This window comes from Electrona antarctica (assembly GCF_951216825.1).
Source record: "Electrona antarctica genome assembly, chromosome: 6".
In the NCBI taxonomy this organism is placed as follows: Eukaryota; Metazoa; Chordata; class Actinopteri; order Myctophiformes; family Myctophidae; genus Electrona; species Electrona antarctica.
In genome coordinates, this window is record NC_136811.1 from 24,448,977 (window position 1) to 24,737,334 (window position 288,358).

Sequence of the window (288,358 nt, forward strand, 5' to 3'; positions counted from 1 at the left end):
TGTGACTGGCCAGGCCAGTAGCCACTTTGACCCCAAAACATGATTTATGATGCTGTGCCTATCAGGACGTAACTCGAACGGTGAGTCGGCTCAATTGAACTTTGCAACGTTCGGCACGACTCGCTCGGCGGTGCCTCTCGTGGCTCAAGTTTCCTTGAGACTCTCGCGAGTCTCTGTTGTGGTCAAAGCTCCAGCTTCTAGTTCCAGTTCCATCCAGTTGCTTCTGCGCGGCTGCCTCTTAAGAGCTGTGTACGAAAAGACCCGCCTCTGATTGGCCTACTCCGCATGCGGAAGCTTCTGTGACGCACGTGGAAGCTTGGCATTCCGTGTGCGTCACAAAAGCTTGCCTCCTCTCGAGATACCCACGCCCTGTCTACCTTTCTATGTCTATGGCTATAAGCACAAGCGGTTTAGGCTTTGGTAGATGGAGAATGGCTGATTTAAGTAGTCACACCTGGTCTGAGTCAAACTGGACTGTGGGGGTGTGGCATCTCCACAAACATTCAGGTAGAGCCACTGTCCAGAGACTCCAGACAGCTCTCCTATGTGAAAGTTATTTGATAGCTACAGGATTGTGAGATCTAGAGAGAGATCTATTATGTGATCCTGTATGGTTACTGGTGAAAATAGTGTGTTTTGTGAAACATTGCTCTGTTTGAACCTGGCACACCATAATTAAAGGAATTCTCCACTGTCAAATTTGTGGATGCTTATTGAAGTTGTCGATAGAAACAACGTATGTGATTGTCTGCTATACCAGCTGATATCTTTTTTTTCCCCTTCTGTCCGATTCTGGAGCTGTGTTGTCTGAGCCTACAATACAATTCAAATGGCTTTATTGGCATGATAAAACATACGTTTACATTGCCAAAGCAAAAGGTAATTCCAATAATTCACTGCAAAAGCTAATTTCTTAAACAGGTCTGAGGTTTCATTTCACCTGGTGGCCTGTAGCGGGGTATGCCATTTCCAAGGCAAAATTACACAAACGCGATTGCCCCAAGCTGTGACTGTTTTCTGCATCTGAATTTTTAAGTCACTTTATATCTAGGATCCAGTGGTGATCCTAGTCAGTGTTTACTTTCAAATGTAAAGGTCTCCACACACCGAGCGCAAATTCGGATTTTTAAGCAGCGTTTCTCCATCGGTTTTCCGAAAAACGCGGCCTGTGTGCAACCACCTTAAAGGGCTATATGTGCTTTCGAAGTACGTAGATTATAACCGATTCCCACACATCAGTATGCAACTCAGACGACGCTGAGATGGGGCTTAAAGTGATGTAAATAGTCCTGCCTTTGTTGTAAAACCATGATTATACAGCAACAACTTTGAGATGGCAGGATCTGAAGTTTCCATGGTTGCTGCACCGTCAAAGCGTTGACCAGGACAGTATGGACAATGTAAAACGATCAAGGCATGGTTTGTGTGTACAAAATGGAACAAACCATCTGTACACTCTGAGAGTTACATAAACACTTAAGATTTTACAGCATACATTGGGATCCCAGAGACAAACATTAAATGGGGGTCTGTGGCCTGATGCATATCAAACTGGAAGTGCTTGAAATGAAAAACTTTGAGAATCCCTGTGGGACAGTACATAATAGCTGTGGTTTATTTATCCTGCCTCATCATGTGGACAATCTGTACTGAATTCACACCAGCAGCGGACATTCACTGCCACGTTTTGAGAAAGCGGCATAGGTTCAATGCATTGTCTATGGAAAGGTGTGTGTGTGTGTGTGTGTGTGTGTGTGTGTGTGTGTGTGTGTGTGTGTGTGTGTGTGTGTGTGAGTGTGTGAACCCTAACCCTAGACCCAACTTTAAGGAAAGTGGGGAACATAGGGATTGTCTCTCAGTCAAAGTAATCAATTAGTAATTGTCCCTAATGTGGTCAGTAGCAGTAGCGGACAATGCTGATGAAGAGTAAAACGACAGCAATGATGGTTAGCGCTGAAAAGAGGAAGATGAGTCCAGCAAAGAGCGGGTTGGACATGGGGAGCAACTCCTTGGCCTCTGATGGGAGCATATTGGAGGCACTCAGCATATAACCCAGACTCCACCCTACACTGGTATTCCTCACCTGCACAGAAGAGAACATCAGGGTTAGTTTATATGTCATGACTGTTAAGATTTGTTAATAAAAAGAGAAAAGAAAATCATGGTTAGTTTACATTTGTTTGTAATTTATTTTTTGTTCCCCGCAATAGCAGATCTACAGGCTCATAAACGGGTCACAATGTGACACATTGTGAGCTGGTAGATCTGCTATTTCGAAGGTTTTGTCATTTTTCGTCTTATAATGACATGCCCAAAATGGATTAGGGACAGCAGTTTTCAAACAGACAGAAGCCTCCATAGATTTGATGTGGTGCACAAAATTGTAATAATAGCAACGCCTTTCTCAGTTGCATGTATACTGTAGTAGTGACATATTGAACGTCTTCTACACTGCTTTCTGCTTTTAAGAGAGAACTGTCAAGAGCTAGGCCTTTCATGTTGAAGTTAATAGACTTTCTCAGTTGTGTGTAACTGTAGTAGTGACATATTGAACTTCTTCTACACTGCTTTCCGCTTTTAAGAGAGAACTGTCAAGTACTAGGCCTTTCATGTTGAAGTTAATAGCCGAAGCCCTGAGGCCAAATATGAACCAGAAAAGCCATCTAGCATCCCTGTAAAGTCTCAATGTTGGTCTCTTTCACAGTACAGTGGCTACCAATTGTGTCATTAACAGACACCCCACAGCCATGACACAAAGTGCACAGTAACTCACTTGTTGATGGAGTTTGGAAATCAGGGGTTGCTGCCAGCTATCAAGGGAAACCCTTTTGTTTTGAATGATTGAGTCTCAAAGGTTAACCCGTCTCTGGAAACAGTGGCAGTGGTGAGTCACAGTTTAAAAGAGATACTCTATGATGGTGTGAATCTCACCAACCAGGAATCTCCTTCTGTTGAGGAGTTCCCTTGTGAAGGAAGTTCCATCTCCCCGGGGCATAACCGAAGCGTTTCATTCTCCCTTTGACATTTTTATATACCATAGAATAGATGATGGAATATGTCAGTCAGCCTCTGGGGCTATACCACCAATGGATGATCTAGGGCTGACTCATGCACATACAGTTACAGCACTGTTTCCCAAACAGTGGGTCGGGACCCATGTTTGGGTCGCGGACCCTTTTTTCATTTCCTAATAAAATCTAAAAATAATCTAAGGAATTTCATTAAAATAGAAATAAATAAAAGATATTCCATAAATAAATGTTTAAAAAGTAGTGAAAAAACTGAAAATAGCTACATGATGCGACATGTTGTGAGCTTGTAGATATTTTCACTAGTTTCAGGGATGTCAAATCTCTCTTTTGGGTCTTGAGCTAAAAGGTTTGTAAAGTATGTTTACATTTTTTATTATCATGTTACTGTACGCACCAGTAATATTGTTTTACTGCTTAGTGCTTATAGGTTGCTTATAATTAAAGTAAACATATTTGTGAGGTACTGTATCATTCACTTATAATGACCAATTTTACACCACTTTAATGATATGACATTATGAGGATGTTAATAGGTGGTGTGCCATACAAACATAGTATATACACAATAGGCTATGTGTCAAACATCTTCATAATATGTACTGTAATATTCACTCAACGGTATATTTGGAACTTTCTTACCTCACAAATACTCTTTACAAATGTTACCAATGTAAACTAATCCATTACTCTCTCTGAAACACAGCAAATACTGTTTAAAATAATTGATCTGTTGTCCTATCAAGAGTGGATCCAATCTTCTAGAGAATACATGTATAAATCCCCTTTTGGACAACTGTGTCAAATTTGCCACATGCCAGTTAATGGCCAAATATAGGCGATGTAGAAAAGGAAGGCTGTCAATGCCTATTGGGTCAGTTTTGGCACATGCCAAGGTAGGGCTGGAAGCACTTTGGCGCCATCAAGTGGTTTGGAGAATAAATGACCTATCAGGCACTAGGACTACTGTCTGTTTGGGACACATTTGACCCATCAGGGACTAGGACATGGCATCACAATAATAGAGATAGTAGTAACTGTAATAGTGGAATAGTGAAATAGTGTAATAAGTGTAATAAGTGTAATAGTGTAATAAGTGTAATAGTGTAATACGTGCAATAGTGCAATACATGTAATAGTATAATGGTGTAATAATAATGGAGAAGTCCTTCACCTACCTCTTTTTCGAAGTCAATGTTTTTCCAGGTCTCTTCATTAAACTTGTACCCATCTTTTAGTATGGTCAAAATATAGTGAGATGAGAAACAATAAGTCTGGAGATATTTTGGAGACACCCAATTCTTTTGTTCCTGCAGCTGAAAGACACAATAACAAACATATGTACACAATATTGATAATTTTATGAATTCTTACTACTGTATGTCCATGTACTGTAAAATGTCTGAACTAACTTGGGCAAATATTCATTCATAAGCATGACTAGTTCTACCTACACTACAGTATCAGTGAGGTCTTGTGGTGTCAATATGGAAGTTGCTCTCCTCTATTTAACTAGGAAGTTGTGAAATCTCTCATATATTCATTATAGTCTCCTTCCACACTCTGTTTTGTAATTTTGCTAAATATTCAATGACTGTGTGCATGTAGAAAAATAAACATTAGACAGTAAAGGTTTACTTCAATTGTTGTCTAGTGAACCAGCGTGAACTGAACTAAAAGTAGTTACTCAGAGGTCTTTCTTCAAGTTCTGGCAGGCCTGGAATTTCGTCATTTTAGGGGCAAGGCCGTTTGGCCTTTGGCGTTCAAATTTGTGCCGTGATTGTTTTCCCCCCGGCCTAAAATATGATCATCACGTATTCTGATTATATAGGGGGAAGATCATTAAAGGACCACTTCACCACTTTTCAGGGGTTAGGGGAGGGGATTATTCGATAAGAATTCAGAATCTCAACAAGTCTGGTGTTTAAAAACTGTATGGACAGGAAAGGGACAGAGGAGAAAACAATGAAATAAACTGGGGCAGTGTGTGCAGGGCATTAACCACTTAAACCCCATATGGGTTCCTCTGGGCTCAATAGTGTCTTTTCTGTGTTGTGTTATTGTGGGGAAAGATTTCGCTCAAAATAGCTGATCGACAAGCTCACAATGCGACGCAAGGTGTCCTGTTGTGAGCTTGATCTGCTATTTTCAGTGAAAGCCTTCCCCACAAATCAACACGGATGCAGGGGTTTAAGTGGTTAAGTGCCACTGTGGTGTCAGGGCAGATCATTTTTTGGGGGACAGAAGGCCAAACTGAGAGGCCATGATGAGAAATCATAATCAAACTTACCACTGTCCAGTGTGTGTGGCAGAGTTTCTTTGTGCTTGCAATGAAGTGGTCAAGTTCTGATGTACCAGGTATGCTGCTGAGCAGAGCCCTAGCAATGTAAAAGTATCCAGCGTATGCCTGTAGGGAGAACAATTTTAAATTCTTAATTATTATGGCCAATAATAATAATTTAAAACATACTGCACAATGCCCAATGTATTCTATAGCCATTTGACAAAGATGCTTTATTTTCTGTCTTTAAAGAAAATATTTCCAGTTTAAGTTGCATTTTTGTTTTGTTGTTCCTCATAATATTTGGGGTCTCTCTTATTAATGCAAATAATTTTTATTTTATTTCAAAGGCTACTGCTTAATGTTTTTATACTTTTAGCACTAACTGAACGTTCCTCTTTCCCTGTGCATGTGTGTGTGTGTGTGTGTGTGTGTGTGTGTGTGTGTGTGTGTGTGTGTGTGTGTGTGTGTGTGTGTGTGTGTGTGTGTGTGTGTGTGTGTGTGTGTGTGTGTGTATGTACACGTGCGGACGTGTATTGTCCATGTCCCTCCCACTCATATTCAAATCTCTCTCAATGATAGGCCTAATAAGTTACGTGCAGTCTGCCTTCTCTGTCTGGAGTGGAAATAATGAAAAGGGTATCTTTGAAAGACAAGAAGAGGTCCCGCACACTGTCAGACACTTGCAAAAAAAATGTTGCTCTTTATTAGGTCGCTTAGAAGACCTTCATCAGGACAGACAATGGATATTGTCCTGTCCATATGCTCTATTGCCCTACGCACCTGTCACGAGCTTTTTGAGTTGTGTGCATCAGCCTTTTGCTATAATAGAGTGGAAATAAGCCACATAATGCATTGGTGCAGTCCAGGGTCCTGACGTGCCCGTGTGTGGCTGTGCATGTGCGCGCTGTGAGCAAGTGCAGAGTGTGTTTTCACAGAAACAACATTGCTTTTTTGGGCATGCCATTATCGCACTACAACGTTGTGAGCTTGTAGATTGGCTATTTTTGCTATGTTGTGTGTCGCGCGAGTGTGAGTGAGTGAGTGAGTGAGTGAGTGAGTGAGTGAGTGAGTGAGTGAGTGAGTGAGTGTGTGTGTGTGTGTGTGTGTGTGTGTGTGTGTGTGTGTGTGTGTGTGTGTGTGTGTGTGTGTGTGTGTGTGTGTGTGTGTCGATGCCAGTGATATCTGGCAGCCTGTCCATAAACTTGCTATTAGTGGCTTGAGAATCGCTGGCGTTTCAAAGAAGGAGGCCAGTCAGCTAACAAGATTGTGCTCCATCATTGCACTAATAACAGGTACCCAGATTGAATATGCTTCTTGTATCCTTAGGTGTCCTTTAGATTTAGCTTCTTTTATATTTGGCTTAGTGCGCTGACGTTAAGGTTTCTGTACCAGGATGTTATTGCCTGGGTGAAATAGGCTCCCTTTCCCCTCTCTCTACTTCTCTCCCTCTCTTGTTTGCTCTCTCTCCCGCTCTCTCCCCCTCTCTCTAAATTAATGACAGCAACTATTGATTATTTTCTTAGCGATTATTTGACTTTTTCAATTAATCAAATAACAATTTATATTAAAGAAAACCTATATATCGATCAACCTTATGTTGCACAATGGTGTCATGCAAAAAATAGTGAAAATATAAGCTCGCAACACATGTGAGCACATTGTACATTGGCTTGTAGATCAGCTATTTTATTTTCACTCACATTATTATGGATTTAGAAATGATATGTAATCAATTAAATCGATTAGTTCAATGAAAGATGTTACAGACTGCTGCGTTTTCTGACCCGAATATGAGATAGAATTTCGGGTGCGCCATTTTTTCTAGTTTTTCCTAAAAACACACAATGCAGTCTGCAAGGACCTAAATCCGAAAAGCGCAGCAGTGTGCTGCACCTCTACTCTAAATCAGGCCTTACCATAAAGCCCCCAGTGACCGGTGGTTGCTGAACTCCATTGAAGGAACAGTTTGCTCCAGAGCAGGCAGTGAAGTCAAATATGGACCGGACTATCTTCCTGCACTTGTCTGAGTCTGGGATTCCAACCATGAAAATGTCCTGGTCCGGGTTGAAGTCCTTTGGTTTCTTTGTGCATTCTGAGTCGTAGATAGATGAGGCCTTGACCGTTATGTTGAATCCTTCGAGGTAACAGGGGTTTTCAACGTAGGAAGGGTCAGAGGAGAGCTGGAAGTGTGAAGACAGGAGAGGAACATGTTTATTATGGATAACTAAAACTAACAACATTACGAAAACTAGAATTGAGCAAAGGTTTTAGTGGAATAACGTTAGTGGGTCGCACACACCAAGACTGCAGTTCAAAAACGTTTCGGCTATCCAGCCTTCATCAGTGTGGAGAGTGACTGAATGTAAGTTCCTTTAAAAAGGAGTGGTGACATAATGCAGTTGCACATAATCACCGCTAATCACCTCACATCACACCGGTGGTTGATCACAGGTTGGAACTGTGTAATAAAGTCTCTGTTATCAATCAACAATGTGACTATAGCAATTACATCTCAAAATATACATATATACAAAGCAAAAACAATTTCAGGATTGTTTAAACAAAGCTAATGCAGGTCGCTGAGGACATCAGGCTTTTTTGCCATTCATAAATCAGTTACATACATTAGAATAAAGCATAATTTTGTTTCTACCGTCAATAGCAACCACCCAATACATCATGTGCGTGGCACCAGGGAGACGGCTATGCCCAGACATCCCTATTGCGGGATTAAATTCATTTGATTTGTTTTTAGTATTTAGAATGAATAATCCAATTAGTCAAAATGTAAAATGGTAAAAAAATGGTAAATGGTGCATTTATATAGCGCCTTTATCCAAGGCGCTTTACATAGATTGTGCATCAATTCACACATTCACACACACATTCATACACCGATGGCAGCGGAAACCATGCATCCCCCAAGCAGAATACTCTTATAAACATCAGAACCAGCAGTCCAACAAAAAGGCATACAAAAAGAGCATTAAAGCTTCAGAACACTTTTTGAGGGGTGCTAGCCCAATGCTGCTTACCAAAATTACATCATGTGGCAGCCAAGTCTATGGACATTAAATGTTTGCTTAGAGCCTAATAAAATTAATCCATCGCCAGCCAAGTCTATGGACTTTAATGTTTAGGGCAGTAAATTACAATGTAAGACGTTATCTGGCTGATATAAATACAGTGGGTGCCCATCATTTCACACAAGTGTGATTTTTAAATAATCCTTCCACCTACAAGGCCTACAGATTTCTACTTTACCTAAAGCTACAATCTGAGACAAACTGTAATGTATATTTTAACCAAGCTGTATGGTAGGCTATTTAAGTGGAACATTAGAACTTCATGGCATTTATTGAAGTCTGTATGCACCCTGTACCCAGTGTGTTCTTCTATTGCCCATATCTGATTTCTGTGCATTGACAAAAACCCTCTGACGTTTTGCAATGACGATGAAAAGGTCTATGCGGTGTCCATCCAGCTATCTTGGCTATTTGCTGTAGGCAAATTATCTCGGAATACAGTAGGTTACATCCTCTCTCAACATGGAAGCCTGTCGTTCTTCAAGCACCGCATCTGATGCAACCTTATGGTTGCGTGGTTCTATAGGTTTAGGTTAATTTGCCTCTAGCGAGCACTTGAACCAATCTCTGGAGACCGTCTTTTTAATCATCTGTCATGTTCTACATCTACAGTATGTTGCTACTGCCTTGGTGTTTGGTCAGTTTGGTAACAGTTCATGAATGTGTTTTTCCTCCATATGTCCGTATGTTAATATAACTAATACATCGGCAGGGGTTGGATGTGCTCTCTCAACTCTTCCATTGAGAAATGTAGACCCTGTTGTCTGATAGGACAGCCAGTGCACGTCGAGAGAGTTAGGAGCAGACGGCACACTGGATTGTACAATAGATGTGCTTTCATCTTTATTGTAATTCAGATGTCATCATGTCGGTGCAATTAAAACAGCATAATGGACATAAAACTTACTGATTTTAGCTTTAAGAGCCATGAAGAAATAATGCATTTTCCCTCAGGCGTCACTGACGGACTAATCAATACTGTTAATGCCATAATGCATCCTAGAATGGTCTCACTTTGCCTGTTAGCAGTTCAGGGACAGCGATGTTCACAAATTGGCGTTAATGGAGTTTAGTGCGCTCATACACACTCACACACGCACGCTCGCTCGCGCATGCACGCACAAACCAAGATGAGGAAAACATCTCCAGCACTGCTTCCCAACCTGGGGTTCGGTATGTGTTTTGCACTAGAAGTGTTAACATGTTTGAAAAGCACAAGAGTGTGTGTGTGTGTGTGTGTGTGTGTGTGTGTGTGTGTGTGTGTGTGTGTCGGATGTAAGAAGGGCATCATCAGAACACACTTGCTCCATACTGTACCTTCACTACTTTATCCATAACCTTCTTCTCAGCCTCGTTCTTGCCGTAACAGAGGAAGCTGTGTGTGTAGACGTTGTAGGGGTAGCCATACAAATGCACCAGAAGATAGTCCTCTCCTTGTGCGTCGTCTTGCACGGCAAAGGCTATCTGAGTGGACGCTCCACCTAGGTCCATGGAGCCTACTGTCTTTGCTCCACTGGGATGGATATAGGCATTCCACGTATGCTTCTGCAAATGTCAGGCAAGATCATCAGTTACTGGGAAAGTGCTTCTTAAATAAAAACATAGTACTATTATTATTATTACTGTTACAAATACTACACATTGGTACATAAGGCTGAAGACCTTTTTTGATATACTGTGTATGGTCTGAAAGAACACTGCACTGAGGTAGACTAGGGGGCCCTAATGAGTAACGGTGCATTGTATTGATGTCATGATGAAGAAGAAAGAAAGAGGAAGTAAAGTTGTGAACACAAGGTATGAAGCTGCCTTGTCTGCATTTACTTTATTGTCTATGAAAATCCAACTCATCTCTTTCTTACCTCCAAGAAGTTCCCCATGAGGTAGTTGACAGTGATCCACCCGTACAGCCCTTCCTCCTGTCCAGTGATGATTTGGGCACCCATGAAGTTGAAGGGAAGAGATGTGAGGTATGTTCCAAGGCTCGCCATGATCTCATCCGACCTATTCCTATTTTCTTCTCTGGGGCAGACAGAAAAAGGTCAGGGTGGACAGCAAAAAAATAAAAAGACAAATAAATAATAGTAATAATAATAAGAAGAAGAAGACAAAAACATTTCCCCTCAGTAATCAATACAGTATTGTGAAAGTCAGATGCGTTCCTACTCTAGCAGTCTCATGCCAGCAGTAGCCCCGAGGAATAGGGATGTATTTTGGTGTTTCTCGGCAGGGATAGCTTTGGTGACTTCATCCATGCACTTCTGGAAGGCTATCCATGATTTGGCGTCTTTTTCTGGGTCAACTTTCATCTCCGAGATGCCTTCACCTGCAGAAAGAATGCCAACCTGAAATCCAATTATAATAATATATATAGCGTAAATTATTTTGTCAACTCTTTGTTTTGAAAGGAATACTTTAAACGTTGCCTAGTAATGACTTCAGCTGAGCTCAGCATACTTACTCCGGCAACAATGTATGCTCTCTTCCCCTTTTATAATAACTCACCCTCAACTCTACAATTCAACTTTTCCTCCACCACTCCTGTGTCATTCTGCTTGTTTCCAGGCCAGTGGTACAGGTAGACGCTGGAACGGGACGACCCGGAGTCAATCACAATGCCATACTGGAGAGATCAAACAGAGTAACAGACAAAGGAAAGGTGAAGTTGGCAGAGACATGATGAACACACACAGCACCATCCACCTTGTGCCAATGGAAGATGTGGCCTGTCTCGCCTTAAGGTAGTGTTTTGTTTTATGCATGCATGCATGCAATGATGGGAACTTGAAACAGGCCGGATGTTGTGGCTTTAAAATGGGCTCAAGTCAAGCATGAGATCCTCAATAGTGGAGTATTAGTGGAGTTGTTGCTGTGTGGCAAAATGGAAGGTTGATTCAGAAATCACTTATTTTAATCTTAATGAATGCACTTCTGAAGAATATTCTCTTTAGGGACCTTTGTCATCAACATCTGACTGCACTCAACGTGTTGATCTTGTAAATCTGCTACTTTGATTGTGGGTTGTAGTTTTTTTTTCAGATTTTTAGTGTGGTTGCCCTAACAGGGCAACCAGACTATTGTTTTTGGCGCACACACTCGAGCCATATGTCAAATCGACCGGCTTCATCGGGAATCGTGTGCTTGCTCATTGCTAAGAGATCCGTTGTATAGTTTAATTGATGATTAATTCATTAGTTCTCCATAGACTTATAATGGGGATGCCCACTTTATGTTTTGGCTTATAACTCTTGAACCATAGGTTGTAAAATCAAAATTATTTTGCCCTGGATTCCTTGGGTCATGACGCATCTCCCCATATAGGCCACGCCCATTTGCGTCAGGATAGACTTTCCGCCATTTTGAATTTTCTTCAAAACACACTTTTATTTTCTGATTCTACAGATTTTTTCCGAATCTCACATAAATCGGTACACATGATCTCTGGACCTATCGGACTGCGTTTCAATTTTTTTCAGATTTTTTGAATTTTTTTTGTCCGTATCGTTCGGCCTTAATCGTCGTCCGAAGTTAGTGGGAGGGGCCTATTTTACAAAAAATGCCTAAAATCACGAACGGAATGTCCAGATGTCGCGGGTAGTTTAATCAACCAAAAGCCAAAAGCGATTCCATTTTCATCCATAGGGGGCGCCGCAAATGCGAAAAATGTAACCGTTTCTTGAAGAAAAAATATTTTACGTTTTCCCCTATAACTCTTGAACCGTAAGTCGTAAAATCAAAATTTCCTTTTCCATGGATTCCTTGGGTCATGATGCATTTCCACATATAGGCCACACCCATTTTCAACCTAGAAAGAAATCCTGCAAAATTAGAATTTTCTCCAAAACACACTTTTGGCTCCTCCTACTACATATTTTGTCCAAATCTCACACAAATCGGCACACATGATCTCCGGACCCATCCGATTAAAACACCAACTACAGAATTTTGGTACTGCGTATCGTTCGGTCGTAATCGTCGCCCGAAGATAGTAGGAGTGGCCTATTTTACAAAAAAGGCCATAAATCACGAACAGAATGTCCGATCCATCCCAAATTTTAATCACATGTCGCGGGTGGTTCAATCAACCAAGTTCCAAAAGCAATTCCATTTTCATCCATAGGGGGCGCCGCAAATGCCAAAAATGTAACCGTTTGTCGCAAAAACATGATTTTTGGGGGATAAATCCCCTCCGAATTACTTACGCATGATCGCAGGGGTGACGTGACATTGTAATTGGCTGGCAATATCAGTGGGAGGGGCATATGTAAGCCACTGCGGCAACCACACTTTGCAATTTTTTAAAATTGCGACCTTTCTAGTTACATTTTCTACTGTAAATTACTGTATACATTGCGGGTTTTCAGCAAGCCCACGCAGTTTCTGCAGGAACTGCTTTTCTAGTTATTGATATTTTTAAGATTTCTGTAAAATTTTAATACCCACATCGATACGAAAAAGAATAAATACTTTGTGAGATTTGTACTTTTGAATACGTATTGCTACAAGCATAAAGTACTCCAGTACTTTAACTCAAGTTCAAAATTGACAGAGCAACTTCCACTTTCACGTAATATGTTTGACGGAGTCGGAGTATCTATACTTTGAAGTACTGAGGTTGAGTACTTCACCACCACTGCCCCTTACTGTGATTAGCGAGAACCATCAAAGCTCTGTCAGGATCTTGTAATTGCGTCCCATGTAGAGCTGCCAAGAAGGTAAGATGAAACATGCAGGGTGGGCTGCTGCAAGGTCGCTCGCTCAACCACACAGGGTACATCAGTGCAAGGCAAGTTGATTGCTCTTCGCAGCAATTGAGGCCTTGACCCCTGTCATGGACATCTGGTTAATGCATGGCTTCATATTACCAGACAGGAAGCGTGTGTGTGTGTGTGTGTGTGTGTGTGTGTGTGTGTGAGAACACACACATGTATGCATGAACGCATGTGCATGCAGGTGTGCCCCATGCATTTGTTTAATTGAATGCATGTGTTTCATGCGTATTAAGCAACAGGCGTTGTCTTGTTTCGTGGTTCAGTTTAATAGTTATTATAAACAAATAGCTCATGAAATCATTACAATGACAAATCATCATGCCATCATTTACATGTAATGAAAGGTATAAAGGACTCAAGGCCTGTGTGTGTGTGTGTGTGTGTGTGTGTGTGTGTGTGTGTGTGTGTGTGTGTGTGTGTGTGTGTGTGTGAAGGGTGAGCCGCATCGGTGTCAGAGTGTGAATTTGTGTCTGTGCACATGTTCAAACCTGTTTAGAGTTATAGCAAGAAGGATTTGTCGGTTTCGGTTTGTAAACACAACATTTAAAAAGTTGGCAATGACAATTAGCACACACCTATACAGCACTGCCGAAAGGTTGACGCCCAGAAACATCCCAAACACAGTGAGATAAGAAAATACAGACAGAGGGAAGAGATATCTGCAGATGCAGACACATCTATAGATGTAGCCGCAATTTGCAACTCTAGATTCTTTTATAATGGGATGAATCTAGAGTTGCAATACCCTCCATTGACTCCCCACTCATCATTTTGCGTTTGCGATCTGCTTGTCTTAAACGACGTTAAACTCACCAACATTGCAGCTGTAGTCCAAGCTTGAATTATTCTCTTTCAATCTGCCGAGCTTGTTTTTCATAAAAACCCCCGTAGACATATGAGCTACTTTCTGTCAAGAAGAAGAAATGTTGGAGTTTGGAAGCGCTCGTTTGTATTAAGGGGTCGCGCTGCTGCCTCCTGCATTATGTGCAAATGCGAAAAAGATGCATGCAGGGACGTTCAGTGACTTACGACGAGCGCTTCCAAACTCCAGCACTTAGAAAAATAATCACTTGCACAGAATTTCTTGACAGAAAGTAGCTCATAACATGTCTACGGGGGATTTTTATGAAAAACAAGCTCGGCAGATTGAAAGAGAATAATTCAAGCTTGGACTACAGCTGCAATGTTGGTGAGTTTAACGTCGTTTAAGACAAGCAGATCGCAAACGCAAAATGATGAGTGGGGAGTCAATGGAGGGTATTGCAACTCTAGATTCATCCCATTATAAAAAAATCTAGAGTCGCAAATTGCGGCTACTATAGATGCAGACACAGCTATAGATGCAGACACATGCAGACACAGCTATAGATGCAGGCACAGCTATAGATGCAGACACATGCAGACACAGCTATAGATGCAGACACAGCTATAGATGCAGACACATGCAGACACAGCTATAGATGCAGACACAGCTATAGATGCAGACACATGCAGACACAGCTATAGATGCAGACACAGCTATAGATGCAGACACATGCAGACACAGCTATAGATGCAGACACATGCAGACACAGCTATAGATGCAGACACATGCAGACACAGCTATAGATGCAGACACAGCTATAGATGCAGACGCATGCAGACACAGCTATAGATGCAGACGCATGCAGACACAGCTATAGATGCAGACACAGCTATAGATGCAGACACAGCTATAGATGCAGGCACAGCTATAGATGCAGACACATGCAGACACAGCTATAGATGCAGACACAGCTATAGATGCAGACACATGCAGACACAGCTATAGATGCAGGCACAGCTATAGATGCAGACACATGCAGACACAGCTATAGATGCAGGCACAGCTATAGATGCAGACACAGCTATAGTTGTAGTGCATTGAAGGTGATGATTCAGGTGGATTAGTTGAGTCTCTACATCTACAGTATATATTTTTTAGGAAAATCCTACTCCTTAAACCTTTAACTGCATAGTAAGACCTTTACCCTTTGTTATACAACAAACAGCGAAAATGCTAATGTTTAACATTTTGCTTAAATAGACATGCCAAGTGAAATGTGGTTATAGGAACAAATACGGTATGTGTGCATGTGCATGCCTGTAGAATGTGTAGATGAGATTGTGAGTGCATGTGTGTGTGTTCACCTCATACTCGTATGTTTTCCATTGTTCCTGTATGACAGCAATAGTAATGATGGCAGCAATACTGGCCAGAAGCAGAAGTACAGCCACTGTTGTTCGACACGTGGACGCCATTTCCTTTTCTTTTGAAAATTACCCGCTGCAGAGAGACGAGAAAATGGACAAACATCTTAGAAAAATGTATTCACTATGTATCATGGAAATTCACCACTGCAAGGGGCCAGAGTTGGTCGGCAATGAGAGACACCAGGATTCTTGCGTGGTTTTCTTAAAAAGGTATTTTTTGTCTTTTATTATCCACATGAAACATGACAAATAACAAACATTAATTCTAGGCCTAAAAACAATGAGGAACTGAACTTACATCAAGACTGAACTAACCAAAATGAGACCTGAGGGGAACATATATAGTGGGTGATCAAACCACTATTGAAACACAGGGGAAGACAAATAATAACATTTAAACATACCGGTACTACAATTCACTACAACATAATCCACTACAACACGTCACTAAATCATAAACAAAATAAACTGAAATATCAAAATGCATTTCTTCAAAATCATTATGAATTCAAACATAAATCCCTGCCCAACCCCAAAGCAAAGGGGACATGGTGCAGTCCAATTACCCAGCTCCTTATAAGCCAATCTGAAGCAGCTGGCCCTTCTTTCTGTGACCAGCCATTTAAACTCCAGTACTCAACAAAACATTAAATAACTCCTGATAAAACAACTTGGCATTTGACAAAATACAACATATGGATGTGCACTCCAGTCTGTAACTTTATCACTACAATTGTAATAAACAGTGTGTCATTCAACCGGTTGTGTTGTGTGTGTAGTCCTTTATGCATGTAGATGTAGTAGTGCTAAAAAGAAATATAAACTCAAATAAACCGAAAAAGACAAGTTTCCACCATGCTTTACCAACTTTGTGTGGCCATCATATGTGGCCCTCACACACACTTACTGATTTCTGTCTGTACCCATTGTGACGACCCTCTCCTACCCTGCCTAACATGGCTGCTGCTAGGGCTGATTGGCAGGGGGAAGTTTATACCTCATGGTATAAAGTACAGCAGCCATGTGTTCCTAAAACAGAAATAATTGGGTATTGGGTAAGACTGATGTTATGTATATTTCAGGACCTTTCACTGCTTTGTCTCAACCATTACTATATGGCTCTGGTCTCAGAATGTTGCCACTACTGTTGGAGCAGCCATAAACTACACAGGTTCATCCCGATGTTCTGGGCATCTTTGTAATGTTAGTGTTAGTAAAAAGCAGGTAAAAGAGTAACGTTTGAGGCAGACTAACAACAGTCACTATTCCATTCACTGTAGTAGAAGGAGGTGCGGGGAAACCGCAGATATGTCGTCTCCACTTACAGGAAATACGTTGCCTGCGACCATGAGACCCGTTTCTGAATCGGTCTATACTGTATATAGGCCTACTGTAGGGTTCAAGGGGTTAAACATAGTCTCTTAAAACGAACACCTCATGCATTAAATTCTGCAGTCTTAACAATAATTTGTAAATCATAAACTTAATAGAATACATGCATCTCACAATATATTTCATGAACAATACACATGTGAGGGCTCAGGGCAGTCATATTGGCAATTGGCAAAGTGTTGTTGTTGATCACACAGGCTAAATGTTGTTTCTTCAGCAGTTTCTGTAAATTCTACAAATTGAACACGTTGTTTCATTTACTTTAACCACTTGAACCCTATTTTCGGCATATCATAAAAGGCAAACATCTCAAAACGGACAGGTTGTAAGTTTGTAGGTATTTTCATCAAAGAGATTCTGTGCATACTGCATAGAAGGCAAAAGGTTAAGCTCAAGGTCAAGTTTATTAGTATGTCCCAAACTGGATAATTCATTTTACAGCAGATAATTAAAAAAACACATTAATAAAAACACCATAATATACAGACATGTACTGTATATTGTCACAAGATTCAGATAATATTAAATATAAAGTGCAACCAAAGTGCAACAACAACCATCCTCACCACCCACCCCTGAAACTAAACAGCAGCTACCTCCTCCTGCTTCCCTTGTAGATGGCATGAATGGAAGTAGGAATGAATGAGAACTTGTACCTATTGTTTTTAGGAGTCTTTAACCATTGGCCATAAGGCAAGAATTGATATTCCCGGTTCTCAAAAAGAACCAAGTATAAACCTCTGGGGATCATTGTCAACGGAGTGTATATATGGTTTAAGTGGTATCTAAATTGAAAGTGCATTCCAGTACTGGTATCTGGATAGATACTAAACTATGTTTAATACACATTATGTACAGTATCCTATTCCCAACATAACTCAATCACAACATAACTTTCTTTAGGGAAAGATAGCTGGTGGGCTTTTTGTCTCCGCCAGGCCGAAGGCGTGGCCGAGACTATGTTTTGCACCTGTCCTGTCCATCCGTCCGTCCGTGTGTGTCCATCTGTCCGTCCGTCCATCTGTGTTTGTGTCCGTCCGACCGTGTGTCCGTCTGTCCGTCCGTCCATCTGTGTGTGTGTGTGTGTGTCCGCCCGTCCATCCGTGTGTGTGTCCGTCCGTCCGTGTGTGTGTGTGCACGCGCGTGTGCGTGCGTATGTCTCCGGACAGCTAATCTCCGGCCCTGTTGGCCCAATCGATGTGAAACTGTGCACGCACACTCCCTGGATGCCAGAGCAGAACCTCTGCCCCACATATTTCACATGGGCGCCACCCATATATAGCCATATAGCGCCACCAGGAGGCCGATCTTTGCAAAACGCATCTTTTGATATTACTCCTATAGATTTTGTCCAAACAATGGCAAACCACACAAATCGATACACATCTCTATAGCCATTACACCAAACGGGTTTGTCGGATTTTTCATAGTCCATCCTGATTGGCTTCCAAAGTTTGCAGCCAGGAGATAAATGTTTCTAAATGTATTTTAGCTATACCACATAAAACATGTGACGTGATCGACATCTGGTTTCAATTGCTAACATGACCTAAATGTTGACCTTCAGTGACCTCACTTCCTGCTCAAATCTTTCTGTTTTTAAAGCCCTTAGATCCTAGGTTAGATCCTATAAGCATGGCGGTGGCTACGTTATTAAGCTAAACGTCCCCATCATCTCCAGATCTCATGTTGCATGTGTACTGCAAATGGTGCCTTCAGAAGGTTTTTATAGTCCAATCTTGTCCCTCAAATTACTTAACTGTTCCTTGTACTTACTGATATAACTAGAAGAAAAGGGTTGCTTTCTATGAAATGTGTCTCTGGCAATAGCCTAGGGCAAAAATGTAATAATTTACTGTCATATAATACAGTCAATGGTGCAAGAGCACAATTCCTTCCACAGTTACATACGGTAATACAGATGGCAACCTTCACTGACACTCAGTCAGCTCAGTTTTTAACAAGTCATTTAATGATGTTTTTGTATGAAGGGGGGTAGTAACCATCTGTGAGACATCATGCTAAAAGCTTTGGTTACAGGTGATGATGGACATTTGAGGAAAACTGTCTCATAAAGTTTCTCATTAAAATAAAATAAAACAAAACAAAACAAAAGAGACAAGGGCATGTGAACCCTGAGTTACAATGATTATGTCTTTGTAACTGAAAAAGCTTAAAAAGCAAGCAAGGGGTTTTATACTGGGAACCCTCGTTTTTTCCCTCCTTTGCTACAAACCCGTAACGCATTGTATGCTTATAGTTCTGCTATTTTCATCAGATGTTTACCTATTATGACCTGCCCAGAATAGGGATGCTTGGGTCCATGTGGTTAATTCCCTAATTGTAGAAAAACAATGTTGTACACCCTCCCAACCTGTTATTTCCAGGTGTATCAATCTGCGCATGACATATTATCACATGGTGGTGTTTCCTTTAAACTACTGCTGTTCCAGGAGGCACCCCATCATGATTGCAAGTTTAGTCATGTCATATTATGAAATAGTTTCAGCGTAAAAGTCCAACCAAGGAGTTAATTAATTAATCAATTGAAGAAATAAATCATGCTATATGTGTACATTGTAATTTCTATCTGTGTCTGTACAAATTGTCTGCAGCGTTTGCTTAACATCATATGATTCATCACTAGAATTTTTTTTTACAATGACGACTGTTCATAAATGGTTGCAACAGAGTATGATTACAACCCTGCACCAGTGTAGAGCAGGTAAATATAGCGATTACATCACTGTTTTTGGTCTCTGCCAAGTCAAAAGTGTTATTATGAGATTCCCAACCAGTTGGTATTCATGAGCAAGAGGCTGATTCAGCTTATAGAATATGTTGTGTGTGATTTAGTTCTGTAAATTGGTGTGGTAACAAGGACCTTTCTGTCTTGCTCGGTCATTCTTCAAATAAGCGCAAGAAAAGTAAACAGCTTCCAAATATTGATCTAGCCATTGTATATGAAACTATGTCACCTCACCTGAACTCACTTAAGAGCAATATACAATACACAATATAAATAAGGCTTTGCTGTTTTTGTAATGACAGATTGTTGCTGTCAAAGCAATGCCAGTGGTAACTTTATTGATGCTAAAGGGTCAAGAGCTATTAGACAGGGATCAATGAGGCGTATGAATTCTCTGTCTGATGTCTTTCACAGATGCAGGCTTGGTCAACTGAACCCGCCACTTATAACAAGCTTATGATGTAGTGTGTAAACATTTCAAAACCCCTCTATATTGTTGCTATAAGATATTGTTCAAAAATCATGTTTAGGTTTGGTTGCCCATTGCTGTTATTATTATAATTATACGTTTCCACCTGAAAGAAGTTTTCAGGTGGATGAGTTATAGGCGGATACTAGACAAACAAACAGAAGCAAAAACACTAGTTTCCAGTCTTGGCCCATCAGCCATCTGGCCTGGTGGAGACAATAATTATAGGGATGAAATAGCTTAATTAGTGAAAACCAATTAGCCATACAAATAGCTACAAATCATCAATCATGTACAGTATAATATACAGTACAGAGTATATATGCAATGCTAATGGTAAGTTATGGTGCATACTGTATCTGAATCAGTCTTAAAATTCTGATTATGAACAGAGCAAAACATAGAAGAAATGTATTTTACCACAAAATTATACTTAATTGTGTTTGCAATTATAATTATGCTAATCATTTGCAGAGAATGGACAGTGCATCTCTTGATCCGTCCAAACAGATCAATATAGGTTTCAGAGCAAATACCCAAGAAACATTTGAGTCCTCTAAAAGCATGCAAAGCTATTGCATCTTGAGTTTAACTGGTCCTTTAACTAGCCAGCCAGGAGGTAGATTAATGCTTAACATTAATGCATATAGAATGCATGTTTCTTGCTAGCTCTGGGTTGCTTGAGATGGTAAGGGCGCTTGTGTAGTGTGTCAAGTGCTGTCCATCATTATTTCTGGCACAACACTGGTTTTAAAATAAAATGTTATAAGGAGCTATGCAGGCTCTATCAGTGTATACAAAAAAACAGTGAACTAATCTGACTTCTAATGGCTACGCTGTCTAAATAGGCCAGTCAATCTAAGATTTGACCCAAAATAAATTGCAATAGTAATTGTTCAAGGTTTTATTATCCTTAGGGTCATTCAAATATATTAAAAATAGAGTATTATATACATTTTGGATCATGGTAAATTGAAAGTTGAAAGTTGGGGTACCATTAAAAACCTATAAGGCAAAGATGTCTAATTTTAATTATGCTTTAGCTTTAAGTAGCATGTGACGTGTCAAACTAGGGGGTTTTCATGATTCTGAATCAATTGCAAGCATTAGTTTTGCACGAAAACAAAAAACACTCCTTGGGCTAAATTCGGCCATATAGCCACTTGCCCAAATGTGATGTCCTCAACTCCTCATCACATTTTGTGATGACGGCTATGGCCGTTTCTAGGCGAAGGAGTGTTTTTTGTGCAAAACTAATGCTTGCAATTGATTCAGAATCATGAATAACCCCTAGTTTGACACATCACATTCTACTTAATTATTATTATTATTATTTAGCCTTATATAGGTTTTTAATGGTACGCCAACTTTCAACCCCTGAATTTACCTTGATCCACAATTTATATAATAATAAACATAATATAATATGTTATTTGGATGACCCTAAGGATCATAAAAAATACATTGAACGGTTACTATTGCAATTTATTTTGGGTCACACCCCTTTTTAGCTTAGATTGACTGGGCTAAAAGTCTAGAATATGAACAGACAGGCACTCAACCAGAAATGCTCTCTGAAGTTACACTGCTTCTGGACCATAAAGTAAAAGACATGATGCATAATATCTATTGCCATGACACAAGCACATATTTGCACAAGCTACAATTGAAAATTACTTATTTTGTTTAATTTGATAATAAATATAGGAGCAGCCAACTGAGATGGACAAATATGATATTAATTCCACAATATAAAACAAAAATCACAATACAGGTGAAGGTTGCTCAGTTGTTCCAAACTAAACTGACCAAACACACAACTGGTATTAACTCATTCATAACCTTAGTATAGTTTCCTTTGTAAGAAAGAATGAAAGACACGCACTGAGAAAGAGAGGTAATTTCTCTTACCGTAAATAGTTTGGAGGGTAGGTCGCCTGCTAGGTAAGGGTCTATAGGAAGAAGAAGAAGAAGAAGAAGAAGGGAGAGTACTCAATGCATGGAAGGAGTGAGAGTGTGAAGGGGCTGAAGGCTGTATGCTCCTCATTGATCGGCCTGCTAGGCCAAGAGTGGTGTGTTGTACCCTGGCAGAGAGAGAGAGAGAGAGAGAGAGAGAGAGGGGAAGGGAGAGAGGAAGGGAGAGTAGGAAGGAGGGGCTTCACATACATACACACCCCAGATTTCACCACTCCCTCTACACTTGTTATGTTATCCCTGTAGTCTACAGGGAAAACATAACAAGGCAAAAGTCACTACTGTATTCACAGGCATGGGATAAGGTCAATGAACAAAGCTGGACTGTTTTGGAAGGAAACATTTTCTGCATGGACGAACAAGATGAAGAGAGGTCTTCTGCCATCTACAAGATACCAAACTAAGTTTTTTTCTTGTTTGCTGTAAATATTTTCTTCCTCAACACTTACGTGGCTTATAGGCATATAGGCTTACATAGTGTGTGTACCTATGGCGTGAGCGTGCGCGCGCTTGCGTGCACACGCGCGCGCGCGCGTGTGTGTGCATGCATGCATGCATTCCCTGTTTAAGCTAGAGATCACACAGCTGTTGCTCTTGTTTAGGCCCTGGGTATTCTCCTGCGAATGAAAGAATGAGAGTGAGAGAGAGAAGAAAAGGGGATTGGTCGAGGTGCTGTCAACAGTAAGTAAGAAAGTATGTCTCTGACAGATGTTTGGATCCCTTGATACTGTTTTATCTTGGTTAGCGGGATGAAGGCAGTATGTTATATTTAATCTGAACTGAAAGGGCCTCACAAGCAACTAACATTTATTCATGTAGCTCTTATCACAGTTACAGCCTCAAAGGGCTTTACAGGCCAGCATTTAGTAAAGGAATGTACCCTCAATCAGGCAAAGAAACTCAAGAACAAGAACAAACACATAGAGAGGGGGGGGGGGGGGGGGGGGCCTTAGGAAGGATCACAATAGTGCACCCCTTTCCAAAGTGGACATACATGCAAGAGTTGCCAAGTGGACAAGTTCCAAATGCAAAACAAACAAACAAGCAAACAAACAAACACACAACTGTTAAATATCCATGCTGCTTACATGCTTACATGCTTGCTGTGACAGAAATAGTAAAAACAAATTCGTATTAGTAGTACAGTATTGTATATGGGTAATAAATAAAAAGCAGCGGACCAAACCTTCTTGAAGTTTGAAGTTGAAGTTGACTTTGGGACTTCTTGATTCATGTATTGACTTCATGTTTGCATTTTGACCCCACTTCCTAAGCCATGGATGAGGGAGGCCTACATTAGGATGAAGTGACTGAAAGCACGAAGGTCAGGCTTCCAGAATACTGCAACACAACAAACACATGGACGGTGCTCCTCAGTGGATTGGGTTGACCAATCAATCTGTAATTGCACGTCCATTGACAACTGGCATATGCAGGGATTATTCAGGAAGATGATTTTAGCTGTAAAAAACCTATATAAAAATGCCCTTTTTCTCCTCAGTGGGTTGAATAATCGATCTGAATTTACACATGCATTGGCATGTGTGTGTGTGTGTGTGTGTGTGTGTGTGTTTATATATATATAAATATATATAATATGACACAACAGCAAAGAGGAAACGCACTCTTGGTTGGTCAATCAATGGTCAATCAATCTCAAGTTGCACATTTAACCATTGCTTAAGCTGATTTGAAGTTAAGCTATTTATTAGCATTTTTGCCACGTGTTATGAGATCTGTGGTCACGGTTGCAATCCCAAGTCTGCACGTAGTTTGGATGCAGGCATCTTAATAGACTAGTATAGTACACTGTATATGATAGATGTCACTTTAGGAAACAATCCACTCAACTGTAGTAGTAGTTTTTGATTGATTGATTGATTTATTAACAGTTTGCAGAATTACAGTATTTCAATTACAACTCAATACAACAACTGTTAACTGTGAGTGGACAACACCATAAAGCATTACACTTGTTTACAATAGGGCCCACCATTTTCAATTCATCAAAACAATTAGAGACGTACGAATATACACAACTATATAGTCAAAACATGAAATCATCATAGAGGAGGTAAAAAGGGAAAATAAACAGTGAGGGGAAAAAGGGGTGGGTGGGGGATTCAGATTTTACGGGGGCCAGTTTCGAATTGCAGCCGTCCGTAGGTGCCCTTTGAGGGCGGTTTTGAAGGAGTCAAGGGATTCGCATGTCTTAATGACTGTTGGTAGGGCGTTGCATCGCTTTTTTTGGTCCCCCCTGTTTGCTTTTATTCTTGCCTGTCGCTACGAGTTGGAATAATAGACCAAAAAACTAATCCAAGAACTTGAACCTAGAGAAGCTCTCTCTCTGGGGCGTGTGCGACCATGCCTCCATCACACCCACCGTTTCTTTTTCTTTTTTTTAAGATATTTTTTTGCGGCTTACGCCTTTTTATTGGTTTTTGAAGGGACAGACAGTAGGCTGACAGGAAACGGGAGAGAGATGGGGGAAGACATGCAGTAAAGGCTGTGTCGGGCTCGGGAGTCGAACCCGCGGCACACTGCGACTGGATTACCAGTCGGGTGCCCAGACGGTTACGCCACCGCCTGGGCACACCCACCGTTTCAACATAAGTTCACCTGTTGGGCTCAGTGGGTTACCTTGAAATTGCTAGTAGTACATTTTGTAAGTTTTTCCAGCTTTGCTGTTTTTGGAATTGAACCGTTGGCTTTGTTATTTCAGCCTGTGCATTTCCACGTTGATTTGCGGCCGATTTGTGGATTTTCCGTGGGTTTTCGTGATTTTTTCACGGATTTCAATGCAAATCTGGAGCCAATATGATCCAATAAATAAAAATGTGTACAGATGAATGTTTTAAATGAAAAGAATAACATTTTACTGCATCCATGTTACAACTAGCATCACTTAACAGCTCTTTGGCCTGTGGTTTCACAGCTCTACACAGTGGGAGTTCTTGCCATACGTAGCCTACCCACACAAGTGTAGGGTAGGCTACGTCCCCCCATGTTTACATTGAGAACATAACCTTTGACCTTCTAATCCACTCTTGAACTAATGTTAATTATTTCTCTTGTCCTTAAACCCAATCCACAACAATGATTTGTAACAATACAACAATATATCAAGTTGCAACTGCTTCCACTTGCAACCACTTGCTGGCCTGGCTCCAGGACGCTTCAGTCAGACAATCAGGCTAACCATGTACCCATGATGTAACCATGTACCTGTCTAAATACTTCCTTAATGTCAACGAAGTCCAGTAGTCCACACCCACAACACCAGCGGGAGTTCAACAAACCATGTGCAACCCAGATTCGGCACAAACAAGGGACTAAATTAATTTCGCTCCTATACCACCAAAATGCGGAACGCCCTACCAACAGTTATTATTTAAGACATGTGAATCCCTTGACTTCTTCAAAACCGCTCTCAAACGACACCTACGGGCGGCTGCAATTTGAAACTGCCTCCTGTAAAAGTCTGAGTCCCCCCAACACCCCCTTTTCCCTTTTTTCCCCTTTTACCTCCTTATATGATCCTATTTTTTGAGTGGTGTAAACCACTCCTACAACTGGCTTTTTTGTGCAGAAAAAATGAGCATGGTTGCTATGTTCACCCTGTTGTAATGACGTAATGAAATCACACCCGGGTGAACAGGGTGAACATAGCAACCTTGCTCATTTTTTCTGCACAAACAAAGCCAGGTAATGAAATCACACCCGGGTGTGATTTCATTACGTCAGACATGATTTCATTACGTCAGACAGACCTTACACCACTCAGTTCACACGGGTGTGATTTTTTTAATATAGAATTAGAAGTGTATATTTCACATTTGTACGTCTCTAAATGTTCTGATGAATTGAAAATGGTGGACCCTATTGTAAACAAGTGTAATGCTTTATGGTGTCGTCCACAGTAACAGTTTTTGTATTGAGTTGTGCTTTCGTTTGAAATGTACCCATTCTGCTACCTCTGGTTCATAAGGCTATGGATCACAGCTACCATTCTGCATACTGTCAATCAATCAATCAATCAATCAATCAATCAATCAATCAATCAATCAATCAATCAATCAATCAATCAATCAATCAATCAATCAATCAATCAATCACCACTTGCAACAGAATCCCATAAACTGCACCAACCACAACGGGTCAATTCAGACTGCCAATTTGTTGCATTGCGCATCATTGGTATGGACTGGGCTTAACCTCTTGTTGAGAATTATTAAATAATTAGTTAAAACAGTTAAGTCTATAGTTTTTACTATCAATCAGATTTTATTTTGCTTTTTCATTTTATAACAAAGCTGAGGTCAGATAATCAGAGAAACAAGAACAAATATACAAAAATCCCCAATAAACAAAAGACAAAAATGACAAAAAATACTAAAATTACAAACAAAAAACAAACAAACATGACAATAAACACATCAAACAACAATACAATAACAAAACAAAACAAAAATTCACCTCTGACCAAAATCAAGCGTCACTTATCTCTGTTCACAACATGCGTGACAGGATACATACGTATACATTATCTTTTTTGTCACACCATACGTGCCTAATCTCCTTGGTTGTTAAAGCCCAAAGTGGGTTGAGACCCTGAGTCGGGCCGGGACCCCTCCGTCTATGCAAGCTGGCCCCGGAACTAGTCCGGTACCTCACGCCCCCCGTACTTCCCGCATTTTAATTGGAACGCTTCTGGTCTACTTTCTTTGCCTCCCATGTGATACCCGCTCATAAGCTGCTACCTTACTTTATGTCCTATCGATGATTCAAACTTAGTAGTAGAGGCCACATTCCTATCTGCTCATTAGGAGGCAATATAAATATACAGTATGAGCTTCACTACTTGTCAACCTACAGGTGTCCTATCTGACCGAGTACGGAGACCACCTCCAACCAGATGTGCTAGTTAGATTTCATTTATATACACTATCAGATAATTGGCTACCCCACTTATCTACTTCTGCTGCTTTTGTTGATAATCAAGACATTGACACATTAAATTGCAGTTGGTTGCACAATGTTGTGTTCTGGAAACAGTCATGGATGAACTGTTGAGGTCTATAATTAGCCAACATGTTCACACCTGGAATGATGATCAGTCAGTTAGGTTGTTGGACAAAAAACAAGAAACAAACTACTCTTGTGGGAGGGAATGCCATAACAACGCTAACAGATGTCTAACATTGAAATGAGTCTGGGCATGTTGCCACTTACTTAAAAAAAGTTTTAGAATGATTTAGACTAAAGCGTTGCCCGTGTTGTGATGTCAGAACAGGCCAGATCCATATGGAGATATAGAGGGTATGCGTGTGACATCATCATCATACCCGGAGGTTATGCAGGAATGCCTACCGAGTGTCAAAAAACGACTTTCTGGCCTTTGACAGCCCATACATCCAAACAGAAAAGTCCTATCTGATTGTATAAAACAACGCTAAACAACGTTGAACTCACTTTGCCACTCGATTCACCACTCGATTTGCCACTCACTTTATGCATGCGCATACCCTCTATAGGGGTGATTATCAGGTCCAGATCCCAGGCAGAGGCTTTTGTGCTGGTTCTGGACAACGGGAAATGCATGCCCCAGTTATTATGTATGTGTCCCTTTTATGTCCATATATGGAGTTCTTTGGCCACCATGCCAAATGAGGCTTTTGTGCTGGTTCTGGACAACCGGAAATGCAGAGTACCCGTTCCACCCACCTGTCTGTGTCCCTTGTATGCTCGTGAGATTTCTGTATGTGTCTCTCAGTGTCCCTTTATTCTATATGGAGTTCTGTGTCAGGTATGACCAAATATGGAGTGTTGTGATGTCAGAACAGGCCAGCTCCATATATGGACCCTGGGCAGGGGCCCTGTCCAGAGCCCGGGCAGAGGTTCTGGACAACCGTGGGTCTGACCGACTCAACACTGGGCACTGCACTCCCTGTGTTGGTGTGGAATGCGTGTGTCGAATTTGAAGTCGGAGGGGCTCTCGAGTTACGTGGATTACAACAGTACTGGCAGCACACACACACACACACACACACACACAGACATATACAGACAGAGACATGGTGCATGTATAGGTGCATTTATAAATTGATAGCACAATTATTGACATAAACAAAATACACAATGCTCTGTGTTGTTTGCCCCCTTTCCATAGCCAAAATCAAACATTATCATTAATGCCTGTGTGAGTACCAGGCAGGGCTTAATTAATTAAGACTTAAACAAATCCCACAGTCCTGTTTAGGGACATACAGGGAAACATCTCAAAACACACCCGGCTGTAATTGTTTTATTTTGTAACATTATGGAAATATGAGAACTGGTTATGTGTTGAGGAGAAAGCGGGTATCAAAGTGATGGCTCTATTTTCTTGGAAAAGGGGATAAACCACATTAGATGTGTGAGTCATTAGCAAGCATGAGCAACCCATCTCCAGATCAATGTGCAAAACAACCCCAAACAGCACTTGGGCAGAATATTACTGTACATTCACACCAATGTTGTCAGCTTTTCCAGGATTCAATTATTATTATTTTTTCCCCAGAGTGCAATTTCATACATTTTCTTAAAGCCATATACTTTGTCCTGTGCATTCAAACCAACATGTGGAGAGATTTTCCAGAGTTCCATTTGGTATTTTCTTACAGGGTTCAATGTGGAACATTTTCTTAACTAATAAGCCCTACTTTGTCATACAATAAATAGTGAAACTTATATCGATCTACATTGTAGATCGATATAAGATTGATATAAGATTCTACAAAATCACAATGCAGTGCGACGAGTTGTGACTATGTTATTTTATTTTTATTTTAAGAACTGGGGAGAGAGATGCGGGGGGTGACATGGAGTAAAGGCCGTCGGGATCGGGAGTCGAACCTGCGGCACAATGCCAGACTGGAATACCAGCCAAGGTGCCCAGGCCATTTATGTTATTTTTGCTATATTTTAATATTTTTGAAAAATAAAATACGGATGACAGGGTAATATTAATGCCCATGGTATGACCACTGTACCTGATAAAAAGAGGCCCATGCCCGCCCCAGTTTTAACAGCAGACACCATGCAACAAACGTAAATTATGACTACTCTCTGACCATTTAGCATTTATATAAAATAGCCTTAATGTACCAGCATGTCCAAACTTATCTAATCATGTAACTGCCTTTGCAGTTGAACAAACATCATCGGACTGATGGTTTTGAGTGACCTCCTACTAATAGTAGCTATTAGCTAATGATAATGTCACTGTGCTCTTTCTGCTGCCACACACCAAATTAAAGAGACCTCATGGTCCTCATGGTCCTCAAGCAGCATGAGTGAGAAACATAAATCATTCTCTCTTCTTAATGGAGCAACAGTGACCCTAGAACAAGTACATCTACTGTAGTATATCCGTAGACATTTTATCGCACAAAGGCAGCTTAGTGTTACAGCAGATGTGCATTTACTATAAATGCGGCTGGTGTGGAAATCGACTCGACTCCATCACACTTCAATGTATGGGTGGTCCTTGGACCATAAAGACATTGACAGAGACAGTAAAAGTGAATTAGGGTTCTGATTCACTGATGGGTGAACACCGATTAAGGATTGTTTTTAGCTGCCTAGTGTGAGATCTGACACCCCTTAGTCTGTATGAACCGGAAAGACAGTGCCATGTCAATTAGATTTGTTCGTGAGGAGGAGGAGGGGAATGAGACTTTAGAGCTCCTGTTTTAGCTGTTGTTTCTTGTGTTTCAAGTTTCTCGGATAGACAGGTTCTATAATGTCTCCCCTCAGTCAGATACACGTACACTGCGAACAGTACCGTAGATCTACTGTAAAGTTGTTTCCAAAACCACAACATACTATACTACACAGTATGCTATGCTATTTTCAATTGCCTGAATTCATACTAATGTCACTGTGTATAGTAACTAGTAAGCCATCGGACATACTAAAAGGTAATTTGGCATACTATATGTTAGTATGTGATTTCCCAATCAAGTGTAGTGTCTCCACTAAACTACAAGATGTCCAAGTCGTGTCTGTCTCATTCCTGCACTACCTCATTGTGGCTCAATAACAGTGATAATAATACAAAATAAATTAAAAGGCAGTGAGTGTATGTTTGCTAATACAGACCAGACCTTTGTAGGGTATACTGTATATGATTAACACATTTTAAAACCGTCTTACTGCCAGGGAAGTTTTCAGAATAGAGTGCCAAGCAGATAGGCAGATTTTACTCTGAAAAGCCCCTGCCTTCCAAAACCAGGAGGTGAATTATTCTATTACTACTTCGCGCTACCTCGTCTAATGTCTCTTTAGAAACGTTAATATTCCAAACGAGATGCTTGATTATGTTAGAAATGAGGACAGAACATTATCGTTATGATCAAAACAATGGAAAGCGACGTAGATTTAGAGAGAAGAGACAGTTTAGTTGGGCCGCAAACAAGGAAGTGAACAGCAGTGTGCATGCGCGAAACATGTCTAGGATTGCTGAAGAAGGCATGGCCAAGCAAAAAAAAGAAGAAGAAAAAAAAGGATTACAGTGATCCCGCTTTATATCATTAAAAAAGCTTTAATGACGGAGAATATCGTCAGAAGCAGCTCACGTTGGATTTTATACGACGGAATATTCCGCCATAAGCAATTCATGTGTTAATTCACTAGCATTCTCCAATGGGCTGTGTGGTATGGTAGTGTACAGAGCGAGAGTAGGCTATACACTGTTGAAATATTGCCATCAAAACATTAAGGCATTTCCTTTGAGAATTCCATATAAACAATATTGCAGAAAAGTAATTGCTATTATATGACTAGCCCAAAGCTTTCAGAATGCACTGAAGAACTACCCACAGTACGCATCTCTGCCACAGACCCGAGAGGAAATGTTGTGGCCAGGTTGTGGCAAGATCAATTAGGACAGAGGACAGAAGCACTCTGATCCCACAGAAATGTATAGTATTTTGCCATAATAATAATAATGGATAATGGTCTTTCTCTCTCTCTATCCATCTCTCTCTCTCTCTCTCTATCCATCTCTCTCTCTCTCTCTCCCTCCCCCCACCTCTATCGCTATGCAACGCTACAGCCCTTCCTTATCATTAAAGCTGTGAAGTAACATTATTTTGCCACTATTGAATTACAAAGAGGGAACACTTATCCTAATAGCATTACTGTTACCAGCAATCAGAGTACAGTTCAACATAAAGCATTAATACTTGTCATGTAATGTGATCTAGAAGGTCTCTGGTGTACTCGTTCGCGATTTGAGATTAAATTATTTGGTGATGGCTGCTGGATTGCAATGTTTTTTTATTACAATGTCTCTAGTCTTAAGTGAAAGCATGTGTGTAAAAGTCATAGCCTCACATAATAGATGAAACCTCTAATATTGGATGTGGAGAAAACAGCTCGTCCATTATCATCCATTAATGCTTATCCATTATCATCCATCCATTATCAAATTTACTCTTTACAATTGTTCTGCTCTTGTAGTTTGGCTTAGCAAGTAGCTAGTTATTTTGTGTGTTTGAATCCTCATTTTGACCCAATTCAATTCATGTTTACTTTCTTTGTTTAGGTTAGGTCTCAATGAATGCTATTTGCGTTATCCTTTTGGCATTCTTTATTTTTGTATAAATCTGTACCTTTTTTGCTTTAAAAAAGTATTCAATCAATCAAGATCAATCAATCAAGGGTTTTGAACTTTGATTCCCCATCCAAACGTGGATGTGACACACCCCGCCCTATACTGTACTGTCAGCCCATTCAACTTCAACCTCACCGCTTCTGATCACTGATATTTTCCTTTGAATGCATGAGGGGCACATCATGCATTACATGTTTTTAATTTAATTTCAAAATATGCAAAAAAATAAAATAAAAATATAGTCCTCTCCTGGGGACAAAATCAGTCACCAGAACCCGCTTGGGTGCACTGCTGATGTGTGATCATGTCACTACATGTAGTAGATACAGATGATGCAAATCATGAACATAAACAACATGCTTAAAGTTAGGGAAAATGCATACCTGAGAAAGAAGAAAAGAACAGTATAATATGATACAATACAAGATACCCAATAAATGCACAGGGCCAAAGCAACATATAACATAACGTACAGTATAAGCACATCAGCATTTATTATTGATTATGAAGTGTAATGCCAGTGGATCGTGATGCTCTTGCATTGAGTGCATTATTTCTGTGTTCCGCTGTCCTGGTCTTGGGGTCTCTTATAGTCCTTCCCGTAAAGGCAAGACCACAAGGACACTTAAGTATATAATGCTAACACTCTATTGACCATTAACTGTCTTTTTCACCCAACAAGTAGGGGATTGCCTGCCTATAGCTCTGCTCCATAGTCTTACTCTTAAGGACATGGACCAGAGTTAGGCATTGCCTGGGTTCCACCCTTTTATTTTCTTGTATCTTTATATTTATATGTGGTCAAAAGTGAAGTGTCTAACTCCTTGACTGCAGTGCATAGCACAGTCTCTCAGTTTTCCCGGCATTTCCTTACGTTATGTCAAGGCTGTGCACTTTGTCTGTACATTAAGGATTCTCAGTTTATTAGCCACCATGGTCAAATATTCTGCAAAGGTGTCTGTTTTCTGCACTGGTGTTTGTATAGCGCCAGAGAGCATTCAAGTTGATCAAATGGGTTTCATGATTTTGTTTTTGTTGAATCATAATTTGGTTGGGTTGGATTTATGATTATTATCATTATAATTCATATATAATTATAATGAATTAGTATTATTGTCTAAAGCTGTCTGTTGAGCATCAGGACTGTTGACTGGAGGACTCTGTTCTACGTACGTTGATCTTTTGGCTTTTGAGGGATGTGAGATAATAGGAATCGGGGTCACTCATTTTAGGCACTCTCTCTCTCTCACTATCTATCCCCCCTAGGGCCCCTACCTCTCTGTCTCTCTCTCTCTCGCATGCAGCCGTGCACACACACACACACACACACACACACACACACACACACACACACACACACACACACACACACACACACACACACACACACACACACACACACACACACACACACACACACACACACACACACTGAAGTAATTAACAATATATAAACCAATTTACTTCCAGGCACATTCTGGTATATTTATTGTAATGGTTCAAATGTAAACAAATATTTTTGTCAAACCTGAAGATGGGTGACTTTAAAATAAGATTTACAAATATTTGTCTCCACCAGGCCAAAGGCATGGCAGAGACGATTTGTGAGACGTGCGTGCCTGCGTGTGTGCGTGCGTGCGTGTGTGTGTATCCGTCTGTCTGTGAGCAGCTAATCTCCAGCACAGATCGGCCTGTTATAGTGCGATTTTTGCAAAATGTTTATATATTACTCCAAAGTCCAAACATCAGACAAGATTAGCTTCCAAAGTTTACAGAAGTCTTTTATTTTGAACAAAATGTGTGCGATTTCTGTGAAATTTTGCACAGTCCCACTAGGGCTAGGCCGAGAAAGAAATGACACATATGTCATGGTGGCGCTATAACAGACCGATTTGTGTTTTTCATATCACATCATGATTGGCTACGATTGACTTGATCTAAAATTTTACATCACAAAAGCCCAGTCAACAGCAGACACAACTTACATATGGGACATATTATTTTTTAAATATTGCACACACAACTACAGCAAAGGTCAGACATCTTATTAGCCTACTGTAGACTACTCACCAGTAAGCTCAGCAGAAGAGGTGCAGTAAACCAGCAGCCACCATGCACTGTTAGGAAACGACAGTAGTCTACACTGCACTGTAGTTCAGTGTAGCCCTAGCCTATAACTCTTTTTGATTTACATTTGTTTAGTTTAGCCCTCAATAATAGAACAAACATTTTAGAACTAAAGCAGTGATCGAGTTGAGTGTTAGCTGATATTTTCCAACAGATGCACTACACAGCTCATGCAACTCTAGCTGCGTTCAAACTCTCTGCTACCATTTCTAGAATGTGTCCGTTCACTGGCATAGACATGGAGACTAGCACATATTTCAGGATATCATATGTTACAGTAAACAGGCTATATCTACTTTAGCCTGCAACACTGGGTTGTGCAACACTGGGTTGTGCAAGGAAAGGGCAGGTTAGGTTACTGTGGTAGTGGTACAGTATGCCAATGTATGTGTGTAGCTTCAGAGGCTGCACACATTTTCAATTAATTTGTTTATTGTACAGCAGGTAAAAAGACCGCTTCTGTTCTGTAACAACTAGTAAGTATACTGCACCAATGGAATCGATCCTCTTGTGGTCAAGTCCATGCTGCTGCAACTCACAAAAAACTGTTCATGGGCACTGTTGCTGCCACCTAGTAGCCTAGTGATAGCTTGCGGGTTAGCAGGCAATATGAAGTAGCCAATTATTTGTATACCTTATGCACCAAGTCTCTGTACGTCTGTCTGTCTGTGTGTAATCCACGTAACTCGAGAACCGTTCGCCCCACCGACTTCAAATTCGACACACGCGTTCCACACCACCGCAGGGGGTCCAGTGGCGGGTGTCGAGTCGGTCGGACCAACGGTTGTCCAGAACCACCCCAAAAAGGCCTGTGCCTGGGCTCTGGACAGGGCCCCTGCCCAGGTCCATAAATGGAGCTGGCCTGTTCTGACAGGCCAACACTTCATATTTGGGCATGCCTGACACAGAACTCTATAAACTGTCCTATTCTGACATCACAACACTCCATATTTGGGCATGCCTGACACAGAACTCCATAAATAGGAATAAAGGGACTCAAGAGAGAAACAGAAATCTCCTTACATGGGCATAACGGGTAACGGGTACTCTGCATGAATACAAAACAACTCGCCCCTTTACCAACTCGCCCTGGGCGTACAGCCGGCGCAACAGCGCTGCCTGGTATTCCTAAAGTAATCTAAGTAAATTATGCTTAAACGGTTAAACCTAACCCTATTCCTAAACTTAATCCCAGTAAAACTATGCCTAATCCTAAACTTATTTCTAACCTTATTCTCAGTGAAACAAAATATAGAATACAAGAACCGCCGCACCGAGCTGTCGGCGTGAGGTCGGCGGAAAAAAGCGAGATGGAATTGGGGCGACCATACCTGTTACCCTCTGCATTTCCCAGTTCCCAACGGGCACCGCTGTAGAGGCCCCACGGGCACCACTTTTTAACCTACTTCACTGAACCATACATTAAATACATATTTACAGTAATTCCTTGAGTAAATGCAGGTTGCATTGCATCATTTATTTATGCAAGCTGTAACTTCAGTTCAAGTGCCCCGTCATACATGATCTATACACATAGCCTAATATAACCCCAGAGAGACAAGTCATGAAGTTTATTTGGCTACAACTATTCTGTTATCAAATGATTTATGACCCATTATTGGCCCCCACACAAGCCCTTATTGGCCCCCCACACAAGCCCATATTGGCCCACCACACAAGCCCTTTTTGCCCCCCACATAAGCCCTTATTGCCCCCCCACACAAGCCTTTATTTGCCCCCCACAAGCCCTTATTTGCCCCCCAAATAAGCCCACACCACATCCCCCCCACATGTCCTTATGTGGCAAAAAAAAACAAAAAAAAAAACTTTTGCCCTTTCCCTCAAATAGCCTAAATAAAAAGCTCAAGCCCCCCTAGACCCCCCATCTGCACGTGCCTGGGTCAGAGGTCAGCGTTGTAATGTGCTGCCATGCCTCTTGGATATGGTGTGACTCCGTGGTGCGGGCACAGATGGCGAAGCGCAAGACAAAGCGGCTGGATAGCTGGCATGGTACCAGGTGGATCCGCTTTGCATGATTGATCTTCTTCAACAAAGCCTCCGTCAGCTCATTGGAGCCCTTAGAGGAGCGATGGCAGGATGAGACAGGAGGTAATAAGATAAAAGGATGTTGAAAGAAAATTGTCTACATACTGTACTGTAGTAATGGATGACAAAATGATTTGGGAAATTCACACTCATTTAGAAACATCAGCAAGGGTTGGCAGTATCTGTAATACTTTATGCAAACAAGGTAGGACAAAAATATGCTTATTTGTACAAGTGAAAACGCCTCTAAAAGTTATGAAAATGTGTTACGTGGTCTTACCTTCAGCCTGAAACAGACAAGTCCCATGACGACCTCCGCACAAATCTCAAACCTCTTGTCTGATCTCACTAAGCTCTCAAACTCTTTGGCCAGGCCCACATGCTGTAAGCAGAACAAAACAAGCTAAGCGTCAAGCCTGATTTATACTTTGTTGCATGATTTATACTACAATAGTAGTTACACACAATGCAAACAATAGAATAGAATGTGTGATGCTTAAACGATAGAATGGTATGCTATACAAATAATGTTATCATATACTGTAACTTATTGTTACATAACATAACCTACTGCCTTAAGAAACCAGTACCATATTATTATGCAGAATAATCATGATAGTATACTGTAGTTTGTTAAATAGAAGTAAGAACGTCTTTTGTATCATGGCATTTAAGTGAGAATTGATCTGATTTTCAATGTAAACCATATCAGTATTAACAGATTTGAAGGTTGTATTTTCCTTTTATATTCACTAGATGGCAACATTGTGCTCTGATATGGTGTGACTCGTTCTACAAATTAGACAGGACTTCTGAAAAGTTAAAAGTATATAATGTGTGTCTAATAACCATGAAATGATAATGGTCAAAAAAAGAACAGTTCAGAAAATGTATTTGTGGTCCAATGTATATTATTTAAATGGTGTGTGTGTGTGTGTGTGTGTGTGTGTGTGTGTGTGTGTGTGTGTGTGTGTGTGTGTGTGTGTGTGTGTGTGTGTGTGTGTGTGTGTGTGTGTGTTGTATGACGGTGTCACGGTGGCGATGTGTGACGGTGTCACACATCGCCACACAACTTAGATAGATTTGGCAATTCTCTGCACTAACCTGACTTGATGTATGGACCGGTAACAAGACAACTCACCCCTAAAGCCACTTTTGGTGAGTTGTCCAGACAACTCACCCCTAAACGTGAAGACATCTCACCCCTGCTTTTTTAGGGGTGAGATGTCTTCACTTTCCGGGGTGAGATGTCTTCACTTTTGGCCACTTTCGGGGTGAGATGTCTTCACGTTTAGGGGTGAGTTGTCAGGACAACTCACCAAAAGTCTGACTGAATATGTAGCCTTTGAGCTATACTTTACTGAATATTACACAAGAATATAACACAAGAGTTAAATGTACGGTCAAATGTAATGTAGTTTATTTAAATATAGAAACTACAGGCTACAGATGTAAATATATTTATGACACAGTAAAATGTCGAATTCGCCTTAAGTATGTCACGGTCAAATGCATAATAAACCTTACAAATACAAACATTATTGTTTGTATGTAGGCTACCCAGTAGCCTACCCATATGATTAGATGAATGTGCAACATTGTTTCCATCTTCCAAGCATATTCCTGCCAAAATGGAGATCTTAAATTGTTGAAAATGTCTTTAAACAAAAGATCACCATGAATTCAAGGCTTGTGTGTGTGTGACTGAATATGTAGCCTTTGAGCTATACTTTACTGAATATTTCACAAGAATATAACACAAGAGTTAAATGTACGGTCAAATGTAATGTAGTTTATTTAAATATAGAAACTACAGGCTACAGATGTAAATATATTTATGACACAGTAAAATGTCGAATTCGCCTTTAAGTATGTCACGGTCAAATGCATAATAAACCTTACAAATACAAACATTATTGTTTGTATGTAGGCTACCCATGTAGCCTGTAGCCTATGTAGCCTACCCATATGATTAGATGAATGTGCAACATTGTTTCCATCTTCCAAGCATATTCCTGCCAAAATGGAGATCTTAAATTGTTGAAAATGTCTTTAAACAAAAGATCACCATGAATTCAAGGCTTGTGTGTGTGTGTGTGTGTGTGTGTGTGTGTGTGTGTGTGTGTGTGTGTGTGTGTGTGTGTGTGTGTGTGTGTGTGTGTGTGTGTGTGTGTGTGTGTGTGTGTGCAAACTTCTGAAGAAATGTGAACTGAACCCCTCTCAATTTGGTTACTCCAGATGGCTGTCACTTTTCTCACATGCTAATGTAACTAGCAGTAGCAAGATCATCATCGATATTGCTTTGCTATTCAGATGTAAATTAGACTGATTCACTGGTCAGTATAGGCCTATTAGAACTGTGATTGATTGATCATGCGTCCGTTGTGCGTCTAATTAGCAACTTTGTACAGCCGTCAGACTCTGCCTTTGAAGCGCAAACATTATCCACAAACGACCCCCCCCCCCCCCTCAATGCTGCATAGAGAGAGAGAGAGAGAGAGAGAGAGAGACGCTCTACTCCTTACAAGTGTTTCACCGGATTTTACTGTTAAATAAATAAATAATTAGCCGTGCCTGCGCACGTCTGTAGGAACCGATAGTTAGATCCGAAATTGAATTATGCCTACTGTAATGGGTGCCACGGAAAGTACAGACAACTCACCCCGCAATGTCAGAAAGTGAAGACAGCTCACCCCGGAAAGTAAAGACATCTCACCGGGGTGAGATGTCTTCACTTTCCGGGGTGAGCTGTCTTCACTTTCCGGGGTGAGCTGTCCGGGGTGAGCTGTCCGGACATCTCACCCCGACATGTCAAAAAGTGAAGACAACTCACCGGGGTGAGATGTCTCGTATTCTATGGACCGAATGACCAACACAGCTACCGTTCAGAGGGGACAATTGACTCTCCCTTGCTGTTGTTTTGAACCGGGGTTTGAGGTTGAAACACTCGCAATTGATAGCCTGATTTATATTACATTTTTTTAAACTACAAAGGTGTGACTGATTACATTGTGAAAATATGTTTCTTTCTGCGAGCAACACTGTCAAACTACGAAGTATCAGTTAGACTTATTAAGTACTTGATTAATGCACATAGCCTACTATATGTGTGACTCAAAATGTTTCTCATATTCAAACTGGTGAAAACATTGATATGTTCTGATTTCAATTATTAAATTGCAGTTTCAATTTGTTTTCTGAATTGAAAGTGAATTGGCAACAACCCTGCAATGATAGAATGATTGATTATCATCTTGTGCATTTGCATAACATTGTCACAATGCAAGATACAGTGGCTGTAAAAATGAGTAAAGTAAAAAATATATCTATATATAGAAATATAAACTTATGTATTTCAGGGAATGCAAAAAAGAAAACAGTAACTTGTTATCTCTTTTTGTAAGAGAAAGCTCCTGTATTCATAATGTGCTTTGCTTCAATCTGTAAATAGCTGAATGGCTTATAAATCTTAATTGTAACCTTTTCAGGTATTTTTGTACAAATAAGGGACTGATATATTCTGTTTATTGTAATTAGAATAAAACATTAATACATTGCTATAAAATGGAGTCTTATTTTGTCCTTTTCTAGGAGGGACCTTGGCTAGGTGATTTTTCTTTTCCTAGCAAGAAATCGCTGGTTATTTCAACAATTATTTCATAGTAGCTGGGAGCCTGGGAGTGAGTAACAAATCATTTGTACTGCTGTATCAATATAAACAGCATACATATAAATGGGATTCCATTCTTTAACACAATCCTGCAGTCGTTTGTATGCAATATTTTTTTTAGAAAGGGGGCCATGCAAATATACATGAATTTGGGGGTCGTCCTTTTTACATTGAAAGCTTTTGCGAACCACTTTCATAAGTAAAACTCATGCAAATGTCTTTAATATTTTATTATTTATCACATCTGAAAATCAACTGTCGATTGTGACGTCACCTATCCTGCAGCCAATCAGAGGAAGGTCCGCGTGCACATGCAGGCAGCTCCGGGATTTAAATATATCGCTGAGTTTAAAATGTATCTAATTTAATAAATCTATCTTATTTTATTAGCTGACACGTCATCAGCTGTAAGATATACAGCTATCTTCTTACCAAAATACCTTTCTGTAGCAGTACTCTGCTCCAGTGCTCCTAGAATCGAAAGAAATATATGTAGCCTGCCCTGTTTTTATGCATGTATTTATTGATGTTGTTGTTTATGTGAAACAAACGCAGCCGTTTAGCTGTAGTAGCTAACATGCTAACGTCGTTAACCCCGATTTATATTTCGCCACTGTAGTAGTATTATTATTATTAGGCCTATAATTTTTGTTACCATGAACTTATGGTTGTTTATGATGTTTAAAAGACTGATGCTTGATTTATTGAATGTACTTGTGTTTGATCACAGATTATGAGCCGCACCAAGTCAAGAGAGAGTATCCTCCGGTAAGTGCGTCATTAGTCTAACATTAGATCTGATCAATTGATTATGATCGTGACGTGATCAACTATAGAGTGTTTGAAGACACTAATTAAGACAGGGTTTCTCACAGCCAGGGGAGTAGCCAGTAGGGGATGCCAATCGCGAACATTTTCAAACATTTTCTCTTTGTTTCACTTTCACCCCAAAATACGAAAATCGTGGAAGCTCGCGCTGTAAACTTTCAGATCCAGCTAGGCCTAGTAGTATAAACTGATCCGGTTTTGAAATGACGCATACCATGAAGTGTGTGATAAGCCTATAATAATACTAATAATAATAATAATGTCTTGTTATCCAGGGAGATGACATGGACCAAGCAGGAGGTAAGAACGGAATCTACCGTATTAATTACTAGATTACCCAATACCAAATTAATTATTAATATATGCTGTCTAGTGTCTGACAGTAGGCTACACATTGTGTAGCTACTGGGGACATCTGCTGGAGAGTTAGGGAAACACAGAATGAAACAGGAGAAATGCAAGAGAGCCCCATAGGTGACAGAATTTCCAATAAACAATATAAACCTTTATTGTTTTCCTTCATTTATCATACCAATACACCTGTTTGAACTAGAATTAAGCATTCATCTTTCATGTATCCTACACATAAGTCAAAAATATACACACAAATAAATCCCATACAGTAGAATAGTTTATCAGCTAACAAATGGGTGGGACTCTAGTTTAATAGCTGTTTGATGTCTTTACAGGATAAGGGATTAAGGCGCTTGATGAAGGTCTATGGATCAAAGTGGTCTGTCATAGCGCAAAACATGAAGGTATGTCGTATGTGACATCAGAATAGAAGCTATGAGGAATTCTAGTCTATTATAATATTAGTCTTTGATGTATTGCACACAGCAAACTTTATACATCACAACAAACTTTCAAGAGAAGAGACAAAGTTTAAAGGAACACTTTTTAATTGTAGAATTATAGCATCCATTATAGCATCCAATTGGAATTAAAACTATACGAATGGCACTCACATGGATGGACCACATCAGAAATGTGGTCCTCTACAGGGACCTTGATTCATGCCTGATGAAGGTGAGAGCGACCAAAACGTTGCATCAATCAAAGTTTTGTAAGTGAAGACAGTGTGCGGGACTTTGCTTTCTTTGGTGGTCCAGCCTGGGACATGCCCACACAGACTGGTTGTTGGGAGGGTTTCAACCATTTGGGATGTCCAGAGGCGAGGTAGAAGGACTCGCGACTGCTACGTTTGATGGCAGCCATATATGATGGAGACGCTGAGTGACATTGATTCACAATCATTCATGTTGTATCGTGAAGACAAGACATGTGCCATGACTTTGAATGCAATCTAAACTGCACCTGTAATGTTTGCTTGTGTACTGTTCTTATAGTGTGGACATGAATACATTGTTGGGGTGTGTGTGTGTGTGTGTGTGTGTGTGTGTGTGTGTGTGTGTGTGTGTGTGTGTGTGTGTGGCTGTCAGCATAAGTCAAGATCTCAAGTTTACTATCGATGGAAGATTCTGCTGGATTCAGAGAGTGTAAAAGGATACTGGAGCAAAGAGGAGGATGACAGGGTACACCCCCCCCCCCCCCCCCACACACACACACACTTACCTAAAATACATAAACTGACCGGACCTAAACTAAACTGACCGATCCTATCCTATCCTCAGCTCATACAGCTAATTAATAAGTATGGTCCCAGGCATTGGGCTGTCATTGCCAAGCACATGGATGGTCGCATTGGGAAGCAGTGTCGCGAACACTGGCACAACCAGCTGGACCCACAAATAAAGAAGAGTTTCTGGACCCCAGAAGAAGACAGACTCATCTGCCTGGCACACAAACAGCTGGGGAACCGCTGGGCTACCATAGCTGCACTACTGCCTGGAAGGTACAGTAATGATATGATACAGTACAGTACAGTACAGTACAGTACAGTACAGTACAGTACAGTACCATGATAGACAACAGAATAGAATCATAATAATAACAATAATCAAATCTTAGTTTATCCCTGTAGGGAAATGTAGTGTTCACTCTGTACGCACGCACGCACGCACGCGCACACACACACACACACACACACACACACACACACACACACACACACACACACACACACACACACACACACACACACACACACACACACACACACACACACACACACACACACACACAGATAGTGGATTGATGGGCTGCATGTACATTAATGGTACCCAGGAGCAGTTTTATGGGTTTGGTGGTGCCTTGCCCACAAGTTGAACTGGTGCCCCTCTTACAAGCTTGTAATGTAGATCCGCCATTTTGCACGCACGTGTTTGTGTGGTTCCCAGGACTGACAACAGCATCAAAAACCGCTGGCACGGGTCGTTGAAGAGGTGGTCAGTGCAGGGGATGCATCACGACTGCAACCAGCTGGACCCACAAATCAATTGGAGGGTCTGGACCCCAGAAGAAGACAGACTCATCTGCCTGGCACACAAACAGCTGGGGAACCGCTGGGCTACCATAGCTGAACTACTGCCTGGAAGGTACAGTAATGATATGATACAGTACGACGATATCTACCTACGATATTATGATACGATATATGGGCTATATTGTACTGTATGATTCGATGTACTGTATACGATACATCATTTTGAATTTAAGCATTTAGCAGACACTAAGAATCATACGTACACTAAGAACCTAACAGTGGAATATCTATATAATGAAACTATGCGTACATACACTATCAAATCAAATCAAATCAAATCAAACTTTATTTATAAAGCACGTTTTAAAACAACCAAGGTTGACCAAAGTGCTGTACAGATCAGTGGAAAAAGAAAAACATAGGCAGGCAGGAGAACACAGAATGTAAACGAGAAAACACAATCAGAAATGTTGACAAAGTATAAGCATGAAAGGTAAAAATAAGCAAAACAAAAAAGAGCTAAGATAAAACAAAACCTAAAATGGACTCAAGAGGGAGTGAAAGCCAGGGAGAAAAGATGAGTCTTAAGGTGAGATTTAAAAACATTAATGGATGGGGCAGATCGAATATGAAGAGGCAAGCTCTTCCAGAGCCTAGGAGCCGCAGCCGCGAAAGAGCGTGCGCCCCTAGTGCTCTTCTATGTTATTCGGCCCTCTAGCAGTACCTGATCGGCGGAGCGCAGAGCTCTAGCCGGGTTGTAGGGTTTCACGAGCTCGGAGAGATACTCGGGGGCCAGCCCATTTAAACATTTAAAAGTAAATAACATGACTTTAAAATCGATTCTAAATGAAACCGGGAGCCAGTGAAGGGAGGCCAGCACGGGGGTTATATGTTCTCTCTTTTTGGTACCAGTTAATAGGCGAGCAGCAGCGTTCTGGACCAGTTACAGTCGCCTAATTGCAGAGTGTTCGATGCCAATGTATAGTGAACTAGAAAAAGTGCCCTTCTGGGCACAGGTCTCCACCAGGAGGATAGGAGTGTGTGTGTGATGTTTGGCAAAATGTTTAGGAGCAATATAAACGTGTGTGACGCGGCTTGGCCTGTTGTAGCGCCACCATGAGGATTTGAAAACTGTCAAGTGGCATTTCTTCCAAAGCCTAGTGGGAATATGCATGCACAGTTTCACCACAACCGGACGCTGCGTTGAGTAGTTGTGGCGATTTGTACAAAACGGGCTACTCCTGAAAAGTTTAGAAGCCAATCGTAGCCAATGAGGGTGGATTATGAGAAATCAAACAAACCCGTCTTGATCACATGACTATGGAGAGCATGTGTACCGATTTGCGTGAAATTTGGATAAAATCTGAAGGAGTAATATTAGAAAATGTGTTTTACATATGTCGGCCTCCTGGTGGCGCTATAAAGAGCAGATGTGAAAAATTCCAGGCAAAGGTTTTTCCTTGGCCTCTAGGGAGTTGGCATACAAAGTTATCCACAGATCCGTGCAGTTAGAGGTAAAAACACTTTTCGGCCAGTTATAGCGCCACCATGAGGCTGAGTTGAAAATGTTCATGTGGCATTTCTTCCTCTGCCTAGTGGGAATGTGCGTGCACAATTTCACGGAAATCACACGATGTGTTCATGATTTGCAGCATTTTGTTTGAAACTGAGCACTCCTGCGAACTTTGGAAGCCAATCTTAGCCAATCAGGATGGCGTCTGAGAAATCTGAAAGACTCGTTTCGTTGAATGGCTCTAGAGAGACTGTACCAATTTGCGTGATGTTTGGACAAAATCTGTAGGTGTACTGTCCAAAAACTTGTTTTGCACAAAGCGGCCTCCTGGTGGCGCTATAACAGGCCGTTCTGGAAATTTTGGGGCAGAGGTTCATCGTTGGCATCCAGGGAGTGTGTGCGCAAAATTTGGCATCGACCGGGTTAACGGTGCCAGAGATTAGCTGGTCACAGACGGACGGACGGACGGACACACGGACACACACACGGACACACGGACGGACGGATGGAGTGCAAAACATATTCTCTCCCCATGCCTTCGGCCTGGTGGAGACAATTACAGTAGTCTATCCTGGTAGTAATGAATGCATGGATTGCGGTTTCTAACTGTTTTGGGGGGAGATATGGTTTGACCTTAGCAAGGAGACGGAGTTGGAAGAAGCTGGTCTTTACAACGGAGCTGATATGTTTGTCGAATTTAAAGGAGCTGTCAATGATAATACCAAGGTTTTTAGCAGATGTTGGGTATAAGGGTGTCCGGGGTACTGAGGGGTGGGGCCAAGTGTGGGTCGAAGATGACTATTTCAGTTTTACTTTCATTAAGGTTGAGGAAGTTAATGTCCATCCAGATTTTGATGTCCTGTATACAGTTGAGCAGTGGTTGAAAAGGATTGAGGGAGTTGGGTATGAGGGGTAAGTCTAGTTGGATGTCGTCTGCGTAGCAGTGGAAGGAAATGTTGTGTTTAGACAAGATGGGACCGAGGGGAAGCATATACAGTAGGAAAAGGAGGGAGCCCAGTATTGACCCTTGGGGCACCCCGCAGCTGAGAGGGGCTGGGGGGGAGGAAAATTGGCCTAATTGGACAGAGAAGCTCCTATCTGATAGATAAGATGTGATAAGAGTGCTATGTCTACATAAAATGCTATCTAAGTTGTGTGTGTGTGTGTGTGTGTGTGTGCGTGTGTGCGTGTGTGCGTGCGTGCGTGCGTGCGTGCGTGCGTGCGTGCGTGCGTGCGTGTATTTCCCAGGTCTGGGTCTGAGATCAGATACCGCTTGAAGAGGTGGTTGGCGCAGGGGATGCATCACGACTGCTCCCACTTCTCTTCTGTCAGCCTGAAGGTTCTGTCTTTATTACACAAACAAACAACAGACAGTAACAAAGTGCAAAGTACATTCTTTGGCCATTATTCTGGACTTTACTTGAGTATTTGTATTTTTCTTTCACTGTAGGCCTACTATATGTTTCAAATGTACTTTTGACTCCACTACATTTCTAGGGAGGGAAAAGGTACATTATGAATTAACCTACTTAAGCCCTACTTCTAATCCTATATTAAAAGTGGCTAACCGCTGGGCCGGTCGGCAGGCAGACCACGGGCGTAATAAACTAATGTGGATCCTTAATCAGGCAGGCCATGACCAAGTCACTCTGACTCAGACATAACCATAAACAAACCCAATACATCCATATATAGAGGTTGTTTAGAGAGCCACAGATTCTACTGCTATGCCCATATACAGTATGGGCATACCAATATTCAGGGTATATATCATATGGAAATAAATGGACTGACAGATACAGAAATCTCTATATATGGGCATAAGGGACACAGCCAGACAGGTACGGTACTCTGACAAAGCCCCTGGGCACTATGACTCAGAAATATCGGTCGGATTGGTGATGCAACATAGGTATTGTGATAATTGCAGATCTACAAGCTAGTACTGCTATTTTCACTATTTCTTTTTTGAAAATCTGCATTGACATTAAAAAGATGTGCTTTGTAATTGGTACTTTTGAATACTTAAAGTACTCCAGTACTTTAACTCAAGTACACATTTGACAGATCAACTTTCACTTTACTCATAACTCAATTAGAGTTATCTTTTACCGGGAATGTCTATACTTCTATACAGTACTTTGTCCACCACTGGATAGCATGTTCCCCCATCCTACAGACAGAGTATGTGGACAGCAGCAGCAGTGTGTGTCTCCATCATCACATCACAGAGCAGTCATCATCCCTACAGACCGACCCTGAGTTTCCAGACACCATGGAGCTGAGCGAACTAGTCAGCCAATATATGATGTCAAATGAGATATGAGCATATTGTCTGAATGGATGTTGTGTATCTACTGTGTGAATGGATGTTGTGTCCAATGTGTAGTCTACTGTCTGAATGAATGTTATTCTTACTGTCTGAATGTAACAAAGACGTGAAGTTGTTTATTTAATCACCCACTACTGACACCTTTTGGTATAAGATTTGGAGTGAATCTTTACTGGCAGCTGTGTTATATACTGTACCGTAAATATTTTGTTCTGACTATGGTGACTAAACATAACCTTGTGAATGGTTTATATTGACAGGTCACAACGTTCGAAGAGTTGTCTTCTTTCAGCCAAGAGGAAGACTACACATGGACACGATACCGGGGACCTTCAACGATGTCCTTCAGTTCACACCTCATTCTCACCTCCCACGTGCCTGCCTCCACAAGCCTACACTCTGGTCCTCCCTTTATTACCTCTCCACTGCATCCCAGTCCCACCACAAGCCAACAAATGGTTTCCCCCTATGTATGTAATGTGATTCATTCTGTGTGCCTAGAATATTTTAACTGTTCATATGACACTTGTCACACTTTTATTTAAAAAGAAAGAATGCAGTGTCCATGGATCTTATCTACCCCACAGAGGGATGTCTAAACAACACAGAGCCTTAAGTCATTTTACACCCACAGTGGACACTACAAATGTCACTGTTGCAGGAAAAAGAATTATGAATGACTGTCACTCACGGTTTGATAGTCCTAACTGTTTCCCTGGAATTGGCTGGCAATGACCCAGCAAAGTCGCTCCAACGGTGCCTTTCTTACTCATTGTCTGGTCTTTCAAATGTTTTTGTTTACTGTTAATTATCTGTTTCCTAAGTGATCATCTTGTGTCCTTTGTCCATTGAAGGTACTTTTAAATCAAATGTTATTTTTTAAATAAATATTGTTTTCAAATATCACATCTCCACAGAGAGGTGCGGAGAAGCAGCACGAGTGTCACTTTAACAGCATCAACTTCACTGAACTGTCCTTCTCCATGTCAGAGGTGAGGATGTCTCACGCACGCATGTGCACACACACACACACACACACACACACACACACACACACACACACACACACACACACACACACACACACACACACACACACACACACACACACACACACAGTAATGCAGTCAGATTATATTTATACGCACAGGAGGAATTTAACTTAATACAATATTATAAAAGTGATGTCACTCAGAGGGAAGTGATGTCACTGAGGAGGAAGTGATGATTCTGACAAGTCCCGGAAAAGACGTGCTGTGATTGGCCAGTAGTCCCTCCTCCATTTTTAAGGGGCGTTAGGCGCTAGCCCCTCCTATACAGATTTTCATCACAACACGTGTCACATTTGCCATTGACAATGAAAGAAGAATTGACGTCATATGTGTCTGAGGAAATCGGCTTTTTTAAACACCGTGCAACTGTTTTAATTCAGCTCGGGGCTATATATCACCTAAGTTCGGTTGTCATCTTACATGATCATGATAAGATCAATTTAAGAGCGCCCCTCACTTCACATGGGTGTGATTTTTTTTTAGCTCAATTTGGCGGCCGCCATAAGATACACATGTCCCAGATCCGGAGGAGGTGTCTACCTTTTTGTCTATGAATAAACCATATGTCATGTGTCTCTGTTCAGTTCCTCAACATGAGTGGCAGCAAGGCGCTGACTGTGGACCAGACTGTGCTCTCCTTAACCCCCACACACATGCACAGCACAGGCATGCCACTCAACTCCAGGTGGGTTAATTTAGCTCATTAACTGCTGCTGTAGGTAGGTGGGAGAGGCCAGTTGTTGGAATTCATGTAATTCTCAAGTATATTTATATTAACTGTTAGAAATGTCCCATTGTGCAGAAGAGTTGCATTTATGTTGACTCTTTAACCTAAATTCTAAACCCATCATCTCTCTCTCATGTCTCTCCAGTCCCCACTCTCTGCCCTCCAATTCCTGTCTTTTTACACACTGCCAAAAACAACAACGGTCCTACTATTTGTTAGGATGGCCTGAAGCATAAAGCAAAGCGACAATACGTGTACATTGCACAGGCCAAAGAGATGATTTGACACTTATTGATGCCTAATTTGATGCATGTCAGGGACATGACACTTGCAATGAGCCTAGCTAGTCTTCATGGGGCCCACATATAGAAACAATACATACATTTAAAAACTTACATTTGGGGGAAAAAATAAAATTAGTTTTTTGTTATAGTCTATATCATAATTTTAAGAAAAAGACATACATTACCAATAAAAGTCCACATATTGAGAATAGACAGTCAACACAAATGGCAAAATCTGAGACTGCTTGACAGCCTACAAAATGATATTCCCAGGTATTTTCTTTATATGCATTTTAAATATTGATTTCTGTGTCAATTTAGTCATTAGCAGTGGTCAAATGTTCCATAAAGATTAAGATTCTATTCTTCTCTATCTGTGCAGTAGATTTAATCCACTACACTTCTGTTCTGAAAGGATCAGCACTCCAAACATGAGGAAAGTCATCGAATATCTTTCAACCCCATCCCCACTTAAACTCATCGGGACCAGACAGGACAGCATCCAGGGACTAGAGAACACAATGTCCCCTCTCAATACACAGGTTAAGGCAACGCTTGTTTAGTTTAAGTATAAGGAAGGTAGGAGTGGCTTATTGTCGGTATCGGGCGAGCAACAAGGGCGCCTATACTCTTACAATGCTCTGGACCCTTATAGGTTGAGGCGGAGCGTAACCCTTTCCATCAGTTCCATTTAGCATATAATTTAGTTACCCAAGCCATGCTATTCATTCACTGTGGGGGCGGCCATAGCTGAGTGAGGTAGCGTGAGCCCTGTTGTCGCAGGTACGATTCCAGTTCAGTCCAACAATGTGTCTGTGTCTGTCCCTGAGCAAGACTCTTAACCCAATTGCTCCCAGGGCACCATACTGCTCCTAGTGATTATAGGATTAGCAAATGTGACAAACACCCCATGGAGTGGGGATATTATTATTATTTATTAGATGATGTATAGGTTTATTACATGGCCAGGATTGAACCCTGAACCAAGACTGAGCTACAGACTGAGCTTCTAGGAGCTAATATCTTGGAGATAACATATCATCATTTTATACGTGGGTTAAAGATATGTTTGGTTAAACATATCTGGTTATTTAGAGGTTAAACATATCTGTTCATACACAGGTTAAACATCTTTTCATACACAGGTTAAATATATTTTCGTCAATTTAAGACTATGGTCATTATAGTGAACAAAACATTCATAATAATTAATAGATTGAAAAGTGATTGGGTTGAATTTTACCAATCAAATTAATAATCAGTTTACTGCTGCAACATGTAGGCCTACACATTTCTAATTTGTGTTATTTACAACTTCACTTTTCATTTGGTAATGTGGAACAAAGACTAGCAGTGTTTGTTCCATATTACCAAATTAAATGTCATGTTATTTATCAACATGCACCAAATATGTGGAACATTTTTGAACGCAGTGTATATAAAAAGCTCTTTCAAATGCATCACAACACATCCCCAATCACAATATTATTCTTGTGTCATCCAGCCCTTGTATTCCATCTGTATGGATCTGGTTTGATTATGAGACAGAGATAGGGAGAGTGTCCATCCATCCATCCATCCATCCATCCATCCATCCATCTTCAACCGCTTATCTGGAGTAGGGTCACGGGGGCAACAGCTCCAGCAGAGAGCTCCAGACTTCCCTCTCCAAAGCAACATTAGCAACTTAATTCTGGGGGATCTCGAGGCGTTGGATTGGGGGGTCAAATCTACTAATCAAATGATTCCCGAGCGCGGCACGGCTGCAGCTCACCGCTCCAAGAGATGGGTCAAATGCGGAGAACAAATTTCACTGCGCTAGCGTGTGTGACAAATCATACGACTTTGACGTTGACTTTGTTCCATGGCCAGTTTGGAGATATATTCCTCCTATCTGATCCTTGGCCTGCCCGGGGGTCTCCTTCCAGTGGGACGTGCAACGAGGACACTCAGGAGCTATCCTTATACCGAACCACTACACCTAAGCTGGCTCCTTTCCCAGCAAAGAAGCAGCGGTTCTCTCTCGCATGAGTGAACTTATCACCCTATCTCTAAGGGAGATACCAGCCACCCGTCTGTGAAAACTCATTTTGGCCGTTTGTATCCACAACCTTATTCTTTCAGTCATGACCCACACTTCATGACCATAGGTGAGAGTAGGAACGAAGTTTGCTCGGTAGACAGAGATCTTTGCCTTCTGGCTCAACTGCTCCGATTCCCCGGCTGACCTCCTGCTTCGTCCACCCCTCACTCGTGAACAAGACCCAGAGATACTTAAACTGCTTCACCTGGGGCAAAGTCTCATTCCCTATTTGGACTGCCCTCGACTGCGGTGGAAGATGGTGAAGATGAAATATTGATCCCGGACGAGCCCCCAAATTGCTATGGAAGTTTTTGATGTTAATATAAGTAAGTAAACAGATTAAGAAGATGCAGGACTCAACCGTCAGAATTCAAACTTCATTATTTTATTGTAGATGTTACCACACCAGAGAGAGACTAGTGTCTCCCTCCAGAGTTTCCCCCAGCACCCTCACGCACATGTCACACACATCTCTTATACTGTCAGGAGTGTACAGAGAGTAACAAGTGATGGTCATTCCTTATATGGACTCTATTCTATAGTTGACTCACACGGTTTGAAATAGGTTTGCATGAGTCGGCAGTCTCTAATGAGTTTGTCAGAGAAGAACAGGTGGTAATTAGAGTGTTACAAGTATCATCTACTAGTAGGCTACATTAAATTAATCAATACCATAGTGTTATAATAATTTTGCCACCACATACCTTGCAACCGCCTCCAGAGTCCCCCGGGATATCATACCCCGATAGACCTCCTTCTTCAGTCGGACGGCTTCCCTTACCACCGCTGTTCACCGAGGGTTACCGCCCCTTGAGGCAACCGGGAGACCGTTCCAATCACACCACACCAATTATCTCTCTCATTAGCCACGTGTGCGTTGAAGTCCCCCAGTAAGACTATGGGAGAGTGGGTAAATGTATTTGTGTATTATACAGTGTATTTGCATTTTTAACTGTGTGTGTGTGTTTCATGATAGAGAGATGGACAGAGAGAGACATAGCGAGAAAGAGTGTGTGAATTTATTTGTGCATTATATATCTGTATTTTGAACTGTTTGTGTGTGTGTGCGCGCGGGCACGCGTGTGTGTGTGTGTGTGTGTGTGTGTGTGTGTGTGTGTGTGTGTGTATATTCAAGGCGTTGCCAGGGGAGATGGAGGTGCTCTTGCAGGAAAGGTGGGACTCCCGGCTCGACCTTTCTGTTCAGGTAAATTGTTACACTTTTGACCTCAAATAGGAGCGCATGATATCACATCTTAGCTGTTCTCGTTTTAACGTTAACGTTTTAATTTCAAGGATCCCCATAACTACAAATGGACAGGTAAGGTTTCATTTATACAAGCAGAGTTACAGAGGCTAAGGTAAGGTACCATATGGTACCATATGGAGCACCAACTGAAAGTTCCACGCTGCTGCGCGCTGCAGAGAGAACACAGAACACAACACACCAACAAATCATAATTCACCACACGGCGACACCTGGAAATTGAACAGTGATTTATCGGAATGCCGGACAGCGGACAGAACATCACCGTGCACCGTTAGACGTGCGTGCTGGTGCTGGCGAGGGTCTAATGCCGGCGGTGTAGGATAGGTACATTGACACTAATGCAGAAGGAGTGAGTGTGGCATTGTCTGGCAGCGTAATCAGCCGCGGCGTCACCGCAAATTCCCAACAACACCTGTGGCAGTGTTTCCTCTGCCACGGCAATGCTTCCTACTAATCTGCCACAGAGCGGCTGACTGACTGACTGGCAGTGGACCTGCTTCTGCCGCTGTTGCGTCACTCATAATAATGCATGTGTAGTAAATTGGCCCCCACTTATTATAGATGTTCAAAGTATGTAGGCAGTAGCCCAAGAGTCACCCATCCCTCTTGGAGAGAGAACAAGGTTCCGTACAATGTATCTAAGATGTTTTCTGCCCACAACCAATCATAAATACACATATTGCAGAACACACGCATCGCACCCACATATCATCGCAATACTGTTCACAAACTCCATGCCAATAGTGCCATAAATGGTTTGATACTAAGATACACAACGGTTATATAGGTCATATACAGTAGGTCATGCAGTTCAGGACCCAGGCTAACTTCTATGGTCTATCAATGGAAGGCCTAGCCACGTTGACTAATAAGAAGCACACATAGAGTACACAGGTCTGTCCCATGACTCTACACCAGGGGTGCCCAAAAGGTAGATCACAATCTTCCAGTAGATCACAAAGGTTGTGCAGGTAGACCACCTGACATGGCCCTAAAACATATATAATTTAAATAAAAATATATATAATTTGGCATCTGACACTTGAATTAAGGTGACTTGATTGATTGACATAAAAAATGGCCTGTTAACCCACAACAGAATACTTTGTTTTCAAGAGTGTTGAGCACAAATATCCATAGCATTAGAAAGTTACATACAAAAACAAAAACTATTTCCATTTCCCCCCTATATTTCCCATTCCAAGTGTGTTTGTCATGTTCTTTAAACTATTTTCAGCAATGAGATCCTATTTTTGGTGGGTAGATCTTGTTACGCTGGTCATTTGGAAAGTAGCTCTTAAGTCAAAAGAGTCTGGGCACCCCTGCTCTACACACAACACATGTAAACACACATATAGTATACAGGTCTATCTTGTGACTCTACACACAACGCCCGACATACAGTTAACAAACAAGACAGCACACATACAGTACAAAGGTGTATCTCATGATTTTACACACAACGCATGGCCTACATGTTGACACACACACATACACACCTGCATACAACATACACACATACACACACTCACATGCACATACAAGCACGCACACACACATTTCACTATCACACACACCCTAGGAACCGGATCAAATTTGGGCACACTGTTCAACAGAACACAAACCTTGTGCATCTTATTGTATGGGCATAGGCACCTGTATATATGCTGCCATGTCTTGTCTGTACTTTACCTTCAGAGGATCTACTGTTGTTGGTCACGATTGTCCTTTAATAAACACTAAATTCGAAATAAGGACGACGCCTTGGACTCTCTCTTCCTATATTCCTACTCCCAGGGATGTGCTGGGCCCATAATTCAGCCCGGGAAGTGGAGGTGCGGAGGTCCTCTAGGCGCGAGGCCAAAGGCCGTGTGCCGGCCGAAACTAAACACTGACGAAACTAAACACTGACGAATCAAGGGCGTGTGAGCGCATATTAGGTAACTTTAGGTCCTACAGTGACCTAAAATCATTGTCCATGGATGTCATGTCATGTCACCACCATCATGACTGGGGTCGACCAGTACAACTCTGTCTTTGTCTTTTTGAGCTGCTGCTGCTAATAATAATAATAATATAAAATGTATTTATTATAAACCAGAGTACTTAAATCACACACACACACACACACACACACACACACACACACACACACACACACACACACACACACACACACACACACACACACACACACACACACACATAAATGGTAAATGGTGCATTTATATAGCGCCTTTATCCAAGGCGCTTTACATAGATTGTGCATTACATTCACCCATTCACACACACATTGACCTAAAACCATTGTCCATGGATGTCATGTTTATACCTGCCACAGAAGACAGTGCTGCATTGTTTTACACAAAAGGGATTGTTTTAGTAAACAAAGTCCAGAAATTCTAGCTTGATCAAACCAAGTGATGAGACAACCATGGAAAAATCCCTAAGGCACACTCCACCTTAAAGGACAACTTTAGTTTTTTTCAACCAAGGTTCATGTTTTAGGTTGTTGTTAGAGAAAGTAAAAGATGAGTGTTAATTTCTTTTCATTTGCTGCTTTCTTTCGTTTTAGCGATTTTAGCTATATTTGACAGGGGGGTGGGGCATTCGAACATGTGGCTAAATATGTATTTCTTTACACAATTTTATACGAAAGAAAGCAGCAAATGAAAAAAATAATAACACTCATCTTTTACTTTCACTAATAACAACCTAAAACATGAACCTTGGTTGAAAAAAACTAAAGTTGTCCTTTAAGGTGAAAACAAGTATGATTGGTGCTATCTTTCTGTCTACACTCTTCTCTTAAAGTCCCAGTGCATCACATAACACCCAAACTCAACAACTGACTCGCAGTATAACAACATCCGGTTACATCAGGTTTGTGTCCACCGGTCTTCTCTTAAAGTCCCAGTGCATCACATAACACACACTCAGTGGAAGTAGTAAACAGGGAACAACATTAACTTAACAATTGGTACTGTACTGCAAGTAACATTGTGCTACATTCTAACACAATGAAAAAAGATTACGCATAACGTGAAGTATCTTTGTTTGCAAAGATACTTTGTAAACAAAGAAAAAAAAACATGTAATTTACACATCACTCATGATGGTCAAGAAGAGCTGCAGCATCTCTTGGAGACAACCCATAATCACTTCAAAGAAATACCTTTCCATGCTGCATGGTCTCAAATATAATATTGGTCAACAGAGATTGATGAGACCCTGCCCCCCAAATATCATGCATACATTATGGTGATTATTGTATAAAATCACAGAAAATATCGCACAAATAGCACAATGTGTTGCGAGTGCAACGCGTTATTAGTTGAGTGTTGCCGTTAATCCTGTCTGGTGTTTTTGTGTCTCAGAATACAGTTTCTTGGAACCAGCTATGGAGTCCCAGCCGACCCTGCCCGCACACTCAGGTACGTGTATGATAAATCATCATCATCATGATAATTGACCTATGAAATGGCAGCGTCTACATAATTTGACATCCCTCCATCATTATCTTAAATCAATTGGGAAACTGAAAGGGAAGTGAATTGTTTGAGGCAAGCATTTAAATTGTCCTTCTGCAATGAATATAACTGACCTTTGATTAAGAAAACATAAAATGAGATCATAAAAGCCCCTGCCAAAATCCACCGGCTTTGACCACCAAATTGCAACAAATGCTAAATAGCCTAATGAGAGATCTAATTCTGTATAATGAGTAATTATTAATTAATTACTTTTGTAATTTACTCAAGTGAAAATGTTAAGGACAGGACTTTTACTGGTAACAGATAAGCTATTTCTACATTGTGGTATTGCTACTTTTACTTAAAAAAGAAAAGAAAAAAAAGAAATCTGATTACTTCTTCCACCACTGTTTGACATACACTTACACAGACTTCCTCGACTAATGAATCATCCCATAACTCCAGATCCAGGGAGATAGCATCAATGGAGCCCCATACAGTGACTCTCTACTGGGCTGTGAGACGGTGAGCATCTCCGCCCCTCCACCACTTCTCCTACCCCTTATGAGGGCTGACGGCCGGAACAGCCTGACTCTGCATCCCCCCTGTATGGAGCCAACTGTCTGCCCACCCAGCCAGCTAAAGGTACAACGACCTTTAATCTATAGTGTGTAGGCAGAGAATACTAGAACCAACAACCCCTGCCTCATATACAGTATACCCACCAGAGTGTGTGTGTGTGTGTGTGTGTGTGTGTGTGTGTGTGTGTGTGTGTGTGTGTGTGTGTGTGTGTGTGTGTGTGTGTGATTGGTGGCAGGCAGTATTGTTTGGCAGGACAGATGCTCAGATAACTCTGACAGAACAAGCTCGACTGTACCTGGACACATACCCAGTTGCACCTGAGGAAGCAGTAATCTGTATAAAAACTGACGACATATAATGCGTTTTTTTTTGCGTCAGGCAGAAGAGAGCCGGCGGGGCTTTTTGGATATTTCAGTCTAATTTTGGCGGTTGGTGGTTAGTTTGATTTTTTCGGCGACACGGCGTTCGTCTACAGCGGGAAGAAGTGGTCTTCTCAACGGCGGGAATGGACGACGGCGGCGCAAGCGGTGCGCTCCGGAGCTCCGATGTGAACGGCGACCTGGACTCGGCGACGGACATGGGAGTGCGGCAGGCCTCTACAGCGCGTCGACAGGGAACGTGCTTCTCTTCACGTCTCGGCGGGGAGCAGCGGATCTCCTACCAGAGGGGCGGCGATGCTCAGCGGCGATTCGTGGGGGATCCTTGGCTTCATCTACTCGGCGAGGCGAGGCAGTTGCTACGGGCTACGGTCTGCTTTGGTGACCATATGCGGTTCTCGTGAATTCGCTTTTGTCAGTCATGTGTTGTGATTCATGACTGAAGGGAGGAGGAGGTGTGTAGAATTCATTTCGAAATGGACAAGAGGACAGTGTCAAACAGCGGCCGTGTAATATGCAATGTACTGATCACACATTTGCAGACGACACGGGCCGAATAAGAAGACATCTCCGTGGCGGCGCGTCGAGGAACTGCAGCCTTGACTGCCCGTGTGTGGTGACTGATGGACAAAGAGGTTATAGGTATTGTTGTGAAAGTGATTTTAATTGCATACTAGACAAATTGGAAGAGAAGATATATTGTTTTCAACATGAATTAGTAGGCATTATGTTGATTGTATGTTTTTGTCGTATAATTTGATAAGTTGAGTCATGAGTAGCCTACTTATGGAACAATGAGGTAATTTCCTAGAGACGTGTAGAGAATATTAGTTGAATATCGCTTAGACTCTGGCCTGTTAACGTATTTTTACCTGCGTTATCAACTGGACGTGATGCGTAGTACTACCTTAGTAGAGCAGAATTTTATTTCAAGCATTATAAACGTATATGTTATAGCATGTCCTAAATTAAGCAGTGTAGTATAGGATGTTTTTTCGCTTTATAGTGGTGTCTAATATTTAATGCGTTGGTTAGCAGGGTTGGGCCTGGCGGTCCCAAGCCATAAACACGCCCGATCTCGCTTATTTGTAATCAATCAACATTTCAGATTAGATTTTAATAGAACACTAAAAGATTCTACTTAGGCTGAACCGAAATTTAGTTATGTGTAAAGTATGTAATGAGAATTGCCTGAAGAAGTTATGTAACCTTGATTCCGTTTGTCTCTGTAACCATTTGAATTCTAATGTAATTGTTTGTTTGTCTTAGGCCTATTTGTTGTTTTTAATTTTATCTTTTCTTAGTGTCAAGGGAGGTCCAAATGTGGTTCCTTTTATTTTGTGATAAACGTGTAGTACGTTTAGCAAGGGAGGAATGTGGTATATTTTGGAACCACATTTCATTAATATCGCTTAATAATGTTAAACTATAGACAGACTAAATTCACATCTAAAATAGTAAGCCTGATAATACTATGGTCTCACCTACAGGACCAAAAGGCTAGACATTCAGTCACCATTCTTCACAGCTGGCACCTATGCTAAATAGCTAGGCCTACTTTGATCTAGGAGCATTCAGACCAGAGGTCTCCTGTTGTGCCTCCTAGCCCTGTCCTTCCTGGTGACCATTACCTTATTTAGACATGACCATTTGGTATAGGGGGGTAGGGTAACCTGAGACCACCTTTGCATTTCCTGTTCTTGTCTCTGTATCTGTATAAGGTCTACTGAAAATGCTTGTGTTAGTGTGTGTGTTAGTCTAGAAGCCGAGAGGCTGAAGGATCCATGGGGCTCTGTCCCCATGGCTGATGCTGTACTGAACTCTGAAAATAAAATGGAACTCCGAAACCTTCATTCATCTGTCTGCCTCCGCGTTTATCCTGAGTACTTTGCCTAAGTATTAGAGGTTTGTTCATGAGCTTTACAGAGAGGAAAAGCAGTCTCTCTTTGGAGTTTTTATACTTCAGCAGCACAGACAACCAGTGCATTGACACTGAGGGTCACAGCAACAACTCAGCACAAACTGAGGTGGACAACAGGGACATGAGGCCATCTAAGCAACGGCCAGATGACAGCGACACTCAAAGCTCTGTTAAGAGGGAGCTGGAACGGGTACGTTGCCTGAAAGAGGACTTGACCAGTGAATTAAGGACACAAAGACAGTCTATGCGTGCCATAGAAACACGGTTGAGTGAAATTCTGATGAAAGAGGCACATTTGATCCTCGATTTGGGTGACCTGCAGGATGAGGCTGCCACAGGCTGCCACAGAGACAGTTCACGTGGAGGTGATGACGTCTACAGAAGGGCAGCCCGCCCTGGCGCGGACATGAACATTGACTCTGATTCTGACTCTCTTTCTGATGACTATGGCGAGGACGTTAGGCCTACACAGACCGACCGGAGGAAAAGGATTCAAAGTCATGGGAGGACAAGTGGGAGTAAGAGGACGAGGAAAGAGGACTTCAACGAAAGCGAACAAGAGGAGGTGATGATTGTGCCCATTAAAATACTGCCTGTGGTTGTCCGAGGACAGAATCTTGACTACAGACCATGGTCTAATATGGACATGACGGACTTGGTGACAAAGTTGCCGCCACTGCAGGAGGGGGCTTACGCATGGATGGCCAAACTCGACGTACTTATGGTGGGTTCTCAGCTAACCGTAGGGGATATGAAACAATTATTAGCACACCTTGTGGGTATGCAGAAGTTGAATAGCCTCCTGATCCGTGTGGGAATGCAGGCTTATGTCAACACCGCTGTAGGAGACGCAGATTTGTATGTGGGACACAAGGGGTTCCTGGATCGTGCACTAAGGGAACTTTACCCCACAGACCTCAATCCTGACAGGATTTTGATTGACTCTTTGGCTGACAACGAGAATCCACGCTCATATGTAGCCCGTGTGCACCAGACGTGGATGGATGTAACGGGGAACGATGCCAGCCGTTCAGGTCACGAGCGGGCCCTGGTTAGGGACAAGATTCTGAAAGGTTTGCCCTGGTCCGTGCAGACTAAATTAGAGGAGGTGGTCTCCCTTTCAACCCTGCCTTTGGAGACCTACACAGACCATATTGTTCAATGCGTCGACCTGTTCCGGAAAAAACAGGAGTCCGAAATACTCAAAGCTTTGGACCTTGTTCGACAAATGAATGAGAACACGGTGTCACTACAAGCAGAAAAGCTGAAAAAGATTCAAGAAGAGAGACTTGTCCAGCCAGAAGTTGCACCTTTTCAGCAGCAGCAGTCAGAAGTGCTGCCATGGAGAATGAGGGCATCACCAAGTCAACAACAGGTGTCATCCTATCAATGGGCTGCACCATGGGGAGTACAGCCGTATTCTTCAAAGCAAGGATATATTTCGAGACTGAACGGAGTTTGCCATAACTGTGGTACATTTGGTCATTTTTCTGGACAGTGTGACCAGGGACCACAGCGAGAGACTCTGAGAGGCTGCACGCTGAGACGCCCCTCTCTGTGCTGTTGAAAGCACATGGCTTTTGATCACTTTGACACTTTGAGGTTTAGTTTAGGGAAAGAAAGACTCTAATGAAAAGGGGTACTTCAGTTTAGGAATGAAAAGATTTTGGTTGATTTGTTTAAAAATAATAGTTAATGGTAATAATATGAGTTCATTTTAGATAACTTCCTTAAGTATAACAGTGAAATCCAATTAAAAAATGAGAATTATATTCTAGTTAGTAATACAAATGTTGTTTAATTGTTAGTTAAAATAGGCCTACATTAGGATAATAAGTTAACGTCAGAAAATGTGAGTGAGTTGGTATTGGAACCTGTATACACATGCACTAAATTGACTCATCTGTCTGGGGTGGCAGGTGTTCACAGGGTTCGCCTTTGTGTGCTTGTTTATATGGGTGGAACAGACCAAAGTACTGAACATTACCAAATACTAAAACAGGATGAAGTAACCCGTAGGCTTTAGGTTATTGAGTAATATATTGCAGAAAATGTTGAACTGATGGAGTCAGTATAATGTTACTATGTTAATAGTCACATATTGAGACAGATTGAAACTCACCATGAGTATTACATGTTAGTTCTTAGTTTGTGTGCAACTTTCCGAATCAGGAGTCGGATGGATGGTTTCTGCAGGACCATTCATCTGTCCATTAATATTCCATGCAAGTTGCTCACTAACTAAGAAGGGGGGGAGAAGGGATTGATGTCTATACAGGTACAGGGATCAGCCTATCTCACCCTCTCCCTTGCTCAGCTGCCAGGGGGGAGGGGGGGGGCAGAGGTGTAATTAGCCTAGGAACAGTTCACTTGAATTTACAGAAGCTGGGTGTGACAACAAACAGCTTCGGACTGATAGGGTCATTGTCTAACAGATGCCAAATAACATAGCTTTTGATTTTGTTCTTCTGTTTTAGGTTTGATCATACTAGTTTTATTTTGAGTTTTTGTGTTAACTGTTTCAGTTTCTGAATAGTGTCCAGGGGGGAAGAGGTACCTACAAAAGGGGATTCAGTTTAATTTGAACATTTGGGGATTTTTGGGGAAAAAGGAAAAAAGTGAACATTTTTTGGAAAATTAATATTTTGGGCAAAAGTTATGATTCATATGTTATACTAATAGTATTAAGGACTATTAGTAGGGGGGAATATGTGGTGTATTATGAATCATAACATGTGCATTACTACATGGTTAGTCACAATTGTACATATAACTTTAACTTCTGCAGTCTGATCTCACTCCGGTGTCTCACCAAAGTGACCCACTAGAACTAAAGGCTATCTGTGGGTAGGGTCAGCGACCACAGCCTTGCCTTACGGCAGCTGTAGAAATACCTAGGCTATTCAGGAAGACCACCTGGGGCTTCCTGGTTGACCTGGGCCAATCTTTATGATAGGAGGCTACAGTTAGGCATTCTATTATTATAGTGCCTGTCACAGGTGGTGGTCTTTGACTTAACTGACACACACACACACACACACACACACACACACACACACACACACACACACAGTGACACCCACATGTTAGAATTGTATAAGATGGGACACAGGAGAGTTGGGAGGGGAAGGTTGGTTGGTTGGTTGGAGGAGAACGGAGAGGACAGGCTTGGCCTGGCCTGAATGCTGTATGGACTTGATGACTTGATGCGTGTAACTTGATGTAACTATGGGATATGCCTTGATTGAATAAAAGAAGGACTTTGCCTGGACATCGCGACTCACTTCATGCTATATTAAGGAAAATAAGGTTATAATCCACGGACCTGTTTAAGGATAGATTCCTCAACATGTTTAATTAAATTGAAATACTAAGTTCAATGAAATCAGCTTTATGGGTTGCCATTCATCATTGGATATTTGATTAACTTTAACCCACTTTAGTATAGAGTGTAGTAGTGGCTCAGTACAGCATAGGCTACTGTAGACTAGGGTGGAATCAGAAGGTTCCTGGTTTGTTCCCCGGCTCCTCCAGGCTGCGTGTCAAAATGTGTTCGGCTCCCGATCATCCTCCCAATGTGCAGGTTGGTGCCTACCAGTATGTGGTTTCCTGACAGTGTGAGTGTGTGAATGGGTGAATGTAATGCACATTGTGAAGTGCTTTGGAGGAAGACTCTAGTATAGCCTATATAATTTACCATTTAAACCATTTACCATTTTTAAAACCTTGTCCACTGTAAATTAAGTGCTGCTGGCTACACATTTTCAGTAACTCTCATGTATCAATCTACTGGGATATGTTTAACATTTGAACATTATAACATTTAGTTTGCGGTCCATGTTGTCATTGGACCACAATGGAAACAAGCTTTTTAGTGATATATCCATTATGCCACTGTTAATGGTGTTATTTAATTGTTGCCAATTAAGTATTATTTTCTCTTAACTGTACTTTAGACAATATTTTAGGAATTTCCCATTTCCGACAAAAAACTGAAAATAAAATGTAATGAATTTGGTGTTTAATTGTATACCCTTCAGACCTATGTAGTGTCTTGCCATTATTTGTCGTATATTGAGTGTCCAGGAAGCACTTTTGACCCTGTTGTATAAATGATTGGAGAGGCCAGGCATGTCCTTATTTCTGTATCATTTTATTAAGGACAAAGCTTAGTTACCAAATTCATGATCAGTCAACTCCAGAGCCATCCTAGAGCAGTCCCATCATAGCTGTCCCCGATCTCATCTGGAACCTGGCTATAGATCTCACTCTGACTGACTGGATTCTCGACTGACCTCTCTGACTGGATTCTGTGGTTTCTCCCTGGATTCTGGATCTCCGCACATTTGAGACCCTCTTTATAATTCTCCCAAATAGTGCATGTAGGGTGTGCACCCCAAAGCCCTTGTATGTGTGTACGCACGTGCATGTGCGTCCCCAAATGTCTGCTAGACCACCGCATATACTAAGTAGATGGTCACTTCTATAGATTATTAACACAATGGTATCCACGGTTCAATTCAATAGCCTTTACAATTTCATAGCAGACCTTTTCAACTGATCACATAGGCCCTTCTTGGAATGTGGCTGTGGGCCAGCTAATATCAGACTCAGATCTCACATGCAGAAACTCAGTCAGTGAAGGTTTGTTGTGCACAAACAGTATGACATTATACAACATTATATGGATATTTCATCGTAATGTGGCTCTGTAATATACGACACCTATCATACATTACTGTACAGTAATAAAAAGAAGAGTCTCAGGAAAAGATTAGCTGAGGATTTATGCACACATTAGTGATATACTTACTCATGCTAGAACTGATACTTCATCCATATACATTAGACCTATGTTTAGATCAATATTATGTCTGTGTAAGGGCGCGTTAGGAAATAGCGCACTAATAGGCGAGTGCGCTCCGGTGCGGTATTTCCGAACGCACCCTAAGTATACTATAACATTTGCATGTATGTACACAATACAATCTAGTGTCAATTTAACACCGCAGAGGGGGGGGGGGGGGTGTGTGTGTGTGTGTGTGTGTGTGTGTGTGTGTGTGTGTTGCGCACGCACGAGGGTGGCAGCACGGAGGTGAAGCACCGCAGAACGCCAATGTTGTTTTTATGAAATATTAACAACCGCACCCGTTGTAACTACCACCGTTAATGTAGTAGGTGCATATTCGAGATGCATTTGCAATTGCTGTGGATTATGTGCTTGATCGCGACGATCAAGCGTGGGTACAAGGAGGCTCTACTCACCGGTAGAATCTACCAACAGCCACGGCCCCTCCCGCGAACATTTACCGTAGCCCGTCTCCGGACCCCCCGGGTTGAGCTCCTTTGGACCTACCGCGTAGGGTCCGGTATCACCGGCTTCAAGCGACATGGGATGCAATCTGATTTACCCTGACTTACCCCTCTGCTGCGGTGTGGGTGTCACGCTGACATATTCAAAAAGAAGCATATGAACGCTATAGGAGACAACGAACCTTCTGACCCCCCCCCCGCGAACGGCTCAGAAGCCGTTAAGTATTTTTAATGTTTGTACGACCGTTTTGGCAGCTCTGAAATTCTCTCTTCGGTCCCTCCTTGTTGACATCTCGGTTGGCTAGCTGCGCCTACGAGGCGCGTAGGGAGGCGCAGCTAGCCAACCGAGAGGCTGGAGGCGGTACAATGGGATGTCAACAAGAGAGAATTTCAGAGCTGCCAAAACGGTCGTACAAACATTAAAAATACTTAACGGCTTCTGAGCCGTTCGCGGGGGGGGTCAGAAGGTTCGTTGTCTCCTATAGCGTTCATATGCTTCTTTTTGAATATGTCAGCGTGACACCCACACCGCAGCAGAGGGGTAAGTCAGGGTAAATCAGATTGCATCCCATGTCGCTTGAAGCCGGTGATACCGGACCCTACGCGGTAGGTCCAAAAGAGCTCAACCCGGGGGGTCCGGAGACGGGCTACATTTACCGGGGAGTGAGGCATTGGACCCGGCTACGTTCCAGCAGTATGTCCGTCCGCTGTCGGAACAGCAATGGGTGAATTTCCAGGCCCAAGAGAAGACTTACAGGGACCGCGTAAACACTAAGCGACCGCCGCACGAGAAGTTTGTTTCCTCTGGCGATCCAGGAAAGTGGATAAAACTCGCTACAATTCTTAATGGAATATTCTTCAAGAACGGAGTATTTACAGCTCAGAGCCACAGTGGAACAGCTTTCGGAATACAACTTCTGAAATACGTGGCAAGAGTTCTGAAGAAGTTCCCGCGGCTACATCCATATCCTGATGTTGTGACAGCTACAACAACAACTGACTGGATCCGCCTCCAGCTGTGTTCCCTGCGTGACACTGTCCTGCCGTCACTACAAACAGCAGCACGCCCTGGTTCCACCAGGGGGCGTAAAGTCAGCAGGAACAAGCTAGCAGACCTCTGGCAGAAGAGGAGATCTAAGGCAATCCAGGTGATCCTGAACAACAGTGAGTACCTCGACCCCCCCCTCCTGCCCCAGTGACATTACTGTCATACAGTCTTTTTATGACAATAAATGTAAAGACCATGGGCATAATAATGATCTTCCACCCCCACCTTGGCACAGAGATGTGCCACCACCTGAACCTACATTCCTTCCTAACACTGAGCACTTTACTGCTGAAGAGGTACAGGATGTTCTACATGGCCTCCCTAACTGTAAAGCCAGCGGCATCGATGGGGTGACATACGAGACTCTAAAAACCACACAGTCGTGTCAGATTCTAACGACAATCTTTAATGTCTGTCTGGAAAACAGAAGAGTACCAGATTCATGGAAGGGAGCATTAATCCACCGTATCCCAAAAAAGGGCAATATTCCTGAGAATCTAACAACATGGAGAGATATATCTCTCCTACCTACCATCTACAAGGTGTTCATGAAGTGAGGATCTAACAACATGGAGAGATATATCTCTCCTACCTACCATCTACAAGGTGTTCATGAAGTGAGGATCTAACAACATGGAGAGATATATCTCTCCTACCTACCATCTACAAGGTGTTCATGAAGTGAGGATCTAACATGGAGAGATATATCTCTCCTACCTACCATCTACAAGGTGTTCATGAAGTGAGGATCTAACAACATGGAGAGATATATCTCTCCTACCTACCATCTACAAGGTGTTCATGAAGTGAGGATCTAACAACATGGAGAGATATATCTCTCCTACCTACCATCTACAAGGTGTTCATGAAGTGAGGATCTAACAACATGGAGAGATATATCTCTCCTACCTACCATCTACAAGGTGTTCATGAAGTGAGGATCTAACAACATGGAGAGATATATCTCTCCTACCTACCATCTACAAGGTGTTCATGAAGTGCATACTAGCCAGAGTCCTTCCATGGCTCGTGGATGCTAACATCTTGTCCACCAAGCAGAAGGCTTACATCAACAGGCAGGGCATGAATGAGCATGTTTTTAGCCTCAAAACAGGAATAGATGACTTTAAGCATGAGTCTTGTAAACTGTACTGTGTTTTCCTTGACTTCAGAGACGCCTTTGGAACATTAAGCCACAAAGTCATGATTCAATCACTGGAGGAAATACAGCTGCCCCAGATGTTTATTGACATTGTGAAAAATGTTTACAGGGGCTCCTTTATTCAGGTAATATGTGGGAAAGATCTAACCCAGCCAACACCACTACAGATAGGCATTAAAACTGGCTGTCCATGGAGCGCAGTCAATTTTATTATTGCCACCAACCAATGGATAAAGTGGATGTGTCAGTGTGCCCCCCACGGTGTGATCTCCCCCAACCCTGTACAGGGATACGCGGATGACATTTCCTTGGCCTCTAGGGAAGAGAGCACAGTCAAAAACATGCTCTCCAGGACGGACCGCTTTTTAGAATGGTCAGGCCTAGAGGTCAAAAACACGAAATGTGCTGTCTTGTACGAAAGGAGGAGTGGAGGGAACCGGTGGTACCACTCCAAAACAGACACACCCCCAGTTTTCACCATAGCCTCGAAACCTCTACGTGTATACGCTCTCCATGAGACATACAACTACCTTGGACATAAAATCAACATCGCAGGAGAATGGAAGGAGCAGGTCAACAACATTTTGTCTGATTTTACATCTCGGCTGGACCTGATTGACAGGTGTCCACTGCCCCTGACTATGAAGTTGGAAGCAATCAGACAGGTGGCGCTCTCCAAAGTTCAACACCTGTTCTCTAATGTCCACATTCAACAGAAAGGTCTGCGTGAGATGAATGACAAAACAGTGAGCCTAGTGCGAAAATGGTTTGGACTCAACTCACACAGCACCCGCGACATCATTTTTCATCCACAGTGGGAGGGAGGACTGGGGGTCCCAAACGTGGAATGGATCTATACCAGCATGAGGATTTCTCACCTCTTAAAAATGTTAAACAATGACGACAAGGATGTTAGGGAGCTGGCTCGATCCTCCCTGTTCCTGGACCTAAGGAGGCGTAAGGTCCCACTGGCCAGGGAGTTAGAGCCACACTTCCTTGGCTTCCGGAGGAAACCCAACGGGAAACTGGACACCCGTTCCACTGGCTTTGGGGTTTGGTCGGACTGGCCAGACCTAAATGACCTCTGTGTCTGTACTGGAGTGTCCCTGGAGTGGGTGCGGTCTGACTCAGAGACTGTGAGTGTCTCCGAGGATATCATAACTGACCCCCTCACCCAGGTCAGGGCACCTATGCTGGACACAGTCACCTGCTAACATCTACAGGTGCCAGGCGAGTCCTCATGGATGTACACCAGCACCAACAACAACAACACTGGACTGGACTAAAACTCCAAGGGAAGCTTGCATGTCTTCCCATGCTGATCACTCCGTTTCACACGCATTCATCAAGAACACTGCACTCAATGAGGACATTATCACATTCACAGTTAAGGCCAGACTACAAGTCCTTCCCACCAGACTCAATCTATCCATCTGGTTCCCCACCACTCAGGTCCCTCATTGCTTGCACCACACCACAGAACAGATCACTGAAACACTGTCACACATCTTGAATGGATGTTATGCATACAAAGGAATGTACATAGCACGCCATGATAGAATAGTGGAACTCATAGCAAAGGATATATCAAAATACCATGCATCTTCAGTGAGAATGTACAAACATTCCAAGGTCATTCCATCCATGTTTCAACTCAGTGATAACTCAGATACCTTTACATCTCTAGCAGCTAATACACCAGATATTGTTGTGGTTGATGAAGAGTCCAGAGAAGTGTCTGTATTAGAGATAGCCTGCACCTTTGACCACAGCCTAGAGGAAGCCTTTATGACCAAGGTCATAAAATACCAACCACTTCTACATAACATCTCAGAGCTGGGCTATAGGTGCAGACTATTTGTCTTTATATTTGGCAGCCTAGGGCATATGCACAGACTGGTTGTTAGAGGGTTCCAACAACTTGGGATGCCCAAAAAGGAGGCAAAAAGGCTGGCAAAGTATTGTGGTGTCTCTGCTATAATTGGCAGCCGTCATATATGGCGGAGACGCTGTTACTTATACCCATAGAGTACTGTGTGACATGCCTGTTGTATCATGAAAACACATGCCATGACTTTGCAGATGTAACTTTAATGCACCTATAATATTTGTGTCCTTGTATGCATATCCTTTGTGTGGACATAAATGTGTGTGTGTGTGTGTGTGTGTGTGTGTGTGTGTGTGTGTGTGTGTGTGTGTGTGTGTGTGTGTGTGTGTGTGTGGGGCCTGCCTACTGTAGAAACACGTGCTTTACAGCAGATCAGGCCATTTCCCAGAAAGTCTCCTGACCTCCCACCTCTCTCTATCACTCTGAACTGATAGCAGGGTGAAACCTTATCTATATATTGTTTTATCATTTTAATCACATGAATGAAAAGCAGTTTTATTAGTTTCATTTTTACACAGTAAGTATAAGGTCAAAGTTGATCCCAATGTCCCTGTGTGTGTGTGTGTGTGTGTGTGTGTATGTGTGTGTGTGTGTGTGTGTGTGTGTGTGTGTGTGTGTGTGTGTGTGTGTGTGTGTGTGTGTGTGTGGCCTGCCTGCCTACTGTAGAAACACATGCTTTACAGCAGATCAGGCCATTTCCCAGAAAGTCTCCTGACCTCCCACCTCTCTCTGTATCACTCTGAACTGATAGCAGGGTGAAACCTTATCTGTGTGTGTGTGTGTGCGCGCGTGTGCGTGCGTGATGGAAGTGGAAAGTCTCATTAACACCCACCCTGTGAATCAGTCCTTCCTACATTGGCTGTGAGCCCTTCTCCCATTGGCTAGCCTAGAAAGAGAGGGGGGGGGGGGGGGGGGGGGGGGAGATAAAAGCAACAAATGTCTCCTCCTGCTTACACACAAACGCTTTGACCACCTGCTTGTCTGTCTGTCTGTCTATCTATCTGTGTATCTGTCTGTGGACTTTGACAGAAAGGACAAGACCTGCTATCCCAAAAATATTGCTGCAGTTCTCTGACCTGAAAATGTGAGTGTATATATATAAACACACACACGCACGCACGCGCACACACACACACACACGCACGCGCAATCAGTTTTCAGATAAATAAGTAGTGCTATGGTTCACACCAGGAGAGATGGCGAGAGAGAGAGAGCATCAAGTGTTAAAAAGATTAGTCTCGTGGTAGAGCGGGGGCAATGTTCATTGGTGTGTCATTGCTAAGGGTAGTTGTCTCCACCAGGCCGAAGGCATGGGGAGAGAGTATGTTTTGCACTCCGTCCGTGTGTCCGTCCGTCCGTGTGTCCGTGTGTCCGTCCGTCCGTGTGTCCGTCCGTCTGTGAACAGCTAATCTCCGGCACCGTTAACCCGGTCGATGCCAAATTTTGCACACACACTCCCTGGATGCCAACGATGAACCTCTGCCCCAAAATTTCCAGAACGGCCTGTTATAGCGCCACCAGGAGGCCGCTTTGTGCAAAACAAGTTTTTGGACAGTACACCTACATATTTTGTCCAAACATCACGCAAATTGGTACACAGTCTCTCTAGAGCCATTCAACAAAACGGATCTTTCAGATTTCTCAGACTCCATGCTGATTGGCTAAGATTGGCTTCCAAAGTTTGCAGGAGTGCTCAGTTTCAAACAAAATGATGCAAATCATGAACACATCGTGTGATTTCCGTGAAATTGTGCACGCACATTCCCACTATAGGCAGAGGAAGAAATGCCACATGAACATTTTCAACTCAGCCTCATGGTGGCGCTATAACTGGCCGAAAAGTGTTTTTACCTCTAACTGCACGGATCTGTGGATAACTTTGTATGCCAACTCCCTAGAGGCCAAGGAAAAACCTTTGCCTGGAATTTTTCACATCTGCTCTTTATAGCGCCACCAGGAGGCCCACATATGTAAAACACATTTTCTAATATTACTCCTTCAGATTTTATCCAAATTTCACGCAAATCGGTACACATGCTCTCCATTGTCATGTGATCAAGACGGGTTTGTTTGATTTCTCATAATCCACCCTCATTGGCTACGATTGGCTTCTAAACTTTTCAGGAGTAGCCCGCTTTGTACCCGTTTTGTACAAATCGCCACAACTACTCAACGCAGCGTCCGATTGTGGTGAAACTGTTTATGCATATTCCCACTAGGCTTTGGAAGAAATGCCACTTGACCGTTTTCAAATTAGCCTCATGGTGGCGCTACAACAGTCCAAGCCGCGACACACACACACACACACACACACACACACACACACACACACACACACACACACACACACACACACACACACACACACACACACACACACACACACACACACACACACATTTATATTGCTCCTAAACATTTTGCCAAACATCTCACACACACTCCTATCCTCCTGGTGGAGACCTGTGCCCAGAAGGGCACTTTTTCTAGTTTTATTTTGTGTTGCAAGTTGTCTGTTTCTGCGTGTTCTATATTAGAGATCACTGATTTTATTTTGCTTTTATTATATTTTAACAATACAAATAGATAAATAGAGAGCTTTTGTTGTGAATCAGGTGTAACATACAGTATTTATACACCTTATAATCCTGGAGTTATAGTTATACTGTATGGCTTATTTAGAGCCACTGGACTTATTGTATTACATTTATTACAAAGTTTAGAACATGTTTCAGTCATGTTTTAAGTTTAGGAACAAGCACTGTGTTCGCTAAGGAAGCGCTGTGAGAGTGTTATTTAGAGAAATGGTATCAGACTCGTCTAAATCAAGAAACCTTTGCAGCTATTGAAAAGAGCACAGATGATGTTTGTGTTCTGCATTAGTGTATACAGGTGCTTGTTTCTATTAATGTGCCCACATTCGCGTGCGTGTGTGCGCATGCGTGTGTGCAGCTCGTGTGTGCATGTGTGTGGATGTGTACCATCATAGTAGGCTGTTTCATTATGCTGTGTGCCTGTGTTCCTCATCTATGAGATGAAGTTAAGAGGCTCTAATGGCAATTACTGCTAGGCAATCAAATAGAGCGCACACACACACACACCTGGATTAGAATAGATTTCATGGATTTAGTGTTTATACTATTAGTGTGGATCAGGGACAGAACAAACATACACACTGCAAAACAGATGTATTGCTTTTAATGTAATTGTTAATTGTTCAATTCTTGACTTTAGCTTCATTGCATACGTTAATGTTCAGATTCCAAAATATTCTCATTATTTTCTGTATTGTGTTGGTGAATTTCGTAGCTGTCAGGCAGAAACCTTGTATCTCCAATCTCCAGTTCAACCTTTTATGTTTTTTCATAATGAATGCCATATTTCATCATGCCAGGTCAGTGGCCTTGTGCTTAGAGTGTCCATCATGGGCTATAATTAATGCCAATCACAGAAGACAAAAGTAATGAAAATAGTAGATGCGAGGCGTTATGAGCTTGTAGATCGGCTATTTTCACTATTTTAAAATGTTTTTAAAATTATAATAAAAAAACGGTTTTGGACATACAAGGTTTCCGCTCAACAGCGATGATTTGCAATTCAATGACTGAATTGACCATAACTCTACCTGTGTGTGCTTCTAGTGTTAACATGGATGTAGCAGAGTTCCGTCGCAGGGGGAAGGAGATGGTAGACTATGTGGCCGACTATATGGAGAACATAGAACAACGTCCGGTGTGCCCAGATGTAGAACCAGGCTACCTGCGTTCCATGATCCCTGCTGAAGCACCACTGGAGCCTGAGACATATGAGGATGTTATGAGAGACGTAGAGAGAGTCATCATGCCTGGGGTCAGTTCACTCTTCTTCTTCTTATTACTAGTCCATACCCGTTGTAAATGTATAGTATTAGGTTCAAATCACTTGAATGTGTTTTGTCAAAAACATAATCACAACAAAAACTTCAGCAATAATTTATAATAATTTATCATTGTTCTCAGATACCCTCCCTTGATGTAGAACAAATGTTAAACAAAGAAAAGTCCATTAAAGAGCAATGGTGGCATGGAACTCATTACCTATTTGCTATTTTGACTATATGAGTGACTATATAAGAAAAAGTTAAAGTTGTTTTTGTTCACACAGGAGATGTAAAGGAGATATGAGCTATATATACAGATCCTGATATGATATGGTATTTGTTTTTGTCCTTAGAAATGTATTACATAGGGATGTCCCGATCACGTTTTTTTGCTCCCGATCCAATTCCGATCATTTGATTTTGAGCATCTGCCGATACAGATTTTTCCTGATCCGATATTATTTTATAGAACACGTTTATGCCATATAATAGTACAATATAGTACAATATCCCAAATCACAGACAATTTCCAGTCTAATATCATGATATGCATATAATATTGATACTAGGGATGTCCCACAAGCTATGAGGTGATGTGTTGTGTTGTGTTGTGTTGTGTTGTGTGAATGGTGTATGTAATGACCGATGACATGAAATACTCTGTTTTTGATGATGGTTTTGAGATCCCAGGAAGAGTAGCTGCTGTCATGTACAGCAAGCTAATGCCATGGGGATCTAAAAAAATGCTGGTTTCAAAAGCAATCCGCCACGTTTTAGACAGTTCAAAAATGTCTTTGACTAATGATCAGCATGATAGGCTAGGTTTAGAAAAAATCTGGAACTTCCCACTAATAAAATGCAGGAGTAGCTTTTCTTTTACACTTCTAACACGCCTTTATTTTTTCCGTCTCATTGTGGGTTGTTGAAAAATAAAGATTTTCCCTTTCTCAACACCTCTGTTCCATCACTAGAGTAGGAATATAGAGGGGTCGCTTTGGATGAATGTAATTGATGACTCACTGGGAAAACCATGAAAAGCATAAATGCAGGGACTACAGAAACAGATAGCATCTGGCCGTTACGCACGCACGCACGCACGCACGCACTTAATTCCTTATCGAAATAAATTAATACATTGACAATTTGTTGACACCTTCAGGCGTCTTATATAGGGAATTTTAGGGAAAATGACTCAACGGCTAAGTCGTCGTTATGACGCACACACACACACACACACACACACACACACACACACACACACACACACACACACACACACACACACACACACACACACACACACACACACAGATGTAATAGGATTTGACTGTGTTCTGACTGCGTTCTGTCACACAGAATGAAAGGCAAGTTTATGAAGCCTTTGCACTAAATTAAGTAATGTTTCCTCAGGGAATACGATGGTGTGGGCAGTTTCTATTCCTTTATTTAACCAGCCAAAGACCAGAGATGAGAGAACACATGCATTATTAAACACATTTACAGTAATACAGACATCACACTTTAGAAGTTCACTCACTGTACTCTTTCATGTGTCACAACTGTTGGAGGTGGTGAAAGATATTCTCTTTCACACCAACCTTGCCCCTGTTGCTCCAGGCAATTGAACTGGTGATGATATCCCTCCACTGCTTTGCCTTGTCCACAGATGGATCTGAACAACTTAAAGGGGGAACGACATGCCCCGAAATTAATATTGCTGATACTGTACATCACGTGGTCTGAATGAAAACGGTTTCGACCTGCACGCGGCTGTATCTCAGGCTCTGACGTGACCTAGCACCTAGGCGAGCTGAGTGGCTAGCGCATTTCAGGCTACTAGTTTTGAGGTCACGTTTAGCTCCATACTGGGCGAAAGTGTCATTCAAAAAATTATTTTTTCGATCGAAACTCTTAGTTAGAATGCAATTGAGGGTTGCGTGGGGTTTTTTAGGGGAAATGCAGCACAAGCGCAAATTTCGGGCTCGAGTCCCACGTTCCCCCGGTCACCAACTTGCTTCTGCCCGCTCTGAGCCCCGCAGCGGGACTACGGACTACGGACTGTCTGCTGTTAGCTCTGCCCGCTCTGAGCGCTCTCCTCCCCGCAGTGCATGTCTAATGTACCGCTGTTCTATTCGGCTGCGTAGCCGAGTCCGCAGTGAGAGCTGGTCATGCACACACACTCACACACACTCACACACACACTGACACACACACACACGCACCCCCCCCCCCCCCCCCCCCCCCCCCCCCCCCCCCCCCCACCCAATGTATGACCAGGGATTTTCACGTCAGTTTTACACACCCCCTTTGGCGCCTCAACGCATAAACGGAGGCGTGGCAGGCAGACGAGAGGCGCGAAAATTGCGATACAGAATAGTAGTCGGTATTATGTTTAGCACACTGTTTTCATCAGATCGAGATTTATAGCAACTTTTATAGCAACAAGCAGTCCCCGCAGTACCGGGAACACTCCATCTAAGAGCCTGTGGGAGAATATAGTCGACAGAGCCGGGAACCCTCCACGCAAGAGCCCGGAACTCTCTGGAGGAAGGACCGAGTCTTCCCGCGGAAGCTGGCCGAGAATATAGTCGACAGAGCCGGGAACCCTCCACCTCAGAGCCTCGGAACCCTCTGAAGGAATAGAAGACCCCAGTAACATTTTCCAACTTCGGAGAATTTGGAGATTCGACATCATGCCTCAACATCGTCGCTGTGTGTTTGGTTGTGCGAATTTCAACTCACTGTTCCCCTTTCCTCATAAGGAACTATATCCGTGGCTTCGGAAACAATGGCTGGAGTTCACACATTTTGAAGAAGGGGGGGTTTTCAACAACTCACGTCTGTGTGATAACCACTTCTCAGATGGCTGCTTTGAGAACAAAGGCCAATTCACGGCGGGATTCTCAAGCCACCTTTTGCTGTCAAAGGACGCAATTCCGTCTACTTACACCGTTGGAAACTCTCCTCCACCAAAGGTAATTAATTCTACTCTCGTTTGTAGCTAATATATTAGTTTCAGAGGTTATATGAACTATGTAATGATTTGCTCTTGTATGTGTATCTTTTCAGCCAACCACTAGAGACTTTGGATGCCAGTGCGTTGTGGTGCAAAAGACAGCCAAAGTGCAAACAAATCTGAAACCAAAGATGAGAAGTGCAGGTGTGTCTGTCTGTCTATCTGTACCAATGTATTGACCTGCCTGTCTGTCTGTCTGCACCTAGACCTGTTGGTCGGTCTGTCCTGTCCTGTCCTGTAATTGTGTGTGTGTGTGTGTGTGTACGAGAGAGTGCTAAAGTAATATGGGTATATGGTTGTATACATTAGGCCTATGTTATAAGAAACTGAGTTGGCTAATGTGGTAATAGTGGAGCTCAAGTATCTTGACATTATACTGGTCCATACATCACAGCATCACAGCAGCTGTTTTTGACTATCTTTGCATAACGACATGCCCAAAATAGTGTCAACAACAGGTTGAAAGTGTTTCATGTTGGCATATTCCATTATCATTACCTGTTCCCAGAGTAACCACCACCAGTAAGATGCCCTGTGTCTCACGCATCCGCCTGGGTGACGGCAGACTGCTGGGCTGGCACTTTGGCAAGGGGGGGGGGTGAATTATGTGTTGGCCATATATGGAGCGTGTCTTGAGTATACAAGGTTTGATGAGGTCAGATCGACATATATAATGGTCAGCTCCATATGTGGAGATGTAAGGGTTTGCTGGCCGGCTCCATATATGCAGATCTAGGTGATGATCCAGTCTTCTCTGTATGGCTATCCAGGGTTTGATGAGGTCAGTGTTGTGATCTTCATATATGGAGAAGGCCATATATGGAGACGTGATGTCACGAGGCGTGATGGACTCCATATATGGAGGCGTGACACAACTTCATCGTAGTAATCTGTGACCTGAGGTCGCAATAATGTCTGCAATCGAATACTAATAACATTGCAAAACATTGTGCCAGCATTGTTTTTGAGTGGTGCAACCACTCCAAGGAACAGTCCCTATAGGACTATGTTACTATGGCACTATGTTTAGAGTACAGGTATTTAGAGTATAGGGGGTGCTGTTGCACCAGTCGCTTCAGACTGGTCTGATTTCTAAGTTGCATGCACCTTGTTTTTTGTCTAAGTTTTGTAATTTGTTAATTTGTGTGAATTAGGAGTCCAGGTGCGTCCAAACACAAGGACTGCTTCTACATGGATGCCTGACCAGTGTGGCATTGACCATCCAGAGACACGGCACACATCCACACCCACATCCACACCCACGTCGACGCCAACGTCCACACCCATGTCGACTCCCACATCCACACCTGTAAAAAGGCCACGGATTTTAGCTGCAGCAGCAGAGAACGTGGAGAGCATGGACAGCACGGACACACAGACGGATGTGCCTGATGACTCTGTCGCTGAAGATGTCGGTGCACAGGATATTCGCAGGTAATAATAATAATCTAATGCTCTTTGATGAGCCCCTGCCCTTTGTTATAAAATCATATATCTGTTCTAACATGTTGTAATATCTTCTCTCCAGTACTCCAGCTTTCAGTGCAAGGAAGTACATCGTGTTTGAGGACAACTTGTTTCAGCTGCTCGGCACATGTCCTAATTGCACCCGTGAATGTGGACTGCAGAAGCATGTGATGGGAACTTTCCTGTCTGTCACCCAGGTAATTAAATCATGTGCTTTACAGGTGCTTACAGGTGCTTTACATAGATTGTGCATTACATTCACCCATTCACACACACACACATTCATACACTGATGGCGGCGGAAACCATGCAAGCTGCTCATCGGGAGCAATTAGGGGACAGTGTCTCGCTCAAGGACACTTCAGCACTAACTCTGGGGAAGCCTGGGTTCCTTCCGGTTCCCATGCGGCCGCTCAACCTCCTGAGCCACAGTCGCCCCCATGTGTAATCACTGTTCATGTGTAATTCTTTCTCATTTCTCAATATTTCTGCTTTTGCTCTTTACCCATTAGACCTGCCTCCACTGTGAGCGTACTGCTAAGTGGCAAAGCCAGCCCTATCTTGGGAGCATCCCAGCTGGGAACATTCTGCTTTCCGCAGCTGTGGCTTTTAATGGCGCCTCATTCATTCAGGTCCACAAGGTAAGTTGATGTGTAGATCATCAACTACAGTTACAGCTAAACACATTGGTATAGTATTAGTGACCATGTTTTTCTTGTTGTAAACTTAGGTTCTGTCATCACTGCGGCTCCAGTCCTTCACTCCGAGGACATACTACCGCCACCAACGGTCATACCTTCAGCCAACCATTCTCCACCAATGGAAGATGGAGCAGGCCAAGGTTTTGGCTGTTGCGAAGGCAGCTGGGAAACCCATTACTTTGGGAGGCGACATGAGAGCGGACTCGCCGGGTTAGTATAACTACGTATAGCTCACCTTCATTGCTATTTTCTTGTGGAAATGCAGTAATAACCGTCTCTCTCACCCCACAGGCCACAGCGCAAAGTATGGATCATACACGATGATGGATTTGGAGCAAAACAGGATCTTGGACATTCAACTTGTGCAGGTAGGAATTATGTAATGGTCATAGTCTTCACATCTTTGTCCACAATTAACCTGTGCATTAGCAAACTCATTGTTTTTGTTGACAGAGTAATGAGGCGGGCGTGAAGTACAGCAACAACATGGAAATAGCAGGTTTCACCAGGAGCCTGTCATTTCTGGAGTCGGCTGGCTTGACAATAGGTGCCATTGTCACTGACCGTCACCTGCAGGTACAGAAGTACATGAAGGAGCAGAAACGGGACATCCAGCACTTCTACGATGCCTGGCATGTAGCCAAAGGTTGTTTATTGAGCCAAGCAATCACAGTAAATTAGTGATATTATTCATTTATTATTAGTATTATTATTATTATTCACAAGACATTTTTAGTTTACTTGTTATTACTTAGCATGTGTAAACTAATTATTTTCTTCTTTTTCTTTCTCTTCTCTCTCTTATCCTGTTCAAAGGCCTGTCCAAGAAACTGGAGGCACTTGGGAAGGAGCGTGGCTGTGATGAGGTCAAAGTGTGGAGAAAGAGCTCTGTTAACCATCTGTACTGGTGCACATCCTCGTCGCAGAGTGGGGAAGAGGCTGTGGCTAAGTGGTCATCCATCACCAACCACGTGCAGAACGTCCACGCCCACGCCAATCCACTGTTCCCCAACTGTGCCCATGACCTCCTCACACCCAGAGCATGGCTGTTACCAAGTGAGACATTTACATTGTCTACATCTTATGCTGAAATCCTACAAATGTACTTCTTCATTACTTTATTCTAAATATGAATTATATCATTTATATTATTAAAAATAACCATTTATGCTATCTACAGCTGTTTGTGACCTGGGCTCTACCTATATGGATCTTTTGTGAAACGGATATTTTTGTCCTGTTTATAAAAACTGCTCATACGACAAAGATATGTGTCCACACACAAACGCAGAAACTCATTGAACACCGGAGAACATCAATGCAATAGCAGGTTTCAATTGTAGGCTATATTTGATTTTATATTTACACGTATGAGGTGCCAAATACATAGGCCTATCACATTTGTAATGAAGGAATAAGTACCGCATTTTAAAAGCCACCTAAATTGTGAGTGGAAGTGGAACACGTGTCTTGCATTGTCTGTCAGGCGTGGCAGCATGGCTTTGTAGTGTTAGCACAGTCTTTTGCGGTACATTTGGCAGCTTGTATCTGTAGATATGAATATTTGATAAATAAACCCCGCCTGATTGCCTAAAATCTATGAAAAGCTATTGTTGAAACTTGAAATGCACTGTATTGAATATTGAGTCAAGTGCAATGAACACAGATGCTGCCAATGGTCAGTAGAGGGCAGTGCAGTCTTCATATTGTGAGGACATGCGCAGTGCAGATGTCAGTCACAGTGTCAGTCACTCCATGTCTTTCCAGTTTGGGTATCGATTAAAATCTGATAACTGTGATTCTATTGACTGATTACTAGCAAACATTACAGTAGTACAGTAGTCATCATGCATAAGTTGTAATTGTAGTTGTAATTTTTAAACTGATAAGTGGTGATCTTTACATCCTCTGTTTTTTATCATTCCTCAGATACCAAAGCCTGTGAACGGTTTTGTGACCTGGTGCTGAAAGCTCCATTGCTGAAGGACGTCGCCAAGATCAGTCCTCACGCCCAGACCTCATCCCTGGAAAGCTTTCACGCTCTACTCCTGCGTTGGGCCCCCAAAAATGTGGTCTTTCCGTTCATTGGAATGCTGTGCAGGTTGGTGAATTTAGTAAGAATGCTTGCAGCTTAGTATAAGATGTAAAACGTTTTTTTAGATTATTATTATTATTTAATTATCAAGTGAATGCACTGTCAGGCCAGAGCCTATATGTGGCATGCGCCTGGACCACTTGGCCAGCCGGTGCCCCAACTGTAAAACATTCCCATGGCCATGAAATTCCTGGAATTCTTTTGAAATTAGAAAAACACATTTCCAGGCCTTGAATTACTCTGCATATACATTGTTTTTGGCCGTTTACATTGTTCATAAAAACATGTCTAACATCTAACAGAAATGTGTAATGAGCTCCGTGAGTGCGGCCTAATGTATACATGACGTCACAACAACAGCTTCACAAGCTCACAACACGTTGCACCGTGTTACTCGTGTTACACCGTGTTATGCGATACTCGATAGCATGTGTAAAAATGTGTGGGAACCCTGTTTAATTGAAAATGTTCCATAATGTATGTACTGGATGTAATTTAGGCCTACAGTACTAATTACCCCCCCCCCCCCCCTCCCTATATTTCAGATTGCTTTTGGCTTGCCTGCATTACAATGAGAACGCAGCACGTGAGCGACTGCTGGGGCCAGATGGAAAGCCGAAAACCACAGTGCGTTTCCCCAAGTACAAGAAGGGCGAATACTCCAGGGCCTTTGTGAAGGGGAAACCGACATTCAGTACGTTCCAATATGTGTTGATTGACTGATTTGATTTTCATATATAAACAAAAAACAATTCCAAGAAGAACTGCTTTGTTTCCCTGGTGGTGAATGCTGCAGACTAACAGGGAATTTGTCTTGGTCAAGAGCACTGCAATAACTGAGATTCCCATAGCTTTTAATTGATTGGCTCGTCAGCATATTTGAAAACGAAACAAATGACACCTTCATATGTTTCCACATTCACCCATTGGCCTGACGATTGGCTCACACCCTATAATAATAATATTATGCAAACAATCTGATGCCTGAATTTGTGAAGCAAGTTTTGAGTCTGCATGTCTTGTTCTGTCTTAGATTATGTGGACGCCTTACAGCAGCTCTTGGTGGAAGTGGTGCTGGACAACCCACGTCCGTTTCAGGAGAAGATTGAGGCCATTTATGTCCCACCAGCACTTTGTGCCGAATATGAGAGGCCCGGCTCAGATGAAGATCTGTCCAGATGGTCTCGGTTTGAGGCTGAACCGTGATCACAATACCCAACTAGATAAGGGCACAGGTCTCCACCAGGTCAGGTTGTGGCATTTGATGACATTCAGCCTCTCGGACTCATTTGAGCCACGGACCACCATTTCATGACATTTAGCCTCTCAGACTCATGTGTATATACTCTCAGCATTACAGACCTGTAAGGGTCCATGTGGTTCCATGTGTTACACTGGCAGAGTTACAGAGCTGTAAGGGTCCATTTGGTTCCATGTGTCACATTCTCAGAGTTACAGAGCTGTAAGTATCCATTTGGTTACATGTGTTAAACTCTCAGAGTTACAGACCTGTAAGGCCAATCCAGACCTGTAACGGGCCATTCCGAATCTGGAGGAGTAATATCCAAAAATGTGTTTTTCAAAAGTCGGCCTTCTTGTGGCGCTATAACAGGCCGCCTTGGAAATTTTATTGTCAGTTCACACTGAAATTTGTCTTGCGACACAGCAGCCAAGTATGCAGAACACCTACACACATTTGACATAACACAAAGAACAAGACAATTTACATACATAAAGACAAGTTGGTACTACAGTACTGAAGAACTCTCATAATAACAGAAGTGAAAAACAAAAGAAGAATCCGTCTACTAGCACCGAAGGATCTTAGACGGCGAAGGAAGTAGATTCTTTGCTTTGTTTTCTTACACACTGAATCAATCTGATCGTTCCATGACAATAGATGGTCTATTACTACTCCTAGGTATTTGTACGAACATACCTGGTTGATCGGTTCACCATGAATAGTAATGGGGGATCTGTGTATCTCTGGTGGTGTACCAAAAACAATCTGTTCTGTCTTTTTTGTGTTAATGATGAGAGCGTTGTTATCACTCCATTCAACCACCTTATTTACTCTGTGTTGGTGCAGTCCAGGATCACTGGAACTATCTAGGAGAGAAATCAAAACTATCATCTGAGTATTTTAGAATGTATTGGTCTGGTGTGTCAGTGCGACATTCAGACAGGCATTCCTCAATACGACAGCTGTCAGTATAAAGGGTGAAAAGTACAGCTGAGCTCACACACCCCTGGGGCGCACTGATGAGAGGGTTGTGTTCACTTTCACCCTCTGTACTCTGTTAGTAAGAAAAGAAGCATACCAGTGAATTAAGTATGGATTCAGTTCCAACTGTACCATTTTTGACACTAGTATATCAGACTGTATTGTATTGAAAGCTGAAGAAATAGCACTCTTGCATGATTCTTTTTTTTTTTTTAAATGTATTTTTATTGAGGCTCTGAGATTTCACAACTGTTCAATCACAATTCAATGTATATAGAACCACATTTTTCTTTTTTCAACATAACATAGGAAAACAACAAGAACCACAATACAGACATTACAATGCACAGACAAAAAACAAACACAAACAAAAAAACAAAAACAAAACGAGTACACCACAGTCTTGACATGATTACATTACAGGTCACCAGTCTTTGTTATTCACTACCGTTCAATAAGGTACATTGAAGCACAGTCTAGAAGGGTCCACTGTATCTAAGACTGGTTCCCATACCTTTGTGAACCCTTCCATGTTATCACGGAGGAGATAAGTCCGTTTCTCCAGAGGAACCACAGTCATTACCTCCTTGTACCAATCATCCAGTGTAGGAACGTCTCTATGAATCCAAAGCTTGAGTATAGTCTTCCTCGCTATGTATAAGAGTATTCCAACCAATTTGGCGTTGTGTCTGGTCCTTGCACTGGATACCTTAGCTGCTAGTACACACTGGAGAGGTGACAAGTTCAAATTATATCCAAGCAAGGTGTCCAGCTCATTCTTCACCTCATTCCATAACACCTGTATCTTTGTACATTTCCAAAGCATATGTGCATATGTACCAACTTCTGTGTCACATTTATTACAGTTAGGAGAGCTGAGACCAAGCTTGCTTCTCAGTAGAGGTGTATAATGGAGTCTGTGTAAAATTTTGAATTGTCTTTCTCTATCATTATTGCAACTCAAAATAGTAAGTGTATTTCCTATAATTGTTGTCCACGTATTGTCTTCTATCTGACATTCCAAGTCAATCTGCCACTGCCTTCGAATATGATCAGTGGAGTGGTTTGAACTTATATCAAAACATTCATACAGATAGGAAATAAATCTTTCTGGCACAGGACGTGTAAGAATATTTTCTAAGAAGGATGTCCTAGGCTCAGGGGCTTGCATGTTCTTTGTTACATAATGACGGATTTGTAAAAATCTAAAGAAATGTGACTGTTGCAATGAATATTTATTCCTTAGATTCTCAAATGACTCCATTGTGCCTCTGTTATATAGTTTAGCAAGCTGGTCCAGTCCCCTATCATGCCAAACCCTGAATACTGGGTCCTGATATGAGGGAAGAAAATCTGGGTTCTTCCATATAGGAGCCAAAGGTGAAAAATGTTTTTTAAGTTTAAAATGGACTTTGATGTTATTCCAGGTGTTCAGCGTATTTAAGACAATGAAGTTCTGACCAACCTCCAATTTAGCTTTGTTATGATTCACAAAGGGGCAGACCTCAAGTGTCAACATACCACAGTTTTGAGATTCAATATCGATCCATGTGTTTGTTATGTCTGGGTTCACCCATTCATATATGTACCGCATTTGTGCTGCCCAGTAGTAAAAACGTAAGTTCGGAACCCCCAATCCACCCTCATCCTTGTGTCTTTGAAGCTTACTTATTTTCATTCTAGGCCTTTTACCCTGCCACAGAAATTGTGTAAATATCTTATCCAGATCAGAGAAAAAGCTGTTGGGGATTGAATTTGGCAACATCTGTAGAGGGTACAACAGCCTAGGCAGGATATTCATTTTGAGCACACTTATCCTACCTAGCCATGACACAGGTAGAGTTCCCCACCTCTGTAAGTCTTGCATGATTCTTATTTGACTTATCTAGGTGTTTTGTAATTAAGTGGACCAGTGTCACAACCGCATCCTCTGTACCGCAACCCTTTTTATAGGCAAACTGACTGGGGTCGAATTTTTCTTTGGTTATACTAACAAGATGTAACAGTATTCTTTCAAGTGATTTCATAATCACTGAAGTGAGAGCTATGGGTCTATAATCCTTATGTTTTGATTAAATATAGTCCCAGCAATTCAAGTGTCTCACGCAACTTGATTACTTTGTCTCCAATACGTACTTTTGTTTTTCCATCCAATTCGAAAAGGTCTTCAACTTGAGTTTCGTCAATTTGTCCCACACTGAGAGACTTGATGTAGAGATCAATCGTTGTCCTGATGAAACCAGAATCTTCAATGGTGTCTTCTCTTGGTACGGATTGCCTCCACAGTTTAACTCAATCAATTTACGTTGCTTGAGAGCATTTTCTCTTTACCTCAATGCAATCTCTAAAGTTCTCCTCAGAATAGGGATGCTATGGTTCAAGAGAAATGTTCCTATCCCACAAAGATTTGGCCCCTGTAGTAATTCTGAGGACCCCCTAGGGTCATGCGCCCCCTGTGGAAGACCCCTGGTATTTGCTACTCATTTGTGTTATCAGAACCGAGCTACAACTACTTTTATTCTTCATTTATGATCTAATTTGACGTTATTCTGGAACAGGAGCAGAGCGAGGAATGTAATGAGAACTTATAGGCACAGGGGTCAGTCCGGGGGCACCCAGGTGAGGAAACACCCCTACCAAAAGTCAAGAAAATTTGAACCCAATCATTTTCTCATAGTTTTGACTCTATAGAACCATGATCAATTCAATCAAAAAATAAATTTTAGCACAAAAATCCTACGGGAGCTGTTTTTTTTTGACGCCTCGTACCACTAACCTGACTCCGCCAGATGGGGCAGCAGAGAGTACACTCCTCCTGCTCCCATCTGGGAACTCTCAGGCAGACTTGATGCCCGGCCACAAAACGGCCTGGCCAATCAGCAGCAGCTAGAAGCTAGAAGCTGCTAGAAGCTGCTGCTGATTGGCCAGGCCGTTTTGTGGCCGGGCATCAAGTCTGCCTGAGAGTTCCCAGATTGGAGCAGGAGGGGGGAACCCAGTGTACTCTCTGCTGCCCCATCTGGCGGAGTCAGGTTATCGTACCACACTATTTCTCTAAATTCACACTCAATTAACAACCTATAAGGGTCCATTTGGTTACCAACTCTCCCATCATTTAGTATTCAAGCACTTCTTGTGCCCCCCTCAGTTTTACTTATACTTCAACCTGTACATAGATTTCATGTTTTTGAGATGTCTCAATTTTGGGTGGTGGTACTTGGCCTTTTTCATGTCAAGGACCCCCAGAATTATCTGTATTTGGCCACTGACCCCCCCCCCCCCCCCCTCGTTTATTCAATGCTCTACCCTGTCCAACTGTATATACTTCCCCACTGTTACTATATTTTTTACACTTGCTTTGGCAAAGTAAAGGTATGTTTTCTCTTGCCAATAAATGTATGTCCGTTTCAATACGGACTGCTGCAACACGGACTACTGACTACTACTATTTGTACTTCAATACCTCTTTGTTTTTTCGATTACAAAACCCAACCGGGAACATGTAATGTGTTACACATGACCAAGCAGCTTTATTTCAGTAAAACATAAAAATAAAAAAAAATAGGCAGAAAAACCATCAGTGACAACAAACGTGTGTGCCTGTTGGGAGGACGTCTGTTGTGTGGCCTGTGGAGTGGAGGCAGTCGGAATCCTGTGTATTGCCCAGCAGGCGAAGGATAAGCGGCCCTAATTTGGGCGACAGCACAGGATGGGATGACCCTCCGGTTGCCTTGTCCCAGGTACCCCCAACACCACCTCACAAATGAGCGGTACGCTGTGTACCGGTAACGCCTAAAAAGAATCGATGACATGAATGCGAAAATGAATTACTACAAATACTCTTGCACATGGAAAGGAAAGGACATTGCATTTTGATTACATCATAAAAGTGAAAGGGTTTGACAAGCACTGATGCCAAGAGGAAATTGACAACAATGGCTACAGAAATACAATTATTTATTTATAGTATACTCACTCGTCCTCTGAGAAGTCCGCTTCACCTTGGTGGCCCTGGCCGAACCGTTGATACATAACACTGTATGAATGAATGAATGAATGAATGAAATATTTATTTTCGTGTCATGCCACTTTGGCCCATCCCATATGGGATTACATGACACATTTAACAAGGTACATTGAAAACAATTGACATTACAGTCCTTCCTGTTCCGAAATGCATTATTAAATACATGAATACACATTTGTACAGTATTTGAACAAAAACAAATAAACAAGGCCATTTTACATGTAAATGGCCCTCCTCCTCATTGACCAGGCCTTTTCAAGGAATGAGGCAAATGAAAAGGTGTACTTTTGAAATGGGCGTTTCAGTTTCTCGAAGTCCTCCAACCATATAAATTCATGATTTGGATCTATGTTATTAAAAAGTCTCTCCCTAATAGAGTTGTAGAATGGACAACAAAAAACAAAATGCATTTCATTTTCAATTTGCTTTAGATCACACAGACTATAATAAGTAGATATACCACAGTCTCAGCCTGAGAGATCCCAGACTCACCCATTTGGCAGAATGCAAATGTTGTCCAGCAGGGGGAGTGGTTCTACCAGGCTAGGGTCAAAGGGGGTTGTGCTGCATTTGCCATAACATACAAAGTTGTCCACCAGAAATAATATCTATGACGCAGTAGGATCACAACCTACATGGACAAGCTCAAGAAAATATGTCCCTTCTGTGCCATGAATCTTAGCCAATGGATTAATATTGCTTGTGTTTGCCAAAACAGTCAACAATCATGGTAGAAATCATGGTAAAGCACTATTTTGGGTAGCCACCATCTTGTAAATATGCACAATAAGGGTCCAGACACAACCAATAATAAAAATAGGTATTCCATTGAGTCTCTCATGGTCAGAAACCATGAAATATACACCAAGTTTGCGTTTCTAGCTCATCTGGTTCAGAAGTTGGAGCCAAACCTATTTTCTGGGTGCTAATATTGTGGCGGCCATATTGTGGCGGCCATATTGGATTTCATGGAAAATTTAAATACAAAAAATGTTCGTATTCACATCATTGATCCACCTGTGAAGTTTCGTGGAAATATCCCTCAGTTAAAAATTTTGCCCTATTCACCCCCCAGTATAACTAATAGGGGCTAATATTGTGGCGGCCATATTGGACTTTTTGCGCAAAGAATTACCGGGTTGTCCATATAGGTTGTGATCCTACTGGGTCATAGATATTATTTCTGGTGGACAACTTTGTATGTTATGGCAAATGCAGGTTTCCTAAAAAAAGGGTGGTTTGCCCCCTGGGTAATTAGAGTTCTACTACAGTTCAACCCCAGTATTCTGTTCCACAGACGTACCATGTGACTCCACCGTACCTATAAGTCATTTGTTGTACCCACGGATTAAGACAGCAGCCCGCAAAGCCAGGATGTTGAGTTATGCACTCAGCCGCAGGCTCTTCTTCAGCACATTTGTCCATAACCTGCAGAACAGAGCAAAATAAACAATATGCAACAATGCAGAATGTTCAGCACATACACATTGGTGACCAAAGGCATGGGGAGAGAGTATGTTTTTGCACACACCCTCCCTGGATGCCAACGATGAACCTCTGCCCCAAAATTTCCAGAACAGCCTGTTATAGCGCCACCAGGAGGCCAACTTTGCCTTCATCTCATCCCGATTGGACCACTGCAAAAACCCTCAACAAACTACAATACGTTCAAAACTCAGCTGCCCGCCTGCTCACCTCCACCCGCTCCAGAGACCATATCCTGCGCTGCGCTGTACTGTACTGTACTGGACTGTACTCCACTGTACTGGACTGTACTCCACTGTACTGTACTGTACTCTACTGTCCTGTACTGTACTCGGCTGTACTGTACTATACTCCGCTGTACTGTACTGTACTGTAGTGTACTGTACTCAGCTGTACTGTACTGTACTCGGCTGTACTGTACTGTACTTGGCTGTACTGTACTGTATTCCACTGTACTGTACTGTACTGTACTGTACTCTGTGCTGTACTCCTCTGTTCTGCTCTCTTCTCTTCTCCTCTGTTCTGCTCTTCTCTTCTGTACTGCACTGCACTGTACCGTACTGTATGGTTCGGTACCATAACGTACCGTACTGGACTGTACTGTATCATACTGAACTGTGCCATACTGTACTATACGGTACTGTACAATACTGTCCCGTACTGTACGCTACTGTACTGTTCCATACTGTGCTGTGCTGTGCCTTACCATACTGTACTGTACTGTAGCATACTGTGCTGTACCGTGCTGCGGTGCCCTGTGTATGTGTGCGCACATGCGTGTGTGTGTGTGTGTGTGTGTGTGTGTGTGTGTGTGTGTGCAGTGAAAAGGGGAGGTGCCGGGGAATGAGAAAGTTGTGATGTAATTTGCGTCACAGCGAAATGTTGCGCAATAACAGTATGTGTGACAAAAGTAAAGCAGCACGGATAAACGGCCATGTGCTTGTGTACCCCCTGTCTATAAAAACACGTTTTTTATATTACTCCTCCAGATTCTGTCCAAAAATCGTTACACACTATATGTGCTCAAGACGGATCTGTCCGATATTTCATATCGTCACCTTATTAAACTAATGGCCTAAGTCATTTTTTGCCGAAAATGAGTGAATGGGAGTGAATGGGAGGTACTGTTACTATGGGACTGATACTATGGGAGTGAATGGGAGGTACTGTTACTATGGGACTGATACTATGGGAGTGAATGGGAGTGAATGGGAGGTACTGTTACTATGGGACTGATACTATGGGAGTGAATGGGACTGAATGGGAGTGAATGGGAGGTACTGTTACTATGGGACTGATACTATGGGAGTGAATGGGACTGAATGGGAGTGAATGGGAGGTACTGTTACTATGGGACTGATACTATGGGAGTGAATGGGAGGTACTGTTACTATGGGACTGTCACTCCCATTCATCCCATTCACTCCCATTCAGTCCCATTCACTCCCATATTATCAGTCCCATAGTACCAGTACCTCCCATTCATCCCATTCACTCCCATTCAGTCCCATTCAGTCCCATAGTATCAGTCCCATAGTAACAGTACCTCCCATTCACTCCCATTCACTCCCATTCACTCCCGTTCACTCCCATTCACTCCCATTCAGTCCCATTAAATCCCATTCACTCCCATTCACTCCCATTCAGTCCCATAGTAACATTACCTCCCATTCAGTCCCATTCAGTCCCATTCACTCCCATAGTATCAGTCCCATAGTAACAGTACATCCCATTCACTCCCATTCACTTCCATAGTAACTACCTCCCATTCAGTCCCATTCCCTCCCATTCAGTCCCATAGTAACAGTACCTCTCATTCAGTCCCATTCACTCCCATTCACTTCCATAGTAACTACCTCCCATTCAGTCCCATTCCCTCCCATTCAGTCCCATAGTATCAGTCCCATAGTAACAGTACCTCTCATTCAGTCCCATTCAGTCCCATTCACTCCCATTCAGTCCCATTCACTCCCCTTCAGTATCAAATGTCTTTGTGCTCTGATATTATTTTAAACACTCTGTGGCTGACCCTAAACCATGGTCTATTAAAAATAATTGGAATAAAACATTTTGCCTAAGTCACTTACTGCAGTAAGTAATTTGGCCTAAATAAGGTTTATAATTGCCTAATAAAATGGCATGTTCAGATATTGGCCTAAGTCATTTTATCACTGCCTCAAATCATCCAATTGCCATCAATGATGTAAGAACAAATGGCACCCTTTTCACATTGGCCTATTATAGTGCCACCAGGAGGCCACACCATGACCTGGCCTGGTGGAGACCTGTGCACAGAGGGGCACTTTTTCTAGTTGCCTATATCTTTACCAGAATACATGATAAACATGCAAAATGTATGGATATAATGTGAGGGGACATTTTGGTGTACTGTAGATACGTACATGTATGTATGTGGGTTTGTTAGAGACACAAGCTTATGTCTAAACAGTGAATTGTAACAACATAATGTATATGCATGCTATTGACAGTCATCTTGATGTACTAACCCTGTCATGGTCTTTACAGCATACCCTGTCTATAGCGGCATCCATATTCTGGCAGTGACCACAGGTACACCTGAATGATAAGCAGAGAAACAATAATGTGAGAGCTTGCACTGATCTGTGCGAATGAAAAGTGCAAATAACTTCACGACTAAAGAGTATAACAATCAGGTCAGAAAATAACAATTATCATACATTTCACAGTGTAAGCTGATATTCCATTACAGTAAGCTAACTTTCACAACTGCTAAATGAACGTATGGCACTTCTCTCTAGTTATACCATGCAATAATACACATTATGGGTTATCCCACTAAGGTACAAACTCATCATGCCTAGGCAATAAATACTTGATTATAAAGGAACTTTACCAGCTTGACACATCAAGATTCGCCCGTGGGTGAGGAGTTGCTGCTGCTGCTGCTGCACCTCCTGCTACACCTCCCTCCTCCTCACCGTCGGTAGCAGGAGCCAGCAGAGGCTCGAACATATAGGGCCTGATTCCGTGGACGTCATGGAACTCCTCTTCTTCCTCCACCTCCTGCTCATCTGGTTCTGACTCTTCCTCTTCATACTCCTCAAACTCGACCGTGGACACGAAGGCTTCCTCCTCCTGCGAGCCATCCATTTATTTTGAATTTGTGAACTTTCTGCTTTCTACTGCGATTGGATCAGTCTGTGTTGTTTTTCCTCCGGGGTGGAAAGCCTGGTGACGCGAGGGGGTGGGAGGGGCAGAAACGAAGGGACCCTCAGATGTCCCGCGCACTTTACCCGCGCACATAATCTGTACCTCGGTACTAGTCGGTAGCGCCGAAGCGAAGCGACATTTCAGGTTGAGGTTGAGGACTCATTCATCCCAAAATCGAACGTGGAAGATATCAACGGGGTGGAGCAACAAAGATTGGTAAATAAACACAACTTCGCCATCATATTTCAATCAATCAATCAAAAGCCAACTATATCATCCTGCTCCTATGCTACACAGGCTAAAAAATACCAATATAATAATAATATTGTTTGCTTAGACATAATAAATGGGGGTATGTGTGACATGTAGAAACCATGCTGTTTTATCATATTCAGTATTGCATCGTGTATAGTATATATACATGTTGAATTATCTCTGGTCAATAGCCCTAATGCCCTTTGCTGGCATTAGAGCTATAATTCAATGTGACTCGGATGAAACTTCATCCCCATGTAAACAACCAAACCAGTCTTGGTGCTTTTCTGGTTTCATCTTCTTGTTGTATTCACTTGCTTGAAATGTAGGCCTATACCCATTCTACAAGCTGAATAAAAATGTCAATCAATGATGTATAACGTCGTGTGAATCACATTGCAACTATGTGGTGTAACTTCACAACAGAACCATGCCATTATTCCAATTTTGAACATATTTGACTGTAAGCACATACCAGAATTGTTGCATAGGCTATTGTTTATTTTGCCACAGAACCATGCCATTATTCCAATAGAACGAACTAACAGTCATCTTACAAACAAAACTATTTAATTTTCACTTATATCACCTTTGTTGTCATGTCTCACATATAGCATGTCAATAAAAGACACCATGTAATTTTCAATTGGAACTGCAATGATGCAAATAGCCCAGGATGCAGGTTATTTGCATCATTGCAGTTTGAAGTGAAAATGACATCCTTAGACTCTGGGATGCAATACTGTACTCTAACGTCGTTGCATGTGGTTGTCGTTTCAAGTCATTATATCACAGTTGTACAAAAATCTTACCATCAAAGCCCATGTACAGTAAATCATGTCTCACAGTCTGTTTCTCTGCCCAATAGGCAGTACCGGTACACAGCCTACCGGAACTTTGTCCGTTGGTGCTAGGGATGTCTGGCAGAGCTCATCAGAACGGTCGTTCCCTCATGCGTCTTCACGAAGATTCTGGTATTTATGTTGGATCCAAGGACAAGCATTTCAACCTGCCCCCTCTACCAGAGTCCTAATTTCTTGTAATGAAATACAATAAATATATTGTGTATAAATATAATTGTTTGATATTTTTTTTTACCATGTACGGAAATTATGCATTTATAATGTCATATAGTCCAATGCAGTGGTTTTCAACCAGTGGCCCCGACCACTAGTGGTCCTTGAGGGGATTCCAGGTTGTCCCCATGGGCCCAGCTAAATGGAGAGTTGGTAACCATTACCAATGGACCCTATATAGATCTGGTCCATTTGGTTTAATTTTATGCTCTCAAGAGTACAATTATTGCACTGCATTACAATTCAGGATTCAGGACAGGAACCCCGTTTGGTGCATTATGTTATACTTACACTATACACACATTTTGTTTTAGCTATTGAAAAATAGCAGATCTACATAGAATAGATCAACAAGCTCATAAAACAAACCTTTTTGAAAAATCATGAAAATGAGTGCCAATCTTTGAATATAATATTAATTCACAGCGAACGTTTCTGGGAGGTCCCTGAAACAACATTTTGAGATAGGGGTCCACGGTCAATTGCATACATATTTTGGGGTCCTTGACATGAAATAGTTTGAAAGCCACTTTTATAGAAACAGGTTTTTCAGAAAATGATTTAGAAAACATTTAGTAGAATCTGGTCTCAGTCCTAAATGGGTATGATGTAGAATTGTTATTTTGCTCAACGTCTGTCATCTCTCCTACAATGATAGATATATTCTATGTCTTGGGTCTTCTGAGAGGCTAAAATCTCAAATGGTAGTCTGGGTCAAATGCTGAATAAATAATGATTTTTGATTAGGGATGCACAGATATGGAAATTCTTGGCTGACACCGATAACAATTTAGCCAATACTGATATTGATATGTTTATTTAGTTAGTTATTTCCCCCTTTTGTGTCAGGGAAACAAATACATATTCAATCAAATAAATGTTCAGAATCCACAGCTTGGTAGGCTGCAGATAACCAACACACCAACATATAATCGACATAAGCTTGGTAGGGCAGAGATAACCAACATACAACCAATAAAGGAATTACGGTAGGTGGACAGCAACAACATGAAATATTAGCTGTGGTTCCTTTACAAACTTCACTAGTGTGGGAACATTCTACCAATGAATGAAAAACAGGAATACTTTTAGATAATTAATTGAAAGTAAACAATACTGAAGAGTAATTTATAAAACTGTTATTGGAAGCCAACAGGGGCCAAAAAACCTCTATGGTGAATCATGAGCATTGGGGATTTCATGTCTCACACGAATCAACACAGGATGGGAGGACAAAGCAGCCCAGGTAACTCCAACACCAACGGACAAATTTGCTGTATCCCAGGTGCCTGTAATAGCTGCATGACCTGTATTTGGAGAGACATGTTTTTAGATTCATCATATACTAGTACTACATTTCAATTTCCTATCATGATACAAAATTAGTTTGTCTATTATACTCAAAACATTTATGTATTATGTTGACAGTACAGCATTGAGGTCATGGGGGTGACCTGCTGCAGTCAAGTGCATGGATCTGCAACCTTTTTGACAATTTCCTCATTTCATCATCATTTTATCACGACCACAATCACATGGTATGGAGCACAGATTCACTATTTGAACAGTGAAATTGACAGGTATTTTTGCCTGAAATTCATAATACTAGTATTCTTACATTCCAACAAAACATGGTAGGCTACTCATCTCCAATTCTGGCTTCATTCCTGATAGTGTCATATCAACATGAAGTGACATATCACATTCAATGCTGTATTGTATGTAATATTTCTAACTGGTTTTGATTGTCTAAAGGCAATACATGACCTTTGTGTTTTATTTATTTTGATCCTTCAGAAATATTTCCTTTCACTTCAGGGTGTATACTGATAATTAGAATCAAAGCACTAACCCACATATCTCCCAGACAGAAGCCAGGGTGTACTTTTGTGTATAAATGTTGTGAGTGAGTCACTGTGAGTGGACTAAAATGTCTAAACGTTTTGTATATAAAAACTCTTATAACACTTATGCCAGTTATTACAAGTCCCCTGTGCTTGTGTTGGCTCTCCATAGAAAAGTAAGGGCTACAGCACAGATTTTCTTTGGGGGACAGTATTTCACAAAGCCCACGTTGGAACAGATATACTCTTACTAGATCAAGTGGGGTGACGTTCATTTACCAAGTTGATTATATCGATATGTTTTAGCCTGTGTAGTGTATAGCTGTTGTGAACGCGAAGAGTTGTGTTTATTTACCAAGCTTTGTCACCCATGCGATAATCAGCGGCCATGGCTTCACACCTCCGACCGCTCCATCAACTGCCTCCGTAGCTGCTGAGCCAGAAGCCAGGGCAGGGGTTCAAACTGGTAGGGCAATGATGGTTGCTCCACTTCAAATAACGCTTCGCTAATGGTGCCAGATTCCGTCCTCCATTGCAAGACGTGATGGAGTGTGTGTGTGTGTGTGTGTGTGATAGAACCAATTTCCCTCTATGGTTGTGAGATCTGGGGACCATTAGCAAACCATGACCTTGAAAAATGGGATAAACACCAAACCGAGACCCTACACACAGAATTCTGCAAATCCATTCTCCGTACCCAGCAAAAAACACCAAATAATGCATGCAGGGCAGAATTAGGACGATACCCACTCAATCAAAATAAAAAAGAGAGCACTTAAGTTCTACAACCACCTAAAAGAAAGCGACCTAGATGCACTCCATAACAAGGCACTCACACACAGCGAAACTCTTGAGAGATGCCCCCCTCAGCCCTCAGAGTTCCAGGGCCAGCTGCCCTGGAACTCCGGGCACAAACACAAACAGAGCCACGAGATAGAAAACCCATTGGACTAAACCAAATTATAAAACAGCAAAAGGAAAACTATCTGACACATTGGAAAGAAGCAACACAAAAGCAGAGTAAACTAGAATGCTATCTGGCCCTAAACAGAGAATACGCAGTGGCAGAATACCTGAGCACCGTGACCGACCCAAAACAAAGAAACATCCTAACTAGGTACAGACTCAGTGAGCACAGTCTTGCGATCAAGAAAGGCCGTCATAGGCAGACCTGTATCCCGAGAGAAGACAGACTATGCACCCACTGCACACAAAATGAAGTGGAAACCGAGCTACACTTCCTAACCATCTGTCCATTGTACCAAGACATCAGAGACACATACTTCCCACAGACTTCACACACGGAGATTTTGAAAACATGACCAATGACAAAAAACTCCCATATCTGCTGGGCGAAGTACAACAATGTGCAAACACAGCAGCAAGATTCGTGAGTTGCTGTGATAGGAGAAGGATATCAAACGGAACACAACCACCCTAAAGACTAATCATTGTGTATATTCCTGCACTATACCTGCATCCAGTGATCTTGGTACAATATAGAAATTGATCTATTGAAGATTCTGACGTTCAAATGTACATATTTTCTGTTTTGAGTGTATTGCTGTATTGTTGTATTGTGCTTTGGCAATGTAAACGTATGTTTTCTCATGCCAATAAAGCCCTTTGAATTGAATTGAATTGTGTGTGCGAGTGTGTGTGAGTGTGTGTGTGTGTGTGTGTGTGTGTGTGAGTGAGAGAGAGAGAGAGGTCCCGCCCCCCATATCGGTGTGTGTGTGTGTGTGTGTGTGTGTGTGTGTGTGTGTGTGTGTGTGTGTGTGTGTGTGTGTGTGTGTGTGTGTGTGTGTGTGTGTGTGTGAGTGAGTGAGAGAGAGAGAGAGGTCCCGCCCCCCAATATCGGTGTGTGTGTGTGTGTGTGTGTGTGTGTGTGTGTGTGTGTGTGTGTGTGTGTGTGAGTGTGTGTGCATGACCAGCTCTCACTGCGGACTCGGCTACGCAGCCGAATAGAACAGCGGTACATTAGACATGCACTGCGGGGAGGAGAGCGCTCAGAGCGGGCAGAGCTAACAGCAGACAGTCCGTAGTCCGTAGTCCCGCTGCGGGGCTCAGAGCGGGCAGAAGCAAGTTGGTTTTTTGATTGATTGAAGAATTTATTAACAGTTTGCAGAATTACAGTACATTTCAAGCACAAACTCAATACAAAGGCTGTTAACTGTGAGTGGACGACCCAATTAAGCATTACACTTGTTTCCAACAGGGTCCACCATGTTCAAATCATCAAAACATTTAGAGACGTACAAATAGACACTTCTATAGACAGAACAGGAATTCATCAAAAAAGAATTCATCAAAAAGGAGGTAAAAAGGGAAAAGAAATATATACAGTGAGGGGAAAAAAGGGGGGGGGCGGGGGGGGGGATTCAGATTTTACGGGGGCCAGTTTCGAATTGCAGCCATGACCGGGGGAACGTGGGACTCGAGCCCGAAATTTGCGCTTGTGCTGCATTTCCCCTAAAAAACCCCACGCAACCCTCAATTGCATTCTAACTAAGAGTTTCGAAAGAAAAAATAATTTTTTGAATGACACTTTCGCCCAGTATGGAGCTAAACGTGACCTCAAAACTAGTAGCCTGAAGTGCGCTAGCCACCAAGAATGCTAAGTCGCAGCCTCGCAGGCAGTACCCGCGCCCCAGATACAAGATCAATTTTATTGGGCAAATTTTGATCTCCCAAGATGCGTCATAATCAACAGATGCTAATTTAATAGCCTTAATACCTCCCCGGGGGGGATGTCATTATCCCTTTAATTGGGAAATGGGAGGGAAGGCGGGTAACATAATATTAATTATAATAATAATAAAATGACATGAAAATAAAACATTTTCTTATATATAAAAATATATTTTAAATGAAAATAAATATAAAACCGTATAAACTTCACGAATTGTGTTTTTGTTATGGTGTAGTTCTTTCTGTTGCAGATTTGCAAACCAATCATACAAAGTATGAAAACCACCTATTATAAAAATGGTTATGGTCCTTAATTGATTATGATTGGCTGAGCTGGCTTCCAAGAGTTGTAAAATGCTCTATAAACACACACCCATGGCCGCTTGACATCAGATTATAGCAGCTAACAATTATTGTCTAAAAATGCCTTGTGGATTTTGATCCTTTGAAGGTGCAAGCTCTCCTAGCGTTGTCTGTTGCCTGCCGGACTGGTGAGCACAACGATCCGGGTTCTATCCCAGCTCAGGGTGTTGCGCTATTTGCTACACCTATGATATACTATTAATAATTTTGTTATAGTTCTTTATTTATTTTTTGTTCTTTGGATGTTTGTCGATGTACATTTGCACACGTACATCATGTGAAATTTGAGTTTATTTTACCCATCTTAATTCTAGTGCCTGGGCACTATTAATACAGCACAAGGGGAGAAGTTAGGGGATAAAGGAGTAGTTCACCCAAACAAAAAAGGTTTCTGGGTCACCTACGTTTTTAAGTGTCTTGCTCACATTTTGGGCTGGGGGGGGTGAACCTTTGAGTCCCAGCCAGGCGTCCTCTCTAACCACTCAGCTACTGCCGCCCCAACCAAGCTAATGTGAATTGACATTAACTGTATTTTCAATTGTATATAATTGTCCTTCTAGATCACCCACTGGCACAGCCCTTACTTCTATGCCTACTTTCCAACTGCCTCCTCTTGCCCTGCCATGTTGGCTGACATGCTTTGTGGAGCCATTGGCTGCATGGGATTTTCCTGGGTAACATTACTTTTATTGTATTACTTCTGTTTATTTCTGTATTTTTATTTATTTTGAGGTTTCTTTTTCTTTTCTGTATTTTAAGTTAAGATGCAGGTGAAAATATTTAAAATGTTCATAGTCAAATAAATGTGATAAGACCATTGCGGAGCGCAGATCTCTGCCAGGCCGGACAGCCTACATAAGTCTTACCCAAATATGGAGTTCCACCTTGCTCCGAGTCCAGACTAACGTGACAGTCAAAAGTTATAACCCCTTCTGAACCACACCATAAAAAGACGTTCATTGTCACATGACTCCTATTCCTTCTACTGGGGGAAACATTCACCAAACATAGCAGATCTACAAGCTCTATGTTTTTGGAGAAGAGGTCTGAAGTAGAATGTGAAAAAAAATACAGTTCCGGTTCTCTGAGACTAGAGACGTGGTTAACCTGGGAGGTCATTCAAGTCATGTTATCTGTTCATATGTTTAGGCTGCCAGTCCAGCCTGTACAGAGCTGGAGACTGTGATGTTGGACTGGCTTGGGAAAATGCTCCAACTACCTGAGGCCTTCATTGCTGGAACCCATGGACAAGGTGGAGGAGTCATTCAGGTCAGTGTCTCTGTGTAAATTACTGTAGCACTTGAGGGCATCAAAACCTAACTAGGGTTAGATCCAGTATCTGGCATTAATATTACACAGAAAAGTGGTTTAATACCGCTTTTCCAGTACATGATCTGTTCAGGTTGGTCAAATATTTGAATCTTCCTTTAATTGACATTTAATTCTTGCATCGCGTTTTGAGGTCCTTTCTGGGTCCTACGAGATTATTCACTGCCCTTTCAATTTCGTTTTTTATTTGTTAATTTGTGTTAAAGTTTGTGTGTGTGTGTGTGTGTGTGCGTGTGCGTGTGCGTGTGTGCGCGTGCGTGTGTGCGCGTGCACGTGTGTGTAAGCCCCAATTCATGTGATTGACATGCAGAATTGCAGATTGCAGAGGGTTGGAGGAAGTTTATTTCGGTGTATATCCTAATAGTTAAGAACTAATAAGTGGATTGTCTCCTTTGGGAATTTCGGGGAAGATTTTTATCCCGCGATTTTTGTAACCCATTTTTTTCACACAGTGCAAATGCCTAAGCTGTAACCCTGGGCACTACTCTCTCTCTGCCAACCTGGGGAGAGCCCCGAACTGACCTCATATGCTTCCTTCAATGCATGAGGAGTGAAGCAGGCCGCTTCTGGCCTGTCAAGCCTGTCAGGCTCACCTGACAGGGGGGAATCACGAATGGAGAAATGCAGCTCCCTAGTTGATGTTATTTTTTTATTTTTTATTTTTTTAAACTTTTTTAAATGTTTTAGTTGACCTTTTCCAAGCAGAAATTTCAGTTGTGAATCAACACATGCTAGTATTCAAGATGGTGATATCCAACCACCCATGTGGACATATTGCCTTCATTATCTGCTGCAACCAGATGTAAGGAGCCTTCCCTACAAAACACAAAAGTATTTATGCGGAAACATAATTGACTGACGCCAAACCAGCAATTTGTCTTTTATTGATTTGTCCTTTCTCTCCCTGGTTCATAGTGCTAGATGAAATGGCAGGAAATTGCTTTTCAATATGTCATCCATTGACAGACAGAGTCAGACTGGGATCGTTTGCAAAAAGCAAATTGTTAGTTTAGCCTTCCATTGACACAAACAGAATAGCAGCTGAGAATTTTGTGTGTGTGTGTGTGTGTGCGTGTGCGTGTGCGTGTGTGTGTTGTACGTGTGTGTGCAGGGCGGCGAGTGGCAAAGCATGAGAGCGCACACTGATGACAGATCATGTCATGCGCCTCTATTGTCGCCACCTGAGTTGTGTTTGTGTGTCTTTGTATTGATGTGAGGATGGAGTTGGATGATGGTGTGTGTGTGTGTGTGTGTGTGAGTGGGCGGGTGTGCGCGTGTGAGTAGGTGTGTAGTGTGTGTAGTGTGTGTGATCTACAGCTTTTGTCTTGCTCCTGCTCTTTTTAAGTGCATCTCACTATGGCAACAAATGGGCTTCCTCTTAACACAGAATGGATAAAATGAGGGTTGTGATTAGCCTGTCATTATAGAGCATCTACCAGTACACTTCAGTGGCGTGCACACGTGGAACCGACGTCTGCCTTAATAGTGTGTGAGATTTCTTTCATAGATCTTGGGGCATAAATAATAGGGGTGTAAAGATACATTCTAACAGCGATACAGCTAGAAGGTCCTGGGTTCGATTCCCGCTGGGGACGCTGTGGGTGCCCATACCCGAGGCTTGGTTGGCGAAAGGGCCTTTCTGTGTGGAGTTTGCATGTTCTCCCCGTGTCCCCTAGGGTAGGTACCCTCACAAAAACATGCAGTAATCCTTCCACGTGCTACGTCCGGCTGGGGAAACTCTCCCTGTCAGGTGAAAAGAAGCAGCTTGGACTATACTCATGCATAGAAGGAAGCATGAGGTCAGTCCGCTGCCGCCCCAGGTTGGCAGAGGAAGTGTAGTGCCCAGGATGTCCAACCATTCTTAAAAATCACCCCTGTGTGAACTGAGTGGTGCAACTCCCCTCTCCCCCTGCCCCTCTCTCTCTCTCTCTCTCTCTCTCTCTCTCTCTCTCTCTCTCTCATTAGCAGGCAACAGTGCAGCACTATCTCTCTCTCTGTTTCTGGCACAACAGCACCACTTTTGCCCCTACTGGTACTCTAAACATAGTAACATAGTAACGTAGTCACTTAGTCGTCACATAGTCACGGACATTGCTGTTCCTTGGAGTGGTTGCACCACTCAAAAATATATACAGTAGTATATGCTACAGTGCTTTGGTACAATATGCCATATCAGTTCTACAAATGTCTGATGATTAACTTTCTCTGAGCCAATTACAATGTAATTCATACAAAGAAGACAGAGGCAGGTTGTAGGCTTCCAATTTAGTGTACTGTCTAACAATACAGTATGTCGATCACATTCACCTTGTATTGGTGACTTGCAGGACAGGAAGTATACTTGGGTTGACCGTAAAGCCAGAGGTCTTTGACTGTCTACATAGAGTCTAATTGATTTGGTCCAGTGCCACTGAGCAACCACCCTTCAATCTACGTGTTTTGATGTATGACTTGATTGACTTATAAATGCTAAAGACATCCAACAGCAAGTCATGCTTGTTGTGATCCAAACAGCTCGGGCTAGCTTATTGATTGAATTCTCTAAGAAATTGATTGTCTTGCTTTGTGTTAATTTCCTCTGAAGCCTCGACGTCATGCTCAGTTTGTGCTGTCATGTGATATTAGCTTGGTCGTAGTTGTACGATGACTCATCATAGTGGCCTATACCCCTCTGATGATGTACTATATCAGTGAGTAGACAGGCTTTCTGTTAGGATCAAAGGCAATTTGCAAGAGAATAACAGGCTCATATTTTAATGGGCAATGAGGATACTCTGGGCTCTCTTTCACAGTCTCTGATGTGTGTGTATCTTCTTATGCTATCATGGATGTTTCTGTATTGTTGTAAACGTGTGCGTGTGTGTGTGCGTGTGTGGAGGGGGGGGGGGGTCTCTCTTTTAGTTCACAAGATTTAATTGATTCTAAAAAATCACACCTGTGTGAACTGAGTGGTGCAAATCAGCACCACTTTTGGTACTCATTGGTACTGGTGCTCATTAACGTCACACACAAACATAGTCACACACATAGTTGAACGTCACGGACATTGCTGTTCCTTGGAGTGGTTGCACCACTCAAAAATATACAAGCTAATGGTAGCCTGACACTCAGTCTTTTCATTTCGGTTCACTTTGAATCGCCAGGACATATTCTTTTAATGGTAGTGATTCAGGGCTAGAGCCAGGCTAAGCTAATGGAGCTATGTATTGTAAACTGACGTGTTTAAAAACAGTAGATAAGAAAAGAAAAAAGTAGGTGGTATCATCATAATCCAATGGAAGGACATTTTAAAAACGAACTGTGACAGTGTACTCTGAGAGACCCCCATGACGCTCAGAGTTATGGGGGTCTTTGAAATTAAAAAGTTTGAGAACCACTGTAGAGTAAATTGAACACAGCCTTAATTAGTATATCATCTGTAACACCTGTGAAGGAAGCCGGAAGTAGGAGTTCTTTCCAAATTTCTGCTGTGCATATACCCTATTAACAACAGTTTGTACCATGGATCCATTAGCTGTGGCGTGGCCCTGATTACCATTTAAACTGGCATGTGATCATTCTATGACTTCATTTTGTCATTCTTTATCATAATCAAACTCATCTTCTCCACAGGGCACGGCCAGTGAAGCAACCCTTGTGGCCCTGCTAGCTGCTCGCTGTAAAGCAGTCCGACGGATTCAGGCCTCTGAACCACAACGCACTGAGGGTGACATCATCTCCAAATTGGTTGCCTATTCCTCTGACCAAGTAAGAGCTAAAGTAGCAAAGAATCACCTCTACTTTAGTGCAAACTGTCATTCACCTGACTCCAATCTAGATTAGGAAAAACAAGTATTCACTATTGAATGGTGGAACAGGTGGTCACTAGTGAAAGAGCAATCTGGTAATACAGAGTGACAGTGGGCCAGCCAGACATTAGCTACTGTAGACCTTATCAGGTTTAATATAAGACTACCATTGTTTGGGAGTATTGCCTCAGGGAAACGCAGACCTTTACAAGGACAGCAGTAAGTTTATCTCCTCCCAGTTGAAGAACAATGCGCTTTTTTCCATTTTCCTATTTGACAAAGATATGCTTTTGAATTGCATCATCTTGGTTGAGCTTTTACAGTTTATCTCTGGCTTGAAATAACATGTATAATTTGTAAGGCTGTCCCCGAACATTCGGGGGTTTGCACTTTCGCTCGTTAGGGTTGGCACTCGAATCTTAATTAATGGACTTGAACCATTCGTTTTTTGTTTTTTTGTTGTTGTTTTTTTAACTCGAAAATATATCTTGGCGAGAATGCGATATGCATAATAAGAGTACTATGTACTATCCCTTAATAATTTGCCAATAATCTGTACTGCCTACTTTGAACAAATCTATATAACATAACTATTTTGCGTTTGGTTTAATCGATTAATTATTCCATAGTTGTTACTCTGGCTGTAGTGTACAGTATGTCCAAAACTCTATGTATAACTCTAAAGTATAATGTTTATGAAAACATGCAATACAACTGCAACTTCTTTATCTGTTATAACTCTCCAGGCACATTCATCAGTGGAGCGCGCTGGTCTGATAGCTGGTGTTATCATGAAGAAAATCCCAACAGATGACACCTACAGTGTCAAAGGAGAGACGTTAAAAAAGATGGTGGAGGAGGACAAGGCAGCAGGACTCATCCCGTTTTATGTAGGAAAACACATATTTACACTTAGCCTACACAACTATGTATATGCAAGCACACATACAGTACTGTATATGTACATGGACAAAGGCACACATATGGCATTAACAAAGGAACATTATGTGTGTGTACCCATGATGGAAATTCATTTTGATAAGGTATGAACTATAGTTCTACATGTCATATTCTGTTTGTCCTAGATAGGTCCCTGTCCCTAATAATTTTGAACTCTGGCCTAGCCCCTGTTTGTGTTGTCCCCATGCTGTTATTCATAACAAATATTTCAGGGCCTATCATTTATGATATTACTGTCGCCAGATTCACCACCTGGTCTCTGTCCCTACTATATTAAGTTGTAGTACTGTAAGACAATGTTGTGATTCAGTCTGCTTACTGTAGCCTAGGGCTTTAAGCAACTAGTCGACTATTCAACTAGTCGACTAGTAAATCCACTAGTAAACCTTGTTGGTACTAGTTGACTATTTTTTTCCCCGATTTTATAGGCCTCAAGATCAGGTAGATTATAGTCACCAATGTACACAGTTTTTAAATGTACAAATATTTATTTCCAAAAAAAAAAACACGGTGTCTATTTCACCATTATCTAAAGCGCCGTCATTTACAGTAGATTAGAACCTGTACCCTGTATTTACATGATATCGAATTGTATTATCGAGTGTATAGTTCACTGGACATACAATACCTGGTATCAAATAACCTTGGTTGCCTAGGAGCCAAACTAGCAAAAATAGCTGATCTGCTATTTTCACTATACTTCTTAAATGCTTAAATGGGTGTCGACCCACTGTTTGGGAAACAGTAATATACATAACCTGTCTCTGTTCAACACAATGACACTCTGCCCTCAGGTGGCTGGTGAAGCTGAGCATAATTTATAGCCTGAGGATTTGTTGTTATTTGTAGCAGGCAGCCTGCTCCTGCCAGACCTAATGAGAGGGTATCTGGTTAGAGACAATAGTCCCTGTCACACCTGGACCCACAGATCACTATCAGTGAGCGATCCCTGCAATAACAACACTATTATAGTCACAGTGGTCAGGATACATATAACTGGACCCCCTGGGTTTATCTGAATGGGTGTTTTTTGCTATCTACACTACATAACATACTGTAGACTAGAAAAGACAACATTTCTGTAGACTAGAAAAGATAACATTTGAAAGAAAAAGTTAGCAAAATCCCCTTTTTATTTACATGGGTGGCAATGGATTTACCGATTATGTTTTTATCTTTCAGTTCTGTGCAACTCTCGGCACAACTCCATCATGTGCTTTTGATCGCATCACTGAACTTGGGCCCATATGTGAGTAGAATTTACAGAAAGCTACCTATTGACAGAATGACAACATGTAACAATACAATATGAAATATTGTACCAATGTCTGCTTTTGTGCTCCAGGAAGGTCCTTAGCAACATTTTACTATTGTTCCTTAACTGGGTTGTCCTTTATCTATTCCAGGTAATTCAGAGACAATATGGATGCATATTGATGCAGCATACGCTGGGAGTGCATTCATCTGTCCTGAATTCAGACATTTACTGAACGGTGTTGAGGTGAGAAAATGCAAAAATCATTCTGGAGAAAGAACAGTAGGCTACCTACAGTAATAGTACATAATATTAGTGATCCACTCAAATATTAAATATACAGTATATGGACTTCTTAGAATTTCTCTTTGGTATGGTCAACATTTTTTAGTGAGTGTTTAGAAAAATAGGTATATTGGTGCTAAATGACTAGACTACTGCCTTTTTCTGTTAAAGACAAAACCAAAATGCATTATACTGTATCTGTCTGTTTAATTTGTGTTCACTAAAGGCATATTATTAATGAAGTGTGAAGTGAGTAATAAGCCAAAGAGTCAGTGGGACTATCACTGTGGCTTTTGATGTTGCTGTGGTGGTTTTGTCTCCTCATACTGTAGCTGAACGCTGTGCAGAGAAACAGAGATAAGAACACAGTCATTTTCTGAGGCTGCATCAGCAACACATTCTCATCCCATGTCATAATTTTACCTCGCCTTCTGACGTTTGGCAGAAAACATGAATTACCTCACCTATTGACGTATATCGGAAAAATAATACGTCATGGCGTGACTTAAGTGTAAAAAGGTCACGCTCTGACGTTTTTAATTTTTCTGTCTAAAATAATCTGAAGCTATATTATTATTCATGTCATGTTAGAGCAGGTCTGAAATAAATGTCAGAGCTGATATCGACATATCAATATGAAATAAATGCTTAAACATGTCACTATGTCTAATGTTATAACCATGAGGGTTAACCAATGCTAACATTGGTTAACCCAATGGTTATAACATTTGCCAAATGTCAGAAGGTGAGGTAATCATGATGAGACAATGTTGGCATCAGAGACCTTTAGATAAAACCGTGCTGCTTTTCTTCAGCAAAGAAATGTCACTGTTTATTAGACACACACACACACACACACACACACACACAGGTTCAAACCACGTTTGAAGGAGGTAGAGTTTAAAGGAGAGAGAAATAGAGATAGATCAAAAGAGGATGAGAGTAGGGGACAGAAATTGGGAGAGAGACATTCTCTCTCTCTCTCTCTCTCTCTCTCTCTCTCTCTCTCTCTCTCTCTCTCTCTCTCTCTCTCTCTCTCTCTCTCTCTCGCTCTCTCTCTAAATATACAATACACATTATACACAACATTATATACAATCATGTAAAAAAAACCAATGCAGTTGGTCTATAAACGTCGGTCAGAACACATTGGAGTCTTTGACAGGAGAGTGAAGGGGGTTTATGGCAGCTTTACTGGAAGGTGTAGACACATACTGTAGGGTACAGGCATGGCATGGGTATGCAGATGAATGATGGTACTGTACAAGCACTGAGTGCGAATATGACAATGTATGTGGTTATTTGTCAAAGACGCACAATGGCACTGCAGCCTCAAGGCTGAAGGCACTATCTATGACTGGCATGAATGAATGTGACCCATAATGCATTGTACACTTAAGGTGGCAGGTAAGTATTACAGTGTTTCCACACCTGAGCGGAAAACGGCCGACAGCCGCGGACAGAAGAAGCTGTCCGCAGCTTCTTTTCCGAGTTTTTAGACAGCTGGTGGATGGAAAAGAAGCTCCACCTCCGCGGCTGACTGCCGCGACGGACAGATTCCCAGAAACGCTCTCCTCCGCGGCGGAGGTGGAGCTTAATTTCCATCCACCAGCTGTCTAAAAACCCGGAAAAGAACCTGCGGACAGCCGAGAACGTCCGCGGCTCTTTAGTAAGTGTGGCAGCACCTTTACACAGTTCTTAAGGTGGTAAATAATAGGCACCCTTGAATGAATACAATTCCCTGCAACCTGCTTTGTTTTGTTTTTGAAGTTTGCAGACTCTTTCAACTTCAACCCCCATAAATGGCTTTTAGTCAACTTTGACTGCTCAGCTATGTGGTAAGTTGACTACCTATCACACAGTAAGCTTGAAAATGTCCAGTTCTCTTTTGAAATTAACTCTTGTAGGACCATATAGTTTGTGCTGTGTCTGGAAGCCAGGGACATTCCCAGACGGCCACTCACCCCACTGACACTGTATGCTCAACCTGGTATCTGCTTGTTTACTGAAAATATTCTATAAACAAACCACTGATTTGACATGAAAGTAATGTAGTCAGTAATGTAAGCCACCTGAATGTGTGGTTTACTTTAAAAGATCACTTCAACCATTTTCAACCTATCTTCATATACAGTAATTGTCCCTCTCTAATGCTCATTAGAATATGGTACAATCTTTGTCTAATCATGTGTCTGTGTCATCATTGATGGGGAGTTCAAGCTAATAGAAACTAACACGCATGCTTGCATAATGCATGGACTCTCTTTACTAAATAAATGAATGAATGAAAATACATATTCATCCTACTAGTTTGTTTATTTGTTTGTTTGTTTGTTTGTTTGTTTGTTTGTTTGTTGTTTGTTTGTTTGTTTCTCTTTCGCTACCATAGAACAATACTGATAAAAGTTCCTAAATGTACCAGTTAATGTTTTTAATGTCCTTGTTAAGATTGATATTTTTCTTATTCACCTCCAAGCTAATGCTGTACTATATCCTGCCTAATGTCTATCAGATTATACGTAATAGAGGGTATGCGCATGCATAAAGTGAATGGCAAATCGAGTGGCAAATCGAGTGGCAAAGCGACAGGCAAATTGAGTTTAACATTGTTTAACGTTGTTTAATGCAATCAGATAGGACTTTTCTGTTTGGATGTATGGGCTATCAAGGCCAGAAAGTAGTTTTTTGCCACTCAGTGGGCATTCCTGCATAACTTCCGGGTTTGATGATGATGTCACGCGCATACCCTCTATACAATGTTTCCTTATTGTTTGAATGCATCGTTACTATCATGCTTATTCAGAAACCCTTGTTCCATAATGACTTGAACAATAATTGTTGATGGATGATGATGATAATGATGATGATGCAGTTAAAATAATCACACTAACATAATACTAGAAACTGTAACACTGCACTGTAGTCATAACAAACTGACTTCCATCTAACTACACCTCATTCAGCCAGTACAAATAGAACTATACGCCTCCCATCTGCCCCTTCTATCAACAGCACACAAACAGACATATACACTAAGTTCCTATCCCAGAAAAATTGCTAAAACAGTATCAGTTCAATTGACACAGAAATTACTAATATTCTGTAGTGGCAAAAACGATAAAGTCGGTTTTGTTGTGGCATGAGTATTATTTATCATTCTAATGGTACAGTACAGTGACATTCCTTGTTGAGTGTTTTAGTTAAGTGTTTTGTGTTGGGTCTTTGCATCGCATAAATGCAAATCCTAAAACTAAAGTGGATTAAGGATACTGAACCTCTTGACCCTCTCATAATGATCACATTTCCTTATTTCATGGTCAGTGAATGGATGTTGATTCATTAAAAGTTTTTACAGCTGGAGACTCCTGTAGCCTACAGCACAGGCTTCAGACATGCCTCCTGCAGGAGGCTTGGCTCAGATCTGAACCCATTTGATTTGGCGTTAGGGACCCGTTGCGACCACATGGCCTTGCTGATATTGCTCCCGATTAGGGTTCGACTTCAAACCCACAACCTAACCGTGACACTAGGGCAGCCCCTAGATGTTTATAATAATGATGTTCACATGAGTGTAGGATGTTTTCAGTTATGACATTTAAAAACAAATGTGGTAAACACAACTGGAATTTAAGCTCCCTTCTTTACATTTCGATCAATGTTGTCTTCCTCTGGCATTTAAATAGTTGACTATATCAGCCAGGGAATCTGATCAGCAGGGGCGGTATTGCAGTCGCTGTACCGCACTGTTGTGCGATCTTATTCACACCTTTGGTCATGAAGTGTATGTCATGACCGAAAGAATTAGGTTGCGGATAGTGGCCGGAAGTGGCCGAAATATGTTTTCTCAGACGGGTGGCTGGCATAGGCATAGGTGAGAAGTTCAGTCACACAAGAGAGACTCTGACCCAGGGTCTTCTTCCAGTGGGACATGCATCGAGGACCTCCCTAGGGAGATGCTAGGGAGGCATCATTTCTAGACCTCTCTTATATTCTGTGGGTGAGAAATTGCTGTTATTTTCTTGTCCACAGGGTGAAGAGGAGAAATGACATCATTGGGGCCTTCAAGATGGACCCCCTCTACCTCACACATGGCAACCAAGAGTCAGGTAGTGTTATTATTTGAAACATTACCATTTAAGCTAAGCTGTCATCCCATCACTAGTAATTTGAATTACTAATAATAATGAATAATATGAAAATTATTTAACAACTACTCTATATGGTTTTAGTGCTCATATTTGTATTAATCAGCTGCAAGTGCAACTCTCCATCATCTGAGGAAGTGTGTGCGTGCGTGCGTGCGTGCGTGTGTTACTGTAAGCATATGTACTGTAGAGTATTTAGCCTAATCCAACTGTACACACATAACCTAATAGCCTAAGTACACACATGAAGTTGAGTGTGGGGATCTGGGGAGAGAGAAGGAGAGAGGAAGGGGGGGGGGGCAGAGAGAGTCGAGACAGATAATTAATCAGTGGATCTGCACATCACATCAGCTTAGTCAATCTTACAATCCTCCCACCTTAAATTAAGCTCAGGTTTTGAGCTAAATTAGTTTTTAAGCTACAATCTGTAGGTTTTATGTCCAGAGGTAATTGCAACGATGTCTGAACTACAATAAAGATTGTGGTGGATCTTATATTAATATTGTGACAGCAATACATCATCTTGTACTGATATCAAGCATCGGTTTGTCTGTTTGTAGTTGTACACGCATGTTTCTTTTATTGCATCATGTGTTCTCTTAAGATCGCAGATGTGATAAGAGTCACACCATAATTAGCCTGACAAACAGACAAAAGCACTCTGCATGTCACAGTGGCCCTCGTTAGACAATCTGAGCAGTCCAGGCTAATTAGTGGTTAGCAACTAATAGCATGGGGCTCAAAAATAAAGAAACAGGCTATAACCACAGAGAACTACTGAAGCATGACAGTGATTTCTAAGTGGGTGGGAATAATTATATAGGTGACCTGCCACAGAGACACAGTTGGAATGCATACAGTGGAAGCAATATAATAGAATGAATATTGCGTTTAAAGCTTATATATTTATATTTTAATGTTATTTTAATGTTCTCAAATTCTGCCCAAATGAAACCCAACCCTACCTGGGTTCCATAAAAAACACACACACGAGCAGGCAAGTAATATATAAAGCAAGCAAGGACTAAAATACATCAGAATACATCAATCATAATGGCTTGGCTAAGCAAACAATATTTCAGGTTTCAACTGCTAATGTCAAGGCAATTCACATGGCGCCTAAAAGACATTTAAACTGTTTGAAAATGTCTGATATAATCAGAAAAATTGACCTTTTCATGTGTGACTAAATCCTTATCTCTCTCCTCACAGGTTTGGTCACAGATTATAGGGTAAGAGGAATGATCATTTATTTACTGTAGTTTACTCCAGTACATAAAAATGGCAGAATTATGTTGGGACTGATTTCGCGTCTCCTTTCCTCTCCTCTCACACAGCATTGGCAGATTCCATTTGGTAGAAGGTTTCGTTCATTAAAGCTGTGGTTTGTCTTCCGCATGTATGGACTCACAGGCTTGCAGGATCACATCCGAAAGGTGGGATACCAATTCTGCTCTTTACTCTATCTCCACCAATACATAATGTCATATGTTTTATAGGTATCTGTAATTCCATTGCTGTGTTATAAGCGATTGCAACAGGCGGTGTGTCCTCCGGTTTAGTCCACAACATATGATTTAAGATGACATTTTGGTTACTAGTTAGTTTGTAAACAATCTGTGTGCCGCCTCCTGTCAAACCGATATATCTGTTCTGTATTGTCTCTCTAGTGTAAATGCCACTCTTTCTTCTGAACCCTGCCCTTTTCCTTACCCCCAAACCCCACCCCACCCTTCACACACATCATCTGTCAATCATATGGGACTATGGGCTCCAATTTCGTCGCAGCCTTTACCCGCAGCGCGGCCCGCAATTCAGCCGCTGCCCGAAAATTACGAATATAGGAGCTTTCTCTGTCCCTTAATGGTATTTTCGTCCCGCGCCACCCGCTATCTTTTTTGCCGATACCAGTATTTGCGCCTAGAGGTGTGGTCATGGGCGTGTTGGCACGCTTTCCCCTAAATTGCTATTTTGGTCACATACATTTGGGAAGTCGATAGTGGAGTTTAAAAGCACCCGTAAGCCGTGCCAAATTTGGTAGAGCGGCGCACGGCACGCCGTGCACGCCTCAATGGAGAACATGCCTGCAGGCAAAGGGCTGCCTCATCTCTCCTTATTCTCATATCTCTTTGTAATTTTCCTATAATCAGCAGAAGTCGAGTGCCTGCCACTTCCTTCCATTGTCCATTGTGTTTATATAATTGCAGCAGTGAGACTTCAGGGCAGCGGCTATGAAGCAATATAGCACTAACGAGCAACGGATAAGGGATCTCTTAAAGGGATCTCTTAAAGCCAAGACTGGTGATTGGTTAAATTTGGTTTAATTATTGTAACGCCCAAACCACACCTATTAATGCATAATATAACGGGTAACGGAGGTGTTTAAGGGATTTAGACAGGTAACCAAAATACCAACTTTAGTGGGGGACCACCCTTTCCCCACTCCTAAATCCCCAAATAGTGGCTTTAGAAAGATGAGACAAAAATGGAGCCCTATATCTACTGTCCACTTTTCATAATAAGCTTCAGTGTCTTCCATTTCTTCACCCTTCAATCCCTTCCATTCCTCGTTGCCTCTTTCTTACAGGGCCTCACATCTGCACATATGCTCCTTCCTCCCCCTTCATGTCAATCAAACAAGCCTGTTCTGTGTCTGCTCTGTTTTAAATTAAATTAAGCATCAGTTCGTAGCAACATACAGTGCACATGCCCTCCAGCCATACCACGTGTCTACATCCATCTATCAAAATAGATCGAAAGATCACAAAAATACACATGACATGGTTGTTTGGATATTTATATACTATGATGCTGCTGGTGATTGCTAACATGATTTGACATCTCTTGCATTCAGACTAATATGCTTAAGGAAACACTTATTTGTGTGAGAAGTCTCTTTCCATTTTCTAAATGGGGAATGACAATGTTATTATTATATATCAATTTACTGTTTCAGTTCTCAATCTTTTCTGGATCAGGGCCCACTTGAAAATATTGAAAGAATTTGCGGCCCACCCGTCTGACCACTTAATGGCTACCGTGTCAAGTGGACACTTGGGTGGCCCATGTGCATTTTCAGCATGTTTATTTCATAAACAACCCTTGGATAAATGGAACTAACGTAGTATTCTTTAAGTTCCCACCAGTGGGTTGATAACCATTGTTTTAGTACTTTAAATATGAACGTAGTGCTGACCTTTAGGTCCAGCAGTCTGGACAGCAGCATGCCATGGTCAAGGAGGTAGTAACATGAGGCATTTGATGACCAACACGTCATCTTTGACACATTCTAATTGCCAAATGATTAACCAGGAAGCATACATTAAAGTAGGAAAAAGGACACAATAAATGAATGTAAGTTCATTATAATAGCTCACAAAACCTGTGTGGTGATGAATAATTGGCTGGGAATGAGGAAGCAAAGCAGTTGTTGTTGGCCAATGTTTGGCTTCATTAGGAAACAATTGGCATTGGATATGTGTGTAATAACATCTAACTACGTACACGTGCGTGTGCGCGCGCACACACACACACACACACGCGCACACCTTGAATAACAACATGCCTCCTTTGTATAACTGTACAGTAATTTCAAGCAGTGATGTGTATGGTTAGAAACTCAGCATGCATCCTATTATGTGTCACTTAAATCTGGGATAATAATTGGATAAATTCTACCATAGGGAACTTTGATCTCATGATGTAATTTAAACAATATTCAAGAGGACCACAAATTCATTTTCTGAACTGTTCTCTTTTTGACCATTATCATTTCATGGTTATTAGACACACATTCTATTTTCAGAAGTTCTGTCTAATTTGTAGAATTAGTCACACCATATCAGAGCACAATGTCGCCATCTAGTGAATATACAAGTAAAATACAACCTTCAAATCTGTTACTGATATTGTTTACATTGAATATCAGATCAATTCTCACTTAAATGCCATGATACAAAAGACGTTCTTTACTTCTATTTAACAAACTACAGTACACTATCATGATTATTCTGCATAATTATATATATATATAATTATATATATATATATATATATATATATATATATATATATATATACTGGTTTCTTAAAGGCAGTAGGTTCTGTTATAGCCTACCTTTCTGTCGTTTAAGCATCACACATTCTATTTCATTTTACAACTACTGTATTGTAAGTATAAATCATGCCTAATTTATGGTCTATATCATGCAACAAAGTATAAATCAGACTTGAGGCTTAGCTTGTTTTGTTCCGTTTACAGCAAGTGGGCCTGGCCAAAGAGATTGAGAGCTTAGTGAGATCAGACAAGAGGTTTGAGATTTGTGCAGAGGTCGTCATGGGACTTGTCTGTTTCAGGCTAAAGGTAAGACCACGTAACACATTTTCATAACTTTATTTTTTACCCTATAGTGAGTTTAAGTTTTTAATTATATTGTGCATTTTCTCCTGCCCTGGGCTTGTTTGCATATAAAGTATTACAGATACTGCCAATTCCTTGCTGGATTTTTCTAAATGAGTGTGAAGTTCAATTTCCCCAAATCATTTTGTCATCCATTACTACAATTCAGTATGTGTAGACAATATTCTTTCAACGTCCCTTTATCTTATTACCTCCTGTCTCATCCTGCCATCACTCCTCTTAGGGCTCCAATGAGCTGACGGAGGCTTTGTTGAAGAAGATCAAGCATGCCAAGCGGATCCACCTGGTACCATGCGAGCTATCCGGCCGCTTTGTCCTGCGCTTTGCCATCTGTGCCCGCACCACGGAGTCACACCATATCAAAGAGGCATGGCAGCACATTACAATGCTGACCTCTGACCTTCTATAGGAGCTTCTTCCCTGTCACAAAAGTCAGGGGAAGAGTTGCCTTGATGTCACTGACCAATGGCCGGAGGAAAGAAGTAGCTGCTCTGAGCCGTAAATTTGGACCAAAGTTAGGATAGGGAATATAATTTGAATGTCACAGATAAAAGATGTCAAAAAAACGTGACACATAATATTTAATATACCAGTTCTTAGAATGACACGTCCGTATCCTATGCTTGGCTACCCCCTAGTACCCCAGTTGCTGCCTCCTGCCATTTTATTTTGTTCCTACACAGTAAAATCAAAATCCTGTGTAGGAAACAAGTGTGATGCATTGCACAGTATGTTTTATGTATAGGTTTTAATGTAGGTTTTATGTATCTTACAGTTGCACCCCATTGTATTCCGACTTAAATCAAAGCAACGCCTACAGTAAAAGCTAGTGTTCATTTAAGTTGTTGGACAAATGGAACCCTAAAAAAACAACCTATAAAACATACTACTATGCATCATACTTCTATAAAACCAAGTGATATCAGTTCCAAATGTCTATCTACAATAGCTGCCACATTTTGCCTTTCTGAACTCTGCTCTCACCTCACACTGCTGCACTCCTGTCTGTGCAGGCTTTATTGTACTGTACACATGGCGTCTTTGTCTGTTGGTGATAATAATCTGATTCTACAGGTATCTGTGAGACTTCACTGAATGTATTGCACTTTGTAGTGTGAGTAAATCTAAACTTGTATTAATTTCCGTCAGTAAATGTATGTGAGTAAGATTGAACTATCTTTTATATGTAGCTACCATGTGTCTGAGTGAGGGACTACCAGAGGGATCTGGTTTGGTTATACAAAGACTTGTGGAGGATTTGAAAATAGTATTGTTTCTGTTTTTGGCGTTTTTCATTCTATTAAAAATATTGTTTGTTTAAAAATCTGACCCGTCTGAAGTGAATGGTACTGTACTGTACTGTACTGTACTGTACTGTACTGTACTGTACTGTACTGTACTGTACTGTACTGTACAAGCCCTCGTCCCTGGCCTGGGTGTGTGTGTGTGTGTGTGTGTGTGTGTGTGTGTGTGTGTGTGTGTGTGTGTGTATTAGGCTGCGCAACAGTGACACTTGGTGGTGAACAAACGCTATAACGCTATTTCCGTGCTCGGACACAGCCAGGGACACACATTGCTGGTGGTTAGCACCACTCAAAAAAGAAAACGTGATCGTGTGTGTCTTATATTTTCAGGCCTGTTGAGAACTCTAGTTTTTGCCGGCTGCCGGCGCGGCTGCACTAATAACTTTGGGGCAGGCCCGTCTAGATTTTAAATGGACAGATATCAGTCAAAAGGCAGACATCGAAGAGGAAGGAAGGATGGATGGGGAAGGATCAACATATGGAATGTCAGAACAGGTCAGCTCCATATATGGAGATCTAAGCGTTTGATATTTGAGGTCAGATGTAGTTGCTGGCCAATATTGATGACATCAGGGATCTCCATATATGGGCTTAATATTGATGACATCAGGGATCTCCATATATGGGCTTAATATTGATGACATCATGGATCTCCTTCCCTGGTGATGTCACGTGGTGATGTCATGACCATTATGGTCATGCCTGGGGGTGACTGACTGACTGACTGACGGGAAATGCACGATTTCATAGTAAATGCGACCTTTGGTCTCAAATTCGCAATAATAAGTGTGATTTTAATGTTTATGGACAATGTAAAGAAGCCTCTGGCTTTCCTCCTATGTACAGCTTTTAGTGTGTGTATGAATGAATGGACAGTTTGGAGTGTTTGTGTAAACACAAACATTGCGTAAACACAAACATTGAAGATGAATGTGAGGACACGAATTCTCATTGGTCGGAATCAGATGATGTATTATGATGTATGATGCCTCTTACTTCACATGGGTGTGATTTTATTTGTTAACAATCCATTTGGCTTTTTGATGCACAGAATCAAGTAGGCCTACACAGCTCACTGTGTTAAGATGCCCTCCACATGATCCAGAGGTCCTGAGTGCAAATCCTACACATAGTGGGAATTGTGAACACTCTTCAGTTATTTATACTATACTCAATATACTCACTATGCTCACTATATACTCACTATACTCACTATATACTCACTATACTCACTATACACTGACTATACTCACTATGCTCACTATACACTCACTATGCTCACTATACACTGACTATACTCACTATGCTCACTATATACTCACTATATACTCACTATGCTCACTATATACTCACTATACTCACTATATACTCATTATACACTGACTATACTCACTATGCTCACTATGCTCACTATACACTGACTATACTCACTATGCTCACTATATACTCACTATGCTCACTATATACTCACTATGCTCACTATATACTCACTATATACTCACTATACTCACTATGCTCACTATATACTCACTATATACTCACTATGCTCACTATACTCACTATATACTCACTACTGTATATACTCACTATGCTTACTATACTCACTATACACTGAATATATACTCTCTATGCTCACTATATACTCACTATGCTCAATATACTCACTATAACCCATGGTAAATTGCAAAAAATGTCAGTGATTAGTTGCCGATTCGATTAATCGATTACTAAATTAGTTGACAACTAATTGAATAACCGATTCGATTACGATTAATCGATTAATCGTTGCAGCCCTATTGGCATGGTGCCGTGTCTGCCTTTGAGAGAAACCGAAAAGAAGAAAAAGAAAGAACTGGAAAGCAGCACAATAGTCAGGGAATATTATCAGTATAATGTCAAATCTGGGAATACATTTCTTACCATGAATTTTCTTCACCAAAGGTGTCTACTAACATATCCCACATTGGTTTCTATTCAACCACCCTAGGGGAATCTTTGACAGCTGCTGAAAGTTGGGTTACGGTGCAACCATTATAAGGCAAAATGTTCTAAATTTCATTATGCTTCAAGTAGCATGTGACGTGTCAAACTAGGGTTTTCATGATTCTGAATCCATTCCAAGCATTAGTTTTGCACGAAAAACACTCCTTGGGCTAAAAACGGCCATAGCCGTCATCACAAATATGATGAGGTCAACACATTTGGGCATATTTGGGCAAAATTTTCATGTCAATGGCCCCCAAAAATATATGTAATTGGCCGCCGAAAGTAATGTATAACATAATGCTTAAAACCCCAAAAGGGGTTCTCGTACAGAATGGGTTAAAGCATAATGAAATTTAGAACATTTTGCCTTATAATGCTTGTATGGTACCCCAACTTTCAGCAGCTGTCGAAAATTGGGATATGTTAGTAGACACGTTTACAAACACATTGGTGAAGAAAATTCTTGGTAAGAAATGTATTCCCAGATTGTATTAATATCCCCTGACTACAAGCACAAACAACAGAGCACTCGTTTCCCTGCAGCGGTTGTGGCCTCATGTATGAGCAACCTGCTACAAATTGTCTACCGGGTGTGCGGAAGTCTTCTCTCCATGAGCAACAGAGGGTAAAATCAAGTTTGGGTCTTCTTCCTGGCAAAAATAGCTCACAAGAACATCTGAAGAGATCCAACTTACAAGCATACATCTGGAAACAGTGTCTTCAGCTGACGTGCAGACGTGCGCGTAATGAAATCCAGACAGTTCATTAAAGGTATATATTTTTTTAATACAGAGAGAATTGAATCACATATCGTACAGGATGAAATGTTTTTTTTTGTGGCTTTCGCCTTTATTTTATATTTTTTATGGAGGGACAGACTGGGATTAGGCTGGGATCGGGAATCGAACCCGCAGCACACTGCCAGACTGGATTGCCAGCCAAGGTGCCTGGACCACTGAGCCATATTGTATAACATTTTGAATTTAAAAAAGCTTGACATTTGGGCGAGTAGGCCTACTATGACGTCAAAGTTGTGCCGAGAAACACCTATATATATAAAAGCCAAAAACACTCGTCATTTCATTAAGCTATAAATCGATCAAATCTTAAACCTTTAAAAAAAATTAAATTGACATGTCTCTGTGACATCACTGTGAGATGCTATCAAGCTAAAATAAATTGCGATGGCCTTTTCTCTTTTCAGGGACAAAAAAGGCAATATCTCTGTAAAGGAGCGACCCCCAAGGGGTCCATGGATGGAGGACCCCCAAGGTGTCCATGGATGGAGGACCCCCAAGGGGTCCATGGATGAAAAGGAGCGACCCCCAAGGGGTCCATGGATGAAAAGGAGCGACCCCCAAGGGGTCCACGGATGCGGGTCTGAGAGCCGCCCTGCAGTCATGGGACTCTCCTCGGGCGAACGGGGCCAAAAATCACTCCCCGGCGCCTAAAAGCGCAAAAACGATGGCGGGACACTGTCCGACCTACAACTAGTCGCGACTAATCAGCAACTAGTCGAGACCATTAGCAACTAGTCGAGATCTGGTCGCAACTAGTAAGCAAATAGTTGCGACTAGAAACAAGTAGTCGCTTCAAGTAGTTACATTTTCTTTAAAGTAGCACAAACAATATTTTTAATAGAATGAAAAACACCAAAAAATAATGCTTTATTTTCAAATCCTCCACAAATCTTTGTATATCCAAACCAGATACATTTTATAATCTCTCCCAAACATTCAGTTCTTAATTTATAATCCCTCACTCAGACATGCAGCTACATATAAAAGCTAGTTCTTACTCACATACATTTACTGACGGAAATGAATACAAGATTAGATTTACTCACACATACAAAGAGCAATACATTCAGTGAAGTCTCAGAGATTAACTCACAGATACCCCGCGGGACCTCCAGCCCGCGCATCACTAGTAGATTATTATTGTTGTTGTTGTTGTTGAAAATGTGATATTTTGAACTGATCACTTGGTTTTATAGTATGCATAGTAGATATGTTTTATAGGTTGTTTGTAGGGTTCCATTTGTCCAACAACTTAAATGAACACTAGCTTTTGCCTTTTACTGTAGGCTTTTCTTTAATTTAAGTCAGAAAACACAATGGGGTGCAACTGAAAGCTACATAAAACCTACATTAAAACCTACATATAACATACTGTGCAATGCATCACACAGGATTTCGATTTTCGATCGAAATCCTGATTTTCGATGTACGATTTTTCGATGTATGAGTAAAATAAAATGGAGTCAGCATGGGATAGGGCAAGCACGGATGTGTCATTCTAGGAACTGGTATATTAAATAATATGCTTCACTTTTTTTGGACATCTTTTATCTGCAACATTAAAATGATATTCCCTATCCTAACTTACAGCTCAGAGCAGCTATTTATTTCCTCCGGCCATTGGTCAGTGAGTTATCCCTGTTGTTTCAGGTCAGAGGTCAGCGTTGTAATGTGCTGCCATGCCTCTTGGATATGGTGTGACTCTGTGGTGCGGGCACAGATGGCGAAGCGCAAGACAAAGTGGCCGGATAGCTGGCATGGTACCAGGTGGATCCGCTTGGCATGATTGATCTTCTTCAACAAAGCCTCCGTCAGCTTATTTGAGCCCTTAGAGGAGCGATGGCAGGATGAGACAGGAGGTAATAAGATAAAAGGATGTTGAAAGAATATTTTCTACACATACTGTACTGTAGTAATGGATGACAAAATGATTTAGGAAATCCAACTTCACACTCATTTAGAAACATCTAGCAAGGCATTTGGCAGTATCTGTAATACTGTAGGCCTATGCAAACGAGCTCAGGGCAAGGGCAAGGTCAAAAGTCTTATTAGTGAAAAAAACTCTAAAAGTTATGAAAATTGGTTTTACCTTCAGCCTGAAACAGACAAGTCCCATGACGACCTCTGCACAAATCTCAAACCTCTTGTCTGATCTCACTAAGCTCTCAAACTCTTTGGCCAGGCCCACATGCTGTAAGCAGAACAAAACAAGCTAAGTCTCAAGCCTGATTTATACTTTGTTGCATGATATAGACCATAAATTAGGCACGATTTATACATTGTCAATTATTATTCAAATACAATACAGTAGTTACATGTAATAGTATAGTGTAATAGTTATGTTTAATGCTTAAACCACGGAAAGGTAGGCTATACAAATGATACGTAGCTTGCAGAGTTAGTTCAGTCAGATATACTCGAGGGACTGACCAATCAGCTGACCAATTGAGCAGAGTTTTCCTTCCTCTGAATATGCGTTCCTGGTGTTGTTATGCACTGTTTGCTCCCACCACCACCCCAGCACCACCGGTGGGCTCTGCTATTCCTGTTCCCCATGGGGGTGTTGTTATTGTATGTCTATCTCCCTGCTCTTAATGGTTAATGATGGTCGTATAATTGTGCCGAGCAGAGAGAAAAATGTAGCAGAGCCGAACGGCAAGATACAATATCATATGCACACTTGTATTCGCATTCTATAATAAATATTTGTTCAAACTATTTGTGAGTTATCTGACTGAAATGTTATGCTACTGTAACTGATTGTATGCTACAAGTTACATAGTAGGACCTAAGAAACCAGTATATACATATCATATTATATTATTATGCAGAATAATCATGATAGTATGCTGTAGTTGCTTAAATAGAAGTAAGAACGTCTTTTGTATCATGGCATTTAAGTGAGAGTTGATCTGATATTCAATGTAAACAATATCAGTATTAACAGATTTGAAGGTTGTATTTTCCTTTTATATTCACTAGATGGCAACATTGTGCTCTGATATGGTGTGACTCATTCTACAAATTAGACAGGACTTCTAAAATGTATAGAATGTGTGTCTAATAACCATGAAACGATAATGGTCAAAAAGAGAACAGTTCAGAAAATGTCTTTGTGGTCCTCTTGAATATTGTTTAAATGACATCATGAGATCAAAGTTCCCTATGGTAGAATTCATCCAATTATTATCCCAAATCTCACTGACACATACATATAGGGTGCATGCTGCACTGCTTGGAATTAGCCTACTTTAGTTTTACAAAGGAGGCATGTTGATATTCAAGGTGTGTGTGTGTGTGTGTGTGTGTGTGTGTGTGTGTGTGTGTGTGTGTGTGTGTGTGTGTGTGTGTGGGTGTGTGTGTGTGTGTGTGTGTGTGTGTGTGTGTGTGTGTGTGTGTGTGTGTGTGTGTGTGTGTGTGCGCGTGTGTGTGCATGTGTGCGTGTGTGTGTGTGTGCATGCGTGCGTGCGTGCACGTGTGTGTGTGTGTGTGGGCAGACATTATTACATACACATCCAATGCCAATTGTTTCCTAATGAAGCCAAACATTGGCCAACAACTTAGAGAACAGAACACTGCTTTGCTTCCTCATTCCCAGCCAATTATTCATCACCGCACAGGTTTCATGAGCTATTATAATGGACTTACATTCATTTATTGTGTCCTTTTTCCTACTTTACTGTATGCTGCCTTGTTATTTAATCATTAGGCAATTAGAATGTGTTGAAGATGGCGTCTTGGTCATCAAATGCCTCATTTTACTGCCTCCTTGACCTTGGCATGCTGCTGTCCAGACTGCTGGACCTAAAGGTCAGCACTACGTTCAGGTTTAAAGTACTAAAACAATGGTTATCAACCCACTGGAGGGTTGGGCATGTGCACTGTATGTTGCTACGAACTGATGCTTAATTTAATTTACAACAGAGCAGACACAGAACAGGCTCTTGTAAGAAAGAGGAATGGAAAGGATTGAAGGGTGAAGAAATGGAAGACACATGAAAAGTGGACAGTATATATAGTCCCATATGATTGACAGATGATGTGTGTGAAGGCAGAGTGGGGTTTGGGGGTAAGGCAAAGGGCAGGGTTCCGAAGAAAGAGTGACATTTACACGAGAGAGGCAATACAGAACAGATATATCAGTTTGACAGGAGAAAGATTGGAAGAGAGAGAGAAGAAGGCGGCCAGTAAAACAGAGGCACACACATTTTCTCCCGAGTAACCAAAATGTCATCTTAACCTAATGTCGTGGACTAAACCGGAGGACACTCCGCCTGTTGCAATTGCTTATAACACAGCAATGGAATTACAGATACCTTTGGAAAAACATATGGCATTATATATTAGAGGAGAGAGAGTAAAGAGCTGAATTGGTATCCCACCTTTCGGATGTAATCCTGCAAGCCTGTGAGTCCATACATGCGGAAGACAAACCACATCTTTAATGAACGAAACCTTCTACTCAATGGAATCTGCCAATGCTGTGTGAGAGGAGAGGAAAGGAGACGCAAAGTCAGTCTCTTATGGCCAGCCATATTTTCTATTTGTATAAAGTATTATATATTTTGTATTTGGTTAATTTTGGTATATTTTGTGATGAGTTGGATTATGTTGTTATTATTTGTGGCTTGTATTTTATTGTTTTCCTCTTGTGCTCCTAATTAAGGTGCAGAATGTTGCTGTGAATGCTGTGAGAATGGTGGAGAGTTGGGTGTGATGCTGAAAGATGGTGTGAGTGTGAAGTGTAGTGGACGATTGAAAGCAGGTAGCGTTGCAAATTTGTCATTTTTTTTGCAAAAAGGGTGAAGTGTCCCTTTAAGTGTGCCTGCACCCGCTGCTCTGATAGCTCTGGGGAATGGCAGCCAGAAAGCAGCCGAGAATCAAGCACTCTGTCCCCCACCAAACGATGTAGCTTTCAGTCCTTTTGCATTTAGTTATATTGTGTCTTAAGTTTGGTCCTCAGTCATTTCTCTTTGCTTAATTCATCTTTGTAAAACCGTAGGGGCCGTAGGGGTGAATGGTCATTTATTTGTTTGGGTAATTTGTTTAACCAAATACTGTGTATTTTTGTCTCCTGTGTATCTTTATTAGGTAGTAGGTAAGTAGGTTCACTATAGTCTTTTTGTTGTTTCTTTCTGCCTAAAAATGTCAGGTTAGGGATTTAGTATAGGATTTATTGTAAACCTTCACCCTGGAGTGACTGAGTCAACCTTATGTGACAACCTCATGATAAAACTGCTGCTACTGAGATCATAAAACATTTCAGTTTTTACTTCAGTTGTCGTTCTTCCGTATTTAGGCCTATGTTACTACTTAGACAAATGGTCATAACACAGTCTCAACATATTCTGGCATTAAATGTATTGGAGTAAACTAAATAAATTATTATCATTCCTCTTACCCTATAATCTGTGATCACACCTGTGAAGAGAGAGATAAGGATTTAGTCACACATGCAAAGCTTAAATAAATATTCATATCCATCATAGATCAATCAACAATTAAATCTGTCCATTTGAGCAATTTTTTTTGTTTTCATCACATACAAAAAAAATACCCCTTCCATTTTTCTGAATATATCATACATTCTCAAACAGTTTTAAATATTGTGGGTGTCATGCAAATTGCTGTGACGTTAGCAGTTGAAACCTGAAATGTGTTTTCTTAGCCATTATGATTGATGTATTGCATGTATTCTGTTTATTTTAGTCTTTGCTTGCTTTATATATTTGCCTGCTCATTATAATGTGAACTTCAATACAATACTTCAATTAATGTATTTGACATGTCACACTCGGTGTAGATTTGATTAACAATATAGGCCTGTATACAGATTATGGTTATGGTTATTAATATCCAATCATCCAACATATGCCATGCCATGCCATGCCAACGGACCTACGGACTGTAGCTTTAAAACTAATTTATCTCAGAATCTGACTTGTCAGTGAGCTTAACTTCAGGTGGCAGGATTGTAAGGTTGACTAAGCTGATGTGATGTGCAGATCCACTGATTAATTATCTGTCTTAACTTTCTGCCCCCCCCCCCCCCCCCACCCATCTCCTTTCTCTCTCTCCAGTTGTACAGTATACTGCTCAGTATACACATGGCGAGTTTAATACAAATAATAGCGCTAAAGACATATACAGTAGTTCATATAAATTATAAGGCATCCTTCATCCATCTATACCCATTCGATCTATTGTTAACAAATTACTAATGATGGGATGTATTAGCTTAGCTTAAATGGTAATGTTAAAAATAATAACACTACATACATGACTCTTGGTTTTCATGTGTGAGGTAGAGGGGGTCCATCTTGAAGGCCCCAATGATGTCAGATCTCCTCTTCACCCTGTGGACAAGAAAACAACAACAACAATACCATTGAAATAATTGTGCCGGCCCGTTTTGCTGCTTAGAGCTTACTTCTCTTCTCTCATTTTACACATTTTGTTCTCTAATTGCTATTGTGGATTTGTATGTGCTATGCTAATAGGTATATGATCTGTCTGGTGTCTGCTTACATTATATTGAGAACGAGCCAGCCTTATCATATACACAGTCAGTAATACTGTGTGATATACTGTATATGGGGGGAGGGGGACAAGTTTTGATTTGCGTTGTAACCGAGTGCCGTGTTTATGTTGGCTTTGTGCTGAGCACTGCCGACAATTCAGGTGGCATATGTATAAGGCATGTCAGAGTAGGACTGCAAATCTGTAATTTTATGAATAGTAAAATTTCAGCTTTCTATCTGAAAGAAACAACTGAACTCTGACTGACTACATTACTTCCATGAAGTCAAATCAGTGGTTTGTTTATAGAATAGTGTATTGTCATTATACAAACAGATACCATGTTATGAATGTGTTATTTTGAATGGCGGGCGAGTTGACAACGTCAGGTTGGGCATACAGTGTCAGGGGGTGCATACTTTTGTTAGACATACTGGGGTGCATACTTAGTTTAGACTAGTCATTGGTTAGACATGGGTTAAGGTTAGGTGCAGCTGCACCCAGACATACTAACAGTCCGACAGGCATTAGTCCGACAACACTGTCGCTCCCGTTTTAACCCGTGGCCGGGTTAAAACTCACCGTGGCTCCAGACATGTGGCAGGTTAAAACTAACCAGTGACTCCCGACATGTGTGGCAGGTTACAACTAACCCGTGGCAGGTTAAAGGTTGGGTTTTGGGTAGGGTGTCGGACTCACGACTGTAGCACTGTCGGAACCCGGTGTCAGTGGGGTGAGTGGCCTTTTATTTATTGAGCTCCTGCCCCCTAAAATGTCTGGGCACGTCTATGGGCTCAAATTGATGGCAATATTATTTTGTATTTGTAAAAAAAAAAAAAAAAAAAAGTGCACTGGTAAAAGAATGTGTACTGTATTCATGAAAACAATTTGTGCACTCGTAATTCATATTTTGCTTTGTGTTTGAACTTGCAAACACAAACAGAAAAAATGGCACAACTAAAGTAGTAGCTCAAGTACAAATTGGTTCTGATGCTCAGATTTTTTCTACGGATGCTCGCTTCCTGGGCTAAGAGCCAATCACGCGAGGCCTTTTCCACTATACGCAATAAAAAAGCTCCATAGGTCTGCATAGCAACCGGGGTTGCCATGTTTGTTAAAACGGGTTTCCTACCTAAGTTTAGGTATACAATATCTTGTATTAAAACAACCAGTCAATAGAGCACCGAAGTCCTGACGTCACTGCCCTCTACTACCAGTAGAGGGCAGTGAGCGCCATGGTTCATGTATCTTTTTATAAGCATTGTACTCTCCATAGGGGGATTTTAGATCGCCTCATATAAGAACTGTGTTTGAAAAATAAACCGAACACCCGGGCCTTTTCACTCATATGGATATGAAGCATCGACTGAAGGTGGAAATGTACAAATATACCCAAAGAGTAACAAAATAAGCGTTAGAAACGAGCCAAACAACCCAGAGACTACGTTTCTGGGTAGGCTGCTTCTGCCCGCAGCCCGTCGCACAACAGAAACTGAACGTTAATTACGTTTATTTTTATTTTATTGATATATAATGTATCGTGGTTAGTACGAGTCGAGTCACCACCAGCTGAGCTTACGTCAACGAGGAATCTCAGGAACGCAATATGTTGACAGCTGGGCGTGACGTATATGCTCAGCGACATTGCATTCATATGTAGTTTCAAGGCTTTTGTGGTCACATTAATTCCATTTTCTCTAGAAACTGGCTGTATCAAATATGAATGGACATCATTAACGACGCACAGCCACTCCCCTGACAGAAACGCCGAGGTGGTCGGTTTATTTTTCAAACACAGTTCTTATATGAAGCGACCTAAAATCGCCGTTTGGGGATCACAATGCAAATAAACAAATACATGAACCTGGAGATTGACGACCTCTACTGAAAGTGACGTCAGACTTCGGAGCTCTATTACAAATTGGCTAATTAATTATTTACAAATACAAAATAATATTGGCATCAATTTGAGCCCATACGGGTCCCTGGCTTCCAGACACAGCATAGCAACCATGTACAATTGTACATAATAAGACCTCCATGAGGTAATATGGTCCTACAAGAGTTTATTTCGAAAGAGAACCAGACATTTTCAAGCTTACTGTGTGATAGGTAGACAACTTACCACATAGTTGAGCAGTCAAAGTTGACTAAAAGCCATTTATGGGCGTTGAAGTTGAAAGAGTCTGCAAACTTCAAAAACAAGACAAAGCAACCAATCATTTATGATGCTCTTCATAACAATAATAAGAAGTCCAGACAAACAAACCTTGGATTAATTATTCAAACGACCAGCATGAGGTAAGTAACGTTAAAGGTTACTTTAGTAACCACGGTTGTATATATAAATTGAACGAAATACCTTTCGTTTATGGGTAGGTTTCCTTCAAAACCTAGCTGCAGAACATTATTTTATGTACTCCCAGGACAGAAAATTCTAGAATTTTCGCTGTCCTGGGCTCTAAGGGTGACGTAGGAAGCCACGCCTATCCCGTATAGATACCTGCGTGGCTACGTCAGCCCTCATTCGGAACTTTTCTTCTGCTTTAGAGAACAGAAGGGCGTTCCACGAAAGGTATTTCGTTCAATTTATATATACAACCGTGGTTACTAAAGTAACCTTTAACGTTGTATTATATAGAAATTTCACGAAATACCTTTCGTTTATGGGACTTTATGAACTCCCGTGACCTGAACTTCCAGTGGGTCCCAGGTAAACCTTTTGGGAGGGGCTCGGACCCTTTTGGGTCCAGAACCTAGTCCTTGTGGAGAGCAGGAGGCAGCGCTATGCTGCCCTGATGCTTTACTGAGCAGCGGCCCCCAAGACCGCGTGCGCTAGCGAGGGCGCTGCCACATCTAGGTTATAGTATGTGGCGAAAGTCGAGGGTGTAGACCAGCTTGCTGCTGTGCAGACTTCCTGAATGGAGACACCCTTGTAGAGTGCCCAGGAAGCTGCCACACCTCTTGTGGAGTGGGCCCTCAGGGCTTGAGGGGAATCCACGCCTTGGCTAGTGTAGGCCAGACGGATGGCTTCCACTATCCAGTTAGAGATAGTGACCTTCGTGACGGGCTTTCCTTTGGTCCTGGCACCCCAGGACACAAAGAGTTGGCTTCCTTGTCTGAAGGGAGCCAGTCTATCCGCGTATATGCGTAAAGCTCTGACTGGGCAGAGGCAATTAAGCCTGCTGTCTTCGTCAGAGGAGAACGGCGGGGGATGGAAAGCCTGTAGGTTCACTGGCACACACACTGAGAGAGCATTTTTGGGAATGAAGGCGGGGTTTGCCTTTAGGGTGACCTTGGTCGACCCCTCATCGAACCTCATGCAGTCTGGAGAGATCGAGAGCGCATGTAGGTCGCTGACCCTTTTTGCTGTCGTGAGTGCGATCAGGAGAGCCACCTTCAGGGTTAGGAGCTTGAGGCTCACGGTTTGTAGTGGTTCAAAGGGTGCTGTAGCCAGAGCCTTTAGAACCAGGGACAAATCCCACGAGGGAACGAGGGATCTGCATGTCCTATGTTCCCTGCGTACACCCTTCATGAATTGTTTTACCAGCGGGTGCTTCCACACCGTCTGGTTATCAAGGCCTGGGTGGCAGGCAGAGATTGCCGCCAAATGGACCTTGACTGAGGAGAGGCCTAGACACCTGTCTAGGAGCTCCTGCAGGAATGACAGGACGTCGATCACTGAGGCCTGGTAGGGGACTGTTTGGTCTGGTCTTCGTGAGCACCAATGCTCGAAGACGCGCCAGGCTGTGTCGTAACGGTCCCTTGTTGACTGGGCTCTGCCTTTCTGAATCGTTTCGATTACGTTCGGAGGTAGACCCACGGCAGTCAACATCACCCTTTGACGGGCCAGACCCATAGGTCTAGGTCCTGGGGGTGAGGGTGGAAGATCTCCCCCCTCGCTTGAGAGAGGAGATCCGCTCGAAGGGGAATTCTCCACGGCTGGTCGTAGAGGAGAGGGGTTATTTCCGACCTCCAGACCCCCCACGACGGGGCTATTAGGAGCACCTTCAGACCCTGAGTCCTCACTCTGTCCAGAGTGGGGCTGATGAGGGATAGCGGGGGAAAGGCGTAGAGAAGGGTTTTGGGCCATTGGTGTGACAGAGCGTCTAGCCCCAACGTTGATGGTCCCCTGATTGCGAAGAAGAGGGGACACTTCGTGTTCTCCTCTGTGGCAAAGAGATCCACCTTGGATTTCCCAAACCTGCTCCAGACCTGGGCCACTGCATGAGGGTGTAGTGACCAGTCTGAGTAGCGGAGAGGTCCTCTGGACAGCAGGTCTGCCCCTGTGTTCAGAAGACCTGGGACGTGACACGCTACTATTGAGAGGACGCGTGTGTTGCACCACAGGATCAGTTTCTGAGCCAGTTGATGAAGACGAGGGGACCTGAGTCCACCTTGTCTGTTGATGTAGCACATGGCCGTGGTGTTGTCTGTCCTGACTAGGACATGGCAACCCAGGATGCGCTGCTCGAAGTGTTTCAGGGCGAGGAAGACTGCCATGAGCTCTAAGTAATTTATGTGAAGGGCACGTAGTGGCCCCAACCATAAACCTCTGGCTGTGAGTCCTTCCATCGTGGCTCCCCAGCCTGTCATGCTGGCGTCTGTAGTTATGACTTTCCTGATCAGAGGCTTTCCCATGGGGACGCCCTCTGAGAGGGTTTTCCTGTCTGACCACCATTGAAGGGCTAGTATGCATTGTGATGTTACTGTTACCTTCTGGTGCCGACGGTGCATTGGTACATGTAGAGAGCCTATCCATCGTTGGAAAGGTCTCATATGTAGCCTTGCTAGGCGGATTAAATAGACCGCAGAGGCCATTAACCCCGCCATCCGGAGGCATGCATGAAAAGGAATCGAGCGTCCCCTTTTGAATGACGTCACGCACTGCAGTGTTGCGTCTATTCTCTCTTGGCTCAGGCGGGCCGTGTAAGAGATTGAGTTCAGTGTTATGCCTATAAAGTCTATTGACTGTGTTGGCATAAGCATGCTCTTCTCGTGGTTTATTATAAACCCAAGCGAGTCGAGGTGGCTGAGCACACGATGTGTGTGCGACAGTGCTTCTCGTGGAGAGTCTGCAAGTAGGATCCAGTCGTCTACGTATGTAGCGAGACGGATCCCTTGCTGTCGGAGCGGAGCGATAGCTGCCGCGGTGCACTTTATGAAGACTCTGGGACTCAGTGACATTCCGAAGGGAAGGACTGTGTACTCGTACACTTTTCCTCTGAACCCGAAGCGCAGAAATTTTCTGTGCGGCGGGTAAATCGGAATGTGGAAATATGCGTCTTGCAGGTCTATCGACGTAAACCAGTCCCCTTCGCGAATTAGGCGTAGGAGGACTGGTGGAGTAAGCATTTTGAATCGCAGCTTTTTTAAGTGACGATTCAATGCCCTCAGGTCTAGAATGGGACGGAGTCCGCCCCCCTTTTTCTTTACCAAGAAATAGCGGGAGTAAAAACCGTTCATTGATTGGTCGAGGGCCACCTCTGTGATGGCGCCTTTCTGCATTAATGAATTGATTTCCTCTTGCAGAATGGCGGCCTTTTGCCCGCTCGCTTCTGAGAAAATAATTTTCCTGGAAGTGGGCGGTTTCGAGGCGAACTGAAGCCTGTATCCTGTCTGAATTGTACGGATTATCCACGGGGAAGCCCCGGATATCCGCCATTGTGACAGATGACGTGACAAAGGGTTCCCTGTGCTTGTCAGCGTGGTGCATGGCCTGCCTAGGGGAAGACTTACTTTGTGTGAAATGTCTCCCTCTAGTGAATTTTTTCGGTATTGAGTTTGGAAAAAATTGGCGTGGAGTTTTTGGACTGTGACAGCTAAAGCTGTCACAGTGTGGGTTATCTTTCCCACTGGGCCTATGCCCTTCAGAGTTGGTTTTATTGTTTTTTGTGTTTTTTGTTTTTTTGTTTTCTTTATTGAACAACGTGGAAAAACATACACATGTGAATTGCACATAACAATTTTGGGGGTCTGTACAACGGTGCTCACAGCACTGTGTACAGGCCCCCTTAAGCGCTTCAGCGCAGGCTCTGAGGTGAGATCTGTGATCCCCACCTCTGGCCTTGAACTCTGAGTGTGGTGGGGAAGATGACCCGGCCCGGGCAGGTCATTTGCGCTTCCCCTGGCCTCGGCCTCTGGGAGCGCTCCTGGCCTTGTAGGGCGGCGGAGAGGTGCGGCGGTCTGCTCTGCCTCGGCCTGCAGGCTGTCGCTGTCTATCTCCGCTCCGGTCCTGGGACCTGGGTTTGTCATCGGTCTTGGCCTTCCAGGGTGCCTTCTTAGCCTTGGGGCGGCCTACCGGGGCGGCCTGGTTGGCCAGCGGTTCGAGCGCCTTCATCGTCTTGGTGGAGGACTCGAGCTGTTGGATGGTCTCTGACATTTTGGCCAGAGCGTCCTTAAACATACTGTCTGGGTGGATATTTCCAGCCACAAACTCTTTCTTTGTCTCCAGGGAGATGGCGCTGGTCTGATCGACCCAACGCCATCTCTCCTGGAGGATGGAACATGCCATTGCCTTGGCGTTGTGGAGAGTGGAGTCCCTCTGGAGGGTGGCCATCTCGTGATTCAAGCGGCGTAACTCGGCCAGGTCTTCTGGCAGTTCCGCTAGCTGGACTTTAATGGACTTCTGTCCCATCTCAATGAGGAGGCTCTTCATGGAACCCTGGAGAAGTGCTCCTGCATTGAGGGCCTTCGCCACGAATGACATGTGTGCATACTGCCACTTGTTCAGTTTTGAGGCTTCCCTCACGCTGCTGGACAGGAGCTGCGGTTCCTTTACGTGGTGATCCACTCTAGGAGCTGCAGGGTTGGCCAGGTAGGCCGCTATAGCCTTGTCCATAGCTGGCATGAAGTCTATGGCGAGGGTTTGTTTATCTGGTATGTCGTTGGGCCCCTTGGCGCTGGCCTTGGGAAAATCCACCTTCAGGAGGGGTTCGTCCCAGGCGTGCATCATGGCCTCCTCGAAGCCCTGTGCCATAGGGAGCTTCTGTCTTCTAGGTGCAGGGGGGGGGGCGGACTCATCAGTCCTGCCTTCCCATGGTAGTACCTTGACAGTTGACTTAGGCCATGTGTGGTTACAACGTGCACTAGCCTTCCTGTATATCTCGTAAATATTGGAGTCATCCATGGGGGGTACAGGAGGCGGGGGGACAGGAGCCCTGGCTTGCTGGTGCTCCTGTATTTCCATGGCATCCAGGTCGTCGAAGGGGCGACGAGTGGTGCTGACGTAGTCCCCGGGGGAGAGGTCATCATGGCCATCTCGCTCGTCCGCGTAGGCCTCGTCCAGGACGTGGTAGTCCTGGAGTTGCTCCTGGAAGGAAGGGAGCTCGTCATCACGAAGCTCCCCTTCCTCCCTGGTAGTCCAATGCTCCCCACCGGGAGACATTGCGCGGTCTGGGGAAGGGTCCAGGCGGTCCACCATATAGCTGGGTGCAACAGCAGGCTGTCTGCGTCTAGCTGTATGTCTGGGCGGGCACTCAATGGTGGCCTGCACGACGTGTTGTCGAGCACGTGGAGCTGGGGAAGAGCGGCGCGGTGCGAAGGTATCCCTTGGCCTCGCGCCATGAGCCTCGTAATCAGTGGCCTCGTGAGCCCTGGTTGCAGAGGCTGAAGTAGCGTACCTGTCTCGGCTAGCGCCGGCAGGTGCTGCTCTTGAAGAAGAGGCTCCGGTTGGGGCTCTGTTGCCCGAGTAGTCGAGCCTCTGTCTCGGGGTAGCTCGTTGTCCCTTTGGCGGGACTTGTATGCGAGCTCGTCGCGGGGGAGGAGTGGGGCTCCTCTCTCGGAGTCCGTGGGCGGCAAAGTTGTCATAATACCTTTGGACACGTCCGAGCCTGTTGTTTAGGACGTCGTCGTCCATTTCCTCACAATGGAGGCAAACGGGACCGATTTCCTCCATGGACTCACGGGTGTGGGTGAGGCCGAGACAATACATGCACTCGTCATGCCCGTCTTTGCCCGACATCGTGTTCCCGCATCCCCAGGTGGAGCACGTCTTTTGTTTGGGGCCTTCTTGACAGTCGGCGGGCACCGGCTGTCGTCGATGGCGTCTTTCCCCGGGCTGGGTCTCCCTCGTCAGCGACATGGTTGCTTGTAGAGAGAGGAGTCCGGGTGCTTAACAGCCACAGGTTTATCTTCCTCGTGGCGTGTAATAGTAGACCACAGGCGTATCTGCCTAGTAGCGCTAAGCTAACTATCGATAGCTTTAAGCTAACAAACGCTAGCTTTAGCGAGAGAGAAAAAGAGGCGCGAGCTGTTTTTTCGACAAGCTAGCGTAGCAACAAGTTGCCTAGAACTCACTTGTGTCGAAGTTCGGCTTTTTTTTCTCGAGAAGTATCCTTCTGTTTGCTTCGAGAGTGTGCCAGAGATCTCACGGTCCTAAAGAATTAATCTCTCGGCCGAGTTTGCGAGATATATTACCCTGCACACACTGGAATGTTAAAGTTCGTTCTCGCAGCTTAGCAGAAGAAAAGTTGAATGAGGGCTGACGTAGCCACGCAGGTATCTATACGGGATAGGCGTGGCTTCCTACGTCACCCTTAGAGCCCAGGACAGCGAAAATTCTAGAATTTTCTGTCCTGGGAGTACATAAAATAATGTTCTGCAGCTAGGTTTTGAAGGAAACCTACCCATAAACGAAAGGTATTTCGTGAAATTTCTATATAATACAACTAGAGTTCTTCATAGTTCACACCCAGGCAGCGGGTGTTATAGTGGATGTGTGATTTCTTCATCGTGTCGCTTTCCCATCAAAGTAGCCTCACACTAACTTTGTGATCAATCAAAATCAACCGTGGCATTTCTTAATTTGCTTATTTTATTTGTAAAAAGCAACACTGTATTAAGACATGGCAGTAAAATATGGGTGCAAAATGGAAATGCGAGGCCTGCGAGGCTCGCAAGGCGCGAGGCTCGCAAGGCGCGAGGCCTGCGAGGCTCGCAAGGTGCGAGGCAAGGCGCAAGGCCTCGCAGAGTCGCGAGGCTCGCAAGACGCGAGGCCTGCGAGGCTCGCAAGGCGCGAGGCCTCATAGAGTCGCGAGACACGAGGCCCGCGAGGCTCGCAAGGCGCGAGGCAAGGCACAAGGCCTCGCAGAGTGGCGAGGCCTCGCAAGACGCGAGGCCTGCGAGGCCTGCAAGGCTTGCAAGGCGCGAGGCAAGGCGCAAGGCGTGAGGCCTGCGAGGCTCGCAAGGCGTGAGGCCAGAGCTCTGGCTCTCACAAGACATAGCAGACTCCCCTAAATCCACCCTAGGACTCAGTTGGCGCTGCCAAACCGACAGGCTGCAAGCACCAACCCATAGAGTATGGCATCCCAACGATGCAGAACATCTAAATTGGCTAAGAACTTAGCCAGTCAATTCGACCACTTGAGCCAAGATGCAAGACCTGCATGGGACGGCAGATCAGAGCAGCAGCTGCCTGTACTGCTGAAGATTACCGCAATGCAGAGATCCTCATACTCAAGCGAGTCCAGCTTGAGATCTTCCCAGATGAAATGTGGTTCCTGAAATCGTCTGCACCATTCCGGACTAGAAAGGGTGTTTGCAGAGATGCGTAGAAGAGGTAAAGATAAATTCTAAGAAGTCCATATATATTTATTTTGTGGATCACTAATATCATGTACTATTACTGTATGTAGCCTACTTTCTCCAGAATGATTTTTGCATTTTCTCACCTCAACACCGTTCAGTAAATGTCTGAATTCAGGACAGATGAATGCACTCCCAGCGTATGCTGCATCAATATGCATCCAGATTGTCTCTGAATTACCTGGAATAGATAAAGGACAGCCCAGTTAATTAAGGAACAATAGTAAAATGTTGCTAAGAACCTAAGAACCTTTTCCCCTCTAGTACAGAAGCAGACATTGGTACAATACGGTAATATTGTATTATTACAATATTTTTCACATGCTTTCATTCTGTCTGTAGCTTTCTGTAAATTCTATACTCACATATGGGCCCAAGTTCAGTGATGTGATCAAAAGCACATGAATTAGTTGTGCCGAGACATGCACAGAACTGAAAAATAAAAACATATTAATCAGGAAATCCTTTGTCACTCATTGTCACCTTCAAAAAGAAGGTATTTTGCCTTTTTCTTTCAAATGTTCTCTTTTCTACTAAATGTACTGTTACTTTATTCAATGGTTATCTAATCCATGTCTATTCACTTATAGAACAATTCTTTTTTCAGGATAGAAACTTATGAAATAAAGAACAATGTCAATGTTAATTCATTGTTTGGTGATAATTAGGTGATGTAATGATGATGTAAAACAAACTGTGTCAAAACAAACATTAATTTCTCTTCATTGTCAATGCGGTTTTTAAAACAAACACCCTTCCACCCTAAAACAAGATCATCAGGTATCCTCCTGCCACACTAATAGCCAGCGCAACACCCCATCCTTTGTCCGCCTTCTCCTACCAAACCACACCGTTTGCACACATCTCACCATGCACAACACCAACAGCATGCCTGTCCAGACATCACGCACTACTTTGCATCCATGCAACTGTCATATTTATAGTACAATACCCATTTCTATGAAAGAACACATTCTTGCGCAAGACCACCAGCCTGTTTGCTGTGACGTCAAAATCGTCACCACTTTGCCGAGTTACACCAACCCCGTTCACTTCATGGGGCCAGTCCAATGGCGCATTGTAGTCTACGGCCTTCACAGTGACACACGCGCTACATGAACCACGCGACCGGGATGATTTCCAACCCCTCAATGTCCAACCTCGCTGCCTCTGCTCCACACGGTACACCAGCTCATCTAGCGGATTCGACCGTTATCACCCGACACAAACAATATTTTGGACCAAACAAATAATTACAAAGAAGAAAAACAACAAAAAAAGTGTTGTAACCTGCCGTTTTTTTCTTCTTTGTAATTATTTGTTTGGTCCAAAATCTTGTTTGTGTTGTCATGAGTTGTCACGACTCGAGTTGGCTTTGTCCGCGGCGTAACCGTCTTTAAATAAATACTTTAAGAAATGTCTATGAGAATAATGCATTGGGTTTCATTTCCTGGTCCAGGGTAGGAGGCGGGACTGCGACGCTCTATATTGCTTCATAGCCTTACGGTCTATAGAGCGTCGCAGTCCCGCCTCCTACCCTGGACCAGGAAATGAAACCCAATGCATTATTCTCATAGACATTTCTTAAAGTATTTATTTAAAGACGGTTACGCCGCGGGCAAAGCCAACTCGAGTCGTGACAACTCATGACAACACAAACAATATTTTGGACCAAACAAATAATTACAAAGAAGAAAAACAAAAAAAAAAGTGTTGTAACCTGCCGTTTTTTTCTTCTTTGTAATTATTTGTTTGGTCCAAAATATTGTTTGTGTTGTCATGAGTTGTCACGACTCGAGTTGGCTTTGTCCGCGGCGTAACCGTCTTTAAATAAATACTTTAAGAAATGTCTATGAGAATAATGCATTGGGTTTCATTTCCTGGTCCAGGGTAGGAGGCGGGACTGCGACGCTCTATAGCCCATGGAAGAGTGATGTGTTGCTGCCTTGAAGTCTCACTTGTGCTGCACAACTCGCTCAAATCTCGCTTATTTTTTAAAATGTATTATAGGGCTTTCATGTGGTATCGTGCGTGTAGGCCGTCTCTATACGGAACGGTATGAAGCGAAAAGGAAAGTTTGGTAAATCGGATTAAACCCCATTTTCTGCGCTATGGGGTAATGAACTAAACGAGCAAATGGAATAGCGCACGCCGCACAATGCCTGGCACAAATAACTTCTTTGACTATACAATTATATAAACACAAGGAAGTGGCAGGCACTCACTTCTGCTGATTATAGGACAATTACAAAGAGATGCAATAGGAGAATAAGGAGAGATGAGGCAGCCTGACTCTGTGCCTGGACATGTCTCCATTGAGGCGCGCGCCGCTCGGCTCTACCAAACTAATTTGGCACGGCTTACGGGTGCTTTTAAACTCCACTATCCCAAATGTATGTGATCAAAATAGCAATTTAGGGGAAAGCGTGCCAACACGCCCATGACCACACCTCTAGGCACAAATACTGGTGTCGGCAAAATAGATAGCGGGTGACGCTGGACCAAAATACCATTACGGGACAGAGCAAGCTCAGAGCAAGCTCCTATACTCGTAATTTTAGGGCAGCGGTTGACTTGCGGGCCGCATCATGGGAAACGGCGGCGACAAAAATGGAGTCCTTAATGTTTGTGTTAGGGACAAGATGAAATTTTACAAGATGTAAATTTTCCTGTCATTGTCAATGGCGTTTTTAAAACAAACATTGAACTAAAAACCTGTAGGAGGGCAAAAAGCGAAATAAAATCCAAAAGAACCCTCATGAAATCTATATACACAATCACAAGACAATCAGAAGTGCTACAGAAATAATTACATTGGATTTTGCTCATTGGCCTGCATGTGAAAATGAAAATAAAATGTATCAGTCTATAATGTTAATGTCTCCCCAATTACCTACTCTGCCTTATGCACACAATGTATATTCCTTTCTTATTAGCACACAGCCACAGGCAACGGCGTCAACTTTGGGAGTGCCTGAGGGCTTGGGCACCCACTGAAAAAAGAATAAGGCAAATAGCACCCACTGAGATTAAGGCTGAAGATCCCCTCCCCCTGGTCATTTTGTCACGTAGGCACACACCTTTACGGTGTTCACAGAACAGGTTCAAATGCTAATACGGTGGCTTTGTTCCAGTGACCGCACGGTTCTGGGGTGGCTGGGGGGTGGGGCGGGGGGCACCCACTGCCGTTATAGGAACCTGCCGCCCCTGCGGACAGGTAACCATTCAGATAAACCCAGGGGCTCCAGATGTATCCTGACCACTAAGCCTCTACAATGTCCTCAGGCTATATGCTCAGCTTCACCAGCCACCTGAGGGAAGGGTGTCATTGTGTGAACAGAAAAGGCGTATAAAGTGTATATATACACACACACACACACACACACACACACACACACACACACACACACACACACACACACACACACACACACACACACACACACACACACACACACACACACACACACACACATACATACATACATACATTCTTAAATTAAGACATTTCTAAACATTTTCAAAATAATTGATAATTAAATATATATATAATAAAATAAATTAAAACGTTTAAGAAGTATAGTGAAAATAGCAGATTGGCTATTTTTGCTATTTTTGCTCCTAGGGAGGCAAAAATGGTTATTTGATATCAGGTAGTGGGGTTACTGTATATCCACTCGATAATACAATTCGATATCATGTAAATACAGGGTACAGGTTCTAATCTAAATGATGTGACTGTAACATATCTGACAGAGTTCCTGGGACTAAAATGTGTGATGGTAAATAAGACACTGTGTGGAAAAACGTGATATTGTGTGCACGGGCATACACACATAATGTGCTCACATGTACCTTTGTTAATGCCATATGTGTGCCTTTGTCCATGTACATATACTGTATGTGTGCTTGCATATAGTTGTGTAGGCTAAGTGTAAATATGTGTGTTTTCCTACATATAGTTGAATAGTCGACTAGGCTACAGTAAGCAGACTGAATCACAACATTGTCTTACAGTACTACAACTTAATATAGTAGGGACAGAGACCAGGTGGTGAATCTGGCGACAGAAATATCATAAATGATAGGCCCTGAAATATTTGTTATGAATAACAGCATGGGGACAACACAAACAGGGGCTAGGCCAGAGTTAAAAATTATTCGGGACAGGGACCTATCTAGGACAAACAGAATATGACATGTAGAACTATAGTTCATACCTAGTTCAATTAATTTCCATCACGGGTACACACACATAATGTTCCTTTGTTAATTATGTGTGCCTTTGTCCATGTACATATACAGTACTGTATGTGTGCTTGCATATACATAGTTGTGTAGGCTAAGTGTAAATATGTGTTTTCCTACATAAAACGGGATGAGTCCTGCTGCCTTGTCCTCCTCCACCATCTTTTTTAACGTCTCTCCTTTGACACTGTAGGTGTCATCTGTTGGGATTTTCTTCATGGTAACACCAGCTATCATACCAGCGCGCTCCACTGAACAATGTGCCTGGAGAGTTATAACAGATAAAGAAGTTGCAGTTGTATTGCATGTTTTGCACTCCGTCCGTGTGTGTGTGTGTGTGTGTGTGTCCGTGTGTGTGTCCTTCCGTCCGTCTGTTACCAGCTAATCTCCGGCACCGTTAACCCGGTCGATGCCAACGATGAACCTCTGCCCCACATTTTCCAGAACGGCCTGTTATAGCGCCACCAGGAGGCCGATTTGTGCAAAACAAGTTTTTGGACAGTACACCTACAGATTTTGACCAAACATCACACAAATTGGTACACAGTCTCTCTAGAGCCATTCAACGAAACAGGTCTTTCAGATTTCTCAGACTCCATCCTGATTGGCTAAGATTGGCTTCCAAAGTTCGCAGGAGTGCTCAGTTTCAAACAAAATGCTGCAAATCATGAACACATCGTGTGATTTCCGTGAAATTGTGCACGCACATTCCCACTAGGCCGAGGAAGAAATGCCACATAAACATTTTCAACTCACCCTCATGGTGGCGCTATAACTGGACGAAAAGTGTTTGTACCTCTAACTGCATGGATCTGTGGATAACTTTGTATGCCAACTCCCTAGAGGCCAAGGAAAAACCTTTGCCTGGAATTTTTCACATCTGCTCTTTATAGCACCACCAGGAGGCCGACATATGTAAAACACATTTTCTAATATTACTCCTTCAGATTTTATCCAAATTTCACGCAAATCAGTACACATGTTCTCCATAGTCATGTGATCAAGGCGGGTTTGTTTGATTTCTCATAATCCACCCTCATTGGCTACGATTGGCTTCTAAATTTTTCAGGAGTAGCCCGCTTTGTACCCGTTTTGTACAAATCGCCACAACTACTCAACGCAGCGTCCGATTGCGGTGAAACTGTGCATGCATATTCCCACTAGGCTGAGGAAGAAATGCCACTTGACAGTCTCACACACACACACACACACACACACACACACACACACACACACACACACACACACACACACACACACACACACACGTTTATATATTACTCCTACACATTTTGCCAAACATCACACACACTGGTGGAGACCTGTGCCCGGAAGGGCACTTTTTCTAGTTGTATGTCTATCTCCCTGCTCTTAATGGTTAATGATGGTTGTATAATTGTGCCGAGCAGAGAGAAAAATTTAGCGGAGCCGATCGGCAAGATACAATATCATATGCACACTTGTATTCGCATTCTATAATAAATATTTGTTCAATCTATTTGAGAGTTATCTGACTGAAATGTTATGCTACTGTAACTTATTGTATGCTACAAGTTACATAGTAGGACCTAAGAAACCAGTATATACATATCATATTATATTATTATGCAGAATAATCATGATAGTATGCTGTAGTTGCTTAAATAGAAGTAAGAACGTCTTTTGTATCATGGCATTTAAGTGAGAGTTGATCTGATATTCAATGTAAACAATATCAGTATTAACAGATTTGAAGGTTGTATTTTCCTTTTATATTCACTAGATGTCAACATTGTGCTCTGATATGGTGTGACTCATTCTACAAATTAGACAGGACTTCTGAAATGTATAGAATGTGTGTCTAATAACCATGAAACGATAATGGTCAAAAAGAGAACAGTTCAGAAAATGTCTTTGTGGTCCTCTTGAATATTGTTTAAATGACATCATGAGATCAAAGTTCCCTATGGTAGAATTCATCCAATTATTATCCCAGATCTCACTGACACATACATATAGGATGCATGCTGCACTGCTTGGAATTAGCCTACTTTAGTTTTACAAAGGAGGCATGTTGATATTCAAGGTGTGTGTGTGTGTGTGTGTGTGTGTGTGTGTGTGTGTGTGTGTGTGTGTGTGTGTGTGTGTGTGTGTGTGTGTGTGTGTGTGTGTGTGTGTGTGTGTGTGTGTGTGTGTGTGTGTGTGGGCATACATTATTACATACACATCCAATGCCAATTGTTTCCTAATGAAGCCAAACATTGGCCAACAACTTAGAGAACAGAACACTGCTTTGCTTCCTCATTCCCAGCCAATTATTCATCACCGCACAGGTTTCATGAGCTATTATAATGGACTTACATTCATTTATTGTGTCCTTTTTCCTACTTTACTGTATGCTGCCTTGTTATTTAATCATTAGGCAATTAGAATGTGTTGAAGATGGCGTCTTGGTCATCAAATGCCTCATTTTACTGCCTCCTTGACCTTGGCATGCTGCTGTCCAGACTGCTGGACCTAAAGGTCAGCACTACGTTCAGGTTTAAAGTACTAAAACAATGGTTATCAACCCACTGGAGGGTTGGGAGGCCCCAAAATAATTTGGCAAAACACTGAGATGTTATTGATAATATAACATTAATATAAAGAACTTAAAGAATACTACGTTAGTTCCATTTATCCAAGGTTTGTTTATGAAATAAACATGCTGAAAATGCACATGGGCCACCCAAGTGTTCACTTGACACGGTAGCCATTAAGTGGTCAGACGGGTGGGCCGCAAATTCTTTCAATATTTTTAAGTGGGCCCTGATCCAGAAAAGATTGAGAACTGAAACATCAAATTGATATATAATAATAACATTGTCATTCCCCATTTAGAAAATGGAAAGAGACTTCTCACACAAATAGTGTTTCCTTAAGCATACAGTCTGAATGCAAGAGATGTCAAATCATGTTAGCAATCACCAGCAGCATCATAGCATATAAACACCCAAACAAGCATATCATGTGTATTTTTGTGATCTTTCGATCTATTTTGATAGATGGATATAGACACGTGGTATGGCTGGAGGGCATGTGCACTGTATGTTGCTACGAACTGATGCTTAATTTAATTTAAAACAGAGCAGACACAGAACAGGCTCTTGTAAGAAAGAGGAATGGAAAGGATTGAAGGGTGAAGAAATGGAAGACACATAAAGCTCATTATGAAAAGTGGACAGTATATATAGTCCCATATGATTGACAGATGATGTGTGTGAAGGCAGGGTGGGTTGGGGGTAAGGGTAGGGCAGGGTTCCGAAGAAAGAGTGACATTTACACGAGAGAGGCAATAGGCCTACAGAACAGATATATCAGTTTGACAGGAGAAAGATTGGAAGAGAGAGAGAAGAAGGCGGCCAGTAAAACAGAGGCACACACATTTTCTCCCGAGTAACCAAAATGTCATCTTAACCTAATGTCGTGGACTAAACCGGAGGACACTCCGCCTGTTGCAATTGCTTATAACACAGCAATGGAATTACAGATACCTTTGGAAAAACATATGGCATTATATATTAGAGGAGAGAGAGTAAAGAGCTGAATTGGTATCCCACCTTTCGGATGTAATCCTGCAAGCCTGTGAGTCCATACATGCAGAAGACAAACCACATCTTTAATGAACGAAACCTTCTACTCAATGGAATCTGCCAATGCTGTATGAGAGGAGAGGAAAGGAGACGCAAAGTCAGTCTCTTATGGCCAGCCATATTTTCTATTTGTATAAAGTATTATATATTTTGTATTTGGTTAATTTTGGTATATTTTGTGATGAGTTGGAATATGTTGTTATTATTTGTGGCTTATATTTTATTGTTTTCCTCTTGTGCTCCTAATTAAGGTGCAGAATGGTGCTGTGAATGCTGTGAGAATGGTGGAGAGTTGGGTGTGATGCTGAAAGATGGTGTGAGTGTGAAGTGTAGTGGACGATTGAAAGCAGGTAGCGTTGCAAATTCGTTTTTGCAAAAAGGGTGAAGTGTCCCTTTAAGTGTGCCTGCACCCGCTGCTCTGATAGCTCTGGGGAATGGCAGCCAGAAAGCAGCCGAGAATCAAGCACTCTGTCCCCCACCAAACGATGTAGCTTTCAGTCCTTTTGCATTTAGTTATATTGTGTCTTAAGTTTGGTCCTCAGTAATTTCTCTTTGCTTAATTCATCTTTGTAAAACCGTAGGGGCCGTAGGGGTGAATGGTCATTTATTTGTTTGGGTAATTTGTTTAACCAAATACTGTGTATTTTTGTCTCCTGTGTATCTTTAGTAGGTAGTAGGTAAGTAGGTTCACTATAGTCTTTTTGTTGTTTCTTTCTGGCTAAAAATGTCAGGTTAGGGATTTAGTATAGGATTTATTGTAAACCTTCACCCTGGAGTGACTGAGTCAACCTTATGTGACAACCTCATGATAAAACTGCTGCTACTGAGATCATAAAACATTTCAGTTTTTACTTCAGTTGTCGTTCTTCCGTATTTAGGCCTATGTTACTACTTAGACAAATGGTCATAACACAGTCTCAACATATTCTGGCATTAAATGTATTGGAGTAAACTAAATCAATTATTATCATTCCTCTTACCCTATAATCTGTGATCACACCTGTGAAGAGAGAGATAAGGATTTAGTCACACATGCAAAGCTTAAATAAATATTCATATCCATCATAGATCAATCAACAATTAAATCTGTCCATTTGAGCAATTTTTTTTGTTTTCATCACATACAAAAAAAATACCCCTTCCATTTTCCTGAATATATCATACATTCTCAAACAGTTTTAAATATTGTGGGTGTCATGCAAATTGCTGTGACGTTAGCAGTTGAAACCTGAAATGTGTTTTCTTAGCCATTATGATTGATGTATTGCATGTATTCTGTTTATTTTAGTCTTTGCTTGCTTTATATATTTGCCTGCTCATTATAATGTGAACTTTAATACAATACTTCAATTAATTTATTTGACATGTCACACTCGGTGTAGATTTGATTAACAATATAGGCCTGTATACAGATTATGGTTATGGTTATTAATATCCAATCATCCAACATATGCCCTGCCATGCCATGCCAACGGACCTACGGACTGTAGCTTTAAAACTAATTTATCTCAGAATCTGACTTGTCAGTGAGCTTAACTTCAGGTGGCAGGATTGTAAGGTTGACTAAGCTGATGTGATGATCAGATCCACTGATTCATTATCTGTCTTAACTTTCTGCCCCCCCCCCCCCCCCATCTCCTTTCTCTCTCTCCAGCTGTACAGTATACTGCTCAGTATACACATGGCGAGTTGCACTTGCAGCTGTTTAATACAAATAATAGCGCTAAAGACATATACAGTAGTTCATATAAATTATAAGGCATCCTTCATCCATCTATACCCATTCGATCTATTGTTAACAAATTACTAATGATGGGATGTATTAGCTTAGCTTAAATGGTAATGTTAAAAATAATAACACTACATACATGACTCTTGGTTTTCATGTGTGAGGTAGAGGGGGTCCATCTTGAAGGCCCCAATGATGTCAGATCTCCTCTTCACCCTGTGGACAAGAAAACAACAACAACAATACCATTGAAATAATTGTGCCGGCCCGTTTTGCTGCTTAGAGCTTACTTCTCTTCTCTCATTTTACACATTTTGTTCTCTAATTGCTATTGTGGATTTGTATGTGCTATGCTAATAGGTATATGATCTGTCTGGTGTCTGCTTACATTATATTGAGAACGAGCCAGCCTTATCATATACACAGTCAGTAATACTGTGTGATATACTGTATATGGGGGGAGGGGGACAAGTTTTGATTTGCGTTGTAACCGAGTGCCGTGTTTATGTTGGCTTTGTGCTGAGCACTGCCGACAATTCAGGTGGCATATGTATAAGGCATGTCAGAGTAGGACTGCAAATCTGTAATTTTATGAATAGTAAAATTTCAGCTTTCTATCTGAAAGAAACAACTGAACTCTGACTGACTAGTGACTACATTACTTCCATGAAGTCAAATCAGTGGTTTGTTTATAGAATAGTGTATTGTCATTATACAAACAGATACCATGTTATGAATGTGTTATTTTGAATGGCGGGCGAGTTGACAACGTCAGGTTGGGCATACAGTGTCAGGGGGTGCATACTTTTGTTAGACATACTGGGGTGCATACTTAGTTTAGACTAGTCATTGGTTAGACATGGGTTAAGGTTAGGTGCAGCTGCACCCAGACATACTAACAGTCCGACAGGCATTAGTCCGACAACACTGTCGCTCCCGACATGCGTGGCCGGTTACAACTAACCCGTGGCCGGGTTAAAACTCACCGTGGCTCCAGACATGTGCGGCAGGTTAAAACTAACATGTGGCAGGTTAAAACTAACCAGTGGCTCCCGACATGTGTGGCAGGTTACAACTAACCTGTGGCAGGTTAAAACTAAGACGTTGCTTCCTGTGAGGTTAGGTTTAGGGTTGGGTTTTGGGTAGGGTGTCGGACTCACGACTGTAGGACTGTCGGAACCCGGTGTCAGTGGGGTGAGTGGCCTTTTATTTATTGAGCTCCTGCCCCCTAAAATGTCTGGGCACGTCTATGGGCTCAAATTGATGGCAATATTATTTTGTATTTGTAAAAAAAAAAGAAAAAGTTCACTGGTAAAAGAATGTGTACTGTATTCATGAAAACAATTTGTGCACTCGTAATTCATATTTTGCTTTGTGTTTGAACTTGCAAACACAAACAGAAAAAATGGCACAACTCAAATAGTAGCTCAAGTACAAATTGGTTCTGATGCTCAGATTTTTTCTACGGATGCTCGCTTCCTGGGCTAAGAGCCAATCACGCGAGGCCTTTTCCACTATACACAATAAAAAAGCTCCATAGGTCTGCATAGCAACCGGGGTTGCCATGTTTGTTAAAACGGGTTTCCTACCTAAGTTTAGGTATACAATATCTTGTATTAAAACAACCAGTCAATGACAAATTGGCTAATTAATTATTTACAAATACAAAATAATATTGGCATCAATTTGAGCCCATACGGGCCCCTGGCTTCCAGACACAGCATAGCAACCATGTACAATTGTACATAATAAGACCTCCATGAGGTAATATGGTCCTACAAGAGTTTATTTCGAAAGAGAACCAGACATTTTCAAGCTTACTGTGTGATAGGTAGACAACTTACCACATAGTTGAGCAGTCAAAGTTGACTAAAAGCCATTTATGGGCGTTGAAGTTGAAAGAGTCTGCAAACTTCAAAAACAAGACAAAGCAACCAATCATTTATGAAGCTCTTTTGTTACATTCAACAATAAGAAGTCCAGACAAACAAACCTTGGATTAATTATTCAAACGACCAGCATGAGGTAAGTAACTAGAGTTCTTCATAGTTCACACCCAGGCAGCGGGTGTTATAATGGATGTGTGATTTCTTCATCGTGTCGCTTTCCCATCAAAGTAGCCTCACACTAACTTTGTGATCAATCACTTTGCCGAGTTACACCAACCCCGTTCACTTCATGGGGCCAGTCCAATGGCGCATTGTAGTCTACGGCCTTCAGTGTTGGGTATATTACTTTATATTTGGAATATATTTCTTATTACTTATTACCTTAATTTGTCAAGTAATATATTGTATTACATATTACTGTCTGAGCAAGAGTAATATATTAATATTACTATTACATATTACTTTTTTTTAAATGCTCAAATCGAACAATTAAATATTTAGTATAATTATAAATTATACATTACGTAGACCAGTGGCGTATCTACAATAAGGCGAGGCCAAATGGCCGCCTAGCCAAATCCATTTGAAAACACGACTGAGAAAAAAAGAGGACAAACACCAGACCTGAGAACTATTAGTGGGGAACGGAAATACGTAATTCTTTAACTTCTGCAGTTGTCACATAATGTCACAAGACAGAGCCACGGGCAACGAGACAGACAGACAGAAAGTAATACAGAAAGTAATGCAGTAATACAGAAAGATTTTTAGAATATATTACAATTTTTTTGTTAAGTAATGTATTATATTACAAGTTACCGTATTCCGGTAATATATTACGTAATATATTAAGTTACGTAGTGTTAGTTACCCAACACTGACGGCCTTCACAGTGACACACGCGCTACATGAACCACGCGACCGGGATGATTTCAGACCCCTCAATGTCCAACCTCGCTGCCTCTGCTCCACACGGTACACCAGCTCATCTAGCGGATTCGACCGCTATCACCCGACTAGACCGCAGTTATCATTTAGGATCAGCACGACTTTTTCGGACGAGTATGGGCATGCTCGGTAGTTCTCCGTGAGTATTTCGCTTGATAATCACTGATGTCCTGGTCAAGGTTTCCCCCTGGTGGACGTGTCATTTCCAACTATTGTCGGGGCATGGAAACTAGGAGCTACTAATATATACTATTCTCTGCCTATCGGGACGTAACTTGGACAGCGCTGAGTCGGGTCTGGTGGCCTTCGCAACGCTCGGCATGGCGACTCGCTCGGCTAGCGCCTCGCTTGGCGGTGCCTCACGTAGCTCAAGGCCACCAGACACGGCGCGCCTCCGTCAGGACAGTGATTATCAAGCGAAATATTCACGGAGAACTACCGACTGAGCCGTTGGGTCGGCAGAGCATGCCCATACTCGTCCGAAAAAGTCGTGCTGATCCTAAATGATAACTGCGGTCTTGTCCATTGATACCAGTCGAAACGGGTGGCTCATCCTACCTCAGCACACGAAATTCTAGTTTATAATATTATAATATAAAGAGGAAGAACTTTTTCCAAAAAGTGTACAGTATTTGTTAAAATCATGCTTTTATGTGGACACGCCCACCAGTTCATTAAGTATGCCTGGTTTGCCAGGTGGGTGGTGATGGGTGGTGATCTACCTGAACTGAAGCCGCACCCACAGCTGTAGTTGTATGATAAAGGGGGAGGGGTTAGTGGAGTGGCTGATAATGTGATGTCACTATATTACTATTAATGAGACGTAGCTTGCGGAGTTAGTTCAGTCAGTCACACTCAAGGGAGTTAATGCCATGCTCAAGGCGCATACTATACTCAAGGGGTTAACATGCTGCATTACTATGTGGGTGTATTCAGTGTGTGCAAGACCCTCATGTCATTCGCTGATGCGGCAGTCAGCTGACCAATTGGGCGGGCTACTTAAGCTCACCAGTCTGCATGCTCTTCCTGCCTTCCTCTGCATAGGTCCCTGGTTGTATGTGATGTTTTTGTTCCTCGTGGTTGTTGCTGCTGCTATTGCTGTCCGTGTGTGCAGCTACTTCTGCTTAAATTATGCTTCTCAGCTACTGTCCTTGCTGTGATAAGGGCCTGCAGGTTGTATGCAAAATATTGAGTTTGATAGGATTCTGCTAATGCTGCTGAGTTCTACTATGTGGCTTCAACAAGCTTCATAATAGCCCGTTTTGGTAATTAAGCCAGATGCGCAGTCAGTGCTGCAGCTTCTATTGTAACATGGTATGTGTTCTATAGCCAAGTTTTCATTTTGCTAATGTTTTGCCAAGTCAGCCCAGGTGCAGTGTTTCTCCCATTCAGTGATGGGTCCTCAACTCATGTGCAGTGGTTGCCACGTCCGCTTTTATAAGCAACGTTGGGCTTGTTTTCTGTAGTCAAATTGTTCGGTTCTGGTGTTCTGTCATGGATCCAAATGACCTTGGCCAATGAACTGTATTGTTTCAAAGTCGTCGTAGTCATTAGGGTATATATTGTAAGTTAAGTTGTCACATGGCGAGTCCTAGTCGGGTACAGGATGGTTCTACACCTGGTTGCTTTCTTTCTCAAGATCTGGCAACTCAGCTGACTGTTTGTGTCTCCTAGCAGTTTCATTCATTTTGGAGCAAGACTTCAGTCACACTCTGCTTACCAAAGTATTCCTTAAAATACTTTCTATATGTGCTTTGGAAAGTGTTGTCTGTGAGGTAACTACCTTACTTGCAATCTTGATATAGGTTTGGTGCTTTTGTAACCATGTAGTGTTGAGGTTTCCTCATTGCCATGAGGGTTTGTTCATGCTAAACTAATGCTAAAGCTAGCACCCTTTTGCCCTGTGATTTATTATGCTTCAGTTTTATGCCTGGTTAACATTAACACTGTCAAGTCATATGTGGCATAGTTATTAATCTTAAAGTTCATCTCAATCCATTTCAGTTATGTGCAGTGTCATTCTAAAGTAGGTTAAAATTGCAAATTGCATTTGCAGTAATGTCATGTCAAGTGACATAGCCTACGGTCTACTGCTGTAGATCTGTAGATTTGTTTCTAGCGGTTTATTTTCGGACGTATTTCTCAATGGGTATCATTTAATTAGTGCTTTCTTTTCGTTGTATCATGTCTCAGCTTCACTATCCGGGTTGAGCTGTCTTGGAGAAGAGTTAAAAGCCTTAACAAACTGCTGCCTCCGTCCGCCTCTTCAAGCATATCTAGCTGTCGGTCTAGTCACTCCAGTGTATAGAGGGTATACGCATGCATAAAGTGAATGGCAAATTGAGTGGCAAAGTGAGTTTAACGTTGCTTAACGTCGTTTAATGCAATCATATTGGACTTTTCTGTCTGGATGCATGGGCTGTCAAGGCCAGAAGTAGTTTTCTGCCACTCAGTAGGCGTTCCCGCATAACTTCCTGGTTTGATGATGATGTCACGCGCATACCCTCCTCAGATGATCCACTGGCCCTGTGTAGCTACCCGTCAATCTACAGTAAGTGTGGTGCTATTTGTTGCAAGACAATGATAAGATAATTCAGGACATTTTGTCATTATTTGGCATATTTCCCTTCACCATAGCACAAGGAGGTAGAACCACTAGCATGCCCTTGTAGTATAAGGGACACTCTTACCCAACTACACAAGCTCAAAGTGTACAAACTCAAATCTGTTATTCTGTCTCAATTAACTTTTTAGGACTATAACTTTCTGAAGAATTGTGAACTGAGGTGTGGTTTAACAATTTAGAGACAAGATAGTTGATTTCCTGTTGACAATAAGGTCTTTCAAACAGATCATGCGTGGCTCAATGACACTATTTGTACAGTGCCTAAAAAGTGTATCATACATTCAGTAACATTTGTAATTAATGCTCCAAGCAGGCCTGATATGTTCTGCAATTTCTCATAAAAGTGGTATCCCGATATATGATTTCAACCCCAAGAATGACCTCCCTTGACTATCTTGAGAACTGGTTTCTCAGACAACAAATTACAATAGTCTGCACAAGGAATAACTTTCCTGCAATGATAAACACCATTTCACATTCATATTGCCAGATTACTTTCCAGGACTAGATCTGCGTCTATTCATTGTTCATTTGCTGGTTTTTGTTTTTGTTTTTATTTTTTATCCAACAGATATGTAGAGATGTATTTACCTGTTATGCCACATTAATAAGAGCCATCATTTTATTTTGAGGGTTGTCTTAAGCTATATCAATCATTTGAGATACATAACAGCCACACTATATTGATACTCTGTGCACAGTCACCATTATTTAACTAAAATGCAATGACTCAATCATTTTAAGTATTGTTTCAGCTAAATGTATTTATTTATCTGGATGTGAGTGATTACTTGAAATTTCTTTATTTCTTTTATTTACCTTCAGCGCTGTTCTGTACTGTTTCGTTTTTGTCATAACCATGAAATGATTGAACAGTTTGATTAATTATTATTATAATGACACAGCATCTATTGATAGTGTTTATTTTGTTTATTTTTTATGTTTGATCACTCAAACATACTTTTGTCACCATCAACACTTGTTATGAAGTGATGATTTAAAGCACACTGGTATTCATAGTCATGGTCATCATTCCAAATATTTGCCTGGGGGATGTTGTTGTGACACATGTAACAGATTGGTTTCCAAAAGCATTTGTATCTATAAGGTAGTATGTCCACATTGGATATCACTATCTTGAATACTAGCAAATCATGTTTTGATTCACAAAACATCTATCAACTAGCTATCTGCATTTCTCCATTCGTGATTCTTCCCCCCTGTCAGGTGATAAGAAGCGGCCTGCTCCCTCCTTTTGCATTGAAGTAAGCATGATATGAGCTCAGTTCGGGGTTACAAAAATTGTTGGAACATTTTTGAGTTCATTCAATGTAATAAATCATCAATGAAATAGCTCTACCTGCTCTTGCCTGCATTTTGGTCCAACTGCCCCTGACACTGTGATACCAGCAATCCACTTGTTGTTCTTAACTGTTCATACACTAAAATGAACCTCCTCCAACCCTCTGCATTCAATCACATGAATATGCGTTTGGGAAACCCAGCCATTATTATTGTCTCCACCAGGCCGAAGGCAAGGCATGGGGAGAGAGTATGTTTTGCACTGTGTGTGTGTGTGTGTGTGTGTGTGTGTGTGTGTGTGTGTGTGTGTGTGTGTGTGTGTGTGTGTGTGTGTGTGTGTGTGTGTGTGTGTGTGTGTGTGTGTGTGTGTGTGTGTGTGTGTCCGTCCGTCCGTCCGTCCGTTACCAGCTAATGTCCGGCACCGTTAACCTGGTCGATGCCAAACTTTGCACACACACTCCCTGGATGCCAACAATGAACCTCTGCCCCACATTTTCCAGAACGGCCTGTTATAGTGCCACCAGGAGGCAGCTTTTCAAAAAAAATTACCTAAAACTGCACCGATCTGCGTGAAACGTTGTATGCACACTCCCTAGAGGCCAAGGACAAACCTTTGACCTGCATTTTCCGCATCTGCCTTTTATAGCGCCACCAGCAGGCTGACTTTTGTAAAACATTTTTTTTATATTACTCCAGATTCTATCCAAAAATCTCACAAATCGTTACACAGTATCTCTATAGTCATGTGCTCAAGTCGGATCTGTCCGATATTTCATATTCCATCCTAATTGGCTATAATTGGCTTTCAAAGTTTGCAAGATTGCCCCGTTTTGAACAAAAGCCTCAAATCATGAACGCAGCGTGCAATTTACGTGAAATCTTTCACACATTTTCTTACTAGGCTGAGGAATATATCCCACCCTTTTCACATTGGCCTGTTATAGCGCCACCAACAGGTTGATTTTTGCAAAACACATTTTTGGAACAAAATGCAAAATGCCTCAAATCATCCAATTGTCATCAAAGGCGTATGAAGAAATTGGCCTATTAACATTGGCCTATTATAGCGCCACCAGGAGGCCACAACCTGACCTGGCTTGGTGGAGACCTGTGCCCCGAGGGGCACTTTTTCTAGTTATTATTATTATTATTATTATTATTACTAGACCTGTACCCGTCGGCCACCAGCCTACTTGGGAACGATGCAAGTAACACGTAATTCATTTTGCCATCTCATTGTGGATCTCAACACCTCTGTTCCATCACTAGAGTAGAAAAATAGAGGGGGGCCCAGGCGGTGGCGTAACCGTCTGGGCACCCGACTGGTAATCCAGTCGCAGTGTGCCGCGGGTTCAACTCCCGAGCCCGACACGGCCTTCACTGCATGTCTTCCCCCATCTCTCTCCCGTTTCCTGTCAGCCTACTGTCTGTCCCTTCAAAAACCAATAAAAGGCGTAAGCCGCAAAAAAATATCTTTAAAAAAAATAAAAAAATAGAGGGGTCACTTGGATGAATGTAATGACTCACTGGGAAAACAATGAAAAGCATAAATGCAGGGACTACAGAAACAGGTAGCCTGGCTGCACGCACGCACGCTCACATCACATCACATCACATCACACTTAATTCCTACATTGTTTGTTCTGACGCCTTCAGGTGTCTTAGTAATAGGGAATTTCAGGGAAGATGATGCAACGCCTACATGTATGTCGTCGTCGTTATGTCACACTTCACACGCATGCACACACACGCACACGCACACGCACGCACACGCACACGCACATCACATCACATCACATCATCTTGTTTAAACAAGATAATTATCTTGTTTAAACAAGATAATATCTTGTTTAAACAAGATAATCATCTCGTCCGGACAAGATATTATCTTGTTTAAACAAGATATTATCTTGTTTAAACAAGATACTTATCTTAAGTTCATTGAGACACTTCGGCTCAGATTGACCATAGACCATTTATTGCAAAGCTTTTGCATGTGAGTATGGTGGTGTGGCTCTGCTCATGTGATATCAGATGATCTGCATTCCGTTACACAGTTCTGATATCACATTTGATATCTCAGATTATCTGTGCCCCAAGACACAGCTCTGATATCAACAACCCCCCAGAGCAGAGCCAAAGATACGATAATCCATGAACAATACGCAGAATAACACATGATTCAACACAATGAAACACATCAACACATGATTCAACACAACACATGATTCTACACAAATCACAAACGATACAATAATATCCCATAATCCCTGGACTAAGAATTACGGGGAGGAGGCCGGGGAGATAATATCTTGTCCGGACGAGATAAAATATATTTTGAATGCATGGCCATTCAGGGGCTCCGTACTATTCTGATATTTTACCCGAACATATATCATGGAAAAGCGGCACTAAACCACTTTTCTGTGTAATATTAATGCAGATACTGGATCTAACCCTAGTTTAGGTTTTGATGCCCTCAAGTGCTACAGTAACTTACACAGAGACACTGACCTGAATGACTCCTCCACCTTGTCCATTGGTTCCAGCAATGAAGGCCTCAGGTAGTTGGAGCATTTTCCCAAGCCAGTCCAACATCACAGTCTCCAGCTCTGTACAGGCTGGACTGGCAGCCTAAACATATTATGAACCAATAACATGACTTGTATGACCTCCCAGATTAACCACTTCTCTAGTCTTAGTTTTTTTCACAGTCTACTCCAAATCTCTTTGCCAAAAAACATCTACAGCTTGTAGAGCTGCTATGTTTGCCAAATGTTTCCCCCAGAACAGGCACGGGCCCCCCCAAATGTCCCCCCCCCCCCCCTTCAAAGCATGAACAGCATACAGCACTTTCAGACTGTCTGAAAGATGTGTTATCAACAATACTTAACAGCATGAGAGAGAGGCCGCGTCAACTGTCACCGTAAACACGACAGACGGACAAACCATCCATCCGTCTGTAGTTGGCGCCCCCCAGTGGTTGGCGCCCTGGGCAATTGCCCACTCTGCCAGTGCCATCCGCTGGCCCTGCCCCAGAATAGGCATGCTGGGGTTCAGTTCAAGTTGTTAAAGTGTAAATATTAATAATAATAATAATTAAGTTTGGCACTTTGATTTAATCTTTCATAGGTATATTTTCACTTTAACCATTCCTCATATGTTTTGACAACTTGCAAGTGCCGTAGGCACCGGAAATATATTTATGTATTTTACAGTTAACACTAATTATGCTAGTGACGTGTATGTATGACATGTGACAGCGTGAGGTAAGAACGGAAGATTATGCCTCCCGGTTTTGGGGGGTAACGGAAGGCTGGGCGTTTCAGAGTAAAATCTGCCTCATCTGCTGGCACTCTAGCACCATTATTTTGAAGAATTTCCTGCAAAAAGGTTTATTAAATACAGTTTTGGGAAAACTTGGTGTATTTTTTGGGCAAGGAAATCTCGGGAGAAGGGTGTCATGTGACAACTTCTCTTTTATTTGCAGAGATTAACTGTATAGTTAATAAATACGGTTTTGGGAAAACTTGGTGTATCTTTGGGCTAGGAAATCTCGAGAGAAGGAAGTCATGTGATAATTAACGTCTTTTTTATGGTGTTGTTCTGAAGGGGTTAGAACTTTTGACTGCCACGTCAGTCTGGAGCAAGGTGGAACTCTATATTTGGGTAAGACTTACATAATACGTAGGCCATCCGGCCTGGCAGAGATGCGCTCCGCAGTGGGCATATCACATTTATTTGACTATGAACCTTTTAAATATTTTCACTTGCATCTTAACTTAAAATACCTACAGAAATAAACAGAAGTAATACAATAAAAGTAATGTTTGTTACCCAGGAAAATCGAATGCAGCCAATGGCTCCACAAAGCATGTCGGCCAACATGGCAGGGAAAGAGGAGGCTGCTGCAAAGTAGGCATAGAAGTAAGGGCTGTGCCAGTGGGTGATCTAGAAGGACAATCTATTATACATTTGAAAAGGTGTCCCCAAAGCCCGAACCACGAAAAGAAAGTCACCAGCTACTACGTCACTGACACGCTGCAACACGCTGCAACACACACTGCAACAACACACTAACACGTCACACACTTACCCTCCGCGTCGTTCGTTCCCTATCTCCTAATGTCGCGCCGCTCGGCCACACTCCACACCACCCGCGTAAAAATTGTCATCGCACTGCCACTAAAGCCGGCTCCCGTCCACACTCGCAAACAATATCAATATAAATAATAAACACAAACACGCCACAAGCACCGACACCCCCGCCTAATTTGTTGCCACGTCTATGAAAACAAGCCCAGAAAAAATGCCATTCAACACGCTACTTACAACTCGCTTACAATTCGCGGACCTGGCAACACTGCATCCTGTTTTCCCATTGGCTACGGTTGCTACAACACGCATTTGCACTGCATCTTGGGAGCAACACAGCTTAATGTAGGGGTCACCGATTGCTGTGCTACATCCCCCTCATGTTCTCACCACCCCGTTCGGCTACACCACACACACTAACCTACACAATTCTCCACATGCAACACAGGGCCCTTATTGGCTAGCCCCCTCACATGGCGATCCCCACACCCGAGGCGCATATATGGATACGAACAACAACAGCAACACCACACGCACACGCGCGCGCTGCAACAACAACAAGCTACGTACAGTGTGTGTGTGTGTGCGCGCGCGCGCGCGCGCGCGCGCGCGCGCGGGGGGGGGGGGGGGAATTGGATCGCCGCGCGATGCAGCGCAAATTGCACTACACTACACAGGGCTCGACAGTGCGACTACGTACTCGCATTTGCAACTTCACATATCACCGTGCAAGTTGTACAATTCACTTTGTAGCACCGGTGCGACTACACAATCCGATCTTTAAAGCTAAACGTTGCGCAGTTTACATCCAAAAGAATGTGTCACTCTCTCGGTTCTGCACCGCTGCTGGAGAAGTATAGCACTGTCGAAGGCAGCGCAACTAATCCCCCCCCCCCCCCCCCCCCCCCCCCCAGCGAGGGAGGACAGAGAAGAGAGCGAGAGAGAGAGAGTGGCAGTGGCAGCCAGCAGCGATGTAACATGAGCCTGTGCATTTCACGCTTTTCACCCTATATAACTTCAACGCATAGGCAATCAAGTCAAGACCATTAATTTATGACTGCTGTGTAGGGGTGACGATTGCGTGATGCTTATATGTACAGGATTCTAAACAAACAAAAAACACCCCAAAGGAGTGGGGACCATTCTATCCATCTACATGTTTTGTCATCTATATGACTGTGATGTAGATGTAGTGCTGTATGTGTGTTTTTTTTAAATAACAAGTACATAATAGTCACTTTAATATAATACATAATTAAACCAGGTGCAACCCCATACCCATTTACATCACCTTTTACATCACCTAATCAACATGAGATAGACTTTAATATATTAGCGCCCCTCACTTCACACGGGTGTGATTTGTTTGTCTTCATTATCATGCTTAGTTGCTCCCAAGAGGACAGCTTGAAAAGCCCTGACAATTATGGGTGGAGCTTACATGATGACATCAGCACAGATTTACAACAGGTGTATGTAAGCACAGACCCAGGAGCTGTCAGTCACCTCACCACTATAGGAAGACACACAGCAGCACTGCCATCTAGGAAGCTGCACCACCAAATAAGGTATGGACATTTTTACAATTACAATTTACAATTTAGGCATTTAGCAGACGCTCTTAATCCAGAGCGACTTACATTAAGCAAGAACAAAAAGCATGGGAATACATCACATATGTAAAATGCATTTATCGCGAAACATGCGTAAGCTAAGAACGTGATGTGGGGACTAAAGCTGTATATAGGATAGGAGGGCCCTCACACACATGATTTCATAACTTTTCATCGTGCTCCTAAAATAATTTGCGTGCTACTTGGAAAAATGCTAAGCGTCGAGCCCTGCTCACACACACTACAACACGCTTAAAACTCGCGCACCTGGCAACACTGCATCCTTTTTTCCCATTGGCTATGTTGTTAATTTGTTGCCACGTCTATGAAAACAAGCACAGAAAAAATCTACACCTGGCGTGGAACAAACGGGACGAACCAAGGCGCATATATGGATCACAACAACACCAACAACACTACACGCACACGCGCGCACGCGCTACAACACAAAACAGCTGCATACAACGCGTGTCACTGTGGACTTCTGTACCTGTGGACTTCTGTATCGCAACGCGGGCAACGCAACTCTGGGATGAGCGGGCCGAAGGCCCGCGAAATTCTAGTTATATACAATTGAAAATTCACTTAATGACAATTTAAATTCCCTTGGTTGGGGCGGCAGCAACTGAGTGGTTAGAGAGGGCGCCTGGCTGTGACTCAAAGGGTCACCGTTTCACCCCCATCTATACAGTATGTCAAAATGTGAGCAAGACACTTAAAGAAGTAGGTGATACTCCTTTATTTATTTCCTCATCACAAATGTGCCTTACAGTATATACGTTGTTAATGGTAAGGTCACATATTATGACATTATTAGTACTCAAATTGCTGAACGTGCAACTTTTAGCAACCAACAGAATTTCATCCATTGGGCCTATATTTCTATCATAAAAGTTAATATACTAATCACTATTTCTGGGTTCATGAAATTTCCAGTAGACTAGAGTGCGGAGAGCTTGAGCTTGAGCAGACTGCAGATCACATAAATCACCACCTGTGCCTTGTATCAGGCACGTGTATCGGGCTCGAAAGCCTCTACCCCATTGTACGTCAGACCGACATACAATGGGGTAGAGGCTGCATGTAAATGCTGCATCCATGGTCTGGAGAGGGCACTTGGTAAAAAGTGCCCTCTCCAGACGGATGCAGCATTTACTATGGTGCAAAAAACGCAAAGGCCCTTCAACATACCAAAGGCAGCATTGAAGAGAATTGCCCCTTACTCTCCTGAACTGGAATGAAGCATTTTTATGTTGAAAGAATTGCCCTCCGTATGCTGTGCGCCACATATCCAGTAAAGCTTGATTATAGCCTACTTAACTGAGCGCGGTGCCGCACACATAATTATAGCGGATCTACAGACTCGCAACGCGTGGCAACACAATGCCTTGTGAGCTTGTAGACGTTCTCAAATTTTTATTAAATTAAAAATGTAAAAATTCATCAATGAGTTAAATATATAAATCAAGGGTCTAATACATCTAGTCTAGAACAAAAGCCAAATCAAATATGTAAAATCTTAAGTAAAAATCAACTTTACATTTAATTTGTGTACTCCTCTCATTCAGTAGTCATTCAGTTGTGAAAACAGACACTTGGGAAAGAGTATAGGCTATTTATTGATTGATTGAATACTTTATTAACAGGCTTTGGGCCAAGCCCCTAGGGCCTATAGGCTTGTTTCTACTGTGGTCCTCTGTATTATGTCGGAACCGGTCAGAATCGGTATCGGCAGATATGACCCTGCAAATAATCGGAGATCGGATATGGTCTGGGGGCTTGTTGTGGCTCTTCAAAGTTTAGTTTTTTTGTCAATGTACGTGCCTCATGATTAGGGCAACACGGCTGTGTCCCACTGTTGTAGAATACATGCTGAATTGCTCAGAGATCATCAGTGACTGCAGCCAGCTATAACTTTTGTGTGAACATTGTTCATTGTGAACATTGTTTCTCTTCCCTGTATTGACTGCCATCGGAGGCTGGCCTCTTTGATGTGGGACCTGAGACGAGAGCGTGGCTGCACCACTTTGAGCTGCATGGACATCTGACCATGATACACCAAAGAAGAGTGGCTTGATCCCATGTTCACGTGTTCATCTAAGGCCATGGCTTGGGAACGTTTTTGTTGCCCAAGGCTATGTACTCACATTTGTTGGTTTTCTGAGGGAAAGATACACAAAGCAGAACGATGAATGATCTACTTACTGTGCATGTATATCATAGGATACCCATTGACTTGAATCTAACTACAGTATGTGTGTTTTACCCTCAGGAAGATCCTGCATTCAAATCATGTTGCTTGAACACACATTTTATAACTACATCTATAACCACGTTTGACCTGGCTTCCCTGTTTTGAGCATGTGAAGCAGAGTTACTTAAAGGGGCATTCCACTCATTTTCAATGGAATGCCCCTTTAAGTAAGGGAATTTCTTATTGGGTTAGGGTGGCACGACATTGAGTAACACGGGTGTCCAACTGTCCATGTTAGAGCAGTGCTATTTTCAACAAGAGTCTGTATGTTTACTGTGATACCGTGATGATTAATACTGGTTGTTCTTAACATGCTAAATGTACCCACATAAAGTAGCAATGCTTTGTAGTTTGTACATGTTTTCAATTAGTCATCTTGTCATATCAAACAGTAAATTGTTTAAAAAACATACTCTTGGTCACGTTGCTAATTCTATTATAGACGTGCCGAGGCTGTAACACCAAAATAAGTGATCAGATACCTCTGTGTATTCTAGTAGCCACAACCATTGGCCAAAGTGTGGTACTATAGCACTCAATTGAAAATACAAACTTTGAAAGGCATACTGTAGCTCATGAACCGATTGACCATCAGCAATTTTAAATCATTTATTCTGTCTGCGATTCAGGCCAAAAACCGAGCAGTCGTTTTTTGTTAAATGCGTCAATATGATAGAGGGCTATGTCACATGCTTAGACACAAAGTCCACAACTATGAACCGTTTGACCGCCAGCAATAAAACTTCAATACACTTCAATACACATTCCTCACGAGGAACAAATGTGGTATGGGCCTATGACCTCTGACCTTTAGATCTCCCACCATTTTGAATTATATGAAAAACAGTTAAAATCTACTCCTGGGATTTGCTCAAAACTTTCTACACACAAACTTTGGAACAATATCTAAAAACCGACTATGAGAGAATTTTTGAGTGAAAATTTTTTATGAGCCAAATATATTGCAGTTTTATGAAAACGTTTCTTCTGCCCCACTCCCAGCCCTAATACAGTACATGCAGAGTCACATGTTTATGAAACTTTACAGTATGGTACAAGTAAGACGCGCGAACGCGGGAAGCGTACGCAGCTCGTAAATTGCAAAAACAACAATTAGAATAAATTACGTAATTTTGTAAGGTTTTTTTTAAGTTCTCTTTTTTTTGTGTTTAAGTTTTTTTTTTAAGTTAAGTTTTTTTTTAAGTTAAGTTTGTTTAAGTTTTTCTTAACTTTTAAAGTTTTTCCTTTTTAAGTTTTTTTTTTAAGTTAAGTTTTTTTTAAGTTTTTCTTTCCTTTTAAAGTTTTTCCTTTTTTTTTTTTTTTTGTAAGTTAAGTTTTTTTTAAGTTAAGTTTTGTGTGTGTGTGTGTGTGTGTGCGTGCGTGCGTGCGTGCGTGCGTGCGTGAGTGTGTGTGCGTGCGTGCGTGCATGTGTGTGTGTGTTTTTGTGTGTGATACAGCTGCGCCCTCTGGTGGTGGGCGGGTGGTGTTACAGCGGGACAGACACACACACACACAGACATGATCTGCTGGGTCTCATAGTAAATGCTCACTGCGTTCGCAATAAGATCATGCCAAATAGCGCTGAATTCACTTCAATTTACGCTGGGCAAGACCTACGCTGTACACAGTGTATCATTTTTTTGAGCGGAAGTTGCAGGATTTTGGCGGAAGTAGGCTACCAGGGGAAATCATCTGACGGATGTTCCGGCCCGACACTAACACTGATACACTCTCTGCCTTTGATCTGGTTGTGATCAGGCTTTTCTCTTCGCAGATGAGTAAGGCTGGGACCGAGGCTAGGTTAGGTTTAACATAGTTTTACTGAGGTTAGGGTTAAGGTTAGGTATAGTTTTACTGAGGTTAAAATGCTCATTTGTAAATTGTATGGTCTTCTTTCTCTCAACTTCAGTGTTCTATGTTTCTATGGCAGTTATTGTGCATGCGTATTGCATATACTGTAGTTTTTAAATGGTGCCTAACAGCCTAGCCACTCCAATGACTGGCCGCGCACGCGTGTCTGTCTGTCTGTCTGTCTGTCTGTCTGTCTGTCTGTCTGTCTGTGCGTGCGTGCGTGCGTGCGTGCGTGCGTGCGTGCGTGCGTGCGTGCGTGCGTGCGTGCGTGCGTGCGTGCGTGCGAAGTGTGACATAACGACGACGACGACATACATGTAGGCGTTGCATCATCTTCCCTGTGTGAGGAGGACGCGTGCGTGCGTCTTTATTTTTCAACAATACACAATGAAAAATGAATTACGTGTTACTTGCATCGTTCCCAAGTAGGCTGGTGGCCGACGGGTACAGGTCTAGTAGTAGTAATAATAATAATAATAATAATAATAATAGAAGAAGAGTGAACTGACCCCAGGCATGATGACTCTCTCTACGTCTCTCATAACATCCTCATATGTCTCAGGCTCCAGTGGTGCTTCAGCAGGGATCATGGAACGCAGGTAGCCTGGTTCTACATCTGGGTACACTGGACGTTGTTCTATGTTCTCCATATAGTCGGCCACATAGTCTACCATCTCCTTCCCCCTGCGACGGAACTCTGCTACATCCATGTTAACACTAGAAGCACACACACAGGTAGAGTTATGGTCAATTCAGTCATTGAATTGCAAATCATTGCTGTTGGGTGGAAACCTTGTATACCAAAACCATTTCTTTTTTAATTATCATTTTAAAAACATTTTAAAATAGTGAAAATAGCCAATCTACAAGCTTACAATGCCTCACATGTGCCATGTGCTATTTTCACAACTTTTGTGACACACTTTTAAGTGCAAAATAATATTGGCATTAATTTTAGCCCATGGTGGAAACACTGTGACTAAACCCATGAAATCTATTCTAACCCTAAACACCAAACGTTGTCAAATGTTGTCACACCATCACTAAACAGTAAACACGGGTATATGTACCAGGTGTACTGGTGTAGTCTATCTCACTCTGTGTTAATTGTGTTGAAGATATACCTGACAGAATGACACAAAACACACGTCTCCATGTTAGTTTGGCTTAGTGCATTGACACCTCAGTCTATAAACAAAGTGAAACAAACACTGTGTAAGTAATTTGCAATTTCAATTCTTATTTTGTTATAAAGGGAAAATAACAAAATACACCCATCTCATTCCAATACGGAGACAGACAAGGAAGAAGTGGAGGTGTGCCAGGGCATTTATACTTGGGACAGACAAGGAAGAAGTGGAGGTGTGCCAGGGCATTTATACTTGGGACAGACAAGGAAGAGGTGGAGGTGTGCCAGGGCATTTATACTTGGGACAGACAAGGAAGAGGTGGAGGTGTGCCAGGGAATTTATACTTGAGACAGACAAGGAAGAGGTGGAGGTGTGCCAGGGAATTTATACTTGAGACAGACAAGGAAGAGGTGGAGGTGTGCCAGGGCATTTATACTTGGGACAGGAGGAGGGGACTTAAAGGAGCTTTAATGCACTGTAATGTACTATATTATATACATGGAGAATTAAGTCAGGTAGAAGCACTTATATTAGTATTTGTATATTTGGTGCCTGTGTGTTGGTTCCCACAGCACTAACTTGATGGCTGGAAGCTCTTTGTGTCTTTGGCAGTGTCCTGCTAGTCTCATTCTCCTGGCTGCAATTTTCTGGCACACCCTTGGCATTCCATCATACATATTCTTGTTGGTAACATATGTACTCTTGCTGCATTATGTAAAGTACTCCACGCAGGTGACGCAACATTCTGGTGTAGCACCCATCTGCAGGGTTGGCTTCAGGGTCCAGCATTCACTGCCGTATAGGAGAACAAACTCATAGAAGAAGCTGAGTTTGATTTGACGGGGGAGGTTGGAGTTCCATATGCTGGTTCAGGGCCCTCCATGCAGGCTCCAGAAAATTGTGACTGGAGGTGCTATGGGGGGGCTGGCTATTTAGAGGGGGGGCTAATTAATCTTGGTTTACATAGAAGTCAGTCAATTGGGCTTGTTTTGAGGGGGAGATTAGGGGGGGCTAAACCTTCACCAGAGGGGGCTAAAGCCCCCCCGTGCCCCTGGAGACGTCCCTCAAAGTCAAGGACTTCAAGTACCTGGACTCAGGGACGTCTCCAGGGGGGGGGGGGGGGGGGGGGGGGCACGTGATTTCACTTAATTCAAATATCTTTTTTGTTTTGTTGTGATAATCCTCCCTACTATAGAGTGTGCTGACCATATAAGGAGTTCCTCCCTGTTCCCCCCACGCGTGCGTGCGTGCATGCGTGCGTGCGTGCGTGCGTCAATTTAAACTACACCCATGACTGGAGTCAATTTGGTTACATTATTTGTAGCTGTCAAAATCTGACAGACTTTCTGACGGCCATGGCCATGCCCACCTTTTGGTAACGCCCACTTTTGGCCACACCCACAAATGTAATTTGCCAGACACTGGTCTATCTGTGTGTCTGTCTGTGGACTTTATAATAATAATAATAACTTTATTTATATAGCACCTTTCCAAAAACAAGTTTACAAAGTGCTTTACAGATAATAATAGCAGTAAAAATACAATAAGAATAAAACAAAACAAAAAGCATGTAAACACAATTTAAAACATTTTATAAAAAGGCTGTGCAATAAAGGTGAGTTTTTAACCGTGATTTAAAAGAGGATACTGAGTTTGCCAGCCTGAGATCCTCAGGCAGTGAGTTCCACAGCCGAGGGGGCCGTACAGCAAAGGCCCGGTCGCCTTTTGTAATAAGGCGAGATTTTGGAACCTTCAATAGGGTTTTTCTGGAGGATCTCAGGCAGCGGTCAGGCTTGTAGGGAGTTAAAAGATTACAGATGTAAGCAGGTGCTTGACCATTTAGTCGCAAGGACAGGTGTAATGTGCTCATTCTCTTTGTGCGGGTCAGTAGCCTAGCAGCTGCATTTTGTATCAGTTGAAGTCTGTGAATGTTCTGTTTACTGATACCTGAAAGTGCATTGCAGTAATCTAATCTGGAAGAGATAAAAGCATGGATGACTTTTTCTAGGTCTGAAAAAATAAGAAATGGCCTGACCTTAGCTAGTTGTCTCAACTGGACAAAACAGGATTGGACTACCTTAGTCACCTGGAAATCAAAGGATAGCTCAGGATCAAACATTACACCTATAGGTTTCGGACCTTCGTTTTTTGGAGGTAAGATTATTAGCAATTTGTTTGGGCAGTGAGGGGTAAATATAATTAATTCCGATTTGGACTCATTGGATGTCCAGAAACTATAGGTTACTTTAGTAACCCCAGTTATTAAAACGACTGAGCGAGGTGAATCGCCCTATGGGGAGTGCCATCTCTGGCACGAACACACAGAATTAAACCATATACTTCACGAACAATTCATTGGTCGGGACTTCTGCCCGCCCTGGCATGATGATCACCCCTCCCCCCGAGGTGATAAGAGATCCCATCATGCCCTGCGGGTCATTCCATGTTAACCAGATTGGCTTCTGCTTAGTTAAGTCAGAAGGGTAGTCTTTCGGGCGATTCACCTCGCTCAGTCGTTTTAATAACTGGGGTTACTAAAGTAAACTATAGTTATTATAAACTCCTTCACTCAGTGAATCGCCCTATGGGGAAATATAAACTCCCGTATAGCTACCTACCAGTTGAACAAGTCCCAACCAACGTCACAGGTTTTCACCTGTGACGGCCAACCCAACCCACCTCTTACCTGGAAGCGACGTCTAAAACGGCATGAGCCATTGCAGACGGCACCACATCCAAGTTATAGTACGTGGCGAAGGTCGAAGGGGACGACCAGCTCGCCGCTGTACAGACATCCTGAATGGGGACACCCTTAGCGAGCGTCCAGGATGCAGACATACCCCTAGTAGAGTGGGCCCTCAAGCCCTCTGGGGGCTCCACTCCTCTCTCGGCGTATGCCAAACAAATGGCTTCCACAATCCACTGTGAAAGTCTCACCTTCGTTATCGGTTTCCCTTTACCTTGGGAACCCCATGACACGAACAGCTGATCCCCATTCCTGAAAGGAGCAGTTCTGTCCACATAGTGTCTCAACGCCCTGACCGGGCAAAGGCAATTCAGCCTCCTATCCTCCACAGAGGAGAAAGGTGGCGGGTGAAATGCCGCCAGATCGACCGGGGCGCAGCCAGAGGGAAAATTCTTAGGCAAGAACGCGAGGCTCGACCTAATAGAGACTCTAGAGTCGTTCCCGCTGAATCTCATGCAGCTCGGGTTGACCGAAAGTGCATGTATGTCGCTGGCCCGCTTTGCAGTCGTCAAGGCGACCAGCAGAGCAGTCTTTAGCGTGAGGAACTTCAAGTCCACTGTCCCTAGTGGCTCGAAGGGGCCCTTTGAAAGGGCGTCCAGTACCAGAGTCAGGTCCCAGGACGGGACCAGAGACCTGGAAACTGGACAGGCTCGCCTAACGCCCGCCATGAAACGACGGACTAGTAGGTGTTCACCTACAGTCTTACCGTCTATACCCACGTGGTACGCCGAAATGGCCGCCAGGTTGACCTTCACTGAGGATTGGCCTAGGCCTGTGTCCAGGAATTCCTGCAAGAAGGTCAGAATGTGCCGCACCGAAGCCTGAAACGGGATAGCCCGTACAGGTCTGGCCGCACACCAACGTTCGAACACGGTCCAGTCCGTGTTGTATCGTTGTCTAGTCGACAGGGCTCTCGCCCCTAGAATCGTCGTGATGACGTTCGGGGGCAGGCCTTCGGCGTCCAGGTTCAGCCCCTCACGGGCCAGACCCAGAGGTCTAGGTCCTGTGGACGTGGATCTCCTGCCCCGCTTGAGTGAGCAGGTCCCTCCGTAGCGGGAGCTGCCAGGGCTGGTCGTACAAGAGTGGGACTATGTCCGACCTCCAAGACCCCCAAGCGGGGGCCACCAGTAGCATGCATAGGCCCTGAGTCCTTACCCTGGCTAGGGCGGGGGGGATCAGGGGCAGGGGAGGGAATGCGTAAAGTAGGCCCCTCGGCCAAGGGTGCGCTAACGCATCCATGCCCAGGGTCGGGGACCCTGTCAGGGAGAAGAAGTACCGACACTTCGTGTTCTCTTCTGACGCGAACAGGTCCGCCACCGGCACGCCGTACCTGGTCCATATCTGAGCTGCTATTTCCGTGTGCAGTGACCATTCGTGGTAGCGGAGTGGACCTCTGGACAGCAGGTCGGCTCCTGCGTTCAGGAGTCCCGGGACATGACAGGCTGTGAGTGACAGCAGATGCTCGTGGCACCATGTCAGGAGCCTGTGTGCCAACGTATGCAGGCGTAGGGATTTGAGCCCTCCCTGCTTGTTGATATAGCACATTGTCGTGGTGTTGTCGGTTCGAACCAGAACGTGGCACCCCTGGATAAACGGTTTGAAGTGCCGCAGGGCAAGGAAGACCGCCAGGAGCTCCAGATAGTTGATGTGTGCACGTCTCATGGCTCCGTGCCACACACCTCTGGCCGTCCTGCCGTCGTGGGTGGCCCCCCACCCCGACATGCTGGCATCCGTGGTGACGATCTTCCTGGTAAGGGTCAGTCCCAGGGGAACGCCCTCCACCAGGACGCATCTGTTCGACCACCACTTCAGGGCGAGTACACAGCCTGCAGACACCGTCACTTGCCGTGATAGGCACCTGGTGGGCACACCTAGGGACCTTATCCATCTCTGGAAAGGTCTCATGTGTAGCCTGCCCAGCCGTACTAGGGAGATGGCCGATGCCATGAGCCCGGCCATCCTTAGGCAGGTTCGGAAGGGGACTCTCTGTCCCGTCCTGAACAGCGCCATGCACTGTAGGAAAGCGTCCATCCTCGCTTGGCTCAGTCGAGCCGTGTAGGAGACTGAATCCAGTGCTATGCCTATGAAGTCTATCGACCTTGCGGGGACCAGAACACTCTTCTCGTGATTGATGGTGAACCCCAGGGAGGTCATATGGAGCACCACTTGAGTGGTGTTCCGCGCTGCCTCCTGTGCAGAGTCTGCGCTCAGTAGCCAATCGTCGATGTAGCTCGCTACGCAGAGACCCAGACGCCGCAGCGGGGCAATCGCCGCCTCGGTGCATTTCACAAAAACCCTGGGGCTCAGGGACATCCCAAAGGGAAGGACAGTGTACTCGTACACTCTCCCCTTGAAACCGAACCTCAGGAATTTCCTGTGAGGTGGGTAAATGGGGATGTGAAAATAGGCGTCTTTCAGGTCTATCGACGTGAACCAGTCGTTCGGACGTATGGAACGTACGAGGGACTTGGCCGTCAGCATTTTGAAGTTGAAGGTTTTGAGGTACCGATTGAGAGCCCGTAGGTCCAGGATCGGACGTAGCCCCCCCCCCCTTTTTCTTGACCAGGAAGTAGCGGGAGTAAAAACCGCTGCGACTCTGAGTCAATGGTACCTCTCTGATGGCCTTCTTCTCCAGCAGGGACTGAACCTCGGTCTGGAGCACTTCTGCTGCTGGCCCACGAGCTTCGGAGAAGAGGACTTCTGCGAAAGCGGGGGGTCTCATAGCAAACTGGAGCCTGTAGCCCTTCGCTATGGTGCGTAGAACCCAAGGGGACGCTCCGCACAGTTCCCACTGCGGTCGGCATCGAGCTAGAGGGTTCTCCGCGGCCATGGGGGCCTCCACTGTGGCGGTGGAGCTCCCTGGACGAGAGACAAAACGGGCATGACCCGTCCGGCTCGTGACGAGTGTGCCCGTCGAGACGGGCGCACTCGGCACCGGAAACAGGTCCTGTCTCGTTGTGTTGGAAGACCCGGGGGTCTTCTTCCACAACGAGCTCATGCCCCCCCGATATTGATGTTGTTTTTGTTTGTCTTTTTTGGGCAAAGCCTTTATTGCAAAAACAGAACACTGTACATTGTAAAAACAAGGTGCATTTGTGCAAACAACATTTTGAGGCATGTAGAGCCTCATCCGCTTCGGGGGCGGCCCGGGTGTGAGGTCCGAGACCACTACATCCTGGCGGGAGCCCGGAGCATAAGGGGGGCTGAGGAGACGTCTGGCCGCGTCTCCCCGAGGCCAGGCGTCGGTCACTTGCGCTGCCCAGAGCCGCGGCCACGCCCGCGCCCGCGGTTGGTAGCAGCTGGAGGGTCGTCACGGCGGTGATCCTCGCGCTTGTGGGGACGTGTCTTGTTGCGGCCTGAGGAGGGCTTGGAAGAGTCCTGTGGGGCGTCCCTGACCTGACGTGGTTTGAAGCTGGGGCGCTCGCTCGGTTTCCCGGGCGGACGCTGAGGCTGGCGTGGAGGTTGGTGTGGAGGTTGGCGTGGCGGAGGCTGACGTGTAGGCGGCTGCTGGATGTCCCTGAAGGCGTCAACCTTCTTCTGGCTGTCCGCTAGGAGAGCCAGCACCTCCATGTAGCCTTCGAAGAGCCCCCCCGGCAGGATGGGCAGCTTCCGGAGCTTGCCTCTCACCTCGTCTTGTAGGTCAGGTGAAGCGTTGAGCCATCTTTCGCGCTCCTGTAAGATGGCGGACGTCATGGCCCTCCCCACCTGCTGTGTGACAGCACGGTTGAGGAGCACAGATTCATTGTGTAGGCGGCGAATCTCCGCCATCTGCTCTGCGTCGGGAGCATTTCCCACCTGTAGGAGCAGTGCCGTCATGGACCCCTGCAGCAACGACCCTGCGTTAAGGTGCTTGCCAGCGCAAGCAAGGTTGGCAAACGCCTTCTCGTCGAGCAGGGAGGCCTCCCTGTCGATCTTGAGGGGTAGAGCAGGGGTCTTGGTCAGCGGAGTGATGCGGGGCGCGTTCGGGTTGAGCAGGAAAGCGGCCAGGGTTTTGTCTATGACCGGCATCCCGGACAAAGCCACCGAGGCCATGTCCTCCGTCTATAGGGACAGGCCCTCACGGCTCCGAGGCATCGGAACGGGCTTCAGCGGTTCTTCCCACTGGGCTGTAAGGAAGGATTTAAAGCCTTTAGCTAGGGGGAGGATGGTACGAGGAGTAGGTTCTGGAGTGGTGTCCACCAGACCCTGCCACTTCTCGTCCTCGTCCACGGTGAGCTGTTGCTCTGCCGGCCAGGTGCGGTCGCACCTGATGCATGCCAGCTTGTAGATGGTGAGGAGGGAGGTTTCATCCATCTGCAGGGGAGGAGCATTGGCTGCTCTGGCCTGATCCGTGTTGCCTCCTGGGGCAGCCTGATCTCCATCCGTGAAGGTCACACGGAGGGGGGAGGACACAAGGCGGGCGGACAGGTTGTCCACACGGCAGTCGCCCTCGTAGTCCAGCTCCGGGGGGTCGTCGTCGCACTCGTAGACGGCCTCTTCATAGACTACTTCATCGAGGACCATGTAGTCCGAAGGGGAGCCCTGGAGATTGAAGTCCAGCGGATCCGCGTCGTCCATGTCATCGGCCCAAGCGTCGTGCTGCCGTTCCAAGGAAGCCTCATAGTCAGGGTAGCAGTCGGTCCTGCTGGCCCTGGCTGCGGTGCAGCAGGCTGGCGGAGCCTCGGAGGGGGTCGCTGGCCTGCTGCCGGTGGGGCTTCGTTGTAGCGGGCAGCTGAATAGGCAGGCCGGGCCTGTCTTGCGGCAGGCTGCGGCGCCGCACCGAAGGGGTTGAAGAAGGAGGCTGGAGCCCGTTTTTCAGCGGGCTTAGGAACCTTCTTAGGTGGAGCGTAGTTGTGCCCATCCCCCTGGCTCCAGGTGCAGGCTGCGGTCGGTCTGGTGGCGGTGGATGAAGGCTTAGGACGAGCCCCTGGCTGGGGGCGCTGGGTCAAAGCGGAGAATTGTGTTCTCAGATCAAAACCCGGGTCGTCCAAGTTGGCATCGCCGTCGGCGATGCGGGCCTCAACCCGCTGAAGACGCCGTTGCTTCCGCCGGAAGGAAAGGGGAAGACAGCATGGACAGAAGCCTGGAGCAAGGATGGCCTGGCGAAGATGTTCGGGGCCCAGGCAAAAGGCACAGCTTGTGTGGAGGTCATCTACAGCCAGAAGGTTGGAGCATGACCTGTGGAGACAGACCCTCTGTGGAGTAGCTACAAGGCTACTAGCCTTGGCGCTAGTGGGTGCTGGGTTCTTGTTAGTAGCCATGCTAACTAGAGTGGAGTTCTCACAGAACACTCAAGATAGCAGAAAAACCAAAACAAACCAGCAACAGGCTCTTGTTATCTAGAGTGGAGTTTTCACAGAGCACTCGAATTAACAGAGAAAAGTACTGTAACCAAGGTTCTAGTAGTTACTAGCCGCGGGTCGTCGTGTTGTGGGGCTATTGTTTACACTAATAAGCCCCGTGATGAGGCCTCGTCTTTCGGCGACGGCGACGGCCTGTCAAAATGCGCTCCGTTTTTTTTTTTTTTTTTTTTTTACCGCGTGAACGTGTAAAAAGACCGGAGGTGGAGAGTAGCGTCAGCGGCGAGTTAGCTAGCGTCTTTCGGCGTCGAGTTAACAAGGCAGGCCGCGTCAGCGGTGTGTGTTTTAGCGGCGCGGAGCGTCAGCGGCGAGTTAGCTAGCGTCTTTCGGCGTCAAGCTAAAGAGGCAAGGCCGCGTCTAAGGCTTGTTGTGTAAGCGAGTGCTAGTTAGCAGCAACCCGGTCTTACGGCGCGGGAGGAGGCTAACGTTGTATGTTAGCGAGGCTAAGTGGCGTCTCTCGGCGCGGCACCAGCAAGCTAAAGCTAGACGAAGAGGACCGCTAGCTAGAGCTAAATAACCGGAGGGAAGAAGCTAGCTTAGCGGGCTAACAAACTTAACACTTGCACAAAAACCTTGACGCTTTTCAGCAACCGGTAAACACTTACGTGATCTTTTGCAAGAGACGTGAAGAGGGCTACCAGAGAGTTTGCAGACGCTGTGAAATCTCTGAGTACATGCCGAGGGCCCGTCTTGGTGAGATACAAGTTCAACAGGTACAATAACAAACACAGGTAGTGTGGCTTAACGTGCGTTCAGCAAGCAGAAGACAATCGGAATGAAGTATATGGTTTAATTCTGTGTGTTCGTGCCAGAGATGGCACTCCCCATAGGGCGATTCACTGAGTGAAGGAGTTTATAATAACTTCCTGCAACTAATGCAGGAAGTTTCTGGACATCCAATACGACATACTTTGACGGAACGGAGAAGACCTGCTATCCCAAAATATACTGCTGCAGTTCTCTGATGTGAGTACTGTATATATACACATGTTACACGCACGCACGCATAAAGCTGCCAAAACTCTAATGAAAAATCAATTGAAATAAGAGAAATGCTTTTTCATTTTCAGGTCATTAACGCATTTCGTGAGACAAAAATAAAATAGCATTTACATTTAATCTACAGATGTGCTCATTCTATGACACAATTAAAATTATAAATACAATAATAAAAGTGAAAATAGCAGATGTGAGGCGTTGTGAACTTGTAGATCGGCTATTTTCACAATTTTAAAATGTTTTTAAAATGATAATGAAAAAGGAACGGTTTTGGACATACAATTGGTTTCCACCCAGCAGCGATGTGCAATTCAATGACTGAATTGACCATAACTCTACCTGTGTGTGTGTGCTTCTAGTGTTAACATGGATGTAGCAGAGTTCCGTCGCAGGGGGAAGGAGATGGTAGACTATGTGGCCGACTATATGGAGAACATAGAACAACGTCCGGTGTGCCCAGATGTAGAACCAGGCTACCTGCGTTCCATGATCCCTGCTGAAGCACCACTGGAGCCTGAGACATATGAGGATGTTATGAGAGACGTAGAGAGAGTCATCATGCCTGGGGTCAGTTCACTCTTCTTCTTCTTATTACTACTACAACTGTGCCCGTTGGCAGAGATGGGCAAAAATACATTGAAATGTATTTTGATACAAAATAACACTGCCATCTTATGGCAAAAAACAGTTTGGATCTGTTACATGTCAATGGCAGGATTATCCATAGTAAAAAACAGTGTGTTAGATCGAGTTAGATTGAAAGAAAATGTGTCAATATCTTTGAACTGGCTGCAACTTCAGCCAAATTCCAATACCCCAAATCTCGGCCACTCGCTCACTCACACTCGGTCACTCCAGCATGGCAGTGTTATTTAAAGACGTCCAGGTAAGTTGTGTGAAGTCATATGGTCACATATTTCGGCAGGTCACCAATTTCACCATAATTTGCCATGCTGGAGTGACAGCCGACATTTGGGGTTTTGGAATTTGGTAGGAGATGTGATGTGAACTCTCAACCCTGTATCAACTCAAGGCCCGTCCTAAACTCTGCCTCTCATTTGTGGTTCAATTTGAGTGTAAGACAATCAGAAGGCGGAGTAGAAGTGACATCACACATTGTGTTGTGTTGTGTTGTGTGTGTGGGTCTTAGTATAGAGACGGCACCGGATTTCTCCTCCCATCCACTTGCATTAAGTTGCTCAAAAGCGCATGAGGCGATTTCACTCCTCCTTCCGGGTATAGAGTGCCTTTCTGGGATGGATTGGGCCAAATCGTGAACGCGCTGTGCCGTTGACTATCATTGCGCCATTTGCGCGTGTTCACGTATGAAACATAGCGTTCACGTGTCATGCTCCAATAACATGAACGTGCGCAATGATAGTCAACGGACCAGTGCTGGCTCGAGCTGCAATGCCAAATTCGGCCACTATGTCCATTTGGCCTCAGGGTTTCCTCCCGGTGCCGTCTCTATTAATATATACTCTAAGGTGTGGGTGCGTGTGTTTTGCCCCTGCCATGTTTAACATGTGTCAATTTGAGAATAAAATGACATTTAAAAATCACACCCGTGTGAACTGAGTGGTGTAAGGTTTTATATAGCATGATCAGCTGTGGTCTGACGTAATGTCTGACGTAATGAAATAAGGTAAGGTATTATGTAGCCTGATCAGCTCTGATCTGACGTAATGAAATCACACCCGGATGTGATTTCACAACTGGCTTTTTCTGTGCAGAGAAAATGACCATGGTTGTCATCCAGTTCACCCGGGTGTGATTTAATTACGTCAGAATTTTTTTTGAACATAGCAACCATGCTCATTTTTTTCTGCACACAAAAGCCAGTTGTAGGAGTGGTTTACACCACTCAAAAAAAGTATTTTATTTATTTGAAATACAGAAAATACTAGATCTGAAAGTATTTTGATACAAAATACATGTCTTTTTTTCCATCCCAGCCAAATACAAATACAAAAATCACACCTGTGTGAACTGAGTGGTGCAGTGACGTCACATACTAACCATAGCAACCATGCTCGTTTTTTCAAGTTGTGATGATTCCTGGCTCTGTGGGGGGTATTTATATGCAAATATCCTGGCCAATGGCATTGTAAGACTAAACAATAGGACCCAATGAGAATTTAGAGGTGAAAAAATAACAGAAAAACGAATTATTTAAACTCTTTTCTTTATAAAATATAATTGTTGCTAAAAAGCATCGCTGGGTCTTACAGGGTTTTAACTGTATTTTCAGGTCACCCACTGGCACAGCCCTTACTTCTATGCCTACTTTCCAGCAGCCTCCTCTTACCCTGCCATGTTGGCTGACATGCTTTGTACAGCCATTGGCTGCATGGGATTTTCCTGGGTAACAAACATAACTTTTATTGTATTACTTCTGTTTATTTCTGTAGATAGGTATTTTATGTTGATGCATGTTAAGAAATATTTAAAAGGTTCATAGACAAATAAATGTGATACGTCCTTTGCAGAGCACAGATCTCTGCCTACGATCTCTGCCTACTGCCTAGATCTCGGCCTACGTAAATCTTGCCCAAATATGGAGTTCCACCTTGCTCCGAGTCCAGACTGACTGACTGACTGACTGACTTTAATTATTTATTTTTACACTTAATTTAACAACTTGAACCCAGCATGCCTATTCTGAAAAAAACTAAACAAAAAACAGAAACAAAAGTACGTCAAAGTACAGTTGTAACTCAACTCCGGTTCTCTAAGACTAGAGAAGTGGTTAACCTGGGAGGTCATTCAAGTCATGTTATCTGTTCATATGTTTAGGCTGCCAGTCCAGCCTGTACAGAGCTGGAGACTGTGATGTTGGACTGGCTTGGGAAAATGCTCCAACTACCTGAGGCCTTCATTGCTGGAACCCATGGACAAGGTGGAGGAGTCATTCAGGTCAGTGTCTCTGTGTAAGTTACTGTAGCACTTGAGGGCATCAAAACCTAACTAGGGTTAGATCCAGTATCTGAATTTAATAATATTACACAGAAAAGTGGTTTAATACAGCTTTTCCAGTACATGGTATCTGTTAGGGTTGGTCAAATATTGGAATCTTCCTTTAATTGACATTTCATACTTGCATCGCGTTTTGAGGTCCTATCTTGGTCCTACGACATTATTCACTGCCCTTTCAATTTAGTTTTTTATTTGTTAATTCATGGTAAAGTGTGTGCATGTGCACACAATTTAAGTAATTAACGCATAATGTGATTTATTACATTTACAGTATTTGTTACCTTGGCGGCAAGTGGCAAAGTATGACACTGCACACTGATGACAGATCATGGCATGCACCTCTACTGTTGACACCCGAGTTGTGTTTGTGTGTCTTCTGTCTGTGTTGATGTGAGGACCTTTTTGAATGATGGTGTGTGTGTGTGTGTGTGTGTGTGTGTGTGTGTGTGTGTGTGTGTGTGTGTGTGTGTGTGTGTGTGTGTGTGTGTGTGTGTGTGTGTGTGTGTGTGTGTGTGTGTGTGTGTATGTGTATGTGTATGTGTGTGTGTGTGTGTGTGTGTGTATGTGTATGTGTATGTGTATGTGTATGTGTAATTTGTGTATGTGTATGTGTGTGTGTGTGTGTGTGTGTGTTCTAGAGCTTTTGGGCTCCATTTTCGTCACCGCTAAACCCCTTATCCCTAAACCTCTTTGCCTTTTTTTTTTTTTACTATTTTGCAAAACATTTTTGAATAGTTAAAATGGCCAGTCTACAAGCTCACAACGTGTCAATGTTGATTGGCTAGTAGAACTATTCAAAAATGTTTTCAAAATAGTAAAAACAAGGCAAATAAGTTTAGGGATAAGGGGTTTAGCGGTGACGAAAATGGAGCCCTTTGTCTTGCTCCTGCTCTTTTTAAGTGCATATCGCTATGGCAACAAATGGGCCTCCAGCCGCCCTGTGTGGGTGGAAGGGGGCCTCTTTTAGTTCACCAGATTTCCTTGATTACGTTTTTAAACTGTCATGTTTAAAAACATACACACAGTATACTTTACTGTAGATAAGAAAAAAATTGTATGTGGTTTGTACCATGGATTCCTGAGCTGTGTGGTTGAAGAAAAATGTAACAATTAAGGAATAACTAACAAAGTATTTGACTAATTGCTTCATAGTTTTAGCTGTACTATACTGTACATTAAAATGTACTGGTATTTTACTAAAATATGTCACTGCTGTTTCTCCTCAAACCGAGCAAAACGTATGGCATGGCCCTGATTACCATTTAAACTGGCATGTGATCATTCTATGACTTCATTTTGTCATTCTTTATCATAATCAAACTCATTTTCCCCACAGGGCACGGCCAGTGAAGCAACCCTTGTGGCCCTGCTAGCTGCTCGCTGTAAAGCAGTCCGACGGATTCAGGCCTCTGAACCACAACGCACTGAGGGTGACATCATCTCCAAATTGGTTGCCTATTCCTCTGACCAAGTAAGAGCTAAAGTAGCAAAGAATCACCTCTACGTTAGTGCAAATTGTCATTCACCTGACTCCAATCTAGATTAGGAAAAACAAGCATTCACTGTTGAATGGTACGTGGAACAACAGTGCAGTTGCATTCTTCTAGAATGCAAACAGGTGGTCACTAGATTAGCTAATGTAGACCTTATCAGGTTTAATATAAGACTACCATTGTTTGGGAGTATTGCCTCAGGGAAACGCAGACCTTTACAAGGACAGCAGTAAGTTTATCTCCTCCCAGTTGAAGAACAATGCGCTTTCTTCCATTTTCCTATTTGACAAAGATATGCTTTTGAATTGCATCATCTTGGTTGTACTTTTACAGTTCATCTCTGGCTTGAAATAACATGTATAATTTGCGAAACATCTGTACATATTTGAACAAATCTATATCAAACATACTATTTCCTGTTTACATTTTGGTTTAATGGATGAATTGTCCCATAGTTGTTACTCTGGCTGTAGTGTACAGTATGTCCAAAACTCTATGTATAACTCTAAAGTATAATGTTGAAGTATGATGTATGAAAACATGCAATACAACTGCAACTTCTTTATCTGTTATAACTCTCCAGTCACATTCATCAGTGGAGCGCGCTGGTCTGATAGCTGGTGTTATCATGAAGAAAATCCCAACAGATGACACCTACAGTGTCAAAGGAGAGGCGTTAAAAAAGATGGTGGAGGAGGACAAGGCAGCAGGACTCATCCCGTTTTATGTAGGAAAACACATATTTACACTTAGCCTACACAACTATGTATATGCAAGCACACATACAGTACTGTATATGTACATGGACAAAGGCACACATAATTAACAAAGGAACATTATGTGTGTGTACCCGTGATGGAAATTAATTGAACTAGGTATGAACTATAGTTCTACATGTCATATTCTGTTTGTCCTAGATAGGTCCCTGTCCCGAATATTTTTTAACTCTGGCCTAGCCCCTGTTTGTGTTGTCCCCATGCTGTTATTCATAACAAATATTTCAGGGCCTATCATTTATGATATTTCTGTCGCCAGATTCACCACCTGGTCTCTGTCCCTACTATATTAAGTTGTAGTACTGTAAGACAATGTTGTGATTCAGTCTGCTTACTGTAGCCTAGTCGACTATTCAACTATATGTAGGAAAACACACATATTTACACTTAGCCTACACAACTATATGCAAGCACACATACAGTATATGTACATGGACAAAGGCACACATATGGCATTAACAAAGGTACATGTGAGCACATTATGTGTGTATGCCCGTGCACACAATATCACGTTTTTCCACACAGTGTCTTATTTACCATCACACATTTTAGTCCCAGGAACTCTGTCAGATATGTTACAGTCACATCATTTAGATTAGAACCTGTACCCTGTATTTACATGATATCGAATTGTATTATCGAGTGGATATACAGTAACCCCACTACCTGATATCAAATAACCATTTTTGCCTCCCTAGGAGCAAAAATAGCAAAAATAGCCAATCTGCTATTTTCACTATACTTCTTAAACGTTTTAATTTATTTTATTATATATATATTTAATTATCAATTATTTTGAAAATGTTTAGAAATGTCTTAATTTAAGAATGTATGTGTGTGTGTGTGTGTGTGTGTGTGTGTGTGTGTGTGTGTGTGTGTGTGTGTGTGTGTGTGTGTGTGTGTGTGTGTGTGTGTGTGTGTGTGCGCGCGTGTGTGTGTGTGTGTATATATACACTTTATACGCCTTTTCTGTTCACACAATGACACCCTTCCCTCAGGTGGCTGGTGAAGCTGAGCATATAGCCTGAGGACATTGTAGAGGCTTAGTGGTCAGGATACATCTGGAGCCCCTGGGTTTATCTGAATGGTTACCTGTCGCAGGGGCGGCAGGTTCCTATAACGGCAGTTATACCTTTAGCTAGGTGGGACGACGCAAATTTATTTATTTATTTCCCCCAGATGGTCTAACAATCTCATGATTTGACCAATGTATTACCAATCTCGTACACCATTGCTCACGAAAGCAAGATCCTTGACCAAATTACAGCCACTGCATCTTACCTTTTAATTAAAGTAAAAGTAGTCTGAGGAAAGGGAACAGTTCTGTTCCCCGGACATTGTTTTGGGATATTTTTGCTGAGATGGCTCTGTTTGTCAAGTCTCAAGTCAGTGTGGAGATTGGCCGGCGGTGTTGCTGCCCTCCCCTCCCCTCCCGACTCATGGCTCTTTACAGACGGGCCGACGGTACACAGACAGCAGCCTCTCCGCTGACTGTGTTAGTGTTGTGTTGCTGCAGGAGACGGAGTGTGAATGAACCGTGCGGTCACTGGAACAAAGCCACCGTATTAGCATTTGAACCTGTTCTGTGAACACCGTAAAGGTGTGTGCCTACGTGACAAAATGACCAGGGGGAGGGGATCTTCAGCCTTAATCTCAGTGGGTGCTATTTGCCTTATTCTTTTTTCAGTGGGTGCCCAAGCCCTCAGGCACTCCCAAAGTTGACGCCGTTGCCTGTGGCTGTGTGCTAATAAGAAAGGAATATACATTGTGTGCATAAGGCAGAGTAGGTAATTGGGGAGACATTAACATTATAGACTGATACATTTTATTTTCATTTTCACATGCAGGCCAATGAGCAAAATCCAATGTAATTATTTCTGTAGCACATCTGATTGTCTTGTGATTGTGTATATAGATTTCATGAGGGTTCTTTTGGATTTTATTTAGCTTTTTGCCCTCCTACAGGTTTTTAGTTCAATGTTTGTTTTAAAAACGCCATTGACAATGACGGGAAAATTTACATCTTGTAAAATTTCATCTTGTCCCTAACACAAACATTAAGGACTCCATTTTTGTCGCCTCCGTTTCCCATGATGCGGCCCGCAAGTCAACCGCTGCCCTAAAATTACGAGTATAGGAGCTTGCTCTGAGCTTGCTCTGTCCCTTAATGGTATTTTGGTCCAGCGTCACCCGCTATCTATTTTGCCGACACCAGTATTTGTGCCTAGAGGTGTGGTCATGGGCGTGTTGGCACGCTTTCCCCTAAATTGCTATTTTGATCACATACATTTGGGATAGTGGAGTTTAAAAGCACCCGTAAGCCGTGCCAAATTAGTTTGGTAGAGCCGAGCGGCGCGCGCCTCAATGGAGACATGTCCAGGCACAGAGTCAGGCTGCCTCATCTCTCCTTATTCTCCTATTGCATCTCTTTGTAATTGTCCTATAATCAGCAGAAGTGAGTGCCTGCCACTTCCTTGTGTTTATATAATTGTATAGTCAAAGAAGTTATTTGTGCCAGGCATTGTGCGGCGTGCGCTTTTCCATTTGCTCGTTTAGTTCATTACCCCATAGCGCAGAAAATGGGGTTTAATCCGATTTACCAAACTTTCCTTTTCGCTTCATACCGTTCCGTATAGAGACGGCCTACACGCACGATACCACATGAAAGCCCTATAATACATTTTAAAAAATAAGCGAGATTTGAGCGAGTTGTGCAGCACAAGTGAGACTTCAAGGCAGCAACACATCACTCTTCCATGGGCTATAGAGCGTCGCAGTCCCGCCTCCTACCCTGGACCAGGAAATGAAACCCAATGCATTATTCTCATAGACATTTCTTAAAGTATTTATTTAAAGACGGTTACGCCGCGGACAAAGCCAACTCGAGTCGTGACAACTCATGACAACACAAACAATATTTTGGACCAAACAAATAATTACAAAGAAGAAAAAAACGGCAGGTTACAACACTTTTTTTGTTGTTTTTCTTCTTTGTAATTATTTGTTTGGTCCAAAATATTTTTTGTGTTGTCATGAGTTGTCACGACTCGAGTTGGCTTTGCCCGCGGCGTAACCGTCTTTAAATAAATACTTTAAGAAATGTCTATGAGAATAATGCATTGGGTTTCATTTCCTGGTCCAGGGTAGGAGGCGGGACTGCGACGCTCTATAGACCGTAAGGCTATGAAGCAATATAGAGCGTCGCAGTCCCACCTCCTACCCTGGACCAGGAAATGAAACCCAATGCATTATTCTCATAGACATTTCTTAAAGTATTTATTTAAAGACGGTTACGCCGCGGACAAAGCCAACTCGAGTCGTGACAACTCATGACAACACAAACAATATTTTGGACCAAACAAATAATTACAAAGAAGAAAAAAACGGCAGGTTACAACACTTTTTTTGTTGTTTTTCTTCTTTGTAATTATTTGTTTGGTCCAAAATATTGTTTGTGTTGTCATGAGTTGTCACGACTCGAGTTGGCTTTGTCCGCGGCGTAACCGTCTTTAAATAAATACTTTAAGAAATGTCTATGAGAATAATGCATTGGGTTTCATTTCCTGGTCCAGGGTAGGAGGCGGGACTGCGACGCTCTATAGAACTGGGCATAACGGGCAACGGATATGGGATCTCTTAAAGGCAATGGCACGTGGACTGGTGATTGGTTTAATTATTGTAACGCCCAAACCACACCTATATGCATAATATAACGGGTAACAGAGGTGTTTTAGGGATTTAGACAGGTAACCAAAATACCAACTTTAGTTGGGGAACTAAACTCCCCACTGCTAAATCGACGTGGTGTTTGTCGATGTGTACTGTTACTGAGGTGGAGTGTTCGCCTGTCCGGCACAGCAGCCAGAGGGGGAGGGCGCTGAGGTAGGATGAGCCACCCGTTTCGACTGGTATCAATGGACAAGACCGCAGTTATCATTTAGGATCAGCACGACTTTTTCGGACGATGGGCATGCTCTGCCGACCCAACGGCTCAGTCGGTAGTTCTCCGTGAATATTTTGCTTGATAATCACTGATGTCCTGACGGAGGCGCGCCGTGTCTGGTGGCCTTGAGCTACGTGAGGCACCGCCGAGCGAGGCGCTAGCCGAGCGAGTCGCCGTGCCGAGCGTTGCGAAGGCCACCAGACCCGACTCAGCGCCGTCCAAGTTACGTCCCGATAGGCAGAGAATAGTATTAGTAGCTCCTAGTTTCCATGCCCCGACAATAGTTGGAAATGACATGTCCACCAGGGGGAAACCTTGACCAGGACATCAGTGATTATCAAGCGAAATACTCACGGAGAACTACCGACTGAGCCATGGGTCGGCAGAGCATGCCCATACTCGTCCGAAAAAGTCGTGCTGATCCTAAATGATAACTGCGGTCTTGTCGGGTGATAACGGTCGAATCCGCTAGATGAGCTGGTGTACCGTGTGGAGCAGAGGCAGCGAGGTTGGACATTGAGGGGTTGGAAATCATCCCGGTCGCGTGGTTCATGTAGCGCGTGTGTCACTGTGAAGGCCGTAGACTACAATGCGCCATTGGACTGGCCCCATGAAGTGAACGGGGTTGGTGTAACTCGGCAAAGTGGTGACGATTTTGACGTCACAGCAAACAGGCTGGTGGTCTTGCGCAAGAATGTGTTCTTTCATAGAAATGGGTATTGTTAGATGTGCATGGTTAGATGTGTGCAAACGGTGTGGTTTGGTAGGAGAAGGCGGACAAAGGATGGGGTGTTGCGCTGGCTATTAGTGTGGCAGGGGGATACCTGATGATCTTGTTTTAGGGTGGAAGGGTGTTTGTTTTAAAAACCGCATTGACAATGAAGAGAAATTAATGTTTGTTTTGACACAGTTTGTTTTACATCATCATTACATCACCTAATTATCACCAAACAATGAATTAACATTGACATTGTTCTTTATTTCATAAGTTTCTATCCTGAAAAAAGAATTGTTCTATAAGTGAATAGACATGGATTAGATAACCATTGAATAAAGTAACATTACAGTACATTTAGTAGAAAAGAGAACATTTGAAAGAAAAAGGCAAAATACCTTCTTTTTGAAGGTGACAATGAGTGACAAAGGATTTCCTGATTAATATGTTTTTATTTTTCAGTTCTGTGCATGTCTCGGCACAACTAATTCATGTGCTTTTGATCACATCACTGAACTTGGGCCCATATGTGAGTATAGAATTTACAGAAAGCTACAGACAGAATGAAAGCATGTGAAAAATATTGTAATAATACAATATTACCGTATTGTACCAATGTCTGCTTCTGTACTAGAGGGGAAAAGGTTCTTAGGTTCTTAGCAACATTTTACTATTGTTCCTTAACTGGGCTGTCCTTTATCTATTCCAGGTAATTCAGAGACAATCTGGATGCATATTGATGCAGCATACGCTGGGAGTGCATTCATCTGTCCTGAATTCAGACATTTACTGAACGGTGTTGAGGTGAGAAAATGCAAAAATCATTCTGGAGAAAGTAGGCTACATACAGTAATAGTACATGATATTAGTGATCCACAAAATAAATATATATGGACTTCTTAGAATTTATCTTTACCTCTTCTACGCATCTCTGCAAACACCCTTTCTAGTCCGTAATGGTGCAGACGATTTCAGGAACCACATTTCATCTGGGAAGATCTCAAGCTGGACTCGCTTGAGTATGAGGATCTCTGCATTGCGGTAATCTTCAGCAGTACAGGCAGCTGCTGCTCTGATCTGCCGTCCCATGCAGGTCTTGCATCTTGGCTCAAGTGGTCGAATTGACTGGCTAAGTTCTTAGCCAATTTAGATGTTCTGCATCGTTGGGATGCCATACTCTATGGGTTGGTGCTTGCAGCCTGTCGGTTTGACAGCGCCAACTGAGTCCTAGGGTGGATTTAGGGGAGTCTGCTATGTCTTGTGAGAGCCAGAGCTCTGGCCTCACGCCTTGCGAGCCTCGCAGGCCTCACGCCTTGCGAGCCTCGCGACTCTGCGAGGCCTTGCGCCTTGCCTCGCGCCTTGCAAGCCTCGCAGGCCTCGCAGGCCTCGCGTCTTGCGAGGCCTCGCCACTCTGCGAGGCCTTGTGCCTTGCCTCGCGCCTTGCGAGCCTCGCGGGCCTCGCGTCTCGCGACTCTATGAGGCCTCGCGCCTTGCGAGCCTCGCAGGCCTCGCGTCTTGCGAGCCTCGCGACTCTGCGAGGCCTTGCGCCTTGCCTCGCACCTTGCGAGCCTCGCAGGCCTCGCGCCTTGCGAGCCTCGCAGGCCTCGCATTTCCATTTTGCACCCATATTTTACTGCCATGTCTTAATACAGTGTTGCTTTTTACAAATAAAATAAGCAAATTAAGAAATGCCACGGTTGATTTTGATTGATCACAAAGTTAGTGTGAGGCTACTTTGATGGGAAAGCGACACGATGAAGAAATCACACATCCACTATAACACCCGCTGCCTGGGTGTGAACTAGAACTCTAGTTACTTACCTCATGCTGGTCGTTTGAATAATTAATCCAAGGTTTGTTTGTCTGGACTTCTTATTATTGTTATGAAGAGCATCATAAATGATTGGTTGCTTTGTCTTGTTTTTGAAGTTTGCAGACTCTTTCAACTTCAACGCCCATAAATGGCTTTTAGTCAACTTTGACTGCTCAACTATGTGGTAAGTTGTCTACCTATCACACAGTAAGCTTGAAAATGTCTGGTTCTCTTTCGAAATAAACTATATATTACCTCATGGAGGTCTTATTATGTACAATTGTACATGGTTGCTATGCTGTGTCTGGAAGCCAGGGACCCGTATGGGCTCAAATTGATGCCAATATTATTTTGTATTTGTAAATAATTAATTAGCCAATTTGTAATAGAGCTCCGAAGTCTGACGTCACTTTCAGTAGAGGTCGTCAATCTCCAGGTTCATGTATTTGTTTATTTGCATTGAGATCCCCAAACGGCGATTTTAGGTCGCTTCATATAAGAACTGTGTTTGAAAAATAAACCGACCACCTCAGCGTTTCTGTCAGGGGAGTGGCTGTGCGTCGTTAATGATGTCCATTCATATTTGATACAGCCAGTTTCTAGAGAAAATGGAATTAATGTGACCACAAAAGCCTTGAAACTACATATGAATGCAATGTCGCTGAGCATATACGTCACGCCCAGCTGTCAACATATTGCGTTCCTGAGATTCCTCGTTGACGTAAGCTCAGCTGGTGGTGACTCGACTCGTACTAACCACGATACATTATATATCAATAAAATAAAAATAAAAATAAACGTAATTAACGTTCAGTTTCTGTTGTGCGACGGGCTGCGGGCAGAAGCAGCCTACCCAGAAACGTAGTCTCTGGGTTGTTTGGCTCGTTTCTAAAGCTTATTTTGTTACTCTTTGGGTATATTTGTACATTTCCACCTTCAGTCGATGCTTCATATCCATATGAGTGAAAAGGCCCGGGTGTTCGGTTTATTTTTCAAACACAGTTCTTATATGAGGCGATCTAAAATCCCCCTATGGAGAGTACAATGCTTATAAAAAGATACATGAACCATGGCGCTCACTGCCCTCTACTGGTAGTAGAGGGCAGTGACGTCAGGACTTCGGTGCTCTATTGACTGGTTGTTTTAATACAAGATATTGTATACCTAAACTTAGGTAGGAAACCCGTTTTAACAAACATGGCAACCCCGGTTGCTATGCAGACCTATGGAGCTTTTTTTTATTGTGTATAGTGGAAAAGGCCTCGCGTGATTGGCTCTTAGCCCAGGAAGCGAGCATCCGTAGAAAAAATCTGAGCATCAGAACCAATTTGTACTTGAGCTACTACTTTAGTTGTGCCATTTTTTCTGTTTGTGTTTGCAAGTTCAAACACAAAGCAAAATATGAATTACGAGTGCACAAATTGTTTTCATGAATACAGTACACATTCTTTTACCAGAGCACTTTTTTTTTTTTTTTTTTTTTTAAATACAAAATAATATTGCCATCAATTTGAGCCCATAGACGTGCCCAGACATTTTAGGGGGCAGGAGCTCAATAAATAAAAGGCCACTCACCCCACTGACACCGGGTTCCGACAGTGCTACAGTCGTGAGTCCGACACCCTACCCAAAACCCAACCTTTAACCTGCCACGGGTTAGTTGTAACCTGCCACACATGTCGGGAGTCACTGGTTAGTTTTAACCTGCCACATGTCTGGAGCCACGGTGAGTTTTAACCCGGCCACGGGTTAAAACGGGAGCGACAGTGTTGTCGGACTAATGCCTGTCGGACTGTTAGTATGTCTGGGTGCAGCTGCACCTAACCTTAACCCATGTCTAACCAATGACTAGTCTAAACTAAGTATGCACCCCAGTATGTCTAACAAAAGTATGCACCCCCTGACACTGTATGCCCAACCTGACGTTGTCAACTCGCCCGCCATTCAAAATAACACATTCATAACATGGTGTTTGTATAATGACAATACACTATTCTATAAACAAACCACTGATTTGACTTCATGGAAGTAATGTAGTCAGTCAGAGTTCAGTTGTTTCTTTCAGATAGAAAGCTGAAATTTTACTATTCATAAAATTACAGATTTGCAGTCCTACTCTGACATGCCTTATACATATGCCACCTGAATTGTCGGCAGTGCTCAGCACAAAGCCAACATAAACACGGCACTCGGTTACAACGCAAATCAAAACTTGTCCCCCTCCCCCCATATACAGTATATCACACAGTATTACTGACTGTGTATATGATAAGGCTGGCTCGTTCTCAATATAATGTAAGCAGACACCAGACAGATCATATACCTATTAGCATAGCACATACAAATCCACAATAGCAATTAGAGAACAAAATGTGTAAAATGAGAGAAGAGAAGTAAGCTCTAAGCAGCAAAACGGGCCGGCACAATTATTTCAATGGTATTGTTGTTTTCTTGTCCACAGGGTGAAGAGGAGATCTGACATCATTGGGGCCTTCAAGATGGACCCCCTCTACCTCACACATGAAAACCAAGAGTCATGTATGTAGTGTTATTATTTTTAACATTACCATTTAAGCTAAGCTAATACATCCCATCATTAGTAATTTGTTAACAATAGATCGAATGGGTATAGATGGATGAAGGATGCCTTATAATTTATATGAACTACTGTATATGTCTTTAGCGCTATTATTTGTATTAAACTCGCCATGTGTATACTGAGCAGTATACTGTACAACTGGAGAGAGAGAAAGGAGATGGGTGGGGGGGGGGGGGGGCAGAAAGTTAAGACAGATAATTAATCAGTGGATCTGCACATCACATCAGCTTAGTCAACCTTACAATCCTGCCACCTGAAGTTAAGCTCACTGACAAGTCAGATTCTGAGATAAATTAGTTTTAAAGCTACAGTCCGTAGGTCCGTTGGCATGGCATGGCATGGCATATGTTGGATGATTGGATATTAATAACCATAACCATAATCTGTATACAGGCCTATATTGTTAATCAAATCTACACCGAGTGTGACATGTCAAATAAATTAATTGAAGTATTGTATTGAAGTTCACATTATAATGAGCAGGCAAATATATAAAGCAAGCAAAGACTAAAATAAACAGAATACATGCAATACATCAATCATAATGGCTAAGAAAACACATTTCAGGTTTCAACTGCTAACGTCACAGCAATTTGCATGACACCCACAATATTTAAAACTGTTTGAGAATGTATGATATATTCAGAAAAATGGAAGGGGTATTTTTTTTGTATGTGATGAAAACAAAAAAAATTGCTCAAATGGACAGATTTAATTGTTGATTGATCTATGATGGATATGAATATTTATTTAAGCTTTGCATGTGTGACTAAATCCTTATCTCTCTCTTCACAGGTGTGATCACAGATTATAGGGTAAGAGGAATGATAATAATTTATTTAGTTTACTCCAATACATTTAATGCCAGAATATGTTGAGACTGTGTTATGACCATTTGTCTAAGTAGTAACATAGGCCTAAATACGGAAGAACGACAACTGAAGTAAAAACTGAAATGTTTTATGATCTCAGTAGCAGCAGTTTTATCATGAGGTTGTCACATAAGGTTGACTCAGTCACTCCAGGGTGAAGGTTTACAATAAATCCTATACTAAATCCCTAACCTGACATTTTTAGGCAGAAAGAAACAACAAAAAGACTATAGTGAACCTACTTACCTACTACCTAATAAAGATACACAGGAGACAAAAATACACAGTATTTGGTTAAACAAATTACCCAAACAAATAAATGACCATTCACCCCTACGGCCCCTACGGTTTTACAAAGATGAATTAAGCAAAGAGAAATGACTGAGGACCAAACTTAAGACACAATATAACTAAATGCAAAAGGACTGAAAGCTACATCGTTTGGTGGGGGACAGAGTGCTTGATTCTCGGCTGCTTTCTGGCTGCCATTCCCCAGAGCTATCAGAGCAGCGGGTGCAGGCACACTTAAAGGGACACTTCACCCTTTTTGCAAAAAAAATGACGAATTTGCAACGCTACCTGCTTTCAATCGTCCACTACACTTCACACTCACACCATCTTTCAGCATCACACCCAACTCTCCACCATTCTCACAGCATTCACAGCACCATTCTGCACCTTAATTAGGAGCACAAGAGGAAAACAATAAAATACAAGCCACAAATAATAACAACATATTCCAACTCATCACAAAATATACCAAAATTAACCAAATACAAAATATATAATACTTTATACAAATAGAAAATATGGCTGGCCATAAGAGACTGACTTTGCGTCTCCTTTCCTCTCCTCTCACACAGCATTGGCAGATTCCATTGAGTAGAAGGTTTCGTTCATTAAAGATGTGGTTTGTCTTCCGCATGTATGGACTCACAGGCTTGCAGGATTACATCCGAAAGGTGGGATACCAATTCAGCTCTTTACTCTCTCTCCTCTAATATATAATGCCATATGTTTTTCCAAAGGTATCTGTAATTCCATTGCTGTGTTATAAGCAATTGCAACAGGCGGAGTGTCCTCCGGTTTAGTCCACGACATTAGGTTAAGATGACATTTTGGTTACTCGGGAGAAAATGTGTGTGCCTCTGTTTTACTGGCCGCCTTCTTCTCTCTCTCTTCCAATCTTTCTCCTGTCAAACTGATATATCTGTTCTGTATTGCCTCTCTCATGTAAATGTCACTCTTTCTTCGGAACCCTGCCCTTTGCCTTACCCCCAAACCCCACTCTGCCTTCACACACATCATCTGTCAATCATATGGGACTATATATACTGTCCACTTTTCATGTGTCTTCCATTTCTTCACCCTTCAATCCTTTCCATTCCTCTTTCTTACAAGAGCCTGTTCTGTGTCTGCTCTGTTGTAAATTAAATTAAGCATCAGTTCGTAGCAACATACAGTGCACATGCCCAACCCTCCAGTGGGTTGATAACCATTGTTTTAGTACTTTAAACCTGAACGTAGTGCTGACCTTTAGGTCCAGCAGTCTGGACAGCAGCATGCCAAGGTCAAGGAGGCAGTAAAATGAGGCATTTGATGACCAAGACGCCATCTTCAACACATTCTAATTGCCTAATGATTAAATAACAAGGCAGCATACAGTAAAGTAGGAAAAAGGACACAATAAATGAATGTAAGTCCATTATAATAGCTCATGAAACCTGTGTGGTGATGAATAATTGGCTGGGAATGAGGAAGCAAAGCAGTGTTCTGTTCTCTAAGTTGTTGGCCAATGTTTGGCTTCATTAGGAAACAATTGGCATTAGATGTGTATGTAATAATGTCTGCCCACACACACACACACACGTGCACGCACGCACGCATGCACACACACACACACACGCACACATGCACACACACGCGCACACACACACACACACACACACACACACACACACACACACACACACACACACACACACACACACACACACACACACACACACACACACACACACACACACACCTTGAATATCAACATGCCTCCTTTGTAAAACTAAAGTAGGCTAATTCCAAGCAGTGCAGCATGCACCCTATATGTATGTGTCAGTGAGATTTGGGATAATAATTGGATGAATTCTACCATAGGGAACTTTGATCTCATGATGTCATTTAAACAATATTCAAGAGGACCACAAAGACATTTTCTGAACTGTTCTCTTTTTGACCGTTATCGTTTCATGGTTATTAGACACACATTCTATACATTTTAGAAGTCCTGTCTAATTTGTAGAATGAGTCACACCATATCAGAGCACAATGTTGCCATCTAGTGAATATAAAAGGAAAATACAACCTTCAAATCTGTTAATACTGATATTGTTTACATTGAATATCAGATCAACTCTCACTTAAATGCCATGATACAAAAGACGTTCTTACTTCTATTTAAGCAACTACAGCATACTATCATGATTATTCTGCATAATAATATAATATGATATGTATATACTGGTTTCTTAGGTCCTACTATGTAACTTGTAGCATACAATCAGTTACAGTAGCATAACATTTCAGTCAGATAACTCACAAATAGTTTGAACAAATATTTATTATAGAATGCGAATACAAGTGTGCATATGATATTGTATCTTGCCGTTCGGCTCTGCTACATTTTTCTCTCTGCTCGGCACAATTATACGACCATCATTAACCATTAAGAGCAGGGAGATAGAAATACAATAACAACACCCCCATGGGGAACAGGAATAGCAGAGCCCACCGGTGGTGCTGGGGTGGTGGTGGGAGCAAACAGTGCATAACAACACCAGGAACGCATATTCAGAGGAAGGAAAACTCTGCTCAATTGGTCAGCTGATTGCCACCTCGAGGCCCTCGAGTATATCTGACTGAACTAACTCTGCAAGCTACGTATCATTTGTATAGCCTACCTTTCCGTGGTTTAAGCATTAAACATAACTATTACACTATACTATTACATGTAACTACTGTATTGTATTTGAATAATAATTGACAATGTATAAATCGTGCCTAATTTATGGTCTATATCATGCAACAAAGTATAAATCAGGCTTGAGACTTAGCTTGTTTTGTTCTGCTTACAGCATGTGGGCCTGGCCAAAGAGTTTGAGAGCTTAGTGAGATCAGACAAGAGGTTTGAGATTTGTGCGGAGGTCGTCATGGGACTTGTCTGTTTCAGGCTGAAGGTAAAACCCATTTTCATAACTTTTAGAGGTTTTTTCACTTTTAGAAATAAGCCCTTTTTTGACCTTGCCCTTGCCCTGAGCTCGTTTGCATAGGCCTACAGTATTACAGATACTGCCAAATGCCTTGCTAGATGTTTCTAAATGAGTGTGAAGTTGGATTTCCTAAATCATTTGTGACCAGATTTGACTGAGCGACTGCCAACGCGCAAATTCCAGCTTTTCACCAGAGGAGAAAAACGTATTATTATTTTTTTTCTTCAAAAATGAGTTAATAGCACAGGCAGACTCTTCACATACTAGAGTATGTCTGGAATAAGTGTCAGAGCTGAAATCGACATGTAAATATGAAATAAATGCCCAAACATGTAGCTAGGTGTAATGTTAGAGACCACAGAAGTGAACCTTTCAAGCCTGTTTTCTCAACTCGCTGTTTTCTGCAAGACATTACTCTATAAGCCATATCTCCAAAACTGGTGGGTCAAACTGAACAACCAATATATCAATTTGATGTTGTAATTCCCTGCTTTCATATGACATGAAAAAACGAAAATTCAAAAAAATCCAATGGCAGTCCCTCAGTCAAATTTAGTCACATTTTGTCATCCATTACTACAGTACAGTATGTGTAGAAAATATTCTTTCAACATCCTTTTATCTTATTACCTCCTGTCTCATCCTGCCATCGCTCCTCTAAGGGCTCAAATGAGCTGACGGAGGCTTTGTTGAAGAAGATCAATCATGCCAAGCGGATCCACCTGGTACCATGCCAGCTATCCGGCCACTTTGTCTTGCGCTTCGCCATCTGTGCCCGCACCACGGAGTCACACCATATCCAAGAGGCATGGCAGCACATTACAACGCTGATCTCTGACCTGAAACAACAGGGATAACTCACTGACCAATGGCCGGAGGAAATAAATAGCTGCTCTGAGCTGTAAGTTAGGATAGGGAATATCATTTTAATGTTGCAGATAAAAGATGTCCAAAAAAAGTGAAGCATATTATTTAATATACCAGTTCCTAGAATGACACATCCGTGCTTGCCCTATCCCATGCTGACTCCATTTTATTTTACTCATACATCGAAAATCAGGATTTCGATCGAAAATCGAAATCCTGTGTGATGCATTGCACAGTATGTTATATGTAGGTTTTAATGTAGGTTTTATGTAGCTTTCAGTTGCACCCCATTGTGTTTTCTGACTTAAATTAAAGAAAAGCCTACAGTAAAAGGCAAAAGCTAGTGTTCATTTAAGTTGTTGGACAAATGGAACCCTACAAACAACCTATAAAACATATCTACTATGCATACTATAAAACCAAGTGATCAGTTCAAAATATCACATTTTCAACAACAACAACAATAATAATCTACTAGTGATGCGCGGGCTGGAGGTCCCGCGGGGTATCTGTGAGTTAATCTCTGAGACTTCACTGAATGTATTGCTCTTTGTATGTGTGAGTAAATCTAATCTTGTATTCATTTCCGTCAGTAAATGTATGTGAGTAAGAACTAGCTTTTATATGTAGCTGCATGTCTGAGTGAGGGATTATAAATTAAGAACTGAATGTTTGGGAGAGATTATAAAATGTATCTGGTTTGGGTATACAAAGATTTGTGGAGGATTTGAAAATAAAGCATTATTTTTTGGTGTTTTTCATTCTATTAAAAATATTGTTTGTGCTACTTTAAAGAAAATGTAACTACTTGAAGCGACTACTTGTTTCTAGTCGCAACTATTTGCTTACTAGTTGCGACCAGATCTCGACTAGTTGCTAATGGTCTCGACTAGTTGCTGATTAGTCGCGACTAGTTGTAGGTCGGACAGTGTCCCGCCATCGTTTTTGCGCTTTTAGGCGCCGGGGAGTGATTTTTGGCCCCGTTCGCCCGAGGAGAGTCCCATGACTGCAGGGCGGCTCTCAGACCCGCATCCATGGATTGCTCCTTTTCAGAGATATTGCCTTTTTCGTCCCTGAAAAGAGAAAAGGCCATCGCAATTTATTTTAGCTTGATAGCATCTCACAGTGATGTCACAGAGACATGTCAATTTAATTTTTTTTAAAGGTTTAAGATTTGATCGATTTATGGCTTAATGAAATGACGAGTGTTTTTGGCTTTTATATATATAGGTGTTTCTCGGCACAACTTTGACGTCATAGTAGGCCTACTCGTCCAAATGTCAAGCTTTTTTAAATTCAAAATGTTATACAATCTGGCCTGGGCCATGGCTCAGTGGTCCAGGCACCTTGGCTGGCAATCCAGTCTGGCAGTGTGCTGCGGGTTCGATTCCCGATCCCAGCCTACTGTCTGTCCCTCCATAAAAAATATAATAAATAAAGGCGAAAGCCACAAAAAAAAACATTTAATCCTGTACGATATGTGATTCAATTCTCTCTGTATTAAAAAAATATATACCTTTAATGAACTGTCTGGATTTCATTGCGCGCACGTCTGCACGTCAGCTGAAGACACTGTTTCCAGATGTATGCTTGTAAGTTGGATCTCTTCAGATGTTCTTGTGAGCTATTTTTGCCAGGAAGAAGACCCAAACTTGATTTTTGCTCATGGAGAGAAGACTTCCGCACTCTCATACATGAGGCCACAACCGCTGCAGGGAAACGAGTGCTCTGTTGTTTGTGCTTGTAGTCAGGGGATATTAATACAATCTGGGAATACATTTCTTACCAAGAATTTTCTTCACCAATGTGTTTGTAAACGTGTCTACTAACATATCCCAATTTTCGACAGCTGCTGAAAGTTGGGGTACCATACAAGCATTATAAGGCAAAATGTTCTAAATTTCATTATGCTTTAACCCATTCTGTACGAGAACCCCTTTTGGGGTTTTAAGCATTATGTTATACAGAACTTTAGCTATTGAAAAATAGCAGATCTACAAGCTATATATTCTTTCAGAGTGAGTGTTTTTAACTCAAATATTCCTTGGAACAACATATTTTCAGATGGGGGTCGGCGGCCAATTACATATATTTTTGTGTTTTTCGTGCAAAACTAATGCTTGGAATGGATTCAGAATCATGAAAACCCTAGTTTGATACGTCACATGCTACTTGAAGCATAATGAAATTTAGAACATTTTGCCTTATAATGGTTGCACCGTAACCCAACTTTCAGCAGCTGTCAAAGATTCCCCTAGGGTGGTTGAATAGAAACCAATGTGGGATATGTTAGTAGACACCTTTGGTGAAGAAAGTTCATGGTAAGAAATGTATTCCCAGATTTGACATTATACTGATAATATTCCCTGACTATTGTGCTGCTTTCCAGTTCTTTCTTTTTCTTCTTTTCGGTTTCTCTCAAAGGCAGACACGGCACCATGCCAATAGGGCTGCAACGATTAATCGATTAATCGTAATCGAATCGGTTATTCAATTAGTTGTCAACTAATTTAGTAATCGATTAATCGAATCGGCAACTAATCACTGACATTTTTTGCAATTTATCATGGGTTATAGTGAGTATATTGAGCATAGTGAGTATATAGTGAGCATAGAGAGTATATATTCAGTGTATAGTGAGTATAGTAAGCATAGTGAGTATATACAGTAGTGAGTATATAGTGAGTATAGTGAGTATATAGTGAGTATAGTGAGTATATAGTGAGCATAGTGAGTATAGTGAGTATATAGTGAGTATAGTGAGTATATAGTGAGCATAGTGAGTATAGTGAGTATATAGTGAGCATAGTGAGTATATAGTGAGCATAGTGAGTATAGTCAGTGTATAGTGAGCATAATAATAATAATAATGAATTGCATTTTTATGGCGCTTTTCTATGCACTACGTGCCTACTCAAAGCACTTACAATGGTTCATTCATTCATACATTGGGAGGTGAAGCGGCGAACAGTCGACGCCAGCGTCCTCACTTCCCACATTCACACACCAATGGTGGCAAGCTCACACCGACCGACTCATTGGAGGCAATGTAGGGTTCAGTGTCTTGCCCAAGGACACTTCGACATGAGGACACTATACACATAGTGAGTGTATAGTGAGTATAGTCAGTGTATAGTGAGTATAGTGAGTATATAGTGAGTATAGTGAGTATATAGTGAGCATAGTGAGTATATAGTGAGTATATAGTGAGCATAGTGAGTATAGTCAGTGTATAGTGAGCATAGTGAGTGTATAGTGAGCATAGTGAGTATAGTGAGCATAGTGAGTATAGTGAGTATATAGTGAGTATAGTGAGTATATAGTGAGCATAGTGAGTATATTGAGTATAGTATAAATAACTGAAGAGTGTTCACAATTCCCACTATGTGTAGGATTTGCACTCAGGACCTCTGGATCATGTGGAGGGCATCTTAACACAGTGAGCTGTGTAGGCCTACTTGATTCTGTGCATCAAAAAGCCAAATGGATTGTTAACAAATAAAATCACACCCATGTGAAGTAAGAGGCATCATACATCATAATACTGATTCCGACCAATGAGAATTCGTGTCCTCACATTCATCTTCAATATTTGTGTTTACGCAATGTTTGTGTTTACACAAACACTCCAAACTGTCCATTAATTTATACACACACTAAAAGCTGTACATAGGAGGAAAGCCAGAGGCTTCTTTACATTGTCCATAAACATTAAAATCACACTTATTATTGCGAATTTGAGACCAAAGGTCGCATTTACTATGAAATCGTGCATTTCCCGTCAGTCAGTCAGTCAGTCACCCCCAGGCATGACCATAATGGTCATGACATCACCACGTGACATCACCAGGGAAGGAGATCCATGATGTCATCAATATTAAGCCCATATATGGAGATCCCTGATGTCATCAATATTAAGCCCATATATGGAGATCCCTGATGTCATCAATATTGGCCAGCAACTACATCTGACCTCAAATATCAAACGCTTAGATCTCCATATATGGAGCTGACCTGTTCTGACATTCCATATGTTGATCCTTCCCCATCCATCCTTCCTTCCTCTTCGATGTCTGCCTTTTGACTGATATCTGTCCATTTAAAATCTAGACGGGCCTGCCCCAAAGTTATTAGTGCAGCCGCGCCGGCAGCCGGCAAAAACTAGAGTTCTCAACAGGCCTGAAAATATAAGACACACACGATCACGTTTTCTTTTTTGAGTGGTGCTAACCACCAGCAATGTGTGTCCCTGGCTGTGTCCGAGCACGGAAATAGCGTTATAGCGTTTGTTCACCACCAAGTGTCACTGTTGCGCAGCCTAATACACACACACACACACACACACACACACACACACACACACACACACACACACACACACACACACACACACACACACACACACACACACACACACACACACACACACACACACACACCCAGGCCAGGGACGAGGGCTTGTACAGTACAGTACAGTACAGTACAGTACCATTCACTTCAGACGGGTCAGATTTTTAAACAAACAATATTTTTAATAGAATGAAAAACGCCAAAAACAGAAACAATACTATTTTCAAATCCTCCACAAGTCTTTGTATAACCAAACCAGATCCCTCTGGTAGTCCCTCACTCAGACACATGGTAGCTACATATAAAAGATAGTTCAATCTTACTCACATACATTTACTGACGGAAATGAATACAAGTTTAGATTTACTCACACTACAAAGTGCAATACATTCAGTGAAGTCTCACAGATACCTGTAGAATCAGATTATTATCACCAACAGACAAAGAAGCCATGTGTACAGTACAATAAAGCCTGCACAGACAGGAGTGCAGCAGTGTGAGGTGAGAGCAGAGTTCAGAAAGGCAAAATGTGGCAGCTATTGTAGATAGACATTTGGAACTGATATCACTTGGTTTTATAGAAGTATGATGCATAGTAGTATGTTTTATAGGTTGTTTGTAGGGTTCCATTTGTCCAACAACTTAAATGAACACTAGCTTTTACTGTAGGCGTTGCTTTGATTTAAGTCGGAATACAATGGGGTGCAACTGTAAGATACATAAAACCTACATTAAAACCTATACATAAAACATACTGTGCAATGCATCACACTTGTTTCCTACACAGGATTTTGATTTTACTGTGTAGGAACAAAATAAAATGGCAGGAGGCAGCAACTGGGGTACTAGGGGGTAGCCAAGCATAGGATACGGACGTGTCATTCTAAGAACTGGTATATTAAATATTATGTGTCACCTTTTATCTGTGACATTAAAATTATATTCTCTATCCTAACTTTGGTCCAAATTTACGGCTCAGAGCAGCTACTTCTTTCCTCGGGCCATTGGTCAGTGACATCAAGGCAACTCTTCCCCTGACTTTTGTGACAGGGAAGAAGCTCCTATAGAAGGTCAGAGGTCAGCATTGTAATGTGCTGCCATGCCTCTTTGATATGGTGTGACTCCGTGGTGCGGGCACATATGGCAAAGCGCAGGACAAAGCGGCCGGATAGCTCGCATGGTACCAGGTGGATCCGCTTGGCATGATTGATCTTCTTCAACAAAGCCTCTGTCAGTTCATTGGAGCCCTTAGAGGAGTGATGGCAGGATGAGACAGGAGGTAATAAGATAAAGGGACGTTGAAAGAATATTGTCTACACATACTGAATTGTAGTAATGGATGACAAAATGATTTGGGGAAATTGAACTTCACACTCATTTAGAAAAATCCAGCAAGGAATTGGCAGTATCTGTAATACTATATGCAAACGAGCCCAGGGCAGGAGAAAATGCACAATGCACAATATAATTAAAAACTTAAACTCACTATAGGGTAAAAAATACTGTCTTAAAGTTATGAAAATGTGTTACGTGGTCTTACCTTTAGCCTGAAACAGACAAGTCCCATGACGACCTCTGCACAAATCTCAAACCTCTTGTCTGATCTCACTAAGCTCTCAACCTCTTTGGCCAGGTCCACTTGCTGTAAACAGAACAAAACAAGCTAAGCCTCAAGTCTGATTTATACTTTGTTGCATGATATAGAATTATAGACCATAAATTAGGCATGATTTATACTTACAATACAGTAGTTGTAAAATTAAATAGAATGTGTGATGCTTAAACGACAGAAAGGTAGGCTATAACAGAACCTACTGCCTTTAAGAAACCAGTATATATATATATATATATATATATATATATATATATATATATATATATAATTATGCAGAATAATCATGATAGTGTACTGTAGTTTGTTAAATAGAAGTAAAGAACGTCTTTTGTATCATGGCATTTAAGTGAGAATTGATCTGATATTCAATGTAAACAATATCAGTATTAACAGATTTGAAGGTTGTATTTTACTTGTATATTCACTAGATGGCGACATTGTTCTCTGAAATGGTGTGACTAATTCTACAAATTAGACAGAACTTCTGAAAATAGAATGTGTGTCTAATAACCATGAAATGATAATGGTCAAAAAGAGAACAGTTCAGAAAATGAATTTGTGGTCCTCTTGAATATTGTTTAAATTACATCATGAGATCAAAGTTCCCTATGGTAGAATTCATCCAATTATTATCCCAGATTTCAGTGACACATAAGAGGATGCATGCTGAGTTTCTAACCATACACATCACTGCTTGAAATTACTGTACAGTTATACAAAGGAGGCATGTTGTTATTCAAGGTGTGCGCGTGTGTGTGTGTGTGTGTGTGTGTGTGTGTGTGTGTGTGTGTGCGCGCGCGCACACGCACGTGTACGTAGTTAGATGTTATTACACACATATCCAATGACAATTGTTTCCTAATGAAGCCAAACATTGGCCAACAACAACTGCTTTGCTTCCTCATTCCCAGCCAATTATTCATCACCACACAGGTTTTGTGAGCTATTATAATGAACTTACATTCATTTATTGTGTCCTTTTTCCTACTTTAATGTATGCTTCCTGGTTAATCATTTGGCAATTAGAATGTGTCAAAGATGACGTGTTGGTCATCAAATGCCTCATGTTACTACCTCCTTGACCTTGGCATGCTGCTGTCCAGACTGCTGGACCTAAAGGTCAGCACTACGTTCATATTTAAAGTACTAAAACAATGGTTATCAACCCACTGGTGGGAACTTAAAGAATACTACGTTAGTTCCATTTATCCAAGGTTTGTTTATGAAATAAACATGCTGAAAATGCACATGGGCCACCCAAGTGTTCACTTGACACGGTAGCCATTGTGGTCAGACGGGTGGTCAGACGGGTGGGCCGCAAATTCTTTCAATATTTTTAAGTGGGCCCTGATCCAGAAAAGATTGAGAACTGAAACAGTAAATTGATATATAATAATAACATTGTCATTCCCCATTTAGAAAATGGAAAGAGACTTCTCACACAAATAATAGTGTTTCCTTAAGCATATTAGTCTGAATGCAAGAGATGTCAAATCATGTTAGCAATCACCAGCAGCATCATAGTATATAAATATCCAAACAACCATGTCATGTGTATTTTTGTGATCTTTCGATCTATTTTGATAGATGGATATAGACACGTGGTATGGCTGGAGGGCATGTGCACTGTATGTTGCTACGAACTGATGCTTAATTTAATTTAAAACAGAGCAGACACAGAACAGGCTTGTTTGATTGACATGAAGGGGGAGGAAGGAGCATATGTGCAGATGTGAGGCCCTGTAAGAAAGAGGCAACGAGGAATGGAAGGGATTGAAGGGTGAAGAAATGGAAGACACGAAAGCTTATTATGAAAAGTGGACAGTAGATATAGGGCTCCATTTTTGTCTCATCTTTCTAAAGCCACTATTTGGGGATTTAGGAGTGGGGAAAGGGTGTTCCCCCACTAAAGTTGGTATTTTGGTTACCTGTCTAAATCCCTTAAACACCTCCGTTACCCGTTATATTATGCATAGGTGTGGTTTGGGCGTTACAATAATTAAACCAAATTTAACCAATCACCAGTCTTGGCTTTAAGAGATCCCTTATCCGTTGCGCGTTAGCGCTATATTGCTTCATAGCCGCTGCCCTGAAGTCTCACTGCTGCAATTATATAAACACAATGGAAAATGGAAGGAAGTGGCAGGCACTCAACTTCTGCTGATTATAGGAAAATTACAAAGAGATATGAGAATAACAGTGGTGGAAAGTAATTAAGTACTTTTACTTAAGTACTGTACTTAAGTACAATTTTGAGGTATTTGTACTTTACTTGAGTATTTCCAATTTCCAATACTTTTACTTGTACTCCACTACATCTCGGAGCCAAAATTTGTACTTTTACTCCACTACAATTATTTGAAAACTTTAGTTACTAGTTACTTTGGCGATTTAAATTTTTATTAGAAAACATACATTAACCACTTCAACCCTACACATTTTCTACACATTTTGAACTTGTGAATTGGGACATTCTGCAATATGAATACTTTTACTTTTAGTACATTTTGATGCCGATACTTTTGTACTTTTACTCAAGTACATTTTCAATTCCGTACTTTTACTTGAAACGAAGTAGTTCTAAATTGCAGTATTGGTACTTTTACTTAAGTAAAACCATTGAGTACTTTTTCCACCACTGGAGAATAAGGAGAGATGAGGCAGCCCTTTGCCTGCAGACATGTTCTCCATTGAGGCGTGCACGGCGTGCCGTGCGCCGCTCGACCAAATTTGGCACGGCTTACGGGTGCTTTTAAACTCCACTATCGACTTCCCAAATGTATGTGACCAAAATAGCAATTTAGGGGAAAGCGTGCCAACACGCCCATGACCACACCTCTAGGCGCAAATACTGGTATCGGCAAAAAAGATAGCGGGTGGCGCGGGACGGAAATACCATTAAGGGACAGAGAAAGCTCCTATATTCGTAATTTTCGGGCAGCGGCTGAATTGCGGGCCGCGCTGCGGGTAAAGGCTGCGACGAAATTGGAGCCCATAGTCCCATATGATTGACAGATGATGTGTGTGAAGGGTGGGGTGGGGTTTGGGGGTAAGGAAAAGGGCAGGGTTCAGAAGAACGAGTGGCATTTACACTAGAGAGACAATACAGAACAGATATCGGTTTGACAGGAGGCGGCACACAGATTGTTTCCAAACTAACTAGTAACCAAAATGTCATCTTAAATCACATGTTGTGGACTAAACCGGAGGACACACCGCCTGTTGCAATCGCTTATAACACAGGAATGGAATTACAGATACCTTTGGAAAAACATATGACATTATGTATTGGTGGAGATAGAGTAAAGAGCAGAATTGGTATCCCACCTTTCGGATGTGATCCTGCAAGCCTGTGAGTCCATACATGCGGAAGACAAACCACAGCTTTAATGAACGAAACCTTCTACCCAATGGAATCTGCCAATGCTGTATGAGAGGAGAGGAAAGGAGACGCGAAATCAGTCCCAACATAATTCTGCCATTTTGATGTACTGGAGTAAATTACAGTACATAAATGATCATTCCTCTTACCCTATAATCTGTGACCAGACCTGTGAGGAGAGAGATAAGGATTTAGTCACACATGAAAAGGTTACATAAATATTCATATTCATCATTGATCAGTCAACAATTAAATCTGTCCGTTTCAACAAATTGTTATGCTTTGGTGGTCCATTTTTCTGATTATATCAGACATTTTCAAACAGTTTAAATGTCTTTTAGGCGCCATGTGAATTGCCTTGACATTAGCAGTTGAAACATGAAATATTGTTTGCTTAGCCATTATGATTGATGTATTCTGATGTATTTTAGTCCTTGCTTGCTTTATATATATAAATCACTGTCATGCTTCAGTAGTTCTCTGTGGTTATAGCCTGTTTCTTTATTTTTGAGCCCCATGCTATTAGTTGCTAACCTCTAATTAGCCTGGACTGCTCAGATTGTCTAACGAGGGCCACTGTGACATGCAGAGTGCTTTTGTCTGTTTGTCAGGCTAATTATGGTGTGACTCTTATCACATCTGCGATCTTAAGAGAACACATGATGCAATAAAAGAAACATGCGTGTACAACTACAAACAGACAAACCGATGCTTGATATCAGTACAAGATGATGTATTGCTGTCACAATATTAATATAAGATCCACCACAATCTTTATTGTAGTTCAGACATCGTTACTATTACCTCTAGACATAAAACCTACAGATTGTAGCTTAAAAACTAATTTAGCTCAAAACCTGACTTGTCAGTGAGCTTAATTTAAGGTGGGAGGATTGTAAGATTGACTAAGCTGATGTGATGTGCAGATCCACTGATTAATTATCTGTCTCAACTCTCTCTGCCCCCCCCCCCCTTCCTCTCTCCTTCTCTCTCCCCAGATCCCCACACTTAACTTCATGTGTGTACTTAGGCTATTAGGTTATGTGTGTACAGTTGGATTAGGCTATATACTCTACAGTACATATGCTCACAGTAACGCGCACACACACACACACACACACACACACACACACACACACACACACACACACACACACACACACACACACACACACACACACACACACACACACACACACACACACACACACACACACACACACACACACACACACACACACACACACACACACACACACACACACACACACACACACACACACACACACACACACACACACACACACTTCCTCAGATGATGGAGAGTTTCACTTGCATCTGATTAATACAAATATGAGCACTAAAACCATATAGAGTAGTTGTTAAATAATTTTCATATTATTCATTATTATTGCTCTGAAAACCAATGAACATTATAAGGCATCCCTCATCCATCTAGACCCATTTGATCTATTGTTCACAAATTACTAGTGATGGGATGACAGCTTAGCTTAAATGGTAATGTTTAAAATAATAACACTACCTGACTCTTGGTTGTCATGTTTGAGGTAGAGGGGGTCCGTCTTGAAGGCCCCAATGATGTCAGATCTCCTCTTCACCCTGTGGACAAGAAAACAACAGGAATTTCTCACCCACAGAATATAAGAGAGGTCTAGAAAGGATGCCTCCCTAGCATCTCCCTAGGGAGGTCCTCGATGCATGTCCCACTGGAAGAAGACCCTGGGTCAGAGTCTCTCTTGTGTGACTGAACTTCTCACCTATGCCTATGCCAGCCACCCGTCTGAGAAAACATATTTCGGCCACTTCCGGCCACTATCCGCAACCTAATTATTTCGGTCATGACATACACTTCATGACCAAAGGTGTGAATAAGATCGCACAACAGTGCGCTACAGCGACTGCAATACCGCCCCTGCTGATCAGATTCCCTGGCTGATATAGTCAACTATTTAAATGCCAGAGGAAGACAACATTGATCGAAATGTAAAGAAGGGAGCTTAAATTCCAGTTGTGTTTACCACATTTGTTTTTAAATGTCATAACTGAAAACATCATACACTCATGTGAACATCATTATTATAAACATCTAGGGGCTGCCCTAGTGTCACGGTTAGGTTGTGGGTTTGAAGTCAAACCCTAATCGGGAGCAATATCAGCAAGGCCATGTGGTCACAACGGGTCCCTAACGCCAAATCAAATGGGTTCAGATCTGAGCCAAGCCTCCTGCAGGAGGCATGTCTGAAGCCTGTGCTGTACAGGAGTCTCCAGCTGTAAAAACTCTGAATGAATCAACATCCATTCACTGACCATGAAATAAGGAAATGTGATCATTATGAGAGGGTCAAGAGGTTCAGTATCCTTAATCCACTTTAGTTTTAGGATTTGCATTTATGCGATGCAAAGACCCAACACAAAACACTTAACTAAAACACTCAACAAGGAATGTCACTGTACTGTACCATTAGAATGAGAAATAATACTCATGCCACAACAAAACCGACTTTATCGTTTTTGCCACTACAGAATATTAGTAATTTCTGTGTCAATTGAACTGATACTGTTTTAGCAATTTTTCTGGGATAGGAACTTGGTGTATATGTCTGTTTGTGTGCTGTTGATAGAAGGGGCAGATGGGAGGCGTATAGTTCTATTTGTACTGGCTGAATGAGGTGTAGTTAGATGGAAGTCAGTTTGTTATGACTACAGTGCAGTGTTACAGTTTCTAGTATTATGTTAGTGTGATTATTTTAACTGCATCATCATCATTATCATCATCATACATCAACAATTATTGTTCAAGTCATTATGGAACAAGGGTTTCTGAATAAGCATGATAGTAACGATGCATTCAAACAATAAGGAAACATTGTATAGAGGGTATGCGCGTGACATCATCATCAAACCCGGAAGTTATGCAGGAATGCCCACTGAGTGGCAAAAAACGACTTTCTGGCCTTGATAGCCCATACACCCAAACAGAAAAGTCCTATCTGATTGCATTAAACAACGTTAAACAATGTTAAACTCAATTTGCCTGTCGCTTTGCCACTCGATTTGCCACTCGATTTATGCATGCGCATACCCTCTATTACGTATAATCTGATAGACATTAGGCAGGATATAGTACAGCATTAGCTTGGAGGTGAATAAGAAAAATATCAATCTTAACAAGGACATTAAAAACATTAACTGGTACATTTAGGAACTTTTATCAGTATTGTTCTATGGTAGCGAAAGAGAAACAAACAAACAAACAAACGAACAAACAAACAAACAAATAAACAAACTAGTAGGATGAATATGTATTTTCATTCATTCATTTATTTAGTAAAGAGAGTCCATGCATTATGCAGGCATGCATGTTAGTTTCTATTAGCTTGAACTCCCCATCAATGATGACACAGACATCTCATATCCTTCGTAACACACATGATTAGACAAAGATTGTACCATATTCTAATGAGCATTAGAGAGGGACAATTACTGTATATGAAGATAGGTTGAAAATGGTTGAAGTGATCTTTTAAAGTAAACCACACATTCAGGTGGCTTACATTACTGACTACATTACTTTCATGTCAAATCAGTGGTTTGTTTATAGAATATTTTCAGTAAACAAGCAGATACCAGGTTGAGCATACAGTGTCAGTGGGGTGAGTGGCCGTCTGGGAATGTCCCTGGCTTCCAGACACAGCACAAACTATATGGTCCTACAAGAGTTAATTTCAAAAGAGAACTGGACATTTTCAAGCTTACTGTGTGATAGGTAGTCAACTTACCACATAGCTGAGCAGTCAAAGTTGACTAAAAGCCATTTATGGGGGTTGAAGTTGAAAGAGTCTGCAAACTTCAAAAACAAAACAAAGCAGGTTGCAGGGAATTGTATTAATTCAAGGGTGCCTATTATTTACCACCTTAAGAACTGTGTAAAGGTGCTGCCACACTTACTAAAGAGCCGCGGACGTTCTCGGCTGTCCGCAGCTTCTTTTCCGGGTTTTTAGACATGCAGCTGGTGGATGGAAATTAAGCTCCACCTCCGCCGCGGAGGAGAGCGTTTCTGGGAATCTGTCCGTCGCGGCAGTCAGCCGCGGAGGTGGAGCTTCTTTTCCATCCACCAGCTGTCTAAAAACTCGGAAAATAAGCTGCGGACAGCTTCTTCTGTCCGCGGCTGTCGGCCATTTTCCGCTCAGGTGTGGAAACACTGTAATACTTACCTGCCACCTTAAGTGTGCAATGCATTATGGGTCACATTCATTCATGCCAGTCATAGATGGCCTTCAGCCTTGAGGCTGCAGTGCCATTGTGCGTCTTTGACAAATAACCACATACATTGTCATATTCGCACTCAGTGCTTGTACAGTACCATCATTCATCTGCATACCCATGCCATGCCTGTACCCTACATGTGTCTACACCTTCCAGTAAAGCTGCCATAAACCCCCTTCACTCTCCTGTCAAAGACTCCAATGTGTTCTGACCGACGCCTCGGGGGCGAATGAATCATAACTCCACAGAACCAATCCCACCTCTACAGTTGGTCCTTTCCAAAACCCTCTCCAACTAAACATTTTCCAGGAAAGGCTCATCAAAGAGAGACAAATCTATGTTCTAATCTTTTTGTTCACTATCATTTTCCTAATATCCTTTTCTCCATCTGCTTGCGCAAACGCAATGAAAAGCAGCAGCAATGGGAGACAATACAAGACAGATTCCTGGCAGACAGTTGCCATGCTGACTGATTCAAAGGAGGCCTGTTGTCTGCCTTCCCATCACTCATATCCTAGCAACCAGGCCTCCAGCGATGTAGAAGAGCTGGGCAGCCCCCAATGCAAAAGTTGTTCTATGTTTACTGTTTGGAGACAATTGAGTTTATAGACCAACTGCATTGTTTTGTTTTTTACATGATTGTATATAATGTTGTGTATAATGTGTATTGTATATTTAGAGAGAGAGAGCGAGAGAGAGAGAGAGAGAGAGAGAGAGAGAATGTCTCTCTCCCAATTTCTGTCCCCTACTCTCATCCTCTTTTGATCTATCTCTATTCCTCTCTCCTTTAAACTCCTTCAAACGTGGTTTGAACCTGTGTGTGTGTGTGTGTGTGTGTGTGTGTGTGTGTGTGTGTGTGTGTGTGTGTGTGTGTGTGTGTGTGTGTGTGTGTGTGTGTGTGTGTGTGTGTGTGTGTGTCTAATAAACAGTGACATTTCTTTGCTGAAGAAAAGCAGCACGGTTTTATCTAAAGGTCTCTGATGCTGCCTCAGGAAATGTGTTCTTATCTCTGTTTCTCTGCACAGCGTTCAGCTACAGTATGAGGAGACAAAACCACCACAGCAACATCAAAAGCCACAGTGGTAGTCCCACTATCTCTTTGGCTTATTACTCACTTCACACTTCATTAATAATAAGCCTTTAGTGAACACAAATTAAACAGACAGATATAATGCATTTTGGTTTTGTCTTTAACAGAAAAAGGCAGTAGTCTAGTCATTTAGCACCAATATACCTATTTTTTTAAACACTCACTACAAAATGTTGTTGTAGTCCATATACTGTATATTTAATATTTGAGTGGATCACTAATATTATGTACTATTACTGTAGGTAGCCTACTGTTCTTTCTCCAGAATGATTTTAGAATTTTCTCACCTCAACACCGTTCAGTAAATGTCTGAATTCAGGACAGATGAATGCACTCCCAGCGTATGCTGCATCAATATGCATCCATATTGTCTCTGAATTACCTGGAATAGATAAAGGACAACCCAGTTAAGGAACAATAGTAAAATGTTGCTAAGGACCTTCCTGGAGCACAAAAGCAGACATTGGTACAATATTTCATATTGTATTGTTACATGTTGTCATTCTGTCAATAGGTAGCTTTCTGTAAATTCTACTCACATATGGGCCCAAGTTCAGTGATGCGATCAAAAGCACATGAATTAGTTGTGCCGAGAGTTGCACAGAACTGAAAGATAAAAACATAATCGGTAAATCCATTGCCACCCATGTAAAAAAAAAAAAGGGATTTTGCTAACTTTTTCTTTCAAATGTTATCTTTTCTAGTCTACAGAAATGTTGTCTTTTCTAGTCTACAGTATGTTATGTAGTGTAGATAGCAAAAAACACCCATTCAGATAAACCCAGGGGGTCCAGTTATATGTATCCTGACCACTGTAAGACTCCTTGACTATAATAGTGTTGTTATTGCAGGGATCGCTCACTGATAGTGATCTGTGGGTCCAGGTGTGACAGGGACTATTGTCTCTAACCAGATACCCTCTCATTAGGTCTGGCAGGAGCAGGCTGCCTGCTACAAATAACAACAAATCCTCAGGCTATAAATTATGCTCAGCTTCACCAGCCACCTGAGGGCAGAGTGTCATTGTGTTGAACAGAGACAGGTTATGTATATTACTGTTTCCCAAACAGTGGGTCGACACCCATTTAAGCATTTAAGAAGTATAGTGAAAATAGCAGATCGGCTATTTTTGCTAGTTTGGCTCCTAGGCAACCAAGGTTATTTGATACCAGGTATTGTATGTCCAGTGAACTATACACTCGATAATACAATTCGATATCATGTAAATACAGGGTACAGGTTCTAATCTACTGTAAATGACGGCGCTTTAGATAATGGTGAAATAGACACCGTGTTTTTTTTTTTGGAAATAAATATTTGTACATTTAAAAACTGTGTACATTGGTGACTATAATCTACCTGATCTTGAGGCCTATAAAATCGGGGAAAAAAATAGTCAACTAGTACCAACAAGGTTTACTAGTGGATTTACTAGTCGACTAGTTGAATAGTCGACTAGTTGCTTAAAGCCCTAGGCTACAGTAAGCAGACTGAATCACAACATTGTCTTACAGTACTACAACTTAATATAGTAGGGACAGAGACCAGGTGGTGAATCTGGCGACAGAAATATCATAAATGATAGGCCCTGAAATATTTGTTATGAATAACAGCATGGGGACAACACAAACAGGGGCTAGGCCAGAGTTCAAAATGATTAGGGACAGGGACCTATCTAGGACAAACAGAATATGACATGTAGAACTATAGTTCATACCTTATCAAAATGAATTTCCATCATGGGTACACACACATAATGTGCCTTTGTTAATGCCATATGTGTGCCTTTGTCCATGTACATATACAGTACTGTATGTGTGCTTGCATATACATAGTTGTGTAGGCTAAGTGTAAATATGTGTTTTCCTACATAAAACGGGATGAGTCCTGCTGCCTTGTCCTCATCCACCATCTTTTTTAACGTCTCTCCTTTGACACTGTAGGTGTCATCTGTTGGGATTTTCTTCATGGTAACACCAGCTATCATACCAGCGCGCTCCACTGAACAATGTGCCTGGAGAGTTATAACAGATAAAGAAGTTGCAGTTGTATTGCATGTTTTCATAAACATTATACTTTAGAGTTATACATAGAGTTTTGGACATACTGTACACTACAGCCAGAGTAACAACTATGGAATAATTAATCGATTAAACCAAACGTAAAATAGTTATGTTCAAAGTAGGCAGTACAGATTATTGGCAAATTATTAAGGGATAGTACATAGTACTCTTATTATGCATATCGCATTCTCGCCAAGATATATTTTCGAGTTAAAAAAACAACAACAAAAAAACGAATGGTTCAAGTCCAGTAATTAAGATTCGAGTGCCAACCCTAACGAGCGAAAGTTCAAACCCCCGAATGTTCGGGGACAGCCTTACAAATTATACATGTTATTTCAAGCCAGAGATAAACTGTAAAAGCTCAACCAAGATGATGCAATTCAAAAGCATATCTTTGTCAAATAGGAAAATGGAAGAAAGCGCATTGTTCTTCAACTGGGAGGAGATAAACTTACTGCTGTCCTTGTAAAGGTCTGCGTTTCCCTGAGGCAATACTCCCAAACAATGGTAGTCTTATATTAAACCTGATAAGGTCTACAGTAGCTAATGTCTGGCTGGCCCACTGTCACTCTGTATTACCAGATTGCTCTTTCACTAGTGACCACCTGTTCCACCATTCAATAGTGAATACTTGTTTTTCCTAATCTAGATTGGAGTCAGGTGAATGACAATTTGCACTAACGTAGAGGTGATTCTTTGCTACTTTAGCTCTTACTTGGTCAGAGGAATAGGCAACCAATTTGGAGATGATGTGAGCCTCAGTGCGTTGTGGTTCAGAGGCCTGAATCCGTCGGACTGCTTTACAGCGAGCAGCTAGCAGGGCCACAAGGGTTGCTTCACTGGCCGTGCCCTGTGGAGAAAATGAGTTTGATTATGATAAAAAATGACAAAATGAAGTCATAGAATGATCACATGCCAGTTTAAATGGTAATCAGGGCCACGCCACAGCTAATGGATCCATGGTACAAACTGTTGTTAATAGGGTATATGCACAGCAGAAATTTGGAAAGAACTCCTACTTCCGGCTTCCTTCACAGGTGTTACAGATGATATACTAATTAAGGCTGTGTTCAATTTACTCTACAGTGGTTCTCAAACTTTTTAATTTCAAAGACCCCCATAACTCTGAGCGTCATGGGGGTCTCTCAGAGTACACTGTCACAGTTCGTTTTTAAAAAAATGGATTATGATGATACCACCTACTTTTTTCAGTTTACAATACATAGCTCCATTAGCTTAGCCTGGCTCTAGCCCTGAATCGCTACCATTAAAAGAATATGTCCTGGCGATTCAAAGTGAACCGAAATGAAAAGACTGAGTGTCAGGCTACCATTAGCTTGTATATTTTTGAGTGGTGCAACCACTCCAAGGAACAGCAATGTCCGTGACGTTCAACTATGTGTGTGACTATGTTTGTGTGTGACGTTAATGAGCACCAGTACCAATGAGTACCAAAAGTGGCTCTGATTTGCACCACTCAGTTCACACAGGTGTGATTTTTTAGAATCAATTAAATCTTGTGAACTAAAAGAGAGACCCCCCCCCCCCCTCCACACACGCACACACACACGCACACGTTTACAACAATACAGAAACATCCATGATAGCATAAGAAGATACACACACATCAGAGACTGTGAAAGAGAGCCCAGAGTATCCTCATTGCCCATTAAATATGAGCCTGTTATTCTCTTGCAAATTGCCTTTGATCCTAACAGAAAGCCTGTCTACTCACTGATATAGTACATCATCAGAGGGGTATAGGCCACTATGATGAGTCATCGTACAACTACGACCAAGCTAATATCACATGACAGCACAAACTGAGCATGACGTCGAGGCTTCAGAGGAAATTAACACAAAGCAAGACAATCAATTTCTTAGAGAATTCAATCAATAAGCTAGCCTGAGCTGTTTGGATCACAACAAGCATGACTTGCTGTTGGATGTCTTTAGCATTTATAAGTCAATCAAGTCATACATCAAAACACGTAGATTGAAGGGTGGTTGCTCAGTGGCACTGGACCAAATCAATTAGACTCTATGTAGACAGTCAAAGACCTCTGGCTTTACGGTCAACCCAAGTATACTTCCTGTCCTGCAAGTCACCAATACAAGGTGAATGTGATCGACATACTGTTAGACAGTACACTAAATTGGAAGCCTACAACCTGCCTCTGTCTTCTTTGTATGAATTACATTTTAATTGGCTCAGAGAAAGTTAATCATCAGACATTTGTAGAACTGATATGGCATATTGTACCAAAGCACTGTAGCATATACTACTGTATATATTTTTGAGTGGTGCAACCACTCCAAGGAACAGCAATGTCCGTCCTAACATATGTGACTATGTGACGACTAAGTGACTACGTTACTATGTTACTATGTTTAGAGCAAAAGTGGTGCTGTTGTGCCAGAAACAGAGAGAGAGATAGTGCTGCACTGTTGCCTGCTAATGAGAGAGAGAGAGAGAGAGAGAGAGAGAGGGGGGCAGGGGGAGAGGGGAGTTGCACCACTCAGTTCACACAGGGGTGATTTTTAAGAATGGTTGGACATCCTGGGCACTACACTTCCTCTGCCAACCTGGGGCGGCAGCGGACTGACCTCATGCTTCCTTCTATGCATGAGTATAGTCCAAGCTGCTTCTTTTCACCTGACAGGGAGAGTTTCCCCAGCCGGACGTAGCGCGTGGAAGGAACACGTTATTAGACGAGTTCCGTTCCCCTCCATCAGGCGCCCCGGCTGACCAGGGGGAGGTAGTTTTAGAGACCAGGATTACTGCATGTTTTTGTGAGGGTACCTACCCTAGGGGACACGGGGACAACATGCAAACTCCACACAGAAAGGCCCTTTCGCCAACCAAGCCTCGGGTATGGGCACCCACAGCGTCCCCAGCGGGAATCGAACCCAGGACCTTCTAGCTGTATCGCTGTTAGAATGTATCTTTACACCCCTATTATTTATGCCCCAAGATCTATGAAAGAAATCTCACACACTATTAAGGCAGACGTCGGTTCCACGTGTGCACGCCACTGCAGTGTACTGGTAGATGCTCTATAATGACAGGCTAATCACAACCCTCATTTTATCCATTCTGTGTTAAGAGGAAGCCCATTTGTTGCCATAGTGAGATGCACTTAAAAAGAGCAGGAGCAAGACAAAAGCTGTAGATCACACACACTACACACTACACACCTACTCACACGCACGCACGCACACGCGCCCACTCACACTCACACACACACACACACACACACACACACACACACACACCATCATCCAACTCCATCCTCACATCAATACAAAGACACACAAACACAACTCAGGTGGCGACAATAGAGGCGCATGACATGATCTGTCATCAGTGTGCGCTCTCATGCTTTGCCACTCGCTGCCCTGCGCACACACGTACAACACGCACGCACACACACACACACGCACACACGCACGCACGCACGCACGCACGCACGCACGCACGCACGCACGCACACACACCAAATTCTCAGCTGCTATTCTGTTTGTGTCAATGGAAGGCTAAACTAACAATTTGCATTTTGCACCATGAAACGATCCCAGTCTGAGTCTGTCTGTCAATGGATGACATATTGAAAAGCAATTTCCTGCCATTTCATCTAGCACTATGAACCAGGGAGAGAAAGGACAAATCAATAAAAGACAAATTGCTGGTTTGGCGTCAGTCAATTATGTTTCCGCATAAACACTTTTGTGTTTTGTAGGGAAGGCTCCTTACATCTGGTTGCAGCAGATAATGAAGGCAATATGTCCACATGGGTGGTTGGATATCACCATCTTGAATACTAGCATGTGTTGATTCACAACTGAAATTCCTGCTTGGAAAATGTCAACTAAAACATTTTAAAAAGTTAAAAAAAAATAAAATAAAAAAAATAACATCAACTAGCGAGCTGCATTTCTCCATTCGTGATTCCCCCCTGTCAGGTGAGCCTGACAGGCTTGACAGGCCAGAAGCGGCCTGCTTCACTCCTCATGCATTGAAGGAAGCATATGAGGTCAGTTCGGGGCTCTCCCCAGGTTGGCAGAGCGAGAGTAGTGCCCAGGGTTACAGCCCAGGGTTGTGAAAAAAATGGGTTACAAAAATCGCAGGATAAAAATCTTCCCCGGAATTCCCAAAGGAGACAATCCACTTATTAGTTCTTAACTATTAGGATATACACTGAAATTAACTTCCTCCAACCCTCTGCAATCTGCAATTCTGCATGTCAATCACATGAATTGGGGCTTACACACACACACACACACACGCACACGTGCACGCGCACATGCACACACGCACACGCACACTCACACTCACACACACACACACACACACACACACACAAACTTTAACACAAATTAACAAATAAAAAACGAAATTGAAAGGGCAGTGAATAATCTCGTAGGACCCAGAAAGGACCTCAAAACGCGATGCAAGAATTAAATGTCAATTAAAGGAAGATTCAAATATTTTACCAACCTGAACAGATCATGTACTGGAAAAGCGGTATTAAACCACTTTTCTGTGTAATATTAATGCCAGATACTGGATCTAACCCTAGTTTAGGTTTTGATGCCCTCAAGTGCTACAGTAATTTACACAGAGACACTGACCTGAATGACTCCTCCACCTTGTCCATTGGTTCCAGCAATGAAGGCCTCAGGTAGTTGGAGCATTTTCCCAAGCCAGTCCATCATCACAGTCTCCAGCTCTGTACAGGCTGGACTGGCAGCCTAAACATATGAACAGATAACATAACTTGAATGACCTCCCAGGTTAACCACGTCTCTAGTCTCAGAGAACCGGAACTGTATTTTTTTTCACATTCTACTTCAGATCTCTTCTCCAAAAACATAGAGCTTGTAGATCTGCTATGTTTGGTGAATGTTTCCCCCAGTAGAAGGAATAGGAGTCATGTGACAATGAACGTCTTTGTATGGTGTGGTTCAGAAGGGGTTATAACTTTTGACTGTCACGTTAGTCTGGACTCGGAGCAAGGTGGAACTCCATATTTGGGTAAGACTTATGTAGGCTGTCCGGCCTGGCAGAGATCTGCGCTCCGCAATGGTCTTATCACATTTATTTGACTATGAACATCTTAAATATTTTCACCTGCATCTTAACTTAAAATACAGAAATAAACAGAAGTAATACAATAAAAGTAATGTTTGTTACCCAGGAAAATCCAATGCAGCCAATGGCTCCACAAAGCATGTCAGCCAACATGGCAGGGAAAGAGGAGGCAGTTGGAAAGTAGGCATAGAAGTAAGGGCTGTGCCAGTGGGTGATCTAGAAGGACAATTATATACAATTGAAAATACAGTTAATGTCAATTCACATTAGCTTGGTTGGGGCGGCAGTAGCTGAGTGGTTAGAGAGGACGCCTGGCTGGGACTCAAAGGTTCACCCCCCCAGCCCAAAATGTGAGCAAGACACTTAAAAACGTAGGTGACCCAAAAACCTTGGGTGAACTACTCCTTTAACCCCTAACTTCTCCCCTTGTGCTGTATTAATAGTGCCCAGGCACTAGAATTAAGATGGGTAAAATAAACTCAAATTTCACATGATGTACGTGTGTGCAAATGTACATCGACAAACATCCAAAGAACAAAAAATAAATAAATAACTATAACAAAATTATTAATAGTATATCATAGGTGTAGCATAGGTGAGCTGGGATAGAACCCGGATCGTTGTGCTCACCAGTCCGGCAGGCAACAGACAACGCTAGGAGAGCTTGCACCTTCAAAGGATCAAAATCCACAAGGCATTTTTAGACAATAATTGTTAGCTGCTATAATCTGATGTCAAGCGGCCATGGGTGTGTGTTTATAGAGCATTTTACAACTCTTGGAAGCCAGCTCAGCCAATCATAATCAATTAAGGACCATAACCATTTTTATAATAGGTGGTTTTCATACTTTGTATGATTGGTTTGCAAATCTGCAACAGAAAGAACTACACCATAACAAAAACACAATTCGTGAAGTTTATACGGTTTTATATTTATTTTCATTTAAAATATATTTTTATATATAAGAAAATGTTTTATTTTCATGTCATTTTATTATTATTATAATTAATATTATGTTACCCGCCTTCCCTCCCATTTCCCAATTAAGTTGTTCAGATCCATCTGTGGACAAGGCAAAGCAGTGGAGGGATATCATCACCAGTTCAATTGCCTGGAGCAACAGGGGCAAGGTTGGTGTGAAAGAGAATATCTTTCACCACCTCCAACAGTTGTGACACATGAAAGAGTACAGTGAGTGAACTTCTAAAGTGTGATGTCTGTATTACTGTAAATGTGTTTAATAATGCATGTGTTCTCTCATCTCTGGTCTTTGGCTGGTTAAATAAAGGAATAGAAACTGCCCACACCATCGTATTCCCTGAGGAAACATTACTTAATTTAGTGCAAAGGCTTCATAAACTTGCCTTTCATTCTGTGTGACAGAACGCAGTCAGAACACAGTCAAATCCTATTACATCTGTGTGTGTGTGTGTGTGTGTGTGTGTGTGTGTGTGTGTGTGTGTGTGTGTGTGTGTGTGTGTGTGTGTGTGTGTGTGTGTGTGTGTGTGTGTGTGTGTGTGTGTGTGTGCGTCATAACGACGACTTAGCCATTGAGTCATTTTCCCTGAAATTCCCTATATAAGACGCCTGAAGGTGTCAACAAATTGTCAATGTATTAATTTATTTCGATAAGGAATTAAGTGCGTGCGTGCGTGTGTGCGTGCGTGCGTGCGTGCGTGCGTGCGTGCGTGCGTGCGTGCGTGCGTGCGTGCGTGCGTGCGTAACGGCCAGATGCTATCTGTTTCTGTAGTCCCTGCATTTATGCTTTTCATGGTTTTCCCAGTGAGTCATCAATTACATTCATCCAAAGCGACCCCTCTATATTCCTACTCTAGTGATGGAACAGAGGTGTTGAGAAAGGGAAAATCTTTATTTTTCAACAACCCACAATGAGATGGAAAGAATAAAGGCGTGTTAGAAGTGTAAAAGAAAAGCTACTCCTGCATTTTATTAGTGGGAAGTTCCAGATTTTTTCTAAACCTAGCCTATCATGCTGATCATTAGTCAAATACATTTTTGAACTGTCTAAAACGTGGCGGATTGCTTTTGAAACCAGCATTTTTTTTAGATCCCCATGGCATTAGCTTGCTGTACATGACAGCAGCTACTCTTCCTGGGATCTCAAAACCATCATCAAAAACAGAGTATTTCATGTCATCGGTCATTACATACACCATTCACACAACACAACACAACACAACACAACACAACACAACACAACACAACACAACACAACACAACACAACACAACACAAAACATCACCTCATAGCTTGTGGGACATCCCTAGTATCAATATTATATGCATATCATGATATTAGACTGGAAATTGTCTGTGATTTGGGATATTGTACTATATTGTACTATTATATGGCATAAACGTGTTCTATAAAATAATATCGGATCAGGAAAGATCTGTATCGGCAGATGCTCAAAATCAAATGATCGGAATCGGATCGGGAGCAAAAATACGTGATCGGGACATCCCTATCTAATACATTTCTAAGGACAAAAACAAATACCATATCATATCAGGATCTGTATATATAGCTCATATCTCCTTTACATCTCCTGTGTGAACAAAAACAACTTTAACTTTTTCTTATATAGTCACTCATATAGTCAAAATAGCAAATAGGTAATGAGTTCCATGCCACCATTGCTCTTTAATGGACTTTTCTTTGTTTAACATTTGTTCTACATCAAGGGAGGGTATCTGAGAACAATGATAAATTATTATAAATTATTGCTGGAGTTTTTGTTGTGATTATGTTTTTGACAAAACACATTCAAGTGATTTGAACCTAATACTATACATTTACAACAGGTATGGACTAGTAATAAGAAGAAGAAGAGTGAACTGACCCCAGGCATGATGACTCTCTCTACGTCTCTCATAACATCCTCATATGTCTCAGGCTCCAGTGGTGCTTCAGCAGGGATCATGGAACGCAGGTAGCCTGGTTCTACATCTGGGCACACTGGACGTTGTTCTATGTTCTCCATATAGTCGGCCACATAGTCTACCATCTCCTTCCCCCTGCGACGGAACTCTGCTACATCCATGTTAACACTAGAAGCACACACACAGGTAGAGTTATGGTCAATTCAGTCATTGAATTGCAAATCATTGCTGTTGGGTGGAAACCTTGTATGTCCAAAACCATTTTTTTATTATAATTTTAAAAACATTTTAAAATAGTGAAAATAGCCGATCTACAAGCTCATAACGCCTCGCATCTACTATTTTCATTACTTTTGTCTTCTGTGATTGGTATTAATTATAGCCCATGACGGACACTCTAAGCACAAGGCCACTGACCTGGCATGATGAAATATGGCATTCATTATGAAAAAACATAAAAGGTTGAACTGGAGATTGGAGATACAAGGTTTCTGCCTGACAGCTACGAAATTCACCAACACAATACAGAAAATAATGAGAATATTTTGGAATCTGAACATTAACGTATGCAATGAAGCTAAAGTCAAGAATTGAACAATTAACAATTACGTTAAAAGCAATACATCTGTTTTGCAGTGTGTATGTTTGTTCTGTCCCTGAGCCACACTAACTACTAAGTATAAACACTAAATCCATGAAATCTATTCTAATCCAGGTGTGTGTATGTGTGCGCTCTATTTGATTGCCTAGCAGTAATTGCCATTAGAGCCTCTTAACTTCATCTCATAGACGAGGAACACAGGCACACAGCATAATGAAACAGCCTACTATGATGGTACACATCCACACACATGCACACACACGCACGCAAATGTGGGCACATTAATAGAAACAAGCACCTGTATACACTAATGCAGAACACAAACATCATCTGTGCTCTTTTCAATAGCTGCAAAGGTTTCTTGATTTAGACGAGTCCGATACCATTTCTCTAAATAACACTCTCACAGCGCTTCCTTAGCGAACACAGTGCTTGTTCCTAAACTTAAAACATGACTGAAACATGTTCTAAACTTTGTAATAAATGTAATACAATAAGTCCAGTGGCTCTAAATAAGCCATACAGTATAACTATAACTCCAGGATTATAAGGTGTATAAATACTGTATGTTACACCTGATTCACAACAAAAGCTCTCTATTTATCTATTTGTATTGTTAAAATATAATAAAAGCAAAATAAAATCAGTGATCTCTAATATAGAACACGCAGAAACAGACAACTTGCAACACAAAATAAAACTACCCTTAGCAATGACACACCAATGAACATTGCCCCCGCTCTACCAAGAGACTAATCTTTTTAACACTTGATGCTCTCTCTCTCTCGCCATCTCTCCTGGTGTGAACCATAGCACTACTTATTTATCTGAAAACTGATTACACGTGCGCGCGTGCGTGCGTGCGTGCGTGCGTGTGTGTGTGTTTATATATATACTCACATTTTCAGGTCAGAGAACTGCAGCAATATTTTTGGGATAGCAGGTCTTGTCCTTTCTGTCAAAGTCCACAGACAGACAGACAGACAGATACACAGATAGATAGACAGACAGACAGACAAGCAGGTGGTCAAAGCGTTTGTGTGTAAGCAGGAGGAGACATTGTTGCTTTTATCTTCCCACCCCACCCCCCCACCCCCTCTCTTTCTAGGCTAGCCAATGGGAGAAGGGCTCACAGCCAATGTAGGAAGGACTGATTCACAGGGTGGGTGTTAATGAGACTGCTCACTTTCCACCTCCATCCCACACACGTGCACACAGACGCACGCACGCACGCACGTCGTGCACACACACACACACACACACACACACACACACATACACACATACACACACACACACACACACACACACACACACACACACACACACAGACACACAGACACACACACACACACACACACACACACACACACACACACACACACACACACACACACACACACAGTACCCCTCTGCGGTGTTAAATTGACACTAGATTGTATTGTGTACATACATGCAAATGTTATAGTATACTTAGGGCGCGTTCGGAAATACCGCACCGGAGCGCACTCGCCTATTAGTGCGCCATTTCCGAACGCGCCCTTACACAGACATAATATTGATCTAAACATAGGTCTAATGTATATGGATGAAGTATCAGTTCTAGCATCAGTAAGTATATCACTAATGTGTGCATAAATCCTCAGCTGATCTTTTCCTGAGACTCTTCTTTTTATTACTGTACAGTAATGTATGATAGGTCTGAAGGGTATACAATTACAAATTCATTACATTTTATTTTCAGTTTTTTGTCGGAAATGGGAAATTCCTAAAATATTGTCTAAAGTACAGTTAAGAGAAAAGAATACTTCATTGGCAACAATTAAATAACACCATTAACAGTGGCATAATGGATATATCACTAAAAAGCTTGTTTCCATTGTGGTCCAATGACAACATGGACCGCAAATGAAATGTTATAATGTTCAAATGTTAAATATATCCCAGTAGATTGATACATGAGAGTTACTGAAAATGTGTAGCCAGCAGCACTTAATTTACAGTGGAAAAAATGGTAAATGGTTTAAATGGTAAATTATATATAGGCTATACTAGAGTCTTCCTCCAAAGCACTTCACAATGTGCATTACATTCACCCATTCACACACTCACACTGTCAGGAAACCACATACTGTCTGGTAGGCACCAACCTGCACATTGGGAGGATGATCGGGAGCCGAACACATTCTGACACGCAGCCTGGAGGAGCCGGGGAACAAACCAGGAACCTTCTGATTCCACCCTAGTCTACAGTAGCATATGCTGTACTGAGCCACTACTACACTCTATACTAAAGTGGGTTAAAGTTAATCAAATATCCAATGATGAATGGCAACCCATAAAGCTGATTTCATTGAACTTAGTATTTCAATTTAATTAAACATGTTCCATCTGATTTGGTTTAGCATACTTGTAGTGGTGACTGCCACCTACTGGAAGATGGAGGGTATCACTTTATGCAAGCCTGAAAAGATAGGTTTTCACCTTTGGTCATACACTCAGACTAAAGACTATTTTTACATTTTTATTGCAATTTTAACAGCTTGTTTACATTTTATTTTGATGTCAAATAATTTGTTTTATAATTTATCCTTGAATTAAGCATTACAGTGAGAGGCCAAAGCAGTGACTTCCTAACTTCAATGAAAATGATTCACTTCTTTTTATTCAAGGGGTTTGAAAATTCCCATAAATGGTCAGTTTGATTCAGACCGGTCTTTGCTTTTACACATTTTAGCTTTTACACCCTGGATGGATTACGCCAAGGGAACCATGAAGAGACTTGGCAAGAGGTATTTTTCCTTGAGGACATCAGAGCCCTGAATGAGGACAAAACAAAACAAAACAGCAGTTCTCACTTAAGCAATAGATGAGACGGAGTGTGTCATGGCAAATATCACGGCATGGATTGCGTCGGAAGTCGGAAATGAACCACAAACCTGTGGTGTTGATACAACCTCAAGTCTTCAACTACTTTTATATGTCGTCAGTTTTTATACAGATTACTGCTTCCTCAGGTGCAACTGGGTATGTGTCCAGGTACAGTCGAGCTTGTTCTGTCAGAGTTATCTGAGCATCTGTCCTGCCAAACAATACTGCCTGCAACCAACCACAGGCGCGCGCGCACACACACGCACGCACGCACGCACACACGCACACACGCACACACACACACACACACACACACACACACACACACACACACACACACACACACACACACACACACACACACACACACACACACACACACCTTGTCTGATTGCCTCCCAGTCTTAATTTTCCATATCTCTTGCACGATCTCTGCAAGCCCCAAGGCAGTGTACGAGGCGACACACACACACACACACACACACACACACACACACACACACACACACACTCTGGTGGGTATACTGTATATGAGGCAGGGGTTGTTGGTTCTAGTATTCTCTGCCTACACACTATAGATTAAAGGTTGTTGTACCTTTAGCTGGCTGGGTGGGCAGACAGTTGGCTCCATACAGGGGGGATGCAGAGTCAGGCTGTTCCGGCCGTCAGCCCTCATAAGGGGTAGGAGAAGTGGTGGAGGGGCGGAGATGCTCACCGTCTCACAGCCCAGTAGAGAGTCACTGTATGGGGCTCCATTGATGCTATCTCCCTGGATCTGGAGTTATGGGATGATTCATTAGTTGAGGAAGTCTGTGTAAGTGTATGTCAAACAGTGGTGGAAGAAGTAATCAGATTTCTTTTTTTTCTTTTCTTTTTTTTAAGTAAAAGTAGCAATACCACAATGTAGAAATAGCTTATCTGTTACCAGTAAAAGTCCTGTCCTTAACATTTTCACTTGAGTAAATTACAAAAGTAATTAATTAATAATTACTCATTATACAGAATTAGATCTCTCATTAGGCTATTTAGCATTTGTTGCAATTTGGTGGTCAAAGCCGGTGGATTTTGGCAGGGGCTTTTATGATCTCATTTTATGTTTTCTTAATCAAAGGTCAGTTATATTCATTGCAGAAGGACAATTTAAATGCTTGCCTCAAACAATTCACTTCCCTTTCAGTTTCCCAATTGATTTAAGATAATGATGGAGGGATGTCAAATGATGTAGACGCTGCCATTTCATAGGTCAATTATCATGATGATGATGATGATGATTTATCATACACGTACCTGAGTGTGCGGGCAGGGTCGGCTGAGACTCCATAGCTGGTTCCAAGAAACTGTATTCTGAGACACAAAAACACCAGACAGGATTAACGGCAACACTCAACTAATAACGCGTTGCACTCGCAACACATTGTGCTATTTGTGCGATATTTTCTGTGATTTTATACAATAATCACCATAATGTATGCATGATATTTGGGGGGCAGGGTCTCATCAATCTCTGTTGACCAATATTATATTTGAGACCATGCAGCATGGAAAGGTATTTCTTTGAAGTGATTATGGGTTGTCTCCAAGAGATGCTGCAGCTCTTCTTGACCATCATGAGTATGTGTAAATCATCATGTATCAATGTGTAAATTACATGTTTTTTTTTCTTTGTTTACAAAGTATCTTTGCAAACAAAGATACTTCACGTTATGCGTATTTATTTTTATTGTGTTAGAATGTAGCACAATGTTACTTGCAGTACAGTACCAATCATACTTCTTTTCACCTTAAAGGACAACTTTAGTTTTTTTCAACCAAGGTTCATGTTTTAGGTTGTTATTAGAGAAAGTAAAAGATGAGTGTTATTTTTTTTTCATTTGCTGCTTTCTTTCGTATAAATTGTGTAAAGAAATACATATTTAGCCCCATGTTCGAATGCCCCCACCCCCCTGTCAAATATAGCTCATCTTTTACTTTCTCTAACAACAACCTAAAACATGAACCTTGGTTGAAAAAAACTAAAGTTGTCCTTTAAGTTGGAGTGTGCCTTAGTGATTTTTCCATGGTTGTCTCATCACTTGGTTTGATCAAGCTAGAATTTCTTCTTTGTTTCCTGTTTGTTTACTAAAACAATCCCTTTTGTGTAAAACAATGCAGCAGCTGTCTTCTGTGGCAGGTATAAACATGACATCCATGGACAATGGTTTTAGGTCACTGTAGGACCTAAAGTGACCTAAAATGCGCTCACACGCCCTTGATTCGTCAGTGTTTTGTTTCGCTATGACTTGACTTTGTTATTAGTAGATCACATTACACATAATGGATCAGGGATGTGTTTCTTCATATTTGATATGTGAATAAATTAGCTGTATGTATTCCTAATAACAAAACCAAGTCCAAGTAGAAGGTGTGTGTGTGTGTGTGTGTGTGTGTGTGTGTGTGTGTGTGTGTGTGTGTGTGTGTGTGTGTGTGATTTAAGTACTCTGGTTTATAATAAATACATTTTATATTATTATTATTATTAGCAGCAGCAGCTCAAAAAGACAAAGACAGAGTTGTACTGGTCGACCCCAGTCATGATGGTGGTGACATGACATGACATCCATGGACAATGATTTTAGGTCACTGTAGGACCTAAAGTTACCTAATATGCGCTCACACGCCCTTGATTCGTCAGTGTTTAGTTTCGTCAGTGTTTAGTTTCGGCCGGCACGCGGCCTCTGGCCGCGCGCCTAGAGGACCTCCGCACCTCCACTTCCCGGGCTGAATTATGGGCCCAGCACATCCCTGGGAGTAGGAATATAGGAAGAGAGAGTCCAAGGCGTCGTCCTTATTTCGAATTTAGTGTTTATTAAAGGACAATCAAAGTTAGACAAATCATGACCAACAGCAGTAGATCCTCTGAAGGTAAAGTACAGACAAGACATGGCAGCATATATACAGGTGCCTATGCCCATACAATAAGATGCACAAGGTTTGTGTTCTGTTGAACAGTGTGCCCAAATTTGATCCGGTTCCTAGGGTGTGTGTGATAGTGTGTCACATAGAAGTTAGCCTGGGTCCTGAACTGCATGACCTACTGTATATGACCTATATAACCGTTGTGTATCTTAGTATCAAACCATTTATGGCACTATTGGCATGGAGTTTGTGAACAGTATTGCGATGATATGTGGGTGCGATGCGTGTGTTCTGCAATATGTGTATTTATGATTGGTTGTGGGCAGAAAACATCTTAGATACATTGTACGGAACCTTGTTCTCTCTCCAAGAGGGATGGGTGACTCTTGGGCTACTGCCTACATACTTTGAACATCTATAATAAGTGGGGGCCAATTTACTACACATGCATTATTATGAGTGACACAACAGCGGCAGAAGCAGGTCCACTGCCAGTCAGTGCGGCGGCTGCCGCTCTGTGGCAGATTAGTAGGAAGCATTGCCGTGGCAGAGGAAACACTGCCACAGGTGTTGTTGGGAATTTGCGGTGACGCCGCGGCTGATTACGCTGCCAGACAATGCCACACTCACTCCTTCTGCATTAGTATCAATGTACCTATCCTACACCGCCGGCATTAGACCCTCGCCAGCACCAGCACGCACGTCTAACGGTGCACGGTGATGTTCTGTCCGCTGTCCGGCATTCCGATAAATCTCTGTTCAATTTCCAGGTGTCGCCGTGTGGTGAATTATGATTTGTTGGTGTGTTGTGTTCTGTGTTCTCTCTGTAGCGCGCAGCAGCGTGGAACTTTCAGTTGGTGCTCCATATGGTACCATATGGTACCTTACCTTAGCCTCTGTAACTCTGCTTGTATAAATGAAACCTTACCTGTCCATTTGTAGAGTTATGGGGATCCTTGAAATTAAAACGAGAACAGCTAAGATGTGATATCATGCGCTCATATTTGAGGTCACAAGTGTAACAATTTACCTGAACAGAAAGGTCGAGCCGGGAGTCCCACCTTTCCTGCAAGAGCACCTCCATCTCCCCTGGCAACGCCTTGAATATACACACACACACACACACACACACACACACACACACACACACACACACACACACACACACACACACACACACACACACACACACACACACACGCGCGCGCGCGCACACGCACACAAACAGTTCAAAATACAGATATATAATGCACAAATAAATTCACACACTCTTTCTCGCTATGTCTCTCTCTCTGTCCATCTCTCTATCATGAAACACACACACAGTTAAAAATGCAAATACACTGTATAATACACAAATACATTTACCCACTCTCCCATAGTCTTACTGGGGGACTTCAACGCACACGTGGCTAATGAGAGAGATAATTGGTGTGGTGTGATTGGAACGGTCTCCCGGTTGCCTCAAGGGGCGGTAACCCTCGGTGAACAGCGGTGGTAAGGGAAGCCGTCCGACTGAAGAAGGAGGTCTATCGGGGTATGATATCCCGGGGGACTCTGGAGGCGGTTGCAAGGTATGTGGTGGCAAAATTATTATAACACTATGGTATTGATTAATTTAATGTAGCCTACTAGTAGATGATACTTGTAACACTCTAATTACCACCTGTTCTTCTCTGACAAACTCATTAGAGACTGCCGACTCATGCAAACCTATTTCAAACCGTGTGAGTCAACTATAGAATAGAGTCCATATAAGGAATGACCATCTCTTGTTACTCTCTGTACACTCCTGACAGTATAAGAGATGTGTGTGACATGTGCGTGAGGGTGCTGGGGGAAACTCTGGAGGGAGACACTAGTCTCTCTCTGGTGTGGTAACATCTACAATAAAATAATGAAGTTTGAATTCTGACGGTTGAGTCCTGCATCTTCTTAATCTGTTTACTTACTTATAGTAACATCAAAAACTTCCATAGCAATTTGGGGGCTCGTCCGGGATCAATATTTCATCTTCACCATCTTCCACCGCAGTCGAGTGCAGTCCAAGTAGGGAATGAGACTTTGCCCCAGGTGAAGCAGTCTCTGGGTCTTGTTCACGAGTGAGGGGTGGACGAAGCAGGAGGTCAGCCGGGGAATCGGAGCAGTTGAGCCAGAAGGCAAAGATCTCTGTCTACCGAGCAAACTTCGTTCCTACTCTCACCTATGGTCATGACGTGTGGGTCATGACTGAAAGAATAAGGTTGTGGATACAAACGGCCAAAATGAGTTTTCACAGACGGGTGGCTGGTATCTCCCTTAGAGATAGGGTGATAAGTTCAGTCATGCGAGAGAGAACCGCTGCTTCTTTGCTGGGAAAGGAGCCAGCTTCGGTATAAGGATAGCTCCTGAGTGTCCTCGTTGCACGTCCCACTGGAAGGAGACCCCCGGGCAGGCCAAGGATCAGATAGGAGGAATATATCTCCAAACTGGCCATGGAACAAAGTCAAAGTCAAAGTCGTATGATTTGTCACACACACAGATTTGACCCACCAATCCAACGCCTCGAGATCCCCCAGAATTAAGTTGCTAATGTTGCTTTGGAGAGGGAAGTCTGGAGCTCTCTGCTGGAGCTGTTGCCCCCGTGACCCTATTCCAGATAAGCGGTTGAAGATGGATGGATGGATGGATGGATGGATGGATGGACACTCTCCCTATCTCTGTCTCATAATCAAACCAGATCCATACAGATGGAATACAAGGGCTGGATGACACAAGAAATGTGATATCTCTGAATAATATTGTGATTGGGGATGTGTTGTGATGCATTTGAAAGAGCTTTTTATATACACTGCGTTCAAAAATGTTCCACATATTTGGTGCATGTTGATAAATAACATGACATTTCATTTGGTAATATGGAACAAACACTGCTAGTCTTTGTTCCACATTACCAAATGAAAAGTCAAGTTGTAAATAACACAAATTAGAAATGTGTAGGCCTACATGTTGCAGCAGTAAACTGATTATTAATTTGATTAGTAAAATTCAACCCAATCACTTTTCAATCTATTAATTATTATGAATGTTTTGTTCACTATAATGACCATAGTCTTATTGACGAAAATATATTTAACCTGCGTATGAAAAGATGTTTAACCTGTGTATGAACAGATATGTTTAACCTCTAAATAACCAGATATGTTTAACCAAACATATCTTTAACCTATAAAATGATGATATGTTATCTCCAAGATATTAGCTCCTAGAAGCTCAGTCTGTAGCTCAGTCTTGGTTCAGGGTTCAATCCTGGCCATGTAATAAACCTATACATCATCTAATAAATAATAATAATATCCCCACTCCATGGGGTGTTTTTGTCACATTTGCTAATCCTATAATCACTAGGAGCCGTATGGTGCCCTGGGAGCAATTGGGTTAAGAGTCTTGCTCAGGGACAGACACAGACACATTGTTGGACTGAACTGGAATCGTACCTGCGACAACAGGGCTCACGCTACCTCACTCAGCTATGGCCGCCCCCACAGTGAATGAATAGCATGGCTTGGGTAACTAAATTATATGCTAAATGGAACTGATGGAAAGGGTTACGCTCCGCCTCACCCTATAAGGGTCCAGAGCATTGTAAGAGTATAGGCGCCCTTGTTGCTCGCCCGATACCGACAATAAGCCACTCCTACCTTCCTTATACTTAAACTAAACAAGCGTTGCCTTAACCTGTGTATTGAGAGGGGACATTGTGTTCTCTAGTCCCTGGATGCTGTCCTGTCTGGTCCCGATGAGTTTAAGTGGGGATGGGGTTGAAAGATATTCGATGACTTTCCTCATGTTTGGAGTGCTGATCCTTTCAGAACAGAAGTGTAGTGGATTAAATCTACTGCACAGATAGAGAAGAATAGAATCTTAATCTTTATGGAACATTTGACCACTGCTAATGACTAAATTGACACAGAAATCAATATTTAAAATGCATATAAAGAAAATACCTGGGAATATCATTTTGTAGGCTGTCAAGCAGTCTCAGATTTTGCCATTTGTGTTGACTGTCTATTCTCAATATGTGGACTTTGATTGGTAATGTATGTCTTTTTCTTAAAATTATGATATAGACTATAACAAAAAACTAATTTTATTTTTTCCCCCAAATGTAAGTTTTTAAATGTATGTATTGTTTCTATATGTAGGCCCCATGAAGACTAGCTAGGCTCATTGCAAGTGTCATTGACACGAGTGTCCCTGACATGCATCAAATTAGGCATCAATAAGTGTCAAATCATCTCTTTGGCCTGTGCAATGTACACGTATTGTCGCTTTGCTTTATGCTTCAGGCCATCCTAACAAATAGTAGGGCCGTTGTTGTTTTTGGCAGTGTGTAAAAAGACAGGAATTGGAGGGCAGAGAGTGGGGACTGGGGAGACATGATGCTAGATGATGGGTTTAGAATTTAGGTTAAAGAGTCAACATAAATGCAACTCTTCTGCACAATGGGACATTTCTAACAGTTAATATAAATATACTTGAGAATTACATGAATTCCAACAACTGGCCTCTCCCACCTACCTACAGCAGCAGTTAATGAGCTAAATTAACCCACCTGGAGTTGAGTGGCATGCCTGTGCTGTGCATGTGTGTGGGGGTTAAGGAGAGCACAGTCTGGTCCACAGTCAGCGCCTTGCTGCCACTCATGTTGAGGAACTGAACAGAGACACATGACATATGGTTTATTCATAGACATAAAAAGGTAGACACCTCCTCCGGATCTGGGACATGTGTATCTTATGGCGGCCGCCATATTGAGCTAAAAAAAATCACACCCATGTGAAGTGAGGGGCGCTCTTAAATTGATCTTATCATGATCATGTAAGATGACAACCGAACTTAGGTGATATATAGCCCCGAGCTGAATTAAAACAGTTGCACGGTGTTTAAAAAAGCCGATTTCCTCAGACACATATGACGTCAATTCTTCTTTCATTGTCAATGGCAAATGTGACACGTGTTGTGATGAAAATCTGTATAGGAGGGGCTAGCGCCTAACGCCCCTTAAAAATGGAGGAGGGACTACTGGCCGATCACAGCACGTCTTTTCCGGGTCAGAATCATCACTTCCTCCTGAGTGACATCACTTTTATAATATTGTATTAAGTTAAATTCCTCCTGTGCGTATAAATATAATCTGACTGCATTACTGTGTGTGTGTGTGTGTGTGTGTGTGTGTGTGTGTGTGTGTGTGTGTGTGTGTACATGCGTGCGTGAGACATCCTCACCTCTGACGTGGAGAAGGACAGTTCAGTGAAGTTGATGCTGTTAAAGTGACACTCGTGCTGCTTCTCTGCACCTCTCTGTGGAGATGTGATATTTGAAAACAATATTTATTTAAAAAATAACATTTGATTTAAAAGTACCTTCAATGGACAAAGGACACAAGATGATCACTTAGGAAACAGATAATTAACAGTAAACAAAAACATTTGAAAGACCAGACAATGAGTAAGAAAGGCACCGTTGGAGCGACTTTGCTGGGTCATTGCCAGCCAATTCCAGGGAAACAGTTAGGACTATCAAACCGTGAGTGACAGTCATTCATAATTCTTTTTCCTGCAACAGTGACATTTGTAGTGTCCACTGTGGGTGTAAAATGACTTAAGGCTCTGTGTTGTTTAGACATCCCTCTGTGGGGTAGATAAGATCCATGGACACTGCATTCTTTCTTTTTAAATAAAAGTGTGACAAGTGTCATATGAACAGTTAAAATATTCTAGGCACACAGAATGAATCACATTACATACATAGGGGGAAACCATTTGTTGGCTTGTGGTGGGACTGGGATGCAGTGGAGAGGTAATAAAGGGAGGACCAGAGTGTAGGCTTGTGGAGGCAGGCACGTGGGAGGTGAGAATGAGGTGTGAACTGAAGGACATCGTTGAAGGTCCCCGGTATGGTGTCCATGTGTAGTCTTCCTCTTGGCTGAAAGAAGACAACTCTTCGAACGTTGTGACCTGTCAATATAAACCATTCACAAGGTTATGTTTAGTCACCATAGTCAGAACAAAATATTTACGGTACAGTATATAACACAGCTGCCAGTAAAGATTCACTCCAAATCTTATACCAAAAGGTGTCAGTAGTGGGTGATTAAATAAACAACTTCACGACTTTGTTACATTCAGACAGTAAGAATAACATTCATTCAGACAGTAGACTACACATTGGACACAACATCCATTTACACAGTAGATACACAACATCCATTCAGACAATATGCTCATATCTCATTTGACATCATATATTGGCTGACTAGTTCGCTCAGCTCCATGGTGTCTGGAAACTCAGGGTCGGTCTGTAGGGATGATGACTGCTCTGTGATGTGATGATGGAGACACACACTGCTGCTGCTGTCCACATACTCTGTCTGTAGGATGGGGGAACATGCTATCCAGTGGTGGACAAAGTATAGAAGTATAGACATTCCCGGTAAAAGATAACTCTAGTTGAGTTATGAGTAAAGTGAAAGTTGATCTGTCAAATGTGTACTTGAGTTAAAGTACTGGAGTACTTTAAGTATTGAAAAGTACAAATTACAAAGCACATCTTCTTAATGTCAATGCAGATTTTCAAAAAAGGAAATAGTGAAAATAGCAGTACTAGCTTGTAGATCTGCAATTATCACAATACCTATGTTGCATCACCAATCCGACCGATATTTCTGAGTCATAGTGCCCAGGGGCTTTGTCAGAGTACCGTACCTGTCTGGCTGTGTCCCTTATGCCCATATATAGAGATTTCTGTATCTGTCAGTCCATTTATTTCCATATGATCCCTGATGTCATTAGTATACATATGCCCATACCCTGAATATTGATATGCCCATACTGTATATGGGTATAGCAGTAGAATCTGTGGCTCTCTAAACAACCTCTATATATGGATGTATTGGGTTTGTTTATGGTTATGTCTGAGTCAGAGTGACTTGGTCATGGCCTGCCTGATTAAGGATCCACATATGTTTATTACGACCGTGGTCTGCCTGCCGACCGGCCCAGCGGTTAGCCACTTTTAATATAGGATTAGAAGTAGGGCTTAAGTAGGTTAATTCATAATGTACCTTTTCCCTCCCTAGAAATGTAGTGGAGTCAAAAGTACATTTGAAACATATAGTAGGCCTACAGTGAAAGAAAAATACAAATACTCAAGTAAAGTCCAGAATAATGGCCAAAGAATGTACTTTGCACTTTCTTACTGTCTGTTGTTTGTTTGTGTAATAAAGACAGAACCTTCAGGCTGACAGAAGAGAAGTGGGAGCAGTCGTGATGCATCCCCTGCGCCAACCACCTCTTCAAGCGGTATCTGATCTCAGACCCAGACCTGACACACACACACACACACACACACACACACACACACACACACACACACACACACACACACACACACACACACACACACACACACACACACACACACACACACACACACACACACACACACACACACACACACACACACACACACACACACACACACACACACACACACACACACACACACACACACACACACACACACACACTAGTGTTGTAGTTCTCGAGACATGGTCTCGTCTCGAGACCGGTCTCGAGACCACATTTTCGTTGTCTCGGTCTTGTCTCGGTCTCGCGCCTCTCGCCTTTTTTGTCTTGCGGTCTCGTCTTGGTCTCGCCCCTCATTTGTCTTGGTCTTGTCTCGGTCTCGCGCCTCTCTCCTTTTTTGTCTTGCGGTCTCGTCTTGGTCTCGCCCTTCATTTGTCTTGGTCTCGTCTCGGTCTCGGACCAATTGTCTCGGGTCTCTTCCCCCACCGAGACCACTCGAGACGAGACAATGCAAAACGTTCTATCAACCCGATCGCAAGGACTGATCCGGTGATCCCATTCATATTAACATTAAAGACAGCTGTAGGAGCGCAGCGCAGCGCAGAAGAAGAGCAGACGTCTAATCTTAAGTCTATTGAAATTGGGTTAGAACATGTTCTGATTGTATGAAATGATATCAGGCTGGCATAAATAAAGTGTTGGCCGGGTGGTGGAGAGTTACACAGCGGCACAGCCTGACTTTTTAGGTATAGTGCGAACGGTGCGGCTTGAGAGGCCTCACGCTAGACAGCTTTTTTAAATTATTTGAAATGGGAACGGGGCTTTAAGCTCGCTCTCTCTCTCTCCCCATAGCACCACCATGAGGCAGCTTTTCAAATTTTTTACCTAAAACTGCACCGAGCTGCGTGAAACGTTGCATGCACACTCCCTAGAGGCCAAGGACAAACCGTTGACCTGCATTTTCCGCATCTGCCTTTTAGAGCGCCACCAGGAGGCCGACTTTTGTAAAACACATTTTTGGATATTACTCCTCCAGATTCTGTCCAAAAATCTCACAAATCGTTACACACTATCTCTATGGTCATGTGCTCAAGTCGGATCTGTCCGAAATTTCATATTCCATCCTAATTGGCTATAATTAGCTTTCACAGTTTGCAAGATTGCCCCGTTTTGAACAAAAGCCTCAAATAGTGAACGCAGCAAGCAATTTACGTGAAATCTTTCACACATTTTCTTACTAGGCTGAGGAATATATCCCACCCTTTTCACATTGGCCTGTTATAGCGCCACCAACAGGTTGATTTTTGCAAAACACATTTTTGGAACAAAATGCCTCAAAAACATGTTTATATTTTACTGTGCGTCCGTTCCTGTGCGTCCGTCCGTCCGTTAGTTAGTCACCCCATGCACGCCTCCATAGAGCGTCGCAGTCCCGCCTCCTACCCTGGACCAGGAAATGAAACCCAATGCATTTTTCCCATAGACATTTCTTAAAGTATTTATTTAAAGACGGTTACGCCGCGGACAAAGCCAACTCGAGTCGTGACAACTCATGACAACACAAACAATATTTTGGACCAAACAAATAATTACAAAGAAGAAAAATAACAAAAAAGTGTTGTAACCTACCGTTTTTTTCTTCTTTCTAATTATTTGTTTGGTCCAAAATATTGTTTGTGTTGTCATGAGTTGTCACGACTCGAGTTGGCTTTGTCCGCGGCGTAACCGTCTTTAAATAAATACTTTAAGAAATGTCTATGAGGAAAATGCATTGGGTTTCATTTCCTGGTCCAGGGTAGGAGGCGGGACTGCGACGCTCTATATGGTCACACCTCACGACATCACACCTCCAGGTCACGCCTCGTGACATCACTGTGACATCCATATATGGTCACGCCTTGTGACATCACTGTGACATCCATATATGGTCACGCCTTGTGACATCACTGTGACATCCATATATGGTCACGCCTCGTGACATCACTGTGACATCCATATATGGTCACGCCTCTCACGCCTTGTGAAACATCACGCCACCATATATGGCTATCTCCAATCTCCATATATGAAGATCACGACACTGACCTCATCTAACCCTGGATAACCATACATGGAGATGACTGAATCATCAGATCTAGATCTCTCTATATGGAGCCGGCCACTGCGGCCAGCAACTCTACATCTGACCTCAAACCCTTAGATCTCCATATTTGCATGCTGACCTGCACTGACATTGCATATGTTGACCCTTCCCCACCAGTCCTTCCTGTTCTGACATTCCGTATGTTGATCTGACCTCATCAAACCCTGTACACTCAAGACACGCTCCATATATGGCCAGTACAGAATTCATTCCATGTTGATCTGACCCCCCCATGCCAAAGCACCAGCGGCATTCGGCCGTCACCCAGGCGGATGCGTGCACGCGACCTCACCACCAAGGTGGCTTCTCGCAGTCAGGCGTCTTACTGGTCGTAATAGAAGATTATTTTATATCAGTGTGATAAACTAACCTTTTATGCTTTTAACCTCACTTTTAAGTCACTACAAAACATAAATTATGATAAAATCTTTATCTTTGGGGTACAGACCCTGCGTAAGTGGGTATGAGGAGCTACAGCTATATGACAAATTGTAATAAAACAAGACATACGGTACTAGCGTTAAATTAAATAAACCACAACACAATTAGTTATAGATTAAAACATAATAAAATCACCAGAGAAAATCACTGCTACTTTTATGTTTTATAGGCTGCTAATTTGAATAATGCAAACGGAATAATTAAATAATTTGAAACTAACAGTAAACTAACACTAGTTTAATATGAATAAAGGCATGAATAAATCACACGCACGCACATGCACGCGCACGCACGCACACACACACACACACACACACACGCACACGCACGCACACACGCACAGGCTGAGGGGTGTTTCGACTGCGCCCCTCCCCCTCACACAACACAATGTTGTGTCAAACCATGTGACCTCCATTGGAAATACATTGGGCGGCCATGACACTACACAACATGCATCCAACGAGCACGATAATTGCATTAAAGGTGTGAGCTCAGCCTAAGGCTGTTTGCAAAAAACAAACAAACATGTTTATATTACTCCTAAACATTTTGCCAAACATCTCACACAGTCCTATCCTCCTGGTGGAGACCTGTGCCCAGAAGGGCACCTTTTCTAGTTTTTTCTAATAAGGTTTGGCCTTATAGATTTTGTATAGTTTTGGATATTGATTAATTAATTAACACAAACATTTTTCTCCCAGGCGGCTCTGATGTGCATGCCTCATTGTTATTCATTCATTAAAATTTAAAATAAATATTTGAATGGATCATGCTGTAGTAGGCCTATACCTAATTTTGTAAAATCTATTTGCAGTGTTTCAGATCAAGATTGTTTTCTGTGCCTATCAAATAAGAAAAAAACAAAACAAGGTCTTGGTCTTAACTCGGTCTCGCCTTGCAGCAGTCTCGGTCTCGTCTCGTTCTCGACCCCTCTATGTCTTGGTCTTGTCTTGGTCTCGGCCCCCTAGGGTCGCGGCGGTCTCGGTCTCGTCTTTGGTCTCGACCCCTCTAGGTCTTGGTCTTGTCTTGGTCTCGGCCCCCTAGGGTCGCGGCGGTCTCGGTCTCGTCTTTGGTCTCGACCCCTCTAGGTCTTGGTCTTGTCTTGGTCTCGGCCCCCTAGGGTCGCGGCGGTCTCTGTCTCGTCTTTGGTCTCGACCCCTCTAGGTCTTGGTCTTGTCTTGGTCTCGCTTTAGGTGGTCTCGACTACAACACTAACACACACACACACCTTGACGGCTTACAGGCGTATGCAACTTAGATAGCATTTTATGTAGACATAGCACTCTTATCACATCTTATCTATCAGATAGGAGCTTCTCTGTCCAATTAGGCCAATTTTCCTCCCCCCCAGCCCCTCTCAGCTGCGGGGTGCCCCAGGGGTCAATACTGGGCCCCCTCCTTTTCCTACTGTATATGCTTCCCCTCGGTCCCATCTTGTCTAAACACAACATTTCCTTCCACTGCTACGCAGACGACATCCAACTCTACTTACCCCTCATACCCAACTCCCTCAATCCTTTTCAACCACTGCTCAACTGTATACAGGACATCAAAATCTGGATGGACATTAACTTCCTCAACCTTAATGAAAGTAAAACTGAAATAGTCATCTTCGACCCACACTTGGCCCCACCCCTCAGTACCCCGGACACCCTTATACCCAACATTCGAACATCTGCTAAAAACCTTGGTATTATCCTTGACAGCTCCTTTAAATTCGACAAACATATCAGCTCCGTTGTCAAGACCAGCTTCTTCCAACTCTGTCTCCTTGCTAAGGTCAAACCATATCTCCCCCCAAAACAGTTAGAAACCGCAATCCATGCATTCATTACTACCAGGATAGACTACTGTAATTCACTATACATTGGCATCGAACACTCTGCAATTAGGCGACTGCAACTGGTCCAGAACGCTGCTGCTCGCATTAACTGGTACCAAAAAGAGAGAACATATAACCCCCGTGCTGGCCTCCCTTCACTGGCTCCCGGTTTCATTTAGAATCGATTTTAAAGTCATGTTATTTACTTTAAAATGTTTAAATGGGCTGGCCCCCGAGTATCTCTCCGAGCTCGTGAAACCCTACAACCCGGCTAGAGCTCTGCGCTCCGCCGATCAGGTACTGCTAGAGGGCTGAATAACAAAGAAGAGCACTAGGGGCGCACGCTCTTTCGCGGCTGCGGCTCCTAGGCTCTGGAAGAGCTTGCCTCTTCATATTCGATCTGCCCCATCCATTAATGTTTTTAAATCTCACCTTAAGACTCATCTTTTCTCCCTGGCTTTCACTCCCTCTTGAGTTCATTTTAGGTTTTGTTTTATCTTAGCTCTTTTTTGTTTTGCTTATTTTTACCTTTCATGCTTATATTTTGTCAACATTTCTGATTGTGTTTTCTCGTTTACATTCTGTGTTCTCCTGCCTGCCTATGTTTTTCTTTTTCCACTGATCTGTACAGCACTTTGGTCAACCTTGGTTGTTTTAAAACGTGCTTTATAAATAAAGTTTGATTTGATTTGATTTGATAGTGTATGTACGCATAGTTTCATTATATAGATATTCCACTGTTAGGTTCTTAGTGTACGTATGATTCTTAGTGTCTGCTAAATGCTTAAATTCAAAATGATGTATCGTATACAGTACATCGAATCATACAGTACAATATAGCCCATATATCGTATCATAATATCGTGGGTAGATATCGTCGTACTGTATCATATCATTACTGTACCTTCCAGGCAGTAGTTCAGCTATGGTAGCCCAGCGGTTCCCCAGCTGTTTGTGTGCCAGGCAGATGAGTCTGTCTTCTTCTGGGGTCCAGACCCTCCAATTGATTTGTGGGTCCAGCTGGTTGCAGTCGTGATGCATCCCCTGCACTGACCACCTCTTCAACGACCCGTGCCAGCGGTTTTTGATGCTGTTGTCAGTCCTGGGAACCACACAAACACGTGCGCGCAAAATGGCGGATCTACATTACAAGCTTGTAAGAGGGGCACCAGTTCAACTTGTGGGCAAGGCACCACCAAACCCATAAAACTGCCCCTGGGTACCATTAATGTACATGCAGCCCATCAATCCACTATCTGTGTGTGTGTGTGTGTGTGTGTGTGTGTGCGTGCGTGCATACAGAGTGAACACTACATTTCCCTACAGGGATAAACTAAGATTTGATTATTGTTATTATTATGATTCTATTCTGTTGTCTATCATGGTACTGTACTGTACTGTACTGTATCATATCATTACTGTACCTTCCAGGCAGTAGTTCAGCTATGGTAGCCCAGCGGTTCCCCAGCTGTTTGTGTGCCAGGCAGATGAGTCTGTCTTCTTCTGGGGTCCAGAAAATCTTCTTTATTTGTGGGTCCAGCTGGTTGAGCCAGTGTTCGCGACACTGCTTCCCAATGCGACCATCCATGTGCTTGGCAATGACAGCCCAATGCCTGGGACCATACTTATTAATTAGCTGTATGAGCTGAGGATAGGATAGGATAGGATCGGTCAGTTTAGTTTAGGTCCGGTCAGTTTATGTATTTTAGGTAAGTGTGTGTGTGTGTGTGTGTGTGTGTGTGTGTGTGTGTGTGTGTGTGTGCGTGCGTGTTTGCCTGTGCGTGAGTGTGTGAGTGTGTGTGTGGGGGGGGGGTGTACCCTGTCATCCTCCTCTTTGCTCCAGTATCCTTTTACACTCTCTGAATCCAGCAGAATCTTCCATCGATAGTAAACTTGAAATCTTGACTTATGCTGACAGCCCCCCCCCCCCCCCCCACATACAGGCACACGCACACACACACACACACACACACACACACACACACACACACACACACACACACACACACACACACACACACACACACACACACACACACACACACACACACACACACACACACACACACACACACACACACACACACACACTTTTCAACAATGTATTCATGTCCACACTATAAGAACAGTACACAAGCAAACATTACAGGTGCAGTTTAGATTGCATTCAAAGTCATGGCACATGTCTTGTCTTCACGATACAACATGAATGATTGTGAATCAATGTCACTCAGCGTCTCCATCATAGCAGCGGTGGCCGAACGGATAGCGGCGCGGTCTAGATACCGGAAGGTTCCCAGTTCGAACCAGCCGTCCGACACGTTAAAATTACCACCGCTGAAATGCCCTTGAACAAGGCATCAACCACTACGATGAAATGTGTTCTATGAGCAGGGCCTGGCTGGAAACAAGTTCTTGAGCTTAGCCCAGATACCCTGGGTAAATATAGATTTCATTTCATTTCATTTCATTTCATATGGCTGCCATCAAACGTAGCAGTCGCGAGTCCTTCTACCTCGCCTCTGGACATCCCAAACGGTTGAAACCCTCCCAACAACCAGTCTGTGTGGGCATGTCCCAGGCTGGACCACCAAAGAAAGCAAAGTCCCGCACACTGTCTTCACTTACAAAACTTTGATTGATGCAACGTTTTGGTCGCTCTCACCTTCATCAGGCATGAATCAAGGTCCCTGTAGAGGACCACATTTCTGATGTGGTCCATCCATGTGAGTGCCATTCGTATAGTTTTAATTCCAATTGGATGCTATAATGGATGCTATAATTCTACAATTAAAAATGTTCCTTTACACTTTGTCTCTTCTCTTGAAAGTATGTTGTGATGTATAAAGTTTGCTGTGTGCAATACATCAAAGACTAATATTATAATAGACTAGAATTCCTCATAGCTTCTATTCTGATGTCACATACGACATAGCTTCATGTTTTGCGCTATGACAGACCACTTTGATCCATAGACCTTCATCAAGCGCCTTAATCCCTTATCCTGTAAAGACATCAAACAGCTATTAAACTAGAGTCCCACCCATTTGTTAGCTGATAAACTATTCTACTGTATGGGATTTATTTGTGTGTATATTTTTGACTTAGGATACATGAAAGATGAATGCTTAATTCTACAGGTGTGTATTGGTATGATAAATGAAGGAAAACAATAAAGGTTTATATTGTTTATTGGAAATTCTGTCACCTATGGGGCTCTCTTGCATTTCTCCTGTTTCATTCTGTGTTTCCCTAACTCTCCAGCAGATGTCCCCAGTAGCTACACAATGTGTAGCCTACTGTCAGACACTAGACTGCATATATTAATAATTAATTTGGTATTGGGTAATCTAGTAATTAATACGGTAGATTCCGTTCTTACCTCCTGCTTGGTCCATGTCATCTCCCTGGATAACAAGACATTATTATTATTATTATTATAGGCTTATCACACACTTCATGGTATGCGTCATTTCAAAACCGGATCAGTTTATACTACTAGGCCTAGCTGGATCTGAAAGTTTACAGCGCGAGCTTCCACGATTTTCGTATTTTGGGGTGAAAGTGAAACAAAGAGAAAATGTTTGAAAATGTTCGCGATTGGCATCCCCTACTGGCTACTCCCCTGGCTGTGAGAAACCCTGTCTTAATTAGTGTCTTCAAACACTCTATAGTTGATCACGTCACGATCATAATCAATTGATCAGATCTAATGTTAGACTAATGACGCACTTACCGGAGGATACTCTCTCTTGACTTGGTGCGGCTCATAATCTGTGATCAAACACAAGTACATTCAATAAATCAAGCATCAGTCTTTTAAACATCATAAACAACCATAAGTTCATGGTAACAAAAATTATAGGCCTAATAATAATAATACTACTACAGTGGCGAAATATAAATCGGGGTTAACGACGTTAGCATGTTAGCTACTACAGCTAAACGGCTGCGTTTGTTTCACATAAACAACATCATCAATAAATACATGCATAAAAACAGGGCAGGCTACATATATTTCTTTCGATTCTAGGAGCACTGGAGCAGAGTACTGCTACAGAAAGGTATTTTGGTAAGAAGATAGCTGTATATCTTACAGCTGATGACGTGTCAGCTAATAAAATAAGATAGATTTATTAAATTAGATACATTTTAAACTCAGCGATATTATTTAAATCCCGGAGCTGCCTGCATGTGCACGCGGACCTTCCTCTGATTGGCTGCAGGATAGGTGACGTCACAATCGACAGTTGATTTTCAGATGTGATAAATAATAAAATATTAAAGACATTTGCATGAGTTTTACTGATGAAAGTGGTTCGCAAAAGCTTGCATACAAACGACTGCAGGATTGTGTTAAAGAATGGAATCCCATTTATATGTATGCTGTTTATATTGATACAGCAGTACACTCACTCCCAGGCTCCCAGCTACTATGAAATAATTGTTTAAATAACCAGCGATTTCTTGCTAGGAAAAGAAAAATCACCTAGCCAAGGTCCCTCCTAGAAAAGGACAAAATAAGACTCCATTTTATAGCAATGTATTAATGTTTTATTCTAATTACAATAAACAGAATATATCAGTCCCTTATTTGTACAAAAATACCTGAAAAGGTTACAATTAAGATTTATAAGCCATTCAGCTATTTACAGATTGAAGCAAAGCACATTATGAATACAGGAGCTTTCTCTTACAAAAAGAGATAACAAGTTACTGTTTTCTTTTTTGCATTCCCTGAAATACATAATAGTTTATATTTCTATATATAGATATATTTTTTACTTTACTCATTTTTACAGCCACTGTATCTTGCATTGTGACAATGTTATGCAAATGCACAAGAGTCAAGATGATAATCAATCATTCTATCATTGCAGGGTTGTTGCCAATTCACTTTCAATTCAGAAAACAAATTGAAACTGCAATTTAATAACTGAAATCAGAACATATCAATGTTTTCACCAGTTTGAATATGAGAAACATTTTGAGTCACACATATAGTAGGCTATGTGCATTAATCAAGTACTTAATAAGTCTAACTGATACTTCGTAGTTTGACAGTGTTGCTCGCAGAAAGAAACATATTTTCACAATGTAATCAGTCACACCTTTGTAGTTTAAAAAAATGTATTTTTGGAGAGTGACACTGTCACACAACGTAATATAAATCAGGCTATCAATTGCGAGTGTTTCAACCTCAAACCCCGGTTCAAAACAACAGCAAGGGAGAGTCAATTGTCCCCTCTGAACGGTAGCTGTGTTGGTCATTCGGTCCATACATCAAGTCAGGTTAGTGCAGAGAATTGCCAAATCTATCTAAGTTGTGTGGCGATGTGTGACACCGTCATACAACAAAGTATAAATGAGGCTAAAGAGGAATTATCAGAGGCACCTGATGTGGTTATGGTTGCCTGGCTACCCAAACTGACATTTTGCACTATTGGCCATTACCTATAACGTTTTATGTTCTTGCTTGGTACATTTTGGGTGTAACTGTAAGGTACTGTTTGTACAGTAGGTCACAATTTGAAACAAATTAGTCATTTAGATGTTTTAGGTCTGAGCCTGATTCATTCTCAAATGTAACGGCATTGGGATCAGAGTTTGAATTAAGCTTAGGTATCCAGGCAAGTATTTTAGGCTTCTTTAAAAACACTTTTGACCCAGGAAGTGAGAACCATACTGTGCTGTAAGTAGACTGAATCCACTTAAATTGCTGCAAGGATCATTTTCAAGTAAACTAATCATAAAAATCAATGATGGTTCAGCTAAAGGAGAAATGTCTGTTGTTACATCTCCCATCTAAATAAAAACAAACTAAACAATATTAATTAATCCACCAATGTACTGTACATAAAAGTCATAGAGATCTGATGGACCAGTAGTTTTCAACATGCCCCAATTCAACCCTGAGCAACCCAGATACATTCATTTCTTTTAATGTAAAATGTATACCCAAATCCCCTGATTTATTGTTCATCTCTTAACGGCTTGCATGTCATGGACTGTGATTGATGTAAATGGCAAATGGCTCTTAGAAGTTAAAATGCAAGTATGTTGTATATTTCAAGGGGTGTTTGGGAGAAAAACAAAACAAAAAATGGTCACTGTCTGCTTGATTTGAGTTAACTGGAAACCTAGTATTCGTATTATAGGGGCGAACATTTGGCCAACATACTGTAGACAATATACAGTCCTGGGGGATTCCGGTCAACCAAGTACAGTACAGTATAGGGTTTAAGTGGTTAAACATCCACTGGCTGAATCCACCTACCTATACTTGCTGATATTTGCTGCCATTCACTTCAATTAGAAAAAAGAAATAGAGGAACAGTTTGTAAATGGAAATTAGTTGACTATCTCAATATAAGGTCGCAGAAATAGCTATCATCACAAATTTAGTGACATCTGTCTTAACAGGACTTTCATCAAATACTAATATATGCCCTTATTAAAATCCAGATTCCTTCTATGAAACACATATTTATATATTTTTGGGTTCTACATAATTCAATGTGCAATTTAATCTAAAATATACTAAATACAATGTCATCATTCTGTAGAAAGATGGGTCAATGTGGGGACTATTAATGATCAGTGATCAGATAAGTAACAACAAAATTGCATTTATGCAATGTTTTATACAACAGGGTGTTTCCCTGTTGTTTTTTAAGGGAGGATTATCCACTGAATTTATACACAGAACATTTACACAGCCAATACAATAGCTTTCATTGGTTACATAATTTATGCCCAATCGTAACTATAGCTATGCAAATTGTTCAAGGGTAAAATGCCTGAAACATAATATGGTCAGTGTAAAGTTACTATAACATATAAACGTATATTATTCTCTCTCCAAGGCAAGGCGTCTTAAACTGTCTGGGGAACACCTTGAGAATTATAAGGCAAAGTAAAGAGAAGATTTGATGATATATGATCAACTGTGTGTACGTGTGAATTTGTTCTGTTTAAAGGGGCAGGATTTGTTGTGCCTGGCACCAACCACTTGATTGATTTGATATGACTTGTTAGAATGATGATTTGCATAATGAATGTGTGTAGTTCAACTGTTATAAGTACAGTACTATAGTACTGTTCGTTCATTGAATAGGGCATTTCCTAAATAAACTTTCAGTTATTTTTTTTTATCAACCATTCGATGAATCTGGGATCCTCCGAATGGGATCTTCAAAGATCTCCAAGAGAATGTGTTTGGAGAACAGATAACAGAGAACAAATAACTCACTCATTCTTGAGATAAGGGACAAAACATTTTTCAAATCAGATTTTTTTTTATTTTAAGAACCATTAAAATGAAATGGATGTATTTGTAGACACAGGTCTCAACTACCAATCTTGAGAAGGAACAGGTTTTTCGCATAACATTTATTTCTAAAATGGGACATTTATGCACTTTATAACTGATTTACGTCAACTCCGTCAGACACACTAAAATCCCTTTTATTTTAATTTGATAATTTCAACAATACTATAAAGTCCTCAGTTATCTTATAATGGCTTTTAGTAGTCAAGTTAAGTAATACAATTAATTTAATATTGTTTTATTCCAATATCACACTATTATGAAATATCCCATTTCTCAAATCCTTCATTTTCAACCTTTACTTTCAATATTATAACATAAAAACCATGTTAAAAAAAATAAAAAGCATCATTAAGTAGTATTTCAGTTGGTGTTTCAATACATAAGCACAAAATATTTGACATTGAATCATCTATTTCTTTGGAAATTAACAAAAACATCATGTGACCAACGTCTGACGGAGTTGACGGACATCTGACGGAGTTGACAAGTTGAACTGATTTAGGTTCTAGACCACCTAGGATCTTGATTCTGGTAACTAATCCCACATTTTCAAGGATGAGGAATACAGTGGTACTATTTAGATTTGCCCTGTGACCATGGCAGCCATTTTTCAAAATGGCCGCCACCTGCTGTTACTTTACAATAACTCAAGTTCTACACCACCTAGGATCTTGATTCTGGTGACTAATCATACATTTTCAAGGATGTGGGATACATTGGTACTATTTAGATTTGTCCTGTGACCATGGTAGACATTTTTCAAAATGGCCGCCAACTTTCTGTTATTTCCCAATAACTCAAGTTCTACACCACCTAGGATCTTGATTCTGGTGACTAATACTACATTGTCAAGGATGAGGAATACAGTAGTACCATTTAGATTTATCCTGTGACAATGGCAGCCATTTTCAAAAATGGCGGACCTGCTATTATTTTACCAATTAGTCAGGGAATATTATCAGAATGTCAAATCTGGGAATACATTTCTTACCAAGACTTTTCATGTTTGTAAAGGTGTCTACTAACATATCCCACATTGGTTTCTATTGAACCACCCTAGGGGAATTTTTGACAGCTGCTGAAAGTTGGGTACCATCAACAACCAATATAAGGCTAAATGTTCTAATTTTCATTATGCTTTAAGTAGCATGTGGCATGTCAAACGAGGGGGTTTTCATGATTCTGAATCCATTCCAAGCATTAGTTTTGCACGAAAAACACTCCTTGGGCTAAAAACGGCCATAGCCATCATCACAGATGTGATGAGGTAAGCACATTTGGGCACATTTGGGCAAGTGGCTATGGCCAAACTAGGGGGTCTATGGCCAAACTAGGGGTCAAACTCCTTGGGCTAAATTCGGCCATATCCACTTGCCCAAATGTGCCCTAATGTGCTGACCTAATCACATTTGTGATGACGGCTATGGCCGTTTTCAGCCCAATGAGTGTTTTTCGTGCATAGCTAATGCTTGGAATGCATTCAGAATCATGAAAACCCCCTAGTTTGACATGTCACATGCTATAAGCATAATGAACATTTTGCCTTATATTGGTTGTTGATGGTACCCCAACTTTCAGCAGCTGTCAAAAGTTCCCCTAGGGTGGTTGAATATAAAGCAATGTGGGATATGTTAGTAGACACCCTTCCAAACACATTGGTGAAGAAAATTCTTGGTAAGGAATTTATTACCAGATTTTATTAATATCCCCATACTAAATAACGTTCTAATAATGTTCTAGACCACCTATAGACCCGACTTCACCAACAGAGACCCGGGTGACACCTAAACAACAAGTTTGGACAGCCCCACGAATTAGTGTTACGGAAAATAGCAAGTGTCTTGGAGGCAGCCAACATCTGTCGAGGCGATGGGGTGGCCTTTGAGAAGTTTGCGCTTCAAGTACAGTCGCTGGTAGGCATGCTAACAACCCTAGGCCCAGAGGGAGACACAGCACTTAGATGCGGCTCACAAGTTGCACGACTCCTCAACAAGCTGCCACCAGAGATAAGAGTTGAATTCCGCCGCACAATGCTCTGCGGCCCAGGAGCAACCAACACCCTGTTGGAGTTCTCGGAGTGGTTGAAGCACGAGTCCTAGCCATATAGCCTGTGCAAAGGCAAACACCTTGAAGTCCTGCTTGAGGTGAACAGTGAGCGAAAGACTCTGCCTCAACGGAAAACCTGAAGATCTGCCTTCAGAACTATCAGGCAGGATGTGCAGACACTGAAGGCATCAGTGTCGTTCTGTGTCCCCAGCATGTCAACCAAAGCAATGTTACCAAATCAAAGGAGCCTTCACCTCAAGTCACCTGGGGCTGGGTGAGCAATCGTATCCTGTATCTAGCCTCACAACTAAATACAGACACTTGGCCAGACTGCCGCTACAACGGTTTGAAAGGGTCAAACCCCTCATCCTGATTGGGGAAGACCACCCCACCTAATCACACCAACCGAACAATTGAGGTTCGGGCCTCCAGGTGGGCCAGCAGCCATCTGCACAAGACTGGGCTGGACCCTGCAGGAAAGCAATCTCCAGCCAAGACAATGTAAGAGCCCCAGAACACAGAGCTCATGAGGACGGAGAAACACTGGCAGGAGGCCACCAAGATACAACGCCCAAGAGACCCAGAGTGTGCCACCGCTCGCAGTAAGGAGATCAACTGCTGCAGCAACGATGTCATGAAACGATGTCATGAAAGGCAAGTCTCTACCAAAAAAACCCTGAACCTAATCGGGGTGTCAAGAGACCAAAGTTTCTCCCCCACAGTTCCCTGCAGTGGCCAGTGAAGTCAAACTGTGCGTCTGTGCCTGAAAGGGACAAGTCAAAGGCCATAAAGCCCACCTACTGTAATGTCCTGTCAGTAGCAACTCAACCTGCACCTGAAATAAGCCCTGACCCCTCCCAGAGAAAGTTCATCCTTGAAAATGTAATGATTAGTCGCCAGATCCAAGATCCTTGGTGGTCTAAAACTTGAGTTATTGGTAAAACAACAGCAGGTTGGTGGCCATTTTGAAAAACAATGGCTTCCATGGTCACAGGACAAATCTAAATAGTACCACTGTATTCCTCATCTTTTAAAATGTATGATTACATTGATTAGTCACCAGAATCAAGATCCTAGGTGGTCTATAACTTGAATTATTGGTAAAATAACAGCAGGTTGGTGGCCATTTTGAAAAACAATGGCTGGCATGGTCACAGGACCAATCTAAATAGTACCACTGTATTCCTCATCTTTTAAAATGTATGATTAGTCACCAGAATCAAGATCCTAGGTGGTCTAAAACTTGAGTTATTGTAAAATAACAGCAGGTGGCGGCCATTTTGAAAAATGGCTGCCATGGTCATAGGGAAAATCTAAATTGTACCACTGTATCCCTCATCCTTGAAAATGTAATATTAGTCACCAGAATCAAGATCCTAGGTGGTGTAGAACTTGAGTTATTGTAAAATAACATCAGGTGGCGGCCATTTTGGAAGATGGCTGCCATGGTCACCACGAGACAAATCTGTGATGGCCTATAGCCAAAAATGTTCCTTAAGGCATGCTCTAACTGTCTGCCAAATTAGAATACTTCCCATTATTCAAAAACTATAATTTTATTGTTTTGGGAACACTTTTGTCAACTCCGTCAGATACATGTCAACTCCGTCAGACACAAAACCTGATGGAGTTGACGTCTGACGGAGTTGACAAAATGGCATTTGTTTTCATCTTAACCCTCTGTAGTACAATTTATCCATTTAGTTTTTTCTTCAGTTGTTAGCTAAACCTAACCCTAAACTAAAATACTAGGGCCGGGACTTTAACGCGTTAATTGAGATTAATTAACTACAGAAAAATTAACGCGTTAAAAAAATTAACGCATTTAATCGCACCTTTTTTTTCACGGCGGAACGTTTCTCACTGGGCGCATTTCTAGTACTGAATAGGCTCTGCATGCCTTGCACTGCTTGCAGGGGGAGGAGCAGCCCCCCCCCCTGCATGCCTTGCACTGCTTGCAGGGGGAGGAGCAGCCCCCCCCCCCCTCGCAGCAGCAGCAGACCAGCAGTCCATTTTCACTCTACACTACAGCTCCGTCAGACAACAACACCACCCAAACGAGAAACGAATCGAATGAAGAAGCCGCTTATATCGCTTTTGCTCCGTGGATGGGGCATTTAGATTTAAAAGCTATCGGATGGAAGCGTGGATAGCAGCATGGTTGTGTGCAATGTAAAGGATCCATAAGCCATATGACCAATGTTAGCTCCATGCTAGCTGCTTCAGCTTAGCATGTCTCGCACTGAGTAGAGGCTTGCAGAGGCTCGCAGAGATTTCACCACAGCACGAAGCTGTCAAGCTGTCCTCGATGCGAAACATACTGAAGCAGCAAGTGTGAAAGTCCGTGGTCAGACAATGTTCTGCCCCAACCCCATGTGAAATGCATTCCCCAGCTAGTTCATTCCACCGTTTTTTATTTTATTCCTTTGTCTAAGTGTTTCCCCCCTAATAATGCCCCACCATGCAAAGCACATTTGAGTATTCATAGACACTTTATATAGGCACTTGCTGCACTTGTTTATCTGTTGAAAAAAAAGTTGTATTGCTTAAAGGGGAATACCACTCATTTTCAACATTTTTCTATGGAGTTGTGTGGAAAACTGGAAATAATAAAAAGTCACCTCATTTTGTGTTGCCTAGAACTGGAGGTCTGACAAAAAACAGTAACAATATGAAGTACAGCTTTGTGATGTCACTGAGATGTACTTGTTACTGTCACTGATTTTTTTTCAGACCTCCAGTTCTAGGCAACACAGAATGGGGTGACCTTTTTATTATTTATTATTATTAACAGCTCTAAGGTATATTAATGACAGTAAAATGTTGAAAATTAGTGGTATCATGTAGTCACTATTCATTGATTCACTAGTATACCAAAATCCATTTGAAAAAATAGCTTTCTCACTGTTCTCGGGTCAAATAATGATATGCGATTAAAATGCGATTAATCGAGATTAATTAACTACAAAGCCTCTGATTAATTAGATTAAAAATTTTAATCGAGTCCCAGCTCTATAAAATACTAAACATTATTTTGGAATTCTTAACAAAGATCATAATAATGGCCTGACGGAGTTGACATGTAAAAGCTGTGACCACATTGATATCAACATTGTTTGTTTAAAATATCAAACAATTGAATGCTTGTCAGACCAGGTGCTCCACTGTTGCAACAAATATAAACAGGACTTGGAAAAGGAGTCTTCAGGCTAAATCTGTCGACAATATTTTCTGATTAATTTAAGACTTTCAAAAAACCTGACGGAGTTGACGGAGACGTGGGACACACATTTGATATGAGATATTTAATTTCAAATATAAATTAAAATTAACTGTGTATATTGTTTGCTATGTTGTTGACAATCTACTTTCATTTAGTATGTATATTTATGTGATTGTGACAGTATTAGACACTTTTTTGGCAGTTTGAAATTGTGACAACTTGCTGGGGACAGGCTAAATACAGGCCTTTTTGGGTACAGTGCCTGCTTTTAACTAATTTAGATGGCATATGAAAAAATATATAATGAAATGAATGGCATAATAATACACAACTGTATTACATTTAACTTTGCAAGTGCTTTTATTTTTATTTTTATGCTTTTATTTTTAACATAAATAAGGCTCTTATGTGTGGGACATGTTTTTTCCACTTTTGTCCCTCATCTCAAGAATGAGTGAACTATTTACTGTATAGATACAAATGCTTTTGGAAACAAATCTGTTACATGTGTCACAACAACATCCCCCAGGCAAATATTTGGAATGATGACCATGACTATGAATACCAGTGTGCTTTAAATCATCACTTCATAACAAGTGTTGATGGTGACAAAAGTATGTTTGAGTGATTAAACATAAAAAATAAACAAAATAAACACTATCAATAGATGCTGTGTCATTATAATAATAATTAATCAAACTGTTCAATCATTTCATGGTTATGACAAAAAGGAAACAGTACAGAACAGCGCTGAAGGTAAATAAAAGAAATAAAGAAATTTCAAGTAATCACTCACATCCAGATAAATAAATACATTTAGCTGAAACAATACTTAAAATGATTGAGTCATTGCATTTTAGTTAAATAATGGTGACTGTGCACAGAGTATCAATATAGTGTGGCTGTTATGTATCTCAAATGATTGATATAGCTTAAGACAACCCTCAAAATAAAATGATGGCTCTTATTAATGTGGCATCACAGGTAAATACATCTCTACATATCTCTCTACGTTGGATAAAAAATAAAAACAAAACAAAAACAAAAACCAGCAAATGAACAATGAATAGACGCAGATCTAGTCCTGGAAAGTAATCTGGCAATATGAATGTGAAATGGTGTTTATCATTGCAGGAAAGTTATTCCTTGTGCAGACTATTGTAATTTGTTGTCTGAGAAACCAGTTCTCAAGATAGTCAAGGGAGGTCATTCTTGGGGTTGAAATCATATATCGGGATACCACTTTTATGAGAAATTGCAGAACATATCAGGCCTGCTTGGAGCATTAATTACAAATGTTACTGAATGTATGATACACTTTTTAGGCACTGTACAAATAGTGTCATTGAGCCACGCATGATCTATTTGAAAGACCTTATTGTCAACAGGAAATCAACTATCTTGTCTCTAAATTGTTAAACCACACCTCAGTTCACAATTCTTCAGAAAGTTATAGTCCTAAAAAGTTAATTGAGACAGAATAACAGATTTGAGTTTGTACACTTTGAGCTTGTGTAGTTGGGTAAGAGTGTCCCTTATACTACAAGGGCATGCTAGTGGTTCTACCTCCTTGTGCTATGGTGAAGGGAAATATGCCAAATAATGACAAAATATCCTGAATTATCTTATCATTGTCTTGCAACAAATAGCACCACACTTACTGTAGATTGACGGGTAGCTACACAGGGCCAGTGGATCATCTGAGGAGGGTATGCGCGTGACATCATCATCAAACCAGGAAGTTATGCGGGAACGCCTACTGAGTGGCAGAAAACTACTTCTGGCCTTGACAGCCCATGCATCCAGACAGAAAAGTCCAATATGATTGCATTAAACGACGTTAAGCAACGTTAAACTCACTTTGCCACTCAATTTGCTATTCACTTTATGCATGCGCATACCCTCTATACACTGGAGTGACTAGACCGACAGCTAGATATGCTTGAAGAGGCGGACGGAGGCAGCAGTTTGTTAAGGCTTTTAACTCTTCTCCAAGACAGCTCAACCCGGATAGTGAAGCTGAGACATGATGCAACGAAAAGAAAGCACTAATTAAATGATACCCATTGAGAAATACGTCCGAAAATAAACCGCTAGAAACAAATCTACAGATCTACAGCAGTAGACCGTAGGCTATGTCACTTTACATGACATTACTGCAAATGCAATTTGCAATTTTAACCTACTTTAGAATGACACTGCACATAACTGAAATGGATTGAGATGAACTTTAAGATTAATAACTATGCCACATATGACTTGACAGTGTTAATGTTAACCAGGCATAAAACTGAAGCATAATAAATCACAGGGCAAAAGGGTGCTAGCTTTAGCATTAGTTTAGCATGAACAAACCCTCATGGCAATGAGGAAACCTCAACACTACATGGTTACAAAAGCACCAAACCTATATCAAGATTGCAAGTAAGGTAGTTACCTCACAGACAACACTTTCCAAAGCACATATAGAAAGTATTTTAAGGAATACTTTGGTAAGCAGAGTGTGACTGAAGTCTTGCTCCAAAATGAATGAAACTGCTAGGAGACACAAACAGTCAGCTGAGTTGCCAGATCTTGAGAAAGAAAGCAACCAGGTGTAGAACCATCCTGTACCCGACTAGGACTCGCCATGTGACAACTTAACTTACAATATATACCCTAATGACTACGACGACTTTGAAACAATACAGTTCATTGGCCAAGGTCATTTGGATCCATGACAGAACACCAGAACCGAACAATTTGACTACAGAAAACAAGCCCAACGTTGCTTATAAAAGCGGACGTGGCAACCACTGCACATGAGTTGAGGACCCATCACTGAATGGGAGAAACACTGCACCTGGGCTGACTTGGCAAAACATTAGCAAAATGAAAACTTGGCTATAGAACACATACCATGTTACAATAGAAGCTGCAGCACTGACTGCGCATCTGGCTTAATTACCAAAACGGGCTATTATGAAGCTTGTTGAAGCCACATAGTAGAACTCAGCAGCATTAGCAGAATCCTATCAAACTCAATATTTTGCATACAACCTGCAGGCCCTTATCACAGCAAGGACAGTAGCTGAGAAGCATAATTTAAGCAGAAGTAGCTGCACACACGGACAGCAATAGCAGCAACAACCACGAGGAACAAAAACATCACATACAACCAGGGACCTATGCAGAGGAAGGCAGGAAGAGCATGCAGACTGGTGAGCTTAAGTAGCCCGCCCAATTGGTCAGCTGACTGCCGCATCAGCGAATGACATGAGGGTCTTGCACACACTGAATACACCCACATAGTAATGCAGCATGTTAACCCCTTGAGTATAGTATGCGCCTTGAGCATGGCATTAACTCCCTTGAGTGTGACTGACTGAACTAACTCCGCAAGCTACGTCTCATTAATAGTAATATAGTGACATCACATTATCAGCCACTCCACTAACCCCTCCCCCTTTATCATACAACTACAGCTGTGGGTGCGGCTTCAGTTCAGGTAGATCACCACCCATCACCACCCACCTGGCAAACCAGGCATACTTAATGAACTGGTGGGCGTGTCCACATAAAAGCATGATTTTAACAAATACTGTACACTTTTTGGAAAAAGTTCTTCCTCTTTATATTATAATATTATAAACTAGAATTTCGTGTGCTGAGGTAGGATGAGCCACCCGTTTCGACTGGTATCAATGGACAAGACCGCAGTTATCATTTAGGATCAGCACGACTTTTTCGGACGAGTATGGGCATGCTCTGCCGACCCAACGGCTCAGTCAGTAGTTCTCCGTGAATATTTCGCTTGATAATCACTGATGTCCTGACGGAGGCGCGCCGTGTCTGGTGGCCTTGAGCTACGTGAGGCACCGCCAAGCGAGGCGCTAGCCGAGCGAGTCGCCGTGCCGAGCGTTGCGAAGGCCACCAGACCCGACTCAGCGCTGTCCAAGTTACGTCCCGATAGGCAGAGAATAGTATATATTAGTAGCTCCTAGTTTCCATGCCCCGACAATAGTTGGAAATGACACGTCCACCAGGGGGAAACCTTGACCAGGACATCAGTGATTATCAAGCGAAATACTCACGGAGAACTACCGAGCATGCCCATACTCGTCCGAAAAAGTCGTGCTGATCCTAAATGATAACTGCGGTCTAGTCGGGTGATATCGGTCGAATCCGCTAGATGAGCTGGTGTACCGTGTGGAGCAGAGGCAGCGAGGTTGGACATTGAGGGGTTGGAAATCATCCCGGTCGCGTGGTTCATGTAGCGCGTGTGTCACTGTGAAGGCCGTAGACTACAATGCGCCATTGGACTGGCCCCATGAAGTGAACGGGGTTGGTGTAACTCGGCAAAGTGGTGACGATTTTGACGTCACAGCAAACAGGCTGGTGGTCTTGCGCAAGAATGTGTTCTTTCATAGAAATGGGTATTGTACTGTAAATATGACAGTTGCATGGATGCAAAGTAGTGCGTGATGTCTGGACAGGCATGCTGTTGGTGTTGTGCATGGTTAGATGTGTGCAAACGGTGTGGTTTGGTAGGAGAAGGCGGACAAAGGATGGGGTGTTGCGCTGGCTATTAGTGTGGCAGGAGGATACCTGATGATCTTGTTTTAGGGTGGAAGGGTGTTTGTTTTAAAAACAGCATTGACAATGAAGAGAAATTCATGTTTGTTTTGACACAGTTTGTTTTACATCATCATTACATCACCTAATTATCAACAAACAATGAATTAACATTGACATTGTTCTTTATTTCAGAAGTTTCTATCCTGAAAAAATAATTGTTCTATAAGTGAATAGACATGGATTAGATAACCATTGAATAAAGTAACAGTACATTTAGTAGAAAAGAAAACATTTGAAAGAAAAAGGCAAAATACCTTCTTTTTGAAGGTGACAATGAGTGACAAAGCATTTCCTGATTAATATGTTTTTATTTTTCAGTTCTGTGCATGTCTCGGCACAACTAATTCATGTGCTTTTGATCACATCACTGAACTTGGGCCCATATGTGAGTATAGAATTTACAGAAAGCTACAGACAGAATGAAAGCATGTGAAAAATATTGTAATAATACAATATTACCGTATTGTACCAATGTCTGCTTCTGTACTAGAGGGGAAAAGGTTCTTAGGTTCTTAGCAACATTTTACTATTGTTCCTTAACTGGGTTGTCCTTTATCTATTCCAGGTAATTCAGAGACAATCTGGATGCATATTGATGCAGCATACGCTGGGAGTGCATTCATCTGTCCTGAATTCAGACATTTACTGAACGGTGTTGAGGTGAGAAAATGCAAAAATCATTCTGGAGAAAGTAGGCTACATACAGTAATAGTACATGATATTAGTGATCCACAAATATATATGGACTTCTTAGAATTTATCTTTACCTCTTCTACGCATCTCTGCAAACACCCTTTCTAGTCCGGAATGGTGCGACTCTGTGAGGCCTTGCGCCTTGCAAGCCTCGCAGGCCTCGCGTCTTGCGAGGCCTCGCGACTCTGCGAGGCCTCGCGACTCTGCAAGGCCTTGTGCCTTGCCTCGCGCCTTGCGAGCCTCGCGGTTCTCGCGTCTCGCGACTCTATGAGGCCTCGCGTCTTGCGAGCCTCGCGACTCTGCGAGGCCTTGCGCCATTATAACACCCGCTGCCTGGGTGTGAACTATGAAGAACTCTAGTTACTTACCTCATGCTGGTCGTTTGAATAATTAATCCAAGGTTTGTTTGTCTGGACTTCTTATTGTTGAATGTAACAAAAGAGCTTCATAAATGATTGGTTGCTTTGTCTTGTATTTGAAGTTTGCAGACTCTTTCAACTTCAACGCCCATAAATGGCTTTTAGTCAACTTTGACTGCTCAACTATGTGGTAAGTTGTCTACCTATCACACAGTAAGCTTGAAAATGTCTGGTTCTCTTTCGAAATAAACTCTTGTAGGACCATATTACCTCATGGAGGTCTTATTATGTACAATTGTACATGGTTGCTATGCTGTGTCTGGAAGCCAGGGACCCGTATGGGCTCAAATTGATGCCAATATTATTTTGTATTTGTAAATAATTAATTAGCCAATTTGTCATTGACTGGTTGTTTTAATACAAGATATTGTATACCTAAACTTAGGTAGGAAACCCGTTTTAACAAACATGGCAACCCCGGTTGCTATGCAGACCTATGGAGCTTTTTTATTGTGTATAGTGGAAAAGGCCTCGCGTGATTGGCTCTTAGCCCAGGAAGCGAGCATCCGTAGAAAAAATCTGAGCATCAGAACCAATTTGTACTTGAGCTACTATTTGAGTTGTGCCATTTTTTCTGTTTGTTTGCAAGTTCAAACACAAAGCAAAATATGAATTACGAGTGCACAAATTGTTTTCATGAATACAGTACACATTCTTTTACCAGTGAACTTTTTTTTTTTTTTTACAAATACAAAATAATATTGCCATCAATTTGAGCCCATAGACGTGCCCAGACATTTTAGGGGGCAGGAGCTCAATAAATAAAAGGCCACTCACCCCACTGACACCGGGTTCCGACAGTCCTACAGTCGTGAGTCCGACACCCTACCCAAAACCCAACCCTAAACCTAACCTCACAGGAAGCAACGTCTTAGTTTTAACCTGCCACAGGTTAGTTGTAACCTGCCGCACATGTCTGGAGCCACGGTGAGTTTTAACCCGGCCACGGGTTAGTTGTAACCGGCCACGCATGTCGGGAGCGACAGTGTTGTCGGACTAATGCCTGTCGGACTGTTAGTATGTCTGGGTGCAGCTGCACCTAACCTTAACCCATGTCTAACCAATGACTAGTCTAAACTAAGTATGCACCCCAGTATGTCTAACAAAAGTATGTACCCCCTGACACTGTATGCCCAACCTGACGTTGTCAACTCGCCCGCCATTCAAAATAACACATTCATAACATGGTATCTGTTTGTATAATGACAATACACTATTCTATAAACAGATAGAAAGCTGAAATTTTACTATTCATAAAATTACAGATTTGCAGTCCTACTCTGACATGCCTTATACATATGCCACCTGAATTGTCGGCAGTGCTCAGCACAAAGCCAACATAAACACGGCACTCGGTTACAACGCAAATCAAAACTTGTCCCCCTCCCCCCATATACAGTATATCACACAGTATTACTGACTGTGTATATGATAAGGCTGGCTCGTTCTCAATATAATGTAAGCAGACACCAGACAGATCATATACCTATTAGCATAGCACATACAAATCCACAATAGCAATTAGAGAACAAAATGTGTAAAATGAGAGAAGAGAAGTACGCTCTAAGCAGCCAAACGGGCCGGCACAATTATTTCAATGGTATTGTTGTTGTTGTTTTCTTGTCCACAGGGTGAAGAGGAGATCTGACATCATTGGGGCCATTGGGAGTCATGTATGTAGTGTTATTATTTTTAACATTACCATTTAAGCTAAGCTAATACATCCCATCATTAGTAATTTGTTAACAATAGATCGAATGGGTATAGATGGATGAAGGATGCCTTATAATTTATATGAACTACTGTATATGTCTTTAGCGCTATTATTTGTATTAAACAGCTGCAAGTGCAACTCGCCATGTGTATACTGAGCAGTATACTGTACAGCTGGAGAGAGAGAAAGGAGATGGGTGGGGGGGGGGGGGCAGAAAGTTAAGACAGATAATGAATCAGTGGATCTGCACATCACATCATCTTAGTCAACCTTACAATCCTGCCACCTGAAGTTAAGCTCACTGACAAGTCAGATTCTGAGATAAATTAGTTTTAAAGCTACAGTCCGTAGGTCCGTTGGCATGGCATGGCATGGCATATGTTGGATGATTGTATATTAATAACCATAACCATAATCTGTATACAGGCCTATATTGTTAATCAAATCTACACCGTACAGCCAGATGGTGTATGAGAGTGTGACATGTCAAATAAATAAATTAAATAAACGCAGTATTGAAGTTCACATTATAATGAGCAGGCAAATATATAAAGCAAGCAAAGACTAAAATAAACAGAATACATGCAATACATCAATCATAATGGCTAAGAAAACACATTTCAGGTTTCAACTGCTAATGTCACAGCAATTTGCATGACACCCATAATATTTAAAACTGTTTGAGAATGTTGATGTTGATGATACATTCAGAAAAATGGAAGGGGTATCAACCTATTTTTTTTGCCTACCATAAGGATTTTTTTTGTATGTGATGAAAATAAACGATAGCATAAAAATTTGCTCAAATGGACAGATTTAATTGTTGATTGATCTATGATGAATATGAATATTTATTTAAGCTTTGCATGTGTGACTAAATCCTTATCTCTCTCTTCACAGGTGTGATCACAGATTATAGGGTAAGAGGAATGATAATAATTTATTAGTTTACTCCAATACATTTAATGCCAGAATATGTTGAGACTGTGTTATGACCATTTGTCTATAGTAACATAGGCCTAAATACGGAAGAACGACAACTGAAGTAAAAACTGAAATGTTTTATGATCTCAGTAGCAGCAGTTTTAGCATGAGGTTGTCACATAAGGTTGACTCAGTCACTCCAGGGTGAAGGTTTACAATAAATCCTATACTAAATCCCTAACCTGACATTTTTAGCCAGAAAGAAACAACAAAAAGACTATAGTGAACCTACTTACTGTTGTAATCTAAATACTGGACCCTCGTCTGGTTTGACAGACAGGTAGTGTGTGCAGGCTGGGTGGTGTGTGATATGGGAAGCCGTTTAGGCCATAAATGCATAGTCAACTCGCACATACATGTATACTTCTCTTGCACATACATATATATTGGTACTTCACTTGCACATACATGCATATCTCACATACACATACATGCATACTTCACTTGCACATACATACATTTAGGTACTTCACTTGCACATACATATATATTTCATTTACACATACATACATACTTCATTCGCACATATATAAATACTTCACTTGCACATACATACATACTTCATTCGCACATACATACATACTTCATTCGCACATACATACTTCATTCACACATATATAAATACTTCACTTGTACATACATACATACTTCACTTGTACATACATACATACTTCATTCGCACATACATACATACTTCACTTGTACATACATACATACTTCATTCGCACATATATAAATACTTCACTTGTACATACATACATACTTCATTCACACATAAATACTTCACTTGCACATACATAGGACTGCATGTATACGTGTGCGTGCGTGCGTGCATGCGTGTGTGTGCGTGCGTGTGTGTCTGTGTGTGTGTGTGTGAGAGTATGAATGTATATGCACAACAGTATTTTTATAACAGGAAGGCAATTCCTTTAACAGGAAGCTCGCAAGATGGTCACATAATTCAGTTAGGACACAATTTTTGCCATAACACCGCCCACGCTGCGACAAGAGTGTCTGTCTGGCTGACCTTTCATTTCTCAACCGTTTTCGACAGCGGTGGGTTCGTTGGAATCGTGTCGCCCCCCTGGGGGCGTTTTGGGGGGTCTCAAGGTTCGGGGACCCCTAGGGACCCCCAGGGACCCCCCAGGGACCCCCACATGGTAACTCTTTCATTTCTCAACCGTTTTGGACAGGGGTGGGTTTGTTGGAATCGTGTCACCCCCCTGGGGGCGTTTTTGGGGGTCTCAAGGTTCGCGGACCCCTAGGGACCCCCCAGGAACCCCCACATGGTAACTCTTTCATTTCTCAACCGTTTTGGATGGTGGTGGGTTCGTTGGAATCGTGTCGCCACCCTGAGTGCGTTTTTGGGGTTTTGGAGGTTCGGGGACCCCTGGCGAACCCCAGGGACCCCCACATGGTAACTCTTTCATTTCTCAACCGTTTTGGATGGTGGTGGGTTCGTTGGAATCGTGTCGCCCCCCTGAGTGCGTTTTTGGGGTTTTGGAGGTTCGGGGACCCCTGGCGAACCCCAGGGACCCCCACATGGTAACTCTGTCATTTCTCAACCGTTTTCGACAGGGGTGGGTTCGTTGGAATTGTGTCGCCCCCTGGGGGCGTTTTGGGGAGTCTCAAGGTTCGGGGACCCCTAGGGACCCCCAGGGACCCCCCAGGGACCCCCACATGGTAACTCTTTAATTTCTCAACCGTTTTGGACAGGGGTGGGTTTGTTGGAATCGTGTCACCCCCCTGGGGGCGTTTTTGGGGGTCTCAAGGTTCGCGGACCCCTAGGGACCCCCAGGGACCCCCACATGGTAACTCTTTCATTTCTCAACCGTTTTGGATGGTGGTGGGTTCGTTGGAATCGTGTTGCCCCCCTGAGTGCGTTTTGGGGGTTTTGGAGGTTCGGGGACCCCTGGCGAACCCCAGGGACCCCCACATGGTAACTCTGTCATTTCTCAACTGTTTTCGACAGGGGTGGGTTCGTTGGAATCGTGTCGCCCCCCTGGGGTGTTTTGGGGGGTCTCAAGGTTTGGGGACCCCTGGGGACCCCCAGGGACCCCCCAGGGACCCTCACAGGGTAACTGTCATTTCTCAACCGTTTTGGACGGGGGTGGGTTCATTGGAATCGTGTCGCCCCCTGGGGGTGTCTTTGGGGTTCTCAAGGTTCTCAAGGTACCTATGTAGACTCACTATTTGACGCTGCATCCAATGCACATATTGCTGTTGCTGTGCGACGTCTAGAAAGTGGTGAAATAGCAGACGGAAGGGGAAACACAGTATAGTATAAAAATTTACTTATCTAGACTTACTTTTCGACGCTGAATCCAGATATCATAATGTCGAGTAGCCTGATTATCAGACTGTCGCTTTCTTGAAGCTTCAGTCCACTCAGAGAGTGGGCGGGGTCTTTGGGCTGGATCCAGGCTAAATGTCGAGGCTGTCCGATCCCAGGAAAGTGGTCAAAAATGGCACCAAGGTTTTGTAAAAGTGTCACAAATGCACCCAGAAACGATATATTTCCAATGTTTTAAAATAATCAAGGGGTATGTATCCCCACTTACTTTTTCGACCCGATTCCAACGGTGGTGGTCTTATCTCTCTACGATGTCAGGAAGTGGGTGTAAACGCCTCCTATCGGTCCCTTGCCCTCGAAACACGTCTGGAAAAAAGTGAGACCATTTTCGGACTCAGCACGACAAGCTGAACACGCTGATATGTGTTTCCCAGCACACGGACTTACGGTTCTCTTAATTGGCTAGCGTTAGGGTTAGTTTTCAACGCTTTCAAATCGTCAGAGATGAAAGTCAAGATTACCCAAAGAGGGCATGCCATTGAAAACGTTGAGAAAGCATATACATTGGCTCTACAGAAGCCCCGTACAGAACTGTTGACAAAAACAAAGAGAAAAGAAAAAAAGTTGTCACCACATATTCTCCTCACTCTCGTGAGATAAAGGCTATGTTCAAAAAGCACTGGCACATTTTAACCTCTGACCCTGAATTATTGGCATTATTTAAGTACCCTCCCTTGTTTTCTTTTAAACGAGGAAAAAATGTAAAAGACCAACTTGTACATTCTGACTTTCAGTCCCCTAAGGTTTCACTTAGACAGACCTTATTGAGTCCTCTGCCACAGGGCAATTATCCATGTGGCCATTGTGCCCAGTGTGGCAATACACACAAGACGTCCTCTTTTAATCACCCCCATACTGGCAAGAAGTTTAAGATTAACAGCATTATAACTTGTGTCTCAACCCATGTGGTATACATGATCAAATGTCCCTGTGGTTTAGCATATATTGGGAAAACTACAGTTAAAACAGAGAGCTATCGATGAGACGAACGCGCCAATATGTGTCTCCCCGCGCACGGACGTGTGGTTCTCAAAATTAGGGTTAGCATTTCACCATTCAATACACTAAACGTTATGAGGAAGGAGGAGAGACCCGCACACTGCCACTTGCTGGTTCAATAACTTTATTTTAAAGAGTCATATAGCGGCCTTTCGGCCTTCTTCAGGCATAGTTTGAGAATAGGCTGACATTCATTAAATACACAACAGTAGGTTTAGACAACCAATCAAATTGTATATAGTAATCATTCATCAGATAGCAGCTGTGAAGAACCCAGTCATGTGACTTGCAGTACTTCTGTAGAACATTCCTAGTATATTATTGAAAGTCACCAATTACAATAATACAGGGAATAATATATAAGTCATGCCATAATACATAAGGAAATCAACATACAATTAAATAAGTAAATAAATGTCAAAAAGTCCATACTCAAACAAGAGTGGACATAATGGATAGAAAAGAAGACACATGGTGCTTTTAGTACCCCACTGGACATGAAGTTCAAATCAATGATATAATAAATACAGTTTATGGATTACAGCATAACATTTAATAATAGCTCATCATTCAACCCTTTCGGGTAGAGGGTTTGCAATGTGTGTATCCAGTACGCTTCGCGTTGTTTGAGCAGAACATCATGGTTACCACCTCTGGCTGGTAGTTTGACTTGTTCTATACCAATAAAGCGAAAAGTGGAGATGTCATGTTTAAGATCATTGAAATGAATGGCAACAGGATATTCACGGTAATTTCTTCGAATAGAGCTCTTTTGTTCGCTCATTCTCTGTTTTAACCGTCTAGTAGTTTTCCCAATATATACTAAACCACAGGGACATTTGATCATGTATACCACATGGGTTGAGACACAAGTTATAATGCTGTTAATCTTAAACTTCTTGCCAGTATGGGGGTGATTAAAAGAGGACGTCTTGTGTGTATTGCCACACTGGGCACAATGGCCACATGGATAATTGCCCTGTGGCAGAGGACTCAATAAGGTCTGTCTAAGTGAAACCTTAGGGGACTGAAAGTCAGAATGTACAAGTTGGTCTTTTACATTTTTTCCTCGTTTAAAAGAAAACAAGGGAGGGTACTTAAATAATGCCAATAATTCAGGGTCAGAGGTTAAATGTGCCAGTGCTTTTTGAACATAGCCTTTATCTCACGAGAGTGAGGAGAATATGTGGTGACAACTTTTTTTCTTTTCTCTTTGTTTTTGTCAACAGTTCTGTACGGGGCTTCTGTAGAGCCAATGTATATGCTTTCACAACGTTTTCAATGGCATGCCCTCTTTGGGTAAACTTGACTTTCATCTCTGACGATTTGAAAGCGTTGAAAACTAACCCTAACGCTAGCCAATTAAGAGAACCGTAAGTCCGTGTGCTGGGAAACACATATCAGCGTGTTCAGCTTGTCGTGCTGAGTCCGAAAATGGTCTCACTTTTTTCCAGACGTGTTTCGAGGGCAAGGGACCGATAGGAGGCGTTTACACCCACTTCCTGACATCGTAGATGGTCACCCCATAAGACCACCACCGTTGGAATCGGGTCGAAAAAGTAAGTGGGGATACATACCCCTTGATTATTTTAAAACATTGGAAATATATCGTTTCTGGGTGCATTTGTGACACTTTTACAAAACCTTGGTGCCATTTTTGACCACTTTCCTGGGATCGGACAGCCTCGACATTATGATATCTGGATTCAGCGTCGAAAAGTAAGTCTAGATAAGTAATTTTTTATACTATACTGTGTTTCCCCTTCCGTCTGCTATTTCACCACTTTCTAGACGTCGCACAGCAACAGCAATATGTGCATTGGATGCAGCGTCAAATAGTGAGTCTACATAGGTACCTTGAGAACCTTGAGAACCCCAAAGACACCCCCAGGGGGCGACACGATTCCAATGAACCCACCCCCGTCCAAAACGGTTGAGAAATGACAGTTACCCTGTGAGGGTCCCTGGGGGGTCCCTGGGGGTCCCCAAACCTTGAGACCCCCCAAAACACCCCAGGGGGGCGACACGATTCCAACGAACCCACCCCTGTCGAAAACGGTTGAGAAATGACAGAGTTACCATGTGGGGGTCCCTGGGGTTCGCCAGGGGTCCCCAAACCTCCAAAACCCCAAAAACGCACTCAGGGGGGCGACACGATTCCAACGAACCCACCACCATCCAAAACGGTTGAGAAATGAAAGAGTTACCATGTGGGGGTCCCTGGGGGTCCCTAGGGGTCCGCGAACCTTGAGACCCCCAAAAACGCCCCCAGGGGGGTGACACGATTCCAACAAACCCACCCCTGTCCAAAACGGTTGAGAAATGAAAGAGTTACCATGTGGGGGTCCCTGGGGGGTCCCTGGGGGTCCCTAGGGGTCCCCGAACCTTGAGACCCCCCAAAACGCCCCCAGGGGGCGACACGATTCCAACGAACCCACCCCTGTCGAAAACGGTTGAGAAATGACAGAGTTACCATGTGGGGGTCCCTGGGGGGTCCCTAGGGGTCCCCGAACCTTGAGACCCCCCCAAAACGCCCCCAGGGGGGCGACACGATTCCAACGAACCCACCCCTGTCGAAAACGGTTGAGAGATGAAAGGTCAGCCAGACAGACACTCTTGTCGCAGCGTGGGCGGTGTTATGGCAAAAATTGTGTCCTAACTGAATTATGTGACCATCTTGCGAGCTTCCTGTTAAAGGAATTGCCTTCCTGTTATAAAAATACTGTTGTGCATATACATTCATACTCTCACACACACACACAGACACACACGCACGCACACACACGCATGCACGCACGCACGCACACGTATACATGCAGTCCTATGTATGTGCAAGTGAAGTATTTATGTGTGAATGAAGTATGTATGTATGTACAAGTGAAGTATTTATATATGTGCGAATGAAGTATGTATGTATGTACAAGTGAAGTATGTATGTATGTGCGAATGAAGTATGTATGTATGTACAAGTGAAGTATGTATGTATGTACAAGTGAAGTATTTATATATGTGTGAATGAAGTATGTATGTATGTGCGAATGAAGTATTTATATATGTGTGAATGAAGTATGTATGTATGTGCGAATGAAGTATGTATGTATGTGCAAGGGAAGTATTTATATATGTGCGAATGAAGTATGTATGTATGTGTAAATGAAATATATATGTATGTGCAAGTGAAGTACCTAAATGTATGTATGTGCAAGTGAAGTATGCATGTATGTGTATGTGAGATATGCATGTATGTGCAAGTGAAGTACCAATATATATGTATGTGCAAGAGAAGTATACATGTATGTGCGAGTTGACTATGCATTTATGGCCTAAACGGCTTCCCATAGTGTGACAATCCTGTTGAAGTATTACTTTGGTACGGCGACTGCGGCGGCGGCCGGCGCGTACCCGGGAGAACAAATTAACGAGACACGAGACAGTATCACGCTAAGGTTCACAAAGTTTATTACACAAACAGGAAACATATATAGTGCTGGATCATAATGACGTAACAATAAGATATGAGACAGAAGAACGTGCCTACTGCGCAGCAAGGCTGACCTTGCTGTCGCCTAGATGTCTCTCGTAGCCTATCTATAAAGTATGCTACAGTACCGGCAGTACACAATACATATCACGTACACTGTATCTCAAGTTCAAGTACATAGACTAAGATGTACTGTGCATGGGCTAATATCATAACACTTACCTACTACCTACTAAAGATACACAGGAGACAAAAATACACAGTATTTGGTTAAACAAATTACCCAAACAAATAAATGACCATTCACCCCTACGGCCCCTACGGTTTTACAAAGATGAATTAAGCAAAGAGAAATGACTGAGGACCAAACTTAAGACACAATATAACTAAATGCAAAAGGACTGAAAGCTACATCGTTTGGTGGGGGACAGAGTGCTTGATTCTCGGCTGCTTTCTGGCTGCCATTCCCCAGAGCTATCAGAGCAGTGGGTGCAGGCACACTTAAAGGGACACGAATTTGCAACACTACCTGCTTTCAATCGTCCACTACACTTCACACTCACACCATCTTTCAGCATCACACCCAACTCTCCACCATTCTCACAGCATTCACAGCACCATTCTGCACCTTAATTAGGAGCACAAGAGGAAAACAATAAAATACAAGCCACAAATAATAACATATTCCAACTCATCACAAAATATACCAAAATTAACCAAATACAAAATATATAATACTTTATACAAATAGAAAATATGGCTGGCCATAAGAGACTGATTTCGCGTCTCCTTTCCTCTCCTCTCATACAGCATTGGCAGATTCCATTGAGTAGAAGGTTTCGTTCATTAAAGATGTGGTTTGTCTTCCGCATGTAGGACTCACAGGCTTGCAGGATTACATCCGAAAGGTGGGATACCAATTCAGCTCTTTACTCTCTCTCCTCTAATATATAATGCCATATGTTTTTCCAAAGGTATCTGTAATTCCATTGCTGTGTTATAAGCAATTGCAACAGGCGGAGTGTCCTCCGGTTTAGTCCACGACATTAGGTTAAGATGACATTTTGGTTACTCGGGAGAAAATGTGTGTGCCTCTGTTTTACTGGCCACCTTCTTCTCTCTCTCTTCCAATTTTTCTCCTGTCAAACTGATATATCTGTTCTGTATTGCCTCTCTCGTGTAAATGTCACTCTTTCTTCGGAACCCTGCCCTTTGCCTTACCCCCAAACCCCACCCTGCCTTCACACACATCATCTGTCAATCATATGGGACTATACAGTATATACTGTCCACTTTTCATAATGAGCTTTATGTGTCTTCCATTTCTTCACCCTTCAATCCTTTCCATTCCTCTTTCTTACAAGAGCCTGTTCTGTGTCTGCTCTGTTTTAAATTAAATTAAGCATCAGTTCGTAGCAACATACAGTGCACATGCCCTCCAGCCATACCACGTGTCTACATCCATCTATCAAAATAGATCGAAAGATCACAAAAATACACATGATATGCTTGTTTGGGTGTTTATATGCTATGATGCTGCTGGTGATTGCTAACATGATTTGACATCTCTTGCATTCAGACTGTATGCTTAAGGAAACACTATTTGTGTGAGAAGTCTCTTTCCATTTTCTAAATGGGGAATGACAATGTTATTATTATATATCAATTTGATGTTTCAGTTCTCAATCTTTTCTGGATCAGGGCCCATGAAAATATTGAAATAATTTGCGGCCCACCCGTCTGACCACTTAATGGCTACCGTGTCAAGTGAACACTTGGGTGGTCCATGTGCATTTTCAGCATGTTTATTTCATAAACAAACCTTGGATAAATGGAACTAACGTAGTATTCTTTAAGTTCTTTATATTAATGTTATATTATCAATAACATCTCAGTGTTTTGCCAAATTATTTTGGGGCCTCCCAACCCTCCAGTGGGTTGATAACCATTGTTTTAGTACTTTAAACCTGAACGTAGTGCTGACCTTTAGGTCCAGCAGTCTGGACAGCAGCATGCCAAGGTCAAGGAGGCAGTAAAATGAGGCATTTGATGACCAAGACACCATCTTCAACACATTCTAACTGCCTAATGATTAAATAACAAGGCAGCATACAGTAAAGTAGGAAAAAGGACACAATAAATGAATGTAAGTCCATTATAATAGCTCATGAAACCTGTGTGGTGATGAATAATTGGCTGGGAATGAGGAAGCAAAGCAGTGTTCTGTTCTCTAAGTTGTTGGCCAATGTTTGGCTTCATTAGGAAACAATTGGCATTGGATGTGTATGTAATAATGTCTGCCCACACACACACACACGCACACACACGTGCACGCACGCACACACGCATGCACACACACACACACACACACACACACACACACACACACACACACACACACACACACACACACACACACACACACACACACACACACACACACGCACACATGCGCACACACACACACACACACACACACACACACACACACACACACACACACACACACACACACACACACACACACACACACACCTTGAATATCAACATGCCTCCTTTGTAAAACTAAAGTAGGCTAATTCCAAGCAGTGCAGCATGCACCCTATATGTATGTGTCAGTGAGATTTGGGATAATAATTGGATGAATTCTACCATAGGGAACTTTGATCTCATGATGTAATTTAAACAATATTCAAGAGGACCACAAAGACATTTTCTGAACTGTTCTCTTTTTGACCATTATCGTTTCATGGTTATTAGACACACATTCTATACATTTCAGAAGTCCTGTCTAATTTGTAGAATGAGTCACACCATATCAGAGCACAATGTTGCCATCTAGTGAATATAAAAGGAAAATACAACCTTCAAATCTGTTAATACTGATATTGTTTACATTGAATATCAGATCAACTCTCACTTAAATGCCATGATACAAAAGACGTTCTTACTTCTATTTAAGCAACTACAGCATACTATCATGATTATTCTGCATAATAATATAATATGATATGTATATACTGGTTTCTTAGGTCCTACTATGTAACTTGTAGCATACAATAAGTTACAGTAGCATAACATTTCAGTCAGATAACTCACAAATAGATTGAACAAATATTTATTATAGAATGCGAATACAAGTGTGCATATGATATTGTATCTTGCCGTTCGGCTCTGCTACATTTTTCTCTCTGCTCGGCACAATTATACGACCATCATTAACCATTAAGAGCAGGGAGATAGACATACAATAACAACACCCCCATGGGGAACAGGAATAGCAGAGCCCACCGGTGGTGCTGGGGTGGTGGTGGGAGCAAACAGTGCATAACAACACCAGGAACGCATATTCAGAGGAAGGAAAACTCTGCTCAATTGGTCAGCTGATTGCCACCTCGAGTCCCTCGAGTATATCTGACTGAACTAACTCTGCAAGCTGCGTATCATTTGTATATCCTACCTTTCCGTGGTTTAAGCATTAAACATAACTATTACACTATACTATTACATGTAACTACTGTATTGTATTTGAACAATAATTGACAATGTATAAATCGTGCCTAATTTATGGTCTATATCATGCAACAAAGTATAAATCAGGCTTGAGACTTAGCTTGTTTTGTTCTGCTTACAGCATGTGGGCCTGGCCAAAGAGTTTGAGAGCTTAATGAGATCAGACAAGAGGTTTGAGATTTGTGCGGAGGTCGTCATGGGACTTGTCTGTTTCAGGCTGAAGGTAAAACCAATTTTCATAACTTTTAGAGGTTTTTTCACTTTTAGAAATAAGCCCTTTTTTGACCTTTCCCTTGCCCTGAGCTCGTTTGCATAGGCCTACAGTATTACAGATACTGCCAAATGCCTTGCTAGATGTTTCTAAATGAGTGTGAAGTTGGATTTCCCAAATCATTTTGTCATCCATTACTACAGTACAGTATGTGTAGAAAATATTCTTTCAACATCCTTTTATCTTATTACCTCCTGTCTCATCCTGCCATCGCTCCTCTAAGGGCTCAAATGAGCTGACGGAGGCTTTGTTGAAGAAGATCAATCATGCCAAGTGGATCCACCTGGTACCATGCCAGCTATCCGGCCACTTTGTCTTGCGCTTCGCCATCTGTGCCCGCACCACGGAGTCACACCATATCCAAGAGGCATGGCAGAACATTACAACGCTGATCTCTGACCTGAAACAACAGGGATAACTCACTGACCAATGGCCGGAGGAAATAAATAGCTGCTCTGAGCTGTAAGTTAGGATAGGGAATATCATTTTAATGTTGCAGATAAAAGATGTCCAAAAAAAGTGAAGCATATTATTTAATATACCAGTTCCTAGAATGACTATCCCAGTTGCTGACTCAATTTTATTTTACTCATACATCAAAAAATCATACATCGAAAATCAGGATTTCGATCGAAAATCGAAATCCTGTGTGATGCATTGCACAGTATGTTATATGTAGGTTTTATGTAGCTTTCAAATCAAAATCAAATCAAATCAAATTTTATTTATAGAGCACATTTACAAAGACCAGAAGGTCAACCAAAGTGCTGTACATGAACATATAACAAGCATACAATCAACACAAACAATATAGTAAAACAACATTGAAGCAACACAAGCATTTAGACAGGGCAACTAGGTCAAGCAACATTGAATGCCAGGGAGAAAAGATGTGTTTTAAGCAAAGATTTAAAAGCCTCTAAGGAGCGGGCAGACTTAATATATAGGGGTAAACAGTTCCAGAGTTTGGGGCCGGCCACTGAAAAAGCACGGTCGCCTCTGGACCTGTAATTAGAATTTGGCACGGTCAGGAGCCGCTGGTCAGCTGACCTCAGGGCCCTGGCTGGGGAGTATGGGTCCATTAGGACCGATAGATACAGGGGGGCCAAACCATTAAGGGCTTTATAAACAAATAATAAAATCTTAAAATCAATTCGGAATTTAACAGGTAGCCAGTGGAGTGAGGCAAGGACGGGAGTGATATGATCACACCTCCTCGTACCAGTGAGGAGGCGAGCGGCGGCATTTTGTACAAGCTGCAGTCGTCTAAGGGCAGACTGGTCCATGCCTATATATAGCGCATTGCAATAATCGAGCCTAGAAAAAATAAAGGCATGGATGACCCTCTCAAGGTCAGGTCGGGAGAGATAGCCCTTAATCCTGGACACGAGCCTAAATTGATAAAAACTAGTTTTAATCACAGAGCTTATCTGTTTATTAAATTTAAGATTACTATCAAATATCACACCCAGATTTTCTATTGATGAGTGGATGTTAGCACTGAGGGGTCCTAAGGTGGCAAGGGAAGGGGACTGTTGACCCAAAATAATGACCTCAGTCTTACTCTCGTTGAGGGTGAGAAGATTATTATGCATCCAACTTTTAATGTCGGAGAGACAATTGAGGAGTGGCTGAAAGGGGTCTGTGAGCAGGTTAATTGTATTTAACGGTAGATAAAGCTGTACATCGTCAGCATAGAAATGAAAAGAGACATTATGTTTCTTAATAATGACTCCTAGGGGCAGCATATATAACAAAAATAGAATAGGCCCTAGGATAGAGCCCTGGGGAACCCCGCAGGAAAGGGGGGCGATGCGTGAAGAGTATTCACCGAGCCTGACAGCGAGACTCCTGTCAGTCAGGTAGGATCTAAACCACTGTAAAGCAATACCGGTGATACCAACGCTGTGCTCCAACCTAGAGAGCAGGATGCTATGATCAACGGTGTCAAACGCGACCAGGGCAGCCGGACTACCTGAGTCAGCAGTTAAAATCAAGTCGTTAAAAACTCTGAGTAAGGCCGATTCGGTGCTGTGACCAGGTTGCACCCCATTGTGTTTTCTGACTTAAATTAAAGAAAAGCCTACAGTAAAAGGCAAAAGCTAGTGTTCATTTAAGTTGTTGGACAAATGGAACCCTACAAACAACCTATAAAACATATCTACTATGCATACTATAAAACCAAGTGATATCAGTTCCAAATATCACATTTTCAACAACAACAACAACAATAATAATCTACTAGTGATGCGCGGGCTGGAGGTCCCGCGGGGTATCTGTGAGTTAATCTCTGAGACTTCACTGAATGTATTGCTCTTTGTATGTGTGAGTAAATCTAATCTTGTATTCATTTCCGTCAGTAAATGTATGTGAGTAAGAACTAGCTTTTATAGGTAGCTGCATGTCTGAGTGAGGGATTATAAATTAAGAACTGAATGTTTGGGAGAGATTATAAAATGTATCTGGTTTGGGTATACAAAGATTTGTGGAGGATTTGAAAATAAAGCATTATTTTTTGGTGTTTTTCATTCTATTAAAAATATTGTTTGTGCTACTTTAAAGAAAATGTAACTACTTGAAGCGACTACTTTTCTAGTCGCAACTATTTGCTTACTAGTTGCGACCAGATCTCGACTAGTTGCTAATGGTCTCGACTAGTTGCTGATTAGTCGCGACTAGTTGTAGGTCGGACAGTGTCCCGCCATCGTTTTTGCGCTTTTAGGCGCCGGGGAGTGATTTTTGGCCCCGTTCGCCCGAGGAGAGTCCCATGACTGCAGGGCGGCTCTCAGACCCGCATCCATGGACCCCTTGGGGGTCGCTCCTTTTCATCCATGGACCCCTTGGGGGTCGCTCCTTTTCATCCATGGACCCCTTGGGGGTCCTCCATCCATGGACCCCTTGGGGGTCGCTCCTTTTCAGAGATATTGCCTTTTTCGTCCCTGAAAAGAGAAAAGGCCATCGCAATTTATTTTAGCTTGATAGCATCTCACAGTGATGTCACAGAGACATGTCAATTGAAAGCTGCAAGTTCATAGATTACACAGCACTTTCAATTTTTTTTAAGGTTTAAGATTTGATCGATTTATGGCTTAATGAAATGACGAGTGTTTTTGGCTTTTATATAGAGGTGTTTCTCGGCACAACTTTGACGTCATAGTAGGCCTACTCGCCCAAATGTCAAGCTTTTTTAAATTCTAAATGTTATACAATCTGGCCTGGGCCATGGCTCAGTGGTCCAGGCACCTTGGCTGGCAATCCAGTCTGGCAGTGTGCTGCGGGTTCGACTCCCGATCCCGACGGCCTTTACTGCATGTCTTCCCCCCGTCTCTCTCCCCATTTCCTGTCAGCCTACTGTCTGTCCCTCCATAAAAAATATAAAATAAAGGCAAAAGCCATTTAAAAAATGTTATACAATCTTTCACTTGTCTATGTTCATTTCCTGTACGATATGTGATTCAATTCTCTCTGTATTAAAAAAATCACACCCGTGTGAACTGAGTGGTGTAATATAGCCTGTCTGACGTAATGAAATCATGTCTGACGTAATGAAATCACAGCCGGGTGAACAGGGTGAACATAGCAACCATGCTCATTTTTTCTGCACAGACTAACAAAGCCAGTTGTAGGAGTGGTTTACACCACTCAAAAATATATACCTTTAATGAACTGTCTGGCTTTCATTACGCGCACGTCTGCACGTCAGCTGAAGACACTGTTTCCAGATGTATGCTTGTAAGTTGGATCTCTTCAGATGTTCTTGTGAGCTATTTTTGCCAGGAAGAAGACCCAAACTTGATTTTACCCTCTGTTGCTCATGGAGAGAAGACTTCCGCACACCCGGTAGACAATTTGTAGCAGGTTGCCACAACCGCTGCAGGGAAACGAGTGCTCTGTTGTTTGTGCTTGTAGTCAGGGGATATTAATACAATCTGGGAATACATTTCTTACCAAGAATTTTCTTCACCAATGTGTTTGTAAACGTGTCTACTAACATATCCCAATTTTCGACAGCTGCTGAAAGTTGGGGTACCATACAACCATTATAAGGCAAAATGTTCTAAATTTCATTATGCTTTAACCCATTCTGTACGAGAACCCCTTTTGGGGTTTTAAGCATTATGTTATACAGTACTTTAGCTATTGAAAAATAGCAGATCTACAAGCTATATATTCTTTCAGAGTGAGTGTTTTTAACTCAAATATTTGTTTCTGGGGGAGTCCTTGGAACAACATATTTTCAGATGGGGGTCGGCGGCCAATTACATATATTTTTGGGGGTCATTGACATGAAAATCTTGCCCAAATATGCCCAAATGTGTTGACCTCATCATATTTGTGATGCCGGCTATGGCCGTTTTTAGCCCAAGGAGTGTTTTTCGTGCAAAACTAATGCTTGGAATGGATTCAGAATCATGAAAAGCTTAGTTTGACACGTCACATGCTACTTGAAGCATAATGAAATTTAGAACATTTTGCCTTATAATGGTTGTATCGTACCCCAACTTTCAGCAGCTGTCAAAGATTCCCCTAGTGGTTGAATAGAAACCAATGTGGGATATGTTAGTAGACACCTTTGGTGAAGAAAATCCATGGTAAGAAATGTATTCCCAGATTTGACATTATACTGATAATATTCCCTTTTTTGACTGAATTTTTTGCAATTTATCATGGGTTATAGTGAGTATATTGAGCATAGTGAGTATATAGTGAGCATAGAGAGTATATATTCAGTGTATAGTGAGAATAGTGAGTATAGTGAGTATAGTGAGCATAGTGAGTATATACAGTAGTGAGTATATAGTGAGTATAGTGAGCATAGTGAGTATATAGTGAGTATAGTGAGTATATGGTGAGTATAGTGAGTATATGGTGAGTATAGTGAGTATATAGTGAGCATAGTGAGTATATAGTGAGTATATAGTGAGCATAGTGAGTATATGGTGAGTATAGTGAGTATATAGTGAGCATAGTGAGTACTATAGTGAGTATATAGTGAGCATAGTGAGTATAGTGAGTATATAGTGAGTATAGTCAGTGTATAGTGAGCATAGTGAGTATAGTGAGTATAGTGAGTATATAGTGAGCATAGTGAGTATATAGTGAGCATAGTGAGTATAGTCAGTGTATAGTGAGCATAGTGAGTATAGTGAGTATATAGTGAGCATAGTGAGTATATAGTGAGCATAGTGAGTATATTGAGTATAGTATAAATAACTGAAGAGTGTTCACAATTCCCGCTATGTGTAGGATTTTAACTCAGGACCTCTGGATCATGTGGAGGGCATCTTAACACAGTGAGCTGTGTAGGCCTACTTGATTCTGTGCATCAAAAAGCCAAATGGATTGTTAACAAATAAAATCACACCCATGTGAAGTAAGGGGCATCATACATCATAATACATCATCTGATTCCGACCAATGAGAATTCGTGTCCTCACATTCATCTTCAATGTTTGTGTTTACGCAATGTTTGTGTTTACACAAACACTCCAAACGGTCCATTCATTTATACACACACTAAAAGCTGTACATAGGAGGAAAGCCAGAGGCTTCTTTACATTGTCCATAAACATTAAAATCACACTTATTATTGCGAATTTGAGACCACAGGTCGCATTTACTATGGATTTACTATGGAATCGTAAATGCATTTCCCGTCAGTCAGTCAGTCAGTCAGTCAGTCACCCCCTGGCATGACCATATATGGTCATGACATCACCACGTGACATCACCTGGGATGGAGATCCATGATGTCATCAATATTAAGCCCATATATGGAGATCCCTGATGTCATCAATATTAAGCCCATATATGGAGATCCCTGATGTCATCAATATTGGCCAGCAACTCTACATCTGACCTCAAATATCAAACGCTTAGATCTCCATATATGGAGCTGACCTGTTCTGACATTCCATATGTTGATCCTTCCCCATCCATCCTTCCTCTTTGATGTCTGCCTTTTGACTGATATCTGTCCATTTAAAATCTAGACGGGCCCGCCCCAAAGTTATTAGTGCAGCCGCGCCGGCAGCCGGCAAAAACTAGAGTTCTCAACAGGCCTGAAAATATAAGACACACACGATCACGTTTTCTTTTTTGAGTGGTGCTAACCACTCCTATACATGTAAACAGCAATGTGTGTCCCTGGCTGTGTCCGAGCATGGAAATAGCGTTATAGCGTTTGTTCACCACCAAGTGTCACTGTTGCGCAGCCTAATACACCCACACACACACACACACACACACACACACACACACACACACACACACACAGGCCAGGGAGGGCTTGTACAGTACAGTACAGTACAGTACAGTACAGTACAGTACAGTACAGTACAGTACAGTACAGTACAGTACAGTACAGTACAGTACAGTACAGTACCATTCACTTCAGACGGGTCAGATTTTTTTTAAACAAACAATATTTTTAATAGAATGAAAAACGCCAAAAACAGTCTTTGTATAACCAAACCAGAGTCCCTCACTCAGACACATGCATGGTAGCTACATATAAAAGTTAGTTCAATCTTACTCACATACATTTACTGACGGAAATGAATACAAGTTTAGATTTACTCACACTACAAAGTGCAATACATTCAGTGAAGTCTCACAGATACCTGTAGAATCTGATTATTATCACCAACAGACAAAGAAGCCATGTGTACAGTACAATAAAGCCTGCACAGACAGGAGTGCAGCAGTGTGAGGTGAGAGCAGAGTTCAGAAAGGCTAGATAGACATTTGGAACTGATATCACTTGGTTTTATAGAAGTATGATGCATAGTAGTATGTTTTATAGGTTGTTTGTAGGGTTCCATTTGTCCAACAACTTAAATGAACACTAGCTTTTACTGTAGGCGTTGCTTTGATTTAAGTCGGAATACAATGGGGTGCAACTGTAAGATACATAAAACCTACATTAAAACCTATACATAAAACATACTGTGCAATGCATCACACTTGTTTCCTACACAGGATTTTGATTTTACTGTGTAGGAACAAAATAAAATGGCAGGAGGCAGCAACTGCCTCCTGCCATACCAAGAACTGGTATATTAAATATTATGTGTCACGTTTTATTTACATCTTTTATCTGTGACATTAAAATTATATTCTCTATCCTAACTTTGGTCCAAATTTACGGCTCAGAGCAGCTACTTCTTTCCTCCGGCCATTGGTCAGTGACATCAAGGCAACTCTTCCCCTGACTTTTGTGACAGGGAAGAAGCTCCTATAGAAGTTCAGAGGTCAGCGTTGTAATGTGCTGCCATGCCTCTTTGATATGGTGTGACTCCGTGGTGCGGGCACAGATGGCAAAGCGCAGGACAAAGCGGCCGGATAGCTCGCATCGTACCAGGTGGATCCGCTTGGCATGATTGATCTTCTTCAACAAAGCCTCTGTCAGTTCATTGGAGCCCTAAGAGGAGTGATGGCAGGATGAGACAGGAGGTAATAAGATAAAGGGACGTTGAAAGAATATTGTCTACACATACTGAATTGTAGTAATGGATGACAAAATGATTTGGGGAAATTGAACTTCACACTCATTTAGAAAAATCCAGCAAGGAATTGGCAGTATCTGTAATACTATATGCAAACGAGCCCAGGGCAAGAGAAAATGCACAATGCACAATATAATTAAAAACTTAAACTCACTATAGGGTAAAAAATACTGTCTTAAAGTTATGAAAATGTGTTACGTGGTCTTACCTTTAGCCTGAAACAGACAAGTCCCATGACGACCTCCGCACAAATTTCAAACCTCTTGTCTGATCTCACTAAGCTCTCAACCTCTTTGGCCAGGCCCACTTGCTGTAAACAGAACAAAACAAGCTAAGCCTCAAGTCTGATTTATACTTTGTTGCATGATATAGACCATAAATTAGGCATGATTTATACTTACAATACAGTAGTTGTAAAATGAAATAGAATGTGTGATGCTTAAACGACAGAAAGGTAGGCTATAACAGAACCTACTGCCTTTAAGAAACCAGTGTATACAGTGTATATATATATATATATATATATATATATATATATATATATAATTATGCAGAATAATCATGATAGTGTACTGTAGTTTGTTAAATAGAAGTAAGAACGTCTTTTGTATCATGGCATTTAAGTGAGAATTGATCTGATATTCAATGTAAACAATATCAGTATAACACAGATTTGAAGGTTGTATTTTACTTTTATATTCACTAGATGGCGACATTGTGCTCTGATATGGTGTGACTAATTCTACAAATTAGACAGAACTTCTGAAAATAGAATGTGTGTCTAATAACCATGAAATGATAATGGTCAAAAAGAGAACAGTTCAGAAAATGAATTTGTGGTCCTCTTGAATATTGTTTAAATGACATCATGAGATCAAAGTTCCCTATGGTAGAATTCATCCAATTATTATCCCAGATTTCAGTGACACATAATAGGATGCATGCTGAGTTTCTAACCATACACATCACTGCTTGAAATTACTGTACGGAGGCATGTTGTTATTCAAGGTGTGTGTGTGTGTGTATGTGTGTGTGTGTGTGTGTGTGTGTGTGTGTGTGTGTGTGTGTGTGTGTGTGTGTGTGTGTGTGTGTGTGTGTGTGTGTGTGTGTGTGTGTGCACGCACGTGTACGTAGTTAGATGTTATTACACACATATCCAATGCCAATTGTTTCCTAATGAAGCCAAACATTGGCCAACAACAACTGCTTTGCTTCCTCATTCCCAGCCAATTATTCATCACCACACAGGTTTTGTGAGCTATTATAATGAACTTACATTCATTTATTGTGTCCTTTTCCTACTTTAATGTATGCTTCCTGGTTAATCATTTGGCAATTAGAATGTGTCAAAGATGACGTGTTGGTCATCAAATGCCTCATGTTACTACCTCCTTGACCATGGCATGCTGCTGTCCAGACTGCTGGACCTAAAGGTCAGCACTACGTTCATATTTAAAGTACTAAAACAATGGTTATCAACCCACTGGTGGGAAAGAATACTACGTTAGTTCCATTTATCCAAGGTTTGTTTATGAAATAAACATGCTGAAAATGCACATGGGCCACCCAAGTGTTCACTTGACACGGTAGCCATTAAGTGGTCAGATGGGTGGGCCGCAAATTCTTTCAATATTTTTAAGTGGGCCCTGATCCAGAAAAGATTGAGAACTGAAACAGTAAATTGATATATAATAATAACATTGTCATTCCCCATTTAGAAAATGGAAAGAGACTTCTCACACAAATAATAGTGTTTCCTTAAGCATATTAGTCTGAATGCAAGAGACGTCAAATCATGTTAGCAATCACCAGCAGCATCATAGTATATAAATATCCAAACAACCATGTCATGTGTATTTTTGTGATCTTTCGATCTATTTTGATAGATGGATGTAGACACGTGGTATGGCTGGAGGGCATGTGCACTGTATGTTGCTACGAACTGATGCTTAATTTAATTTAAAACAGAGCAGACACAGAACAGGCTTGTTTGATTGACATGAAGGGGGAGGAAGGAGCATATGTGCAGATGTGAGGCCCTGTAAGAAAGAGGCAACGAGGAATGGAAGGGATTGAAGGGTGACGAAATGGAAGACACTGAAGCTTATTATGAAAAGTGGACAGTAGATATAGGGCTCCATTTTTGTCTCATCTTTCTAAAGCCACTATTTGGGGATTTAGGAGTGGGGAAAGGGTGTTCCCCCACTAAAGTTGGTATTTTGGTTACCTGTCTAAATCCCTTAAACACCTCCGTTACCCGTTATATTATGCATAGGTGTGGTTTGGGCGTTACAATAATTAAACCAAATTTAACCAATCACCAGTCTTGGCTTTAAGAGATCCCTTTAAGAGATCCCTTATCCGTTGCGCGTTAGTGCTATATTTCTTCATAGCCGCTGCCCTGAAGTCTCACTGCTGCAATTATATAAACACAATGGACAATGAAAGGAAGTGGCAGGCACTCGACTTCTGCTGATTATAGGAAAATTACAAAGAGATATGAGAATAAGGAGAGATGAGGCAGCCTACTCTGTGCCTGCAGACATGTTCTCCATTGAGGCGTGCACGGCGTGCCGTGCGCCGCTCTACCAAATTTGGCACGGCTTACGGGTGCTTTTAAACTCCACTATCGACTTCCCAAATGTATGTGACCAAAATAGCAATTTAGGGGAAAGCGTGCCCATGACCACACCTCTAGGCGCAAATACCGGTATCGGCAAAATAGATAGCGGGTGACGCGGGACGAAAATACCATTAAGGGACAGAGAAAGCTCCTATATTCGTAATTTTCGGGCAGCGGCTGAATTGCGGGCCGCGCTGCAGGTAAAGGCTGCGACGAAATTGGAGCCCATAGTCCCATATGATTGACAGATGATGTGTGTGAAGGGTGGGGTGGGGTTTGGGGGTAAGGAAAAGGGCAGGGTTCAGAAGAACGAGTGGCATTTACACTAGAGAGACAATACAGAACAGATATATCGGTTTGACAGGAGGCGGCACACAGATTGTTTCCAAACTAACTAGTAACCAAAATGTCATCTTAAATCACATGTTGTGGACTAAACCGGAGGACACACCGCCTGTTGCAATCGCTTATAACACAGGAATGGAATTACAGATACCTTTGGAAAAACATATGACATTATGTATTGGTGGAGATAGAGTAAAGAGCAGAATTGGTATCCCACCTTTCGGATGTGATCCTGCAAGCCTGTGAGTCCATACATGCGGAAGACAAACCACAGCTTTAATGAACGAAACCTTCTACCCAATGGAATCTGCCAATGCTGTATGAGAGGAGAGGAAAGGAGACGCGAAATCAGTCCCAACATAATTCTGCCATTTTGATGTACTGGAGTAAATTACAGTACATAAATGATCATTCCTCTTACCCTATAATCTGTGACCAGACCTGTGAGGAGAGAGATAAGGATTTAGTCACACATGAAAAGGTTACATAAATATTCATATTCATCATTGATCAGTCAACAATTAAATCTGTCCATTTCAACAAATTGTTATGCTTTGGTGGTCCATTTGTCTGATTATATCAGACATTTTCAAACAGTTTAAATGTCTTTTAGGCGCCATGTGAATTGCCTTGACATTAGCAGTTGAAACCTGAAATATTGTTTGATTAGCCATTATGATTGATGTATTCTGATGTATTTTAGTCCTTGCTTGCTTTATATATTACTTGCCTGCTCATGTGTGTGTGTTTTATGGAACCCAGGTAGGGTTGGGTTTTATTTGGGCAGAATTTGAGAACATTAAAATAACATTAAAATATATATAAGCTTTAAACGCAATATTCATTCTATTATATTGCTTCCACTGTATGCATTCCAACTGTGTCTCTGTGGCAGGTCACCTATATAAGTATTCCCACCCACTTAGAAATCACTGTCATGCTTCAGTAGATCTCTGTGGTTATAGCCTGTTTCTTTATTTTTGAGCCCCATGCTATTAGTTGCTAACCTCTAATTAGCCTGGACTGCTCAGATTGTCTAACGAGGGCCACTGTGACATGCAGAGTGCTTTTGTCTGTTTGTCAGGCTAATTATGGTGTGACTCTTATCACATCTGCGATCTTGAGGCCTAGTTCACAACTTCACACCTACACAACAAATGTTCGGTCCGTGTGTGATGCCTGATTGCTTTTTGATTGCTGCTCCAATTCATTTTCAATGGGAGTCACATGGTTTGACCAAACATTTTTGTTTGATGAGGGGGGAGCAATCAGCAATCAGCCATCAAACACAAATGTTTGATCAAACCATGTGACTCCCATTGGAAAAGCATTGTGGTGGCCCAAAAAAACAAAAAAATGACCAAACATTGCTTGATTGGTGTTTGGTACGTGTGAATGAAGCCAAGAGAACACATGATGCAATAAAAGAAACATGCGTGTACAACTACAAACAGACAAACCGATGCTTGATACCAGTACAAGATGATGTATTGCTGTCACAATATTAATATAAGATCCGCCACAATCTTTATTGTAGTTCAGACATCGTTACTATTACCTCTGGACATAAAACCTACAGATTGTAGCTTAAAAACTAATTTAGCTCAAAACCTGACTTGTCAGTGAGCTTAACTTAAGGTGGGAGGATTGTAAGATTGACTAAGCTGATGTGATGTGCAGATCCACTGATTAATTATCTGTCTCGACTCTCTCTGCCCCCCCCCCCTTCCTCTCTCCTTCTCTCTCCCCAGATCCCCACACTTAACTTCATGTGTGTACTTAGGCTATTAGGTTATGTGTGTACAGTTGGATTAGGCTATATACTCTACAGTACATATGCTCACAGTAACACACGCACACACACACACACACACACACACACACACACACACACACACACACACACACACACACACACACACACACACACACACACACACACACACACACACACACACACACACACACACACACACACACACTTCCTCAGATAATGGAGAGTTTCACTTGCATCTGATTAATACAAATATGAGCACTAAAACCATATAGAGTAGTTGTTAAATAATTTTCATATTATTCATTATTATTGCTCTGAAAACCAATGAACATTATAAGGCATCCCTCATCCATCTAGACCCATTTGATCTATTGTTCACAAATTACTAGTGATGGGATGACAGCTTAGCTTAAATGGTAATGTTTAAAATAATAACACTACCTGACTCTTCGTTGTCATGTTTGAGGTAGAGGGGGTCCGTCTTGAAGGCCCCAATGATGTCAGATCTCCTCTTCACCCTGTGGACAAGAAAACAACAGGAATTTCTCACCCACAGAATATAAGAGAGGTCTAGAAAGGATGCCTCCCTAGCATCTCCCTAGGGAGGTCCTCGATGCATGTCCCACTGGAAGAAGACCCTGGGTCAGAGTCTCTCTTGTGTGACTGAACTTCTCACCTATGCCTATGCCAGCCACCCGTCTGAGAAAACATATTTCGGCCACTTCTGGCCACTATCCGCAACCTAATTATTTCGGTCATGACATACACTTCATGACCAAAGGTGTGAATAAGATCGCACAACAGTGCGGTACAGCGACTGCAATACCGCCCCTGCTGATCAGATTCCCTGGCTGATATAGTCAACTATTTAAATGCCAGAGGAAGACAACATTGATCGAAATGTAAAGAAGGGAGCTTAAATTCCAGTTGTGTTTACCACATTTGTTTTTAAATGTCATAACTGAAAACATCATACACTCATGTGAACATCATTATTATAAACATCTAGGGGCTGCCCTAGTGTCACGGTTAGGTTGTGGGTTTTAAGTCAAACCCTAATCGGGAGCAATATCAGCAAGGCCATGTGGTCACAACGGGTCCTTAACGCCAAATCAAATGGGTTCAGATCTGAGCCAAGCCTCCTGCAGGAGGCATGTCTGAAGCCTGTGCTGTACAGGAGTCTCCAGCTGTAAAAACTCTGAATGAATCAACATCCATTCACTGACCATGAAATAAGGAAATGTGATCATTATGAGAGGGTCAAGAGGTTCAGTATCCTTAATCCACTTTAGTTTTAGGATTTGCATTTATGCGATGCAAAGACCCAACACAAAACACTTAACTAAAACACTCAACAAGGAATGTCACTGTACTGTACCATTAGAATGAGAAATAATACTCATGCCACAACAAAACCGACTTTATCGTTTTTGCCACTACAGAATATTAGTAATTTCTGTGTCAATTGAACTGATACTGTTTTAGCAATTTTTCTGGGATAGGAACTTAGTGTATATGTCTGTTTGTGTGCTGTTGATAGAAGGGGCAGATGGGAGGCGTATAGTTCTATTTGTACTGGCTGAATGAGGTGTAGTTAGATGGAAGTCAGTTTGTTATGACTACAGTGCAGTGTTACAGTTTCTAGTATTATGTTAGTGTGATTATTTTAACTGCATCATCATCATTATCATCATCATACATCAACAATAATGTTCAAGTCATTATGGAACAAGGGTTTCTGAATAAGCATGATAGTAACGATGCATTCAAACAATAAGGAAACATTGTATAGAGGGTATGCGCGTGACATCATCATCAAACCCGGAAGTTATGCAGGAATGCCCACTGAGTGGCAAAAAACGACTTTCTGGCCTTGATAGCCCATACATCCAAACAACAAAGTCCTATCTGATTGCATTAAACAACGTTAAACAATGTTAAACTCAATTTGCCTGTCGCTTTGCCACTCGATTTGCCACTCGATTTGCCATTCACTTTATGCATGCGCATACCCTCTATTACGTATAATCTGATAGACATTAGGCAGGATATAGTACAGCATTAGCTTGGAGGTGAATAAGAAAAATATCAATCTTAACAAGGACATTAAAAACATTAACTGGTACATTTAGGAACTTTTATCAGTATTGTTCTATGGTAGCGAAAGAGAAACAAACAAACAAACAAACAAACAAACAAACAAACAAAAAAACAAACTAGTAGGATGAATATGTATTTTCCATGCATTATGCAGGCATGCATGTTAGTTTCTATTAGCTTGAACTCCCCATCAATGATGACAGAGACACATGATTAGACAAAGATTGTACCATATTCTAATGAGCATTAGAGAGGGACAATTACTGTATATGAAGATTGGTTGAAAATGGTTGAAGTGATCTTTTAAAGTAAACCACACATTCAGGTGGCTTACATTACTGACTACATTACTTTCATGTCAAATCAGTGGTTTGTTTATAGAATATTTTCAGTAAACAAGCAGATACCAGGTTGAGCATACAGTGTCAGTGGGGTGAGTGGCCGTCTGGGAATGTCCCTGGCTTCCAGACACAGCACAAACTATATGGTCCTACAAGAGTTAATTTCAAAAGAGAACTGGACATTTTCAAGCTTACTGTGTGATAGGTAGTCAACTTACCACATAGCTGAGCAGTCAAAGTTGACTAAAAGCCATTTATGGGGGTTGAAGTTGAAAGAGTCTGCAAACTTCAAAAACAAAACAAAGCAGGTTGCAGGGAATTGTATTCATTCAAGGGTGCCTATTATTTACCACCTTAAGAACTGTGTAAAGGTGCTGCCACACTTACTAAAGAGCCGCGGACGTTCTCGGCTGTCCGCAGCTTCTTTTCCGGGTTTTTAGACAGCTGGTGGATGGAAATTAAGCTCCACCTCCGCCGCGGAGGAGAGCGTTTCTGGGAATCTGTCCGTCGCGGCAGTCAGCCGCAGAGGTGGAGCTTCTTTTCCATCCACCAGCTGTCTAAAAACTCGGAAAAGAAGCTGCGGACAGCTACTTCTGTCCGCGGCTGTCGGCCGTTTTCCGCTCAGGTGTGGAAACACTGTAATACTTACCTGCCACCTTAAGTGTGCAATGCATTATGGGTCACATTCATTCATGCCAGTCATAGATAGTGCCTTCAGCCTTGAGGCTGCAGTGCCATTGTGCGTCTTTGACAAATAACCACATACATTGTCATATTCGTACTCAGTGGTTGTACAGTACCATCATTCATCTGCATACCCATGCCATGCCTGTACCCTACATGTGTCTACACCTTCCAGTGAAGCTGCCATAACCCCCTTCACTCTCCTGTCAAAGACTCCAATGTGTTCTGACCGACGCCTCGGGGTGAATGAATCATAACTCCACAGAACCAATCCCACCTCTACAGTTGGTCCTTTCCAAAACCCTCTCCAACAAAACTTTTCCAGGAAAGGCTCATCAAAGAGAGACAAATCTATGTTCTAATCTTTTTGTTCACTATCATTTTCCTAATATCCTTTTCTCCATCTGCTTGCGCAAACGCAATAAAAAGCAGCAGCAATGGGAGACAATACAAAACAGATTCCTGGCAGACAGTTGCCATGCTGACTGATTCAAAGGAGGCCTGTTGTCTGCCTTCCCATCACTCATATCCTAGCAACCAGGCCTCCGGCGATGTAGAAGAGCTGGGCAGCCCCCAATGCAAAAGTTGTTCTATGTTTACTGTTTGGAGACAATTGAGTTTATAGACCAACTGCATTGTTTTTTTTTTTACATGATTGTATATAATGTTGTGTATAATGTGTATTGTATATTTAGAGAGAGAGCGAGAGAGAGAGAGAGAGAGAGAGAGAGAGAGAGAGAGAGAGAGAGAGAGAGAGAGAGAGAATGTCTCTCTCCCAATTTCTGTCCCCTACTCTCATCCTCTTTTGATCTATCTCTATTCCTCTCTCCTTTAAACTCCTTCAAACGTGGTTTGAACCTGTGTGTGTGTGTGTGTGTGTGTGTGTGTGTGTGTGTGTGTGTGTGTGTGTGTGTGTGTGTGTGTGTGTGTGTGTGTGTGTGTGTGTGTGTGTGTGTGTGTGTGTGTGTGTGTGTGTGTGTGTGTCTAATAAACAGTGACATTTCTTTGCTGAAGAAAAGCAGCACGGTTTTATCTAAAGGTCTCTGATGCTGCCTCAGGAAATGACTGTTCTTATCTCTGTTTCTCTGCACAGCGTTCAGCTACAGTATGAGGAGACAAAACCACCACAGCAACATCAAAAGCCACAGTGATAGTCCCACTGACTCTTTGGCTTATTACTCACTTCACACTTCATTAATAATACGCCTTTAGTGAACACAAATTAAACAGACAGATATAATGCGTTTTGGTTTTGTCTTTAACAGAAAAAGGCAGTAGTCTAGTCATTTAGCACCAATATACCTATTTTTCTAAACACTCACTACAACATGTTGACCATACCAAAGAGAAATTCTAAGAAGTCCATATACTGTATATTTAATATTTGAGTGGATCACTAATATTATGTACTATTACTGTATGTAGCCTACTGTTCTTTCTCCAGAATGATTTTAGAATTTTCTCACCTCAACACCGTTCAGTAAATGTCTGAATTCAGGACAGATGAAAGCACTCCCAGCGTATGCTGCATCAATATGCATCCATATTGTCTCTGAATTACCTGGAATAGATAAAGGACAACCCAGTTAAGGAACAATAGTAAAATGTTGCTAAGGACCTTCCTGGAGCACAAAAGCAGACATTGGTACAATATTTCATATTGTATTGTTACATGTTGTCATTCTGTCAATAGGTAGCTTTCTGTAAATTCTACTCACATATGGGCCCAAGTTCAGTGATGCGATCAAAAGCACATGAATTAGTTGTGCCGAGAGTTGCACAGAACTGAAAGATAAAAACATAATCGGTAAATCCATTGCCACCCATGTAAAAGAAAAAAGGGATTTTGCTAACTTTTTCTTTCAAATGTTATCTTTTCTAGTCTACAGAAATGTTGTCTTTTCTAGTCTACAGTATGTTATGTAGTGTAGATAGCAAAAAACACCCATTCAGATAAACCCAGGGGGTCCAGTTATATGTATCCTGACCACTGTAAGACTCCTTGACTATAATAGTGTTGTTATTGCAGGGATCGCTCACTGATAGTGATCTGTGGGTCCAGGTGTGACAGGGACTATTGTCTCTAACCAGATACCCTCTCATTAGGTCTGGCAGGAGCAGGCTGCCTGCTACAAATAACAACAAATCCTCAGGCTATAAATTATGCTCAGCTTCACCAGCCACCTGAGGGCAGAGTGTCATTGTGTTGAACAGAGACAGGTTATGTATATTACTGTTTCCCAAACAGTGGGTCGACACCCATTTAAGCATTTAAGAAGTATAGTGAAAATAGCAGATCGGCTATTTTTGCTAGTTTGGCTAGGTTATTTGATACCAGGTATTGTATGTCCAGTGAACTATACACTCGATAATACAATTCGATATCATGTAAATACAGGGTACAGGTTCTAATCTACTGTAAATGACGGCACTTAACGGATAATGGTGAAATAGACCGTGTTTTTTTTTTTGGAAATAAATATTTGTACATTTAAAAACTGTGTACATTGGTGACTATAATCTACCTGATCTTGAGGCCTATAAAATCGGGGGAAAAAATAGTCAACTAGTACCAACAAGGTTTACTAGTGGATTTACTAGTCGACTAGTTGAATAGTCGACTAGTTGCTTAAAGCCCTAGGCTACAGTAAGCAGACTGAATCACAACATTGTCTTACAGTACTACAACTTAATATAGTAGGGACAGAGACCAGGTGGTGAATCTGGCGACAGAAATATCATAAATGATAGGCCCTGAAATATTTGTTATGAATAACAGCATGGGGACAACACAAACAGGGGCTAGGCCAGAGTTCAAAATGATTAGGGACAGGGACCTATCTAGGACAAACAGAATATGACATGTAGAACTATAGTTCATACCTTATCAAAATGAATTTCCATCATGGGTACACACACATAATGTGCCTTTGTTAATGCCATATGTGTGCCTTTGTCCATGTACATATACAGTACTGTATGTGTGCTTGCATATACATAGTTGTGTAGGCTAAGTGTAAATATGTGTTTTCCTACATAAAACGGGATGAGTCCTGCTGCCTTGTCCTCATCCACCATCTTTTTTAACGTCTCTCCTTTGACACTGTAGGTGTCATCTGTTGGGATTTTCTTCATGGTAACACCAGCTATCATACCAGCGCGCTCCACTGATGAATGTGCCTGGAGAGTTATAACAGATAAAGAAGTTGCAGTTGTATTGCATGTTTTCATAAACATTATACTTTAGAGTTATACATAGAGTTTTGGACATACTGTACACTACAGCCAGAGTAACAACTATGGAATAATTAATCGATTAAACCAAACGTAAAATAGTTATGTTATATAGATTTGTTCAAAGTAGGCCTATGTACAGATTATTGGCAAATTATTAAGGCTGTATAATTTAAGGCCCTAGCCCTATTTTTAGAACTCGAACTTCAGCAGGAATTTTCGAGGGAACATCCGAACCATTCGTTTCTAATTAATTAACAAAATAACCTTCGAGCTCCGAACCTCCGAGTGCTTTTAACCAGGCTGCAATTCATAAATAGATAAATAGCGACATTGCATAGACTATCAATGAAATAAGGGTTATGTTCATCAGGGGTTGACACTAACGGTTACCCGATTGCCCGGGGCAAGTAAAAAAAATTGTCAGGCAGGTGAGGGTTGCTACCGGGTTGCCCGACGGGACAGGTGTGCATTTTGAGTGTGGATACAACCGTCTTTACTTCGCTATAATGACAACACGAGATATCCGTCTTGAACATGATTAGAGTGCAGCGCGTCTCCCCCTCTCTTTATGAATCTGTGTCACTGTGTTTGTCTCTTCTGCTGTCATGCAGGACTTTCAAATTATTGTAAACATAACATGAACATAGTACTCTTATTATGCATATCACATTCTCGCCGAGATATATTTTCGAGTTAAAAAAACAACAACAAAAAAACAAAAAACGAATGGTTCAAGTCCATTCATTAAGATTCGAGTGCCAACCCTAACGAGCGAAAGTTCAAACCCCCGAATGTTCGGGGACAGCCTTACAAATTATACATGTTATTTCAAGCCAGAGATAAACTGTAAAAGCTCAACCAAGATGATGCAATTCAAAAGCATATCTTTGTCAAATAGGAAAATGGAAGAAAGCGCATTGTTCTTCAACTGGGAGGAGATAAACTTACTGCTGTCCTTGTAAAGGTCTGCGTTTCCCTGAGGCAATACTCCCAAACAATGGTAGTCTTATATTAAACCTGATAAGGTCTACAGTAGCTAATGTCTGGCTGGCCCACTGTCACTCTGTATTACCAGATTGCTCTTTCACTAGTGACCACCTGTTCCTCCATTCAATAGTGAATACTTGTTTTTCCTAATCTAGATTGAAGTCAGGTGAATGACAATTTGCATTAATGTAGAGGTTTCTTTCCTATGTGCTTTAGGCAGCTCTTACTTGGTCAGAGGAATAGGCAACCAATTTGGAGATGATGTGAGCCTCAGTGCGTTGTGGTTCAGAGGCCTGAATCCGTCGGACTGCTTTACAGCGAGCAGCTAGCAGGGCCACAAGGGTTGCTTCACTGGCCGTGCCCTGTGGAGAAGATGAGTTTGATTATGATTAAAAATGACAAAATGAAGTCATAGAATGATCACATGCCAGTTTAAATGGTAATCAGGGCCACGCCACAGCTAATGGATCCATGGTACAAACTGTTGTTAATAGGGTATATGCACAGCAGAAATTTGGAAAGAACTCCTACTTCCGGCTTCCTTCACAGGTGTTACAGATGATATACTAATTAAGGCTGTGTTCAATTTACTCTACAGTGGTTCTCAAACTTTTTAATTTCAAAGACCCCCATAACTCTGAGCGTCATGGGGGTCTCTCAGAGTACACTGTCACAGTTCGTTTTTAAAATGTCCTTCCATTGGATTATGATGATACCACCTACTTTTTTCTTTTCTTATCTACTGTTTTTAAACACGTCAGTTTACAATACATAGCTCCATTAGCTTAGCCTGGCTCTAGCCCTGAATCGCTACCATTAAAAGAATATGTCCTGGCGATTCAAAGTGAACCGAAATGAAAAGACTGAGTGTCAGGCTACCATTAGCTTGTATATTTTTGAGCCAAGGAACAGCAATGTCTGTGACGTTCAACTATGTGTGTGACTATGTTTGTGTGTGACGTTAATGAGCACCAGTACCACTGTTGCCTGCTAATGAGAGAGAGGGGGGGGGGGGGATTTGCACCACTCAGTTCACACAGGTGTGATTTTTTTAGAATCAATTAAATCTTGTGAACTAAATGTAACCAGGTGGACTTTAATGCAGTTTCTCTCATTTCCCCTATGGTGTGTTTGTCACTGACACTAATGATTGTGTCATTGAGTGCAGGTGCAAGTGGCTCCAGACCAGCCAATCATGATGCAGTACTCTTTTCAAAAGCAGGAAATCCTAGTGCAATGGCAGATCTGACTGATTCTCCACAGGCGAGCAGAGTGGTTCTCAGTGCTACCATGGTATGGTATTTTAATGTCTTTTAAATAATGAAGTTTATCCAATTGGTGACAATGCAAGTTGGGCCAGTAGCTGTGAGGCAGCTTTCTGCCAGAGGTGCGCTTCCACTCTGCTTGCCCTGTGTTAAGGTATATTATGTGCACATAATGTTATCGTTTCCTTTGTGATGTATGTATTTTATTTTGTAGTTCTCAACCCACTGTAAGGCTTGACCTCCTCTTCACTGTTTGCATGTTTAGACTTTAAGAGTAGTTAAACTAATTGTGTGTTTTTGTTGCAGTGAAACTAACCTACTTGAGTTGATACTCCTTTTGATGTGATGTGCCTTAACTGCTCATGATGTATGGAGAAGAAATGTGTTCTACAGTGTTGAGAACTGCCATTTTGTATTAAGCCATGGTGCTATTTATAACTAAGTTAATGTGAAATAAATGTCAACCTTTTGTAAACTCTGGTGTCTTCACTCAGCTCCTCCTCATCCCAGTTTCTTAAGCTCTGTTTTACGAACCTGTTTAAGCCTTAATTGGTTGTTGGTGCAATTCTAACTGGCGTAGTCTGTAGTGTTAAATGCATTTTAGTAACTCCTATTTCGGCCATCTGGTTACATTTGGCGTAGTCGGCAGGACAGAGCACTGGGTGAGAGCTGGGTGATCATGGTGAGACCAAGTGTGGAATTTGCTCTTTTTCCAGACCAGCAATGATTTTAATTGATTATCAAATGTGTTAATTGTCTGCCCCACTGCCTGTGTGTGTGAGATGTGTTGTGTAATCTAGGGGGAGAGAGATTGACGGTTGGCCTCTGCAGCTCCCAAAGGCGGGTCCAGGCTTTCCCATCAAGGGACTGGGTGTTAGGAGGCTTGATCGGGTTGGTTACATGTCCTTAAAGGAAGTTTGGAGGTGGTCCAAAGGGACCACTTCCCTGGAGCCACTCCTTTCTGCAATGCCTCTGTGACTGAGCTGTGAGGAGGGGCTGGAGGTTCAGGTGCTAAGGGGCAATGGCCATGCCTGCGGAGGCACCCGGTGGACCTGTCCCTGCCCAAGTGATGTCAAAGCGCCCATGAAGAGAAGCTACTCCATAAAGGGAGAGGGACCACGCATGGTAGGAGTGCAGATGGCGTCGAGCTTCCCCACGGAGCGTGAGTGTGTGATGTGACTGCCACTGACCAGAAGCCATGAAGGCCTCGGGACCGTTCTGTATCCCGGCTATAGTCTACGTGAGCCATGAGGACATGGCTGTGTTAAAGCTGGGGTGGATGTAACCAGGTGGACTTTAATGCAGTTTCTCTCATTTCCCCTATGGTGTGTTTGTCACTGACACTAATGATTGTGTCATTGAGTGCAGGTGCAAGTGGCTCCAGACCAGCCAATCATGATGCAGTACTCTTTTCAAAAGCAGGAAATCCTAGTGCAATGGCAGATCTGACTGATTCTCCACAGGCGAGCAGAGTGGTTCTCAGTGCTACCATGGTATGGTATTTTAATGTCTTTTAAATAATGAAGTTTATCCAATTGGTGACAATGCAAGTTGGGCCAGTAGCTGTGAGGCAGCTTTCTGCCAGAGGTGCGCTTCCACTCTGCTTGCCCTGTGTTAAGGTATATTATGTGCACATAATGTTATCGTTTCCTTTGTGATGTATGTATTTTATTTTGTAGTTCTCAACCCACTGTAAGGCTTGACCTCCTCTTCACTGTTTGCATGTTTAGACTTTAAGAGTAGTTAAACTAATTGTGTGTTTTTGTTGCAGTGAAACTAACCTACTTGAGTTGATACTCCTTTTGATGTGATGTGCCTTAACTGCTCATGATGTATGGAGAAGAAATGTGTTCTACAGTGTTGAGAACTGCCATTTTGTATTAAGCCATGGTGCTATTTATAACTAAGTTAATGTGAAATAAATGTCAACCTTTTGTAAACTCTGGTGTCTTCACTCAGCTCCTCCTCATCCCAGTTTCTTAAGCTCTGTTTTACGAACCTGTTTAAGCCTTAATTGGTTGTTGGTGCAATTCCAACTGGCGTAGTCTGTAGTGTTAAATGCATTTTAGTAACTCCTATTTCGGCCATCTGGTTACATAAAAGAGAGACCCCCCCCCCCCCCCCCTCCACACACGCACGCGCACACACACACACACACACACACACACGCACACGTTTACAACAATACAGAAACATCCATGATAGCATAAGAAGATACACACACATCAGAGACTGTGAAAGAGAGCCCAGAGTATCCTCATTGCCCATTCAAATATGAGCCTGTTATTCTCTTGCAAATTGCCTTTGATCCTAACAGAAAGCCTGTCTACTCACTGATATAGTACATCATCAGAGGGGTATAGGCCACTATGATGAGTCATCGTACAACTACGACCAAGCTAATATCACATGACAGCACAAACTGAGCATGACGTCGAGGCTTCAGAGGAAATTAACACAAAGCAAGACAATCAATTTCTTAGAGAATTCAATCAATAAGCTAGCCTGAGCTGTTTGGATCACAACAAGCATGACTTGCTGTTGGATGTCTTTAGCATTTATAAGTCAATCAAGTCATACATCAAAACACGTAGATTGAAGGGTGGTTGCTCAGTGGCACTGGACCAAATCAATTAGACTCTATGTAGACAGTCAAAGACCTCTGGCTTTACGGTCAACCCAAGTATACTTCTGTCCTGCAAGTCACCAATACAAGGTGAATGTGATCGACATACTGTTAGACAGTACACTAAATTGGAAGCCTACAACCTGCCTCTGTCTTCTTTGTATGAATTACATTTTAATTGGCTCAGAGAAAGTTAATCATCAGACATTGGTAGAACTGATATGGCATATTGTACCAAAGCACTGTAGCATATACTACTGTATATATTTTTGAGTGGTGCAACCACTCCAAGGAACAGCAATGTCCGTCCTAACATATGTGACTATGTGACGACTAAGTGACTACGTTACTATGTTACTATGTTTAGAGTACCAGTAGGGGCAAAAGTGGTGCTGTTGTGCCAGAAACAGAGAGAGAGATAGTGCTGCACTGTTGCCTGCTAATGAGAGAGAGAGAGAGAGAGAGAGAGAGAGAGAGAGAGAGAGAGGGGCAGGGGAGAGGGGAGTTGCACCACTCAGTTCACACAGGGGTGATTTTTAAGAATGGTTGGACATCCTGGGCACTACACTTCCTCTGCCAACCTGGGGCGGCAGCAGACTGACCTCATGCTTCCTTCTGCATGAGTATAGTCCAAGCTGCTTCTTTTCACCTGACAGGGAGAGTTTCCCCAGCCGGACGTAGCGCGTGGAAGGAACACGTTATTAGACGAGTTCCATTCCCCTCCATCAGGCGCCCCGGCTGACCAGGGGGAGGTAGTTTTAGAGACCAGGATTACTGCATGTTTTTGTGAGGGTACCTACCCTAGGGGACACGGGGAGAACATGCAAAGGCCCTTTCGCCAACCAAGCCTCGGGTATGGGCACCCACAGCGTCCCCAGCGGGAATCGAACCCAGGACCTTCTAGCTGTATCGCTGTTAGAATGTATCTTTACACCCCTATTATTTATGCCCCAAGATCTATGAAAGAAATCTCACACACTATTAAGGCAGACGTCGGTTCCACGTGTGCACGCCACTGAAGTGTACTGGTAGATGCTCTATAATGACAGGCTAATCACAACCCTCATTTTATCCATTCTGTGTTAAGAGGAAGCCCATTTGTTGCCATAGTGAGATGCACTTAAAAAGAGCAGGAGCAAGACAAAAGCTGTAGATCACACACACTACACACACTACACACCTACTCACACGCACGCACGCACACGCGCACACCCGCCCACTCACACACACACACACACACACACACACACACACACACACACACACACACACACACACACACACACACACACACACACACACACACACACACACACACCATCATCCAACTCCATCCTCACATCAATACAAAGACACACAAACACAACTCAGGTGGCGACAATAGAGGCGCATGACATGATCTGTCATCAGTGTGCGCTCTCATGCTTTGCCACTCGCCGCCCTGCGCACACACGTACAACACGCACGCACGCACGCACGCACGCACGCACGCACGCACGCACGCACGCACGCGCACACACACACACACACACACACACACACACACCCCCCAAATTCTCAGCTGCTATTCTGTTTGTGTCAATGGAAGGCTAAACTAACAATTTGCTTTTTGCACCATGAAACGATCCCAGTCTGACTCTGTCTGTCAATGGATGACATATTGAAAAGCAATTTCCTGCCATTTCATCTAGCACTATGAACCAGGGAGAGAAAGGACAAATCAATAAAAGACAAATTGCTGGTTTGGCGTCAGTCAATTATGTTTCCACATAAACACTTTTGTGTTTTGTAGGGAAGGCTCCTTACATCTGGTTGCAGCAGATAATGAAGGCAATATGTCCACATGGGTGGTTGGATATCACCATCTTGAATACTAGCATGTGTTGATTCACAACTGAAATTCCTGCTTGGAAAATGTCAACTAAAACATTTTAAAAAGTTTAAAAAAATAAAAAATAAAAAAAATAACATCAACTAGCGAGCTGCATTTCTCCATTCGTGATTCCCCCCTGTCAGGTGAGCCTGACAGGCTTGACAGGCCAGAAGCGGCCTGCTTCACTCCTCATGCATTGAAGGAAGCATATGAGGTCAGTTCGGGGCTCTCCCCAGGTTGGCAGAGAGAGAGTAGTGCCCAGGGTTACAGCTTAGGCATTTGCACTGTGTGAAAAAAATGGGTTACAAAAATCGCGGGATAAAAATCTTCCCCGAAATTCCCAAAGGAG

The 288,358-nt window shown here is 42.2% G+C and overlaps 8 protein-coding genes across 8 annotated transcripts in view; 3 read left to right on the top strand and 5 right to left on the bottom strand.

Moving 5' to 3' along the window:
* Nucleotides 1-1,582: 1,582 nt before the first annotated feature.
* Nucleotides 1,583-15,485, bottom strand: entpd3 (ectonucleoside triphosphate diphosphohydrolase 3). Its single transcript, XM_079503309.1, has 9 exons — nucleotides 15,341-15,485; nucleotides 10,905-11,022; nucleotides 10,566-10,725; nucleotides 10,262-10,421; nucleotides 9,717-9,944; nucleotides 7,230-7,493; nucleotides 5,320-5,436; nucleotides 4,208-4,345; nucleotides 1,583-2,083 (listed from the first exon to the last, which is right to left on the bottom strand). The coding sequence occupies exons 1-9, from the start codon at nucleotides 15,449-15,451 to the stop codon at nucleotides 1,895-1,897; spliced, it is 1,485 nt and encodes a 494-aa protein (XP_079359435.1). The 5' UTR covers nucleotides 15,452-15,485; the 3' UTR covers nucleotides 1,583-1,894.
* A 20,160-nt stretch (nucleotides 15,486-35,645) lies between these two features.
* Nucleotides 35,646-159,268, bottom strand: LOC306925010 (aromatic-L-amino-acid decarboxylase-like; the record flags this gene model as incomplete). The annotated part of the gene is made up of 15 exons (XM_079503689.1): nucleotides 35,646-35,849; nucleotides 36,099-36,200; nucleotides 120,671-120,769; nucleotides 121,690-121,709; nucleotides 122,568-122,644; nucleotides 124,933-125,000; nucleotides 132,479-132,573; nucleotides 132,758-132,824; nucleotides 136,761-136,904; nucleotides 140,219-140,317; nucleotides 141,232-141,251; nucleotides 142,120-142,196; nucleotides 151,246-151,379; nucleotides 152,583-152,696; nucleotides 159,068-159,268. The coding sequence occupies 15 exons, from the start codon at nucleotides 159,266-159,268 to the stop codon at nucleotides 35,646-35,648; spliced, it is 1,521 nt and encodes a 506-aa protein (XP_079359815.1).
* Nucleotides 61,821-113,284, top strand: LOC306925498 (aromatic-L-amino-acid decarboxylase-like). Its single transcript, XM_079504353.1, has 15 exons — nucleotides 61,821-61,896; nucleotides 68,754-68,808; nucleotides 71,366-71,573; nucleotides 96,577-96,690; nucleotides 97,166-97,285; nucleotides 100,958-101,092; nucleotides 101,880-102,023; nucleotides 103,276-103,342; nucleotides 103,500-103,594; nucleotides 105,404-105,471; nucleotides 107,663-107,739; nucleotides 108,991-109,010; nucleotides 109,116-109,214; nucleotides 112,040-112,141; nucleotides 112,422-113,284. Exons 3-15 carry the CDS (start codon nucleotides 71,373-71,375, stop codon nucleotides 112,605-112,607), a joined length of 1,428 nt encoding a protein of 475 aa, XP_079360479.1. The 5' UTR covers nucleotides 61,821-61,896; nucleotides 68,754-68,808; nucleotides 71,366-71,372; the 3' UTR covers nucleotides 112,608-113,284.
* Nucleotides 159,269-169,138: 9,870 nt separating the features above from the next.
* Nucleotides 169,139-188,445, top strand: LOC306925499 (aromatic-L-amino-acid decarboxylase-like; the record flags this gene model as incomplete). Its single annotated transcript, XM_079504354.1, has 11 exons — nucleotides 169,139-169,339; nucleotides 171,024-171,137; nucleotides 171,569-171,688; nucleotides 179,138-179,204; nucleotides 179,385-179,479; nucleotides 180,605-180,672; nucleotides 182,950-183,026; nucleotides 183,883-183,902; nucleotides 184,823-184,921; nucleotides 187,088-187,189; nucleotides 187,885-188,445. 11 exons carry the CDS (start codon nucleotides 169,139-169,141, stop codon nucleotides 188,077-188,079), a joined length of 1,158 nt encoding a protein of 385 aa, XP_079360480.1. The 3' UTR covers nucleotides 188,080-188,445.
* A 4,199-nt stretch (nucleotides 188,446-192,644) lies between these two features.
* LOC306925496 (aromatic-L-amino-acid decarboxylase-like) lies at nucleotides 192,645-214,493 on the bottom strand. Its single transcript, XM_079504351.1, has 14 exons — nucleotides 214,377-214,493; nucleotides 212,836-213,043; nucleotides 210,074-210,187; nucleotides 209,512-209,631; nucleotides 205,595-205,729; nucleotides 204,684-204,827; nucleotides 203,353-203,419; nucleotides 203,101-203,195; nucleotides 201,237-201,304; nucleotides 198,980-199,056; nucleotides 197,586-197,605; nucleotides 197,382-197,480; nucleotides 193,980-194,081; nucleotides 192,645-193,686 (listed from the first exon to the last, which is right to left on the bottom strand). Exons 2-14 carry the CDS (start codon nucleotides 213,034-213,036, stop codon nucleotides 193,501-193,503), a joined length of 1,428 nt encoding a protein of 475 aa, XP_079360477.1. The 5' UTR covers nucleotides 213,037-213,043; nucleotides 214,377-214,493; the 3' UTR covers nucleotides 192,645-193,500.
* Nucleotides 214,494-216,033: 1,540 nt separating this feature from the next.
* Nucleotides 216,034-225,162, bottom strand: LOC306925501 (uncharacterized protein). Its single transcript, XM_079504356.1, has 8 exons — nucleotides 225,032-225,162; nucleotides 224,510-224,584; nucleotides 223,837-223,937; nucleotides 220,273-220,341; nucleotides 217,635-217,691; nucleotides 216,943-217,122; nucleotides 216,416-216,575; nucleotides 216,034-216,295 (listed from the first exon to the last, which is right to left on the bottom strand). The coding sequence occupies exons 1-6, from the start codon at nucleotides 225,044-225,046 to the stop codon at nucleotides 217,059-217,061; spliced, it is 381 nt and encodes a 126-aa protein (XP_079360482.1). The 5' UTR covers nucleotides 225,047-225,162; the 3' UTR covers nucleotides 216,034-216,295; nucleotides 216,416-216,575; nucleotides 216,943-217,058.
* Nucleotides 225,163-247,770: 22,608 nt separating this feature from the next.
* Nucleotides 247,771-288,358, top strand: part of LOC306925011 (aromatic-L-amino-acid decarboxylase-like) — a gene marked incomplete at both ends in the record, with an annotated part of 84,847 nt that continues 44,259 nt past the window's right edge. Inside the window, 4 exons of the mRNA XM_079503690.1 lie at nucleotides 247,771-247,806; nucleotides 248,535-248,601; nucleotides 248,782-248,876; nucleotides 249,391-249,458. Coding sequence (XP_079359816.1) covers nucleotides 247,771-247,806; nucleotides 248,535-248,601; nucleotides 248,782-248,876; nucleotides 249,391-249,458 — 266 coding nt within the window. The remainder of the gene's footprint in view (nucleotides 247,807-248,534; nucleotides 248,602-248,781; nucleotides 248,877-249,390; nucleotides 249,459-288,358) is intronic.
* The window catches only part of LOC306925495 (aromatic-L-amino-acid decarboxylase-like), a 24,445-nt gene continuing 5,386 nt past the window's right edge, over nucleotides 269,300-288,358 (bottom strand). The window contains exons 5-14 of the mRNA XM_079504350.1: nucleotides 282,473-282,607; nucleotides 281,058-281,201; nucleotides 279,740-279,806; nucleotides 279,488-279,582; nucleotides 277,556-277,623; nucleotides 275,338-275,414; nucleotides 273,541-273,560; nucleotides 273,337-273,435; nucleotides 270,360-270,461; nucleotides 269,300-270,066 (exon numbers count right to left, since the gene is read on the bottom strand). Coding sequence (XP_079360476.1) covers nucleotides 269,881-270,066; nucleotides 270,360-270,461; nucleotides 273,337-273,435; nucleotides 273,541-273,560; nucleotides 275,338-275,414; nucleotides 277,556-277,623; nucleotides 279,488-279,582; nucleotides 279,740-279,806; nucleotides 281,058-281,201; nucleotides 282,473-282,607 — 993 coding nt within the window. The 3' untranslated portion in view covers nucleotides 269,300-269,880. The remainder of the gene's footprint in view (nucleotides 270,067-270,359; nucleotides 270,462-273,336; nucleotides 273,436-273,540; nucleotides 273,561-275,337; nucleotides 275,415-277,555; nucleotides 277,624-279,487; nucleotides 279,583-279,739; nucleotides 279,807-281,057; nucleotides 281,202-282,472; nucleotides 282,608-288,358) is intronic.

Coding starts and splice junctions, on each gene's coding strand:
- entpd3 (XM_079503309.1), bottom strand. CDS start 15,451: ATGGCGTCCACGTGTCGAACAACAGTGGCTGTACTTCTGCTTCTGGCC. Junction 10,422..10,565: donor GCTGGCATGAGACTGCTAGA/GTAGGAACGCAT, acceptor TGTCTGCCCCAG/AGAAGAAAATAGGAATAGGT. Junction 9,945..10,261: donor TCATGGGGAACTTCTTGGAG/GTAAGAAAGAGA, acceptor TGACATTTGCAG/AAGCATACGTGGAATGCCTA.
- LOC306925498 (XM_079504353.1), top strand. CDS start 71,373: ATGGATGTAGCAGAGTTCCGTCGCAGGGGGAAGGAGATGGTAGACTAT. Junction 105,472..107,662: donor TTTGACTGCTCAGCTATGTG/GTAAGTTGACTA, acceptor TCTTGTCCACAG/GGTGAAGAGGAGAAATGACA. Junction 109,011..109,115: donor GTTTGGTCACAGATTATAGG/GTAAGAGGAATG, acceptor CCTCTCACACAG/CATTGGCAGATTCCATTTGG.
- LOC306925496 (XM_079504351.1), bottom strand. CDS start 213,036: ATGGATGTAGCAGAGTTCCGTCGCAGGGGGAAGGAGATGGTAGACTAT. Junction 201,305..203,100: donor ATTTACTGAACGGTGTTGAG/GTGAGAAAATTC, acceptor TTGTTTTTGAAG/TTTGCAGACTCTTTCAACTT. Junction 193,687..193,979: donor TTGTCTGTTTCAGGCTAAAG/GTAAGACCACGT, acceptor CACTCCTCTAAG/GGCTCCAATGAACTGACAGA.
- LOC306925501 (XM_079504356.1), bottom strand. Junction 217,692..220,272: donor GGCTCGACCTTTCTGTTCAG/GTAAATTGTTAC, acceptor TTTGTGTCTCAG/AATACAGTTTCTTGGAACCA. Junction 217,123..217,634: donor GACCCTGCCCGCACACTCAG/GTACGTGTATGA, acceptor CCATAACTCCAG/ATCCAGGGAGATAGCATCAA.